The sequence below is a fragment of the Phoenix dactylifera genome, chromosome 17 (genome assembly GCF_009389715.1).
Source record: "Phoenix dactylifera cultivar Barhee BC4 chromosome 17, palm_55x_up_171113_PBpolish2nd_filt_p, whole genome shotgun sequence".
NCBI classification, from domain to species: Eukaryota; Viridiplantae; Streptophyta; class Magnoliopsida; order Arecales; family Arecaceae; genus Phoenix; species Phoenix dactylifera.
The window spans coordinates 9,458,274-9,667,249 of NC_052408.1; the positions used below are offsets into that span (position 1 = coordinate 9,458,274).

At 38.5% G+C, this 208,976-nt stretch overlaps 18 protein-coding genes and 2 long non-coding RNA genes across 39 annotated transcripts in view; 11 read left to right on the forward strand and 9 right to left on the reverse strand.

Moving 5' to 3' along the window:
* Positions 1 to 9,031, reverse strand: part of LOC120104358 (ABC transporter G family member 28-like) — a 10,559-nt gene extending 1,528 nt beyond the window's left edge. Inside the window, 11 exon segments of the mRNA XM_039115281.1 lie at positions 1,058 to 1,206; positions 1,369 to 1,851; positions 2,578 to 2,874; positions 3,430 to 4,313; positions 5,622 to 5,695; positions 7,065 to 7,099; positions 7,258 to 7,404; positions 7,500 to 7,563; positions 7,830 to 8,123; positions 8,532 to 8,608; positions 8,706 to 9,031. Coding sequence (XP_038971209.1) covers positions 1,058 to 1,206; positions 1,369 to 1,851; positions 2,578 to 2,874; positions 3,430 to 4,313; positions 5,622 to 5,695; positions 7,065 to 7,099; positions 7,258 to 7,404; positions 7,500 to 7,563; positions 7,830 to 8,123; positions 8,532 to 8,608; positions 8,706 to 8,926 — 2,725 coding nt within the window. The 5' untranslated portion in view covers positions 8,927 to 9,031.
* A 4,199-nt stretch (positions 9,032 to 13,230) lies between these two features.
* LOC103698730 (serine/threonine-protein kinase PCRK1-like) lies at positions 13,231 to 20,388 on the forward strand. 2 transcript variants are annotated; one of them, XM_008780778.4, is made up of 5 exons: positions 13,231 to 13,567; positions 14,483 to 14,895; positions 16,804 to 17,064; positions 18,343 to 18,465; positions 19,629 to 20,388. In XM_008780778.4, the coding sequence occupies exons 2-5, from the start codon at positions 14,515 to 14,517 to the stop codon at positions 20,154 to 20,156; spliced, it is 1,293 nt and encodes a 430-aa protein (XP_008779000.1). In that variant the 5' UTR covers positions 13,231 to 13,567; positions 14,483 to 14,514; the 3' UTR covers positions 20,157 to 20,388. The 2 variants fall into 2 exon arrangements, with proteins under 2 accessions (XP_008779000.1, XP_008778999.1); XM_008780777.4 differs by having other exon boundaries at positions 13,232 to 13,567; positions 14,470 to 14,895.
* Positions 20,389 to 25,657: 5,269 nt separating this feature from the next.
* On the forward strand, positions 25,658 to 38,634 carry LOC103714870 (OVARIAN TUMOR DOMAIN-containing deubiquitinating enzyme 12-like). 6 transcript variants are annotated; one of them, XR_005506681.1, is made up of 12 exons: positions 25,658 to 25,826; positions 28,912 to 29,374; positions 29,477 to 29,646; positions 30,547 to 30,620; positions 31,857 to 31,911; positions 33,417 to 33,491; positions 33,640 to 33,713; positions 33,804 to 33,852; positions 36,882 to 36,966; positions 37,716 to 37,772; positions 38,010 to 38,226; positions 38,371 to 38,634. XR_005506681.1 is itself a non-coding variant. In XM_039114929.1 (12 exons), the coding sequence occupies exons 2-12, from the start codon at positions 29,047 to 29,049 to the stop codon at positions 38,069 to 38,071; spliced, it is 939 nt and encodes a 312-aa protein (XP_038970857.1). In that variant the 5' UTR covers positions 25,661 to 25,826; positions 28,912 to 29,046; the 3' UTR covers positions 38,072 to 38,332. The 6 variants fall into 6 exon arrangements, 5 of the variants coding, with proteins under 5 accessions (XP_038970854.1, XP_038970857.1, XP_038970855.1 ...); XM_039114929.1 differs by lacking the exon at positions 38,371 to 38,634 and having other exon boundaries at positions 25,661 to 25,826; positions 28,912 to 29,188; positions 29,279 to 29,374; positions 38,010 to 38,332; XM_039114926.1 differs by lacking the exon at positions 38,371 to 38,634 and having other exon boundaries at positions 38,010 to 38,332.
* A 3,324-nt stretch (positions 38,635 to 41,958) lies between these two features.
* Positions 41,959 to 47,728, forward strand: LOC103714871 (ruBisCO large subunit-binding protein subunit alpha). The gene is made up of 8 exons (XM_039114925.1): positions 41,959 to 42,168; positions 42,368 to 42,530; positions 42,756 to 42,877; positions 43,045 to 43,252; positions 43,439 to 43,584; positions 43,678 to 43,984; positions 46,544 to 46,995; positions 47,166 to 47,728. Exons 1-8 carry the CDS (start codon positions 42,115 to 42,117, stop codon positions 47,451 to 47,453), a joined length of 1,740 nt encoding a protein of 579 aa, XP_038970853.1. The 5' UTR covers positions 41,959 to 42,114; the 3' UTR covers positions 47,454 to 47,728.
* Positions 47,729 to 57,583: 9,855 nt separating this feature from the next.
* On the forward strand, positions 57,584 to 69,014 carry LOC103714872 (P-loop NTPase domain-containing protein LPA1-like). Of its 2 annotated transcripts, XM_008802310.4 has the most exons (8): positions 57,584 to 57,767; positions 58,013 to 58,177; positions 58,875 to 59,176; positions 63,292 to 63,373; positions 64,328 to 64,750; positions 64,982 to 65,719; positions 66,921 to 67,025; positions 68,441 to 69,014. In XM_008802310.4, exons 1-8 carry the CDS (start codon positions 57,684 to 57,686, stop codon positions 68,840 to 68,842), a joined length of 2,301 nt encoding a protein of 766 aa, XP_008800532.2. In that variant the 5' UTR covers positions 57,584 to 57,683; the 3' UTR covers positions 68,843 to 69,014. The 2 variants fall into 2 exon arrangements, with proteins under 2 accessions (XP_008800532.2, XP_026663411.2); XM_026807610.2 differs by lacking the exons at positions 57,584 to 57,767; positions 58,013 to 58,177; positions 58,875 to 59,176 and adding an exon at positions 63,511 to 63,560 and having other exon boundaries at positions 63,314 to 63,373.
* Positions 65,561 to 66,995, reverse strand: LOC108511570. Of its 3 annotated transcripts, XR_003387118.2 has the most exons (4): positions 66,867 to 66,995; positions 66,513 to 66,630; positions 65,824 to 65,967; positions 65,561 to 65,708 (listed from the first exon to the last, which is right to left on the reverse strand). It is a non-coding gene; the product is annotated as an uncharacterized LOC108511570 (long non-coding RNA). The 3 variants fall into 3 exon arrangements; XR_001879881.2 differs by lacking the exon at positions 65,824 to 65,967; XR_003387117.1 differs by lacking the exon at positions 65,824 to 65,967 and having other exon boundaries at positions 65,641 to 65,771.
* Positions 69,015 to 70,529: 1,515 nt separating the features above from the next.
* LOC103714873 (pumilio homolog 1-like) lies at positions 70,530 to 85,206 on the reverse strand. Of its 3 annotated transcripts, none has more exons than XM_008802312.4 (11): positions 84,865 to 85,203; positions 84,076 to 84,777; positions 79,327 to 80,197; positions 78,661 to 79,231; positions 78,423 to 78,564; positions 78,228 to 78,335; positions 76,192 to 76,404; positions 75,981 to 76,091; positions 73,426 to 73,620; positions 71,136 to 71,310; positions 70,530 to 71,033 (listed from the first exon to the last, which is right to left on the reverse strand). In XM_008802312.4, exons 2-11 carry the CDS (start codon positions 84,733 to 84,735, stop codon positions 70,999 to 71,001), a joined length of 3,081 nt encoding a protein of 1,026 aa, XP_008800534.1. In that variant the 5' UTR covers positions 84,736 to 84,777; positions 84,865 to 85,203; the 3' UTR covers positions 70,530 to 70,998. The 3 variants fall into 3 exon arrangements, with proteins under 3 accessions (XP_008800534.1, XP_008800533.1, XP_026663410.1); XM_008802311.4 differs by having other exon boundaries at positions 84,076 to 84,745; positions 84,865 to 85,202; XM_026807609.2 differs by lacking the exons at positions 70,530 to 71,033; positions 71,136 to 71,310 and adding an exon at positions 72,051 to 73,307 and having other exon boundaries at positions 84,076 to 84,745; positions 84,865 to 85,206.
* Positions 85,207 to 87,976: 2,770 nt separating this feature from the next.
* On the reverse strand, positions 87,977 to 92,670 carry LOC103714874 (thioredoxin-like 3-2, chloroplastic). Its single transcript, XM_008802314.4, has 5 exons — positions 91,956 to 92,670; positions 91,106 to 91,180; positions 90,798 to 90,864; positions 88,343 to 88,360; positions 87,977 to 88,252 (listed from the first exon to the last, which is right to left on the reverse strand). The coding sequence occupies exons 1-5, from the start codon at positions 92,345 to 92,347 to the stop codon at positions 88,154 to 88,156; spliced, it is 651 nt and encodes a 216-aa protein (XP_008800536.1). The 5' UTR covers positions 92,348 to 92,670; the 3' UTR covers positions 87,977 to 88,153.
* Positions 92,671 to 93,980: 1,310 nt separating this feature from the next.
* LOC103714875 (probable protein S-acyltransferase 15) lies at positions 93,981 to 99,022 on the reverse strand. 3 transcript variants are annotated; one of them, XR_605284.3, is made up of 7 exons: positions 98,625 to 99,022; positions 96,041 to 96,136; positions 95,826 to 95,927; positions 95,607 to 95,675; positions 94,762 to 94,860; positions 94,573 to 94,679; positions 93,981 to 94,461 (listed from the first exon to the last, which is right to left on the reverse strand). XR_605284.3 is itself a non-coding variant. In XM_008802315.2 (7 exons), the coding sequence occupies exons 1-7, from the start codon at positions 98,880 to 98,882 to the stop codon at positions 94,372 to 94,374; spliced, it is 810 nt and encodes a 269-aa protein (XP_008800537.2). In that variant the 5' UTR covers positions 98,883 to 99,016; the 3' UTR covers positions 94,013 to 94,371. The 3 variants fall into 3 exon arrangements, 2 of the variants coding, with proteins under 2 accessions (XP_008800537.2, XP_008800538.2); XM_008802315.2 differs by having other exon boundaries at positions 94,013 to 94,461; positions 94,573 to 94,668; positions 98,625 to 99,016; XM_008802316.2 differs by having other exon boundaries at positions 94,013 to 94,461; positions 94,573 to 94,668; positions 96,041 to 96,133; positions 98,625 to 99,014.
* A 7,886-nt stretch (positions 99,023 to 106,908) lies between these two features.
* On the forward strand, positions 106,909 to 110,419 carry LOC113463236. Its single transcript, XM_026807611.2, has 3 exons — positions 106,909 to 107,874; positions 107,968 to 108,083; positions 109,441 to 110,419. Exons 1-3 carry the CDS (start codon positions 107,744 to 107,746, stop codon positions 109,509 to 109,511), a joined length of 318 nt encoding a protein of 105 aa, XP_026663412.1. The 5' UTR covers positions 106,909 to 107,743; the 3' UTR covers positions 109,512 to 110,419.
* Positions 110,420 to 115,088: 4,669 nt separating this feature from the next.
* Positions 115,089 to 123,182, forward strand: LOC103714877. Its single transcript, XR_605285.3, has 3 exons — positions 115,089 to 115,389; positions 122,508 to 122,587; positions 122,670 to 123,182. It is a non-coding gene; the product is annotated as an uncharacterized LOC103714877 (long non-coding RNA).
* A 1,362-nt stretch (positions 123,183 to 124,544) lies between these two features.
* On the reverse strand, positions 124,545 to 131,749 carry LOC103714878 (cell division cycle protein 48 homolog). The gene is made up of 9 exons (XM_008802317.4): positions 131,588 to 131,749; positions 131,316 to 131,481; positions 130,327 to 130,555; positions 126,998 to 127,764; positions 126,691 to 126,912; positions 126,508 to 126,579; positions 126,120 to 126,401; positions 125,661 to 126,020; positions 124,545 to 125,136 (listed from the first exon to the last, which is right to left on the reverse strand). The coding sequence occupies exons 1-9, from the start codon at positions 131,620 to 131,622 to the stop codon at positions 124,837 to 124,839; spliced, it is 2,433 nt and encodes an 810-aa protein (XP_008800539.2). The 5' UTR covers positions 131,623 to 131,749; the 3' UTR covers positions 124,545 to 124,836.
* Positions 131,750 to 134,568: 2,819 nt separating this feature from the next.
* Positions 134,569 to 149,336, forward strand: LOC103714879 (dolichol kinase EVAN-like). 5 transcript variants are annotated; one of them, XM_008802318.4, is made up of 15 exons: positions 134,569 to 134,821; positions 135,397 to 135,509; positions 136,954 to 137,160; positions 137,296 to 137,400; positions 139,842 to 139,912; positions 140,024 to 140,101; positions 140,177 to 140,406; positions 141,700 to 141,889; positions 141,970 to 142,035; positions 145,286 to 145,374; positions 145,467 to 145,581; positions 146,745 to 146,796; positions 146,903 to 147,003; positions 148,936 to 149,045; positions 149,143 to 149,336. In XM_008802318.4, the coding sequence occupies exons 1-15, from the start codon at positions 134,634 to 134,636 to the stop codon at positions 149,195 to 149,197; spliced, it is 1,770 nt and encodes a 589-aa protein (XP_008800540.2). In that variant the 5' UTR covers positions 134,569 to 134,633; the 3' UTR covers positions 149,198 to 149,336. The 5 variants fall into 5 exon arrangements, 4 of the variants coding, with proteins under 4 accessions (XP_008800540.2, XP_038970859.1, XP_008800541.1 ...); XR_003387122.2 differs by lacking the exons at positions 148,936 to 149,045; positions 149,143 to 149,336 and adding exons at positions 147,159 to 147,335; positions 147,588 to 147,697 and having other exon boundaries at positions 134,570 to 134,821; XM_008802319.4 differs by lacking the exons at positions 148,936 to 149,045; positions 149,143 to 149,336 and adding an exon at positions 147,588 to 148,008 and having other exon boundaries at positions 134,575 to 134,821.
* A 915-nt stretch (positions 149,337 to 150,251) lies between these two features.
* On the forward strand, positions 150,252 to 156,010 carry LOC103714880 (U-box domain-containing protein 12-like). The gene is made up of 4 exons (XM_039114933.1): positions 150,252 to 151,008; positions 152,894 to 153,010; positions 154,128 to 154,541; positions 154,625 to 156,010. The coding sequence occupies exons 1-4, from the start codon at positions 150,697 to 150,699 to the stop codon at positions 155,684 to 155,686; spliced, it is 1,905 nt and encodes a 634-aa protein (XP_038970861.1). The 5' UTR covers positions 150,252 to 150,696; the 3' UTR covers positions 155,687 to 156,010.
* Positions 156,011 to 160,963: 4,953 nt separating this feature from the next.
* On the reverse strand, positions 160,964 to 167,421 carry LOC103714881 (ABC transporter F family member 1-like). Of its 2 annotated transcripts, none has more exons than XM_008802323.4 (6): positions 167,229 to 167,421; positions 166,906 to 167,128; positions 165,041 to 165,114; positions 164,736 to 164,946; positions 163,892 to 164,126; positions 160,964 to 162,308 (listed from the first exon to the last, which is right to left on the reverse strand). In XM_008802323.4, the coding sequence occupies exons 2-6, from the start codon at positions 167,122 to 167,124 to the stop codon at positions 161,251 to 161,253; spliced, it is 1,797 nt and encodes a 598-aa protein (XP_008800545.1). In that variant the 5' UTR covers positions 167,125 to 167,128; positions 167,229 to 167,421; the 3' UTR covers positions 160,964 to 161,250. The 2 variants fall into 2 exon arrangements, with proteins under 2 accessions (XP_008800545.1, XP_008800546.1); XM_008802324.3 differs by having other exon boundaries at positions 166,906 to 167,131.
* Positions 167,422 to 168,373: 952 nt separating this feature from the next.
* LOC103714882 (50S ribosomal protein L18) lies at positions 168,374 to 169,080 on the forward strand. The gene has a single exon (XM_008802325.3). It carries the CDS (start codon positions 168,421 to 168,423, stop codon positions 168,805 to 168,807), a length of 387 nt encoding a protein of 128 aa, XP_008800547.1. The 5' UTR covers positions 168,374 to 168,420; the 3' UTR covers positions 168,808 to 169,080.
* A 4,401-nt stretch (positions 169,081 to 173,481) lies between these two features.
* Positions 173,482 to 174,862, reverse strand: LOC103714883 (heavy metal-associated isoprenylated plant protein 3). Its single transcript, XM_039114934.1, has 5 exons — positions 174,773 to 174,862; positions 174,565 to 174,700; positions 174,246 to 174,469; positions 174,047 to 174,134; positions 173,482 to 173,945 (listed from the first exon to the last, which is right to left on the reverse strand). Exons 1-5 carry the CDS (start codon positions 174,779 to 174,781, stop codon positions 173,590 to 173,592), a joined length of 813 nt encoding a protein of 270 aa, XP_038970862.1. The 5' UTR covers positions 174,782 to 174,862; the 3' UTR covers positions 173,482 to 173,589.
* Positions 174,863 to 177,141: 2,279 nt separating this feature from the next.
* LOC103714884 (histidine--tRNA ligase, chloroplastic/mitochondrial-like) lies at positions 177,142 to 189,456 on the forward strand. Of its 2 annotated transcripts, none has more exons than XM_039114936.1 (12): positions 177,142 to 177,350; positions 177,440 to 177,585; positions 177,677 to 177,772; positions 178,272 to 178,360; positions 178,585 to 178,714; positions 181,225 to 181,317; positions 183,305 to 183,379; positions 185,054 to 185,171; positions 187,746 to 187,888; positions 188,433 to 188,561; positions 188,885 to 189,045; positions 189,129 to 189,456. In XM_039114936.1, the coding sequence occupies exons 1-12, from the start codon at positions 177,221 to 177,223 to the stop codon at positions 189,265 to 189,267; spliced, it is 1,449 nt and encodes a 482-aa protein (XP_038970864.1). In that variant the 5' UTR covers positions 177,142 to 177,220; the 3' UTR covers positions 189,268 to 189,456. The 2 variants fall into 2 exon arrangements, with proteins under 2 accessions (XP_038970864.1, XP_038970863.1); XM_039114935.1 differs by having other exon boundaries at positions 177,147 to 177,350; positions 178,067 to 178,360.
* Positions 189,457 to 191,879: 2,423 nt separating this feature from the next.
* LOC103714886 (glucomannan 4-beta-mannosyltransferase 1-like) lies at positions 191,880 to 196,066 on the reverse strand. The gene is made up of 9 exons (XM_008802330.3): positions 195,636 to 196,066; positions 194,470 to 194,568; positions 194,113 to 194,365; positions 193,804 to 193,914; positions 193,574 to 193,710; positions 193,358 to 193,471; positions 193,017 to 193,216; positions 192,514 to 192,711; positions 191,880 to 192,366 (listed from the first exon to the last, which is right to left on the reverse strand). The coding sequence occupies exons 1-9, from the start codon at positions 195,954 to 195,956 to the stop codon at positions 192,207 to 192,209; spliced, it is 1,593 nt and encodes a 530-aa protein (XP_008800552.1). The 5' UTR covers positions 195,957 to 196,066; the 3' UTR covers positions 191,880 to 192,206.
* A 1,648-nt stretch (positions 196,067 to 197,714) lies between these two features.
* Positions 197,715 to 203,812, forward strand: LOC103714887 (zinc finger protein 593 homolog). The gene is made up of 4 exons (XM_008802331.4): positions 197,715 to 197,920; positions 198,090 to 198,204; positions 198,391 to 198,453; positions 203,184 to 203,812. The coding sequence occupies exons 1-4, from the start codon at positions 197,836 to 197,838 to the stop codon at positions 203,284 to 203,286; spliced, it is 366 nt and encodes a 121-aa protein (XP_008800553.1). The 5' UTR covers positions 197,715 to 197,835; the 3' UTR covers positions 203,287 to 203,812.
* Positions 203,813 to 208,976: the final 5,164 nt, after the last annotated feature.

The window sequence follows — 208,976 nt, forward strand, 5'->3', positions numbered from 1 at the left end:
ACAAATATTTGTTAAAATTATATTTTTTAATTGAATTTTTTCTTTATGATCATGTCTTTGTTGCTAGTTTTTATTATTGAATTTTGCCTAAATTTGATTAATATCTAGAAAGTATCCGATTTATATCCGTATTCGGATGGAAAATATACATATATTTAATATCTGATTCATATCTATGTCCATTTATAACAAATATGGATATATTTAATATCCGATTCGTATCCGTATCTATTTAGAACAAATATGGATATTAATTTGAATACCCATTTAATATTCGTATCCGCATCCGTATTTGTTCAAAAATATGGATACAAATATGGATATATCAATATTCGATCCATATCTGATCCGTTTTCAGCCCTACATAATCATCATGCCCTTTTCCAACTATTTGTTTTAGCAAGTGCATACCTCCAAGCATCAACACTGTTAGTAGCATGAATAATGTTCGTTTTAGTGCATATTTGTGCAAATGCAGACATTAACATTATGCAGACTACGTACAGGTTGTATAAATGAAAAAAAAAATGATTATTCATGTTGCTAAAAATCTACGACTTGCATGCATGTCAACTCCTAGGTATACACTCAAAAATACATGCATATATGCATGAACGCACTTCAAAATAAATAACTCCTTCCATCATCAATTTGAAGTTTTCATATTGATACAAAAACAGAACCCTGCCTTGCATAAGGAAATCAGCATTACAGGAGTCTATTAAGCTTGCTGAAATCTTTGATTACCTTGGGACGTCATGAATTTTTGAAACTTTCAACTAGTTGCCATTTAATTTAGAATAAAGCTTGCAAATAAGCACTTGAGCTATAATTGCATGACATTCTTGTCACTTACTTGGTTTTATATTTCATCCTTACAACAGTTACAATAGTGCATATAATGATTTTGGCCCATCTCTGTCATGTGGCATGTAAATTACTGCCACTGGTTAGGAGTTTTAACTAATATTATGAGTGTTACAGAGCAATCATAATGGTTTCTAGTAAAGGATTAACTGTGGAAGGATAAGTTAGTATGGTAAGATCTCCAACTTACAGACGGCAATTACTGTGTAGGTGTAACCAAGTGACCCAAATGTCTCGTCGCTCAATTTAGCAAGTGTTCCTAAGCAAACTCCAGCAAGACACAGAATAAGAAAATCAACTCCCTGTATTCTAGCTTCTCGAAGGCGTTGCTTACCAACCCTGAACATGAAAAAAAAGAAAAAAAAGAGCTCCAAACATTAAAAGGATGATTCAGCAAAACATGAGACCCAAGCTCTCTAACATTCTGAATGTGCAAGTTGCTTTCACAGAGACTATAGAAGTGAAATCAACAGGTTGAGAAAGCTGAGCTGCAAAACTTACCTTCCCAAAAAATACTTATACTGCTGGAGCACACCAGGAGTTCTGCGATTAGATAAGTCTTTGGATTTCGAGAAATTGTACTCATATTCATCTCGCTTCTGCCCTACAATATCCTTTACATTATCCCATACTTCTCCAGCAATAGACTGTCCATCAGATCCAGCCCCAGCAGCATTTGTTTCACCTCCCCTTACTGATGAGTCAAGGTCAGAAGCATTCTGTAGCATATCTCGTGGTACATCATAACCATTGTGAAGCATCCATCGGAGGGGCAGCTCTTTATAGTTTATTGCTGTACTCGTGTTTGGCTTCACTATACCCTCTAAGATGTCGATGTAGTAATCCGGAGGATTCATACGCTCAGGGACATTGATCCCAAGGCTCGAAAAGTACTCCTCAACTTTCTTCACTGACCCATGATACACAGTAAGACCTCCCTTTGCTAGAAGTATCAAATCGTCGAACATCTTGTACAAGGTATAACTGAAGCAGAAAAATATTCACCATTAGTGACCGAGAATGATGACATACATTCAGTGTATATCACTAGGAGCAATAAGATCTCAATACTTCTTTAGATGTTTTTTCAGAAAAGCAAGAAAAGAAAAATCATGCATTTATGGTTTAGCATTATAATCTGTCAAGAACCATTTTAGTTGCATGAGAGTTATCCTGCAAGACAATAGAGATTCTAAAGTTCTTTCTTTTCGCAGGTTAAACTTGCAAAATTCAGCTGCTGCAGTTAACAGCAGACTGGGTCAACAAGGGGGAGATCGTCAGTTCAACTGGCAGATGGAGGCCTGTCAGAAATTATAAGAGTAATGCTAATATTTAGTAATTTATGCATGTTGATGCCGAAGAAAATTGCCACTACAAAGTGATCTCAACATCTAATAAGTAAGCAACTTATGTGCATGTCTAGAAAATGCTATCGCATTAATCTAAAATTTATACTGCCACATCATTCATACAACTTACATATTGGCTACGTCTTTGCAGGAAGGAAGTCCACTTCCTAGTCATATAGACTAGTATTTTCTTATATGCTATCTACCCTAGATGACTTCATGTTACAACTATTGGAAATATGTATGAGGATGTCATCATATTTGAAGATAAATGGAATCAGAAAAAGACCATATTTCAAAACACACACACAGAGAGAGAGAGAGAGAGAGAGATCCAGAATCTCATGAATATTGAAACAACCTGGGTTGGTGAACCACCATGCAGATGTTTACCCCTTCAAGAGCCTCACGACGAAGAGCTCGAAGTAGCAGATGAGATGAAGAACTGTCCAAACCAGATGTAGGTTCATCCAAGATCAACAAAGAGGGTTCCATAACCATTTCTAGACCAACATTTACTCGTTTCCTCTGTCCTCCAGAGATTCCACGTTTCTCTACGGTGCCAACTAATGAATCCCGTACTGCTTGTAACCCTAAAGACTCGATAACTCTTTCTACAACTAGAACTTTGTCGGCTTTGGACATGTCTGCTGAAAGCCTGCAAGACAAACAAGGGATAGATAGAGGTAACATAATGGTGAAGGTAGGGATATATAAAAGCTCCAACAAATAAAGGAGATCCAGAGAATACGAAGAGAATGTGATATCTTAAACGGTAGACAGTCAATTCGCAGCACAAAAAATAGACTGTGTCCTTCCAACAGACATCAAAAAAAAAAATAGAATGAATGCAATGGGAAAGTTCGGAAAAAAATACTATATGCGTAGTATAAATATTATGCAATTACGTGATATGATACAATATAGATTCATGTACGTGGAGTAGTCAACCAAGGAAAGCATACAAATTTTCACCCTTTTTCTTGTGCACTGCTAATCCATGATTTCAAGACAAACTAGAATTGTAGTTGATTTCATTTAGAGGGTGAACTTGTGAAACAAATTTTTGCTTCTGGCTACTTGAATCGGACCTAGACTAGGGTGAATCTGTTGTAAAGGTATTTTCCTCGCATGAGCAAAGAGCAAGCAGCTTACTTACAAGGAAAACTGGAAACGAAAAGTGCATGAAGAAAGATAGGACTCATTTTCGTACCTGCACCTTGCACTGAACCAAAGATTCTCCTCTACTGTCAAGTTTCCATGAACAATGTCATCTTGTGGTACAAATCCTATGATCCTCTTATATGAACGAATAGGTTCTACCTTTCCATTTATGAGCACTAAACCTGTCACAGAACATCCAGTTGCCTTTCCAGCTAGAGCACTTAGAAATGTGGTCTTCCCAGCCCCAGATGGACCCATGACTGCAGTTACACGGCCAGGCATAAGTTTTCCTGTCACACACCTCAGTAATTTTTTCTTACTCCCTTTGAGAGTTAAAGTTAGGTCCTTGAAGGCAACCTCAATTACAGGCCTTGTTCTAACCTCAGTGTCAGTGGCCATAGAAATCACTCCTGAGAAGGTCAAGTTCTTATTTTGTTGCTGCATGGCCTTTTCCTTCTCAATTTGCCCATATGCATACTTGAATATTTGACTACGAGTATGCATCTGTTTTCCTTTAGGCATATTCCTTTTCAAGTTTTTATCTCCGATCTCCAGATTGAAGCCTTCATCACTTTCGGGATTGTCTTCAATCGATTGCATCATTTTAGAAAGTTTACTTGGTTCCTTGTTCTTTGGTGGCAATGCTGTTGGTAATTTTGATGTATTCTCATCAGATCCATGACCAAGACCCCTTAATGGCCCTGATTGTGCTGCAGTTTTTTTGCGCGAGAATGTACGAGATAACTGTGTCTGCAGTCCGATTGCATGTTTCTTTGCAACATCTTTAGCTGTTTTCCACCTCTCACGAGCTTGTGCAGTTTCTCTTACATGTCTTGCAGCTGCTTCCCTGGATTTGGCTTGTCTTCTTTCACGATTAGTGAGAATTTGACCAGAGAAATTGTATATGATCAATAGAACTAAACTCAATGCCACCTACAGGAATAAAAAGAACAAGTTAGTTATTGCTTGGCTTAGATTCAAACTGTGCATATCCATTGGAGCTTATTTCCAAAATATATTGCACTACAAACAAGAATGGCGCAATAATTATGTGCTATTGCATCGAGCAATATATTGCAAAGGAGATTATTCTTGATGCCTGCAGACAATATGTACGCCATCTTATCAGTTGCATAGTTATGTGCTGGTAGGTATATGATTGTAATGATATCAAGGTACTTTGCTTTCTTAGCGAATGTAAATTTTATTTTAGAAAAGGGTGATGCAAGAAAATTTTAAAGCAGTGGCAGAAGGAATAGTTGGACAACAATGTTGGATTCTCAGAAGTTCCTAAGGTATATGAGAAGGCTACAGACTTAAGGGCAAAAATATAGCAACAGAAAACCTCCATGTCGTCAAGATACATAGTTTCCTAAAAAGATGCTATGTTTAGGCAAAAACATGTATTAAGTCATACTGTAATTTAAGTTTTTGAATTTGCAAGCTGTAAAGTTGATTGGTAACTAAAGCTGATCTTAAGATCATATAAGATTAATGCTGTGCTTAGTATGCACATATATATGTTAATGGTCTCTGATTCCATTCCAGCACAATAGAAGTACTTCGTAAAATATGAGCTATCGAGCAAGCAAGCATCAGAGGGCATGCTTGTTAACTAAGGCAGAAAGAATATGCTATCATCGCACTTTCTTTCGAGTTTGGATGTTTTCACTTTTCACTTTTGTTTTTTTAATATATTTTGGATATCTTGCAGATTTCTTGTCATTCCTTCCCTGAGGTTCGGTGCAGGGGACTTGTCTGATGATATCCCTTTGTTTTGCACCTCTGTGTTTCATAGCAATGAAAACAGAGTTGTTGTAGTGTGGTTAAGATAATTTATACCGCCATCACCCTTTTAGCCTTTTTTAGATCAACAAAAATTGGGGTAAAAAACTGAGGAAATGCTATCCATCTACACTCAAAAAGTTGAAGAATTCATGAATAGGTGAAGAATCATTCTGTTCGAGTCATATTATTAACAAGGTTGCCAGTACTTTCATCACAAGAACTTAAGATAGTCTGGGGTCGAATTTTACATAATTATAAACTTAAGGAGCGAGTGTTGGACCAAAATAAGCAAATGCCATTCTTATTGTAAACTAATATCAATGGGCAAAAAATCCTGAATAATCACAATTGTGCACTAATTCTCATAAATTAATTGCACTTTTTAACCTGATCATGATAGTGATTTGATTTTTTATTAAAAATGAAAAAGAAGGTATCTAAAAGAATGCTTACCACTAGTAAGGCACCAAAAATAGTAATATCTTGATTTACAGAATTTGGCTTGCAAGAACTCTTCTTAAAGCACCCTGCAAGTTCATTATAGACTTCGATCAAGCTACAATTAAAACCACAAAACATATATAGAAACAACTCCTCAGAAGACAGAGGCAATCAAATTATTTTTTCTTCAAAAAAAAATGAAAATTGAGAATTTGCCAATTGAACGAAATTCACCCACGAAACACAAAAATATACCGTCGACTAGATTTACTGCTTTAGCTCTTTGGAGTTGAAGAGAAGTATCCAAATAACATGTCCTATTTTTTCAATAATACATATTTGTAGCAATGAATCCATATTTGTAGCAAGGAAAAGGGCTGATTTTATAGGACCAATATCAAAGTAATCGCATCAATTGCGTCATTTTTTTTTCTGATTTTGTATACTTATTATCTTTTAACCATCAACTTCTTTTTTGATGTCGCACAAAGGCGAGCACATCCTCTATTCACTCAGAGGGTGTAAACCTTCAGTGGTTTCTTCATTTTTCACTTATGGAAATCAAAGCTGTGAGCATCTAGCTCAATGGCACTCCACTTCCTTTTGCAGGCCTTGATGACATTGAGGTGAACGCAAGGTTGTCAAAAAATGAAGAAGAAAAAAATCACAGCAAGGTTTTTTAGTTTCTTTCAATGCGCTGTTAGATATGAAAGACATCTAGGGTTTTCACACATAGAACTATGAACTGCAATTTAATTATGAAACAATATACATTGCATATGGGAGTCAGATATGCAGTGAACCAGACCATTTTTGCTAATGAGCATGAAGATATGCCGAGTGATTTGTGACTTCAAAGGTGGAAGAGATGTGAAATTGTGGAAAAAATCTTCATATGGGAATTGTGGTGAACAAAATGAATATAGTAATATGATTGTATGCTCATTGAGAACCAACTTGGAAGAATAACTATTAGTTAGCACTTCAGCTATTGAAATAAACTAAGGGGTGTGCATGTTTGTGGCAACAATATCGGTAAGAGGGCTTCAGAATTGAAATGACCTTAGAAGGGTTACCTATGGATTAGTACATCCATTTAGTATATGAGCATGAGATAACACATCAAATGCCTAATCTATGAACAGTTTGAAGGCTGGAACCTCAGAAAAACACAACCTTGCCAGCAAGAAAAAAAAAAATTATAGGAACAGACTGCCATGCCACAATGGACAGGTGACACCAGTGAGGAAGCAGAAAGGACAGATGCTTACAAAGAACTCCTAGATGTGATAGAAAATTCTACCTTTGATTGGTTTCTTTATCTGATCATAACGATTTAGGAAGGTTACACAAAACAAAATGTTCTTCAATAACTGAGAAATGGCTCCATCATATTACCGGGGAAAAAAGAAGAAGGAAATGGCCATACAACTAGGTGAATAGATAGGAACTTACTTGATTCTTGGGTAGAACCCTTCCTGCAGTAATGTCTGCAAATTGGAATATAATGTGAATTAGTAAATACCCATTTCAAACCCCAAAAGTGCTGGTTATCATCAAGATTTGACTTGAAAATACAACAATATCATACATGATGCTCTTGAAATAGTTTAAAAACCACTGGATAGGTAGGATAAAGAAACAATACCCACTACTGCAAGAAATTTTCTTTGTAGTGCTTGGACAATAATATCCTGCTGGGCAGAAGATTTCATCATTGCTTAAAACATCGGTCCATGTATCTGCGGCACCGCAGGTATGGTTTGGCTGTCCTGGAGGTATTTGGTAAGTGTATCTGCGTATTTTTATAATTTTTTTTTGAACTTAAATAATCAGACACGCCATGCTTTTGAAAACAGAAGGAACTCAAATAAGAATATGTCAACTTACGGCTCGCAGACGCCCGTAGTTGTATTTAGTTTTGCAACCGGGCAGTATGCACCTAAGGGACAAGCTTCATATCATGAAAAACAGCAATTACAGAAGGAGGTCAGAAGTTCTTCTCATAAAATTAAAACATAAGTGGAAAAGGTCTTGCCAGGTCAAATAAGCCATTTGGTACAAGCAAAACTTCATCAGTATGCAATGTTGTTGCCCCAAACAAAGTAGATCCTCATTCACATATATCATTAGCAGAACAACATTCATCTGATTTGGGTTTTGGTTCGTCCCGAAGACACACCTCACTCGAAGAGAGAAACAAAGGAATTAGATGCTTACGTATCATGCAAGTGAGACCACGAGGACAGAAGAAGCCTGCGCAGCATGGACGGCAGTCGAGATTTCTAAGATGCATGACCTTGGTATCTCTCATATTAACTTTCACATCCTTGCTAACACTGCATGCCCATCCTGGCTCACATCCACTCAACCATGTTGTCAAGTTGCAGTTCTTGTTGGGTTTTAAGTAATTCTTTTTTGTGTTGCTCTGCTCCCTGTTCTCATCATTGCCACCATATAAACTGCTGAAGTAGAACTTAATATCTGCAGCTGTACATATGCGCCTCGAAAGATCTGTCATTTCCAGTTTGAGTCCAAAATAAGAATGCTAGGCACGGAGGTGATTTTGTAAGCCAGGGTACATGTTCTCCTATTTTATTAGACACAAGTATTTAAGCAAATACATTGCAGAAAAATATGCTGAAGTACAGGATCAAGCTGGAACGTATGTGAAGAAAGTAGCACATTGGTCATTTGTTTGTCTACACCCTTATGATCCTTTATTTTCAAATATTTATAATGTTGAAGTCCTTAAATATAAACCTTTCCACCATTTTACAAGGGATCCATCCGTTAGTAATCGATGAACATTTCATCGATGAACATTTCTTCTTCTTCCCCCTTCCATAAGCATAATATCATATCCAATCACCATGTAGGAAAGAGCAAAAAGCATGAAAGAGAAGGAGCGGTAGCTCGTACCATTTCTTTCCCTGAGGCAATTATTCACAAAACTCATATCCTTGGAGAAATTGAACGCCTCGTTCCAATCCTTATCACTGAAACAGAGTAACAAGAACTCATGATCAAAAACACCATTTTGGATCAAGAAACATTCTATGCATTCAACAGATCAAGAGATTCTGACAGACATACGAGTCCTTGATGCAGTATCCTAGGTTCTGGCTGATGTCGCTTGCAAAAACTTTGGTGAAGTTCAAGAAGTAGCTGGAGAATGCACCCTGCAAGAATGGGCTGTCGTTGTCGCTGTCCTGGCATTGCCCGAGGTGCGGGCCACCAAGAAGGACCGTCGCGAGGATGGCGAGAGTGGCGCAGGAGGTCCATCTCGGTCCCTGGCCGGACCTTGCGGTCAGCATCTCAGTTCTTTTCAATGGGGGGGCACTGGTTGCATCGCAAGGGGTTGAATTGGAGAATGGATGGGGCAATTTCTGGGCGTGAGGAAGGTGGGGATCCAGGAGGAGCTTCGGAGGTGGTGGTGGTGTGGGTTGTGGAGAGGGGAGAGGAGACGGGGAAGGGGAAAGGAGAAAGGGAGAAGGAGTGGAAAGGAGACAGATGCGGCGAGGTTGGGGGAGGAAGGGATGATGGAGATATTGAGGGAGAAAACGGAGAGACGTTGGTCTCGGAGTTTTCAAACGGCGCGGGGGAGTCAGCGGAACTAACGGTCGAGTGGGTTACGCGCATGCCTCGCGTGGTTACCCTTCCGTACCAGCTCTAGACTCTTAAGTCTAGCTTGAGGGTGCAAATTCATCCTTCCATGAGATGGGTGATTGAAATTTTATAGATATGGATTGAGCTTAAGCTAAAAATTTTCAACTTGAGATCAACTTGATCTCAAATAGGATTACGATAGGATTGACCTTCAAATCAACCTGAACTCTGCTCTCACATCTCTTTGAAATTGATCTAACTCAACTCAATCCATTTGACCTGACCTAATTCGATATATAAATAAATCAATAAGCTATATTTATATTTCATACAAGCTACCTATATATTTATATAATTATTTTTAGTCTCCTTAAATTATGTGTTTTGTTAAGTTTTATGTATGGGTACTATTAAAGTTTGTATATGTTTGTGGCCTAAATTCAATAAAGATGAATTTAATAAAAATATCTCAAATATTTTTTTCTATCTCAAAATTCTTATTCATTCCGATCTAATCCAATTAACATGGCACAACCTAACTGAATCTAACCCAGCCCTTCCTGGCTAATTCGACACAATCCAACTTTAGAATATAATAAGGTTGGGTCGAGTTGGATAAGAGAAATTCAGGTTGGGTTAGGTTAAGGGATTTAGAGAAGGGTTTGCCTTCAATCCGACCCAACCCACCTTAGTTGCAATCCTAGTTTAGGTTAGCTATGAAGTTGGTCTCTCTCTCTCTCTCTCTCTCTCTGACTATAAAGTGGAAACTCGTTGATCCTCATATCATGCCCAAAAGAATGAGATTTAGAATGGCATCATATATTTAAATACTGCACCAAAAAATTGCCAAGGAGCAACTCTTGCTTCGCAGAACCCACATGGTATATGACATGCTGGTTCCAAGTAGGAACCATCCACTTAGCACTGGTCCATTATGACGTTTTGATGTGTAGGTAAAGTCCAAGAGAAAAACAATGTTGGAGGCCCACGCCATTCTAGTGGTGTTGTGCAAGAGTGAAAATAATTTGATATAAACAAAGGATTCGTGCGATGCATGGAAATAAATTGTGAATAAAAAATAGCAAATTTACAAATAATTAATCTTAGCTGAATATAAAATATTATATTTATAAGTTATTATATACCGTAAGGGTTGCAAATGGGTCGGGCTAATATGGGATCCGCCGTGACCTCGAGGTATTTAGACATGGACTGATCCATTTTTTAAGACCTATGGGTCAAGTTGAGCTCACAAAGTCTTCCAATTTTGAGTCGGATTTAGGTTTTATAATTTTCAGTCTGGCTCAACTCAACTCATTAGTCTCGCAAGTCTAATCTATATTGCCAAAAGACTTGGCTCATAATAACTCCCCACTCACTTGAAATATCCATTTTATGATGATAGTTAAGACTCTAGGTAAGGTGGTCATCCAAGGATTTAGGCTCTATTTGGAGAAGTTTTTGGATGGCCAAAAAGCACTTTTAGATAAAATAAGAGTGTTTGGTAAAATTTTTGAAAAGCTGTTTTAGCTTCCTAATTTTGGAGCTTCTCCAAAAAAATAATTTTAAAAATTGTCGGAAAGTTGTTTTGAGTTATAATATTTTTTTCTTTTTGGATCAAAATACCCATAATAAAATATAATAATTACACAAAATATCCTTTTTATAATAATATTTTATACCTTTATTATTATATTATACTATAAATATAATATAATATAATATAATATCATAATACATTAATATGTTATGTTAAATAATTTAATATTATGTTATATTATACCATAGTTATCGAGAGGATGGAAAATTAATTTACGCTGGTAATTATAATATTTTATATCTTTATTATTGTATTGCTATAAATATAATATAATATTATATTATATCATAATACATTGATATATTATGCTAAATAAGTTAATGTTATATTAACTTATTATGCTATAGTATACAATATTATATTACTATATTATAATAATAATATATTATATTCCATTAATATTATACTATATCATATATTTATGTATTAATACATATTATATTTTATTATGCTCTGTTGTATAATACTGTGTAATGTCTTTTATGGTCATTTTGTCATACCAAAAATATTTTCTCAATTTATTTATTAAATACATGTTAAAGTTTTACGGACTTTAAAAATATGGTTACCAAATAGAAAACAACTTTTTATACACGCTCTATTTTCAAAAACTCCACTGCCAACAGTTGCAACTAGCACTAAAACCAAACTAAATGCATCTTGGAAGCAACAAGCATAAAAACCAACTAATGGGTCTTAGTATATTTCCAGAACCGCAAAAAAGATGGTGCCGCTTCGATGTACTTTTTTTTTCAGACTTTATAAGCTGTACTTATACCCGGTGTGTGTAAGGCATCGATGTGTATATATATATATATATATAAAAGGAGGAGGAAAGAAAAGAAAGGCTACCCTTTTTAGCATACCAAATTTGTATTTAGGAAATGTGCAGATTGAGTATTTGTGATAGCACAGCACTGTCACAATCTGTCGCAGATGCCTACGTTGTGAGAAGATAATAATACTTGCAAAAAATATATTTGCGACAGCTCCGTACACCTGCAAAAACATTCAGAGTCCGCTTCAACAGACCTTTACATCATGGCAAAGAGGGAGTACTTGCGAGGACTTGTTCATGATGTTATCATGTAAAAGGCGTGCATTATAGGGTTTAAAATATTTTTATCTTTTCATAATGGTGATTCCTGAGTTGACTTGATCTTCGAGAGAGATTGAGATCATGAACACACGCAGCTCTCTAAGATTGGCCATTTCAATCCACAAGTTTTATGTTTGAAAAGCTCAGCTAAGTCTTTCATCTCTAGCAATTGCAGGCCGATAAGATCTTCTATAAGAAGAACTTATTCTATAGCATTAGAGTAAATCTTTTTTTCTTTTCTTTTCTTCTTCTCTCAGCGCTATCGGGCCACCGTTTTTTTATTGCACCTCCTCTAGGTTTTCTGGGGCCCTTCCTCTTAGCCACTAAGAGTCCCACCAAGAATCTAATAAAATAAAAGAAGGGAGAGGCCCTCACTTGGATGCCTTCTCCCATACAAAGAGTTATGGATGGGAAAGGAAAAGGAAAAGGGGGGCTGCCTGCTGCTTGGACCAGTTCAAGATAGCCAGCCTATAGGATGGCCGGACCGAGTCTATAATTGGGCTATATCTTTAGCCTAATTAGAACTTAATTAATTCTCCAATCAATTACGAACCTTTTTGGACCCAATCAAATATTATTTATCTTAACAAAGAGTCATTAGCATGCTTTGCATGAAGTAGCGACAAGCTTCTCGAGAAAGGGAACATCACACGAGCAATTATGATTAAACAACAATTTTGTACAATAATTTTTGAATATAATAGCCGTTCCACTTTGGCTCCTTATTAATCAGGGCGTTGCAAATGGATTTCTATTCCCGCTCTAATCTTCAAGCAATTGCCACATTCAAAGACACAATAGCGTAAGGAGACTAGATTTTTTGGAGCAGCACATAAGACAGCAGATCAGGATTCAGGAGACCATCGGATGGATGGCCTTGATGATCCTATTGATGGAGTGCGATGCCGAAAGTACCCAAAACCTTATCCCGGCACCAGGAATGCCGGAAAGTAGAAGGAGCTGCTCGGCGAACGCCAACTCAAGCCATCGCTCTTTCCGTGAGTCTCGAGACCGCCGTCCAGTAAATAATATAATATATTAATGATTAATTTATTAATTAAATCTCATTCCTAAATTAAATTCCCTTTGGAATGTCCGTCCTTCACGAGCATCTTAAATAGGGGATGATGCATATAAAATGCATGCGGGTAAATATCCGTGACGCAGAGATTCGTGCTTGTGAATCTCGCGCCTGAGTGAATGGTAGATGGCCGGGATCCGCGTAGGAATTCTCTAAGCATCCGACTATTCAAAGTTATCAAGAATGGAGATCTTTCATTCTGCGTCTTCTATTTTTGGGCATCGTTTTTCCTACCATCCTCCCTTTCTTCGAAGGCGCCCTTCTCACGGCACTCTGCGAGGGGAAGTCTGAGAGAGAGCTCTCTCTCACCTCTCTCTCCGGACCCATCGCTCTCTCTCTCTCTCTCTCTCTCTCTCTCTCTCTCTCTCTCTATCTATCTTCTCTCTAGGGTCCTCGTGCCTTTAGTGGGTGAGCTGAAGCCATCTGCCTTGGTTTGACTTAGTCTTCGGTCTTGATTACAACATGGATGCCCGTCGCTCGTCGATCCCAGAGGATTCTGAGCTTTGAGAATTGTGGAAGATCCTAAGGGAAGTGGAATTTGCAGGTCTTCGCTAGAATAATTGAAGCAGGTAAGTTTGAATTTGGAGGACCTCTTCTTTTTTTAAGTCAAAATTGGTTCTTTGATTTCTTTTTTAGTGGGTTCGTTTCGTACTGCTAGAAAGTTTTGTTCTTGAATAAAAAAGAACTGAATTTTAGGGTTTCTCGAAGGAAGGGGAAACTCATGGTAGGTTTACGTGTTTTTTTTTTTGGAAGTTTTTCTTCAAGACCATATCTATGTTGCATCCTAGTATTCAGTGTGAGAGATTTGGTGGACAAAAGTGATGGCTTTTCTTGAGAAAAGAAAAAAAAAAGAGCGACCTTGAGTTGGGTTGGAGGGAAAAGGTACGTTTTTTGGCTAATTTTGCTTGAGCTATGGGGTTATATGGTTTGATTATGCACAGACGCACGCAACCTAGAATTTAGGTTGAAGGACAATTGTTTTTGTAAGTAAGTAGCTTGCGTTTTCTTTCTGTGATAATTTGACTGGGAGAGCTGGATATGTTCTACGGACTGTGGCATAGAGTAGTAGGTTTTGGTTCTTTACTTTTTAACCTCTTCCTTTCTGGGGAGTCTGGAATAAGCTGGCAGAATGGTGAGTTATCTGAAGAACCAATCATTCAGTTTTTAGAATTAAAATTAGTCCTGAGAAGATGACCTCCATAAAAGAATTTGATTTGCCCTTGAGGAAGCCTAAGGACTGGGTTTGAATTCAGTATCGGATGTGAATTGTGAAGCAAGTTTTGGACTCAATTTTCTTCTGCAATTTGTTGTGTCTTTGCAAATCCTTTTTGTAGTTAAATTTGAATTTCTGGTTTTTGTAGTTAAATTTGGATTTCTGGTTTTATGTCATTAATATTTTTGAACCAGATCATTTAGGGTTCTTATTCACACATTCTAGCTCTAAGTACCCTTTTTGCTCCCTTCATTAAAGTCAATATCTACAGAAGGAATATCAGGGGACCTTTATACTGCTGCCATGAAGTGTTTTCCTTTTCCGAATGGACTGAAGAAGAGTGAGCTCCTTTCCACATTCTCTGCGTCAGCACGGTCTAGCAGTACCACGTCGACTGACCGTGATATGAGGAGATCGGCATCTGAGTTCAACTCTCAGAATGTTTCAGACATGAGCGCTGACTCCCTTGGGAGGTGTCAGTACCCTAGCTTCTCCCAGAGGCCAAGCGATCTCAGGGTGTTCACACTTTCAGATTTAAGGACTGCTACAAGGAATTTCAGCCGTTCGATGATGGTTGGTGAAGGTGGATTTGGATGTGTTTACAGGGGCACAATCAAGAGCTCTGAAGATCCAAGTATGAAGCTCGAGATTGCTGTTAAACAACTAAATCGCAAAGGGCTGCAGGCAAGGTTCCTTTGGCATATACCTATTGCTTTATAATATGGTACCATTACGTATTTAAATTAGTTATTGCTTGGCTGAACGCTGGAAATTTCTTTTTTTTTTTAAAAAAAAGAGAGAATATTTGCTAGTTATCCTCGAACTGATGTGCACAAGTTATTCATTACATATGTGTATTCTCTTTCTATCTAAACAAGTACAACTTAAATTTCCTTTCCTTACCATTAGATTGGATAAGTTTGCCTAAACACTAATTTCTCGGTCCATTTGTTTTCATAGGTGTATTCTCATGCATCATAGATTTATGATAATTAAATTTGGTTTGTCATTGTAGATATTAGAAATTATAATACATGGCTATAAACTATGCAACTTAGATAGACCCTCATCAAGTACATGGTTATAATCCATGCAATTCATTATGTGGATGAGTTTTCTCAGGTGTTTAATTGGGATTTCAGAATCATAAACTGTTGCAGCACTAGGAACAGATGCATGAGGCAAGTGCTCAACACTATGTTGTCCAAAATTGAGTCACACTTTTGTTCTATATCCAATATTTAAATTAATGCCCATATAATTGTTTGATGCAACATATATATCACCTCCATGTGATAACACTCCCAGTTTGCTTTATCATGATACATTCCAAGAAAGGGTGGTTTTGTGATCACCATGAAAATCACCATTAATGATGTGTTACTAACTGGCAATATAACAATATAATATGGAGTGGAAAAAGATAAAAGCAAGTGGAAAGATTTTACATGGTAGGCTCTAACCGTGGCACATGTTTCTCATTTCATTCTCCAAGCTACATTTAGGGTTTGTTTTGAGCAGACTTGTTTTAGTTTTAATAATAACTTCATGGAAAAGAGTTTCTTCCACCCCTATCTCTCTTGTCATGCTTCTTCTTTCTCTTCAACTTTCAGTCTCGTTTTGCAGCTGCATCAGATGGTCTGATGGGAATAGCTGTTAATATCCATTTTTGCTTTCGTACAATTTGTGGTTTCTGTTCCTTGAGGACAATCAAGATTCTTTTTCAGATCTGGTTGTAAGTTAATTTATGAATCCGGATGTTACTCCAATAAGATTAGGAGTGCTGGTTTTGCATTCTTCTTCATTGGTCTCCTGCAGAAACTTGGGTTAAAATTAGTTTCAACTCAAGGACAGGATGCTTAGTGTATAGCCCTTTTTAAGGTATCTGGTGTAATTATATTAAAAGTACTGATAATCCAGTTTAGCTGAAAGTATATTGGCTAAATTGGGTGTCTCCCATTTGACAGCATCTCATGGACCATGGAGATCAATTGAAGTAGCCATATCATGAAACATCGCTCAGATGAGATGTTAGCACGATGTGGATGCTTCCTAGGCGCTTTTGCTATTATTTGCATGCTATATGTTAGTTTTATTTAGTTTAATACGAGCAAGAACTATCCCATCCTTATCATTGGAGAAAGAATAACAAATTTCTGCTTTCTCCGTAGTTCAAATCCTTAAATTACAGGAAACTTCTTCAAATTTGTTGTTAATATGGAAGTAGTCATCAACTGTATGACTCATTTGGTTCGTTTTTCTTTATTCCTTCGTATGGTAAATGTTTTTAGACTGGCCAATGACACTAGGGGGAAAAATATTCATCCTAAAGCATGCTCAGAGACCATATATTTCTTTCTTGTCAACACTCAGAGGAATTAGAAAAACATATGTAGGAGTTGCAAATCTAAATTGGTACTAGTGTTTATTAGTGAAAATCAGCAGACACCATTCTAGCTGCAGTGCTAACTCTTATGGCCTTTTTTTTGAGTAAATGATGTATTCTCTTAGCTTCAGAATGCATTTCAAACTCTATTGTATTGGATACAGACTAACTGCTACTCACCTTTATGATCCTACATTTTCTCTCAGGGGCACAAAGAATGGTTGACAGAAGTAAATGTTCTGGGGATAGTTGAACATCCAAATCTTGTCAAATTAGTAGGCTATTGTGCTGATGATGATGAAAGAGGAATACAAAGACTTCTTGTATATGAATATATGCCTAACAGAAGTGTAGAGGATCACTTGTCACCTCGATCAACTACAACTCTTACATGGCCCATGAGGTTAAAAGTAGCTATTGATGCTGCTCGTGGCTTGAAGTACCTGCATGAAGATATGGATTTTCAGGTACTTAGTTTTTCTATCAGTCCTTGAATCTAATCATAAGTGACTTTTGTTGCTTTACTATTACGCATCTATGTTTGCAAATGCATGCATGTGGCTTGTAATGTAAATTTCCTTAACAATATATTTACTATATCATTTCTTTTTGGTAGCTCAGTTATTTGTTGTCGTCATAAGATGTAATATCAGTTGTGTAAAATTTGTTAGAGAAGCATCACTTGAATTTACAAAGAAGATGTTAATGGTGCATCTAAGTTATAATGTATATACTACTGAACTATTCAAAGAATAGCACTATCTTCCACACATGCTCCCTATCCATATTACATTGCTGAAAGGTCAAGAATCTTACATGATGGCTTTGCTTCACCATATATTTGAGATATTTTATGAAATAGAAGTGTTTTTAAGAGAATAATTTGGACATTTGGAGGTCTATGACCTGTTGTCCAATATCCTGCATGTATCTTGTATTGTTCTTTGCTTTTGTTTATTACCTGCTCTTATATTAGGTCACATTATTGGCACACCTATGAAGATGTGTAGCTACAGTTCCATCTTATGTAATCATGTGCAGGGTTAAACAGTTGCATAAAGACTGTGCTGGTCTCTAAATGAAAATTTTGACTATGCTTTCCATCTAGGTAAAATTCAATGTCAATGAAGATGGTAGAGATTGATCAATAGGCCTCTTCGCTTTAGGGGCAGCTGCAATAATTCTACATGAAATGATGGTTTTTTTATAAGAGTGGATACATGAAGAGATAAGCATACGCCATTTGTAAATTTCTTGCCTTATGTTTATTCTCCTTGTGGAACATGTAAATTGTATCCTGTTGACAATATTACCCTCTTCGTGGTGCCTGATAATGTCATATTTGAATCATCTCATTATTAGAAGCTTCCTTCTGTTTTGCATGGCTATTCAACCACACCTCGTGCTAGTTGCTGCAAACAATATTCACACATGCATTCAGATAGTGCTTCATATACAGGAGATTGCAGTCTGATAATGGCATTGAGGACAAAGTCTTCCTTTGATTTTTTTTCCTCCAAATCCTCACAATCCAATTATTATTTATTACAGATTCTTATTATCTTTTTTTGTTTTTTCTGTTGTTGTAAGCTTTCAAAAGATTTTATCAGTCATATTTCAAAAAAAAGAATAAATGCAAGTTTGTTCTCTGATGACATGTCCTAACCTACTATTACTTCTAGAAGTTAATCTTGATGACTCAGATGGATTTTTCTTTCCTGACATTTTAATATATATATATACAGATCATTTTTCGAGATTTCAAAACGTCCAACATTCTCTTGGACGAGCACTGGAATGCAAAATTGTCTGACTTTGGCTTGGCTAGACATGGACCAGCAGAAGGATTAAGTCATGTTTCAACAGCGGTATGTATGGTTAGGTGGATCTTATCAATTTGTTAGGTCTCCTGCAATATTTTTTGGTATTGCCATGTGTAAAAAGCATCTGTGGCATTGTTCTTGCTAATTCTAGGAAAGTGTATGTGCGATGCTTGGAAGGTTCAAGGAAGCTTTAGTTTCGATTTAAATCTCGGTTGTTAAGGCAACTAGAAGGTCAATAGTTCCCATCTACATTTATGGTTCTGCTGCCAATTGATTGTAGAAGCCTGCGAAACAATAATATGGTATTCTTTACAATTAATTGCTCATATAGGCCTGTAGATTGAGGACAAACAAGTAAGCGGGTTAATATGAAGTACATGCATATACCTTATTGGAATGTCAAGTAACTACATGTAGGAAATGCTGTTTTTAGATTATCAGCAATTATCACGTCAAGCACATTATGCAAATAGTTTTTAGTACTACAAACCAGAAAGAAGATGCAAGTGATGATTTAGGAAATGTCAAGAAACTGTTGAGAGAAGTTAAGCAACCAAGGTGGGGGGATGGTAGACTGAATGGACAGCTTACTAGGTGAAAAAAATTTGGTAAGTGATCAAGGAAATTCTGGAAATAAGCTGAGCATCATCTCAGAGACAAGTATTAGGTAAAACTCTATTTCATTTTAGAAATTTGTTTGGGTATTGACATCAACAAGGTTCTATCACAATATATATCCTAGCTGGGCTAATTTTCTTATTATTTGTTGTAATTTCCAGGTTCTAATTTTCAACTGCAAACTTCTCTGACAAGATATAATTGTGGATAGGGAAGGTATAGAATTTTTCTAAGTTGGTTAAAGATGGTTGGCATATACTATATAAGAGAAGAAATCCTGATCGAATTTTATATATACAGGTTTTTATTAAATATTAGTGAGTCTAATTGTAACTTGGGGTTAGCACGGCAGTCATTGAAAAATAAGAAAAATATTCTTGAATCTCAGGTGTTGACTACAGTACTTGGAATGGCAAGAAACAAATCATTTCCATACCAACTAATACATATTTTTCGTGAAAAATGTTGTGGTTAAATCAGTATGATGCGTCACTGACAATGAATGTATGCGACAGAGTAAATTGTGTTGCTTCATCTGCTATTGTTGCCTTACATTCAAATCTAATTCCAGTGGAAACTCATCTAAACAGGTTGTAGGAACTGCTGGCTATGCAGCTCCGGAATACATGCGAACTGGTCATCTCACTGCCAAGAGTGATATATGGAGCTATGGTGTTGTCCTCTATGAGCTCATTACAGGTCGTCGCCCACTTGATAGAAACCGCCCAAAAAGTGAGCAGAAACTTTTGGAATGGGTCAAGCCCTACATATCTGATGTCAAGAAGTTCCGACTTATCCTAGATCCAAGGCTAGAAGGACAGTATTCCTTAAAATCTGCAACCAAACTTGCCTCTGTGGCAAATAGATGCCTAGTAAGAAATCCCAAGTCTAGGCCCAAGATGAGCGAGGTGTTGGAGATGGTGCAAAGGACTTATGAAGCCATGGAGACTGGAGCTCCGCAACCTCCATTGAAAAGTTCCGCTCCAGAAGAAAAAAATTCAGGAACAAGGAAAAAAAGAGGATTAAACCTAAAGAGAAGGATTGGGGATTTGAAAATGGGAGAAGGAATGCGGTTGGTGTGGCAGGGATGGACCCCAAAACTTGTCAGGACACATTGATGGTAATGGCGATAATGATGATGATAAAGTATATATCTTGTATGATGCATTTGTGTGTGCTCGTATTTAGTAGTTGGTTCCTGTTATTGGGAATTGTCATGGTTATTCAATAGGTGCAAGTGAGGGAATTAGCAGTGGCAACTTTGGAGGTTGTAACATGCAAATGTCATGCTTAACCAAATACATTTTGTATTCTTCTTTTCCAATGATAATATTGAGAATGGTTGATCTAGTTGATGTGCTTTCATCCTTTACATTGAAATAATTGTTGCTTATGGTTTTGCATGTTCGCAAATTTTCTTGCAGTGATTGAACTGAATTTGTTCTCTTCTGGTTGATTATTGTTTGGGGTCTGATATTATTTTGCACGAGTATTTTATCATTGGGAGGTCAAGATTTTGCTTTCTTCTTTCCAGTGGACAAACTGAGCAGATTGTTAGACTACAAACCCATCTGGCTCTCTTTTTCAGGCACACCTAGCACTTCCTACTGGTGATAGACCAGATACAGGTGGGGTGGTCTACTTGAAACAGCCAGAAGGGATTATGATAATAAGGTAAATATTTCGAGGAGTGCATGTAGATTTGTCCATTACCTCATAAAGTAAGATCAAAATCATGAAACATCTGAAGCTACTCCAAGTAGTTCTTATCAATATGTTTTTTTTTAAAAAAAAAGAAGGGAAGGTACTAGCTGCACCCCATTACTCCATTAAGAAAATGAAGATTACAAGAAGTGAGAGCCATCTAAAACTATCAATTTGTGAATTGATGATTCGCCTGCAGAATGGATGAATGTTGTGAAAACACTGAAGTCTATCTTGTAATGTCAGTGCAAGAGTGTCTAAATGATCTATAGGATTGGAGCGGTTAAGTAGATTTAAACCTGGCATTGCTTAGACCACACAGAAAAAGGGGGAAATCCTTTTATTCAGGTTAAATATTTGATTACACTGGATAGCATATGATAAGGATGCTGTCAGATTGGTTGGTACAGAAGGTGCACACATAATAAAAATTAGTACCGCAATCTGATGAAAAAGAAACTTAACGAGCAAAGTGTGTTGCCTTATCCCAATTCTTCATTTGAATGCAATAAAGTGGGAGCTGAAGTTGCTTATCCAGGTTAAATATTTGATTACATTGGATACCAGAGTACTAGGAGCCTGAATTGAGACAACTGGCAGGTTAAATATTTGCTTTGGTAGGTAAGAGTTGCTTATCCATTGTTTCTTGTAAAAAGAACAAGATCATTATATCCATTTGTTACATGTACAGAGATTTGAGACCAAAATGAATTATGTCTTGTATTATATAAATCACCTAGTTCACTTCGAACGATACAATGGTGGCTATTGGATTTTACGTCCAGGTTGTTCCAGGTTATGTAAGGACCTCTACTAGAGCCATAAATCTAAGCTACAGTGGATATCTTTTTCGACTGTGTGGTAACAATTTGCCGTATGCATGCTGTATGGCTCCTGCTGAGAAACCTGACATCTTGTCCACAGATTTTTTTTATGATGATCGTGGCTAACGCTATGAAAGATAGAGGTGGCAAACAGGTTTCATAGTGAAAAAGTATGATTTCAGCTGGCAGGTACTTCAGATTTGGAGATTTGTGTTGCTCTCTTCACAAACATAATAATGTTTCTTAAGATGCCCACAATATCCTTCACTTCATGTCTTGTTCCTATTCTGGAGGGGATGAGGAGATGAGGTTTTTACTCTTAGCTTGATCATGAAAAGAAGAAAGCTACCCTTAGATTTGTGAGGGTGATGATATCCGAGCTGAGAAATTCTGCTTCAAAAGAATGTTGCTCTAGGCTCTAGAAATTTTGGCAGATGAATGGCTGTCATAAAATAGCGCAAGTCACACAATGAAATGAGGTAGTACCAATTGAGGATAAACTGAAAAAAAGATGACTTATATGGTTTGGACATGTGAAACATAGGACGAGCGATGTACTTAAACAGAGGAGTGATTCGATATATGTAGAAGAAAAGAAAAATGGAGGTAGACTGAAGATCACATAGGATGAAGTAGCAAGGAAGGACTCGATGTCTCTATATTTTTTCTGAAGTATGGCTAATAGAGTGGAATGGAGGAAAAAGATTCATATAGCTGAATCGAACTAGTTTTGGATTAAGATTTAGTTGAGTTGATAATATAAAATGATGTATGACGAGAATGAAAATACAATGCCTTAAAAAGACTGCGAGTGTGATCTTAGGTCCTGAAAACAATTCAGCAAAAGGCGAGAGAATTTATTTATACACTGGCTGTTACCTTCTATTACTTTAGCAAAGTGATTCCAAAGACGAATCAGTTTGCGCCCAGCCATTTTGTTCGAGCTCTCTCGCCTAGTCAAGTCCAAGACATGCATCGAAATCAGATTTCTGATCTGATTTCATCTAGATATTGTATCAGTCAGATAAATTGAACTCAACAATGCAGCACTCCATAAGATGCAGATACCTGATCTGGAAAAGAAAATGAGGTGAAGGGAAGGGCAGGCACAACATTTCATGTGCTGTTGCATGACTTCTTGTGGGCAGAGCAGAAAGCAAAAGCTTTCTAACTTGGACCGCTGCTTTTCCTTTCTTCCAGCTTCGTTTGTATATTCTCAATATTCTCTTGGCGAAGAGAGGGGAAGGAGTGGCTGTGGTGCAATGTGAGGTACCAATACCATTTTAAGTTCAGGTCATGGACACCTGAAAGTTTGTACATAAGATTCCATATTTCAGAAAAGAAGCCGAAAGTGCTCTATAGGTGGAGTTTTTATCAGTCGAGGAGAAAAGCACTGTTCATCTCAATCTCCACATGCCTTTGGTTGGCCCCTCAAAGTGCCCAACTTTTCCATTACTTTCTCCATCTTCTCAGGTCACTTCCAGCTCCAGTAGCATGCAGTCATGCATTCAGGGATGATAACAAATCTCTCATAGTCTTCTGTAGATCAATGAACCAATCACGCTTGCCCAAACAGTAATGAAAACGCTGTTCTTCTCTTTTTGTTTTTTTTGGAGTTGAGATTGTCATTGTCTTTTCTTTTCTTTTTTTTTTAATAAATGAGATTGTCGATGTGATTTGCTAGCCTTAGCAATTGGTAGATAGATGCTTAGGTCTACTGAATTGTCGTCTCTTCTTCTTTTTGGAACAGATATTTCATACACCACGGGTACGAATATATCCAATAGAATCATAAAACAAAAGGCTCCGAAGTGCTCCGAGCATCTTTCTCTCCACAGACCATAGAGTACCTCCTGAGTGGCTTGCTATATAAGCTGCCACCTAGTTGGCCGCCTCATTGGCCTCATGATATACATGCATAGCCTGAAATGTGACACCCTTTCTCGCCATCTCCCAAATATTGCGGAGTAGGATATGATCTCCTTCATAACTGCTCGGGCCCTTTCGGACCCAGCTGATCACCGTAGCCTAATCTTCCTCCAGAAAGACTGAACTCGCTTGAAGTACTCGCCATAACTGCTAGAGAAAGCCAAAGCTAAAAATGGTTGGCTAATATTGTACCGTACTTCATCATGTCTCTCCAAGAGATCACCAAAATCTAAGGTCGTTCCCATGAGATCTCTGTGAGTTTGGTTTTGCCAAAGTGAGCCCTAATAGGTTGACTCAAAATTCAAAACCTTACAAGCCCCGAACTCACAATAAAAAGCATCTATGCCCTTTGTGGCTGCAAATATTCTTACTAGCATTGATTTCTATAAATTGCTGCATTCAATATATATATATATATATATATATATATATATGAGTTGTTTTCTTTTCTTCTTTTGAATTAAGATTGTTAATTGGAAGTTCAAAGTTCAATCATTATACGCAAGAAATCGTTATCGTTGCTCAAATTTTAGCTGTTCACCGTGGCGTTTGGAATACGTACAGGGACATAGAGTGCATTTTATTTAACCTTTAGCTTTCCGAAAGGTTACACCCGCCGCATCCGTCATTTGATGTCACATCCATATGTCATTCTCGGCAATTTATTTATTTATTTATTTTGTGGGGAGGGAGGCATTAAATCTTTGATAGAAATATTTGAATCTCAGAAAAAGATAATAAAATAGAAACAAATAGCCAATCAAAGCCTACCTATTCTTTAATCTAGAATGAAGGCACGATGGATTCAAGTCACCTATACTAGAGTACGATTTAGTGGACACGAGCAATACCTAATTTGGACTTGGACCAAATCCATTTCTAATTGAGGTGTTTTACTCGAGTCTCTGCAGCAATTAGATGGTCTCATTCAAATTGCCCACCATCTAACCAAAGTTTCATTACCACTGTTGCCCATGTTGCAACGACCATTGTCCATTGGAGAGATTTAAATTTAACAATATTCAAACAAATAGCAAAAATATTTGACAATAGCTACTATTTTAAAGCAATAACAAGATGATGATAATGAATTTGTATCCATTAATATTTGTAATGTAGAGAGAGATTTGGGAGATCACCATAGAAATTATATGTAATGCTACATGGGATGTTGTCATAAATCAAAAGGCCCTAGTCTCACATAAATAAGTTGCATCGTGGATGAATAACTATTTTATTATTTTTTTATTTTTTATGGAAAAAGAGAGAGCCCTCTCTTCATAGCTATTCCTTTTTACGTGAGCTTTGAAGGAAGATTATCAGATATAACCTAATAATTTAGGCAATTATACTAGTTGGTACTTATATCTTAGTTGACAATCGAGATGATATAAACTATGGGTGAGAGCATGAATATGTAATTTATATATAACACATTTTTGCATGTTTTATTTGCATATAATTCCAGTATTTCTTGTAAGACTGTATCTAATCCACCAGAAACATATTAACCCAATCCGCATCAAGGTAGATGATGCCAATCGAGTCCAAATCGGTCACTATCCGTTCATGACATGCCGTGTTTGACCCGTCATAATTGTTTCAGAACTTCCAAATAAAGTCTTCGTGCTCGTGCAAATTTCATCACTTTTAAACAGCCCAAATAGTTTGGGTGAATGCATTTCGCTACTTATGCTTACAGAGAGACTAACAATGCAGCAAATTGAATGGTCTCCTATGTTGCTTATCATTTAGGTAAGTTTATTTGAATGGATCATGCTTATGTTCCGTCTTTTTCTGCAATCTATTTTATGCCCAATGGAAAGCGGCAGCAATGGATCAGAACCATTCAATCAGTATCAAGCGGTAGATTCGCGTCCGCCCCTTCGGCGTCATGAGGCCGGCCTCGGGCCCATCGTACCTTGGAGGCGGGTCCCACGACTGACAGCGGTCAGATAGGTTTTCAAGGGCGGAGATTCCCCCCGTGATATAAACAAGCAGATGCTCTCCCGGTGCCCGCCTTCGATGCATCCCCACCGTACACTCTTCCTGGCATCCGACGGTAGAAGATTCGCGTACGGCCGCCCCGATGCTCCCCGGCGGTACGCCCCGATCCGATACCGATACCGAAACGCTATTCAGACTGCGGCCGCGCCGCTCCCAATCGGGCACATTAAACCCGTAACGTCCGCGACTCTCGCTCTTCATTCCTTCGTGGCGTCTCGAAGTCGCTTTTTGATGTTTTCTTTGGTTTCTTTCTCGCTCGATCAGTCGTCTCCGTGACAAGAAACCGAGAGATTTCTTCATCTCGTCGGGTCGCTTCGATCGGAAGTAAGCCCTTGTTCCGATTTGTGGAAAAAATTGAAGGATTTTTGGGTGTTTTTAAGCGAGTGGAGTGTTCTTGGTTTCTTGGAAAGGATCATCGTCCGACGTCCGATCATGGAAGTTTGATGGATCGTCTTGATTTCGGTCTTTGATGTTTTGTTCTTGATGTCTCTGATGAAGGATTCAGCTTGGAGATTTTGGAATCTTGATAATGTCTCTGGTCTCTTTGTTTTGTTTTTTGATTTTTGTCGCTGTCTTGGATTCTTGGTGCAGTTCTTGTGATTGAATTGCAGTCTTGTTTCACTTCAAGACATGATCAGATTGCAGAATAGTGGCCATTCTTTTCTATTAATGCGATGATATAATCTTGGTTTGTGGAACGTACTGTTACCTGCTCGTTTCTGGTATCTTTTGCTTTTTGAATTAATTCTATCTACATAGGATTTGTTAGCTTTAAGATTTGTAAAGACATATCCTGTTGATGTTGATCTGAAATCGCTGGACGTTAGTTTTGAGGCTATCGAGTAGCTATTTAACGCCAAAAGCCGGCATCTTTATTATAATCTTTTCTCTATCGAAGTCCTTGTACAGATTCCATATTCCAGTAGTGATTATTGAAATCAGTGATTTGGTTGTCTCACACTTTGACAAACAATCTACATGTTGTTTCTTGATGCATCAACGACCTCTTTTTGTTTAATTTCATACTTTTTTCAGAAAAAAGGGAATTGATGCAAACCAAATCAGGGGTGTTGGTGTCAACAAGTGGGCATTCATGAGCATCTTGTGTTTGGTGCAAATTTAGTAAATGAAATGAGCTTAAGATGTGCCCAGCTGTCTCATACTTTGCTTGATTAAGCTCAAAATATAAATAAATAAGTAAATAATATAAATTTATATTATTTCAGTTATTATTACAAATGAAATTCTTATTGATTATTTAATAAATATTCAGACATAAGTGAAAGCCCTGGACCTCAGTCTCTCCCTGGTTAATCCCTCGATAACCTATTCCTGACAGCTCAAATTTAGCTTGAAAATAATTGAACAGAACTTGCTAAACGAGCTTGAGCATTGTCTGCGTTGCTTGAATTTGGCTCTTCTCCCAGCCGTAGACCGATTCTGTAGAGAGAATTTTGCTTCTTTTGCATGGTCTTGTTTTGCTGGCATTATATTTCATAATGACTAGCATTTACTTTTGTCACATTTCCTACCTGGTAATATATCCAGCTGTGTTCTAAGAGCATTATAGAGTTCATGATCCATAATTTTTACTAGAATCACACAGACAGAAGCTATGAGCAATAGCCATTAGGCCTACAATATGCTGAAGTCTTGGGTTCCCTAAATCCATATTGATCTTCATTAATCCTGCTAATTGTGACATTTTTTGCTACTGATCATCAAGAATTTTTTAAGACTGCAAGGAAGCATTTCCACAAAACAGTTAAAAAGATAACCAACTATATTTTGGTAGTCAAATGTGGATAAATGACCTACTAATATGACTTTCATGAAATATTTGTCTCCTTTTTATATATCTATCTATGCTAGGAGGTTCTTGTGTTGTGCATATGAAAGTTCATCCAGCCATGTGGCATGAGGGGATTGGTGTGACTTGCGGGAACTGGTGTCATACAAGGGGTGGTTGAATGTTAAATTTCCAAGTCAGCATAAGTGAGCCCAAGGAAAATCGTGCAAGTGAAATGGGCAGCCAGATTATCTTCCAATTTGTTGCTGCATGTTTGTGAATTCTTAGAACTTTTCTCTATTTTGTCGTTTGTCAAGTCCCTGCTTATGTTGGAACATACAGAATCAGATTACTGGCATAGTCTGATTGATTGTTCAAGAAGTCATTAGTTGCCCCATCTTTTTATTCAGCACTTTAAAAAAGTTCAGGCCTCCAAGCAGGAGGCCCACATGACGGGCTAATAGCTCTATAGTAGAGTGTGCCTGAGATAATTTTGTCATTGTGCCTGGGTTGCGAGGGCTCTCAGCCACATGGATAGTTCATTGTGCTCATCAGCACCTAACCTGGAGCCCTGTTTTATCAAACTGCGCTCTCTAAACTAGATTTTCTCATGTCAACCCAAATCGGACGAGAACACTTGTACTTTCCTTCATGGTGAAACCTAGTTCTGAATCTTCCTATGTTTAGCGGACATCCTTTTATAATCCTTCAACTGCTGCAGAGTTTGCCCTTGCGATTTTAGAAGTCTCCATTTCAAGTTTGATTATTTGGGACATGGTTTATTTTGCCACATATTGCGATTGCAATATGGGGTGGATGGTAGATGGGGGGCTTAGGATTGGATCGGGCGCCTCTCACATATTGCACTCTTTTCCAAGTATAATCAGGAAATAAGACTGTTCGGAGTGAAGTGATGGGTCCACTATCCTTTAGGATATTCTAATTGCCATATTTGGCGATCTGAGCAGATTATGTTGAATTATGATTTTAATGGATGGTGTTTTATTTTTGTTATTGTTTAAATTGTGAAGGGCATAACTGAACTTATTCTCTTTCAATATGTATGAAGTTATCTGTTTCTGAAGAAGAAACCTTTCTGCTCACCATCTCATCATGATGCTTGCTTTCGCCTACTGGATTACTCTTAACTGAAAGTCTATAACATCTAGCTTTAATCTTCTTCATCTGGCCTTGACCTTTTACATGTTTGATGCCAGCTTTCAACCAAATTGTAGTTGTTGTGCATCATGTAGACACATTAGTAGTTAATATATCTAAATGATGAGCTACTTTCTCAAACTGTAATGCTTGTAAGCAAATTTTTGCTGTTATACAATCAACATGTTCTTCTTTTAAATTCCAATAATATATTGTAGAATTTGTTAAAAATATCAGCACATAAGAATGTGATATAATAGTAATCTTGGAGTTACTTTTTTTCACGAAGTATGAAATTTTGATTATTCTCTTGATTTAGTTTTATTTCATCTTTCAGTCATGTTTCTATCTATTTCCTTTTAGTTTCTGATATGATCATTTGAATTCTTCTTCATGTTGTTGGTGATTTTATATATATATATTACCTGTCTATCTGGTGAGGCTAATTTCATGTATGTTCAGGGAATGACTGTCAGGGATGATTTTATGCTACCTGTAAAACATATTCTCAAGCTACAGTAAGATAACTGTGCAAGTGGAAATATTCAGGATTCTTGTTTCTGGCACAGTATTATGCTAGGGAAGTATTTATAGCAGATGATTATGTACGAGCAAGATTCTGATGTTCTCCGCTGGGGTCTTGATATTCTCCATGGCGATCCATTTTCAAACACCGAGTATTGTGGAGGAGCTACTCAACATGATGCCAGCTTTTATCATAGCTGTTATGTCGGAGAAGGTAATATTGGCACAGACCGTACTACTATAGAGAATGATGAGATTATTGCCCATGCTCTTCAAGAAGAATTTTCACAGCTTGCTGTTGCAGAAGCAACTGGACCTTCACATGCAGATGAAGAACAGTTGCAAGCATCTGTTCTGACACAAGATTGGTTTGGTCCTTCAATGAGGAACTATAGTTCAGGCAAGCAGATGATAAGAATTTTCTTTTTCAATTGTCCATTTTGTGTCTCATTTCCCATCTTTGTGCTCCTTTTTTGTTATTGCATTTATCATTTTTATGTAGGGAATGAAGATGGTCAGGAAGAGGCAGATGAGATGGAACCTTCCAGTTCATGTTCAAGTCCTGGGGAATACTCATATGAAGTGGAGGATTGGTCATTGGAGCTCACAGATGACTTCTCTGACATAGATGGTGAAGTAGGCAAGAGGTTGAATCAGATGGTTCCGATTCCTGTAAGTTTATGCATACTTTTGAAGCTCACATTATCAACTATATAACTAAATCACTGGTAGATTAAAGAAATATTTCGTTTGAAAAATGTTGTGGGAAATCAGAGAATGTCTTACAGTCTTGTAATATGAAAATTCTTATCAGTCAATGCAAGGAAAAATCACTTATTGCTTAGGTGAAACCATGAAAAGAAGCTCTTGAGCTTTCCTTTTAGTTTCATGTTCTAGCATATATGCAACTAGAGTAGATATGGCTGAAAGCATTCAGCATAACATTGGCAGTAGAAATTTATCTGATTATTTTTCGCTGATAGGTTGGTTGTCCTGGTTAACGGCATATTGATAAAATGATGCCCTTCGGCTTAAAGATCTTTTTTTCTTTGAGAGAAAGGATTGGACAAGGTCCAATCTAATTCATTAACGAAATAAATTGGACTTACCTATTATCAAGACTGACATATGGTATCTTACCAAAGAAGACCAACATGAATATTTATTTGGTATGCATTTTCTACTGGATGACAGCCCTGCACCATCAACAGTCATGCATACACTTTATACACCTCTGTGTGCCTTGCTTATCTAGGCACTTGTTATATGTCTTTGATATTTTAAACTGCCAGAGAAATGACTTTTTTTGGTTCTTGCTATTACTCCATATTGAAGAATTCCTCCACCTATATTCTTTAGTGACACCACATTAACAGCTTTACCTGTCATCTGCTGAAATATTAACTATGAAAAGTACATTCTTTTCATATACGTGATCGTCATTTCATATACGTCATCGTCATTATCTCTCACCTTTTGCATATATGGATGCTGTATATTTACATTTTCTTGAAATGTAAGAAGTTAGCATGCATGTTATCTCTCACATCATAAATTGTTTGGTTCATACAGCATGTTCCTAGAATCAATGGAGAAATTCCTTCTGTTGATGAAGCTACTTCGGATCATCAAAGGCTTATAGACAGGTATGGCCTGTAGCACTATACTTTTCAAATTATTACTGTGAGATGTATCTCACTTTGATAGGTTAGTCTGTTACAACGAGATGCATCCCAGAGTAGTAGTTCAAAAGCTGTTTCCAAGGGCTTGCATAGATGGATTTTTTTATTATTTATGTTTCAAGTTGGTCCAAATTATGAAAACCTTCAGCAGCTTTAGGTTTGCACCATGGAAACAGCATAACATGTTAAAAGTTGACATATCGGTCCATTGTGGGTGATCTCCAAAGTGTGCTGGTTTTGACAAGTTATAATTTTTGTTATGAGCTTAACATTCCTAGCTACATTAGGAATGCATAGAAGTTTCCATGGATTCATACTGGAATATATTTCTCTTTTATAAATTTTACCTTCTTGATCAAGAATATGTAATATGCTTTAGTCAATGTATGCAAAAGATTGTATAAATTCATCAGTATGTGTGTGTGTGTATGGCAGAGCTGATCATGGGTTGGGCCTCAAGCTTAAAGTATATTCATTTTTAGTCGGGCTTCAAGCTGGGCCTATTCAAAATTTGACAATATGTGCCCAAGCCCAGTCGATGATCAGCTCTAATATATAGCTAGACTTGGCTCCACTTGAGTGAATCTCCACTCAGATCCAGTTAGGTCTATATTGGATGATGAGGATCCCATATCGGTGATTCGGGCATTAGATGTGATCTACTACTTCTAAATTGCTAATACACCAAAAGTCATGTGATTTGGAGCTTTAGCTATGCATCAAGTGATCAATAAAACCTACAAAATTTAGTGTTATTTAGGCTGTCCATTTTGGACCTCTTGATGCATAGGATAGGTATCTCCAATCACATGATTTTGGTATGTAAAGCAATTTAGAGGTAGTAGATCATATCCAACGGCTCAGATCATCAATGTGGGACCGTCATCGTCCAATCTAGACCTAACCGGATCTGAGCGGAGATTCACTCAAGTGTATCTCTCTCTCTCTCTCTCTCTCTCTCTCTCTCTCTCTCTCTCTCTCTCTCTCTCTCTCTCTCGCTACACACACACACACACACACACACCTGAATTCCCTTTGATACAATGACCAGCCACCAAGGATTCATAAAGCTGACCCAAATTGTTGGTGCAAGGCTTCATAGTTATGGTTATTCATTAGTACAGTACCTACATGTCTTAAATTGTATTCTAATGTTGTAAATTTTTCTGTATATGATTGTCTGATTGCTATACACTACAGGTTGCAACTGTATGACTTGGTTGAGCTTAAGGTTCAAGGAGATGGTAACTGTCAGGTTAGTTGCATGATGGATCTCTTTTTTCTTCTCCTTTTCCTTCAAATTAAACAACATAGATGTGTACTGAAGAAACTAGTCAGGACATAAGCTTGTCAATTGCAGCTAATATGTAAATTCTGTTTGGCGAATGATTAGTCTCATTCTTCAGTTTTGTCAGCTCAGGTTTTGGGAGGATAGCTGCTGCTATAGTGTTTTGTTTGTCTTACTATGCTATTTTGGTTTCTCTCCTAGTATGTTGCTATAACAATAACATTGTATGGGAATCAATATGTCCACACTATTATTTTGTTTATGTAATTTTTCTCACATCAGTTAATTTCTCGCTCTGTACTTGGTAATAAATAACGTAGTGGATTTTGATTATCTACCAGTTCGGATAGCCGAAAGAACTGAAATCTATTGTCAGCTTATGAAATGTTGAGGTGATCTTTTATGGGCTGATTTCAAATTCACCCACTTTCCAAAGGTTTTGGGTTCAGATGTTGCATAATGCAGTTTTAATTTGGCCAGTATATAGCCATATGGAAGGGTTTGTATACACATAAAATCATTAAATTGTTCTGGCAGGTGAACTGTTGCCAACAGTTTATATGCCATAATTTGGATAAGTATAATGAATGCAATAAACATACATGAAACTCTTAAGGGCAGCCTAGTGCTTGAGGCTCCCACCATTGCATGGTTTGGAGAGGGTCAGATGTATACAGCCTTATCCTTGCATACTGGGTGGTTGTTTCCGTATTTCGAAACTGTGACCTTTAGGTTACAAAATTGTTGTGCAAAGGCTCATCCTCTCCAAACATGCATGAAACTCTTCAAAATTAAAAATTGAGAGGGTAGGAAAAATCTAGAAAAAGAAAATGTGTCAAAAACACGACCTTATATTTCTCATAAAAGCTCTACATGCTTAGATTTGATATCTATAGGATTCATGCTCATTTTATTTTATGACTCATATAAAAGTTATATTACATTTTTAAAATTTTTGATACAATCATTTTCAAGTTTAATTCATAGTAAAGAAAATAATTAGCATAAAATTCAAATATCAAATCTGATATGCATGCATGATCAATTGAATTAAGCAATAACCATAAAAAGCGTGCAGAATTTTCCAAAATAAATTAAACTTTTGACATAAGAATTATATCTTTTAAATGCAATAGAACGTAAAAGAGCATGCATGCTTCTAACTTACCAGAATTGGACTCTGATGCCCAATATTTTTCTCATGCGCTTCTTTTTTATCTTCTTGCTCCTCAATTTGTTAGAAGGAGATAGAAACAGGGGAAGCTTCTTAAAAGACCTTGCATGGTCTGAATTGGATTTAACCAGCTTAGATTGGCTGGCCTCATCTGTTTGCATTTGCGCAAGCATATGATCCAAAATAGCTGTGAAGATAGATAAAGAGAAACGAAGCTTTTTACATACATGCATGCATGCTCTTTACCTTTTCTTCTTATCGTTGGAAATAACAAATTTGAATTTCATGTCTTTCACAGTTTCGAGCTCTGTCCGATCAATTTTACCGTACCCCTGAACACCACAAGTTTGTGAGGCAGCAAGTTGTTAATCAGGTTTGTCCTTCAATGCTAGTATCATTATTAAAATTTCTGTTGATCTTCATCTTTTTGATATTTCATGAGTATCTTCTCTTTTCATTTTTATGTTGATCTGCATTTGACATGCTTAATGAATACATGTCTTTTTGTTTTCATTTTCCAGCTTATGTCCCACCCTGAGATCTATGAGGGATATGTTCCCATGGCATATGGTGACTATTTGAAAAAGCTTTGTAGGTATGCTCTGTATCTTATAACATATGATACCATTTTGGAAACACATAAGCGTGTAATATTTTCATAGTACTGTACTACTGTGAATAACAGGAGTGGGGAATGGGGCGATCATGTCACATTACAGGCTGCTGCAGATTCTGTATGTTTTCTTTCCTTATTCCAATATTTTTTTTGTTTTCTTTCTGTTGAAATCTTGTCTGGCTTTTTTTAATGTTTCTGGTCAGTACTACATTTTTCACTTAATTTGATGGCTTACTATATTGTGGATATCTTAACTTTTATGATAATGTTGGTGTAGATTTGTGAAGTGAGGAGCTTCTCCAAGAGAACAATTGGATCCTAAGCTGTATATTCTATTAGTGATAAGAAGGAAGTGCAATAACATGGGAATTACATAAATCAGTTATGGAAACTTTTGCAGGATTATTTTATATCTCGAACTTGTTGGGATTCCCCATCCTTTCACCCGCACACAAATTTGAGATATAAAATGACAGATTGTTTTCTTTTTTGCTAGTTTACCTTTAAACAGACTGACTTAATTGAGATAAGTTTAATTAACCATTAAAAGTGAGAATAAAATGTTAAAATAATATTTTACAGTTTTGTTTTGCTTATGTTTGTGATTTAATAGCCCATACACGGTATGGATGTTGAAAAGGTGTACATGGTTTCTGAAAGCACATCCCTTATTGGGACAACCTGCCTGCATGGTCTGACATGCTATAGCCATATACCTGGATTGATTGTGAATGAGACATTATGGGGAAAAAATTCTTGATCAGCTTTCTTTCCATGCTGTCAATATTAATGATGCTTGCAAATCAATGATCAACAATGGGGGCATTTTTTAGCAGTCTTGTTTCCTCGCTATCCTGGATTGACCTGGTTTGTTGACATGCTTTTATTTTTGTTGCCTGAAGCTGGGCTTCAGATGTCAGTGAGCTGGATCTGGATAGAGATTCACAAGATTTTGAATAGGCTCGATCCAGTGACCTGGTGCATGACTATGAAGTTAGGCCTGTAAATTATCCTATTGACATCTCTACGCTGAATTATGGATAGGATCAAGTGAACCATTGCCATTGATTATTGAATTAGTGCTCTGGACCAAATTAAACCTTATGAGCTTGTTTTGGTTATCCTTTATATGTATAGACTCAGTCTGGTCTCTAGCAAATACCACATAGTAACCAATCAATGAGATTTGACAAGTAATGTTGAACAGTAGGTTTTGTGTAGCACTTATTTGTCACTGGATGGGAATGCACAAGACTAGCATCAAGAGTCCAAGACCATTGGAGCTGATGCACTTTCCACCATTTTCATTAGCATTGCTCTTTACTGAGTGCTAGTCCCTTTAAATGGAACCTCATACGGCAAAAGAAAATTTGATCTTTTTTACTTCAAGGGTTGCCTCCCTGAAGAAAGATTATGAAGGAACTGCTAGCCATTATTTTTATCAACTAAGACTGTTCTAATCTAATCTGATCGGACTTGTTTTTTCGAAGTTTGCTTTATCAACACCCAAATCCTCAAATTAGCACTTTTGGTATTTATGACTTTCATTTCTTGCTTCATCAAATCTTGCATAGAATCATTTTTGCCTTTCTTGAATCTCCCAAATTCTCTGGCTTGCCTTTTTTCTTTTTAAGCAACACCCAGGATTTGAATCCTGGACCTCCTAAAGGCAAGCCCTTGGGGATGAGGTGCAAAAAACTGTACTAACAGATGTTGGCCTGGCTTGCATAATTGTTACTTGGCTTCATTGAGATTCATAGTCTTTACTTTTTTCATGGACTTTGGGGTCTATTTAAGTGTCTTGCAGAACTCTCTTTGAGACTTCGTCTAGAGCTTCTATTGGTATCCTTCATCTTTGCAACTTTCAACACCACCCTAATTTTTCAGTTTGAAGTGCTTATAGCATTGGGATTTTGGTGTTTCAATCCATCGGGAGGTGCTTTTCCTTGCATTTTTGGCTAGGTTTGTTTTAGACTTATTGGAGTGATCATTTTCATCTTCTGTTCATGTTTGACCCTTTTCCTGAGTTGGCACGTCATGATTATGTCTTACATCCTAGCTAGCTTGTTCTTCTATCTCATATTGAGCTCTTAACAAGGGCGATATCAACCTTTGCACGCTATTTTGATTGGATTTTGGTTATTTAACTCTATGAATACGATTTTCCTTTGTCCTTGAATTTATTTGCATTATTTGTTTAAAATCAATAATTAATAGCATCAAGATGTGTTGATGAAATTTTTGATTTAGGCACTTGGGCTTGGCAGTTCTTTGCAATCTTCTTAGGTTGCCAGAGTTCTATTTCTTGTCAAGCTTTTACTTTCCTGTGGTGTATGCTTTAAGGCCTGGCCGCTTGCGTTATTTACTACCAGTATCTGTACCAGGCGTCAAATCTATATGTTGATGGCATCTGCTTTCATCTCTGTGAACTTATGTTAAATCTGAGAGTGTTCACATTTCTGTTAGAAGATATATCTTTGTATTTTAGGACGGTATGCAGCAGATCTTATATACTATATCCCATTGTAACGAGGCAAAACACACAAGTTAGAACTGTTTTATTGGAATTACATATTGCTATTTCGTTTTAGCTCATTAGATAGAGCAAAACCTGCATCACACGAGACATTGTGAAAGTGTAGTTAGATAAATACTTCTTTGAATCTATGAATGTTCTTGTTTGTTTGGTTGGCTGTCATGTATGACTCATGCCCATTGGTGATGGGATCCATCTTCATTCTCATGTTCATATGAGCAATCCACCTTTTGCACTGGCTGTATATTGTGCTTCAGCCATAAAAACAAACTAGGCAAACTTGTATATTGAATCATGAATACAATGTCAATGAAGGGAAAGGCTGAAAGGGTTGGTTCTGTAATATGAACATTATCTCTCTCTTATGTGCAGACCTTTTACTTGGGGATTGTTATCAGCGCTTTTGTTCTATCTTATGTTGATTATTTCATGCTTTCTCTTGATATTGTCTCCATGTTGCATTATTCATATGTTAGTATGCTTTTTACCTGTAAGTTTATGAGTACACAGTTTCCCTTGATATTTCACGGCACAAAGCAAGGTGATCACGATCTTTTATACTTAAAAAATGGTTTATTTAATGATGATCAGTTTTTATTGATCTTATGCAGTATGGCGTTAAAATTTTTGTTATAACATCGTTCAAGGATACCTGCTATATTGAGATTCTGCCAAATGTGCAGAAATCTAAACGAGGTATGTGCAAATGCTTGCTTGCAGTTTTTTCATCATATTTCTTCTGCTTTGGCAGTTTTATTGAACTAATAGTGAACCTTCAACAAGTAATGCAAAACTGATCACAATTAATCGGAACCTGCTTTTGTAATTGCTTGACTTTCTTTAAGCATTCCTGGTGGCAATTACTATTCTGGCTTGGTCCATTCGATATATCCATATATCATTTATTTTTCTTTAACCATCAAAACACTGATGTCTTATGAGTGTAGCGGCAATTCTGGGGCTTTGTCAGTAATCCATGCAGCTCATAGAAACCAAAAAATTGCTGCCATTTTTATTCCTTGACTTGAATGACATTTAATAATGTGTCCCGTGAATGTTGTGGTACATGCTTGCAATGCACGCAATGGAGCTATTGGAGCAACATGTCGGGATTTTATAAACTCATTGTTAAAGGATGGGTGAGAATGGTTATTTGCCATCCTGCAGTGTATATGTATGAGTCAAGTTTTATGAGCTTGTTGCGTGTCTCTTAAGAAGTCTGATTATTGTTCAATACAAGCTTAGTTTGTCATAACCTTCTGTCGTACAAATGGCTCTAAGATTTTTCTTAACCAATGATATTGATTTGATTTAATGTAAGTTATGTATGTATATGGACACAACTCGTTCTGTTTCAGTATTGGAATTATGGAGTGAAAATTGTTTATTTCCCTTCACCTGCTTGGCTGTTTACTGCCATATTAACTTTCCCTCCTGTTTGGCAGTAATATTCTTGAGCTTTTGGGCTGAGGTGCACTACAATTCCATTTATCCTGAAGGGGGTGAGTAAAGGATAATCTCTATGTCTATCTGGTATATTTGCCCTTCTATCGGTTAAGGCTTTCGCTATGACCGACAACGTTGAGATTATTCACATTTTCAGTAGTCATATTTCTACCTACATCCGAGTACGACCAAAATCTCTGGAGAATCATTTGAACTGGATCCAAAATGATTGATCTGGTCAAAATTGCACGGTATCTAAAGCATTTTCTTAATTTTCTTCTTTGGCTGTGCAGATCTACCAACATCGGAGACCAAGAGGAAGAAAAGGTGGTGGCACTTTGGAAACAAGCATTAGGAGTGCAAGTCTTTGCAGCGGTCTTCACTTACATCTCTTGTTTCTAGAGAGATTCTCTGAGCAAGCTATTTCCATCGAGTGATGTAGCAGGCGAAGCACATTGCAAGATAGGGCATGATCCCTGCGCTATCCACCCTTTTGATTCACATTTGCATGTACATTCCCTGTGGGTTGTGGCCTTGACATTCATTTTCTTATCCAATGTTTCTATGCTATATTCATCTATATTATTCCAGATAAAAATGCTTGTTCTTTTTGTTCGCCTGGTAATGTATTTACGTTGGGATATGGTTCAGCAGTGTCGGAAGCCTGCTGCTGCTCGTGTATTGGCGGTTGAGTCCAGCTCCGATGCTTGGCCTGCACGAGGATGCGCTGCTTCCCTCGTATTTTCAAGCTCCATCTGCAGTCTTTGCACCCCCACCCCCATGGAGAAAAAAAAACATTTTCAGTCAGATGCAGGGAAGATCTTTTATTAGTTAATGATGGTAAATTAACGAAAATAGAAAAAACTGTGGATAAATATTAGATTGAATTAATTTATTCCATGTCAGCATTTGATGGGAGTGATTTGAGGAGATGAGCGTCAACTGCATTCTTTTCTTTGAAAGAGAGGGTAGAGCAGTTAGGGCTCTGGGTGAGCGAGCGCATCAATCTTCATGTGCTCTCGAAGCTTCGGTTGAACAGCTGGTGTGCATTGGAATGGAGGGACCAAGGAGGGAAGGCATCGGAGGGCTCCTCTGCTGGTGGAAGCTGGAGTTTGCCATATCTAGGCAAGGAGAAGTGGCAGGGGCGATCGGGGATGGTGGGATGGACATCCCACCAAATCTCGAAGATGGAGGTGGAGAATCTCCAGAGACATTTCACAGAGGTCCTTGAGCTGCCGGTGGAGTGGATAGAGGTGGCTAGGCAGTTGTGAAAGAAGGTCATGGTGATTGGTCGGAGCTTAGGCCAGCACGTTCCGGCCGAATGGGTGGCCTAGGAGGTGATGGTGTGGGGAAAACTTCAGTACGAGGTGGAAGCTTTTCTCCCAGCTAAAGACCACATTGTCATCAGGTTCAGATCGGAGGAGGATCAGGACAACGCTCTCTCAGGCGGCCCTTGGGTGGTGGCGGGCTAGCTGACGGTGATGAATCGGCTAGATTTTGGGTTGTGTGCAGGCTCCTTCCCTCTCCATCTTGATTAATGGCACGTTGATACCAGTCAGGCTTCGACAAGATTGTCCCCTATTCCTTAAGCCATGCGGGTAGCATACTTGGACCAGACTTTAGATGCCTGCACTCCTATCCCAAGAGACCGACCGATCTCCCATATATTTTTTTTGCAGACGACTCTCGTGTTGGCCCAAACCTCTAAGAGGAATGTAGCGATGACGAATTTTGGAGGGCTTTTGCATGACATTTGGTAGAAAGTAAATTTCTTCAAGTTTGCTATCTGTTTCAGCCTGTGGATCAAATTGGGGGTGAAGCTTGCTATTTGGGAGTTCTTGGGGATCAAGGAGCAAGAGGGGCCTTGGGCTTACCTAGGCATTCCTATTACCGAGAGGAGACTCCGGTCGACCGAGTGCACTAGTATCATGCGGCACATTTAAGAGCAGTTGGAGGGTTTGAAGTCCTTATCCCTATTAATGATGGGCAGGCTGACTGTAGTGAGATCAATTTTGAGCTCTATGTTGGTCTACCTCATATCCAACATCGCCATGGCAAAATCCATGCTTTAGAAGGTTGAACGGATATTCCAGTGTTTTCTGTGGGGCTCTTATGGTGGAGGGCATGGTGTACATCTATTCGTTTAGAGAGTGATCTGCCAGCTAGTGCAAGATGGGGGTTTGGGCGTCCAATCACTGATGACGAGGAGATAGGTGCTGGTTGCTAGGCATACTGCGATGTTTCTTCTTGAGCCCGAGTGCTTTTGGAGTATGATGATGAGGACTAAGTATGACCCATGGACTGTAGACGAGGTGACCCAAGGTAGGTGGAGAATCTTCTTCATGTGGAAGAAGATCTACGGGCACGCTCTGATGGTGCTGGCCAACACTAGGTGGTTGATTGGGGATGGGCACAGTGTGGATGCCATAGGGGATCCATTGATGGGCGATCTTTCTTTGAGACTTTAGCTGACCACGGTCAACATGGAGCTGCGGATGGTATGCGGGTTTGTGATTTGCTTTGACTTGAGGAGAGGGGTTGGAACACTGACCAGATTGGCCATTTCTTCGGGGAGCACTTGGCGGAGAGAGTGCAATCTGTTGCGGTTCCGGGGTGTAGTGCTTCTAACGTGAGGGTCTGGAGTTCTACTTGTAGCCCGAGGGTCAGAGCGAGAAATCTTTGTAGCCTCTTTAGAGATGAGAAGACTCGGAAATGGGATTGTGCCTAGATTTGGAGGATTGGTCTTCATCTAAGAGTAGCCTTGTTCTTATGGAAGATGACGTGCGGATGACTTCCGACCAAGGCTGTCCTGAGTAGGCGCAGGCTAAGCAACCCATCGACATGCGCCTACTGCGAGGTGGAGTCTGTTGATCATATCTTCTTCCTATGCGGAAGGATAGTGTGGGTGTGGAGATTGACTGACTTCCTCCTGGAGGGGCGTCACACAATAATTTCTGTTAACTCCTTCCTTCAAGTCTTAAGAGATTGGTCGGGTGGGCCTCACTTCCATTCTAAGGTAGTTTTGGTTGCATATGTTGCCTAGCATATTTGGATTGCTAGAAAATACCTAGATCTTTGGGGAGAGCAGTTTATCGCTAAGAATAGTCCTAGAGGGGGCTCGGGTGCAGGCTACTAAGATCATCCATGCTAGTCATCTTGGAGAGCTTATGATAGCTTAGGGCACCTAGGACTCTACCTCTACTCATGTAGCATCTCATCGGTGTTTATCACCTGGGAGCTCTTGCCTCTAAGTTTTCTCAAGGTCAACTTCGATCGATGTATGATGGAAGGTGGTAGAAGGGGTAGAGCGGGCTTTATAATCAAAGGCCCAAACTCTAGAATGGTGGTAGCAGGTGAGAGCCCAATCTTTGACATCGGGGTTTCTGGAGTGGAGTTGTGGGCTGCTTGGGTCGGCCTCATCCATACCCGACGTGTATTGAGAGCTGACGCCATTTTGTTGGAAGGTGATTCAGCTATAGTGGTTGGTCGGATTCATGGGCGTGTGAGGGAGGTTCGGCTCCATTCTTTATTTTGGGTCATCTAGAGCTTGGCGAGAGAATGCATCTCTTTTGGGGCGAGCCACGTATATATGGGGGCGAATGGTAATGCGGATTGGATGGGTAGCAGATCACTCAGGTTGGGTGCTTTGGGCTGGTAAGGCACAGTTGTGAATCATCCGTTGTATTAACATACGGTGACTTACAAAAGTTGGATTGAGACGAGTACCTGCTAACTATATCAGTACTCTTGGGCGGTCTGGGTCTAAAATTTTGTCGATCCAAGGATTGGGGTGGGACCGGATGCAAGCAGTTTAGACTGCACGAGATCTAGGGTTCAGGTATTATTAGAGTTTTATCACCGGTTTAAGATTGGGAATGGATAAACCGTTCAAGGGTAACAATATTAAGTTCAATTAACTTCATACCTATAAATAAACAATTCGCTAACAATATGGAGTTTAAGGTATAATTGGTAAACTTTACAAGATATGCGAAGGGTACGATGCAAATCTATGCATTAGTCGATAAATCTCATCAGGGCTTAGAGGTTTGCGTTGGGATCGGTTCAGGAGCTCAACTCTTTTATGGACCGAACCGTTCGGGGTCGGACCAGCTTGTCCCGTCCGTATCAGTGAATCGCAGGACCGGCTCCCCGCATGCACCCATCGCACATTTGAGCGGCGGCGCTCTGTAGCGAGCCAAGCGCGCCGAACCCTAATTTAATTCTTTTGAAGCATTGAGAGCTTAGAATCTTCTGGAAGCTCCGGCCCTCGCTCTCCATTCCCAATCTCCCCCAGTACAAAGCCCTCCTATACCTATTTCTCCCGGAATCGAGAGCTCTCTCAGGAGGAAGAAGAAAAAGAGGGGGAACAACCCTTTCGATCCTTTTACACGGAAAATGGCGACGGCGAATGCGATCTCCTCGGCATCCATGCTCCGCTCCCCTCGCCAGGTCTCTCTCTCTTTTTTTGGCTAGGGTTTCGGATTCGGATTTGATTTTTTTTTTATATAATTTTTTTTGGTTTTGAGATTTGTAGTAGAAGCTTTTTTGGTGGTAATTCGGTATGGGTTTTAAATCCTTCTCTTCTTTATGTTTCTGATGGTTTTTTCGTTCTTTAAATATATTATTGTTTGCGTTCTGGGAAGTGCAGCGGGAGGGCTTGTGGAGGAGGGTGAACCAGGGGCAGAGGCCGAGGCAGCTGGTGGTCCGCGCCAAGGCCAAGGAGATCGCTTTCGATCAGACCTCCAGGTCCTCTCTCCAGTCTGGAGTCGAGAAACTTGCTAATGCCGTCGGTGTCACCCTTGGCCCCCGAGGTTTTCCATAATCTCCATTTTAATTTGCAGAAAGATCGTTCTCTGTGTCACGCCTTTCTGCTGTCATTATACTATATGATAATCTTCTTCCTGGATTAGAAAGGAATTGGTATTTATATTGATAGCATTTTCTCGAAGATCGAGTCTTGCACTTCTGGTTGCATGTATGTACTCACTAGATTACGTCTGGGGACTTGTCTATTGATGTTTTTTTGTAATAAACAGGGAGGAATGTTGTGTTGGATGAATTTGGAAATCCTAAGGTGGTTAACGATGGGGTTACAATTGCTCGCGCTATTGAACTTGCTGATCCCATGGAGAATGCAGGTGCAGCCTTGATACAGGAGGTATATAATTTGTTTTATTGCATCCATATTCTTTTGTTCTTCATCCCCTGACTCATGGCTCATGAGCTTTTGACCCGTTTTCTTCTCTGAATAACAAGTCTTGATCGATTTTAAAGTGAAATTGTATATGAGAGTCATGTTTATGTGCGTCATTATCTTTGTTGAAGGTTGCAAGCAAGACAAATGACACGGCAGGTGATGGCACCAGTACTGCATCAGTTCTTGCTCGTGAAATCATAAACTTGGGTTTATTAAGTGTTACTTCTGGTGCAAATCCTGTTAATATCAAGAAGGGAATTGACAAGACTGTGCAGGGGCTAGTTGAGGAGCTTGAAAGGAAAGCTCGGCCTGTCAAAGGACGTGGTGATATTAAAGGTATTGACAGCGCCTCTTATGTCTGAACTGAACCTGTGTGGTGTTAGATTCTTGTATAAACATTACATGAATATGTCATCTTTAGACAAATGGAACAGTTTACAAAGTTTAATATCAGTTTACATTGGATATAGAAATATTAATTCCCTCATGAAAAACTGTTAAAATTATATGTATGTTATGCAGCTGTTGCTTCTATCGCTGCCGGTAATGATGAGCTTGTGGGCGACATGATTGCTGATGCAATTGATAAAGTGGGCCCTGATGGTGTTTTGTCTATTGAGTCTTCGTCATCGTTTGAGACAACTGTTGTGGTTGAGGAAGGAATGGAGGTGAGTCATGTTCGAAATATTTTGAAGTCCTCTTCTTCTAAATACTATGAGTTTGTTTTCATGTCTCATGGAGTGTGGTCATCACGCTTGCAGATTGACAGAGGTTATGTTTCCCCACAATTTGTCACGAACCCCGAGAAGTTGACTGTGGAATTTGAAAATGCCAAAGTTTTAGTGACCGATCAAAAGATTTCAACAATAAAAGAAATTATTCCTTTGTTGGAGAAGACAACACAATTGAGAGCTCCTCTGCTTATAATTGCCGAGGATGTGACTGGGGAAGCTTTGGCAACCCTTGTTGTGAACAAGCTTCGGGGTATTCTTAATGTTGCTGCGATCAAGGCACCTGGTTTTGGTGAAAGAAGGAAGGCAATTCTTCAAGATATTGCAATTCTGACAGGTATCTTTGGAAGGCTTTGTTTCTTTCGGAAATAATTGTTCATTGTTCATGATGAAAACATGTCATGCTTCTTTTCTATGCATGAAGCTGTCGTACTGAACTGCACATGTCAGAGTTTTAATATCTTTTAAATTTGCTCTTATGAGGATTTCACATCAACCTGTGAAAGTCAGCAAAGTTCATTAAGTTTAAAGTAGTGTTCCATATTATTTTTAGAAAGAAAATTCTTGTCTTTGGTCAATTCATTCTGCATCGCTTCTGAATTTACTAGGGGATTCGGTTACATCAATTTTTTGTAGACTTGTAAAATGAAACTAGATTTCGGTTGCCCAGATTTACTTGATTTTTGTTTAATGTTTTTGATCTAGTTGTATAATGGCATACATGCTTCATACAGAGGAAATGCTGGGAAAAGGTTAATTTTCAATTGAATTATAGAGGAAAGTTTTATAAGGGACTAAACTCTGTAAATCAGCGTAGAGTGTATGCATTGTTATTTCGCAAATGGGGTTACAACCCAGTGCTTCTGCCCATCTTCCACTGAGTGGAGGTTTACAATCAAACCTTGCAGGTGTTTCTCAAGTTTTTGATAGGGGTAATTTGCGCTACTCATATGAATTGGTTCAGCTGTTCTGTAGAAAAATATAAATCAATGACAATAGATGTTGATGTAGTTAAAATTGATGGTCACGAGATTCTTTATTGTGATCAGTTTGTTATCTTGGATTCAACAAATGAAAGATGGAAAGATGTCACAAATCACAAATTTCTATATGTTTGAGGATTTTTCGTGTGTATTTTCTATTGAATTAAATGGAGCTGCCCTATGTAAGGCATATATGGCAGTATGTCGGTTCCTTTATGTGTGTATGCGTTTCGAAATTTTTTTTACCAGTTTTTGGTGATGAACTGTAGGTAGTTTTGTCATCATGTTGGTCATAAGTTGGTGTATGGTCTCAGTGCGGGATTGGATTGGAGTGAGTTTTTCGGGAGAGGATTTAATGGTTGTTTAGTAAAACCTAAGCATGGCACTTTTTGTTGGCAGTTTGTTTGGTAGTAAGAATTTCTTTTGGTAGGGGTATGTGTAGGGAGAAGCAAACCCATGAGTTTATTTTTGCTTGATTGATTTTGAGTATTGTCTTCACATGATTTGCTCAGTAGATTCACTGATATCCTAAAGTTGGACCATTTAGGCTATTTTCCTTATATTATCAAAAGGCTTAATAATGCTAGAGTTGGGTGGATAAAGTGTAGAGGTACGTTTTGGGCTGTTATAAGACATACATTATAAAATAAAACAAATTATATGTTAGCAATAAGGCCTTCATTTTTTATTTAAAATGTTTTGCAATAAAGAGTATTTAAATAAAAAGATTGACATGATATAAAGAAAATGTTGTAATTAATGCATGGTAAAGCTAGGAGGGAAAGTGAGGAATGGGTATCTTAGAGACTCAACTCTTGCACTATGTAAACGTAACTCATGGAGAAAATGATAATGTGAGCATTTGCAACAAAGATGTAAGGATGCCTTGGTAATCAGGGGTACTTAGATCCATGTTACAAGGTTATCATAATGGCATGAACAACTCTTTGGTTGTCCAACTGACCATCCAGCTTGGGGGTCAGAGTGTTGGCCAATGCATGTGGAAGGGGTTTGAGAGGATGTGATAAAGAATTTTAAGAATCAAACTAAATTTTTCTCTTTTCTCAGAATTAATAAATCATCTAGATTGAACCACAACCATAGCCATTAGGCCTAGTCCCAACTATTTTGGAGCTACATATACAGCCCACTCTTATCTGGGCCTTTGTAGGTGAAGTGGGTTCAAGCTGATGATTAAGTTTGATATGAGTTTTAGATGGGTTTGATATGAATACTAATAGTGCTAAAACATCAATTATGTTACAATTATTGCTGGTGGGTGTTAGATACTAAGCATTAATTGTTAGTTGTTAGGTGTTATTGATACTGATTTTATCGATCCATAAAAAATTGCTATCATTAATGTTATTTTTATTATACTTAATGAATTTTATTTATTTTTAAATAGTTAAAAAATAGTGATCGCACATTCACCCGCATATGTAATATGCGTATAATATATGCATTATGTAGTCCCCCGAGTGCCTGCACACTGCAGCCACTTTTTAGAACACTTACATGCGGGAATGTGGAACATGTGCCTTCTGCATGCCTGTCTGCTCTGTGTATGCACTCACAGAAGTGTGATCTTATAGTTTGAGGAATTGGATGGTTTGGCACTGTATGACCTGAGTCAAATTTTAGAAGAATGATGTACCTTTTGCATTTGATGTTTTATAGAGATTATCAAATGTCAATAGTACTTCAATCATTATTGTGTTTTAGTACTGAATAATGCCATTTCTCATTACATGCCTTGTTCAAGTTAGTCCATCCTCATCATGATTCAAATTGTATTCCATGTCCCTAGTTTAGTGAATGTTCATATTAAGGAAATCTATCAAAAAATATGAGCCCTTTCCATTAGCTTTTCTTATCTGAGCATTCTTAAATGCTTTTTCTTGTCCATTTAGGTGCTGAGTTGCAGGCCAAAGATCTTGGCCTGTTGATCGAGAACACATCTGTGGAGCAGCTTGGCACGGCAAGAAAGATCACTATCTCTCAGAACTCTACAACCATCATTGCAGATGCAGCAACAAAAGATGAGATCCAGGCCAGAATTGCCCAGTTAAAGAAAGAGCTTGCGGAGACAGACTCAGTTTATGATTCCGAGAAGCTGGCTGAAAGAATTGCAAAACTATCTGGTGGCGTGGCAGTTATAAAAGTTGGTGCTGCAACAGAGACGGAGCTTGAGGACCGCAAGCTCCGGGTTGAAGATGCCAAGAATGCTACATTTGCAGCTATAGAAGAGGGGATTGTACCTGGCGGTGGTGCTGCGCTTGTTCACATGTCTGCTAGTGTTCCTGCCATGAAGGATAAGTTGGAAGACCCAGTTGAGCGCCTGGGTGCTGACATTGTGCAGAAAGTGAGTTGTGTGATTCATCTTACTATTATTAATTTGCTTGAAATGGACTTATATATAACTTACCTTTGCACCTGGATGACTTGTATCACAAGTAATATTGGTGTCCTTGTTCTTGAAGTCTGAAGAGTAGCTGAGTGAATCACTTTTTCCTTCTAAATTATATTGAGCAGGCACTAGTAGCACCTGCAGCTTTGATAGCTCATAACGCAGGAGTGGAGGGGGAGGTTGTGGTGGAGAAGATCAAGGACAGCCAGTGGGAGGTCGGTTACAATGCAATGACTGACAAGTTTGAGAATCTGGTAGAAGCTGGAGTCATTGACCCTGCAAAGGTGACCAGATGTGCGCTGCAGAATGCTGCCTCGGTGGCTGGAATGGTCCTAACAACACAGGCCATTGTGGTGGAGAAGCCAAAGCCAAAGGCTCCTGCTGCTGCACCACCCCAAGGCCTTACCATTTGAGCATATTAGGTTCTCTTTCCCTTCCAGTGTTAGTCTAGATTAAGTCGCAGATACAAATATTAGTGCCATCGGAGGAAGCGTAATGCGGCGGGTTTGTAGTGGGGCACCCTTAAGAGTCATTCAGCTTGTGTTTTCATATTCTCATTAGTTTTTTGAGATGCTTAATGAAATCAAAACTTGCTTGGTGCAATAATGCAAATGGGAGCATGTTTAATGCGTTCTTAGTAATAGCAAGCTTGATTTGAAAATATATGAAAACGAGGGAATTTTCTGAATGCTTTTTTACCCCCCTTTTTAGCCCCTGGTGAAAATTTGTTTCAAATCTTTTTTTCAGTTAATGTTTTATGCATGGTATCTCAGACGAGCCTTTAGTTTTATTATTACAGTTTGCACTGGGCTCCCTGTTAGTGACCTCTGATGTAATTTAACTAGGATTTAGGCCTCTGATCCGTGCTATTTCTGAGATGCAAGTATGCAACATATTGGAAGTTCCATTACTCAAAATGTGATGGGATGATCGAAACCTTAGTGTGTCATTTATTGCAATTATAGCATTCTGGGGAGGCTTGTGGATTATATGTTCATGTTTTATGACTGAGCTTTAGCTCAATGGTCATAAGCAGCAGCTTAATAAGCAGGGTATTCGAGTCCCGAGTGGTGGTGTCTAAGATTTTGCCTCAAATACGGGCGAAAATTCTTATAAGGTGATCAGTACTTCCATCCAGGCAAGACCTCATCCCAGGTTAAAAAGGGGCAAAAATCTTCATCTCTCACTTCTATCTGTGTAGATAGCATTTAAGTCTTTCTCTTTAGCCAGCAATCTAAGTAGTCCTTTGGAAAGCAAAATCGGCTAATGGAGATTGTGATGGGTGACAAGAAAGAAGGGTGCTCACTCAATTGGCAATTTTGCAACTCAACATCGAGCATTTGTGTAATATCCGGGCCCAATTTGAGCCCAAAACCTTTTTGGGCCCGTACTTGAGCATTGGGCCAGGACACCTAATGGACCTAACTAGGGCCCATTGTTGGTGGCTGCTATCCCATACCCTAAGGATGGATGTGACTAGGGTAGGGACAGCTGGGAAGCTGTGGAGGGCCCAGCTGTTAGGCCCTTCACGAGGGGAAGCTGGGGGTGACACTTCACCCCAGCTAAAGGTGGCTACAGCCCCCTAGGTCTCTCTCTCTCTGTGTGAACCGTACCCCTTCCTCCTTCTTCCTTCCTCTGTTCTCTGAGAGAGGGTTGGCCAAACCTACTTCCGTCGCCGGAGAAGATGCTCGTGGCTTCTTCCAAAAGCTAGGTAAGCCCTCTACCTTTTCTCCTCTTGACTTGATCGGGATAACAGAGAAAGAAAGAAACACGGAGAGAGAAAGAAAAGGGAAGAAAGAGGGCTCACTGCATGCGGCCGCGAGCGGCGCCGGCGACACCGCTGGCTCCGACCGCGAGCACCACGACCTCCACGGGGAACCGCCGTGGGAAACGGCCACAGGCATCCCGCGTTGCCACTGGTTTTTCCCGGCGTCTCTTCCCCGTGGGAGAAGAGAAGGCCGTCGCAGGCGCGGCCGTGGGCTCAGCCGCAGGCGCGGCTGTGGACACCGCGAGCCCAGCCGTGGCACCGCCGACTGTGGCTCGGCCCTCCCAAACTCCCCTTCTTCCTTCACAGGGGAAGAATGAAGAGAGGAAGAGAGAGGGTTTGGGAGTGAGAGAGAGAATATGGGAGGTTGGTGAAGGGAGGAAGAAGAAAAAGAAGAGAGGAAGAGGGGACTCATCCTCGTCGTCGTGTGCGGCGGCCGCCGGCTTCGGCCGCGAGCACCGTCGACGCAGGCGCGGCCGAGAGTGCCGCAGGCTCGGCCAGGGATCCCGCGGGGCTTGGCCGCGGACGCCGCCGGTCGTGGCCCGTCCCCCTCCGCTCGCCATCCTCCCCTCCGCTCGCCGTTCCCTTCCGCTCGCCATCCCCTCCTTTCCGCTCGCCGTCCTCCCTTCGTCGGAGAAGAGAGGAAGGGGAGATTGGGATGAAAGAGAAGAAGGGAGGAGAAGAAACTTCGGGAAGAAGAAAAGAAACAGAGAAGAAAAAAAAAAGAAAAGAAGAAAAAGAAGAAAAAGAAAAGAAAAAGGAGAAGGGAAGAAAAGGAAAGAAAAAAAAGGAAGAGAAAAGAAAAAGAAAAAAAAAAGAGAGAAGAGAAAAGAAAAGAGATCCTTAACGGGTCTGCCTAGCGGGTCGGATCCGAGTCCGGATCCGAAACCCGTTAGGCCTAAATTCTTTAATTCGATTTGGGTGAATCCGATGAAGGATTGATTCAAGCCCAATCGAGTTAAACGGGTCAATTAAGCCTAATTGGTGTTGAATTTGAACCCAATTAAGCTGAGTTGGTCTCAGCAGACCTAATTGATTGTGAATCAGGCCCAATTCATGCCCAATTCAACTGACAGATGGTCGAATTGACCTTGGGCTAACTTCGACTCAGGCCCAGATGAGCCACATTGACCAAATTAGAGGACCCAATTGGCTAGAAAAGGTTGGACCCAATTATAAACGAGGCCCAATCCTTTAATTAAAAAAAAACCCAATCAACCCATGTGGACCCAATCTGGTTTTAAATCGAACCCCAAAGGCTTCAAATTGGACTTGGGCTAAATCCTTGGATGGGATCCAAGCAAGTAAGTTCATAGTATGATGAACTAAGAGATGTTATAATAAATGAATGGGGAATAATGTAAACCCTATGATGTTGTTTTAGGTGATTAAGGATTTGTCACCTGGACTTGAGCAATTTGGAAAGCGAATTGAAGTAAGTAATCTGTCTTAATCTTATCGTAGATCTTGTATTACATTTTATAAGATGAACCAGTATTTTTCATACAATTTGAATTGTATACATGATTTGTGAAGAAAGTGAGTAATCTACCTTAATCTTATCGTAGATCTTGTATTACGTTTTATAAGATGAACCAGTGTTTTTCATACAATTTGAATTGTATACATGATTTGTGAAGAAAGTAAGTAACCTGTTCTAATCCTGTTTTGGATCATGTCATGTTATTAATGTTTCCTCAGCATTTCTTTTAAGTATATATGTTTCATGCTTGATATGTTACAATGCTTAAGTAACTTGCATGAACCCAGAAGCTATGGCTATGTATGCGATATGATGATACTGATATTTTAATCATGCATGTAAGTTTATAAAGTCTTAGCTAGCCCAGAGGCACTATAATGGGCTCAAAGATGCTACTGAGAATGACTGAGCCGCCAGTGGCTGAATAGTAACTGAGCTTGCCCCGCCAGTGGCTGAATAGTAACTGAGCTGTCCCGCCAGTGGCTGAATAGTAACTGAGCCTGCCCCGCCAGTGGCTGAATTGGAATTGGGCCTGCCCCGCCAGTGGCTGAATAGTAACTGCGCTTGCCCCGCCAGTGGCTGAATAGTAACTGAGCCTGCCCCGCCAGTGGCTGAATAGTAACTGAGCTGGCCCCGCCAGTGGTCGAGTCTGACTTCGCAGTAGCATCCGAGAGAAAAAGGACCACGGCATGCCGGGGGCACGGTTTCATATGCATATATTATGAAAATTTTTGTGATTTGCACTACTGCTTTGTTTAAATCGCATACTTATTGTGCCATGATGATTATTAGATGAATATGCATGTCAGCTTCTCAAATCCTGCATAAACATGGTTACCATTATGTTCGATCCGGTAAGATTATGTATGATTACTTACTGAGCCGTGTAGCTCATATCCGTTCATTTACTTTTTCTTTCAGATCCTTACCACTGATAGCTGCCAGAGACACGTTAATTTGGTATCAGGGCTTCTTTCTTTTGGGGTAAAGCAAGTATACTTTTGTGTACATAAACTACATAGAAGCTCTGTATTTGGGTACTGACCAGCATGTTGTACTAAGAATGCTTTCATATGAAAAGATTCGGTTGGTTTGACTACCCTGTTACCCAGGTATGAGGCTGCGTGCTATTGTGGGCGGTAGTCGGCAATAGCACGGCCGTGTCACGGATCCGGGTCCGGGGCGTGACAATTTGTATTCTAATACAAGAGATGTAAGAATATTGCTTTGGTGATTTCCATCACTGGCATTCAGAAGATTGGCCATTCAAATCGTCAATGTACTATGTAGGCAACGTTTTCTGCGCTACTGCTTTTTGGTAACCCAAGACTTATTCCTTCCGTAGTTCACCCTTTCTTTTTTTTTTTTTCTTTTTTTTTTTTTTGCTTAAATGGGCATTTCATACATCACGGGTACGAATACACCCTAAAGAGTCAGAATACAAAATGTCCCGAAGTGCAGTTCACCCTTTCTATGCTTTTAGCATTATGACCATGTCTTGCATCTTTTGCTTTCTACCTGGAATTGCCACCTCTTAAAGGGAACGGGAATCTTTAGTTGCTTTCAGACTCCTCCGAATGACCAAATCAACCAAACAAACAATAGTATTACAATTTTTTTATAAAAATTTAAAAACGTGTGTTGCTATCTAGTAATTTACTCATTGTTTTGTTATTTACTAGTGTTTGTGGAAATGTATTCATGTTCTGTTGCTACCAATCAGGCATGACAATTGGCTGTCTGGATCAAGCAAAGCCAGAAGCTGGTCCCAAAATGACAGCAAGGCCGGTGTTTTGCGTATTAACATCTCTAGCATTAATTATTATCTCAAAATCTCAAAACTGTTGGCAGAGGCAAAGCATGTGTTGACTGGAAGATGTATGGATCTTCACGACTCTTTTTATGTGGTTTCCAAGTGGTTTATATCTTGTCAAAATATTCATTGTTTCTGATTGAATTAGAGAAGGAAAAATAAAAAAAGATATCATTTGAAGTGGCGTACAAGTTTGTAAATGTTATTGTGAGGGGAAACTTAGCATTCTTCATGTAACAGAATTGTTAAGGCACACAAACAGAACATGAAGCCCAAAATTTTCTCTAGCAAATTATGAGTTTTCTTTTCCAGAGGGTAGCGATTTTAAGGACCAAATGACAAACATCAAGTGACTCAAGATAATAGGGAAAAAGTTCTTAACCACTTGCTCGACATTTTTTTTTTTGTAGTAATTTTTTTCAACCAAATACGAGAAAATACTCAATTTTTTATGATCTCCTTTTCTTTCCCAACCAAACAGAGTTTAAAGCATGATGTCTTATTTGAAAAGTGGGGCTGCTATTTTTTCTCTCTGTGAGGCATAGAAAGAGAGAGACCTCTCTCTCTCTCTCTCTCTCTCTCTCTCTGTTTTTTTAGTACTCTGGCGATCTTAGATTCTTGCCAATCCCTTGCTCCTTTGGAAGCCTGGCCATGAGTCCGGGTCAAATTAGCATTCCATGGGCAGGATCTCATATTATGGATTACATTTGACCAGTTCTTTTTCCACTCGGACTTTTCAGAACATGGACTTGACCCCTTGATCTAGATGCCGGTCTACTTAGCTAAGTTGCATTCCTAAGTTTAGAAGAGGTCAAGTCAAAGTTATTTCAGGGTTTGGCTAGATTCGTTTGTAAAATGAAATAGGAATCCACTAACGTTCCTTAGGGTGCAAGCAGGTTTGGTCTAGGTCTCGGTCACTTCATCTTGATCCAAGTCGTTTTTTTTTACTATTTTGGATCCATATCCAACTCAATTAGCTGACGGAGTTGCCGCATGAGTTGCGCCAGGATTTACTACAGATTGGGCTTCAAACAAACTTTGTTCATGTCGGACCCAATTCTGTCAACATCAGTGCCCAACTTAGTCAACTAGATTGTCTTTTTTTTCTTCTCTTTTTTTGAAGGAAAATCTAGAGGCAAGAGACCCTAGAAAACTAGAGTGAATTGTATTTGTTTGGAAATGCATACTTGGTGGACTTGTTCGTGGGAGAGATTATGTTCACACATAAGATTGTATTTTAGAATTTTAAAGTACTTACAAAATTTTACTTATCAAAGAAGATTTGAAGAATATAAGCTAGATGTAATGTGAAATTTTATTTCTAGTTTGATGATGGAGGACAAGCATGTTTAACATGATGCTGAAAATTTAGTATAGTTAAACTGCTTTTTTTTTTTTTCTGGAGAAATAGTTGAACCGGCAATTTGATGTCTATTATGTATCGTGCACTCATACCTCCGATCAAGTAAAGAATTCTTCTTTACACAAATTAAATATTGCTTTCTTATCGGTGCATGGTTGGTATTCAAGGTTATACTTATATTTTTTTATTTTGATTTGTTTTGTTGAATTTTTATTTATATTTGGAGAAAACTATAGGTGCACCTATCGACCTATAGGTGCGACATCTCATCCCTTTAAAGAAGAAAATGGATTCCCCTATTAATTCAACATGTGACATCCTATTAGAATAATATTGTTGTATGACAATATTTGACACAAATAATTATACTATTCATAATATAGGTAAATTAAAATTATTTTTAGAGATCGATAGGTTCTCACATGGGTCCTCACATACTCCTCCATTTAAGTTTTAATATTTTCGTCAGACTAAGAATTTAAATCCATTCAAATGTAATCACAAGCACCACGATCAGCTCAATAAATTCGTATTGTAGTATCTTCTAATCCATATAGGTTATCGGCTGGATCCACTCTAATACCATTTATTACAACTCAGAATCTTACATAGAATGTCTAGTAAAAAGATATTATTTAAATTTATGGATTCTATATAAATATTCAAGATCTATATAGTAAATAATTAGTATGTGATTAAATGTACACTTGGACGGGTCTTCACAAAAAAAAGCCATTAATGACTTCTGCCATTCCGACAACAATGTGTCATCCTACAACGTTGTAACCAATAAAAATCACACACCAGAGTTGTTCTCAAAATAAAATTATATATTTTCACTCATGTCTGCTTCTCTCTCTCTCTCTCTCTCTCTCTCTCTCACACACACACACACACACACACACACACACAGAGATGGTTTGATTTTACTATCAAATTTCTATAATAACTCGGCATGTTTTTTCTGAAATGAAGCGTTGAATTCGACCAAAGGACTCAGCACCCCTGGCTTGACGCGTTCAACATCTGTTTCAGGCCCACCCAAAAGATTTCCATAACGGAAACATTGTTTTCTAACTCATTCCTCTTCGTTCTACCAAAAAGATAATATATATATATAAGAAGATTTCCTTCCTCTTCCACCGGCCGTATCTTAGTTGGTGACATTATGGGATAGATAAAACTCGACGGAGACCATGCACATTCCAAAGTAACGCCATACTGTTGGTGGAAATTGACCGCAACTACGATCACGAGGGCAAGTCCCATCCAAGTCTTCCCCATCAAAACTACTCCCGCAATCACAAACTCACAGCGAGATGAGCAAGTGGGACCCTTGTAGGACCACCATTCGGCCAAGATCCTTCTTGTAATCCATGTCGGCGGCGTGCGAAACTCAGTTGGATTTATTTATTCGGACGAGATATAGATCTACGAGCTGACGTGTCGACGGCCTATTGCCTCATTAGATCAGGCACTACGTGTCAAATAGATCGTACATCGATAAAACCGTACCTTGGATCAAATTATTGCCCCCAATCTTCTAGAGTAGAGTCCTCACTTTCTTTGCTCCGTGGGAAAGCTGGGATTTGCTATCGAAATTGATTATGGGAAATAAATCATAAGATTCTTATTCTTAAGTTCAGTAGTATCATTTCCCATCTTTCAAAAAAAACCTTGGCATATATTCTCCATTTTCTGCCGTAAAGAATTTCGCGATGTCTCTTCTTTTGTTTGGTATCTATTCTTTTAACTTCTTTAAAAGTTATTAAATGACATTAAAGCATTAACATTGTATAGAAACATATTATTCATTTTCAAAAATAAGAAGCAAAACGCCCTCTCAATCTACTTACTGCTTTTTCTTCAGCTCTGATCTCTTCTAGGCATGCCTAAAATCATGATTTAAACAAAATAAAAATCTTGAAAAGGGGATTGCTTCTCTTTTCTAAAACTAATATGAACACATCTCAAACTAGTATGGCGCCCTATCATGATGGGTAAAAGAATTTGTGTCATTTGGCTGGTGGAGTGGACTAAGCACAGTTTAGGTATATATTGTCTTGTCGAGGTCTCTTCTAATACAGGTTCTTTATATAATGTTCTTTTCTTCCGTTATGAATGACCATGATTGTCATGGCAAACATGTAAATACACCAAGTTACAAGAGATGGTGAAATTTTATTACAAGACTACCAAGGTTATGCTCATGTTGAGATGATGATATAAAATAATGAAGGGGATTATCTTTTTTTATCTTGCGGATTACTTTCTGAAATTTTCTTATCACTAGTTAGAATAAAGCACGATCATGCTACTTTACGCTACAGAAAATGATAGAGGATTGTAGTTTATTGCAAGATATTGCCAATCTGGTTGGCCCAACTCATGATGGTTGATTATGTGGTATTTTATTTTGCACTTTGCTTCACTAAAGGAGGATCATCACTAAGCATATTGTATTTGCTATATTATAATGCCAGGGATCAGAGTTAAGCACATGAGGCTAGAAGTTGAAACTTCTAATGACTTTTATTGCACACTTTGATGCATGTGGCAAAGACTAACATTTGTAATCTTGGAGCTAAAACATGTGTTTTCTTGGAACATCCTTATGGTTGGTTTTTAAAAACTGTGGATGCAATCTTATTGTTCAAACTCGTGTTAAGTTCTAGAGAAGATGGTGGCAGATTTTTCAAATTGCTGCATAAACTTCTTGTAATTACCTTTATCTTTTCAATCCTCGGAAGAAATGGTCTATTATGACTACCGCGAGTCAATTACACAACCGGTCGTTGCCTTGTTTAAAGGCCTCTTTTTATTGGAATAAGGGTGCGAGTGAAATTATCTTTTATGCCTAGTGCGATTGAAAATCCCTTCTCTATTAAATGAATCATGTAGTGCGAACGGTGCTGCATACTAGGTTGCTTCCTTCGCGACTCATCACTCTGGAGGTTTTTCTTATGTAGACCATGAAGCTGTGTTTATATCTTTGCGCAATATTTTGTTTTTTTATTTTGTTGGCTATATCCACACCCGTCGGGTGTGAACTGCCGTTGTACTTAAAAAAAAGATTTTATACAAATTGAAATAAGGGCTTTTAATTCACAATATATATATATAGTTAAAATTTTAATAAAAAATAAAAAAAATATTTTTTATAAGAATAAAATTCTTATATTTTATTTTATGAGAAAGAAAAATTCATGTGAGATATAAAAAAGTTTAATTCCCACCGATTGAAAATTAAGATAATTTCTTTTAATATGTTTTCATAAATTTTTTTTCATAGATTTTTTTTAAAAAATAAATGTTAAATAGAGGTTATTTTGTGATGTACCATTTTTTTAATCAATTAAATATATAAAAATCATTCTTTCAAATAATATATATTTAAATATATTTTTTTTTAAAAAAAAAGAATTTTTTTTTTCTCCGAACCAAACAAACTGGGATGCACGTCTATTGTCTAATGTCTTTTCTCATGAAGCAAACGAATGTGAAAGGTGGAAGATGTGCCGGACCCACATCCCCTTTTTTCACCGATACATGCGTGGATTTAGGTGTGGACCCTTTCTTCAAAACGGGCCGCGGCCGCTGGGGCCCAACACCGCTCCATTGATTACCGGGGCCCACATATCTCCCTTAAGTGCGTCCCGTCCCCATCAACACTTCTTTTTACCTTTTCCGTTTTTTTCCTCTTTTTTTTTCCCGCAGGAACAACTGAACGGACCAGCCCGAAGAACGCGTCACATCGCGCCCAACCCCCCCCCCCCCCCCCCACCCTCCGGATGAAATTTACAATTGTGCCCTTCCGCGGAGACCCGCGGAATGGGGAACCCGTCCGACCTTTCCTCATCGTTTCGTTTACCTATTATTCCGGTCTTTTAATAGTAGAAAAAGAGAGCGCCTTGGATTTAATTCCTCGCTGCAATCCTTTCTGGAACCATCTCTCCGACCCACTCTGCTCCCGCCACGCGTCCCCCCGACGGACGGGTACTCGTGTATGTTACGGGGATTACACGTGGCTGTCATGCAACGGTACTGGAAATGGGGGATAGGAGGGCTCCTGAAAGGGATCCGGGTCGGACGCGACCGCTTATGTTTTAGAGGGCGAGGGGGGAGGGAAGGGGCGGGCGCGGACATGTGGAGCCTCGATCGTGGCGATGCGTGGAAGCGGTGACAGAGGGATGGCGAGGTCGCGGTGGAAGCTTTGGGCATGGCGGATCGAGCCCCCCCTCCTACAAAAACCCTAACCCTACCCGTCTTCCATTCCTGCTATACCCCCTTCCTATCCGCCCAGGTTTGTCGTCCGGTCTCTCTCTCTCCTTCTCTTTCGTCTCGATCGGGCCTTCGTACCGCGGCATTGCTCTCTTTATTGGGTTTTTCCTCGTCCGTTTTGGTTTTGATCTTTTGGATGTGATCTTGGTCGCGATTCGGAATGCGGGGCGTTCTTGGTTGATTTGCTTGTTTTCTTGGGTTTTTTTATTTCGTTTTGAGGGTCAATTGATGGATCCTTGGGTGGGTCTTGTGGTTTGGGATCTGCAGGGGTTATTGGAGATGGCGGAGGTACCGAAGCTGCTGTACATTGTGGTCGTGGACGAGGGAGCGAGGGGAGGGGACGAGAAGGACAGCTTGTCGTTCCGGTACACGCGGCCGGTGCTGCAGAGCACGCTCCAGCTCATGGGATGCAAGGCTCGCCATGCCTTCAAGGTTTGCCTCTCAAGATCCGGTGGTTTGGTTCGGTTTTGTTTTATCTTGTGATCTTCTCTCGGTTTTCCTTTTCTTTCTGCTTTTTTTTTCCGAAGAAAAGAATTGGAATTGGTGATCTGAATGCTTGCGCTCGTTGATTCCGATATTTGTGTCAGGTCTGCGGCCTATGAAGCAAATCCTTGATTTTCTGTTGTTGTAGTTATGCATGCATGGTCAAATTATGTCTTTCCTTTATGTTTTGCTCCTGGTGTATGCAATTTAATCAACTGCTTGAACCAGTGAGATCGAGGGAATTGTAATTATTTGTCATAAAACCCCTAACGAGAGTGATGGACGCATACTTCAGCGTACCAGTCAATTGAAAAGGATATTGACAATTGTTATTTATTTCGTTATATGGATCCATGTTTTTTTGTATTTCTTAAATTGAGTTTTCTGTTAGATTTGAACCACCGTTCTAGGTCTGGGATTTATTTATTGCATATAGACCTTGTTAGATTAAGCTAGCCATCCTCTCTCTCTCTCTCTCCCCCCCTATGCTCGGAAGATTGCGTCCTGCTGTGCGATGCTTATTTATTTTTCCTGGGGAGAAAACTTGTATTAAGGTTCTTCCAAGTAATCTTTCTCATTTTGGGCCTTCTCTTTTGGTTAGGTGTTAATATCTTGGGCTCTAAAAAGCACCTGTTTTTCTTGTCAGATTAGCCGGAGAGTATTTGAAGTGATGAGGAGTGAACACATAACAAAATCTGATGCCTCGGAAAGCTCTTCTAGCAAAGAAAATGAACAGCGCCTAGCTGGTTGCTCGAGTCAGGAGGAGGTCAGCAGCCACTCGACTCAAGAGGCTGTAGATACAAGTAGCACAATACCATTTGAGCTGTACAAAAGACTAACAACTGTCGTTGTTACAAGAGAGAACTTTCTAAACGTTGTCTGTGATGCTCTGTCCATGTATAAGTATGTTGGTCCCAATCAAAGAGCAGATTTGCTCCTGGCATGCAGGTAAGACGCCATCTTTATCTTTTGTAGCATGCTATTTTCAACTTTGAAAATTGAGAATGCTAATGGATTTAGCTTGAGATGGTTTGGATCATCTGAGCTATAATGTAGTATTGTATGGATATAACATATCATTACCCCTTGTTTAATTGCATTAACAATTCATATACAGCATGCAGAATTATGTCAGTCCTGATTATGGTTTGCACTGTACCTGGTTGTTATATATTTCTTCAAGGTGGCTAATTTACCCTTATGATTGAACAACAGCCAGGCAATTTTTATGCGCCCCTGATGCAAGTCTTTTTTTAATAAAATCAGGCTTAGATCAAGCTCCGTGATATTTCTGATGATTCTGGGTGAATGTTGAAAATCCATGATGTTTACTTTCTTTTACTCTGGGAATTGGAAAGAAAATGCCCCTAAATATCCGAGTCAGCAAATTGTTGATCCAAAACTATTGTCCGGTCTTAATTAAATGTTGATCGCATTTCGTTATCGACCAATATTTGCTCCATTGAATTTGCTGTTTCTGCATCTCATTGTTAAGCTGACTTCTGAACTCTGATAAACAGGATAGGCTTTGTGCTTTTGTTTTTTTTTTTTCAATTAATTAAATTGGCACTCACTATTATTTGCCATATTATTATGGCTATGCTTGTTTTCATTGCAGTATATGGTATGATTTTTCTTTTGGCAGACAGAGCAACTTTCTCTCGCTCTCTTAACTTATTGCTTATTTTCTTATCATTCGATCTATTATTTCTATCTTTGTTGAGCTTCTTTAAGCTTCCAAGAATGATAATAGAAATAAGAAATCTTCACACTACTGATGTCCTAATAACTTCAAGGAAATACAAGTAGTAATGCCATCACATATTATATTCCAATCCAATCTAGCTAGGATGCATTAATGGTTGTCAAATCACGTAAGGAATCCTAGGCATTGACTCTGTTAAGGTTTTAGGTGGCTAGTTGGTGCAGCGGGGTGGAGCTACTCATAGGCTAGGGAGGGCTAATGCCCCTCCCCCACTTCTTACTTCAAGGCTATAGTTGACATGTATGACTCTCTTTGATTTTCTGTTTCCATTACGTGTGGTTCCCCTAACATCCCTGATCTTTCTCTTGTTTACGCATGACCCTCCTCTTACCAAAATTAGAACACTTGAGGGGAATCCGTTAAGGGAAGAGGGAAGAAAAGGGTGGGTGGGTGGGTGGGGGGAGGTAACCAATGTGGACATATGTAAGGAAAAGAAAGGGAAATATGGTAGTTACAGAAGGGCGCTATTCAAGGAATTTGGAGAAAGGGGAAATTAACAGAGACATGGAACTATTTATCTCTCCCCCAGCCTGCCCAAATTTTTATCCTACGCCTCCACAAGAAAAATATCTTGCTTTACCTTCCTAAGTAATAAAACATTGTTGGTAAATAGTCCTCTAAATTGTAGCACCAACAATTTATTAGGAATACATCTTAAACACCTACAGTTTTTCTTTTATAATTTCATTTTGTTTAGAAGAAAATGGTGCGGAGCACCACCACTGCTCTAAGATCAGTTTTTGGGATTGCGTTTCCATTTAGCTTTTGTTTTTGAGAAATTTCATTTTTATCACTTTAGATTTCTATTTTTATTGGTCTTTTTTCTGTTCGAAAAGTTTCTTTGTTAAATTTTCTTTTCGTATATATTGGTGTGGCAGTCAAGAAATCTCTATCCAATCCTCATATGTTAAATATAATTATATATTTAGTAGCAAGTTTTTTAGCTTTTTGTATGTCCTCCTGACTTAGTACATGCTTCTTCATAGTACTAGGTATAAGCATTAAGATCCGAAATTGGAAAAAGGAAAAGAAAATAAAGGAAAAGTTACCACTCGATTGACATGGTGTGGCTATTCCTTGATTCCATTTTTCACCTCATTTTAAGGGATATTTTTCTTTTGTTGGCAGAAAATGAAAATAGTCTCTTGAAATGTCTTAAAATGAATTATCAAAATAAAAATATTTAGTGATATAAATTGTAATTTGTTTTGGGTGAGATATAATTCTTGCCATAAAAATTTAATATAGTTCCTTTGATAGATGTTGGCACAACCTAATATACCATACTATTTTTTTTATTAGTTCTTATACACAAATGAACTTTTATCATTTGAATAATGAATTATTATGGGCCCCTTATATTGAAATCTTGGCTCCACCACTGGGCGGGCACTTGAGTAAAAGTAATATCTAAAATCAATAAAAATTGTATATTTTTGTAATAGAGTCATAGACGGTTCATAAAAAGTTCATGAAATAATGTCATATTAATGAAAAGTTATTGCTAGCGACTTCACTTGTATAATAATGTTATCTTTGATTTACATAATAATTTTTCCTGAAAAGTGTAAATTTTCTTGGAACATAACATATTCAAGCTTCAATTAGTGTCCTGTGAGATACATCATAAGTGAACCTAACTTCATAATTTGTTGAAGTCATGATTCCAAGAACTGCTAGAAGGGGACAGTTCACCCAGTTCTTGATATTGGTGCAAATGCCCTGGGAAATCAAAACCATATGTATCAGTACATACCAGTCTTACCGGTTCAAATTGGTGCATACCGCCAGTTTTGTATCAAGTGCACTGGTGCAAACAGGATTTTTTATTTTGAAGTTGTCAATTTTGGTATGTACCATCAATAACCGGACTGTACCATTTTGATGGAAAAGTGGTGTGGGGTTTGTTACTAGTATTTAAAACCTTGCTTGAAGTAAATTCTTTTTTCACTCGGAAAGAATACAATGCTTTTTAATAAATCAATGAACATGGTGCCTGCTTGAGAGATAGGTGGGCCCTAGGCACCTAGATGCCCCTCTAAGCACTAACTAGGCGCTTGGCGGCTGCCTCCCATACCAAGTGCCCAGGTGGTTAGGTCGTCTAAGTGACTAGGCTAGATCTTCTAGGCATAAGCAGCCAATTGTGGCAATCTCTTGGATCCATTGAATGGTTGATATGCATAATGGTCAAGGAGAAACTTGACACATGTAAAAAGAAAAGCTACTGGGTGCTTTCTTCAAATTTCAGGTGAGTTCCTGTTTACTACGCGGGCCATTAACAGCATTATCCAGTTATATCCTCAAGCCTCACCATGCTATTGGTACCTGTTAGAGGTGCAATTGTAGGTTTGGAGTTAATTCAACAGGGATGGAGATTCATAATATGGAATGCAGAGCCCTTAAAATGTAAGGAACAGAAGGGGACAAAAGCATGAAAAAAGAGAGTATAAATTATCAAATTCTTGCAAAGATAAAAACTCTTCTTCTTTATTGAATACCTAATTGATTGAGAGACAAATGAGATCAATTCTATTAAGTGAGGAACGGTTTGGGATTTCCATCACAGTGCTAGAAGTTCATCTGTAGTTTAAAAAAAAGCTTCCATATATAGGTGATCGACCATTGTTTTTCCTTTTTTTTATTTTTTTATCAATCATTTTTCAGTTGAGGATTCTCTATATACATCTATTTTAAAAAACAATTGGCATGGATAACTAACATCTAGGAGGTCATATTTATATAAGAGAATTAGATCTCCCTGTTCTGTTCCATGTTTTTACTAGCACATATACATAGCACACATTAGCGACAGTGCCTTCTGCAGCAACAAAGTCTGGTTCTTCATTTTTAATACTCATGTTACAGTTGTCTGAATTGATTACTTAAAAGTCCTACTGTTTAGTTGGAGCAAGTGCATATGTCGTGTGAATCAATTCTCTCACTGCTGATGCCACCAATATTGAAATTTTCTGATAGATAAAGATCTTACTTGTAGTGATGTTGGCATGCCTCCTTTAACATTGACTTATTGGCTTCTTTATGTTGAGTTTGACTAAATTCAAAGCCTTTTGCTGCAAAGTTCTGAGTGGATGCATTCTACAGCCAATCCTAATGTGAAGTAGTGCCCAATGTGCCATGTTCCATGCTTTTCATTAACTTATGTACAAAGCCTATTCAAGTTTTAGGCTTAACAAACCTTTTTTGTAGCATCATATTGGCTGCTTTACTTTTCTATATATTGTATTTGAATTACTTTCATGCGATCCCTGTCACTTGCTTCTTTTCCCCCTTATTGTAGAATTCGTGAAAGGAAGGAATCTGTGACAGTTCTTTTGTGCGGCACAAGTGGGTGTGGCAAATCTACTTTGTCAGCTTTGCTGGTATATGCGTATGACCTTATAATATAAAATTTTTAGTATAATCTCTGGAATATCTCTGGAATCATGTTTTGATATAGCAGTTGCACTTGGTACAGTTTCTGAATATCATTTTTTTTCCTCTTTTTTTTGCCTTTTAGTCAAAAAGCAAATCAGACTGGCATTTTGCTTTGTTTTCTCCCCCTTTCAGGTAATTCTTCTTGGTGTGTTGCTTTCTGGGGTCATCACAACCTGACTTCTCCCTGTACAGCCCTATAAGATCCTAATAGAACTATCCTGATTATAAAATTTTGTCTTTCTTAATGGATATCTTTAGCAGCACTGTCTATTTTTGTTTCTGGAATCTTCATTTCCAGGCTATTATATATTTGCCACCAATCATCATATTAAGTTGTATGAGCAGAAGCACTTACAGGATAGGGTTACTAGCACAAATATAGGTTGTATGGACCACCTCTAAACTTTTGGCTACCTCTTCCTCATTAATTGTTCATAGTTTTATTAGTTGCTTCAGATTTTGATTGCAAAGACGAGCTTTGGATAGAGGCTTATTTATGGTTTATACCATGAAGAGTGTGAACTTGTATACTGTTCAAACCAGTGGGGAAAAAAGAAGGTTGATTTGTGTAGGTGTTCTGATTACTTATTTTTCTCAGTTGTCATTCCAACTTTAGTGTATCGCAAACAATACTCTTTAACACTGATTTATATATACCCAGCATAGGACCTTATAACTGACATAGTTGTGTTTCTTTCTTTCTTTCTTTCTTATTTTTTATGTGTGTTATGCTGCAGATTTCATCATGTCTTTCAGTACATATTTGTTATAGGAAGGTTTTTTGGCAAATTTTAATACATATACAATCCTAGACAAGTAAAATGTTGGAATAATTAAGTGCATTTAGAAATTTCTTGTATGTTTAGACTCGATTACAGTCCATGAATATTTCCAAACAGGGTAGCAGATTGGGTGTCACAACTGTAATTTCTACTGATTCGATACGCCACATGATGAGGAGCTTTGTGGATGAAAAGCAAAATCCACTTCTTTGGGCGTCAACATATCATGCTGGCGAATGCTTAGATCCAGTGGCAGTTGCCAAAGCAAAGGCTAAACGAAAAGCAAAGAAACGTGCTGTTGTTTCTCATCCGATGGTTAAGGAGGAATTATCTGATGGTACTTTAAATGAAAAATCTGATGGTCGATCCACAGATCCAGTCTCCGGAACTGAGTTGATTGGCAAAAAGCAAATGGCTATCGAGGGATTCAAAGCACAAAGTGAAATGGTTATCGAAAGCCTTGATCGGTTGATCACTGCATGGGAAGAACGAAAAGAATCTGTTGTTGTTGAGGGTGTCCACCTAAGCCTCAATTTTGTGGTGGGTATTCAGCAGTCTGGTTTTTCTTTTTTTTTTCCTTGTATAGTCCCTTTGGATGATATATCTGCCATTTTTTAGTTATTGGAAAATTGTCCTGTTGGACATATTTCCAGCTCAAGTGTATTTGGTCTGATATGGAAGTTTTCATGCATAAACTCGTTCAAACCTTGTATTTGATTTCTTTTTGCTTTTAATTGCTAATCACTGGCTTATCTTATTTTCGTCTCGTAGATGGGGCTTATGAAGAAGCATCCTTCAATTATTCCTTTCATGATTTACATTACCAATGAGGACAAACACATGGAACGATTTGCAGTACGTGCAAAATACATGACCCTGGATCCGGCCAAAAATAAATATGTTAAGTACATCCGCAATATCAGAACAATCCAGGAGTATCTCTGCAATCGAGCTGACAAGCATCTGGTGCCAAAAATAAATAATACAAATGTTGACCGGAGTGTGGCAGCCATTCATGCCACTGTGTTCGGTTGCCTACGTAGACGAGAGGCAGGAGACCAGCTGTATGATCCAACTACTAATACAGTGTCTGTAATACGTGAAGAGTATAGAAACCAATGTGCTGCCAACTCTCTGAGTTCAAAGGGAATGTTTCAATTGATCCAGAGAAACGGGTCTTTTAGGCATTTGATGGCGCTTGTTAATACGGATGGATCTGTCGCCAAGGCTTGGCCTGTCGAGTCAGTTGGTCATGGGAAGGCCACATCTGGAAAGGGCATTGAGAAGTTTGTGGGAAACCCTATGTATGGCCCCTTGCAGATTGGGAAGGCAGAGCCCGTTAATCTTCAGTTTGGTAATTTTGGGATCAGTGCATGGCCAAGTGACACAGGGGGTACAAGTCATACAGGAAGCATTGATGACTCAAGGGCTGATGGCACTGATACTGGTAGTAGATATTATTCTTCCTGTTGCAGCTCTCCAAAGATGTCAGATGGACCTGCTAAAGAGGTATATCTTACTCTCATTATTTCTAGTATACTGTTTGGCTGGGAAAAAAATTCTGCATGGGGAAAAAATTCTTGAGTTGCAGTTAGTCTTGCAAAGAAACTTACCAATAATTTAATCCAAAGATAATCTGATTTCTTGGTGGAATGTTGGTATGATAGCTGTAAATCTCATATTATGTTTTTTGACTGTCCTCCATTTCTAGTCCATTTAAGTCAAGCGGAACAATGTTCAATTGTCTGAATTTAGTCCTGAATGCATAATTGAGCTAAGAAGGATGAAGACAGCTTTTAATAATGATCCATGACATGTATTGGTGAAAACTTTCCTGAGACTATGAAATTTATTCTGGTTTAGTTGAGCCGTTTTTAGTCCTGATGATGAGAATGTTTTCTTCCCTCCAATCTTTTTAGGTTTTTTTCTTCTATGATTTCATAATGCATTTACATAGACAAAGCGAGGGATTCTGTTTAGACAGTCGATCAAAGTTTTCTGCCTGAGATATAATTGCAGTTCCCCATATTTTTTGTGATTAAGAGAAAACAACTTTCTCAGACACAATATTTGTGTTTCAATACATCTAGCAGAAGCATCAAAACAAACTAGTGTTTGTAGATCAGACAGACCAGGGTGGTGTTGGTAGGCACTTAACCATGAGATTTTCCCATGTTCATGGCCAATTTGACTACTTTATTTGCCTTACGGTAATATGCATTAAACTTAATGCTCTCAACCAATCTGGAAATTTCTATTTTGTCAGCTACCCAAGTTCTTATTGTTCAAGGAATGTGCTCACCTTTCTTGAGTGGTTTCAGTTCTGCATATGAAACATTGTCTTCATCCCTTTATCTGGACTTCTGAAGTCTCCAGGAAAACCCATTACCCACTATCAGAATTCAGAAGCCGTCGGATTTCTAGATAACAAAAAATTATGTCACATCATTTCGGGTTCCTGTTAACTGATGCACTGAGATGTTAAAGTGTGTGCCGGCAATAAGTTAGAGTGCCATTTGTTTTGAGTGAAACTAATTTTTGTTAAGATGTTAAATTGTTATCTACTCATTCATCTGGCAGTAATAATTTATATATTCATTAAAGATGCGAGTATGCTAATGCTCGTTATCTTATTATTAAAATATACTTTGGGTACCTGGAATAATAGGTTTATCTTCTTTTTTAGCTAATTCTTATCCTTCTCTTCCAGCTCAAGGAGGAACAGTCTGTGTCTGGTAGTGAAGAAGAAGCTGATGATCCACCTGATGTGGACAGTGATGAGGACCTAAGTGACAGCAAGGAGATCCATGAGGAGGTAAGAACTCGAAAAGACCTTTTATTTTGTTATACTTGAGCGTATTTCAAGCTAGTAGTTAAAAATATTTGGATTGTCTGGTAAATTATGGATGATGAGACTGTATGATATGGCGCTTGAAGACCTGACAAGGTCATGCTCGTAAAGGAACGATTATGATGGTTATGGAGAAGAAAAGAACAGTCATCGTATCCAATGATGATGCATGCCTTCTCTTATATCAATCACCGCCTCGTACACGGGATAAGCTATTGTCATGCGACAAGAGCAGGCACAAGGAATCCCAAGGCCTAACAAATAAATATTTCCTCTTATTTAAGGGCTTTGGTTGTTTGATCTAGACGTGCTTTGTTGATCGCATGCAGAGTTACATTATGAGGTCTAACTAGTAAAGATTAAAGAAGCTGGATCACCATTTTACTTGGAGAAGTCCATCCCACATAATTGAACACATTCCTGGCACTTCCTGATGGGAGCTTTGGACACTCAATTGGGCATAATTTTACATATTGTGCGCATACAACAACAAGCACAACACATGCTAACCCCACGCCCTTGGTGGTGTGTGTTTCTACATCTTAAGAATGCATCATCCAAAATACAAACCTAGAACTTCCTTCAAGAAAGAAAAGAAGGGTGTGACTTCTAGGGCATCACCCTAGTCATGTTTCAATAGTTGGCTGTGATTTGTTAATGTAGCAGTCACAAACTAATCTAGAGTCAGAATATTTTTTTGAAAAAAAAAACACCAAGACGGTTTTAGTAACTCCATAATGGGTTTTATTTTAAAGGAACATCTCATTTGTCCTCTCATGGAAAACTAATAATAGTAAAGGTTTACACATTTATATGAGGTCTAATCAGGCTCTTTACAAGTTGCTATCCATTGGTCATAGGAATCTGAGCTAAAAAGCATGCCAACTCCCTTTTTGTTTGGTGAATAATGGATACATCCATGAGAATCAGAATATAAAATGTTCAAAAAATCAACAGAAATATGCAGCTGAGTGCCATAACGCAGATCCATAATTAGCCACAACCTAAGATGCCATCTAATAAATTGCTTCTTTGTAAATATGTGTGGCCTCAAAAGAAAGCAAAAAAAAAAGAAGGCATTATAACGGGACTGGTATGAAATAATAAGATATTCAACTCTACAGGACTCTGACATAACATGATAATGAACTATATGATTGCAAGTTAACATATGCTTCTTTCGTTAAATTCAATTTTCACCCTTTCATTTCAGTGCAAATGATTGGCTTACCTGTGTAATTCTTTTTAATTGTTATTTTTCTATGGACGGAGATGCTAAACATTATTTGAACCTTTTTGAAAGAGTACCGGTTCTATTGTGTTACTTTTTTTCTCAGACAAATTATCTTACCTGTCTTTGATTAATTTCTATTTCGCAGTTGGAAGGTTCTGTTGATGAGAACTCAACCAAGTCTGACGAGGAGTATGACGACTTAGCCATGCGCGATGGCCTGGAGAATGGCTACTGGTCGGATGATGATGAGGGCCCAAACAATGAATGGAAACTAGCAGATGAGAAAAGGCGAACAGTAGATAACTTGGGAACGATAGAGAAGTACCAACACAATCTGGATCTCTTCTTGAAGATAAGCGAGGATGTCACCGAACCGCCATATTCCTACTCCCTGCTCTCTGAGAAAGGTTCGGACATGAAAATGAGGAAGCGTTCGATGAGCGACTCTTTTAGATTCCAAGGCCGGACGCAAAGCATTTCGGCCATAGGTGAGTCTGGGTCGTCGATGTACAGGGGCCCGGTCCTTTCAGTAGCACCTCAGAGGTAAGTAGCCTGACTAGGATTTTGTAGAGCGAGCTCTGGAAGCCTGAGGCGGTAGTTAATCTCTTTCGTGTATTGCTTGTTGAAATGAGCGCATGAGTTGTAGAAGATGTTACGTAATCTATATATGTTGTCCGCCGTTTGATTTTCTTCTATGGCATTTCTCACGGGGTTCCAATCACCTTATCACATAGTTTTCTCTTGGGAAGACTGGTATCCATCAGTGCCGTGCACTCCTACGAAAGAGGGAGGAAGATTCTCGGAATGTTCTACCGACAATGGGGTGATGTGTGTACGTATGTGGTTAGGTGCATCATCGCCTCAATGATTTGCTATTTTGGTGGTCCATCTAGTTAGTTAGTGTACAGGTCTATAATGCAAAGTAATGCATGATTGCTGGATGTCGCTGATCATGTTGTTCGATGTGTCTGGAGATTAATGCACCAAGTGATGTGGCAGGATTGACATGTTGATTTATTTCCCCTATGTTAAGAACTCTATTTGGTGGTGCCTCGGCTTCTTTTTCTTTTTCTTTTTTTCGCTTTGCCCCTCTTTTTTTTCGGTCATATGGGATGCCTTGAAGGTCTCTGAGAGGAGGCATCCATGGTAATTACACAGGAGGCATTTGAAATGTACCATCCAAAAGTTGGAGGCCGGAACTTCCCTGGTAGTTGGTGTGGGACGGCCATTACTCAGTTCACCTAATTAGTGACACCCTAGAATCCTAGGCTGTATCTAGTATACTTGGTGAAATATCATATGAAGATTTATGAAAAAGATAGGGTAGAGGGTGGGGGATATCATATGAAGGTTTATGATGAAGATAGGTAGTAGTGGGGGACAGCCATTACTCAGTTCGCCTAATTAGTGATAATCCCCTAGAATCTTAGGCTGTATCTGGTATACTTGGTGCAATATAATATGGAGATTTATGATGAAGATGGCATTTGTCTTTACTATCAGAAATGTAGGGATTTAGCAAACGACTTCGAAAAACAAAAATATCTTATTTTGCATGTTCATAAAGTTTCTTTGAAAGCTGAAAGCAAACAATACCTATATGGAACGGGCCCTTGCGCACTTCTTGAAAGAAAATGACATGTCTCCTATCATGCTTTGCCAAGAAATTCTCCAGGGATAAGGTACCCAGCTTTTGAAAGTTAAACCCAACTAAATCCAACATTGGAGGCATTCCAAGTCATTTTTCAATATATCATCACTGGCTAAATGATTGTCAAACAAACTTGGATAAAATCGTGAAGATGGTATTCTGGCTGACAACAGCCATGCATTATGGAGACATTGCTGCAAAAATAATTCATCCAACATTTTTCGGTTTTGCATAATAATGGTCCATAATGTCTCCGGTCATGCTTAGGCATGATTACGTAATAAAACGCGAGTGGAACAGACTTTCTTAAAACAATATAAAAATAACTAAAAAAATATCTGCCACATTGAGAAACAGCTCATCAAAAACAAGTCATCATCAAAGTCGTCAGATTTTAGTGAATTTTAAAAAACAAAAATTAAATGATAGATGAGGACAAACATTGAAGAAAGTAACTTATATTAGTATTAACTGAGAAGCATGGGGAAAATTGCACATCAATCTTTCCGATGGAATTCAACCTGATGTAAGCATTATAATTTGTGAAAATCCAGTCAAACATTCATGAAACCACTGCATCACGTCAGAAACTGACTGGTCTGAACCAGCCATCCAAGAATTTGACTCACTAGCGAAAGGGAACAAAGACAAATCATAAATACAAATATCTTCCAAGAGATGCAGGCACCACCTCAAGAAAACAGCATCCTGCACCTCACAGTAGTTCCATGGGACATTGTTATCTTTACAGGAGTTCATGTATCCTTTTACACTTCAATGACAATAAACATCTATAAGCCTCTGCTCTCCATCTCCTAACCTAAATATGTTTTTTTACTGGCATTGCTGTTGCCTTAGGTATAACTTGAATATAGGAGCAAATATACATGAAGAGAAAATCAAAATTCTTATTTAGACAGGCCCGTCATTTATTTACATTAAGGCCACAAGACAAACTTTCCCATTTTATGCTGAAAAGAGGGACTAAGTAGCTGGCAAAGCTAGCCTCATTATCTGTACAAAAATTTCACTACTTCAGCTCCCATAGTTTCTCATGAAGAACGTGAAGAGATCCCAATGCGCCTTTCTGCAGAGTAAAACATACATTTCAGTTAATAAAAAGTTAGACAGTAGTAACTGGCATTTTTGGTCACACAGACCATGCAGTGCAAACAGTCAAAATTTTTACCTCCCGTGGCAATAAGCTTTTCAACACGGGCAACGATATGTTTCCCATACGTGTACCTCTTCAAGGCATTCAAGTGAACCTTAATACGTGAAAGGATCAGTTCCCGGTTTTGATCATCACAGGTCTCAAGAACCTTCTGTACAACATAGTTAGCGAACTGATCTTTCATCATCACCTGTCAAGCCATTTCAGATATTCAAGTTTATCAGTTGGAGGGTGAAAATTGTGAACGAACAGCATGAAAACCAATGGTAGGCTGCTGAGAAGAACTTCCATGAGATAGAATTACCATATTTTTGTTGTCATCATATAGTAATAACCATATGTGTTAAGTGAACAAACCAATCAGTTGCCAGAATAGGGGCACAATTTTCACCAAGTAATATTCATTATGTTAGCCTAAGAGAGATTGTAAGGACACAAGAGCATAAAGATAATCTGATGATCTCATTTCCCTGTTCTAGTTTCTCTCTCGCAGTCCAAGTATGCACGTTTCCAGCAAATTAAACCACTGTCACACAGCAAAATTACGTATAGATGTTTGTAGCAGATTAAGTTCATTTCTAAGAAAAAAAGGTGAATATATAGTTCAATTGTATTTTCAGATGCAAAACCTATTTAGAGCTTCAAGTGAAACTGAATTCGACTCCATATTGTCATGTTCTCCTGCCTAAGTAGCCACTTTACAAGCTTACACAAGCATTTTGACTAGAATAGGCTTAAGTTTTCAAATTATTAGAATAAACTGGTTTGCTACAAGTTTTCCTTGCATATAGTTTGAAGTGATATATCATAATGGCTTCATAGAACTGCAAACCAGCTTATTTCTAATAAGGATCCACACAACTGTTCACAATCTTGTTGTATCAGAGCTGCAACACTTGAGATTAAAGCTCCAACTAACCAAGAGGCCTATATGCAACTTCTTTAGCCACAGGTGCAAGTCCTTGATTTGTGCAATTGGATACAACAAAATTGAGCTTTTACTGCAGGGGCGTGAATAAAAACCCAATGTAACTTCCCCCTTCTCTATCAACAAACCCATTATGTGAAGTAAGGTGTTGATATCTTGATACAGCTAGTTAGCTTGCAGCCAGCTAAAATGTCCTATATTTTTCAAGCTTAACTGTCGAGATCTTGATATCATTACAATGGTGAGAATATTCCACTAAATGATTTGCTGGTGGAGCTTTGAGTTCTAATGCACTGTTGTTGCCCCTTCATCATTGCGTACTGCACTGCTTTGAATCTTGGGTAGACATGCTTTAGGTTTTTTCCTATCTTTCAATTAGAAGTGTACGGTCCAATGATATGGAGAAATTGTCACGTAACTCCAGGCAAGTCAAGGTTGAGATATCCATCGCTTAGTTGCTCCATTGCTTAGTTGAATCAGCATGAGTGTAGGGGGCTTGTCCTTTAGGGTTTTCACCATCATTCAACCAGAAGGTACTCATGGTGCTAAATTGCGAAGTAAGGCAAGCCTAGTCAAGGTTTAAGTAAAGTACATTTTTTCTGCAAAACATGCACAACTTACTGTAACATGGTAATGTTGAGCATTATTAGACTTTGATGTGAAAATAAATACAAGATTGTAAAAGGCATATTAGGAAACCTAAACCTATGATAAGCTAGATATATCTAGAAAATAGTAGATTATCAGTCAAACTAACTTTCTGAATATAAAAACCACCTTTGAAATGAAAAGTTTGGCCCTTATATACATGATGAACTAGAAAGTCTCCCAGGTGGCTGCTACTGCTAGCAAACATAGCTGGTTTCCACAAAAAAGGTACATATGAAAAACTCTATCAAATTCCCTCAGATATGCATGTTGTTGCTGATCAAATATCACATGCACGTGCACACATAAGCACATGCACACACCGGTAGCTCCAAATAGCTGAAGAATTGTTTGTGAAAGATAACAAGTTTTACAAGAATATCACGCATCACAAACTTTCATTTAATTAACACTAGCTATGTCGATACCATAGCACTATGTAACAATCAGCATATGATGAAAAAAGATGACAGTGTTAGCTCATACCAGGACTATGCATAAATGTGGTCCCAAGATATGGACTTCTGTGGGGTGGGTGAGTCAAAGACAAGTTGACATTACAAAATACTCCAAACCATGGTCTTGTGACACCAACTTCGATCAAAGCACAACTATAAAATAAGATATTTCTTAATGATAAAAAAACAAGCACCAATACGATCTCATACAGGTATCATTCAATAAATTGGCAATCTGTATCTGCTCCAAATAAAAAATTGCAATATTTACCTGTAAGGGTTCATTTTCATCAGTTGAACCAAGCATCTCATTTATTAGGAGTTGGCGTTCCTCCGGACTCCCATATGTCAAGCACTTTTCAACAACATTGGAAGCAAATTTCTGCTGGCTCATCTTTACTATCTGCCCAGTAAGCTTGCTAATTATAGTAGATCGTTCTTCTGGTTTACCATGTTGCAGAACATGCTAATATAACCAAGCAGGAAAACCAAGTTAGTCAACCATTACAAATGAATAGTATCTAAATAAAATAATCCTGATGGCTATACTTAGATTGTTAGGAATACTGATATACAATCACGGCAAGTATTAAATGAAGAAAAGCTTCAAGCATAACATGCTGAAATTCCCACACAATGATTGACAAGCACTTGTAAGAAACAGCCCAACTGGAAAAGGTACTACAATCATGGAAGGAACCATGAGCAAGAAGTCAAAATCTTGTAAATCAAATAGTTCAAAGAACTGTCATGCGTGTGCATGTGAGCAAGCCGAGAGAGAGAGAGAGAGAGACCAAAATACTGTGCACCTCAGACTATAAAAAAATAACCAACACTAACGAATAACATTCAACTCTGAAAAGCAACAAAATATAGCTATAACCGGTTCCGAGGTTCCCACTTCATAGCCGATTATGTTCTATATTTTGCAGGTCAACAGTGTTTATATCCGGATACTTCTAAGAAGCAACAAAAACGAGCCACCATGAACATGGAGAATGATAAATGAAAAAGGCAGCCATATTCAAGACTTTAAGAGGTGAAGTAACTGTTGCATGGAAACAGAGTTTGAATGTACCAAACAGATAACTGATCAATTTGTGCAAGGAGAAATTTTTGGATCTAATCATTTCAACAGATACTTGTTTCAGAAATACAATCTACTGAATAAAACCTGTGTATGAAAATAAGCTACACCAAAAACATAGAAAGATTTGGCCCCATTTACATTGTCTGGGGTAATTTTTGCAGCTTAAATAAACAAGAAGCAACCTTGTGAAGTTACATGCATAATTATAGTGTCGTGGACAAAAGTAATTGTCAAAACATACTGAATTGTAACTGGTTCCAACTTATGACTTTTCTCAACCCAATATATCTCTTACTTAACAGTGCTCCATATGCCAAAGAAATGAAACCACAGAAGCAAATTGCTCACTTAATTTAGCAATGCACGAATGCACCATCAGATGTCTCTGCAGGTTTCAGAGCAAGATTTAACTATTCAAGGAAAACTTGAACATTCCAGAATTGAGCAGCTGCTGTCTTAACTAATACCTGAATCTCAAAGAATTGCTGCAGAAAAGAAGAGTTTCCCCTAGTAGATTATATTTTTGTTTGTGCCATCATAGTCCGATATATTAGATTATTGTGGTCACAGAACGAAAATAAGGTATCCATCCCGATCTCTCTTCATTAGTATTTCCACAATTAGGTCCAAACTTCAGTCTAGTTAATGCAGGCATAACATTAGCTGAAGTGTTTTTGCGATTGAGCTAGTGTTGAAATCTAAATCATTGATTCACTATTAAAAGAATTCTGTTATTAAGCATCATCTTGATAACCCCAAATAACATAATGGAGGTTTTTTTAACCCATTTCTTCAAAACTTTCAGATATATATAAGTTAATTCAAATGGTATTCTTATATTTAAATAATATAGTTCAATTTAACTCTATTATCACAAGTGATATATTGAGTAGTTAATGTATATAAAATGAACACTGACATAGTTGAATAATGCTTGCTGGTCATGGTTGTGTTATTACACATATATCTTCATATGCAAATGCAGGTAAATAGAACTCCTAGTCGTTTTTACTTCTCATACCTCTTTCCTCTCTACCCTGCCACCCTTCAGCTTCTGCAAACCTGAATGCTAATTCATATGGTTCTTAACTAAAAGATCCTGTTTCAAAGAAGTGGTCAAGACACACTGGAAATTGAACCTTCATTTGTAGGCCTTGCTTCGTTATACATTTGATAAACTATCGAAGATGGACCATAATAATGACAGAGGACGACTGCTAAGTTTGGTTAGGATGATAACGACCTGATCATTCATGCAATGAAACCAATATTAACTAAGCCCTATGAAGGATTAATAGTTAACCATACTTCAAGGAAAGCAGAAAGGGTTGAAGTTGAACAATATTTTAACTGTTATGATCCTAGTCATACTCCCTTTGATTGTACAACTTCAATAAAATTATTAGTGTTCTAGCGAGCAAGACAGCATGACAAACTTGGCTATCATCATCAATATGTCAGCTTACACTAGGAATGGTAGAACCAATTTCACCAACCCGTCCCAGATAAAGTAATCTCCATGTCAAGGCAACAATGTGGAACATGTGATCTATATAAAAAAACAGACAGAGAAAAAAACAAACTGACATTGTCATGATAACCTTACTGCAAAGCATGAAGCTCAAAAACCAACCCAGCCAATATAACCTTTGGTTAAGAGAAATGTTCTTTCCAATAATATAACACAGAGAAACAGTAAGGCAAACATATCAAGCCAGAAGGGAAAAAGACCCTACTTGAATGACATAATTTCCATATTGGTCTTGTGCTAAAGAACACACAGATTGGAGGATCTCATCCATCATAATGCTTTGTGTTTTCGGATCATCACAGTGCTCAAGGACCCTCTGCCAGCATTAAACATCCATCAAAGATCAAAATCATTAGAAAAAAATGAATGAATGAAGGGATTTTATAGGACCTATAAATGATAAGTTATTTTTGCACCTGAATGACCCGGCAACCATATGGATGGCTGGAGAGTGCAACAACATGTCCATAGAACGATGATATAATAAACTGGATTCTTTCTTGGGGAATGCGTTCGATGCATTTTTGGATTACATGGTTACCATTCTGATCTCGAACACATTTCATGATTGATCCATCAAGCTCTAACACCATTTGAGTCTGCTGATCTGCATCAACGACTTCTAATGCCTGCAGCAAAGCAAATAATTGAGCTTTCTCAAGGTGACACCAGATGTTTCAGGACCCATCATTGATCTTACGCATAATTAAGAAATATTAGATAAAGAAATAGTATTGCATGACACAAGTAATCACATAACACAAGCTATGATAAGAGTAGCACATGCAGCTACCAGTATTGGATACACATGCACATGTATTTAAAAATCAATATGAATATCAATATAAAGGAAATATTTCAGGTCATAGTTGTGTAGAAAAAAAAAGAAGTTTAGTGTTGGAAAAATGCAGATTTCATAAGGGTAGAATGGAATATAAGTTCAGTTAGAAAGCACATGATGCTTGGGGTAAATTAATGAACGTGCACATCTACATACCGATGCCTAGGTGCCTGCCACCTTCGAATTGTTAAAGACAACCAAGATCCAGAAGCTTTAGATGGATAGTTGGCTAACCATTCACATAATTCATAAGGCCATACAGCTAGGCATTATACATATAACCATAAGTGACCATTCCATAAATTTTTAGTCAACAATTAACTGACTGAAGAAACCAGACATCAACAGAAGCCCCTCTGCTCCCTCTCATTTTTTTTAATTTCTATTTTTCATTCTTTTCAAAGCACAACTATTTTATTCCCATAGACTGTCAATGCTTCTAAGTAACAAGTATATAATTGAATACACGCAGGAGCCGAAGATGTTATGGGGCTTCCTGTTACATCACTGAACATGATTCCAAGTACTCAAGATGTTGTGTCTGGAAAGGTACATGGGACTTCATATTGCTTAACCAGGACCCTAGATGTCATGCAACCCAAAATACTAATAGGACAAATCTTATGAGCAAGAAATGCTATTGTTATTACTTTTCAACATTTCTAATCAATTATACTTAACTGGTATCAATAATCTAAGAAAAATAATTTAAATTTTGTAGAACTTAATATTTTAGTATTTAGTCTTACATCCATTACGCATGCATATTTACTAAAAATCTTTCATTCATCATTATTAAGTTGAAGAGATCATGCAACACTCTCAACAGTTCGTATCAAAAACATTGAATGGTCCTAATAGGAATTAACCAAAGCAAGATTCACAATTAGATACAACAAATAGCAATGCAGAAGACTTGTTAAAGTTATGGAATGTATTGCCTCTACCCTGAAAGGAAGCTCCAAGAGACAAAGGATGACTAAGGGAATCTTCAAAACTGTTAAATTGAAAATATTGATTTAAATGTTGTTTAAATTTAGAGAGGTAGTGATGGAGGACCATCTTCCATGTGTCGGGCACTTTATGCAGTCGCAGTCATATCCTAAACTGTCATTTTGGCCCTCTTTTGAGTCCTTTTATTTTTTGGAAAATTAACAAGTTGACAGATGGCAAAATCCTAGTTCTATGAAGGGATAGATTATAACAGTGAAGTACATGACAAACAAAAATCTCAAGATTTTTAACTAATTGAAATGCAATTCCTGCCACCATACAGGCTATTATTTACAAATTTTAAAACTATTTATATTAACACAGAAAGAGCAATTATAATAAGACAAAAGGTTGATAAATAACTAAATGTTGTGGAGAATGAAGTAGGTGCTTAGCAACAAGTGATAAAATAGCTTGAGCTATAACATTTAAACCTATTTACATAAACAAATTACAGTAAGCAAATATGTTTAAGAACAAAAGATGGCTCATAAACAACATAAGCCAAATCGAGCTTCAAGCAAACTGGAAATCACAAAGAAATATATCTGATGGAACATCCTTGTCAAAATTTAAGATAATAATGAATTTCATAGGAGAAAAGGATTATGACCCAACCTTCTGAATTACTCTACAACCATACATTTGAAGAGTGAGAGGCAAAACATGACCCTTGACTTGACTTGCTAGCTGCTTTCTCTGGATTTCAGTACCATGTTCAAAGAACTGCCAATACAGGTGATGATCCACAAGTTCAGAATTTTTTAAATTATAAATTTATGTAGCTAATTGCAAAAAATAGAGACAACATACTTTCTGTATAACATAATTTCCAAAAACATCAGTCATCAAAGCACGAGCTTGAGGAAGTATCTCAGGAAAAATTTTATTCTTCTCTTCGACCAACGCAGTTTCAAGTTTCTGTTGAATAAAACGACTTCCATACTGATCCGCACTAGAGAAGGAGAACAAAATAATCAGCTATCCACCCATAATCACTTTCACTGACATGTAAAATGAGAAAATATATATGGGAACAACAAAATAGTACCTGAATTCAACTACATGACCTACAATATCTGAGAGTTCAAATGACCTAGTTTTGTTGTTTTTTAATTCTTCCAACAACGATGATGCATAATTCTCTTCCATAACTCCGTCTTCTCGGTTCCATGATCCCATGGATCCAACAGCAGCACTTCGCATGAAGGAGGGGGAACGTGACAAATGCTCATTTTGCATTGCAGGATTCCCAGAGCCCAAAGAAGAGAGAACAGAACTAGATAGCGGACTTGCCGGATATGGCATGCCAAGACCAACAGCATGACCACCAACGAAGCCATGATTTAAGCTACCAGATTTCCCGAGGAATGGCATGCCATACTGCAATTTCTGCTGGGCAAGCAATGCTCCAAGATATGCTCTTTGATACTCAGACAAATCCATATGTGAAGTACCAAGATAGTTCCTCCCTGAGGAAGCAGCATGTATGGCAGCATTAGAAGTGTTATGTAAATACTGTGCATATAGGGGGTCCATAATTGGTAACTGGAAACCAGATCCCACTTGGTTTCCATTCATATTCAGATATGGTCCTTCTGCAGTTCCTGCTACTGTTACACCTGCAAAATTAAAGCATATGCACAGGTGTTAGGGTCAAAGAAGCCGGCACAAACTACACTTTCATAGGGTTTGGGGGAAGGAGAATAGAGGCTACCTGCGTCAAGATGACTGTTCAACATTGTTGGTGTCCCATGACTGACAGAATAAGCTTTTGAATTAGATCCAATGAAGTCAACATTTGTCATATTAGAGTTCTGATATGGATTATTAGAACCTGTGGAACTGGTTGAACCCATAGAAGCTACTTTCTTATAAATATTTGGATATGGTGATTGCTTTGGCAAGTTGATTTGCCCATTTGAACTTAATTTGCATGAATTCAGATCTGTTACATTACCATTTTTCTTGGAAAGATCATTGTATGCCAAAAAAGGAATAGATGGAGTTTTTAGTAACTCTGCCTCAGACTTATTTGTGATTTTCTGCTGCAAATATTGTCTATGATCACTAGGCATATTGAACAGCAATTCAGATTGATCGGCAAACTCTTGATGAAGCAGTCCGTGAACATGACTTTCTCCATCTGTTATTTGGTTCTTGGATAGGCTTAAATTAGACATAGCATCTGTCAAATCACCACAATCAGCCAAACAAGAGGAAACACCACCTAAGCCATTTGATCCAACTACGGGCTTTGTATCACTATCCCTATACCTTGCTCCCCCAGGAGGAACTATGGGGCTTGGGGCCCTCTGAATTAATTGAGGATCAGGTGTTGTACTTCTAGATAGAGAAGATCCAACAGCAGATGCAAACGAATGAGAAATTGATGAACCAAGGCTTTGGACCCTAACAAGACCAGAGGAAGTTGCTCCAGATTGCCAGCCATCAATAGTGTCTGCCGCATTACGAAGTTGCGTTAGATGCAAATCAGGAACTCCTACTGGATCAGCATTGTCAAAAGCATTACGACTAACTGGGCGTGAAATATGTGGAGACAGAGAAGTATGGTGGCCAGGTTCTTCCTGCAAGTAAAACAATTTTCATATGATCAATGCTATGGAAAATCAGAAATATCCAAACTAATGGTAAAATTCAGTTCAGAACCTGCAAGCATTACTAAGCCAACAGAGGAATAAAAGCATGGAAAATCACACCAAGATCCAGGTAACATGCAAGAAAAGAATTGAATAAAGTGAAAATCAAAAGCAAAAAGTTAATCTGAAGCATTATTGAATCAACTTGTGGTCTAGCCACATGGCTGAAGCAACTAACACAGCCAACTATAGAGTGCAGTGTTGCCGAGTCAGATAGCAGCACAAAATAAAACTGATGTTTAGCATGTTAGATACAAAATAATGTTCTTTAATGAGTCATTGAAATGCAAAAAGTGGGGGAATGGATCAAGAAGCTCTTTCCAGAACAAGAGAATTGAGACAGCTTTCATTTCAAAGGGCTTGGCTTTTGATGGAAAGAGGGAAACATGAACAAAAAGGAAAAAAGAGGAGGAATATTGAGGGAAAAGGGGAAGGAAAGTTGGAGAACAGCCACAATGTCCGGTAAACAGTGCCATGTCAATGGAGCTATAATGCAAGAGCCTTTACTAAATATTTACAATTCAATTCGATCACGAAGGAAAAACTTATCATTTGAACAGTACGCAATCCAAGTTCACTCTTCAACATCTAGATCTCTACCTTGGTGTTTGTATCCAAGGTCCACAGGCAAAGCTTTCTTCATTAATTTAAGCTACAGATGAAAAAAATGTATGAATTAACTGTGGACAATTTTATAAGATTTTTGTATAACTCTTTTAGGATTCTGCAATGCTTTGGAGAGCAGAACCAGCATCCAGACACCCTAATATATATATAAAAATAATATTCAACCATAAGGCAAAGTAGCCACTACATATATGAAGCCATATGTCAGGAAAATATGAGTTATAATTTGGTTAACTAGCTTTTCTAGTGACAAGGAAAAATCTACATGTTTGGAGATGAGTATTGTCCGCCTGCCCAAATTTCCATCAATTATTATGCAACTTAGGCAATCAAGAAAGTTATTGAAAGTGGCGATCAAACAAAAATTATTACCTGACTACAATATCTAACACCAATTTAGCTATGAAGTTACATCTTGAAGGTGGTTTCTTCATTAGACGATTGGTGGATACATAGTGGAACTTTTATAGACATGGTTTCAAAGTAAGCACATAATAGGCTACCAAGAGAAATAACTATGGTGGACTCTAGGAAAATATGCACCAGTAATAGCTATCTCTAAGCTCTTCCTGTCTAAATTTATCATGAAGGAACTTGAATTTGGTATTTGAGGAGTGTCCTGGCAGATGCTATTTTCTGACGAATAGTTTATCTGAAGGTTCTGGATTTTGGGTTATTAACATGTTGGACACTTGGGAGACTTCATGACACTACATACCATCAAATTCTGATGCCATCATCATTATATTTCCATCTTTGGAGGTTATTATGTCTAACATAATAATTAGCAATCATTTTATTAATTTTTATGAACTTAAGCAGCATATGTAAGCTCATTATTCATTACATGCATCAGGGTTGAAGGAACCGGTATTGGGTATCGTACCAATTTTTCGGCGAAACGAGTCGGTATAGGCCGTGCCGGGCCCGTATCGAGAAAAAAAACCTGTCGGAGCCGGAAAAGGAGAAGAGAAAGAGAGAGCGAGCAGGGGAGAGGAGAACAAGCGGCGGCGGATGCCGACGGAGGACCGTGGGGTCCAAGGGGGGCGGAGGTTGCGGCCGCGGCCCCTATTTCGAAAGAAACAGAGAACCCGGCCGCAGCAAAAAAATTTGAAAATTTTTAAGTGAAGTCAGCAAATCGCTTGCCGACTTCACTTACAAATTTCGAAAATTTTTAATTTGAAATTTTTTTAGCCACGGCCCGTTCCCTTGTTTCGAAAGAAAGAAACATGGGACGCGGCCGTGATCTCGGCCTCCGCCCTCCCCCCCAGGCCCTCCGCCGGCGTCCGCCGCCGCTCCTTCTCTCTCCCTCCCTCCCCCACTCGCTCTCTTTCTCCTCTTCTCCGGTTTCGGCAGCAAGCCGTTTTTAAAGCCGGAACCGTACCGGTGAGCCACCGATATGGCTTGGAATGGACGGAACCATCCGATTCGGGACGGTTCCACATTCCATGACATGCATACATCACTGGTACGGCTCGGAACGGACAGAACCGTCCAGTTCGGGACGGTTCCGCATTCCATGACATGCATGCATCTGATACATCAATATATAGTTACACATACATATACAAGATACATGCATCTCCCTTTATCCAATTTTTAGAAGATCATTGTGTTGGATTCTGCTAGACACTCGGAAACTTGACATCCATGTTATGCGTCCAAGTAAGATTGATGATGATATTGCTAGATATTAGCGTTTTAGCCTCTTTGGGATTATTTATTTGTCAGCCAGATGGAAGAAATCAAGGTTTGCCATATCAATGTGGACCGCCCCATACCAAGTGCCCCCATACTGTATCAGTACTAAACTAAGATTGCAAACCAACCCTCATACCTGGCATATCAACACTATATCATCAAGCTACTAATGTATGGTCCAGCATCGAAATTGTGAACCTTGGAAAAAATATAATAAAATAAGGAGAAAGAAGACTTTGATGTGTCTTATTAGGTGTGCATGTCTTTGATGTTGTCCCTAGAGTATATAGAATTTTTCAAGGGGAACTAGAAATATTTCATCCCTATACTATTGGACACCTTCTCAACCTTTTGCAATCAATATTATGGTCACCATCAAAGATTGCCGCTATAATTTGGCAATCACATTTTACCCATGAATTACGAAAAGATATATCGGAAGAGAGAAAATAGGCCTACTTTAGAGTCTGCCTAAGGCAGAACTCTACTGGGAGAACAGTATCAGAGATAGATATGTTACTTCTCAATGAGAGAAAACCAATTTATAGGGCGAAAAGAACAAGTTCCAATAGATAAGAAATCTGTATCATTTCAGGTGAAATATGAAAGTAGAGAAACAGGAAACTTTGCACAGAGACAACCAATGGAAAGAGAACTCATGGCCTAAAAATCCATAAACTTCACATAAAACAAAGTGAATTTTAGACTGTCATTGGGATTCCATTTTTCATTGAACTTAAAAAGAAACTTTAAATGAATAAAACGGGAAAAAATAATGGACAAAGTGTTAAGCGTTATAATGAAAATAGGGCTAAACGCAAGAATGGAATAACAAAAGAAAGCCCTGGAAAATAAGGGAGTAAAATCAGTAGAACTAAAATGAAGTACCAAGAAAAAGCAGGCCCGGAAAAAAAAAGGCAACCAACTACAATGGTAGATGAAATGACAAGACATTTATAAAATGGTATTATCAATACCTGTCTTTGAGACTTCAAGAAAATTGTCCAAAATTGTGTTATCAACACCTACCTTTGAGACAGAAAAATATCCGAGATGGACAGTCTAATATACCAAAACAGATTCCAAGACAGAAACACAACGGATAAATAATAGGACACCATGCAACTTTACGTGACCAACAGAAACAAATGCCCCGTAGAGGCTCACAGACCTGCAAAGAACTTTTCACCAATCAAAAATCATTAGTCTAAAATATGTCTTAATTTCACTCAACCTAGTTTCCATCAGAGAAGCTGATTGCAAGAAACTTTATCTCAACACTTGTAATACAGATCGTGCAATCAGTCAACAATCTAGAACGTAGTAAAATTATCTTTCCCGACTATAAAAAGCAGAAGACAGCCTATCATTAAAATAGCAGAAGATGGCTCATTATTAAGTTACACAGCCATAAGCAAAAAATCACATATATAATAAAATGCGATACTTCTGGTAAGGAAGAAGAGAGGGGAAAGGACCTGCAAGGCATCTGCAAAGCTCTTTCTCCTTGTGCCTAACCCAACGCCTGGCAACCCAATAAGCCCATCAGTGCTCCGGTCGAGCCACTCCGCTGACTGCTGCTGGGACAGCTTCTGCGGCACCCCTCTGCTTGGCTCGACCATCTCCCGTTCCGCATCACGCATGGGGAGTCCCGGCTGCAAAGAAAAGAGAGAGCTGCTGCTCCCATGACCATCCCCCGATTCCTTCCTCCTCATATCTCCAATCCCTCCAAAACCAGCACGGAACCTCTGTGCCGCACGCCAGTCCTCCTTCGATACCACGGGAGGAGGAAGCCTGGGATTCAAATTCTCATTGGAGTAATAGTAGGATAAATAGGAAGGATGCGATCGGATCTCTTCCTCAGACAGCACATCTCCGCCATCCCCGTCATCAAAGAGACGGGCCTTGGCAAGTTCGGAGGGGCCGAACATGCTCCCAAAAGCGGTTCTTGATCCCTCCACAGTCGGAGGAGCGCTGCCACTCCGGAAGATATTGATCTCATCCCGCTCCAGATCGAAATCAGCTCTTCCCTGCTGCTGCTGCTCACGAAGCAAAGCCTCGAGATCCTTCTCGAAATCGTCGAAATTCCCATTCGTTAGGGTTACTGGCGCCATCTTGACGGAACTCCCCGTTACCATCCTCAACACCCTAATTTCCTCAACAACAAAGATACCATATTTCTAAAAAGAGAACCACAAGAAGGGAGATGAACCACAAAATCTTGAAAGAAAAAAAAAAAGATCGGATCGGAGGCTCGGAGCTCTCACCTTTACGAGAGTCTCCTCATCCGATCGGTCGGATATGGCACCTACAACGCCTTCTTTAGTTTGGATCGAAAGATGGAGCCTTTCTTATTAAAAAAACAACGGAAGAACAATCAAGAAATCGGGATTTTTGATCGATCCGGGCTGAGTCAAGGGTGAATTCAAGAAACAGAAGAACCTAAAGATCTAAACTTTTCCGATCTCGGATCGCCGCGAGGGAGAGAGAAAGATAGGATCTAGGGTTTCTGAAACCAAAGAGATGGGAGCAGGCTTGGAGAAGGGCAGATAGATACATGAGAAGGCGTTTGGCGCAAAGAAGGAAGGGGCAGGAGAAGAAAAACGGCTCGAGGACGAAATCGAAGACGGCTTTGTATGGTGGACGCTTTCATCCGTTGGATCGACTTTGGAGGGCCTAAGATCCTCGGTTCGGTGCTTTCGTGGCCCCGAGGATGCTCTGGCTTTATACAACGCGGCACGTGCGCACCTGATAGAATCACAGCCGTCCATTTGGTCGGGGAGCGGAAGGAAACTTCTGGAGGACAGATCTTCTCCGCGCATGCATGCGACAATGCCTATCGGCCATCCTGGGCTAGGCCTCGACCACGAGGCGCCGTTGGGCCGATTGGGCCGAGCAAGCGATACGGCCCAGTTGTAAGCCTGAAGACCAATCCAAGAAGTCGGGCTTAGGTTCAGTCCGCAGTTGGAAATGAATGCGATGTGTTCCGTTTCCAAGGACCCAATAAGACGGCCCACTTGGCCATGTTTTGCACCAGAAGAGAAAGAATCCCCTTGTCGTTGTTGTTGTTTTGTTGTTGTTTTGTTTTGTTTTTTTTTTTTTTGGCCAGGACGGATAACTCATACTGACGAGTACAAATGCACCCAATAAAATCAAACTGCCGCTTTTTCTCTACAAAGCTAATAGAAGGTGATGTCATCGTAGAAAACCTGGGCTACAAGCCTCACCAACCTGACCAAAAATCCAATCTTTTTGATCAAGAAAACGTCAAGAAAACGATACAAACGTCGATCGGATCCAGGAATCATTGCGGTAATTGATCGAGAATTTGGGATAGAAGCAGATCGAGAGCAAAAATCGAATCAAGATTGAATCTTGATCTAGAAGCACACTGTTGAAGGGCTCCAAGCTCATGGTGGACGAAGATTTGAGGATCATGGAAATCCAGGCTTCTCGAATCTTGGCAGATGGGGAGAACTGTTATGTTAAAATGTAGCCCGAATCAAAGAGATTTGAGGAAAGTTGGACGTTAATCTCTTTCCCAAACAACCTATATAATTTAGATGATGTAAATTATTTCTCGATGTTTACTCTCTTCTTGGTAACAAGAATGGATGAGAAGTCACTCCAGAATTTTCTTTATTCAGCCTCTTGCAATTCAAATCATGCTGCATTGATTCAATTTCGTCAATTATTCTTAACAAAAAAAATATTGTCAATTACCAATTTGGATTTGGATCCAGGGGTGACAAATATGATATTGTTTTTTAGATCTCTGGAATTAAGATATAGCACTCTGCAATGTTTTGTTTTTTCTGAAATTCAAAAAAATGGCATGTCATCCCATGACCTCCTGAGATTTTATGTCATTTGCTAAATAATTATGCTCATCACTTATGACAAGATTTTTTAATAAAAATTGATAAAAAATTTATTCCACATTTTCTTTGTGTATACGAAATGAGAACTCATTTGGTTCGCACAGAATGAAGAAAAGTATAACCAACAGAAAAATAAAAAAAATAAAGAAGTAACTTTTTCATGAAAATAAATTTTTTTATATTTTATTGAAAAAAAAATCATATGAGATATAGAAAAGTCCTATTTCCTCCAACTGAGAATTGTAGTAATTTTTTTTCAAAAAATATCTTTAAATTTTTAGATAGAATGTAATAAAATCTTTTTCTTTATTAATAATATAACATGTATTTTACATAATTTTTCTGAAAAAAATAAATGCTTAACCAAATATAACCCATTATAAAATATGTCACTTTTTTTATTATCAACTAAATATATAAAAATTACTTTCTTAAGCATCAACTATTCTAACAAAATATTTCAGTAAATAAAAATTTGGTAGCTAAGTCCTCGGAGAGAGACAGGTATGCTACTTTTACTAGTAGTGATTCTAGCGATCTGACCGCTAATACTTTCAGGACATGGTACCAGCGACCTGACTGCTAAAACTTTGAGGACTTACCATGTCAAGCTCATAATATCTACGAAGTAGAAGGCCACTAAATTGGAACGAACAGTTAGCAAGCCGACTCGAGAAAGATAAGCATGATTAATGCTCTTTAGCCCAAAGATCCGAGTTTCCTTTGCAATAAAGAAACATGAACAGCAGCACCACTGAAGACATGCTTCACAACCCCTCTTTTTTCTCTCTTTTTCCCCCAGAAAACACATCCCTCTTACGGTGGTAAGCAAGTTATCCTGCAGTGACACCCATATATACGGCATATTTTGTTTCAACTTGTGAGCAAGTTATCCTACAGTGACACCCACATATACCGTATATTTTATTTCAATTCCAGCACTACTGACCATTTATTGGAGTCACAACTCGCCTGGATGCAGGGAGAAAACTGAGGGATCTCTGCTTGAAGTGGAGGGCAGAACCTGGCATGACTCCAGAGGATACAACCACCTTTTCAGATTATTTTGTTGGCGCATGCCTGCAACTGGAACAAGCTTCTTGTTTCTCATATTCAGCGGATAGCAAACTCACGATACATAGTCGCATGACAACAAAGAAAAAATCATCAAGACATATGCACATTGCCTAATTGTGTAATACGTACCGCATGGAATTCCAATATAACCACAGTTCGCGAGCCCTCAGAGGAGTTCTCCAACATAACTAAAATGTCTGGAATTACCGATTGCATCAAGGGGATTGGTACTGATGTAGATTTTTCTCCCAATCGTGTTCCATGGCAAACCACCAATAGCATTACCCAAAGGATGCAGGAGAGTCTTTTAATCAGGTAAGAAATCGAACCTGTCTTGAATATGACTCAGGTGCACGAGTATATTTAAATACAGAAACATAAAGCCCAGCAAGTGTGCACGTCTCAAATCTCAATAGTAACATTTGCGGAACAGATATCAAATCTGAGTCGACTTCATTGCATAAAAAGAGTTTGATTGCACTGAAGTGCAATTTTGATTTAGTTTGATCCACAAGATTTACATTTGGCTTATCCAAACAACTGTAAAACATAGTGAAAGTAAATGATGTAATATTATAAGGGAAAAAGGTGCACCAGATTAATCCTCATTCTCAATCATCCTCCGAACATCATCAACTACCAACCATGCTTTGTGTCCACCAATTACCTCAGCTTGTTTTTTAGAGTCTTTCCATAACTGTAGAAAGCATGACGCAATCATCAGAAAAAGCTGTACACAGTTTATGGAGATGTATGCAGATTGAAAAAAAACTGGGTTCTGGTTTACCTGTATTGTTGGCATCTTCTGCTCAAATTCAAAATTTAGATACCCACAATGAGACAAAAGCAAGTTTCAGCAATTCGGAATTCTTAGAATCTATGCTGGGAAATAACAAAAATGCCAGTATTCGACCCATGCTACTAAAGATATCAAAATGAATTTCATTTGCAAGAAAAAGATACAGAAGGCAACAGCATGGTGAAATTCCATGCTGCAGGCACCTCAGAACATTAATATACAACAGAAGTAATTACAGTCCTCAGTGCCAAGTAGATGTACAATAATTTCTCTTTTTTTGATATTTTCAATTTGACCTTATGGACATAAACCACAAACTTAGAGGTGATCTCTATCATAACATCATAAAATTATATTGACTGCACCCAGAAGAATATGAATAACAATTGAAATGTTTAGAACATCTGTGAACATAGAAGCAGAGAAATATCCACCACATTCTGTGTAATTAAATTCCAAAAGAAGATAACGAGAACAGCCTAACTGACAAGCTAAGCCCATCTCTATGGGATCATTATATGGATCAACTTATGATCCATTGAGTTCTGATAACTTATGATGACGGAACTTCAAACTGAGGTCAACCCTTTACATATTGTTAACAAATTTCTGGCTCACATAACTATATGAAAGGAAGGATTCTTGATAGAAAATATGGAATTTCAGTCCCCTCAGACACCATAACTATAGGCAACAAGTGTCGCCTATTTTCTTTTCGGCTGATCTGCTTCCACATTTACTCGAAAAGTACTATAAATTGTCAAATGTCAGTACTATGAGTAGAACTTCCATAATTTGTTTGAATGGTAAACAAGTCTCTAGAATATGATTTGTACTTTCTCAGACTAAATTCTGGGTATCATAATTAATTAAAGAAAATTAATTAATAACATGCATTTAAATTGTATCACTGACATGAGCATAGAGGAATGAAGGCATCTCATATTGTCTAAATCTGAGTTTGCATTATGAAATTTTTATTGACCTCTTAAAGGTAGGATCAGGTAAATTTGCTTTTTTTTGGCTCATTCTGAATGTCAAATTGCAGTACAGATAAAATTTCTCAATCTACATAAAGTGATAACATGATTTTCTACTACATTATATAAATAACATCTTTTGTTAAATTCAGTATTCTAGGAGAAAGGGAAGGAGATAAAGGAAAGGGTGCTTCACAAAATATTGAACAGAATAATTAACGTGGCAATTTGGTTTAAGGAAAACATACAAGTTTTACATAGGGCTTCTAACTAATAAGAAGATTCTATATAAGGACCGCAATTGAAGACCTTGAGTTGTATGAAGGAGTTACAACTCTTTGCCACTCAGAGTACATTATGAGGGTGTTGACATAATACAATTGACGCAGACATAAATTTTATCTTCTAAATCAAAAAGCTAAATGAAAAACTATCAGAGTCTATTGTTTTTCTTGTTGTTGGTGGTGGTTGTGGCGGGCTGCATGCATCAGTGACATGCACAATTGGACATAAGCATTACCCTAGTGACAATTATATGGGTGCCAGACCCTCAGACATTATAACACAAGATAAATGTTGCAACCTCTAGAGGAAATTACTCCATCTCCTCAAAACAATAGCATACTTCAGGAAATGGAGGAATCTATTTTTTAGCTTTCAGATTGCTTGACTGTAATTTGTTGCAAGTAAAATCAATTTCTCAAGGGTTTTTTTTTTGGAGGGGGGGTCAAGTGAAAAGGTTCAAGATGGTTGGCAATAATAGTGCCATTAAAAATCTTTAAAATAGTAGTACACTATCAAAGCAATAGTCCAACCATCAAAGCTTCAGTTCTAATTTCCAGATAGATTTGTAACTAAGTTTTCGATATTTTTCATGAAGAAACACAACATAGCTAAAGATGCAGGCAAACTAGCAAGTGGAATTAAATTGGCCTTCAATGCTTGTCTCAAAAATGCGCATATTTCAGGCTATGGGATAATGTATGTGCAAATTTTCATTTCTATATACTCCACAGGTACTTTATCGCATCAAATTTTCTTTTTTCGGTCTTGTCTTGTGAAATAAAATTCTGATCAAATCCTTGTATGTTGGCCAGAAAATAGTTCAATGAACCTACTAGAGAATGTTTTGGACTCCCTTTCCCCCATTTAAATTACAATAGTTAGGGCACCAAATAAATCTTCTAGACGTCTCTCTCTCTCTCTCTCTCTCTCTCTCTTTCTCTCTCTCTCTCGTGTCAGGCTTTGTAGATAATATATGTTTCTTTTAGTTATCCATATGGTCAAAACAGACCAGGAAAGGTACCGATGTACAATCCACTCAAATCATGAATTTTCCATACAGTATTAGATCCTCTTTATAAAACTAATGATCACTTGTAGATTATTCCTATTTTTCAATTTTTTAATGTGTTTAGATGAACAAGAGAATAATATAGTGTGGGTTAGAAGTCTAAACTTACAGCAATTTCTGCCCGAGTCACAAGCCTTTGAGGAACTGCATTGACATCTACACAGTAGAACCTAATTCTGCACCAACAGCATGATATTTGGAACATCAGAATCAATCAAATAAATCAGTAAGCTTGAATTAAGTCCAAAGAAGCTCCATTGGTAGCAGCGAATTTGTCTAGGTATAATGAATTCTACTAAACATTGCACGACTAGTACCATATACTTTGTCAGATCAATTTGCTGCTTAATCCATCAATAAACTTGCAAATCACAAATCCAATCCATGGAAAATATTAAAAGCAGACTGTTCTCTAACCTTGGAAAGTAATCCGCTGCCATTTTTTCCAATTTGGGTTTCAAATATATACATTTTCTGCACCAGTTTGCCATCCTACATGCCAACATCAGCTCAAATATGTACCAACTTAGCATGAGCGCCAACAAAAGAACCATTTACATGTAACATGCCATCCAGAAAATATTCTATACAAAAGTAAGTATGCAAATAAATAATCGAACAGATGTAAAATGGTGCAAAGTGACATGTCATGCTTATACACAAAATGACTTTTCTTTGGTAAATTCAGACTTGAAGTATAGGGACTTGAATATAAAGTGATACCTTCGAGCAACTAACATGCACCAATTTATTTGACCAATTTTGAAAGTATAATTGAAGCATTGGATGGTGCTTGTTGGGATGCATTTAGCAGCCACTGATGGAAGATGTCAAATGTGTAGTAATTCTGTACTGCTTTACTAGATGCACAATTTAGTTAAAGTAGTTAGATGTGAAGATAAGATGTTCATGCTGGAAGTGTAAACAACAAAGGCGCAACTTGGGGCAACTACAGTGTTACAAGGTACTGCTTATTTGTTTGGCGAGAAGCCACAAGAAAAGAGTCGCTGCAACATGAATTGATCAACCATGGATCCACAATTTGTGGCATGGTTACAGGCTACGATTGGAGCGAGCTGGATAAGAAACACAAGACGCATTGCGAGGTGACTGCCCACTAGAATGAAGCGAGGTTTCATCGATTTGATCAAACAACCCAATTGAACCAGGTCCGTACGAAAATTAAATAAAACCTAAGTCTAAAAAGCATCAAATTTAGAACAAACAAATCCCCAGAAAATAAGAAAGGCAAGGTCCAGAACCGAACCAGAGCACGATCACCGACTCCTCGAGCTGCTGCGCCTCGGCGATGACCCGATCGAACTGCGCCTCGGAGAGGATGGGCACGAGCTCGATCAAGCTAGGGCCATCGCCGCCGTCATCAAGGCGGTCCTCCGGCGGCGGGACCTCCTCCACCCCGCTCCAGGCGGCGGCCGCCGCCGAGACGAAGATAGGCGTGCTAAGCCTGGAAGTCGGAGATCTCGAACTGCCTGCGATCGAGGCGGAGGAAAGAGGGCGGCTTGTGGTTTCGAGGTGGCGACGGCGGGGGAGGCGGAGGAGGACAGATCGAGGAGAGGGGCAGCAGGGTGATGAGGATGGCCAGAGGCTGCGAGAGGCGGCGGTGGAGGGAGAGGAGGAGAGGAGAAGAGACTCGGTCATGGCGAAGTAAACGCGCTAAGGGCTAATTCTCCGGCGTAGCACGAGGAACAGCAATGTACATCGGACTGCTGGTTTCAGTAACACAAATATAATTCGAGATTCGCTCAGGGATTTTGATAATTTTCCCAGACGATTAATTCAGTAAATGTCAAGGGTTTTTCTGCATGAATATTTTCCTAAATACCAAATTTTGCATGAACACCCTTCCCAAATTGATATTTACATATATATTTTCGTAAAACTTGCTTTCTTACTCTATTTTTTTAATCTTTATTTTTGCAAATATATCCATGCCATGCCATTAACAAATTAACGATTTTAAATTAAAATGATTAAAATATCTTTAATAGATAGATATGCAAAAAGAAAATATTTACAAGGCGATTGCGATGAAAGACAAAAAAATAATTTCAAAATTTTATTTTATTTTTAATTAAAATAATGTGGTTTTTATTAATAGTGTGAGAAGGACCGTTATATTAGAAGCATTTGTACAAAAATAGCATTTTATGAGTATGAAAAATAATATAAATTTAAGAGGGCATTCATACAAATTTAAATTTGTAGAAGGATATTCATAAAAAAAAACCTAATTGTTAATGCATGATGTAATATATATATATATATATATATCGTAAATTGTTAATGCATGATAAATTGGGAAACAGCGAGGACATTAAGTTCTCTAGTTTGTTAAATCTAATATTGAGATGCCTAAAAAGAAGTAAAATTTGTGTAAATCGATGCTGAGTTCTTTGGTCAATCTGTATAAGTACAAGTGTGAGTATAGGACCTTGAAATTCTCTCCAAAAAAATTAAAAATATGAATTATCTCTTCCTAACAATAAATTTATTTTAAGAAAAATATGATTTATCCAAATAAGCTAAGTATTTTCTTACACAAAGCAAGTGTAATTTTAAGTAAACTACATCGCTCTGTCATATGCACAGAAACAATTCTCTTGCGACATGACAAGAGAGAATCGATGCAATTTGCAGGTTTATTATCAAATATAATGGATCAGTTAATTGTAAAATTATCCAAGTCAGCAATTATGAGCCCGATAAATATTTCATTTGCATATAATAAGCATGTTAAATTATTTGTCATGATATATCTTTCATGCTTGCTTTGCACGTAACGACGCACATATGCTAGGTGGGTTAGGATATCCAGAGGGCACTCCTTTCTTCCCTTTCCTTTCCCTTTTTCCTTTCATACATATCTATTTTTATTGATTTATTTTCAATAATATGGTAGATGCAATTTAGTATAGCAAAGAATTTAGGATTTAAATTGGAATTTTTTAAAAGATAAATAAGAAATTTTAACCAAAATACAGAACATCGGAATAAAATCATGACCACTCTTATCTACATCAACGACATACCTTAACAAAGGTGTTTGAAACTCCAGCATCTCAAAGGTCTTTGGTAGGCATCTGATACTATGGTGAAACAAAAATCTGAACATGAAGACTGAAAAATGGAAGCATGAAAAAATATGTAAAATATTGATGTACCTGGATATCTGACAACTTAAGCATCCAAATATCTCCCAAAATAGTGAAAAAGAGTCTAACCACCTTTGAGACCTTAATTGCACCCTCGAATTCAAAAGGGATTTATCGCATAGCAATAATAGATGTGTAATTATCAATCAACTGCCGAACCAATAACCAGTGTGAAAAGATATCTATTAATCAACATATCTATCAATCAACAAATCACCATACAACTCTTGTGCAAAGGGGGGAAACCTTGCAAGGATAAAGGTGATTTTGAGCTCAAAAATAAGAACTTGTATAGGAATTATGATACAATGTTCCAGTTATGAGGGATCATCCTTGTGGTGCTTCAAACAAACTGTTGTTGGATTTTGTTCTCTCTCTCTCTCACCCAAAAAAACATGCAGCAAGGTTGACAGACGGCTTCAACGAGGCCGACCAGGATGAATTGCACATAAATAGCAATCTAGCCACCGATTTAAAATTCCCAGACTTTAAAGTAGATGCAAATTGGGTTCAGTCATTTGAAATGGGAAACTCCGTCCCATTTTTGAGATGGCCTAATGCCATGGGGCAAAGCCATTTGAACATATTTGGACCTAGAATCTGTTAACAAAAGGAGATTACATTATGTCAGAAATTGTATATGAAAAGAAACTTACGATGGAAATTGAAATGCATGAATGTATAGAAGGAGAAGACAGAGAGCTGTTGTACCTGGCTAAGATTTTTATATACACCAAGGTCAAAATGATGGCGATACTTCTGACCACTTTTCCTAGCTAGCCACATTGCTCGAACAGCCTCTCGATACTGATAGAAAGCTGGTAGTCAGACATACGTCACAACCAGAATAATACAAGAGAGCTTGGACTACACAAATTGAAGTCCAGATTATATACCCACCTCTATGGTTGTCATGTTGTGTGTTAGGAGATATATGTGCCAACCCAGCAGAGTACCTATAGTCAAGCTTAAGCTAATCATCACAAAACCGCATAAGACCTGTAGTGTATAGTCCCATTAGCAGTATCCTAGTCGGCAGAGTATTTCTCAAACGGAAAGAACTATAAAGATAAGATTGACAATAGCCCACATTTTAAAACCCATTATTCAGAACTAAAACCCATTTGATTTTGAATTTCCCCTTGCTTTGTCTTATTTGTTTTCTTGTGGTCTCTTTAATCCACTAATTTGAGTAAAGCAATTGGATTTTCATAGCATAATATGAGAAAGTATCAAACATAATAGGCAGCCAAATGAATATGTTTATGTCGAACTAGAGGAGCCGGACCTAGTTTGCTTCATATTCAACAGTATAAATAAAAGTCAATGAAAGGATTTTACTGTGAGAAATAAAATTTTCAACTATATGTCACAGAAAGGAAGTACAGGGTACTCTAAAGTTGATGCACACTGCATAAACTGTCCATTAAAGGGTATAGAATAATGGCCACTCTCCAAACTTGGATTATCATGCACTATAGCACAGAAATATGGTCTGAGAACAATTTTCGATGTTTGCAAACATAATTTTCCCAAATATGCAAAATATATTCAATGTTTAAAGGGCAGTCTATCATGCTGTATGCTACATACAGATCTAACACATCAAGATGAATCTAGACCATTCTTAAAATTGAGAGAGCAAATTACAGACAAATCATACATATTAAATGCAATTTACAGAGGTAGAAGTCCAGTGCAATAAACCTAATTAATTAAAGCAATCATGAACAAAACATACTTACATAAAAAAGCTTGCGAGAAGTTCTGCTGAAATCATGATCCTTTTGAAGGATACTACTCACAAATATCACCTGAAACATTTTAATGTAGCACCCCATACATTACTGTCACAGTTCAGTGACATATTGAAGATAGTATATTGTCATTAAGGATTCAAGTATCCAAGACATGCTCATGTCCCAAAATTAGTTAATTCCTGGCAGGTCAAAGCATGCACAAACCGTAGAATAGATGGATCCTGTAGCTGCATGTAAGATAAAGATGATGAAGGGCTTATAGTTTCCATAGCCCACGCAATTACTTATCCAGACACAATGATGATCCTGCAACCAACAGGACATAATTACCTTTTGTTTGATGATTCAACAGACAAGAAAATAACCTGAACATTACTATTAAACATTAAATATTTAAGAAAAATAAAAATCATACCTACCATTTTTAACACACACCTTTTGCAGACTCGACAATGGTGTGATCGAGGAGGCTTGTAAGTGGAGCACTTATCACAATATCTTGAGGTTACACCCTGCTGGAAGCCATCTGAAAATTAGGATCTTACATATCACTAGAAACTTTGAGATTTGATGATCCTTTGTAGTGCTCAATGAATTTTTATATTTGATGCAAAAAGATATGTCAAAACAAAATAACTTGGTTTCAGAAACCTAGTAGATTAGATACTCTATGGAAGTGACCACTTCTAGTTTTACTAACTTAGCAAACTATTGCCTTCACTTCTGTATGGCAGTTGAAAGATATAAAGGTGCCCAACTTGGAAAGAATATGGTTGGAAACATAACATAAATGCCGGCTCTTATAAATAGAACTGCCATCTCTATTACAATATAATCAGATAAAGATGTTCAATTCTAGCCACAGTCTTCTTCCATGAAGAGACCCTTATTATGGAGGGTTTATCGTGTTATAGATACTCTATCATTCGTGAGGATATTAATCCCATGAATAGTGGTACAGACTCAGGAGAGTCAATCTATCATTGTGGATGAGCTATTATTAAACACCACTGGTCCCAAGCCTGGACGAAAAGGATGGAGGATTGATGTTGGTTTGACAACTAGTTGAAAAAAGCATGTCAAATTATAAAATGGTTATGTTTGAATTTGTATTAGTATCTCTTATTGACGTTTCAAATTTATCAAAGCATTTAGATGAATTTTCTTACATTTGATTACCCAAAGCAGCTTCCAGAAGAGCATATTTATTGGACAAAGTAGCAGTTTCACCACACTTTGTGTTGGAAATTTGGAAGGTGATTCCAAGTATTTGACATGAGGAAGTCTCTGAATTTATATGCAAATAAATGGCCATGCTCTTAACATCATTACCAAAGAAGGAGAATAAAAAGAAAAGGAATAAAAAGGAAAGAGCATATTTTTATCTTTATAGGAACTTGAAGGAAAATTGATACATTAGCAAAAAATCTTGCTTGTCGTCCATACAGATTTCATCTGCCTTAGCAAAGCCTTGCCAATGCCTCCCACTAGAGGAAACTATCAACAACAGAATAAAGCGTGGCAAAGTGGACTGCCATACTTCACTAGGGGACTAGAGTTTCAAGCAGGCCTTTTCCTCTTTATACATCAATTGCAATCTTGCTTCAAGAAAACCTAAGAGTAGTTTCAAAACTCCCTGCAACGCCACTCAGTAACTCCAAAGAAGGGTGTAGCTTCATGGTTACCATCAGGAGAACTAAGCTGTAGAAATGTAACCTAGAGCCGAATAGAATCGAGATAAGAAGAACTTCTAGGCTACATAGTCTTGATACAGTAGTCTGGATACAGATAAAGGTTAATAAACCATCTATGAAAATATATCCAGATATATTCTTATACATGAAAACTTGTAATTCAAGTGGATAGTTGACAGAAGAAAAAATGACTATACTATAATGTTGAAACGAAACCTAATACCAGATCAGGAATTCATGAAAGGTAGGTATGCTCAAAGAATGCTATAAGTTTGTTTGACAAGTCATGAACACTGAATCTAGGTGAGCAAGCTCAAAGTCATCTCAGTTATGCAGGGTTTTGCTCAGATCTAAATTTAGATCTGATACTACTTAAAAATCTTTCTTAAAAATAATTATGCAAGTTCCCCTTCGTCAAAACTCCATTAAACTATAATGCCTAGACCACAATTTCTACTCCACAGGGATTATTTGGGCTTTCAATTTACATATTTATAGAATCTTGATATTGTTCTGTCAAGTATTTAACTTGGTTGCACATATTGACGGGATCAACCAACAATACAAGATCAGATATTGTCGTTGAATCGTGTTCTTGTGCTTGCTCAGACATATACTTTTGTCCAGACATGTGACATGACAAAATGGTTAGCTAACCTATAACCAAAAAGAACTATTTTTTTTTTTTACTGACCAGACTTCTTTTTCATCATGTGACATATATAACTCCCATCAGCACCCAGCACGGCAGTGTGGGGAAGTCAGAACAACAGTTGAAAATCAGAAGACCTGAAGCAGAAGAGGTCTGAGTGCTTTCTGCTACAAGGTCAGGAAACAAGGGTTCTAAGCTTTGAGAAGACCTAAAACAAACCCTCAACGTCGAACTCACTTCACAGCAATCAAAAGGACGTGTAGCAAATTGTTAAACTGAGTTCATTCAGCCTAATTATGCACCTATCCTAATGGTAATTTACAGATCTTCCCAGTAACCAAAAATTCAAGAACTGCGTATCGCCTGCAATTGGTCCCCGACGAAGCTTTCTACTAATCCCAACAAAAAAAGCAGCAATATTTTCGTTAATAATAGTAAAGAATCTATAACCCCAAATTGTAGCCTCCGCAGCAGGGGATTCGAGGTTTCATAAAAATTTTACAATCTACTCATCCAGCAAAACAGCTCAAGATCCAATTTTTACCACAAAATCATCATAACATGATCCAAGTCAGCAATTATCACAACCAAGACCATAATTAAGAAAAGAAAACACCACACAAAATCAAATTAAGAAAAGAAAAGCAACTGACTTACATGTTTGGGGGGATTTTCCCAGTCTAGGGCAAAATAAGTGGGAACGCCGCCGGGATCTTTGATGACGGCGACGAAGAACGACAGCAAGCTCATGAAAGCGACCCAACTAAAGATTAGATAATTAAGGAACCCTAGAGATGTGCTGAGGCCCAACCAGTCCTCGATGAAGACAAAGACCGTCGTGTAGTAAACGAACCCCATCAGCGAGATCACCAAGAGAACGGGAAGGGACAGAAATCGGCCCTTCTTGTCCCCCATCTCCGGTCGAAATCGGAGATCCTCGGTAGAAGAGACGGGAGACGAGGCGGGGCGGGGGTCGGAATAGGGGATTTGGGAATTTTGCGAGGATTCGTGAGAAAATTTTTTTTATCTTTTATTAATTGGAATTTGGACGAGGCCAGCTCTTGAAATTATAACGCGAAAGCCTTGGGATCGACTTTGTAAAATTGAACTGAAGTCGGCACAGGCATGACCGATAGTAGGTTGATTAGGCGACTCCTCCTCCAGGAACTCCCTACCTGTATAAATATTTCATGTTACTTGCCTAGGTAGTTTACTTGCGAAGAATTGAGCTTAGCAAGAATAAGTAGGCGTTTGTTTACTATGCCTTAAAAAACTTATGCTAAGTAAACTACAATCGAGAAAAAAATACTGAGAATAGTTTAAATTAACATCCTAATTACTTTTGTACATAAGCCTTCATAGAACTTAAATATTATATTTTAATTTTTTTATTAACTCCTTTAATTTTGCTGCTAACTCTACAATTATTGAAGTAACTTCATTGCCCGAGAAAGAATCCATTTGGCTCTTTTCATCGATAAGCGCAAATTCATTTTCAATATATGCCCACTAAAATGCTTTGTGAAAGTTCCATATGTAATTTTGTACCGAAAGAGTCCTATAGATAATTTTAACTTTGCACCCATAACCACATGCACATTAACATAATTTAACACACTTATAGTGGGAACGATGCAAATTTATCATCAAGAATAACCGTAATGATAATTAAATAAGACTTAGCTAGAAAGGTGTGGAAATCACTCGAATGGCTTCAAAATCAAAATGAGAAAAAATAGTTTCTTGAGTATGAGTGTGAATTATCTTTTGCCAATTAATGAAAAATAGGTGAAGGATGAAAGTTGCATGTTTATAATATCCTCAATAATTTATGAATAGTTAATTTGGACACCAAGCTACTCTATCCTTATATAAGATATGAGGGGTGGGATTGTTGCTTTCTAGTAGATGAGTTTATTAACTTTTATAGATGAAATGAAAGAGGAGATGAATGGGCAAGAAAACTGGCCAATTATATGCAATCCTAATTTTTATGTAGATGAGAAAACCACCTTTTTCAATGGTTTCTAATTACAAAAACATTAGGATTGATGCGGCCTAAGTTTTATCGACCTTCTAGCTTCTCTTTTATTCATGTCTATAAGGCAACAACAACTAGCCACTATAATCTTGTAATCTATCATAAGTTTTTCATGGAATCAAGGCATTCAAACAAGTGTATGCTTTTGTGTTGTATCAATGGATATCCTTCTTACAAAAATCTCATGTGACAAATAATAGAATTATATCAATAGTATTATTATATTATTCATATATGCATCTTATACTACTGCTATGCCAAAAGAGAAATCAAATGGAATAGGAAAGAAAAGATATATGAAGAGTCTATGAATAAGTAACTTTTCAAGAACCTAGACTTCCAAGTGTAAGAAATAATATCCCAACCTTCTCTTCTCCCTTTAGTTAAATGAATGATTAGAACTATTTTCACATAACACAGATTCCGTTGCGAAGCATGAGTTTGCCTCTTAGTGTCTTTTATGGCTAGCTGTTCAGTCATTATTATCGAATGATTAGACGAGAGAAAAAATGTGGGCTCCATTCACCCATAATATCACTATTCTCTTGTTTCATCTCTAAGACTATATCTTAGCAACTCCCCAACCAATCTCTATTTTATCTCTAAATCTATGATATTGTTGTTCCCTAGTATATATAGATTCTTCTTGGTTTTAATCTTTCCTCTCTATGGGAGAGAGAGAGAGAGAGAGAGAGAAAGCTTCAATACTAAAAAAAAGAGGCAATTTAATAGTCAAATTATATAAATTCTATTATGATAAAACTAAAATTATTTTTTAAAGTAAAAAAATAAATCAAAATGATCATTATTGGCATCCTTGCTTCCTTTAACCTGCATCCTATGCAGGCTCTAGTCTTAAGCTAAATGAGAAGGAAAAGCCACCCTTCTACTTTGAAGGCAACTAAATTTTAAAATGAATTAATAGCAACTAACTGATCATTCTATTGTTTTGTTAAACTAATAATCCGGCGCACACAATAGATTGTTTAAAGTTACATGGACCTGAGTGGCTAGTAACATTGAACATCACTCTAGATTCATCTCTTTAACACTTGTTTCTTGGAAGCAAGCACACAGAAAATGCACTTCACTAGGCTCCAAAATAATCAATGTGAGTACTTTGAGATCCAAACAAACAACCTATGGTTCTGTCAATCCCTACTTAGCATAACTTTATGCGCATAATCACATGCTAGGGCTCGAAGATAAGACATGTGCATGTGACCTTTTGTATCAAGAATTAAGAATATGTATCATGGCAGGCTCACTTCCATGTGTATGGACAAGTGTGCACATGCATACAATGCGTGCAAGGACATACATTGCGTGCAAGGACAAAATAGATTACTAAATCAACGATTACTTTGGAGCTCATCTTTTCACTATTACCACAGTTTTCACTCCTTAAATCTGCATTATATCAGAAAAATCCCTTATAAATCACTGCATACTCGAGTTTTCCAAAAAAAGAGGAGGAACAGTGACTGCCTGCAAGATTTTAGAACTATAATATAATAATATTTATATTTTTATTTAAAAAAAACGTCAGCATAAATTTGTTAGAATAATTTAGGAATCATGTAATAATCTGCGTCACTTGTAATATTGGCGTGGTAATTGGGAGAGAGGTTAATGGTTTTCCGGGTGGGTTCACAAAAACAAGGGGCGGGCGGGCAGGGACAAAGGATCCGTACAAACTCTTGTATATAAATCTCGAATCTCTGGTCAATAATTAAAGCTATTCCGATTCTATTAGATTAAGGTTGGATCACACTAACAATAAAACTATTAAAAAAATATATATGAGCCGGCCGGGCACCACGGATCTCCAAAGTTTTTTTTTTTTTGCCCCTAGAAAGCAGGGGAACCTAGATCTTGAGAACGGTGCCCATTATGGACGCCAGTGCATCGAAACTAATTAACGGTACTAGGTTGTTGGCCATGATAACGGCACGGTCTTGTACATGATAAAAAAAAGATCACGGCGTGGTCCTGATCGAAATAATGATGAGGCCACCCGGCGCCCCACTCGACCAAAAGATTCACGCCTAGCTTGTTTAAGCCGAGCAATTCGTCGAGTGGGTGGCGACATCCCACGATACACTCCTCACCGCCTGTACCATCCTGTCTCAGTACCAGCATTCGGCGCTGTTAGTGGAACAAACATTTGTTTAGCCCTACATATATATATATATATATATTTATATCACTATGATGGGGATGACACCTAAAATCGTGTACTCTTTGTAGTTCGTTATATGTTTAGTGGTTGGTATTGCAGCGTACGCTCATCTGAGAATCTAATAGAGCAGCAATAATAACCTAGGAAGAATGAGTGGTGCATGTTGTTCTAAAAGATTAGACGACAATCTAATCCATTGATTAAGATAAAGTACGGAGGATGAAAGAAGGGCGGTTCTTTCACGTCTATCTATCGCATGATAGCTTTTTTTTTTTTTTTTTTTTTTTAATCTCAAGATGATGATCGTGCAATCTGATGATAGATTCTTTTACTGTCTTTCTACACCTATTTTATTATAAATAAAAAATATGGTAAAAAATGAAAGAATCTCCAAATGCTAAACGACAAAAGAAACGGTTTGATTGTCAGCTCATATAAAGCAAATATGGATCGGATATTGATGATATTCAAATTTGCATCAATTCAGATATATTCAGCTGATCAGTATGGATGCAGATGAGAAATTGAGTATTGTGAAAGAAAGAATAACCTATATTGTATAGATCTCAAGACGACGATTGCACAATCCAATGATAGATTCTCCTACTGTCCTTCTACACCTATTTTATTATAAATAAAAAATATTGTAAGAAATGAAAGAATCTCAAAATACTAAACGACAAAAGAAATGGTTTGATCGTCAGCTCATATGGAGCAAATATGGATCGGATATTGATGATATCCAAATTTGCATCAATTCAGATATATTCAGCTAACCAGTATGGATGCAGATGAGAAATTGAGTATTGTGCAAGAAAGAATCACCGATACTGCTTAGATCTCAAGGCAACGATTGTGCAATCCAATGATAGATTCTCCTACCGTCTTTCTACACCTATTTTATTATAAATAAAAAATATTGCAAAAAATGAGAGAATCTCAAAATGCTAAACGACAAGAGAAATGGTTCGATCGTCAGCTCATATGGAACAAATATGGATCGGATATTAATGATATCCAAATTTGCATCAATTCAGAAATATTCGGCTAACCAGTATGGATCCAGATGAGAAATTGAGTATTGTGCAAGAAAAAATCACCTATATAGGAATCGGTTTACGCATGTGTACACCTTTCTATTCTCAAAAATGCGTCGGTGCAACTGGAGTTCAATTAAACATCAATTTGGACTTCTGATATCCACCAGGGCAAGGCAGCCGAGATATGTGGTTGATGGTGGACTACGTCAACCAAGCCTTCTACAAGTTTGGGAACTTCTCTGGAATTTTTAAGTGTCCGACTCAAAATTATGCATCAGCATAATGAATTCTCCAATATTTTTAAGTTTCTAACTATAAAATATTGCCTAAGGTTGTGCTTACCCCAAGTTCGTTGCCTCATTGTGCTTCTGGGTAGCAGAAGAGCCTAGAACAGAGATCTTTAATTTTATTTCCCTTTGCCTACTTGTTAACCTCCATCCGATAAATTTTGTGAATTCACCTTCTCAACCTACTCAAAGCGTCCTCCATATTTGTCACACCCATGAAAATGAGCATGAAATTTACACGACTCTTACCATGATTTGATGGATTAACCGTCCTTCTGCCCATTATATAAAGCTTATGGTTGAAATGATGTTCATGGACTCAGCATTACAAACATTGATCAACAAAAAAATCCTCCTTGTTTGCCAATGAACAAAAGGTAACGACAATGCGTCACATCTACTAGGAGGACAGGTTCTCTGCTAGAAGCTTTGACGTTCAAGAATTGGACCCGGTTAATTCCACCAAATGGATCTCTGTCCTTTTATTTTAGTGGACTCGCCAACACACACACACACACACACACACACACAGAGAGAGAGAGAGAGAAATCTTCTACAGAAAATATGAGCAACTAAGTGAAGCTATAATATAGATTGATTGATAACAAAGCGACAAGCTTTTAGGATTGATCTGTCATAAGATTGAACGTCATCATAATGGACAATTAATGCAAAGAACTGCTAGGATTGGTTTGTTATAAGATTGAGCGTTATCATAATGGACCGCCACCATGTGGTTTTTCATGTTAATTACTTTTTGGCATGGGAATTTGTGCCTTAGTGGAAAGCTATAAGTAGCATCTCATGATTTTTGAAATTTCTCACTTGTTTATCTACATCGGATGGACAGGCTCATGGTCCAAACCTAGACCTCTGTTTTTACTTTTTATGGATAGTATTAAGGTAAGCAAGACTTGAATGCCAACCTTGTACTATCATTGTTTGATTAAATTTCCTTGTACTATCTTTACATTGTTATCTCATTTCAAGGTAGGTGATTAGATCTTATTACTGCATCACCACCTTTTTTAGGTTTTCAGGTTATTGCTCATGTACTACATATTTCGCTTCTGAATATTGTTTAGAGGAGAAATATTAACCCCAAGCAACTTAGCTATATGTAGGGTTCAAATGGGTTAGGTCGGGTCATGAGTAACCCTGACTCAATTCGATTTTTTATTCGGGTCCTAATTTTGGACCCAGACCTGATCCAATAGAAGATTTGGTCGGGTCGGATCCATGTGTAACCGGATCCAACCCCAAAAAATTAAATCTGAGTTGGGTCCGATTTAAGTCAACCCATCTATGGCTTCAAAACTTGTGTTTGCATTCCCGCAAAGCTGCAACCCGTAGGCCCAAATAATTTTACAGATTCAGATCGGACAGGTAGGGTCATAGAATTGAAAACTCAAAATTTTCCAAATTTCAAATTGGTCGGGTCGGGTCTAAATTCAGTAAACCCAAACCCGATCCGAAAAATGGAACGAGCTCAATTTTAGAACCCGACTGGCCCTACAAGTCCTCCAAAATGCATCAGGTAGGGTCACGGGTCAACCCAACCCATTTGCAGCCTTAGCTACATGTGATATTGTATGTGTTTATTTGGGAGTTGTTAGCTGTGAGAGAAGGTGCAAGCATGTGAGAGAAATACTGGCTTTTCATGTGGACTGAAATCTTGCATTCTACTTGCTAATCATCCTGCAATGGATCTGCTATTTGGTATTTGATCAAGCAAAATTGTTGCTCTTCTGAGATACCCAAAACCATACATGAATCTGGTTGTTTTCAATTAGGACATCCAAATAACGTCTACTTTATAAATCACCAATCCCATGCATATTACATAGTCTTGCAGGTGCTGTGCAGTCACAGAGTGGAGTGTGGGTTTCAAGAGACCGATATCCTTTAACTCGAGTAATGGAGGCCAATCCAACTCAAGCTAGACTATGATAACAAATTACTAATGAGATAGAATAATTTGAATTGTAACTGAAGTGTTACAAATCATTGAGGAAAAGTGCACCAATCCAACTTAATAAAATAAATGTATTGAACCCCATTTGATCTATTAGGTGGCATATATATATATGCTTTGGTTATGGATTCCATATATGAATGTACGAAGTATTACATCGACTCCTGTTGGTGTGGCTGGTGAGTCTCATAATGTTTGCCAACACATCAGCTGATAAAGCAATGTCCTATTTGAAGGATATAATCATTAGGTTCCTCCATTATAGTTGAGTTGTCTAACTTCGCAGTTAACAGAAAATAAAGACAGTAACATGATCTCACCCAATAAAACGAGAGCTTCATGCCCGACTGAATTTCCCTGTAGGAAATTTCTTATCTATCTATAGAAATCAAAAATTATAGCAAGAAATTATGGAGGCTACAAGTAAAGAACAAGTTCGAATTTCGAAGTATAGTTTGACAAATATTTGGTTGGCAGTTCATGGCGTTAGCTCAAGATTTGAGCAAACAATAACGAGTATATCTTTGGGACAAGCAGGCATATTACTTAATGTTCATGGTATTGTTAAGTGCCTGAATTGATTTTTTTTTTTAATCCATCACAGATGTGTCAGATATGATGTCAAAGAATCAATTCTGCACTCTATGCTTGTTCAGCTTCATGTCAATAAGGACAACTTTCCCTATAATTAGTTTGGCTAGCAAATGTCATGGGTACTTTGTTATCCCAAGTCTCAAGCTAATCAAGCATTATCATCTTCCAAGGAGCTTAAAAAATGGCAAGTTGGTCCTTTGGTCCTTGGAAGTACAAGATCACAACCGAAGCTGAGATAGTCGGGTTGGTCTCATTTTGATCGAGGCAAAAAAAAAAAACTATGGTTGGAGGATTTTCCTTCTTTTATTCTAAATTAATTGTTGAAAAATTATATATTCTTCCATTCTATGATTTAATAAAATTGTTGTAGAAGAGAATTAGTTGTTTTTTGAGGGGAAAGAAGAAGCTATAGCTATAATTTTCTTTCTGAGCAATATGGGTGTTGCTTATAAGGAAGCATAAAGCGTGGAACTGTCCATAGATATGGGTTGAAATATCACAAGCCATAACTCTAGATCAATTTATTTATATATACCCCTTCCGGGTTCCCCTCCTCTCGCTATCCTCCTCTCTCTATCAGTCTCTCTCTTTCTCTCCAGCCACTCGGGTTCCTTACTCCGCCCATCCTTGGAGAGCCATGACTCTCTAGGTGGAAACGCATCAGATCTTGGGGAGGAAGTTGGGTTTCAGCCGGTTCTCGGCCAGAATCCGGCAGCCTTCTTCTCATATTCCTTCTTATTCCTTTGCTATCCTTCTTCTCTTATTTCGTGTTGTTCCTTTGCGATCCTTCCTATTGTTATCAAAACGTACGTCATCTCAGTCCTTATTCTCTCTAAGAGGGGTGATCAGGAAAGGAAATAGTATCGGAGGATTTGGATCTCCTTTCATCTTTCGATTCCTTTGGTTGCTGAGAGGGGATTTGGGTGGCGGTATCACGCTAGAACTGGGGAGGCGTTGGATTCCTTTAGTGGAGCCCACCTACTGGCTCTTTATCACCCAGGACTTGTGTTCATGGGGCTGGGGAGCTGTGCATGGAATGGATCTCGTTGTTAGCCTTGTCGCTGCTGCTGCTTGTTCTTCTGGATCCAAATCTAGAGAAGCGTCCGTTTTTTTCTTTTTCCTTCCAACTTACCTCGCATCCTTATTCTCACATGGATTTCAATTTTCCTTTTTTACTGTCATTTTGGATCCACCGCTGCTGCATGGGATAAATCGGAACAGTCGGTGTTTGCGGGTGTAGCATCATCAAGATTCACATAGCCCTGGGCGATTGCGAGTTGGCAACATGGTCCCAAATGAGAATCTTGATGATGCTGCATCAGCAATAAGCGACTATACTCTGGAATATGCTACTGCCTTTGGGCTGCCATTTTTTACCCTCTCCATTGAGGTTAGATCTCTTTATATTCATCTCCTTATATATATATATTGAGAGACGTTCCTTATAATGGTTTTTCTCCTTTATCCTTCAAGTATGTTTGAGAATAACGTTATTCACGGAATAGTAATCCATTGAGGTTGGATTTCTCTATATTCATCTTCTTACATATGTTTTAAGAGTCGTTCCTAATTGTTAAACTCCTTTATCCTTCAAGAATATTTGAGGATGACCTTATTCACGGAATACTAATTATGTGTATTTGAAGCTTGATATGCTATGCTGCAAGCAAATCTGATGGTTGATCCCATGAGCTCATACTTGTCATATACTTCTCATTCTTCTGGTAGAGATTCAAAGGATCGACTTGCTTATGGAAACAACGATGATTTTATCATTTTGGTTCGCAGGTGAATTAATTAACGTGGATAGACGTTATGGCCCTTGCCTATAATCTTATATGTTGATGTTTCAATTTGTGCAAGTGTTTATTTGGTTGCAAGGTTTTCATTCTTGAGGTCAATGGCTTGCCCCTTGTTCTTGTTTCTGGGAGATCAAAGAGTATCATCAAGGGATTGTGGTTCCAGCAAGGTCAGGCTCCTGCAAGCATCCATTGAAGGTAATATTGCTCCATATCACCACAGGGAAGTTTCAACTTTTTGAAAGCTTGAATTTTTGAAGTTATACGAAAAGAAACAAGAAGGTGACACACCGCTTGTGCAATACTTGTTAATAATAGCATTCAGCTGCAGGGAAATTTTTGATTCTCTTTGACGAATGATCCTCTTTCACGATGATTGAATTGATTAATTTTATGAATAGATTATTGGGATCTTTGGCTTTCGTACAAGATCCCAATGAATCAAAGGAAGACAATAAGAGGAGAATTTTTTTTGGAAAAAAAAAGGCAATAAAAGGAGAAATAGGTTCCTCTCCTTTTTCCTACATGCATTTCTTTTGGATAAAAAGGGGACGAGGGGTAAGCGACTGGGGCCTTTTATTCAGAGAACAAGAACCTGCAGCATATTTCATTTAGCCCTATTTTCTTCTTCCTCTTCCTCCTCTCTCTCCCTCCCTCCTTCCCTCCCTCTTTCCCCCTCCCTATCCCTCTGGTGAATGTTTTAATTTTAGTGGCTAATCATGATTTTATGGCCATTCTTGCTTTGCTTGCTTTGTAGATCAAAGATACTACACTTTCCTGCTTGCTTTGTAGATCAAAGATGCTACACTTTCTTGCTTGCTTTGCAGATCAAAGATACTACACTTTCTTGCTTGCTTTGCAGATCAAAGATACTATATTTATTGTGATGAAAATACCACAAGATAAATCATTAGACAATCGTACTCCTGAGCATTCATTCTTCAATGGTTGAGCCTCCAGTTGTAAGTTTATCTGTTATCCACTTTATTTTCTTAATGAAGAGTGCTCCCATCCTTTGCATCAAAAGAGTAAGTTCGTTCATCCATGGGCTTTGGAGTCTGTCTATGAATCTACGGACTAGTAAAAGGTATTATGGGTTTTGTTGGATGAATTGTTTTGAGATCCCTTCTGAAACTTTTCTTGTAGCAATGCAAAGCTGGAAAAGATTTTTCTTGAGAAAAGCATAGCTAAAGAAAAGATTTGCTTTAAGATTATATCGCAGATTTTTATTAACTGAAATGAGAGATAACATAATCTGTAATCTGAAACACGAGCCTCGGAAAAATAGAAAAGGCTTTCAAGAATTTAGCGTGATCAAATAACAACAACAAAAAAGTACTTCTATCTGTTATATGTGTACCAATATAAACTATCTGTATGTTCAAGAATGCTGTAGAATGGAATGTCACAAATTAATGATGCTTCTATCTATTGTATGTGTGTGGATAATCACAGATAGGTTTTAAGTATATATATATATATCAATTGTTTCTGCTAATTCTTTTCTAGATGTACTATTTATCTACTGTAATTATTTTATTTTTTTTTGAAATAGAGTCAGATAACGTCTGGGTAAGTTCATTTGAGCATTCTGAAAGAACTTATCAATGGAAGAAAGGACTATGAGACATGGAAATGCCCTTAGATGAAAGGAACCCAGAAATTATCGAACAGAAAAGGAGGTTTAGCCATTAACACTCATGCCCATCACTCATGCAAGTGGACCTAGCACGAGGTACATTTTACTAGTAATTGTATGTAAGGTGGTCCGAGCCCTAAGGACATCTTGCAGAGAAGTGTCTGAAAAGTGAATTCCACCCTTCTCTCTCCCTATGTACTATGGCAAGAATGTATACATTGAAAGAGCATATACTCTATGTTATACTTCGCCCCTTCAGCATATTTTGTGTACAAAGTGCCATACTTTAAGATACCATATATACCATGTATTTAGAAACAGCAGTTACTCGAGCATCGTTAATTACTTTAGCATACACGTATACAAATAACTGTTCTTGTATGTATCCTCTCTCTCTCTCTCTCTTTCTCAGATGGGCACCAGACTGCACGTAGTTTGGTCTTCATGTAAGTCGACAGGTGCCTACTTTTTTCCATTACCGGTACAATGGTACATGAACTGAAGAATCTCAGAGGAAACTTTAGCACTTCATAAAATTAAGCCACTGCAAAGTGGCTTTCTTTAAGAACGACATCCGGTCCATATGATGCAAATTGACATTTGCTGTCGCTCTAGCATTTTGCTTTTCAGTCATTAAAAGATATCTTACCTGCCTGCAATTTCACTCCTTTGTTACCTTTGATATTCTTTCTATTTCACACTGAAGTTCTCAACCGGTTGGTCTCTATAGGTTCACAATATTGGCTTGATGTTGCTGACATGTTTATGTGATGAGCTCTCACTAGAATGCCTCCCTGCTTATTGTACTTGATGTTTAGACAAAATATTTGATGGATATAACTTGTATTTAGTCGATTTAATGCTTTTTCTTTTGTTGGGGTTGGGAGGGGATGGGGAGGGGGGAAATTTGGGGAGATCACATAGCACCAATATTAGCTGTTAGAACATATCCCACAGACTTCCACAGCCATAGAAGAGACCTTAAAGGATAATTAGAAGGTATCGTCTACCATTCTTCATGCCAGGCTGTTATTTGTTTTACTCAAACATAGGCTTGCATTTGGAAGGTCCATGGTGCCATACATGTTTACATCTCTTCAAATTTGTTCCTTCATCACCCTGGCATGAAGTCAGGCCTTGAATCTCTCAACAGCATGACAGTCTGCATTTTGTAGGATGCCATTGTCATACTTCACGATGGACATCTAAATCTCCAATTAGTTCATTCTATTAAGAAATCACCACTTGTCTCAAAGCTGATAGAATGAGATAAATTTATTTATATATTTTATATTTTCTTACACTCTCTCTCACATGTAGGCTGGATTTTTTTTTTAATGGGTGAGCCCAACATTCAATACTCACAGAGAAACACCCCCGCCTCTCGAGCTTTAGGAGTCAAATAATATTATGGTCCTAAGAAAATGCAGAATATGACGATCTTTTACTGATCTCCTACCAATCCTGTGCCTCTTTTGCTTGAGACCACCATCTTTAGTGTCTCTCCCTTGTTCTATTTCCCTGTATTGTTTTGCTGAGCTGATTAGTGCAAAGCAGCTATAGAGTTGACTTTTGTTTGCATGCCCTGCATGTGAAAGCGCAGGCTTGTGCGGGCTGCTGGACTGCCAAACCATGTGATATTTTACTAGACGCTGAATAAGAGCAGCTTATAAGGTTGTGCATGTAGCATGTAAGGGTCCCTGAAAGTTATTTTCCACAGACTTTTATCATTGTAACATCATTTCTTTTGAAATCATTGCCAAGTAACCTTGTTTCATTTGATAAAAAAAGGGAAAAAACTGCACATTTAAGTTCATCCAGAATTCATTGGATCAGATCCTAATATGCCTTGGCCAACCAGTCTGTTATTCTAACATCTGTTTGCTCATGGTGGCCTGCAAAAAATATGTTTAAATAAATGTCCATTAGTTTCTCTGAAAAAGTAAATGCTAATACGGCCATTTTTCTTAAGAAATCAGACACTGGATTGAAGCAAAAGGAGCAGCAGATTATCTTATTCTGAAAGAAATATGAAGTTGCACCATAAGCTAGAAGTTCAGAGGAACTTGTAAAGAGGTTTGGATTTAGAAATGAGGAAAACCAAAATAAAACTTGATGGAGGACTGTCCATTAAGAAAAAATCTAGATGTACTTATATTAGACCTAAATATAGAAACTAGAAAATTTTATTGTTATTTGGCTTCTAAGATTTTAATTGGACTCTGAAATTTTATTTTTATGCGATCGAGCTCTTATTAAAGTTTGGATTGTCTGTAGAAACTCATTGTTATATTATTGAGACAATAACTTGCTTTGTTGAGAATACGGAATATTGAGTTGTGTCCTCCTCCTCCTCCTTCTCTTCTTTCCCCTCCTCTTCTTCTTCTTCTTTTCTCTATCTCTTTCTTCTTCTATCTTGCATCAAAACTTTTAAAAAGTATTGCTTTGTTATTTTAGGATTAAAGTAAGCACGTTGGCTTCTAGTGTTTAAACAACTTCATTAGACTACACTGAAAATGATTATTTTATCTTATGCAGCATACACTGCAACATCTTATGCAAGTACATCAGCCTTGTTTCTTACAGCCTCCCAATCATATCTTTATGGTATATCCCAAGTCATTACATACATTGCTCAGTTTCATCTGCAGCCCTCTATCCGTGCAGGTACTGTCTCACATTACTTCTGCTGCTCCCCGTTCTTTGCTCCCTTCTCACCCACATGCATGACACATTTATTTAATAAAGAAGCTTAAAACACAAGATTTAAGAATAACGGAGTCATTAATATGCAACAATTCAATTGGCTAATACGCAAATATATCAACAAATACATAAAAATACCAAATAGTAGTATGTGCATACTTTTTTGCTATTATCAAGTATTATCATTACAAGGGAAAGAATGACTTATCATATTATTTCGAATAAACCCAGGTAATTAAACCGGCAATAGCAACCATTAGTTCTATTGCCAACGTTGATATTGTGGGTTCTGATCCTGCCGTCAACCTTTCCATGGCATTCGGAAAAGTCCTGCCGTTAGTGCTATTAGAATTTTACGACCTATTCCTTGAGAAATTATTAGGTAGAGTGAACCTAAGATGAAATCACTTTATTTTTCCTCTTTTTTTTTAATATGCACAATGGTAACACAATCTAAAGGTTCATGGTGAACCTGATCCATCTAATAATTTTTCCTATTCCTCCCATCAGTATGTCTTTTTTTCTTTTTCCTTTTTTTTTTTTTTTTGCTTCTCATGAAATAGAAACCGACAATACATCGTATCAAATTACCCTCATACCCCGTGTCCTTTTAAACTGGTCTTCGATTCCCCTTTTATCATTCTAATCACCATCCAATTGGTTTAAACTTTAAAACAACGGCCATTATAACGGTGCTAAGAAAGGAAAAGAAAAGACTTTCTAGGAATTAAAAAAATCTAATCAAATCCAAAAAAATTATTTCTACATTCTGTTAAAAAAACCCATGTAACAGCTAGAAAACTTGATTTTTTTCTAAGTTTTTCAATTTTTAAAGATCTTTTCCAAGAAACCAAACGTATCCTAAGTCTTCTTGTTATATTATTATATATTTACAGAGAAAAATAACAGCTGTTATAAAAGTATTATTTTGTGTTAGAGTAGCCTATTCTAAACAGAAATAATATTTTGAACTTTTGTCCTCCTCCTAATTCTTTTTTTATTCTTATGAACCTTTCCTTCAAAAAGGATGGTATACTCTGAAAATTATTTTTTCCCAAATGCAAAGTGTTTTGGTAGAAAATGTTGTGATGAAATAGCACTTCTATTAAAATTTGAAACCCTCCATCCCATTCTTTTCTCATGACAGTCCAAAAAAATAGCAGATATTTATAATGGTTTTATTAATTTCCATCTTAGAGGTTAAAGGCAATTATCATTTATCGGTCCAATCTAACTATCAACACTATCTTAGATAGTGGATAGTTTAGAATATATAAAATAAGATATAATATGGTGTCTTAGCCTTAAATGTTAACATTATTCTTTCATTGGTTATGTAAACTTTCAAACATTGGTGTCCCTAAATGGACATTATCACTGCATTGTTAAAAGGTTTTATGACTCACAATCTAGTGTTGAATGCCAAAAAAACGTCATGGTTACATGGAGATGGACCAAAATATCATCTTAGCTAGGCCGCAATGAAAGATTGGAAGGAGAAAAAAAGAAAAAATTGAAACTTTTTGAAGTCTCGGCCTCTATTGCATGAAGCAATATATTGAAATCCTAGCTAATAAAAAAAATACTATATTGATTTTTTATCAAAACAAAAAAATCAACTACCATATAATGCATCCATTTAATTGTTTATTTAAAAATGCTTTGAGCTGTCTGTCATGTGCATTCAAAATCATTATTGATTTGGTAACTCCATAATCAACCAACCCTATATATTCAACAACAAAATCTGTGAATTGCAAAAATCCCCTCTTGCTACGTGGCGAGCAGACTATTTATTACATATAACGAAAGTCTTGTAGCATTACTTTTATTTATTTAACGATGGTTTTGGTTAATTTGATGTATAAACATCTAATTGAAGATTAATTTTTTATGTAGGGGTCGAGCAATCTATACAAGTTATATTTTTCTTATATCACCCAACTTCAAATCTAAAATTCTTACTTTATTAAAAAAGAAAGAAGAAGAAAATCTAACCCCTATTGGTGAGGAAAAAGACAACAAATACAATACATGGGTGAATTGGGGATTAAGATGGAGAGCTTTTGAAAAATTACAAGGAGCAAATTTAGTACAACAACAGATGACCAAATGGCATATTCGTCTACAATATTATTATCATTAAAAATATATATCATTAGCAAAAAAAATGAGAGCAAATACCTTAACAAATGCTAACATGCGTCTTCTATGAGCGTTTACTTTAAGGATAGAAGATTAACTCAATACTATAGAAGATTAATTTAAAATCTTAATTATTTTCTCATACAAAAGTACGAGGATAATAGTTTGCATAACAAAGGTTGTATTTCGCAAATACTCCTAATCCTCCAAATCATACAAGATTAAATCCAAACCATTTGATATAACCGTTAAAAACATTACCAGCTTGGTAAACAATATTTCAACTATGGCATTGGTTGAGATATCAAGATATATAAATTTATGCCAATCCAAATGACATGGGCCAAAATACCAAAGCGTTGTAATATAAACTGATATATTGGCCTAATTCTTAATTGAAATGAAAACTTTAGTAAAGACCGGTCACCCATCAAATTCGAAACATTAGGTTTGTAGTAATTAGACATTGTTTGACTATAAGAATATAACAGTAATCACAACATTGCTAGTAACAAGAACTAAAATTCCATATTGTTTGATTATGAGCAGTTTTTTTTTTTGTTAGGGGATCAAGCAGAGGTCAGCTTTTTAATTCCAAATTTGATTTATTTACTCTATTTATAATTATGATCCAAATCAGATCATGTCCAATGATTATTAGTGACATATGATGAGGGTATTTTCGTCATCTTACTTTGCGTGCTAAGACACAGCGGCGTGGCTCCCCTGCGTGCGGTCTTCGGCTCCCGAGTCATTCCGGCAGTTCGGACGCCCAAAGCGGAAACAAAACCCCTCGCCTCCAAATCGAATCCATCGCAAATCTCTCTTCTTTCTCTATCTCTCTCCGGCCCCTTCCCTTTTCAGATTCTTACTTCTATTATATGCCCCCTTTCCCTCTTTAGATTCTTATTTCTATTAAATTTAAGGGGAGAAAAGCGGGGCCTTGGGACTGATTTCTCCGCCGGAGTCTCTCAGAGAATTTAACCCAAGGTCATCTCTCCAGTTTCTCGTCTGGTATTTCTCTCATCTCCTCTAATGTTTCCCCTTCTTCCCTTTTTCTCTGGTTTGATTAATTTTTTCTGATCTTTCCGTTTCTTTGTTGTTGTCGGTATTGTTCTTGATTGCATCTAATCGAACAATTTCGCTGATCATTTTTTTTTTTTTGGCTGTCATGTGTTTGCCCCCCTCTGAGAAGAGGTGTTATAGTGAGTTGTTTGTTTGTTTATGTATATATTATGTAAAAATTTTAAAAAAAGATCATACGGAAACGAGGATGAGTTGTCTGGTTGTTGATAGTGGAGGAATCTTCTCCAAAGAATCGGTTTCTTGCTGACAATGTAGGTGGCGATATTGCAAACCGGGCTTCTATTTAATTTTTTCCAATTTAGGGCATCTTTCTTTCTTCCATCCTTCATTGATTGCTACTGTTATTCTTTCCAGTTGAGACTTGAGTCTTGGTTATCCAAAATCTTGTATTTTGATTGTCCCTAGCCCCTCTTTCTACCTTGAAGTCTGTCTTGCTTCTTTTTTGTTTGCGAGTACATTCACGCATCTTTCTTCAGGTGGCTATAGTTTTCTTCACCTTTTTCAACCAATCGGTTCCTCTCCCTTTCTCTCCTTTGCTGCTCAAAATTCCTCTCTTTGTTCAGCGCTGGCCCCCTCTCCGACTGTTCCATTGTTGCTAGAGCTGACTAGCTAGCGCGCAGCACGTGGGAGGTGTGGCTGTAGGAAAGAGAGGCTAGCCGAGGCGAAAAGGCATAAAGTAGTAGGTGTTGATGAACAGTCGAGTGATGGTTAGATCCTTAGGTGCTAGTGGTTTTCTCAAATTGGAACTTTCAAGAAAACAATTTTGCTGTGGTTTCATATAACTGGATGGTTTATCCACATAGGGATTTTGAGTGGTATGACTAACATGACTTGATGAATAGTTTTGGAGTGTCTGGATATTAAGGATCAGAGGCTCTAAAAATTAGTATGCCTCCGTACACTTTCGTGAAAGTTATTTTAACTAACCGCCAATCATAATAGGTCAAACAGCTTGATCCAAAGTCATTCAAAGTCCTAGACCGCTTCATTTCATTGTTAAAAAAATAAATAATAATAATAAATATTAGCAAAAAATCAGTTACCAACTAGAAAATAGAAACTTTTACAATTGCGAGACTTATTATCATTAATTGATCTGAGTAATGCTACTTTACATATTTTGTGTTTATTTCCATTTACTATCATACTTTGGGAAGATTACTTGTTGAAAGCAAACTTAAACTAAGGCATTTGTAACTTAAACCAAGGTTTTTGTTTTAAATCCCAAGGGATGGGGATTACTTGTTTAAAAAAGTGATCCCTCCCTCTTTCTCCACTTATTCTTTCCTTCCTCCCTTTCCTTCTTTTACTTTTGTCTTTCCTTTCATCCTCATTTCCTTCCTTTCTTTTTTTTTCTTCCTTTGTTTCTTTCTTTCCTTTTTCTTCTTTTTCTTCTTTCTTTCCTTCCTTCTTTCCTTCCTTTTATTTGTTCTTTTTCTCTTCCATTCTTTTCTTCCTTTTTTTCTTGATCTTTCCTCCCTTTTCTTCTTCTTGCTTCATTTCTTTCTTTGCTATTTCTTCTTCTTTCCTGCATGGACCGGTTCCGGAGTCCCACCCTTCTCTCCCAGGAAAAGGATAGGATAGCCGGATTGCCCCCTATAATGCTGGGATTTAGAACCATGACCCGAATTGCAAATGATAGAATAAATTAATGATAGAGACAACATATCTTGGAAAAATTACCAGGAAGTTCTCTGATTTGGTGGGTGTAAGTTATCATCTTAGTCCTATTCGTTACTAACACATGAACATATCAGGAGGTGAGTAGCATCATAGTGTCCCAATCATTTTTTTAATGTTTAAATTTTCCTCCACCAGTGTTGAGTGCTCACTGCTCAGAGCCTCTTTTGTCTTTTCTTAAAACTGAGTGCATATTTGCTGTTTTTGCCTTTGAAATGTATAAATGCTATTATTGCTATAACTATCAAGCAAGATTTGTTGTACCGGTCTGTACCAGTGTGAACCAACCGTACTGTACCAATACTAAATTGGTATGTGGTATGAGGGGCATATTGATACTCGATATGCTGAGCTGGCCTTCGTATCGGACGTATCGACACTATAATAGGATGGAACCAGTACGGGATCTGGTACTAAGACGGCAAATCTTGCTATCAAGTATAATAGGACAAGTATTGGAATATTCCTTTATTAATTCTGCCTTTAACCTATTATATAAAATGCCATGCCAGACTGAACTACTCTTGAACTGTTTAGCAAAACCAGAAAATCTGGTCCAACAACATAGTTGGGTATTATCGACTGAGAACATTTTTAAACGCACCACAACCGATAGTTTTCCATCTATGTGTATGTATAATAATTCCGGCTGAGAGGTTTATTTGTAAGTTAGAAATGATTTCTTTCTGCCTAACCATTTTATTGCCTATTTTGCTTCTTTAACACTAAAAAAATGGTTCTGGTTTAGAAATGTTTATATGTTTTGAAAATTGGTAAAGTCAATTCAGGATTTTATGTCCTTTGTTGCCCTTGGAAACGGCTGGTTAGGGACCCAAAGCCCCCCTTCCAGCCTTTGTTGAAATGGCAATTTATGGTCGTAATTTAATGACTTAATCATGCTATGAGAAAAAATGAAGTTGAGAAGTGTTTTGTCTGAGCATGGATAATTCTGATCATTAGTTCCTTCTGCTTATCTTCTTGAGAGTTGTATAGCGTGATTTCTCCTTGTCACGCTTCTTTATTGACACTTCATAGGATGCCTTTTTTGTTATTATGATCTTTGCTTTCTTATTCCACATTCTTAGAGGACTGGCATTGCTGCTGCATATAATTTGGTGGTAGCTTTTGGAAGAAAGAACTGAAAGAAATTTGCAAAATGAATTTCAAACATAAGTTGTCTTGAGGCTTATTTTGTCCTTTGTTTGGATGTTACCTAGAGAGATTTGTTTTTCAGATGGTGAAATAATGGTGGAGCTATTTTAGTGAAGAATTTATGGTTGTTTTTTTTGCCATCATCTTTTCTTATCAATCCTTTGGGAAGGGAGCTTTACTTTAATATTTTACATTCTTCTTTTTGCTATTCTTCATAGAAGAAATTCAAATTTCCACACTACACTTGTAGCGAAGGAATGGAAGCTAGCAATCTTTTTGGATTTCAAGGTGGGATTATCACATTTTTAGACAATGATACTTACCTGGCAGTCAATGGAGGAACATGATATATTCTATTTTACTAAAGATAGAAACATGGAACCCATGCTTGTAAAACATGACAAGTGGTTTCTGTTCCATAATTAGTACCATGGGAATAATGTGTTTTCTTAAACTTGTTGAAGATAAAAGAGTCAACTCATAAACTTTTTTTTTTTAAAGAAAGTCAGGTCATAAACTTATAACAGCAAATCAACACATTAGTATCGAGAAACAAAAAGAAAATCACAGATTACTTTAAGTAAAAGAATGGAAGAAAATAAATTTTCATTTTCAAAATATGCATGGTAATTGGTATATGACCTTAAAGATTCAAATTGTAGGCTTAAATGAAATTTTGGTTACATAAAATAGAATATAACGAATTGTAGGAAAACATTCTTTTTTGCAAAACCCTTTTTAAAATTGGTTCATTAGACTAGGGACATGAGTTTGATGAAAACTTGTGACATCCTTTTTATTTATATGGTTGGCAATTTCAGCCTAAGTTTACTCTCTTGATGCAACCCATCTAGCCCGATTTCTTGGTGCTATGGGTTGGCTATGGGAAACCAAGATTGACTTGCTAGTGAGTCAAGTTGAGTTTAGGTTGATGAGTCATGACTTGGTAGCTGATTGGTCATGATACCAAAATTCTCCTTAAAAATAAATGCACTCCCTAGGTTTGAAAATAAAAATTCTATAGAGGAGTATTTATAACACATCATATAAAGAGCACTTTGTAAATTGCCATATTAGTATATTTGTCAATCTCAAAGCACCTTTTGAAAGGGCCAGAAGACACAAAGCTTCTGTTATTTTCAGAAGCTTATCATCTTTGTTAGAGCAAGATGTGGCCCGACCCCCTCATCTCCTGCTCAAAGCCGGCTTCCACCACCTCCAGCCCCTGAGCCTACTGCTGGTGTCACCATCTTGTTCCCCTTCCTTTCTCTCAACACCATCTCTCCTGTCGATGTCAAAGCGCCAGCTTCCATGGATGTCCATTGTAACAAAGGCAGCATTGATGGAGTTCTAAGCAATGATGTTGACGTTGTAGGCTGTTGCTTACAACATGTGTGAAGTTTTTATTCATAGGTTTGGTTGTTGCTTCAAGAAGAATATAGGTGCAAACTAGAATTATCATGTCTTAATCAACTCTCTCAAACAAACTTGTTACATGAGTTAGGAACCATCCCATCTTTAAATAATGAAAAATCCTTGAACAAATCCTCATCCTCCTATCCATTGCCTACTACCAACGTCCTCGCTGATATTCCCATATTTTATTTTCTTATCATCCTCTTTCCACTCCGCCATTTTTTCTCCTCTCCTCTCCTCTTCTTATCTCCCTCCTTTTGCCCTCTTCCATGTCTTTTCATTTATCACCATTCATCCTCCACCTCTCCCTCTTCTAATCTAAAGTGGCTTGAAAACCACTTCAACCATCTTGCGTTCTGATCATCTTGTCCCCCATTTTCGTGCAGATTTTCTCCTATTACCTATGGGCTGCTAAAATAGGTAGTGTTTGGATACCTGTTGTTAAGAAGTGCATGTAGTTGGGATTATTACATGTGGTTTTAGTTGATGCATTTGCAACTACATTTCTCGTGTTTGGTTCAGTGGGTTTGTAGTTGCGAATAAAATCTCAGATTTGTTTGCATGTAAATGAGAACTGTAACGGTATTTGGTTGTACTATTAAAGCAGTATTAATTGTCTTCACCAAGCAGTGTCCTTGTTGAGATTTAAAACCCTTGTAAAGATGCCTCTAAAGCCTTTTCCGGTTGCGGTAGTTTGTCTTAAGGTCAATATAGCCGTAAGACAAAATACTGCAAAAGGGCCCTCAAATGCAGTTTGACTTGCAGATTTTGGTCAACTTACAGCTATTCAAACACTAGAAAAGGGCCACCTCCTGCAACTAGGGGTTCCTTACACCCAGCTGCTGGTACCAATGCACCCTTAGTGAGGAAGATGATAGCAATCGGAAGGGCCAAACCCCTAAAGGGCTAGACTTGATTTAGGAAACAGAACTGAGTTTTCTGGTGGATAGGGATTAACTTCGCATATTTCTTATTGAGGATCAACAAGAGAGAATACCAAAATGCTCCAGGGCCTATCCAAAATGTTGTATGAATTCTCAAGCCTAAAGAAGAAATGATGATTACAAGAGAGGAAAAGAAAGAAACAAAAGATAAAATTTGCATTCCTTATTATATAAAAACCATCAAAGCAGAACACAACCTTGATGGCTTAAAAGATTCATAATTCAAAATAAACTTAATGGAGGAACCATAGACAATAATCCTTCTTATGATAGAATCCAGAATCCATTATCAGAAAAATCTAATGTCAGTATGAAAACTACTAGAATACATAAAATTCATAAGCTGCAGCCAAAACAATTATATAAAAGGCCTCTAAAGACCTAAAAAATTAATATACCTGGATCTGAACCTATCTACATCATGCAATGTTGCGAAGGCAATTTTCTGATTCTACTTATTCTCTACCGTGCAAGTGAACTGTTGGATAGCATATTGTTGCAGACTTGCAGTACAGTGGATGAAAATTGTTCCTATTCAAATACATGTACGATATATATTTCCTGGAGTTTGTTCCAATGTGCTAGCAACATATTGCCTCTCTTTTTGATGTTTGGTTTTTGCGCATCATGGTCATGTGGCTTGTTGGTTTTTTGGAGAAAAAAAACTGCATGACATGAAATGAAAGTATTATGGAAATGTGGACCCCGTGCAAGGGTACAGATAGTCATTTCCTCATCAAAACTTATCAACCATTACTCCCTGCTTCTCCATCTGCTGATGGTTGCAAGTCTCAATCATTCAGCTAGTATGTTATTTAGGTGATATCTTTCTATTATTAGTGCAACATGGTGTAGATTTTCGTTGCGCCAAAACTTGCTAGAAATGCATGAGCTACTTTCTTGTGCTATAGAATAGCGAAACGTGAACTCTATTTTAAGCAAGGTCTAAAGTCTCAAGATCAGTACCATTACTACTCGTATGCTGGTACAGTACTGTACCTATACATACCAGACCTTACTGACACATAGTATGGTAGTTGATGCTGGAATAACAAAGGTGACATTAACTACCATGTATGGATGTGGTATCGAGGGTGTACAGAGTACTTAAACATCTAATATGGCACGGTAAGGCTGGTACAAACTGATGGTACTTAAAATCCTTGATTTTAAGCAGTAAAATAGTTGTGCCACTAGATTGGTAGGTTAGTTCTTTAACAGGATAATTGCCTTGCGGGGTTTTCACTGAAATCAAGAAGCTACTGATCCCTGTGATTGAATTTCCTTGCCAATATCAACCAAACGACTGCTTACAAATGACTCGGATTTTGGTATCTTGAATTAATTGCATTGTTGAGCATCATATCGCGCAATATAGGATAATGTTGGATGGCATGGCAATCTGCCTAGGGGTATGTAAAGCTTTTTGCTTGTCTATATAAGATTATGATCACTTAAAAGATCGGTCATCAACTAGTGGCTCCCTGGCCTTTGAAAATAAAATGCAATATAGTTGGACGTGAAGGCTTGTACTTGAATCTGCTTGAACACCAATTCTAATGCCTGTGAAATCTGCTCAAACGTTATCCTTGCACAATAGTAGAGGATGAGTTGAATGTTGTTCTACTGACTGCCATAACAAGCAGGGTGAGCAATGTACAGCTATTCTTTAGTAGTGCAGGCGCTAGAAAATAAGAAACCAATTCCTTTGCACCTGAACCACCAATAAAGTTTTCTAAATATAGATTATGAATGCCAAGTTCCTGCACTGCTTTTGCACTTTTTGCATTTGATTGTTTCTTGTGCCATATCATTGGACTGGATAAAAATAAGAGGCTACTTTCTTTTCTTCAGGCTTACTGCAATCCTGGTAGCTTGCTGATTGATAGCCTACTTGTCTTGATATCATGGATCGCACAAATCGAGAAGATCAAGTAAGCAAGTTGATACCAAGGGCCGTGCTTGCAGGTATTACTTAGGCTTATCCATTCTCTGAGAAGAACTTGGTTGATGCAGGATGGAGTTCGTGTCATGGGATTTGAAATTCCAGGTTCGCCTGATTCGAGCTACAACAATCCCATTCCATCAAATGATGATGAAGCTCGGGATCCGCCAATCCTCCCCCCTCACCTGCAGAATACCTTGCTGAGTTTCCCAGCCAGCCAGGATGATTCAATCAGTCTCCCGTTGCCTCAGCATGTGATTCTTAACCACCTCTATATTGAGAACAGAGAGGGTCCAAGATCAGTTGTCGCATTAGGTACCACCCAACGCTTCCGTTCAAAGTATGTGACGGTTGTGCTGTACACACCTGTCCGGAGAAGATGACTGCATACTTACCTATGTTCTGTGCTGGAACGAATATGATCCATGAATGCACTCTTTTGGTTCTGTTGGTCCCAATAGGAAGTCTTATTACCTGATGTCATTCATGCTTATTTGGTCTTAGTTGATTGTGGTGGTGGTTTTCTTGCGGTTGATGGTGCACATGGTAGTATTATTTAGTCATTTATGGGGTCTTCTATATATTTCAAGGCTAGACATATTTGTCTATCATAGTCAATGTTACATGAGTTGGGCAAGACGAATATTACAGCACCTTGTTGAAAGATGGATTTGGTCGAATCCAAAATACAGGTTGCCTGCATATTTCCAAGTCCAAAGGAATTCTAGATTACCGTTAGTATTGTATTAGGATTGCTTCTCAATGGCATAGGAATAACAGATTTTATTGCCTTCTGGCCTCCCGCATGATGGAACAGGATTTCCAGTTCTATTTCTTTCTTATGGAGTTCTGAGTACATTTTCATTAAAGGGTATGTTCCACTTGGTTGGAGATGGTTGTGTGGCTCATAATCAGACAATTTTTGGCGGTTATAAATCTCGATACTATAACCATTTGAAAAATAACTTAGTAACACTTAATTAGTCATAATCAGACTCTGATGCTGCTATTGTTCGCAACGTTATGAGGGCATGCCTTGCATACCATTTTATTCAATCATGGAGGCGAGAATGAGGCCCGCAGAGGTTGGTAGGGGCCACCAAATACTGTTTGGACCGAGCTTTCCTTGTTTGCGATGGTTCATGATGCCCTTTCAGGGTCATGACTCATGAATGAATAGCGATTGCAAGCTTGGAATCATGATCAAAAGAAAGTTCAGCAGCGAGAAACGAGCTGAGTCTTCAAGCGAGTCTTGACATGGGAGGTGGTTTAGTTTTGTGTTGATTACAACTTGAGCCATGTAGAGCAGATGCACCATGGAATTTCACCAATGTAAATAAATCCATGAGAGGGATATAAAAAGGTGTGCATGCTAGTTAAATCAAAATAGGCTGACCTTAACTTTCTGGAATAAACTTGTCCTCCTCCCTCCAACGAGTTCATGAAATGATGCCGTAAAAGCTCTCATCCCGTCCCCAACACACAAATTTTGGGTTGTCACTTCGTGGTTACACCTCTATTACATTATGCCCTATAAGTGAACTTTAAAAGTTGATTCAGCATTCGATTAACCTGTCAGGCAAGCAGACAGCATGAAAAACCTCTCCGGAAAATACATGGTGGCAAATCCAACCCAGAAGATATTGGAGGAATTTAAAGGGGCAGATAAGCAGCACCCAACAGCCTTCGGTCTCGCATTATGCTGATCTTAGTTCAGACCAAGCAGATCATGCTAAAAGACCGCTTGTGTGTTTCCATTTGCTGTCTACGAGAGTATGGCTGAACAAAATAGCGGATATCTCATCTCGCTGTTTCAGAATTTACGGATTCGCCTCGGCAACAGCACCTGCCACTAACTTATGGGCTACAAGTTTGCCATATAACTTCTAATCTCAGACGGTTGACATCTGTGTGCATTTTACTGCGGGCATTTTAAAGCAGAGAAGTATCAATCAAGTCATAGAACTACAGAAGAATATATAGTGTCATAGATTTGACTTCATACATGCCAAACAACAAAAACAGCTTTGAGAGATCTGAAATTTTGGAGGCCCCAAAGGTTCGGCATCTTAGACCGTAGTATTTCTGAAAACTCTTAGTTCTAAATTGGGCCACGTAAGTCCCGCATACATTACCCTAAAAGCCATCCTAAAATATATTTCTAACAAGTAGCTTCACCATTTATCCAGATGGTAACAACATACATACTAGCACAGTACATGAAGACGTATTCCTGATTTAACCGTATAGGTCATCATCATCGGCTCCAGCACCTGACGAAGCAAACGGATCGGATCCAGTAGTCCCAGCTCCAGTGCCTGACTGAGTTGAGAAGCGGAATTCACTTCCAAAGCCCCTTGATTGCTGCAAAGTTTGTGCAAAAGCCTGGTATTTCCGGATATCGGCATCACTGACACTCCTCCGGGCAAACTTCATTGACTCTTCAAAGTGAGCAGCTTTGATCTCTGCAACTTCATCAGCATCATCTTCCTCCATAGCCTCTGGATTTTCGCTCCTCCTCCTCTCCCTCTCGATATCCTACAACATTCAAAAAATAAATATGTGAACTCATCGTTGATAGCTTCCAAGTTTTGCACATCAGACAACGGTTCAAACACGATCGACAAACTACACACACACATGACGCCCTTGCATATATGACAAACAAGTCAGTAAACCAAGTTATTAGCCTGAAAATTGAGGAGGTCAGGTAGCGTTATCTTCCTTATGAGAGAAAATTGAATAGTTGGAACAAAAAACTAGGATCAAAACAGGACAATGAGATTGGCAGTGTGTAAACTAATTGCAGGATTATTCATGGGACTTGGCCTAGGAGGATACCAATACCATGTAGGTAGATAATTAACGGGACAAGGCATGCTTTCTAAGTCAATGTAACGTGCCCCATCATCAGATCACTTAGTATCAGGTGCATCATGCACAATAACCTAAAAGGAAAAAAGAGAACACAAAAATGCAACTTTAATCAAGCTCAGTAATGTGAAGCAGTCCTCACAAAGCATATGAAAGGTGTTCTAATTACAACCAAGACTGAGACATACCTTCTCAATGTTTTCTCTGACTGCATACTTGCAAGCACGTTGGCAAATCTCTGTAATATCTGCTCCACTAAAGCCTTGTGTGTACTTAGCAAGAGCCCAAAGGTCCACATCTTTTGCAACAGGGGACTTCCTTAGGCAAGCTTTAAATATCTGGTAACGAGAGGCCTCATCCGGCAGGGGAATATAAATTAACTGGTCAAGACGGCCTGGCCTGAGCAATGCTGGATCTATGATGTCAGGCCTGTTGGTTGCCCCTATAATAAAAACAGTTTTCTTGGCTGACATGCCGTCCATCTCTGTCAAGAGCTGATTGAGTACCCTATCAGCAGCACCTCCTGCATCTCCAACACTGCTCCCTCTCTGCAATACCCAAAAAAAAAAAATTATAATTAAAAAGTCAAAAGAGAACAAAAAAGGTGAGACCCCAGTTAATTGATATATATGCATGCCAAAATGAACCTGAGTAGCAATGGAGTCGAGCTCATCAAAGAAGAGGACACATGGAGCAGATTGGCGAGCCTTGTCAAAGATTTCTCGAACATTTGCTTCACTCTCACCAAACCACATAGTCAAAAGTTCAGGACCCTTGACACTGATAAAGTTTGCCTGGCATTCATTAGCAATTGCCTTTGCTAACAAAGTTTTCCCACAACCAGGAGGCCCATAGAACAGGACTCCCTTCGAAGGTGACATTCCAAATTTTTCGAACTTCTCAGGATGCTCAACTGGGTATTGGACAGTCTGTTTAAAAAGGAAAAAAAAGGAAAAATGAAAAAAATGAAACAACATCAATGAGGAACTATAGCAGAATCGCTAGAACCACAAGACGACCATTTTTTCAACATACCTCTTGGAGTTCCCTCTTGACATTCTCAAGACCACCAATATCATCCCAGCTGACATTGGGCACTTCAACAACCTGCTCATAAAAAAAATTAGCTTAATTAGGCAACAGATTGTATTTCAAACATACAGGTAGTACTGACTTATTACAGATACCGCACAAAAAAAAAAAAGGCAAGTCACTTACTGTTTCACGGAGTGCAGAGGGATTACTGGTTCCAAGAGCAGTTTTGAAATGTTCATTTGTAACAGCCATAGAGTTCAGTATCTCAGCATCTATGGTTTCATCTTCTAAGTCAATGATGTCCATTTTCTCCCGTATGCACTGAAGAGCAGCTTCTGTGCAGAGAGCTGCTAGATCAGCCCCAACATACCCATGTGTGTCCTTGGCAATTCTTTCCAAATCAACCTGCATATACAAAATAACATCAAACTCTGCTATAGAAAATAAAGCATGGGGCTCTGAAACATCAAGGAATAATTAATGGTATTACATCTTCAGCAAGCTTCATGTTCTTTGTATGAATGCGAAGAACTTCCAGACGTCCAACTTCATCTGGCACACCAATGTCAATTTCCCTATCAAACCTCCCAAATCTTCTGAGAGCTGGGTCGACACTGTTGGGCCGATTTGTAGCACCTATGACGATTACATGGGAACGAGTTTTCAAGCCATCCATCAATGTCAGGAGTTGAGAAACAATACGTCTCTCAACTTCTCCATGAGTTTTCTCCCTCTTAGGAGCAATGGAGTCAAGTTCATCAATGAAAATAATTGATGGTGCATTTTTTTCAGCTTCTTCAAAAGCCTTCCTGAGATTGCTTTCACTTTCTCCAGCTAGTTTTGACATAATTTCAGGACCATTGATACAGAAGAAAAATGCACCAGTCTCGTTTGCAACTGCTCTGGCTATGAGTGTCTTCCCAGAACCAGGGGGTCCATACAACAAGATACCCTTTGGTGGTTTTACACCAATAGACTTGAACAGTTGAGGGTGTCGTAGTGGAAGCTCAACTAACTCTCGAATCTGAGCCATCTGCTTTCGCACACCACCCACATCATCATATCCTACCTCATTAAGTCTTTCTTCATCCTCTCTTTTCACAGGTTCCCCCTCACAAAAGATCTCTGTGTCCGGAGCAACAACACAGTATTCTGCTGGGTCAGTTTCTATAACCTTAAATTCAACGCTTCGCATTCCACCTCTGACAAGGAAAAGATCCCCTTTCCTTACAGGACGATATGCCTCCAGGAAATATGCTGCAAAATATATGGAAACAAAAGGTCACAATAAAACATCTAGCAAGTACAAAAGGCCCATGAATGCTACCAAAATAACTTCATTAAGAAGGAATATTAACTAGTGAATGCTCACTGCATCCAGCAGGACTGGGAACCCCCAAACAAACATCACATATTTTTATAGTGCTATGCATTACTTTCAGAAAAAAGGAAGATACAGAAGACTGGTTAAAGCCAAAAAAGAAAAGATATGGCAGCAACCAATGCTATGTCCAGATATTAAAAAAAAATGCTAAATGATGCTCATTTATATAAACAAATGCCTTGCAAATCAAAGCCAAACCACGTGCTTCACATTCCAGACAAGAAACTGTTTGGATTCTTAAGAAGTTTCCTTTTCTGATGTGCGTAAAGGAGGAAAACAAAGAAAAGAACTAATCTCGCAAAAGGTTCTATATTCTAGCTAAAACTGCAATTCACCTTTGATCAGACCAGAAAATGAACTCACTCTACTGGTTTCTCACAAGAACTCCCATACCCCTTGATCCCTACAAGTGTACCAATAATGAAAGAAACAAATTCAAAATTAAGCTGGAGAAAGTCATTCGTCGGACAGGCAATGAGCATAATGATTTGTTCCATGAAATATTACATATCGCTGAACCAATATCTGGCTCCTAAAAGACAAGGTGAAAATTTTTAATTCCATTGGAAAGAGTATAGAACAAAGTTAAGTAAAAAGTCATTTAAGAGTATAGAACATAAGGGAAGCCCTAGTCTAAGCTCCTCCAAAAGACATGGCTTTCCATGCACATGCAATCTCAAAAGCATGATCAAGTTTTCCCTTTGCCAAGTATTGCAAACAGCAAATGCAAAACAAAGAATACATCCTGCCACTTCTAATTGTATCTCAATTAGAAGGTCAAAAATTACAAACGCCAATTTAATAGTCATGATGCACCAGGCAATCTCAATGACGAGTTACACTTGATGGTATAGGATCTCAAGATTTCTAATAATAGCATATCCCTGATGGTTATTTATTCAACATCTGAACTCATCTCCTTAATCCTACCTCCGCCAACATATCTCCAAATTCAAGGTAGAATAAATTCTTTCTCCCCTGAACCATTTAATAACAGTTTTCCCTCACTATTTCAACTTCTGGTGCCATTCCTAAACTTGCATTAGCAAAGTCATTAATAACTCAAGTTTCTTTCTGGTTGTTACCCAATATACCTAAACATCTTTATTGCCATCAGTTTAAGCTCGAAGGTTGTCATCACCACTCACTCAGCATTTTGATATAACCAAAAATCTCGACCTCTCGACCTGTATTAAGTTATTAAATTAATAATCATCTTCAAAACTAGTTTCATATGGATATCAAAACTGAATATAACCAGTATGGCTTACATTTGCAAATTATTTAGGTAGCAAGGCGATTTCTCTGCGTGAAAATAAAAATCTAGTTTATTCACAAATTCTTTTAGGTAGCAAGATGATTTTTCCTTTGTGAAAACAAACAATATATGTCTAGCCTAGAAGTTGGTTCCACTAAAATGAAGGCTATCATAAACCGCCAAAGAAGTATCAGAAAATTTACTGGACATGCTAGCTCTCCCACTGACAAATATTACTATAGGCCATTATTCCTCCCTCCCATGTAATCAATGAGCTAGGATAAAGCTTGAGAAATTTAATACAACATGAACTCATATCCTGAGCACCATAATTACAATCAGCAAGTTATAATGGTATGCAGGAAATCATATTTGATGTTCAATGGCTTTCATGTGCTGTGCAGTGGAAAGACTTCTTCTTTTAATAGTATTTCAGCAAGCTTTTTATGCAAGACATCACAATCAACAATAGGGTGCAACATTCCCCTAAAATCACCTTTAACTTAGCTCCCTGTATTGGTGATCGCTAGTGAGGTTGTCCTTTTGGTTGCGATGATTTATTTTGTTCAAAGCGAGGCGAGCGGTGCTATTGTCCCCTTCCTTCTCCTAGCGCTCATTGACATCGTATGCAGGTCATCAGGATCGGGAACATCATATATGAAATGACTTGATCCGTGAAAGCAACCCTTGGCTTACCCAATATTGGCCAGGGAATGGACCAATTCCTTCATTCAATGCATATTGATTGAGAATCTGTGCAGCAGAGCCCTTGATCAAATTAACAGGATCCACCAAATATTTCACAGTAGGAGAGGATGTTCACTCTGAAAGGCATGCATGATAGCATAAAGGGCAACATCATTTGATACAAGCAATAACAAGTAACCAGAGTACCATACAGACTCCACTCTGCAGGAGTAAAAGTCACTGCACCTTCAACATGCTAAAGAATTACTAGATAGATAGCAGTGTTACAAACATTTACAGATCATCATATCACATATATAAGTCAAGAGAAAATTGCAGATCATACATTGATGCAGCAGCATCCTGAATATTAAATAAAAACAACCTCGAGACAAAATCATCAAGCAAGTATTTACCAAAAAAGGAAAAAGAAAAAGAAAAGAGGAAAGAATATGAAATAGATGAATGTGAAAGGGAAAATTAAACTTACGCTTCAAATATGCATCGAACAAGTTTCCTGTAACACCTTCAATGGTATCATCTATGGGAAGTATATGGACACGCTTCCCATACTTCACATCCTGGCACTGATGGACAGAAACAACATCACCGAGCCTCACCCTGAGGTTTGATCTAACAACCTTATTCATCCTTATCTTAGACTCTTCACAAGTATCATCAGCAAGTGCGATACAGATAGTATCTCTCCTTTTCTTGCCCTAAATTATTCAGTTAACAAGCAAAACTTAGACAGTTGCACCACAAAAGCAAAAATCAGATGCAAACACATCGAAAAAAGGAATCACAGCATCTCATACCACAGATACTGCAACTTTTGAATATTGGAAAATTAATCGGCCATAAAGATACAAGAACAAAATCCTAATCCCGGGAGATTATTATTCGATTAACAAGTAAAATTTAGACAGTTGTACCACAAAAGCAAGGATCAGCAACAAATACATCAAAGAAAAGAATCCCAATGTCCCATTCCATCTGTAAGTTTTGACTATAGGAAAATTAATGGACAACAAAGATACAAGAACAAAACTCTAATTCCCAGAAGAAATAAAAAAAAAAACACGTGATCTTTCTAAAAAGGTTAAGGTATCTTATAACTCGAAACTCAAGATCCATAAGAAAACCCATCTTCCTTGAACTATCCCAAAAAATGGATTTGATATAACTTATTCATTAATGAAGAAGGCATTACATTTACAGATCAACAGATTCAACTACTGCAAAGGCATCAACAAGAAGGTTAATTTTCTTTTAAAAAAAAATCTCGAAAATCCTTCCAACAGATTCGAACTTCTACCCACAAAAATATTACTCCCGGTAATAATACGCTAAAGCTCAAGCCTTACGTAACTTCCATCACACCAATTCCCGTTACGAAACCCTATCTTTCCAATACCCCAAAAACCCTACCTTAAGGAATTTAAAAACAATAGTAACCACAAAGGATAGCACCGTTACCTTCAGCAGGATCGTATCGCCACGGAAAAGCTGCAGCTTTTCCATCGTCTCCGGGTGCAACGAGACCACCGAATTGTCGTCATTGACCGCCTCGTCCACGACCAATCGATTCGGCGCCTTTTTCCTCTCGAGAATCGCAGTACTAAAATCCCTCTTCGTGCCCTTGCTGCAATTGATTCCAATAAAATATCCATTAGAACTTATGAATCAAACCCCTAACCTCAGATCCATGCCGAAAGGGGAATAAAAATAAAGGAAAACAAAGATCTTACGAATCGGAAGAAGAGGCCTCGCCCAGATTCGCCATTTTTTTTTTCCAATTGGAAAGTACAGAAGGTTAATGTGATAAAAGGAAGCGATAAGCTCTCTCGGGTATTTATCGGAGCCGAAGGCCTGAAGGGAATTCTGACTCCCATCCGTAGTCGGGGGGATACGTTTCTTCCAGGGGTAGTTCTATATACACCCCCCCTATTGCTCAGGACACCCCCCAAAAACCAAAAAAAAAATACCCAAACTAACCTTTAGTGTAATTACCATATTGCCCTTGAAATTTTCTCATACAAACCCCTTCCTCCTCCTCCGTTTCGTTTTGAAAAGAAAAAAAAAAAAAACACCCCTCAAACCCCCCTTAAACCCCTCCTCCCCCGTTCCCCCTTCTCCCTCTCGTCGCCGGCATTCTCCCGATCTCTGACCACCTCGCCGGCTTCTCCCGGAACCACCTCGCCGGCTTCTCCCGAAATTTTTTTTTTTCACGGTTCGTGCTCCGTTCGGCACTGGATCGCCGAACAAAAGGCTTCTGTTCGGCTGAACACTGGATCGCCGAACAAAAGGCTTCTGTTCGGCTGAACAGTGCCGAACAGAAGCCTTCTGTTCGGCAACCCTCAAGTCTCACCCGAACAGATCTGTTCGGCTGCACAGTGCCGAACAGAAGGCTTCTGTCCGGCACTGTTCAGCCGAACAGAAGCCTTTTGTTCGGCGATCCAGTGCCGAACGGAGCACGAACCGTGAAAAAAAAAATTTCGGGAGAAGCCGGCGAGGTGGTTCCGGGAGAAGCCGGCGAGGTGGTCGGAGATCGGGAGAATGCCGGCGACAAGAGGGAGAAGGGGGAACGGGGGGGTTTTGGGCGTTGGCGAGGTGTTTTGGAGGGGAAGAGCGGGGTGGGGGGGGTTTGAGGGGTGTAGAGAGCAATTTAGGTGAGGGGGTGGGGAGGGTGGGGGTAATTTAGGAATTTTTAATTTTTTAGGGGGGTCCTTAGCAAATGGGGGGGGGGGGGGGGGGTGTAGAGAGTATTTAATTTTTTTTAATTTTTGGGGGGTGTCCTGAGCAATAGGGGGGGTGTATATAGAACCACCCTTCTTCCAGGGCCGGACTGGAATTGGACTCCTGCTTTCTCCCGAAGAAAGAATCTGGGCCGTTGGATGAGTGCTGCTACTATGGCGGACCCACTCAAAGCCTATCACTGATGTGGTTCGACGTTGGCAGATCAGAGCCGTTTGTTATGCGATAATGGCCGCAGGATGTTAGCATTACCTCCTTCCAAATTAACAAGTTGATAGACCACTGTGAACTTGTGTTATAACTTGTAAATTATGTTGCTATTCTTCTAATAATTTTCAATGAGTTGATGCAAAAAAGCTTGACCAAGCCATGACTCATTAGCTAGTGTGCATGAGCATGACAACTTGATGATCAACTATTCAATAATATTTTGAAATGTTCGCCACCTCCAAAAGCAACCCGCCGTGCTTCTTGTATCATATACATGGCATCGTAGATCCTCTCTGCCTGCTTGATCCATGTCTCTCACCATAAAAGGGTGCTAGATAATGAACTGGCGTTCGTTCTTAATGCTGATATATGGCCTATTATGTACGTGATATTGTCGATTTGTTTCTCTCGCAGTCCCCTTTTATGTATCTAGAAAGGAGAAAGGGTGCCAAATAAAACTTCTCCAATAAGGTATACTTCGACGGTAGTATGGATAATGAGAGAAGATGCAGTGGCGTGGGGTTTGTCATTCGAGATCACGATTCCAGATTAATTGCGGCGGAAGGCCGGCGAACTTTTAACTCGTTATTGGTGTGTGCCGAGCTCAGAGCAGCCTGAGAGGGCATCTACTATGGAAGGCAGACACTGAGTGCGGACCGTATTATTCTTGAGGACGACTCGGCTACAGTGATTGAGTGGATTCGAAGACGGGACGCACTGCTGAGGATCAGCCGTTGATCCTTGAGATTTGCAGGTTGATGGAGGAGTGCAACTCCCATCAGACTTCACACGTGTTTAGAGAGGCCGACGGGGCGGCCGACTAGGAGGCCTCCTATGCGGCCAACCACTCCGGTGGTTTTGTTTCGGTTTGGAGTGGATTTGTTTCAGGGTCATTACGTAGTGTTTTATTTTCTGATTTTGTTGGTCGCATGTACACCCGCAGTGTGTGAGCCGCCGTTGCACTAAAAAAAAGAAAAAAACACTTTTCCATACATGGCACGAGCCACGATTTGCGCCATGCAGCCCGACACTTGTTTGGTGCAAGGCCTGTTGAAGTTCTCACAATCTATGACCGCACCAAACAATAGAATCATCATTCTACATCGATTTTGTTAATTTTGTAATTAATAAGGTTAGAGGGCCAAGTCGGTCAATAAAGTCTTTTTATCTCTCCTCCCTTCTCCATACCAAATAGCATCGCTATAGATGCATGAGATGTCGCCAATTTTAATGCATGGGCATGATTAACGTCACGTTCAAACCAAGGTAGAGCGCAAAAAAAAAAAAAAAAGATTCTCAATCCAAAAAAATTCATCTAGAAAGATAGATAAATAGATAGGAAGTGACAAATAAAAAAAATGCTATTTATAATTAATGCAAGTCTTGACGTTTTTCTGAGAAGCATGAAACTTTGGATAAATATGTACATGTTGCTCACATGACCAAGGATTGTAATTTTCTATGAGCAATGATGGTTTTAACTTTGTATTAATTTGATATTTTCTATGAGCATTTTTTTTTAATAAACGATATTTTGTCTGCTGATTTCTGAAGGTGCCCATAGTAAACCGGATTTTATTTTACCATACACCGACGGTCCGGTCCTGGACTTTGTCACGAACCACCCCAGGTTTGCCCTTAGCGGTTCATAAAAGCTGGGTTCACAACTGGTGGGGTACATTCTAAGGTAAACGTAGCATATTCCTTCTGCTACGTAACGCTAAGGCCGTCGCCAAGGTTCATGTACGGCTGATGACCGTTCCGTTTCTCGAACCTTTTTTTTTTTTTTTTTCTCCCAATCATCTTGTTTCCCTTCATATTTCTGGCGCCATGACGGGGGTGGCCGAGCTCTGCAATGGCGAGAGGGCCGTCGTCTTCCTCTTCGTCTCCCGCGTTATCTACTCCGCCCCACTCTCCCTCTCCTACGAGGCCGCTGCCCTCTGCCTCCTCGCCGTCGCTGGCCTCGTCATCGAGATATCCGCCGAGAGCTCCACCGCCCTAGACCGCTTCAAGACCAGGTACGCTTCTCTTCCCGATCCCCGCAATTATTTAAACAAATTCTCCCAAGAATTCATACGAAAATCATGAAACCTTTTCTTTTATAAGGATGGCTTCCAAGAAACAAGTCTTGGATCGGTTGCCACCGATTAATAGGCGAATTCCCTCTCCAGGGTTTCTTTTCGGTTCGATCGTTTTTTTTTCTTAATACGGATAATTTGGTTGGGACATTGATGTTGCCATAAGCAAATTGTTTCTTTTTCCTTAAATCTCCTCCCAAAAACCTCATCCGTTTCCCGTTCCTTTTTTTTCTCCTTTGAATTCTATTGTTAATTAACGATTCTTTAGGGTTACATATCTTTCTCAATTTCCGCACGCAATGACTTATTTATTTTGTTCTAATTTGGGAGCTGCTTTCTTAATTTATTTTCCCGTAAACTATAGTGGATAAATTTCGTAGTTTTTGGCAAGACGGCAGATTTTGGGGCGTATCTTTTTCTTTTTAAGATTTGTGACATCTTGGAGCAATACGTTACTGGAGCGAATTCAAAAACTATATTCTGGAAGCATCTTGTGATTTTTCCCCGATTTTTAGGCCTGGCGCTTCATCTGGGATTCAACTTGGTGCTGTCACACTGCCTACTGTCATGCTATCACGGTTGATACAACTCTCGAGGGCCCTATTGAGGGAAGATGTTGAGCCTGAAGGTAAGAATGCTTGATCTTAATTTGGTAATTAATGGTAGTTGCTTGACTTGCATTACTATTGTCAGAACCTTTGGATTTCCCTTTCTAATTCTGGACCCAGCAACATTGTTGCAACTGAGGCCACCTCCCTGTAGACCTGTAGATTTTGCATTTGCTTATCTTTCATGACATGATATTATACTATTGAGGTGTTCTGATATCTTTGTAGAATTGATTGATATCCATAGATCAAACAACTCTGGGTTTATCAATTTAGAAAAAATAAATTATATCAAAAAATATAGTAAGATTTTAAATTTATTCACTTGATTCAGGTAGCCCTTGATTTTGTTTGTGATTAAAGATGGTTTTAGATTTATATTGAAGTTCTCTACTTATATTATAGAATTACAAGAAATAAGAAAAATGTGTCCTGTCACTCAACTTAATTGAAAATTAAATATGATACATCTTTGTAAAACCATAACAAAGAGAATTGGGAATGCAAGCAGCATTTCTAGAAATGCACTCCCCAGGCTCCCCTACACCTTGAGATATTCTTTTAGGGAGTTGAATTTCACGCAACTATTTGTTTTCCATCCATACAAGCCAATTAAAAAGCTTACAGATCATGTCTGCAAGAGCCAATGGTTCTTTAAAAAATTGAGCAGAAAAGTTCCAAAACTTTGCTATCTTCAAGGGCATAGCACAACAACTATTGCAAAATCCTGAATCCTCAAAGCAGACAGTATTTCCTCTAAATCTGTGTTGCAACTGGATGATTTATACCTGTCTCAACAAAGAAGCTCAACTGAAGCTGTTTGATAAGTGCATTAGATCTCCATTTCTAATGTAGTTAGTCTCTGTCATCATGTCAAGTGCTCTCTATTGCTAAACCGGAGAGTTGTCCCAAGGTCAATTGGAGGATAGCTAGATAAGCCTGGACAGGCTTGTCTACACACGCACGAATATATATATAGACACGCACATACATACTTACATACATATATGTATTAATGTATATGTATGCATGTATACACACACACACACATATACATACATACATACATATATGTATGTATGTATGTATATGTATATAAGAAACAATAAGTAAGCAATCTTCATTTGCAGGTTATTGTATGAGGCTAGAAAAGTGACTGGCTGCCTATTTTTGTATAGTCTGTTTTCAAGCCATATTAACTTTCTAGTGTTCTAGATTGATTGCAATCTTGCAGATTTTTGGCCACCATGTCATATGAACATGAAGGCTGTCTGATCTAGGGAATGCACCTCTTTTTCTGAGAAAGAATTAAATTGTTTATTATAGTGGAATGTTTTGTTTCTGTCTCGTACTTCTTTTATATTTCATATCAGATTTTATTATGGAAATTAAATTATTTGTTGCTTCAAATAATTTATCTTATTATTCTTATCTAAATCTAATAATATCTCTTTGCATGGGGAGAGCTTGCGTATATGAGCATGCAATATTGGACTGTGTCTGCTAGCTGCTTTGGTGTGCTAATCTTCTTCTGTTTATTACTGAGGCGTTCTTCCAATGGTGCAAGTTTTTTTCATCTGGGGAGTTCTCAAGCTTCAAAATATAGCTTACTCCACACAGTTCTGTATGTACTTACGTGCTATCTGTCTTTTGCAACAAAATCAGACAATGGTCAGTTCCATAGATTCCTTAGGATTTGCTCTGCTGTAATATGTAATATTAGTGATGTGTTATTGGCTTAACAGTCTAATGTTGGAATAGTCTATCTCATGATATGAAGCTGATTCAATTTTTGATATTTTACAGGCTGGTTTGTCACAAAGAATTTGTTGTGGTTACTCTGCCATGGACTGGTTACCGTGTTTCTTATCCAGCATATTCTTCAAACATTTCCAATGTGTGCTTCTATAGGTTTGTATCTGAAACCTACTTTTTGTTATATGTGTTTTATAACTTAAGCAGATTTGGGTTGGTTCTCTGACATAACATACTTTTGCAATTGCATGATTACCTTTTCTTTTAAATTAAATTTTAATAAACAAAATATGTAGATGCTCTCATTATAGATTCAAGAGAGCCATCGTACTTTCTGTGCAAAGTTTGCAACATCCTTATGGCACTGATTGCATGAACTAATCATAGTTGTCAGAGGCTCAAGTCACACTAAAATGCTCGGTTTTCTTGGAGTCTAGGCGCGATGCAAGGCGCAAAAATATCAATATGCATATAAATTATAATGGATTCGTGATTTTAAACATATTTAACAATGAATTATCAATTTGTAAACACAAATATAAAGAGAAAAAGCATTATACTTAAATTAAGATGATTTCTAATACAAGACATGTCAATCCAACAAAAAAGATTTAGAATCAAGAGGAAGAGGAGGAAGAAAAGAATGGAAACTTACCGCTCCCTTTCTTTCTTTTTCTCTCCACATGCTTTTTTCCCATTTCCTTCCTTTTCAATACATCAGCAAATGGGATGGACTGCTAAATGTTAATTGGGATGCCACATCTTGTATGATTTAATAAGTGTGCCCTAGCATGTGTCTGGCTACTTGCACCTAGGCAAAAAGCATATGTCTATAATGCTTTTTCAGCGCCCAGTTAAAGAGGCCTCACCTTGATAGAAGCAAGGTACTGGGGTCCTGCTTTGCCTGCGCCTTGCGCCTAGGCATACCTTATAAAAAATAAAGAGTAGCTTTATCATTTTACTTATGTTTATATGCATGCATAATTGTCGTATAATGATTAACTATACTCATCTCCATCAAGCCTTTTCCTGGCTATTTAGAATGCTTTTTGTATTTGCTTAATTGCAATCCTAAGAGCTATGTGGCTTATGACGTTCTGAGGTCAGTTGAACTAGTTGAATTCCCTCCATCATGGATTGTTGTACCATCCTATATCGCCTGGTATGGGACATACCATACTGTCCCAGATGGGAACTAGTATGAAACTCAAGTTCGGATCAGTACAGACTCCGTACCATCCTGTATCACCCCATATCAAGGTGTATACTGATCCATACTGAGGTGTACCGAGATAAAAAGTGAGAAAAATAGTTGGAGAGAGTTATTTCGATACGGAGTGTGTGTCGTACTATACTGAACTGGTGAGGTACCGATACGGTACTTGGTATCAAGATTGCGGACCTTGCTTTCCATAGTGTCGAGAATGGTTAGAATGTATATATATGTGGGTGCATCCATGTGTAACAATATGCTAATGAACTTGATTGGAGTGTGTAAAAAAATGATGAGGATTAGGAATGGATTAGGAACATATCTTTAAAGAGTTTGAACTTCAGATCTTATTAATGCATGTTGAAAGATGTTAATGTTATTAAGATAATTATAAAGGATTCAAGTCCCTTTTTTGGTTGTGCTCATGTAAAGATGTTGAATTATTGTAGAATAACCTGAGAAGACTCTATTTCCTTCTCATATTATGCTTGCTTGCCTTCAAAGGGCATGACAGACAATACTCTTCAACTTTTGTAGCATTTTTTTCCCCTTTTAGACAGCTAAGAGACCACACTTTTAGCTGCCAAAAACTCCACCTTGGAGCAGGGGCACAAGTTAAATGTGTCTATCACAACCTTGTGAATAGGTTTAGTGATGGTACCCTCAGCCAACATATGACTTTTGTGTCTTACATTTTTCAATAAAACAAAATTATTTTTAGCTTCTTGAGAAAAGGACAGCTTGTTCCACCATTTCTGAGGACTTGTTGTAATTATTGTTGATATCATCAAATTCCATCTTCATCTAATTTTTGTTATCTTTCCTCAGAAGGAGGATACAGGTCCACACTGCATGATCTCTTCCATAACTGGGAGAAGTTCCTTTGGGGAATAGAGCATAGTGAAGATTGATTCATGCTTATACATTGAAAGCTGGAGTTAGATATGAAAGCATTGAAGAAACTTATGTGATGTTATCATATAAGATAAGATGACAAAGAATTAACTGAGATGGTACGATTACATGTGACTCGAAAAAATTCCTTCAAGGATTTATTCTTTGACAGGAATAAGAATCACTCCATGTTCTGATCCACAATATAGAGAATCCTGTGTTCATTTCCTTTCCTAGTAAATTTCTGCCAATAATGCATTAAAGATTCACCATGTTCTTTTTGAATAATGCTGGTCTAGTATAGTTTTTGCTTTTCAGTTCAGCACACCATCATTGTAACATTCTTATTTGAGAAATGTAATTCAGAGTCCTTGCTGCAGATCATGGTGTTATTGCTTACTGAAAACATCCTTATCCAGTTTTTCTGAATTGATAGAAGGAACTTCATTTTATTTTATTTTCCAAAGGTTAACCTTTTGTTTCATATCAGGAGAAGCACTTCTGGTGTCAAGTGGTCTGGTTCTTTACTTTGGTGATATATTGGGACATACTGTTTTGAAGGTTGACAGTTTGCTCCTTAAGTCGACTGTTGGTTTTCCCCTTTTCATATTTGGAGAAATTTGTGAAAAAAGTATTAACAAACTAACTCACTTATTATGAATAATTTAACAGATCGACTTTTTGTTATTGTCATCACAATTAAATTTCAAAGAATATGGAAGTCGAAGTGAAATAGCCACAGTTATTCAGGCAAGGTCCTCTAGAACATTTGAATGAGCTGTATCAGTTCTTTAAATGAAATGAAAGATTTTATCTTCCTTGCAGGGACTCTTGCTTGGTTTTCTCCTTTTGCCAGTATTTTACAAAAGTCTTCTTCAAATTTGGGTCTACTTTGCAAATTCAAGTAAGCTTGGAGAGCAAGCTGCTGAAGGATGGAAATATAGAAGTATGGGAAGTTCTGTTGTATTTTATGCTTCTTTGTTAGTTATGTTGACTATTTTAGCTCCAGCATGGATGTACTTCGTTCAGGATTTTCATGTTCATCCTTTGCTTTGGTAAGCATACCTGACATTTGATTTTGTGGTTCAAAATTGAGTGAAAACTTTTAATCTTGTTTTCAGTTGCAAGCACATTGAGTAAATAAAATATGTTATGTCTGTAATATAGCTATAAATGCTTTTTGCTTTGCAACTGAAGGAAGAATAGATGTACTGGATCATATGTGGTTCAAATGCACTTATTATGCCATTCCTTTACAGTTCAAGTCATGCTTAAAGCTGTGGCTTTTCTGCTGGAATTCAACTATACAACTATGAAGTCTTAGATTTAGATTTTTCTGTTGTGTTGATATTTTAAATTTTTTGGATAAATAACTAATATTCATATTTGAAACTTTTCATGAAAGAAAGAGAAAGATTATCTATGTCCAAAGGCTAGAGGGCTTGTGATAGAGCCACGGAAATTGTATTCTTTAAGCAATCAAACTTTTGATAGAAGTTAGTGGTGTTATGCAAAGTGTATGGCTTTATAAACACTTCTTGGGATTATGATCTCTTGTTAGTAGATCACTTCTCTGCCAGTCATATGGAATGTTTGGTGATCAACATCCCCTCATATTAGATATAGTGTTACGAATAAAACGTGGCTAGAATATTATATTCTTAAAATTGATGTCATCCATGAAATGTAACTTCTAAATTTCAAAACATACAAATTATCCTAACCTTTAATAACCTGCATAAAGAGTGGGGTTGCTTCGTCTGATCTGTAAACGTTTTTCCTGAATGCATGAGAGTTGCAGGTGATGTTAGTTTGAAGAAACAATTCTAATTTGGATAGAATAGAAAAAAGTTAATTAAAATTAAGTTAGGCTTTTCTTACTTTAGGTGATCAGTTAATGTGTCTTTCTTATTGCTTTCCAAGATGTGGACCTTATTATAAAATAAGTAGTGGAGAGAAGATCAATTGTAGCATGCAGACACTGAACACTCAAGACTGCATATAAACATCAAATATATAATTCATTTCTGGTTGATACCTGTCTTTCTCAGTATTGCTAGTTTCCAACTAGGCTTCACTACCTGTATGCCGATTTCCACCTCTTGTTTTTTGCATTCTTCAGGCTTTAGCCGATCTATGATGCGCTAGCATGTCTGAGATACCAGTTAAGGTAATTTATTTTTATAGGTATCGCTGACTATAATTTATGTTCTTTATAATAACTTCATTCTTTAATTGGTTGGATGGATAAATGCTTGACTTTTAGTTTAAGACTTATAATGCAATAAATTTTACTTATTCTATCCAAATGATTGGGATGTTTAAGTATATCACGTGACTTTTGGCAGGGTATTTCTTTTTGTGTTCACTGACCCACTGAAACGGCTGGCATTATGTATATACTGGATATGTGTGATATGTGCATCTATTTTGCGGTTCTACAGTATATCAAAGCACAGCAAGATTGAGAGGATCCTTCTGCGAAAGTACTACCATCTAGTGGCAGTTCTAATGTTTTTGCCTGCTCTTCTGTTTCAGGTGACATACTAAATCTTTTAGCTGATGCCTAAAGTAATCCAAAGGTTCCTCTTAATGATTAATGTATCCATCCTTTGCAGCCATCTTTTCTGGACCTAGCATTCGGTGCAGCTTTGGCAGTTTTCTTGGTATTGGAAATGATTCGTGTAAGTTTACAGTGAGATACTGGAATTACTAATTACTTTTTGAAATATTAAATATGCTAACTTTTTTCCATAATTAGATGTTGAAAAATGAGCAATAAGTCTAGCAACATGTCTAGCCCTGTCCTAAGTGTTTAAACTTGATATTTGGCTCCTTTGCTGCTGATGTCTTATTCTGTTTTGATGACAAATGGCCCACTACCTACTCAAATTCTGTCAAAGGATTTTCAGATTTATAGTCTTCCTTCTTGTATTATAATAGAGTGTTGAAGTGAGTATAGTTTAGAAGTATGGAGTATTGAAGTAGTTGCATTAGTGTTCTGTCGACCAGTCATCTTGACAGATCTAGTACAAATACTTGTTTTGAAAAATCAGTTGCTTTGGATCTTTTTTTTTCCTAATTTTGTTCAACTGTACAGACTAGTAAATTAGTAAATAAAAAAATAATGTAGAAACTCCAACCTGTATATGAACTGAAAAATATAAGCACATGATTTAAGATGTCAATAACCAAAGAACGAAGCGCAAAACCAATCTGCTGGACCAGTTTTATCATTTATGACTACTATATTTTTGTCCCAAAATTGAACCAAATGAAATTCTGATTGAGTCCCACCTCCCAGCATGGTCCAGCTTGCAAACACCTAAAGTAATAATATCTTATTATCGTTTTTATGGTTGAATCATATCCATTTCTAAGCATGAAACTAATACATTTATGTTAGATCAAGTTACTGATGCTTAACTTGTACTCTTCTGACTGCCCATCCTTCCACACATAGTCTATACCAAATAAACACATTTTAGTATTTTTGAGGATAGTGATGGTGTATTCCTTGTTTGACACTGTATGGATATTGTCGAGTTAAACCAGATATTTTTCATGGACGCAAATGAGAGTCTATAGATATACATCATCTTCTAATGATGGATTACTGACAAACAAATACATTTTATTTCTTCGCCTCCTAAATTAACCCCAGACTCAGGTTGTTTATTGTGTTGTCCTTTAAGGGTTTTTTATAGTACCAAAGTACAGTATTAATGTCCTTAGCTACTGAAGATAAAACTAGGAAGTTTAGTTGGGAAACCTAAATGCAGACCGAATTTAATTTATTTTACATGTGTAGAACTTTTAAATCTCTATAAAGGATTGCAAGAAGTCCTAGCATGCATGTATTACACATCAAGTACAGAAATGTAAATTTATGTTGGGCCATTTATGACATCATTGTCCTGCCATATAGTAGGTATGATGAAAAAATGATGCACTCAACTGGAAAGGATGTTAAGAGGTTATGATTATCCTTGGTGGTGAAGGTGGTTTCGAAGCACTTATTGAGCTGACCCATATTTATGTCAAATGACAAATTTGGATACGTGTTATCTTTATTACGTCACTTGCCTTTTAAAAAATTTTATCTTTAGTTTGCCATATTGGAGTTGGTGAAAAAGGGATTGCAGTGGAGAACATGCATACTAGTGAGCAGGGTCTGCTGAACTTTTGAAAACGGTTCGCACCGGTAGGGAAGAAGAAGAGGAAGAAGAGGAAAGACGAGGAAGAAAGAGGAAGAAAGAAGAGGAAGAAGAAGAGAAATAGGAGAAGAAGAAGAGAAGAAGAGTACCGGTTTGCAGTTCGCACCTAGCCTCGGGCCGACCCCCTCCCGAGCACCCTGACAACGGCGACGATGATCACCCCCCTCCTGGTCAGTTCCTTCCTTCCTTGCTCGCAAGAGAAGAGGGGAAAGAGAGGAGAAGAGAGGAGGAGAGCGGAGAAGAAAGGAGAGGAGAGAAGGTTTGGGAAGGAGGAAGAGATGGAAAAGAAAAAGAAAAAAAAAAGGTCCGCGCGCGGTTCCCCCCGCCCGCGCGGGGCAGCCTGCGTGGGCCATTTAATGCCATAGAGTGGCATTTAACTCTGTGGCATTTAATGCGGACACGCGCGCGCGTCGCGCTTTTTTTTTTTTTTTTGGTCCATGGTTGGCTGGTTCGGTACCGGCTACCAGTACATTGATACAGTCGGTATGACGGACTTTGCTGGTGAGTCTGGTGTCAAGTTGAAAAACCAAGTCTTGAACCTTTGGATGCACTTATATAGAAACACCTCATGTTCAATCAAGAACATCGCCACAGGTGGGGTAATTGGAGGTTTTTAAATAGGGCTGGAAAAGGGACAGGCTAGGTCGGGCCCCTCCCCTACCCAAGTTCGGTCCGAAATTTTTTTGGGGGCTTCGAACTGGGCTTAAGTCCAAAAACTTTTGAAAAATTCCGACCCGAGCTTGACCTGAACTTGATTGGGCCAGCCCGAATTATCTGTTTGGGCTAAAAAAAGGCTGGCCCAAACCCAATTGAAGCTTAATCTTTCAATCTTTTATATTGTAGCTTCATACTGTAGCTTCACGTTAGCAATCATCTAATGATTAGAAATATGTTTACCAAAAAAATAAATTGATAAACACATTAAAAATGACATTCTTATTTTCTAAGCAGTTCATAAACAAGCACCTAAGTTCAGGCTTTGTTTTAGACCTGAGTTCGGGCTTGGGTCCAAGCTTGAGTTTGAGCTCCATTTTAGGTCTTGTTTGGGCTCGGACCTGGGTCGGGCCAATGATATACCCGAGCTTGGCCCGAAAAACATATGGGCTCTATATTTAAGCCCAAACCTGGTCCAAAATCATTCGTACCTAGCCCATAGCCGGACCTGATGTCGGGGCTTAGCGGTTGACATTCAGATGGACAAAAGTTCTTTTGCTTCACTTAATTGTGTTAATCCCTCATTTATTACTCCAGTGTATTTTTGCTACTCAAAGGAATCATCTTTAATTTTTTGCAATAGTGCTTTAGATTGGAAAAATCATTTTGAAAATGGTAGAGGATCATTCCTTGAAGGAAGTTGAATCAGAAGTGGTTGTTAGAAAAAAGATTTGGTAATTGATTAGATGAGCCCTATGGGGTGGTATGCTCATGCAAGACACCATATTGATAAAACCTAAAGAGTTTTATCATCACAAGTAGTGGTTGTGAATTCATTGGAAAAAAATCTGTGATAAGGTCATATGCTGCAGCAAGATATTTAAAAGTCAATTTAGATGGTGAGCTCCCTTGTTTTTGCGTTCTTAAGTTTGGCAGTGTTAACATATGTATGCCTGTAAACACACTGATCTTTGTAAGCTTGTCTTTTTGAATGCATCACATGATCATTAACTGAACCCAAAATTCATTTGCAAGCCTCATTAAACCTAAACTGAATGGGCAGGTATGGAAAATATGGCCTCTGGGGCACATTGTACATCAGTTCATGAATGCATTTACTGATCATCGTGACTCCGAGATTCTTATCATCAGGCATGAATTTTGCTAGCACTTAATCAAGTTGTTTCTTTGCATTTTTGGTTCACTATTGATGTTTCCTTTGTTTATGTTTTGGTTTGTTTTAGTCATTTTTCCCTCTTACTGGGATGTGCTCTTCCAAAATGGATGTCTTCTGGGTTCAATGATCGACCACTTGCTCCTTTTGCTGGGATTTTGAGCTTAGGAATTGGCGACACCATGGTCAGTCTTATGCTCACCTTTCATTTTGTAGTTCTTTCTATAGTTACCTCTGTCTTTCATTCCTCTGAATTTGATGTTACCATCTGAGGAAATGAGATGTTTAACAGTTTATGAAACAACAAAGTATGACAATGATGATTTGCTATTAGTTACTTTCTCTTTTAATTGTGCCTTTTTGTTATGTTTTAGATTGAATTGCTTTGCAGTCTTATTTGAATATGTCATCTTGAACCTTGCCAAAATCTAGAACTTTTTAGTTGATCTGGCTTTTTATTGTTCTATATCATGATGCATGAGAAATCATACTACTGTAACATGCATTACACTGTTAAGAGGGTAGACAATCTAATATAATAAATTCTATATTTATTCTTGGTGTTTATCAAGCAGATAGTGAGATAGGACTACTCAGGCTTCTGCATTTTCTTTTACAAATATATCTACTTTACAGTTTTGTCCTTCCCCATCTAGATCAGATAAAACATGCTATTCATATTGTTAACGTCATATCATGGAAGGAAAATTATTAGCATCTTGATGATTATCAAACCTGTTCAATTTGACCTGATGGATAACGTTGCTCAAAGAGGGAAAAAAAATCTAATTTTGACCTTCATCTTATTTTCCATCTCTTTCATTACTTTCTCCCTGGGATTAGTGAGTAATAATCCCAATCTTGTGTTTTTTATGAAATAGTAAATGGTAGAACTTCCTCTCTTCCTAGTGGTGAATTAACCTGTTGATAGAAAATTGTAGAGTAAAGAAATGAAAATGAATTTCTCTTTCATTTTTTTTTTGATTATCTTGTAACTTTTGAACAACTATGCTAGAAAGAAAAGGAGACACATTGTTAGGATATGGTTTCGAGACTAGTTACTTCTATGTTGCATCATTGTTGCTTTATCTTTGCAAAGGCTTGAGAACCTAACGAACTGCAGTTATGATCCAGCTACACATGATATATTAAAGCAAAAGGCAAAGGATTATTTTCTAATGAGAGTCATTAGAAAGAATTATGGATGTGACTTTGATTTTGCTAATGACTGGTGCTCTTGCATGTTTTTATGTGTGTGTGGGCATGTATGTATAAAGTGTCACCATGTCCTTTCTGCCGTGCAGATTCCTTTCTGACCATACTCATAATAGTGGCTCGTTTCCCACAGGCATCATTGGTTGGCCACAAGTATGGTGTTCTCAGGTGGAGCAAAACTGGGAGTGAGTTTTAATTTTCCCGAGTCTTTGGTTACATTGGCTCATTAAATTTTTGGTTTAAGCCTGTACTAGCTTCAGGCCACTAACATATGCATATGCCCATTCTTAGAGAAAACTATTGAAGGTACTGCAGCTGGCATAACATCAGTCTTAGCAGCTTGCTCGATACTCCTCCCTCTCCTAGCATCCACTGGCTATATACTATCCCAGGTTCGATCTCTTTCCTTGATCCATCAAACTCTATAGCTGAAAAATTATCACGTTGCCTGGTGTATACCTTCTCCCATGTAAAAAGACTGTAGTTGTAGTTCTCCTGCTGTGTCATAAAAGACTGAACTCCAGGGTTTCCCTTTATGGAACTGCAGATATTTATTATAACAGTACCACCAGTCACCCATCCATTTACCACGTAGTTCATTGGTCCCGTATGGCACTCGGGAATTGGTATGGTACTGGGGGTATAGCTGGTGGCATTTTGGCTCTGCGTACTGCTGAGCCGCTCACCATTTCCACGTAGGACCAGTGAATTGAGAGGTGACATGGTGGGCGATCTCTATCATTTTTCTCATTAAATTAGTATTAGAAATTACATTTCTTTAAGGGCTGATAAACAGATAGCCCATTGTTGGAATTAAGCCAATCATACATAAAAGACATTCACTGAACCAGTTTTACTTATTCTGTTTGGGCGTTACATTTTTTTTTCTTTTTATTTTTATAATCGATGAATGCTTATACTTCCTGTCTACAAGTTTATAACTTAATGCTAAAGCTTGTCATATTTATTGGTGCAGCAATGGTTATCTTTGCTTCTTGCAGTCACTGTGAGTGGTTTATTAGAGGCCTACACAGCACAGCTTGACAATGCTTTCATTCCCCTTGTATTCTATAGCCTCCTTTGCCTATGACTATGAAGAATACCTTCGAGGTTGCTGCGTATACTACCATCTTATGGTCGCTTGTTTACCCTCCTATCCCAATTTTACAATTTGACGGCCTTGTGCTTTTCTCAAGCACTACTGCACATAGAAGAAGCCTGCGGGCACTTGATAAGCGACAGGATAGTTTACATCGGTCAGTTGTATCGTTACGTTTTTCTCATAGTTATTTATCCTTCACCTTTATTCATTCATTTCAAATGATCATGGTTTCTTGTATCCATAAATCCTCATGTTTTTTCCATGTATACAAAATTCCTCCCAATTAAGCATACAAGGCACCAGTATGTCACAGAATGACCTCCTTTCTTTTTCTTGGTTTTTGTTGAACTCCTATCACTCTGTTCACCTGTGTCAGAGGGATATATGCAAAAAAATGGACAAACCATGACATATTCATAGACCTGAGATATTCATGAAGAAAATGCTTTTCTGAAAGAATCTGCAAACAGAGCTGGATGCTTGGAGGGTTGACCGGTGTTTTGTTCACAAGGGGAGCAAGATGTGTCATGAAATTGATGGCGCTGCTTGAGATGATTCCTTCTTCACCTCCAATACATGACAGGAATTTTAACCTTTATATCTTGTGAGCACTCATTTAAGATTCTTTAATTTGGTGCTGCTTGTTCTTGAGCCGCAGCTACACCCAATATCTGGTAATCTTGTAGTTGGCAAGGACCTTAGCAATAAAAACGAACAAGACATAGAAAGAAACAAATTATGTACCTTCATCCAGTATGCTTAAATGCATACCTAGTTCTTAAATCTTGCATACTATTGATCATGGTAAGACTCGTTATTAGCTGAGCATTGCTTGATTTAAGAGTTTAACATCCTGATAGGGATTGCGAGGTTTCTTTCCCTTTAAGCAGTATGACAACTTCATGAGTCCATGGAAATTTTTGTTCGAACAGAAGGATTTGGGACAAAGATACACTTGTTTTGGGTTTTTCTTGATAAGAACCAAGAAATTCGGTCATATTGAGAAAGAAGCTCCTCCCTCCTATGCAATTGTCCAGTTGTAGAAAAATAATTAAAAATTTACGTAGGGTCTTTGAAGTAATTTAAATGCATAAAGACTGCCTTTTCCTTTGTTTTTTTCCTCCCTCCATGCTTACATAGAAACTTGTTAGTTCTTAAGTAACTATAGTTTGCCTAGGGAGTTGTAGGTAACTTTCTATTTTTTATTTTGACGGTCGAACAGAGACTATGGGCACCCTCTTCTCTCCCAACGTTCCTTTGCGCTCCTCCTCCGCTCTTGCCAAATCCGAAGCGATCTCTAATTGCTACCACTTGGCCTCTTCCTCGGAGTAGGTAATCAGTCAGAACCCTAAACCTTTTGAACTCCGTTGTGTGTTTCAGATGCCCTTCGTCTTATAAACCCTAATTCGAACATTCATATATCTTGCAGCATCTGGAAGCTCTCAAGATGCTCTTCATATTGTCGTCAAGCTATTGGCTTTTAAATAATTTGGTTCATGTTCTGTTGTATTATTTATCTGGTCACATCATTTGGAAGAAAGTGATCCATTTCTAGTAGAAATTTCTTTCGATTAATTAATATTTCATCATTCTAATTCCATTGCATTGAATATATTTTTGCTACTTCTATAGTTTTAGATGATTAGAAGCGATTTATGGAGATAATGTAGGTTTAACTAGAATCCTATCCTAAGTTTTGGTCAAGCATGTGAGGTAGAGCTACTGATACAGCTTCCACAAAGAACCCACATATTTTTGACCTTTGCATACTATAGCAGCTTAGTCTCTTCTTGATAATAGGTCTGCTGAAGGGAAAAAAATCTTAGAAGTTTTTCGAAAAACCTAACTAATGATACATATGGAAAAAGAAAAATAATGACATGAAATTGCATAAATATATTAGTACAACATGGAATTAAGTAATTGGCTATGATTTTTCTAATAATACTTTAAATAATATTTTATTTTGAAAATGAAATAATTGGTAGAGTGATGAATGTAACTCATTCTTTGTTATCTAGATAAACATATCACAAACTTAAGATGCAAGCAAGTGGACAATTTATATATCTAAGGAAATCAAGTTTGAAAAATTAGTCTATTAAGAAAAAATAAAAGTGAACATAATTAGCCATGTGGCTAGTCATTTGTTTTTCAATAAAAAGTTAGAAATAATGGTTAGCCATGTCATTCTGCCCGAGTAATGTCAGAGCTGAGATAGGGCCCTAGATGTCCTAAGCTATCAAAGATTCTCTTAAAAAAAAAAAAAAAAAAAAAAAAAAGAAAAGAAAAGAAAAGAAGAAGAAGAAGAAGAAGAAGAAGAAGAAGAAGAAGAAGAAGAAGAGTGGATGATGTCAATTCTTAGCACCTAATATCTGCGCCCTTTCAAAGTGAATTTCAACGGTTGACTATTTTTTTCAAAAATTCAGACATTCCCCGTCAACCAAATATAATGGGCAACACAGGCAACCGTAACGACTACGGATCTAAAGTGGGGCCTACTAGAGCTGCACCTCGGGAAAAAAAAAAGAAAAAGGTAGACAGAGGGATATTAATGAAGCAAGGTTGCCGGCTGGGCTACCTAGCGAGAAAAGCCGGGCACCTCTCTCCGACAATTCAAAGCAAAGCCTGTTGCTCGGCAGGCGAGGTGTTTTTCCAGCTGCTTTGTTTGACAAGTTGGAAGAGGGAGCGGCAGTTGGGCGTGGTTTCCCCGCGGCAAAGCAGCCGCGTCTTCCCTCCGACTTGCAAACTTTCTAACCTCCCAGCTTCCCCGAAAACGACCTCGATCTCCCCATTCATCCTTCAATAATAATAATAATAATTTATTTTATCGAATTTTTTTCTATAAATACGCGCTCAGATTCCTCTCTCCCATTTTCTTGTTCTCTTGCGCGCTGTGTTGTTTTATTATTCTCCGCTGTTAGAATTAATCCGTTCGCTCCCGAAGGAATCGAATTCGATCGCTTGAGCTCCGATAGTCGCGATGGGGCCGACGACCGACGAGGAGAAGCCGGAAAACGGGGGCGGCCGCGGCGGGATCGCGGTCGTGGAAGCCGTGTCGACCGCGGTGGCGGAGATAGCGGGGCTGCCGGAGAGCCGGGGCCCGTTGAGGAGGCTCTGCTGCGACCTCGCTCGGCGGGTGAAGCTCCTTGGCCCGCTCTTCGACGAGCTCAGGGACGGCGGTGGCGGCTCCCTCGGAGAGTTCCAGGCCCGAACCATCGCCTCGCTCCACGGCGCTCTGGTGAGGGCCAAGGAGCTCCTTGTCTCCGTCGACGATGGGAGCAAGCTCTATCAGGTACCGCTATTTCTTGTAATTCCATCTCTACTGCGTCTTCGTTTCATGTTGGATATCGAAAAGAGCCACCTTTAGAATCTTTAACCATACACATAGAGAGGGTTGGTTGAATTATGTTTCCTAATTAGGGAGGGAAGGTAATTGAGTCCGGCTGTCTTGAATTATCCAAATTGGAAGCTACCGATGATGACTGCAGTAAAGAAGTATGCTTGATAAGTTTAGAGTGGTGATTTTCTTCACGAAACCCAGTGATTTTGGGGATGATGTTATCCTATCGCTCATGTTTCATCGCTCAGTACCTTTTCTTGTTCTTGTTGTAGCCTTAGGAGGGAACAGATGAAATGCGTTGTTTGTGTTTTTCTTTTTGGTTGTTGATATCATGAAATAATAAGGAATTATGGGACATTTTTATCTTCATCAGTACAATTTCAATGCTTGCAACGTTATACTCATGTCTAATTCAACACTAGTTCTAAAATCATTCATCTAGCATTTCTAATTATGCTATATGTATGTCGCTGCAGTCAATCCAAAGGAAAAGAAAAATAATAATAAAAAAAAATCTTCAGTATCCAGCATAATCAATCTTTGTAGAATTCTCTTAAATTGCTGGTGTGCTAACATTCGTGCAAGTTGACGTAACCACATCACCAGTCATTCGCATACTCTTGTTTAGATTTGATTTTTTTTCATAAATTGTGTTATTCTGATATTGTACAACCAGTCAACCAGGATAATAAATGTTTTAAGTTCTGGTGGTAATCTTTTCACCAATAAATTTTGGAAGGCTCCAAAAATTGCTTGTTGACATTTTCAATCTGGGTATGAATCACATCCTAATAGGTTGCGCGCAACTGTTGCCTATGCTGGAATGAGAGTGATACATGGGCAGCAGTAATTGTTATAGCAAGAAAAAACAAGGGCAAATAATTGATTTCTTTCATCCGTGTGTGACCACTTGAGATGTAACAAGTATATGGTAGGTACGCCCTTCGATCCATCTTTGACTAAACTTATCACTGCGATATTATATCAGGACCAACCTTAGTTAGGTTCAATATACTTTTTTGACTCATTCATCTGCATTCTTTTTTAATTTCCTACAACCACTGTGCTTCTTGTAACAAGAAAGCTAACTTATTATCTTCCACATGAATCAGAACCCTCCAGTTATAGAGATTTCAAATCACTTAATGCATGATCTATCGTTGGTTTCATATAGATTTCAAACTATATGATGCACAGCCCATTTTTCGTTCCTTCAGTTAGCATATTAATATACGATTGCTTAATGCAAATGCACTTTCTTAATATTCAAAGACAAACAATTGATAAAATAGATTAGAACCATTAAGCCTTGGCATTCTAATTAGGCATTTAATCATGTGGACTGAAGCATATAAACCACATGATTTTGGCATGCCATCCATCCATAAAGTGACAAGTTATCAATTTTGGATTACTGGAAGATGTGTTTTTCTTGGGAAAATTATGTCGCACTCATATGTAATTGTTCTTGAAACTTAAGATGCATCTCACATCCATACAATGTAAGCGTGACCATAATTCTCCTCTATTGTGCTATAATTCTAGGAATACACAGATGTTGTTTTGATTGAATGGACCCTTAGCCCATAGGGTACCTTTATTGGACTGGGTGGCGATAGCAAAACAGCGGCACCGTGTTTCTGTTAACTTGAACTTAGAACGACCATGTCATTATGATGAACAGCAGTCATAATATTACATGAGAGATAACAAAATGCAGCTCCCTGTTTTTGCTAGCCTGAAAGAATGACCATGTCATTAACAGTCATTAACTTTACTTTCATTTCTCTTGTTTGAGAATATCTAAACCAATCATTTTCTCTTTTTTTTGCACCAGGCTCTGCAAAGGGAAACATTTGTATATAGATTTCTAGAGGTGACCGAACATATGGAGAAGGCATTGAGTGAAGTATCCTATGACAAACTTGATATATCTGAAGAAGTTAAAGAACAGGTAACATCAAAAAAAAAAGAAGATCCTTTCAGTATTTCTATCAAAATCTATATTTCATTATTGCTCACCTATTGTTTAAGTTGATGCTTTGTCATGCAAGAATTTGGTCGTGCAACTAAATTTGATTTTAGTTAGTTTATATCGGTATTTATATGCTTGTTTTTGATATAAACAATTATTTGGAATGCTATTCGTCCATTTTTTCCATTGCATGTGCATCCATTGGAATAACTTGCACATTTACTGCAAGAGTTCATGGATCGAACCATATGTGCTACAAAGGAGCATTTGGAGCACTAATATTCTTATAAAAATGCTTCTACTTTTATTAATCATGTGCATTTTGTATTGACGCTTCCTCTTTCCAAAAAGAAAAAAAAAATTGATTCCTCATTGCCATGTCATGTCCCTCCCCTCTTGTTTCCTGTGTTGCAGTTATGCTGGAAAAAAAATTGCATGGTTAAGTTGGATGAAAAATGAGAAAAAAAAATTATATAGGTACTACATGCATCACATGAAATGTTTTGAAGTCAATTGCTTCATTCATGAAGCTGATGACATGAATAATAGTTACTGTACTTGCACGAGAAGCAGATCATAGATACATAGCTGCACCAAATTTTGCGCTGTTGTACTTGAAGGACACAGACTTCGCACATCCAATTACCGGGCGTCCCTTTTCTTGCCCTTTTGTGGTGGTACAATCTGGGCTTAGACTTAAGCAGCTAAATGCAAAATCCCTTCTCCTTTGATTGTTTTGATTCATTTTCGGTGAAGAGAGATGATGATACAGCCTGGTAGAGTGGCAAGCCATTGTGTCTAAAAGGAGCAGCTAGCAACAAGAGAATATTGGTAAGACACAATACAACATCCCCATCCATTCCCAATCCACCCAAGCAAGCCAGTGTGCACATACGACAGTTTTTGCACAGATATGTGGTTACCTTGAATAGTCTAAGCATCCAATGGGCCATATTCCTTGCTTTGACATACCTACATCCATGCTTGTCTCTCACATTTCTTTTGCTGGTGTACTTTGCAGATACATCCATATGGTATTAGTATGATAATTTGCTCAAGAAGTATGGCTGAATACTAATTTTTCAAAATTTTTCAGATTGAACTTGTGCATGCCCAATTTCAAAGAGCAAAAGGAAAAATTGACTCACCCGATCTTCAACTTCTCAAGGACTTGAATTGGGCACTTCGTGAGAAGTACTGTGACCCTATTGTCCTCAAAAGAATATCGGAGAAGTTACAATTGAGAACCATAAATGACATGAAAAAGGAATCAGTTGCTTTACATGAAATGGTAATTTCTAGTGGTGGAGAGCCTAAGGAATGCTTGAAAGATATGTCATCCCTGCTAAAGAAGCTTAAAGATTGTGTAGTTGTGGAAAATCCAACTTCTGATACTCTCGAAAATAAAACAAGCTCTATGAAGCACAGATCTCCTATAATCCCTGATGATTTTCGGTGCCCGATTTCCCTTGAGCTGATGACGGACCCTGTCATCGTCTCCACAGGGCAGGTAATACTTATTCTATTCTTTAACCAACTTGACCTTTTTTTAATAAGTCTTATATGTTATTTTCATTTTTCTGTTTTTTGTAGACCTATGAGAGGTCTTGCATCCAGAAATGGATTGATGGTGGACATAAAACTTGCCCCAAGATGCAACAAAACTTGTCTCATACTGCTCTTACCCCTAATTTTGTCTTGAAGAGCTTGATTTCACAATGGTGTGATACCAATGGCATTGAACTGCCAAAGAAGCAAGGCAATTGCCGAGACAAGAAGCCAGGAAGTCACTCTGACTGTGATTGTCCTGGTATCAACTCACTATTGCAGAAACTGAAGAATGGGAACCAAGATGAGCAGCGAGCAGCTGCTGGTGAACTGCGGTTGCTTGCAAAAAGAAATGCGGACAATAGAGTATGCATTGCTGAAGCAGGTGCAATTCCATTCCTTGTGGAACTCCTTTCATCTCCAGATCCTAGAACACAGGAGCATGCAGTTACGGCACTCCTGAACCTCTCAATCAATGAGAGCAACAAGGGCAATATCGTCAATGCCCGTGCGATACCAAGGATAGTAGGTGTGCTGCAAAATGGGAGCATGGAGGCAAGGGAAAATGCTGCTGCTACCCTTTTCAGCTTATCAGTTATAGATGAAAACAAGGTGACAATTGGGGCAGCTGGCGCCATACCTGCACTTATCGATCTGCTATGCCAAGGTAGCCTAAGAGGTAAGAAAGATGCAGCAACTGCATTATTTAATTTGTGCATCTACCAGGGAAACAAGGTGAAGGCTATAAAAGCTGGGATTGTGGAACACCTGATGAGGCTATTGGTGGATCCAAGTGGGGGTATGATGGACGAGGCACTTGCAATATTGGCAATACTTGTGGGCAATGCGGATGGCAAGCCAGCAATTGCACTGTCAAACCCAATTCCTGTCTTGGTGGGGGTGATGAGAACTGGATCGCCTCGAAATCGTGAGAATGCTGCTGCAGTGTTATGGTCGCTATGTACTGGTGATGTGCAGCAACTGAGTGCCGCTAGAGAATTAGGTGCAGAAGAGGCTCTAAAGGAGCTCATGGAGACAGGGACAGATCGGGCCAAAAGAAAAGCTGGAAGCCTTCTAGAGCTAATGCGCCAGGCTTCGGAGGCTTAAGGTGGTGGTTCAACCTACAAGCAAAAGCAATTTTTGATGCTTTCATGCAAGGATTTGACTTTCTTATCAGGATATCACCTTACCAAATAAGGCCTCACAGCCTTGGCCATTGTAGAAAAGCAACAAATGTGTGATGATCAACTTCTGATTTCTTATTCTCAGTTTTTTACGTGCATGCGAAGCTTTCATTTAGTTAATATGTGGTGTCAAATCTTGCTGTAGTTAATGTTTTAGAACTATGACACTTCTTGAATGAATGTACACTTCTGTAAATTATGTCAAACTGAGAGAAAACATCAAGTAGCAGATCTTTCATTTTGGCTAGCGTGCAATATTACTCGCTGCTATTACAGGGGTTAGTCCGAGCAGGAAATATGCTGATGCTAGTTCAAGTTTGGCATCCCATTGAATTGAATTTGGTCAACAATCGGTATCACATATTGCAAAGTTATAGTGGGATTAATGTTTGCACATGAAAGCCATAGATTCCAAAAGTGCAGAAAAAAATGATTTTCATCAACTCAATGACATCTTATATTTCGTCTTTGCACTATAAAATTCTTTTTTCCTATAAAAATTGATAGATTCACAAATATCCTTTTATTAAACTTGTGTTGTGAGATTAAATTATAAATACTGGCATAAAGTGTATGCATGTGTGTGTGTGTGTGTGTGTGTGGTGGTGGTGGTGATGGTGGTGGTGGTGGGGTCTACAATGGATAGTGAAGGTTTCACGTTATTGATCTAAGCTATTAGATGTGATCTACTATCTCTAAACTAATTGTATACCCAAAATCATGTAATTTAGAGATCTTAGTCTATATAATCATTGAATGTAATCTACTATTTCTAAAACATTTATACATCAAAAATCATGTAATTTAGACACTTGGTTTATGCATGAAATAGTCAAAAAAAATGTATATTGTTTCATATTGACCATATTGGCCACTTGATGAAAAGATCAGGAATCTCCAAATTCCATGATATTTGGCATATAAGCAGTTTAGAGGTAGAAGATCACATCCAATACCTAGATTATTGATGTGGGACTCTTATCATCCGATTTAGACCTAGAAATCCGCTCAAGCATAGCCAAGTCTAGCTATGCATACATACATACATAGATACATACATCTGAGATGCAACACCTAACTTGACATCTTCCTTAACTTACCATGTAAGAAAAACATTTCATTGAGTGGATGCTGCACATAAAAAGATTAGTATAAGAGGAGGCAATGTATAACAAACATCCATTATCCATGAACTGATACAGCAGTTATAATTTAGGATCTTGTCATCACAACGTTTGACATGTTTTAGTGACATGTATGCTCCTGGTTGTGTTGCTTTTCAACTAGCTATTTATCAGGTTGAATATAAAGACTGCATGTCCTATACAGCTTCATAATTTGGGCTGATATATGTAATGTATGCATTTCTAGAATACATTTTGTGAGGGATGGAATAGTAGTTCTACCACAAAAACAAAATAAATTTTACTTCTTTGGTCTAAACTGGTCCTGGCTGGAGACATGCCAATAGTAGTTCCACATTTTACTTGTACAATCTATATGTAAAATTTTCTAAGAAGGGGATTATATACTGTTGCTGGAAATTGGACCCGGGGGCAATCTTCGGTCGAGGGAGAGGGAGCGGCGAGTCACCACGGCGGGGCGGCGACCGGTCGGCGGGCGGCGTCCTCCGTCTGGTGTGGTCGGAGAGAAGGAGCAGCTGGTCCTCGTGGTGAGGCGGCGATCCGTCAGCTGGTGGCGTCCTCCGTCTGGGTGCCTGCACACGAACCGGTGGCCGGGTTTTCCGGCGCCGGCCCTCCGACGCTCAAGTCAGGGAGGGGGCAAATAGTGTGAAAAGAGAGATAAACAGTGTCTGTAGAGTGTATCCATCTTCCAACCCCCTCCTGAGAGGCCAAGGCTCCCTTTTATAGGCGGGGGTCGATTTACCTGCGATGTAACAGGGCGAAGCCGTAGTACGGCTCGGCATGTCGTTCAGGTCGGCGCACGGTCAGGCGAATCATTGCACTGATGTCGGCGGTGAGGGCGTCGTACAACCCGAACTAGCACGCTACCAGGCGAATTATTGCATTGATGTCGGCGGTGAGGGCGTCGTACAACCCGAACTAGCATGCTACCAGGCGAATTATTGCATTGATGTCGGCGGTGAGGGCATCGTACAACCCGAACTAGCACGCTACCAGGCGAATTATTGCATCGGTGTCGGAGGTATGGCCGAGATCAGAGACTTATCATAGTCGACTAGACTCTGCTGGGCTAATTTGCCGTGGAGAGCTGAGGGTCCGTAGATGACAGGAGCCATGCGCATTAATTGTGGAGTAAGCCGGAGATCCGCATTTATTGTGGAGTAAGCCGGAGATCCGCATTTATTGTGGAGTAAGCCGGAGATCCGCATTTATTGTGGAGTAAGCCGGAGATCCGCATTAATTGTGGAGTAAGCCGGAGATCCGCATTAATTGTTGAGTGAGCCGGAGGGTTATAGCGGCCATGCGCAATAAATGTCAGAGGGGCATCAAGATATGGTCCTCGGCCGGACCTCAGAGGTGCACGGCCGTAGCAGGTGGTTAACAAGAGTAGACCTCGAACATCGGGGTTTTTCTCAGATCGGAGGTCTCGAGGTCGGTCGTCTTGAGGTCGGGCGTTCCGAGGTCGGACGCCGACTTCGGCCGTCCAGGGTCGGAGGTTGTGCAGCTTCTTAGGGGCATTTGCGTCATTTGGGGAAAAAATCTTATTCCCCCCAACATATACAAACTACAAAGGCTTTATATTTAGTCTTAATCATTTCCTGCAGCTGACGTGCCCCAAAATTTGCTTGTATTAGTACAATTTTCTCCGGGCAGGGGTTTTGTGTAAAAGGCTTCAGGTTTAGTCTAAACAACTCCCGTTAGGAGACTAGTTCAAACTTCAACAACTAATATATAGGCATACAAACAACTCCAGCACAATGGAGGATCTTATGCCACCTCTTTTGCTATTATGTGGGAATTTTATATTTTATTAAGTTGATATAGGCCTACAAACATCCCAAAGTTGTGGTTTTGGTTAGTTTCAAAGAATTCCTCGAGATTTATTGGCTAGGGCCTGCCGCCACTATCAGTTCAATGTAGGGGGGTTTCTTTGCATTCTAAAACTTCAAACTTTGTTGATGATTTTGGACATAATATCAAAGTCTAGAAGCATGTATGTTGAATTCCTTTTTTTGTGTGTGGTTATAACTTCAAACCGATGCATGAAGAGATTTGACAATATCTAATCATGAGGGTTGCATAAAGCTTGCTTCTTGAGTGAGTAGAAATGCAAATTTATTTTAGTCCCTATGGCATCTGGTTCGACAGGCTTTTTTGATCATTGGCAAGGTCATCGAGCGATTAAATTAAACCCATCATTATATTCATTCTTCTTTAGCTTTTGTTTAGATGGTGATAACTGATGGACTTGGCAATTTGTATCTCTGAATAGGTCAAATGTGTTGTGAAGAACTGGTGAATCTATAGAGTGGGTTTATTTAATCGATGTAGAAAGACTTGTTTGGTCATCATGGTCCTTTATATTTTATTATATAGTATCAAGTATGTTTCCTCTCAGTTGTTGGAGTCCAGTAGCCTACGCTCAATCAGGCATGGTTGTTGTCGTGAGTTATCAAATTGTTATTTTTCAGAGGAAAATATATCAGCCAAAGCATTTACCTCTTCTCATTGATATTTTGTTCAAACACAAGATCGAGGAGTTTGAAATAATCAAAGAAGTGTACGTTAGAAAATTTACGACGCTTTTTTTTATATGACTCAAAAGCAAGTTGCAAGCTGCTGAGCAAATTGTTTCACACTAGACAGTGCGTTCTTTTTATCAGATTTTTTTTTTCCTTTGACAAGACACATTGGATTTCTTTTTGGAAACAAGTTATCTGATCGTGATTTATTATTTCGTAGAGGTATAATTTGGTTTAGCATTCACAATGTAGCCGACAAAGGACGACGGCTTCTGAGGAGATAAAATTATTTGTTTTTGCATCATCCAAAATTTTTAGAAGTTTTCGCACAAGTTCAAATAATACAATTTCTTTTTCCTTTTTTTATTGCGGGGAAGAACTGCAAACTGATCGACCACAACATGTTGAAATTCGTAAATATCATTCAGAAACAACTGAAGACAGTTTACGGTGACTTTTTGGATGCACCTGATTTCCATGGTTCTCTACGAGACTCGAGCAAGTTCAAAGAAAACCTAAACGTCGTGGAATTTCCTCAAAAGGCTGGCAAAAATAACAAAAAGGAAGAGCGAATTCGAAGAGAAGGGGGAAAACCTTCTGGTTTGTTTTCTTAACTCATGTTTTAAAGAGCAACCTGCGCTTCTCTCTAACCTAACGCACAAACTCCCACTCCCTCTCTCACTTTACCATGTCCTCATCAAACCAGCCCCAACTCAACAAATTTAGCCCCGGTCGTTTCCAATCTTCGTTTATACAATCAGATGGATAACCTCTACCCTGGCTGCTAACGAACAAGTATATGTTATGATTTTCTCATTCAACCCTCGGTAGTTTCATGTATGCCCCGCAGACCCCCTATATCCACCACAAGTTCTCGTTCTGTCCTTGATCACAGGCAGACAATGTCACGCCCCCGCCTCTGTGGAGCACATGAGGCACCCAGTGCCCACGTAGAGGCCAATTGAGGGAAAAAATACGAAGCTCCCCTACCAGATATTATCCGATTCCGGAGCTTCATACAAGCATCCTTCATTCATCTCAGGTTTTGTTTTCCTTCCAAAATGCGTCTGCAGGATTAGAAGACATCCCAAAACGCGTCTGCAGGATTAGAAGATACCTGCCTCATATACCCAAGCTCTAGAACGAGTCTTTCTGATATGGAACTATTGAGCCCCACATCCTTTCCACCATCGGATAAGAGCCGTTCTCGGCTCTGATGCTAAATATCAAGCCCCCGCCTTCGCAGGGCACGTGAGGCACCCAGTGCCCATGTGGGGGCCACATGAGAGAAGAAATACGAAGCTCCTCAGGCAAATATTGTCCGATTCCTGAGCTTCAGCAAACGTCCTTCACCTAATTTTGTTTTTCTTCCAAAACACATCTGCAGAATTTGAAGACACTCGCCTCATATATCCAAGCTCTGGAACAAGTCTTTCTAATGTGGAACTATTGGATCTCACAGACAATCTTAGATTTCATGTAACTATCTATCCTGACGTACCCATAGAATGACATACCCATAGATCAAGTAAATATGCAAACATGCAGATTCCACAGTGCTTTTATTTTGACTCTATTTTGGTGAATTTTGTAAGAAACTCCGTAAAACATAGATATTAACGCCAGAGAGGTAGACTCTCCTCTGTTAGGTAAAGGCAAATTACTCGTGCTGGATACAAGCAGATACTTTGTCGAGGCTTACATAGACTGCCTGTGAATGAATAAAGGCCATCAGTGCAACAAGTACTGCCGATACCACAACTATAATGATCAAGAATATAAGCCAACAAATTTGAGATATGTCCACTTCCTTCCACAACTCACTCAGACAACCCAGCCCTGCTCCTCAGATGCTCTTTGAAGTCCATGATGTCACCCTCCCATCGAGTCACTGTTTGATCCTGGCACACCCAGATCTCCTGAGCCACCTGATTGATCAGCCTAAAGTCATGACTCACCAAAACTAATCCACCATCCCACTCATTCAGCGCTTCTGCCAAGGAATCAATGGTTTCAATGTCTAGATGGTTTGTCGGCTCGTCTAGCAGCAGCAGGTGAGGCTGCCTCCAGGCCAACCAAGCAAAGATCACCCGGCTCCTCTGTCCATCTGACAAGTTCTTCATGGGCATCACCTGGGCTTTGCCAGACAATCCAAACTTACCTATCGCAGCCCTCATCCTCTCCTCCTCATTCCCTGGGTACTCCTTCATCATGAACTGGAGGGCTGACATCTCCAAATCAAGCTTCTCTGCAAGATGCTGATGGAACTGGGCAATCCTGAGATGATTGTGCCGCCTTACCATACCATCCAATGGGATAAGGTCACCGGTCATCAGCTTGAGCAATGTGCTCTTCCCAGCTCCATTAGGTCCCACTAATGCTATCCTCGAATCAAGGTCCACTCCCAAGTCGAGGTTCTTGTAGATTAGATTGTCAGGTGTATACCCAAAGGTTACTTCCACAAACTGCAATACTGGTGGAGGGAGTTTGCCAACATCCGTGAAGCGGAAGACTAATACCTTGTCCTTGACTACCTTTTCAGTAAGACCACCCCGCTCCATCTTAGCAAGGGTTTTCTCCTTGCTCTGGGCTTGGCGGGCCAGTTTAGCAGAACCATGACCAAAACGAGCAATATACTCTTTCATGGAAGCAATCTGCTCCTGCTCCCACTTGTACTGCTTCATCTGGTTTTCTTCCAGCTCTGATCGGGTCTGGACATATTGGTCGTAGTTGCCAGTGTAGAGCTTTAGTTTCTTATTCTGCATATGGATGATGTTGGTGCAGACACCATTAAGAAAATCCTGAGAGTGTGAGACGACAACAAGAATACGGTCGAACCTTTTTAGTGTCTCTTCAAGCCAGACACATGCGTCAAGATCTGCCACAAAGGCAAAATGAGAAACAAATCTGAGCTCAACAGATTTCAGTGTACCACCAAAAAACAAGTGATAAACTTTCCGACAGAAAGGTTAGAAAAAAGTAACAGCATGGAACAGTTTCGCGAGTTAGTCATCTTTTCATGCTATTAGGAAAAAAAATCTTGATGCTTTAATGCTATCATAAAAATGAACTACACAATTTGGATCATGAAACAATACCCTGAATAATTATACTCAAATTATAAATTCTGAAAAAATTCAATGCCAAAGACCTGACCAGACATAGAATTAGCTAAAGCATAGGTTGACAAGCAGTCAAAATTCTCGATACATCTTTTCGAGTAGAACTTTCATTAGGTTGTGCTCCATAAACAAATACATAATGGTGGGACAAAGCTTGGCTTTCACCATAATTCAGGTTTCTTGAGAATCATAATATGGTAAAAACATATAAAATTATAGCAATCAACATTTACAAAGCTAATCCTATCGAAAGATTGAATTCATATAAGCTTCCAGCAGGTTTCCATAATTTTTCCTCCATAAATAAAATAAAAGTTGTCCCCAAAGTAGTATTAGTCCTTATTAACTAGGCCACCCTAATTAACACCTTGAGAAACAAGATTAGTATTATTTGTTCAAAAAACATGGTTCCCTGATTAATTGAACTAGGAGAAAGTAAAAGGTTCGGCAATCAGCATGCACTATAGTATGAGCGAGGGTTCGCGTAAGAAGCCCATGACATGACACAGGTTATCTTGAGCATCACCAGCCTATTTACCCTTCTATCCAGCTAGAGGTACCCATACCAGCTGACTGACTAGCCCAATTACCCCTCTATCCAGCTAGAGGTACCCATACCAGCCGACTGACTTTATGTATGTATAATAGATTGGGTTTAGGTCAAGTAACATACTGACCTAAATCAACTTAATTAAGATCCTCAATGTAACCTTAGCTGATATGAACTAACTTGGAAAATGAATAGTATATAAAATTACGCAACACAATACAATTTATATGGTGACAATATTTTAAAGCAATATGGTACCAACCACCTGAGGTGAGGCTGGTAGGTATCCGTATCACACGAGTCATGACAACTACATAAGCTTTAAAAATCACACTTCTCGTTGTTATGTGTAATAGATGATTTTGATTGCTCATATCGTAGCAAAGCATTGTACAAAACATGGTTTCTAGTTCCACATTGCCGTTGAATGCTTCTCTCTTTTTTTTGAGGAGCCGTGATTGCTCAACATAGCTCCAAGTTATTCATTGGCCATAAGCCCATGACGCACACTAGCTACCAGCCTACCACCTAGTTTTGTTGTCTCAAGACCCCACCTAACCTTTAAGCACCCTAACCCAGTCCAACTGAGTTTGGATAGAGAGCTTGGTAACTTATTACTCAGATAAAAGCTTAACTTGGCACAGAACAATAACTTGTGCAGCCCAACTTTGCATTTTACAGCCAAAACACCACATAACACAGATAAATTATTAAAGCCAATGCAATTGATGACAAACAAGAGAAATATGTTATTTGCTGATATATAGACTCAAGGGCTAGAAACTTTACCAAGATGATTTGTGGGCTCATCAAGTAAAAGGATGGTTGGATTCATAAACAGTGCTCGTGATAATGCAATCCTCATACGCCACCCACCAGAGAAGTCCCGAGTTTTCTTTGCTTGCATTTGCTTATTGAAACCAAGACCATACAAAATTTCAGCTGCGCGCTTCTCAGCAGTTGATGCATCAAGTGCTTCTAAGCGCTCGTAGATGCGGTCCAAAGTTTCTCCACCACCACCATCCTGAAAATGTTACAATTCGGTATTTACATTAGAATATTTATTTCAAACAATTAAAAATGAAAATATTTCTAGCTCTACCTAGTGTTGAATGGACACGGATACGAGAATTGAATTTGGAGACACATCCAGGCGTCTGACTCGACAAAAGGAAAAAAGAGAGATCCAATAATATAATTAATTAAATTATATATTTATACCTTCAAACATTATCTATGTTTAAATAGATAATGTTAAAAAGATATCGTTTGTTAAGATCTTTCACTATCCATATTTCTCATTCAAACTTTCCAATTAACTTCAGGATATTTGCAAAATAATATTTTCAGAAGATATTTCAATAACTATATCCTTAACAAATCTCGAAAAAGAACAACTACTAGCTCCTAATATCAAATTAGAGAATCAAATTCATTGTTGAAGGAGTTCAAGTCCCTCATAGTTGGAAGAGATCAATTCTCTTCCAGTCTTCAAAAGAAGCTAAAGAATTTCATTAATGTCCAAGTATCTGATATACATCCGACTATGATACACATCACACAGAATTTTGGACCTGAATGCAAGTGTCCAGGTAACACTAGTTCTAATGCTTAAATTATCATATAACCATACCTCAGCTGCCAAGATTTCAGCTTCTTTCTCCAGTCTTAGCCTTTCTTCATCACAGTTAATGACAGCCTGAAGCGCAGACATGTCTGAAGCTTCAATCTCCCGGGTCAGGTGGTAAATATCCATGTGGTCAGGAATTGGAAGCTCTCTGCATCCTATTGCTGTAAGGAGAGTAGACTTCCCACAGCCATTCAATCCAAGCAGACCATAGCGTCTGAAGGTACAACATTCAGCACAAGCTTGACATCAGAACATGCAGCCCAATTGTATTAAAAAGTTGATACGTTGATACAGAGCTGTGGACATACCTTCCATAATTGAGCTCCAGTTCAGAATCTACTATGAGGTCATGACCATGAAAGGTTAAAGATAGAGACTCTATCTGAAATGTGCACAATTTGCAGAGCAACATTAGAACAAATCAAAACAGTTATGAAGATATAAGCCAGAACTTATTCATCATGAACCATGAACCTTACCAGCAAACAAGCATAACTATGAGAATGCACAGATAAAAAATACAGGGAACCATGGAACATGAAGATTAAAAAGTTGATTGTCTCAAACAGGATCAAAACAGTTAATGATTATCACAAAGATACCTGCTTATGATAAGCAACAAAAAGCACACATAAAAAATAGCAAATACAATGTGCCTACTTGATTAGAGGTAAGTTATGTTGACAGTCTTTCCAGACAGGTTGCTCCATATGGACACTTTCAAGTAAATTAAAGATCAACTCTTTTTAGTATCCATTAACAGGTGTGAATCTTGATGCAGGTCTTCATATATGTTTTATAAGTGTGACTCTGGTCTGCCTCAGATTTTTGCTAAGGAATTAGATTAGATCTTGTACAGATACTTCGAAAGCTCCAAACATTGGAGAGGTAGTTGATGAGTGGCAAAAAGAAAGTTATCCTGGTGAGCAGTTTTTTTTTTTGCTAAAGATAATTATCACATTCTAAGCGAAAACAAAAGAACGAAAAGGAAGAAGTCCCTCATGCTTAAACTTACATTTACAATTAATAGGCACCCCTGCCACCAGCTTTTCTATTGCATAAATTCCTGCATATCTTTTTCTTTTTACAATCAGATAATGAGCAAATCCAAAGCTACAGTTCATAAAAGCATAATAGACTGCACAACATACAGCCTAGCGTAGAATGAAAAGAAAATGAAAGGTAAAATATTTGCCACATTCACCTTAACATGTCTATGACTATATAAGAAATAAACATAGGAAGTATTTCACAGCATGCAAAACCAGTAACAAGGAAAATAACTATTTTCCACTGCTCATGCAAGTTTCAAAATCATTGTATAGCCCCAATAATGGTATGCCGTACCGTACCAAACCGGACACTACCGGTCATACCATACCGTACTCGATTCAGTATTGATACCGGTGGCGTACCAATATTTGGTATACCCAAAAAAAAATCGTGTACCATACCATACCAACACTATGTTAGTGTAACACCGATATGGAGTTCAGTACCGAGACAGCGAATCTTGGCCCCAATATAATTTGACCGACCAGAGAACAAAACAAGCTTCGGATTCAAGACATGATTAATACACAAAACAAATAGGAGGCCTGATTTGTAATAGCAAGGAGTTTCTGCATCAAATTACTTACTACAAAGAATTTCCGATCACTAAATCTGGGAATTTGTTTTTAAATATCTCATACATCATCACCATGGAACATCTAACATGATGTCCAAAAGTTAGCCTTTTTCTCTCATATACCTTATGTACCCAAAAAAAAAAAACTAAGCACTGCCCCTTACTTGAGTAAGGCTGTAAAACAAGAAAGATCGATTAGCATATTTTTTAGCGTTGTTTACCAACATCACATATAGAAACCTCATACTATCAGTATCAACGACAAAACAAACTCACCGTTCCAACAAAAGCGTAATAAATTTACAGCTACGAAGGAATAAAAATCGCATTTTGCATTTCAAACTTAGAACCCAAGTCGAGCTACAGATCCAGAACCTGGGATTCCCGATTCTCTGACAACACTAAAGCATTAAATCAGAAATCCTATCTGCAAAGTTCGCCTAAATTTTCATCCTTTGGTAGACAAAGATTCGAATTTCTTCCATCCAGATAACATTTTTTTTTATAAAACAAAAAAAGTCCAAGAAGGTAACCAAAACTTACATGGATATCTCTAGAGAGGGGATGAGAGGCGAGGACTCCGGTGCACGTCCGATCGGATATCCGGAGTGATCCAACCCCATCGGCAACCTTTCCCACTCCTCCGTTCTGTGCCTGTGCGGCACCCTTGGACGACGACGATGCCGGAGCTTTCCCTCCCCTCTTTGCCGCCGCCGCAGCCTTCTTCGCCGCCGCCTTCTTCTTGCTCGCCTCCGACACCATTCTCCTGCTTCAAAAAACCATCCGAAAAAAACCCTTAAACACTCTCCAGGAATTCCGGATCGATCAAAGCAAAAAAAAACTCCTATATCCAGGAAATCACTTACAAAAACGAGGAAAAAGGATGCGAGGAATCGAAACGACGGGATCAGAATACGAGGGCTAGGAATTTGGCCAGGAGGCGAGGGTTTCGGAATAGAGGAGGTAGGGTTTTTATCTAAGGTTTGCCTTTATTTCGATCCAATATACCAAAAAATACCTTCCTTTCTCCGGCGAAACGGAGAGAGAGAGGATTTGAGAGTTCCCGAAGGCGGTGCTCGGCCTTTTATAGCTCTCATAATTATTTTTTTAATAATATCTTTTTGGTTCTTCGCGTGCATAAATTTCTATGCGGGTGCATAAATTTCTATTCGGGGATGCATCTGATCCGTCCATAGCGTGTAAGGACAACGTGGACGGCGGATAAGGTCCGGCGTAATGGTCATGAAGGACACGTGGTTCGGGATTAAGTCGGTTCGTGTCGGGCTCGGCGGCCTTGGGTAGAAGTTGGATGGTACCGCCATGGATCGTGACTCCCTTTCGCTGGACAAAGGAAGGAGCAAATCTAGGAGAACCACGTATGTGTGTGACTTGGGCTCCTTTTGGGCTTGGTTGGTGACGGGTCTTCATTGATTTCCAAAAGAAAGTTTGTGATTGACTTGGACTTCTCGCGAATTATTGGGTGACATACGTGACTGATATTGGTAGGAGCCAAATGCTAAAATTGGCCCGGTAATCAACAAGAGAATGGTCGTGTGGTAACAACTGATTTGCTGCCAAATTGATAGGTGGTGGTGGTTTATGAAACAACAGGCTGGAGTTGTAAATATGTCATATTACGGTCTTTGCTGTTACTAACGTAACTATTTTGTCTAGGTCTAGTGCATAGGTCCACATTTTTTAAGGAAGAAGGAAAAGGATCCTGCCTTTTAAGGATCATGTAATTCTTTATTCAAACCTGTGTAAGTTTACTTCTAAGAACTAAATTTCCACATTTGAATTTCATCCAGTCTCAGCATACTGAGTGAATTTCCACATTTGAATTTCATCCAGTCTCAGCAAACTGAGTGCCAAGATTAGTTCAAATTCGCCCACACTTAAATATAATTTTACTTCTTTCGAGCTAATCCTAGCAACGAGTGCTGGGACTAGTTAAAACGACCACATACACGCACACGTGCATAGTGCGTGCGTGTGTGTATATATATATAGCTTTTTTTTTTTTGGAAGAAAGAGAGGATCTTGTAGAAGAGCTCACAGATGAGCCAGCTTCCTTTGCCAGTGGCAAAGAGGTACGTGCTGCGGCTTTTCATATCGCTCAAATACGTGACGGCCAATGTCGTGGATCGGCGGAGCGGGCGAGTGGTGGTGACGGCATCTTCAGTGGAGAAGGCGCTCAAAGAAGGACTGGAGTGCGGCCGCACCTGCAATGCCAAGGCGGCGGCGGCCGTCGGAGAAGTGCTCGCTATGCGCCTCAAGGTTGATGGCCTGGCTCAGGAACCGATATATGCCGATGCAGCCAAGGAGGTGGAGAAGAAGGGGTTCAAGAACCGCACCAAGGTCTGGGCCATTCTCAATGCCCTCCGCTCGCATGGTGTCAATCTCCACATTGACCAGGACGACCATGGCTCTCCTGCCTGCCCCTGATGGAGATTTTTGAGAAATTCTTGCTTTATCCAGCAACGGGGGGTGTTGGCAAGTTGATGGAGATCGTGTTCTCCAACGTATAATGCCGAGCCAGCTGCTTGTCATCGTAGAGGGTGAGAAGCGAAGAGCCCCGGCTTCTCATGTTCATGAACGGCACCCTTTTGATAAAATGCTTGTGAGATGTGGCAGGCATCCTTTTATGCATTTTGTCGTGTAATGAAACGATTAGACCAGTTGCTGCTTTGGTTAATGAATGGTGTCCTTTTGATGAAATGCTCGTGTGGTGTGGACCAATTACTCATTGTTTCACGCTTAGCTAGCAAGTGCATCACCTCCTGCTTGGAGACTTTCCAACCCCGCTCTCCCAGGTTGACTCATGTCTATTTAGTGGGGAAATAGAAATTTTCTAAGTTACAGTGATTAAACTAGCTGGCCTCTTTTGCACCCCCAAAAGTTAGCCTCTTAAAGTATCTTTCTAGATTTTTCAACTTCTACTAGTTATATATAGCTCATCAAATTAAGCTATCGGGTGATGGTCTTGCCAAGATTATTTTTTGGAAGAATAATAAGAGGGTAAAAGGTGCTGGGTCTCAGGAACAGGGTTCATTTGCTTCTTCATAATGAAGCATGACATGGCTTGTGCCTTTTTTTTTCCTTCTTTTTTTTGATATTTGAGACAGCAAATGTAAAGTTATTATTCAAAAAAATACGTACGAAAAGAACAACTAAATCTCTCATCATGGACCTTGCTAACGCAATACAGAATTTTTGCATCCATCATTAACTATTCTGAGGAACTTTTCTGTGTTCACGGAGCATTATTTTACTTCCCTGCATATAGATTGATGTAAAATTCTTTCTATGCATTTGGAAGACTCGCATATAAATGAACATGTCACCATGTGAGAGTTCCCTAAAATTACACTTTCTCAATGTAAGTAGCGCACAATAAATATATGCTGCTTACCCCCCTTGGAATTTGCAACCGAATTAGATGTTATTGCAACTATTATATCAAGAATAAAAAAAATAATTAGATTAGTGAACTAAACCACCAAATGCTTTTTAAGGTTTCCTAGCGGCACGATACATTTGGGGCCTAAGGTGAACTCAAAAGCTTCAATATAAATGCTTTTGGGAGCCTTAATGCATAAATAAGAAAATAAATATAAATTTCCTTAGATAAGAGAGACGTTCCAACATAAATACATTTATAGCTATAAAAATATGTAGCATTTGAGACTCCTAAATGAATTGAGAGCCTCAATGCATTTGGATGCTCACTATGAAACTCACTATAATAAATGCAATTGGGAGCCGGGGCCTTAAGCGACTACTTTAGTTGCCTAAAGATTGAGCCTGCGTCGGTGGTGCCGACAGCATAACTCCAGTAGAAAAGGTGAACTCGCCGGCAGCGACGATGGGAACGGAAACCTTCTGCATCATCCCAGTCCTGGCCTTGGGCCCTTGACGGATGGGCGGTGTCTGCACCTCACGTCAACAACCACGGTGGAGCGACCATGATCCGCGTCACGTGGATGACCTGGCGCAGGCCTTACCATGACCGTCCAGTCAAAGATTCCACCTTCCCGATCCCCCATCCATCATCATGCATCACGGCATGGCATCCATCCATATATGCCATGAGCCCATGTCCATCTCACGGTGGGTTCCACGGAAACTCCCAATGTGCCACCCTACAAGCAGGACCGGGGTTCTATCTTTCGCGCGAATCACCGTTCGATCATATAATGGTCGCTTTGAAATCTGAAAATTTGGCGTGCTTTCAGATCTGTGCGAGAAGATCATTCATTCGCGCTAAAGACCCGAACCGCTTCAAGGCAACCGATTGGATATTTCCGTGGAGCCAATAGGGATTGCTGCTGACGTCATTCAAGCATGTGCTGGACCCATCTACTAAGTACCTACGTGCCTACGGTGGCCGCATCGACTCGTTTTCCGGATACCGTGGCTCGGGCCACGATTTGGTTCCAGGTTCCTTAGATGGATTTAGGCTGCGTGCCTCAATCCCTTAAAAATTATTTAGAACTCATTTAATCCATGAGAAGATTTTTTTTATTGAAATATATATTTTTTGATAGGCTAATATCTGGATATATAATATTTTAAAAATAATTTTTGCATATTTACCGATCGTAAAAAAATAATATATTATAGAATTATTTATATTTGATTGAGCATTTAATTTTCTATAAAAATTATGTAAAATATCTGTTATACTCTTAATAAAGAGAAAGATTCTACCTCAGTCTATTTAAAAAATCAAAAATATTTTTGGAAAATCAAATTACCTCAGAAGTTTTGCATGTTCTATGTGTATTTTTTTTTTTTGAAAACTCTAATAAAATATGAGGCAGTTCTTTCTTCTTTTTTTTTTATTGTTGACTACTCATTCTTCCTTCTTTTCCCACAAAACGAATGAGTTTTTAAGTTTGAATTCAAGATGGACAGATGTAGAATGAAGGTTATTAATTTTCTTTTCTACCGTTTGGTATGGAGAATAAAATACATGGCTAAAATAAGTAGACCTGCTGCATATCCTAACCCATGGTATGACACAAAGAACTTGCTCCACACCAGCTTGAACTTTACTTGAAGAAGATATATTTGCTTATCATTTTATATGTTTGAATTATGAATGTCTGATTGTGTTGTAAAGCATATGAGCGACCATATACGGACGGTGCTGTCTAGGACGTTCTAAGTATGTGGCTTAAGCAATAAGCAAGTAGGCACTTGAGAAACAAGGAGAAGATAAATGCTTGAAGCTTTTTTGCTCCCTCTTTCTTTCCCACATTTCCACCTTCTTTAACTTTGATGTGTGAGGACCAATAGGCATTACTCCTTTTGACATGGCGTTGCAATCTTCTTTATTTGTGATGATGGCATCTTGACAAGGTGTTCAAAGGTGCTTACTCCTATAAGCATAAACAAAAACATTATCCGCGTGTGGATTAATTTAGAGCACATCATGAGATGGTCCTCACTTGATCCCCCCCTCCCCTTGGGGCCCCTCTCTCTCTCTCTCTCTAGTTTTCCCTATTATCTTTTGTTAGAGAATAGAAGCCATGGGTCCTGATGTCGGCCATTTTTCTCAAATATATTCGATTGCATGCATGCATGGAAGACTTGAGTCTAAATAGTTTGGGTCTGCACACAGAGATGAGATTGGTGGCCACATGAATTAGACCGTTAATATGCTAGTTGTGGCTTGTGAGTGGCAGAGCATGCCTTTGAGGTCCCTCTGAAGCTGGTTACTCCCCTAGCTGCGATGATAGGGGTATCATCATTAAAGGAATATATGCGCGGTTCTCAGCTTTTCATCGCAACGTTCTTTTCATTTTTAATCCATGGTTGACTCAAAACGTGACAATTTTGTCGTCAACTTTTATTATGTTTTAACAAACGCCAGAGGACAATCTCCTACCACAACAGTTTCAAAATTAAATACAACGATCTAGGGAATGCACCCTTAGGGAGCTTTATTGATTCCAAAGATCCATGCTCTTTTGATTATAAAATTTATCATCTTCATCCACTTAATGTTACAAATTAGAGAAGGTTGTCTTGTACCATGAGAGGATGTGTAGGCATCTCCAACTGAGCTATATTCTGTCAAGATTATAGAGTGAAACCTCAGGTTGTAGTCAATACAGTAAGAATCCATATATTGTTATGTCTCTTTGAGTCATAGGTAGCAGCTTCATTAATTCCATGAATAAGAATTATGGGTATGAAAGCTGATGAAGAGAGTATGAAACATCCGCTTAGTTTTTTCTAGAGAAATCCATCAGAATCATGCACCGCAAAAGAGATTATTCGGTCAGCCGCACTGTTCGTCTTTTGATAAATATGGGTGGCCCAGGAGGGACTACAAGCTCTCACAAATCTCCGAAAGGAGCTAACCCTCTTAACTAGATAACATATAAACAAGCACCTAATAAGAGAACAATAAAATAACAGTGACATGATCATTCCTTTAACTTGTGCCATGGACAATCCTCGTCCAAACTTCCATGGACTGGATCGAGATTTGCCAAAGCACCCAAGCTAGGGCTAATTGATTCTGCATGGCACATCCAGTTAAAATTAGCCTAGCCTCCACCTGACACGTAACTACCCGTGTGTATCAGACCAGTACGTGACTGACACATAGAAGTCACATTAGAAATGTTGTCTCCAAGCCCAGAGACCCAACCACCCGGGCACCAGAAAGCAATCAATTGGATACCTTCCACGGTCCATTTGGGTCAATATCAGGTGGCGGGACGCAGGACCATTACTAATCAGTGTATCCAGAATTCCAAGTCCCAACTAATAGTCGATAACTACTCTTCTGGATTGCAGAATTCTCACCAACCAGATCTTGAAATAATTAAGCGTGACATGGATATATGTCCACCATAACCCCGACATCAAGAATCCACCGAGATCTACCATCCGCTGGCCATCGGATGGTCTTCATGTCCCCCGTTTGCATCCCTTTCAATTCCGTAGGCCCCACTAGGTGGACTCCGCTGTCCATTTTCCCATTCATTTATAAATACGAAGGCCCGTAACTAGGTATCTAAACTTTGGTCAATTAGGTAATTACCGGCTGAACTACAAAACTAACAAAAGCACTATGTCACTAATCCAAGCTAACAAAAAGGATTGACACCAAATTCCTATTTTTCCCTTGCTTTTTTTATTATTATTATTATTTCCTAGCGGTGGAAATATATAGAGTACCAAAACTGAAATATGAAACCGTTTCCGTTTTCACATAACGGAGCAGGCGTTGGGGTTCTCGTCGCTGAACAGTTGGGGTGCGTGCACCATCTCGAAGGAGTAAGGGTAGCCCGCGTAGTACTCCATCCGGTTGGCCGCCGCCTCTTTCCCGCCGTCGACCTTCCCTCCTCCGCCACCGCCCTCGCCCTTCTCCTTCTTGTCGCCGCCCTTGTCCTTCTTCTCGCCGCCCTTGTCCTTCTTCTCGCCGCCGTCGTCCTTCTTCGGTGGCACCACCTCCACCGCCCGCTTCAGCTTCTCTTTCAGCACCTCCGGCAGGGCCTTCGCGTCCATCGTCCCCTTCACGGTCACCAGATCCTTCTGCGCGTCCGCCGTCACCTGCTGCACTCCTGCCCATCCGTCGGAATAATTACCAGATCCCATCAGGGGCATTTCCGGGATAGAATAAAAGCGAATTCGGATGAAAAATATTCAACAAAAAAAAAATCACCCTTAATTTTCCGGATCCTTTTTGTAATCCGTTCGATGCAGCCATCGCAGTGGAGGCGAATCTTCAGCACCACCGTCGTCACCACAGGCTATCAGAGAAATTTAAAACAAAATAATTCATCAATTAATTTAAAAAAAACAACAAAGAATTGGATCACTGGTTTTTTTAAAAAAAGAAAGAAAAAATAAATAAATCATACCTCCTTGGATTTTTTATCGTCGGACTTGTTGGAGTTCTTCTCGCCGGCGGGCTTTTTGGAGTCCTCTTTCTCTTTGGCGTCCTTCTTGGGGGGATTGGTGGGAGAAACGAGATCCACCTTCTTGTGGGTCTTGGCCGCGACCCGATCGCGGAGCTTCGTCGGATCCATCTTCCCCACCACCGTCAGCTTCCCCCCGCTGATGTCCGCCTTCATCCCCTCCACCCCTGTACAATGTACAATTCGACCGTCATTGCAAAAAAGAAAAAAATCAATCCAATCAAGGCGCTTCGAAATCGATCCAATGGAAGAGGAGATTTGCCTTCGAAACCCTTGACGGATCTCTTGACCTTCTCTGCGCATCCCTCGCAATGCATGTTGACCTTTAAGACGACAGTGATCGTTCCGTCGTCTTTCTTCCCCTCTCCTCCTCCTCCTTCTCCTTCCTTCTTCCCCTTCTGAGATCAAAGTAAAGAAAAATCGGTGCGAAATTTAGTTATCGATCGCGGATTGGTGGGAGTCGAGCTCACCTTGCCCATGATCGCAGCTCCCTTCTCCTCCTCCTCCTCCTCTCGTTCGTTTCGCTCCCCGTGCTACAAGAAGTGGAGTGGAGTGGAGTGGAGTGGAGTGGGGAGGGAAATAGAAAGCGGGGGCCAGGTATAAATGGGAGGGACGGCGAGGGTTTCGATGGGATGGAACGGATGCATGGCATTATGGAGTCCATCGACATGGGATGTATGAGTTGGGTAAGGCGCCATCCAGGAGGCAGTGCCACGTGTCGCATCAGGGGCGGGAACCGGCCCTGCACGCTCCAGTATTGCGCTTTCTCTATTCGTGGAATGACTACAATACCCCGGTTGTATTCTATATTTGAATACCACGGGAGGGGTAATTGAGTAAACATAGGGTAGGGACTAGGGAGTCGGTGGGCTTCTACAATCTACATGGAGCGCGCGCCGAGAATTTTGGGTGGTTCTATATACACCCCCCCTATTGCTCAGGACACCCCCCAAAAATTAAAAAAAAATTAAATACTCTCTACACCCCCCCATTTGCTAAGGACACCCCTAAAAAATTAAAAATTTCTAAATTACCCCCACCCTCCCCACCCCCTTACCTAAATTGCTCTCTACACCCCCCAAACCCCCCCCACCCCGCTCTTCCCCTCCAAAACACCCGCCGGCTTCTCCCTTCCGCCCAAAAAACCTCGCCTCAAGCACCTCGCCGGCGGCCAAACCCCCTCCGTCTCCCAAAGCACCTCGCCAACGCCCAAAACCCCCCCGTTCCCCCTTCTCCCTCTCGTCGCCGGCATTCTGTTCGGCTGCACAGAGCCGGACAGAACCCTTCTGTTTGTCACTGTGCAGCCGAACAGAAGAGTTCGGTTGAGGGTTGCCGAACAGAAGGCTTCTGTTCGGCACTGTTCAGCCGAACAGAAGCCTTTTGTTCGGCGATCCAGTGCCGAACGGAGCACGAACCGTGAAAAAAAAAAATTTCGAAACAAGGTGGAACACGTACCTTTGCGGCCGATTCTTCGTCCCAAATCACTAGTTGCTTGTCCATGCTTCGAATGGGGCTTAAATCTCCTTCAAAGATCGCCTAAACGATGTAAATGGATCGAGGGGTTTAAGGGGGGTTTGAGGGGTGTTTTTTTTTCTTCTTTTCAAAACGAAACGGAGGAGGAGGAAGGGGGGTGTACTTTGAAAATTTCAAGGGCAATATGGTAATTACACTAAAGGTTAGTTTGGGTATTTTTTTTTTTGGTTTTTGGGGGGTGTCCTTAGCAATAGGGGGGGTGTATATAGAACCACCCCGAGAATTTTCGGTCCACCTTCTCAGTAAGTGGATCGTTGGGAAGGTGGATGGTCGTGCTGGTCGTAGCGCGTTTAATTCTTCCTTCTGGTCTTTAAACTACGACTATGAGAGCTACTCCTCCATCGTGTTTCTCTGACGTGCCAAGATTAGATTTGCGTTTATTCAAATTTTTTGGACCATATCATATAAACCATAATTTGATTGAGGTTGGAATCGATAATCTTGTCATCGAGTTAAAAATAATAATCCCCATCAAAGGTGCTACCTTGATCTTCATATGATTTTTGTTCATTGGGCTCTCTAATATGATGCTTTTCCACCAGTAGGAGCTTGATGAACCATCACCACTAAAGTATGACCTGGATCTTTGATGCGTACAAAGTCTGTTAATTCCTTGCAATTACAATCGTAATGGTCGATTGTCCTAAATGCGTTAATTCCTCGCAATTACACCCATATTAGAGTGCACGAGGTGCTTCCATTCAAACCAAGATTAGGTGGTAGTTGAAGTCTAATCTTAACCTAATCGAATTTTTGTATCTCCTAGCCCTTATGTCGAGTTGGGATCTCTCCAACCCAACTTCATATTAATCCAAATTTTTATTGGGATTGGTCAGCACGAGCTGGGACAGAGGGGGTCATGATGTAATTAAACGAAACATTTAAGTATTTCATGTCAGATTTATCAGGTGGTATCAGTTTGAGTTTAATTTTAGTGGGCTCAGTGTTGGGCTAGAACACGTTTGCTCTCAACCTTGATCCAGCCAACCTGGGTTGACACTTAATCCAATGAGGATGTTGGGATTTGAGCTGGGCTCATCCTCCCCAATAGAGCATGGGACGGGTCTTGGGTCTAACAAGTAACATCTCATTTAGTCAGGCTTCAAGCCGGTTCTGTTTGAACTGTGCCATTTTCTGTGCCCTAAGCCCGGCCCACTATCAGCTTTGACCAAGTCCAAGAGGAAGCAAAATTCAAAGAACTACTTATCCAATGATCGTCTGCCACGTTATATGTATTGCCATAATTAACCTTCACCAGCGAGGAACCGAACCCCTTGACCGCCAGCTTCTTTAGTCTGAGGCCACGCCCGCCCTTCCAACCCTCAAGCTTTCTTCTTATCCCTCCTTCCCCCCCTAGTAAGATTTCAAGAAACCTAGACAAAACTATGTCCGCGTTCCCTCCCCTCCACCACCTTCTCCTCCGCCCACGCCTCCCCCTCTCCCTCCGCCCCTCCGCCGCCGTCCCCATCCGCCGGCTCCGCCTCCTCCCTCTCTCCTCCTCCACCGCCACCCAAGGTGAGCTCTCCACACTCTCATCTCCGCGTTCCCGTCACTCTTCCCTTCAATCTCCCTCAGTCCCCGACTCTTTCCGATCCTCTCTCCAGACAACGCCGATGAGGTCGCAGAGCCACCCCCGCCGGTCACGGGAACAAAAATGTCGGTTATCGACGTCAATCCCCCGAGGGGTACGAGGGATTTCCCTCCGGAGGACATGCGGCTCCGTAACTGGCTCTTCCAGAACTTTCGAGAGGTAATGAGGTTAAGTGCTAGCTGTTAATGACTGTTCTTGGGGTTTTGCACATCAGTTGTTTGGTTGCTGGATGGTTCCACTTTCTTGTTAGGTGTCTCGGCTTCTCTCGTTCGAGGAGGTCGACTTCCCGGTTCTTGAGTCAGAGGCTCTATTTATCAGGAAGGCTGGTGAGGAAATCACGCAGCAAGTAAGTAGATGCTGCTTCTTTGATGTATATTCGTGCCTTTTAGGTATGAAGATTTGGTTTTTGATGTGGTTCTTGGCAAGAGATTGCAAGCTCATAAGAATTTTATAAAACCACAAAGTTATGGAGGAGTACAGAGAAGATACTAATACATTTTGCCCTCAATGAGAAGTAAAGAAATCAGCACAAGATGCGCTAATAGCAACACATACCAAAAAAAATTTATTCCTTTTACAAAAATAAATGTTGTATTGTTTGAAGATATTTTCTGAATTGATAAATCTAATTTCACTGCAGTGGAATTGACAAGAAAGCCTGGTTGAAAAATCATTGTTGGGGAGTATTCCGAACTTTGAAGAATTGTATTCTTGAGTTAGCGTATTTTTTTCTGGTTACTTTGTTCCATGTTTTCTGTCTTATGGTCATGGTTGTGCATGAAAAGGTTTGTTCGAAATCTTTCATAAGAATTAAGTGGGTTACTCATTACTCTTTTTATTGCCAGCTGTACAATTTTGAGGACAAAGGGGGTCGTCGTGTTGTTTTGAGGCCTGAGATCACTCCTTCTTTGGCACGTCTCGTGATAAAGCAGGGGTATCATTCTCAAAAATTCTCCTTTTCTTTTCTTTTTCCAAAAAATATCATTTTGAACTTAGAACATATGGACCTGTTTGTCTCTGTTTTATGCAATTACTCTTCCATTTCAACCTTAGATAAGCTTCGGAAGTGCAATTTATTATGTCAAGAAACTTGTATAGGTACATGATGGACTTCTAAAACTAGCTTGACTTTGATCTTTAATTTTTTTTCCTGTCTAGAAAATCTGTCTCCTTTCCATTGAGATGGTTTGCTATAGGGCAGTGTTGGCGATATGAACGGATGACAAGAGGAAGGCGCCGTGAACATTATCAATGGAATATGGATATAATTGGTGTTTCTAAAGTTCGGGTATGTTACACGTGATTTTCGTTTCACTAGATGAGGATCTTATGGTTCTATGGCATACACGCAAATAGAAACTTTATGCGGGTATTCATGCATTTTCTCGTATTTAGAAGAGTATACATTCAAAAAATTATTTAAAAAAAAATAAAATTCAGCTGGAATTTGCTAAGTATTTTATGATTTAGTTGGATTGACAAGTCAAAAAAAGATTGAAGCCACATTGTCAATTTTCTTCTTTAAGATCATGACTCGGTTAAGTTGAAATATTAGGTGATCATTTTAGTAATTCTATTCTCCATTCTATTCTCTTTATTTATTGCTAAAGAGACAAACTGAGACGGATAATCAATTCATTCAAATGACACAAGCTTACTAATTTGCCAAGTCAAACTTCTTTAATACTCCCACACCAAAAGAATTTTAGAACAAACAGGAAAAAACTATAAAATCAGGAAAACTGATCATAGATTTCTTGTCTTGCAAATAAAGGGAACTATGCTGCAAAGATTAAAAGAGATGATGCCCAATCAGCTGCTGTTTTCTTCATGGCTTCCCCGAGGAGAAGCATGGAGTAAAGATATTCACTAAAGCGCTACTTTTTTGAATGCTTCTATTGGGTTCTCTGGCTCGAAACAAACCAGGGGTTCTTATAATATTGTTGCCATGCAAAAGATGGATTGTTAATTACGATCTGTAGTAGAGAGTTATGCTTGCAGTACTGCTGGTATGGATCCAGTTTTAGGCAATTGAGTGGCACTGTGGTGTTCTAGAAACAACTATCAGTTTTTGGGGTTCATGTCTGGGAGGCTTTTCTCCTTTTCTTCTTGCTTCAAACTCGTTCTCCTTGCCATATGTCGACTATGTATAGAATAAAAATCCTTTTGAGGTTCTGGTGGTGTGTACCGTGGCTTGGTTTTCTTTTTGTGTGATGTGGTTTTGTCTTGACTGTTAGGCAAAAAATTATATTGTAGAAATGCTCTCCTGATGCTATATTGTCTTAGGCAACAAGAAATTTTTACTTCCATTTCCTTTATATACCTAATATGTTATTCCTGTTCTTATTTCCAACTGCAAGTAGGCTACCACTATCTTGACTTAAAATGGCATTGTGAAACGTCAACTGAGAGGATTGATAATAAGTTTGATGGTACAGTAGTGGTCTAAATCAAGATTTTAAGTTTTGGCTAAGACCGAACTGCAACCGCCTCCAGTTTTGGGTTTTGGTCAGTTTTGGCGGTTTCCACCACTTTCAACCAAAACTGACTAAAACTCGTTATCAATGTTTTTTACTTTGAAGACTTTTTTGGTATTTACAATTATCCTAGGGTCACTTCTTTACTTATTTCAGTACATAGGTATTGTAATATTAATTTTCTATGGTTTTCCTTTATTTTTTTGGAGTTTTCAGAGGAGATAGATAGTGAATTTAAGTACATAACAGGACGTAGTCTTTGAAAAGGTCTTTATTGAAGCACATATTGAGAACTAATGCAAATAACTAAGTACAAACGTTTAAATAGATAACTTGTTTTTTTAATAAAACAAATGTAACATTATGTGACTACATGCATTTTATTAGTTAGCTGCTTAACCTTAAAAACATGAGAAATCAGTATACTTGCCAGTTGTACAAGAAAATGAAGAACTGAATGCACTCAGTCCTAAAAAGCTTTATAGTTGCTATATATAATGGATTTTCAAACACCTAAAGTTCAAGAATAAACAACATATATTTGTTCAAAGTAAAAAATACTTGTGTACTTCACTTACATGAGATATTAATTGCCAATTCCAAATTGTTGAAATTAAAGAACCTATGCAGCACAAAATACTTTAAAATGCTGAATTTTAAGTTTTCATAACTTTGTTTATTTTCTTCTCTTTTTGAATTTTTCTTGATTTTTTGACCGAAACTCCAAAACTTGGAGTGGAACTTCCAAGACCAATGAAACAGGAACTCCACATACCCAGCCGATATTGAAACCAAAGCCTAGTTTTCAGACCTTGGTCTAAATGTCTTTATTTTGTTTAGAAAGACTGCTGCAACAAAGTGCCCTATTTTGGTTAATGAACAAAAGATGGGTATCATGCAAAGTCGTCATGCATTTTTTTTCTCATTTTTTGGGGCAAGGGTTACAATGGATAATTTCATATTTGCTGCAATTATTTTATAATGTAACTTATTATCTAACATTTCAGTATTTGTACCACAGGCTGAGGCAGAACTTATTCATGCTATTGTCCTCTTATTTGAAAACTCCACATACCCAGCCGATATTGAAACCAAAGCCTAGTTTTCAGACCTTGGTCTAAATGTCTTTATTTTGTTTAGAAAGACTGCTGCAACAAAGTGCCCTATTTTGGTTAATGAACAAAAGATGGGTATCATGCAAAGTCGTCATGCATTTTTTTTCTCATTTTTTGGGGCAAGGGTTACAACGGATAATTTCATATTTGCTGCAATTATTTTATAATGTAACTTATTATCTAACATTTCAGTATTTGTACCACAGGCTGAGGCAGAACTTATTCATGCTATTGTCCTCTTATTTGAACGGCTTGGGGTCACATCGTTGGATGTGGGAATCAGAGTGTCTAGCCGAAAGGTTTACATTTGGATCCTCTCTCTCTCTCTCTCTCTCTCTCTCTCTCTCTCTCTCTCTCTCTTTCTTTCTCTCGCTCTCTCTTTGGGTAAGATTGGACAAGAAAAAACATTCTGAATAATTATTTTTCTACTATATATACTAAAATACCTTTACAATGTATGCTGCTTTATTTGGTTGGATAAAATCCAGACATGTTTCATGTCAAGGGTGGTAATTCCATTAAAAACAAAAGACAAGAAATTTGATGTAAGCAATCTTGATTTTAAGGTAACTGATTTTCTTGAGTTTCTCCTCTCGTCTCGGCACTTAGTTGGTACTTGGTAGCTTATATGTCCCATGTTCTGCTTCTGTCATATACTTTGATATTGTAATTGATAAAATTATGGGTGGTATGGTTCAACCTCTCTCCGAAAATAAGACATGAAGCATATGAGATCTGCTTATCACATCAATTATCTACATTTCATTGGAAGAACATAAATATGCATGCTGGCATATAGAACCACAACCCTTTTTTTGTGAGTTGGGGATTTTGTAATGTGTTTCTGTAATAAGTGTTACCATCTATATGAGCCTGTCTTTACTTAAATATATATACTAGTTATTTAGTTCAAACAATTTGAAGGATATGAATTTTTTAAATTCATAATGTGGCTCCATTAGCAAACCTAGACTTATATAAGATTTGGAATGATGGTATGAAAATAGATATAAACATATTAACTATAATTATGAGGAAATACTTTAGTTTATACTAAGTGCGGGCATAAATATCAAGGAGATCAAACTATAGAAACCATCATAGAAGCAAAGTCAAAGTTAGGGAGCTAATTAAAAAAATGTAAGCGTAGATTCTTAAATATAGAAACCATTATAGAAACCAGCAGGATCATAGGATTACAAGTTGGGCTAGGCCTATATTCATAATTATCCAGCAATAGCTTTGGAGTGGGCCGGCCTGAATACCATAGGGGCAAAAAAAAGACCTGTTGGGTATTTATGAATATAGGCCTAACCTAACCTATAATTTTATGTTGCGTTGTTTATACTATCCCAATTTACGAATCCCATAGGATTTTCAGCCCAATTATCCAAACAGGCCCTAAGAACTGGATTGAGATATAATCTTTTCTCTATGAAATGTTGCATATGCTGATGCAATTACACAACAATATGTGTAACAGATCTTGAAAGATGCTTGAAAGGGAAAAAAAAATTGAAAAAAAATATGGACTCTCTGCATATCCAAAATGAACATGAATGTCAAAATTTGTAATAGTGATCCTGCACTAGATCAACATGATTTAATTAAGCTGGCGATCTGTCGGTCTACATATCGCTGGTATGCATGGGCACATATTTTAGATTTCTTTGTTAACTTTAGAACAGCAAAGCAATGGGAGGAAACAATCAGATAAAGTGCATTGCTTCAATCATTCAGCACAATGAATTTTCAAATGTTTCAAGAAAATGATAAATTCAATCAGCATTGATGCCCTATATGTTCCAAGAAACATTGGAACTAGTGAAAATTCTGAATCAGAACTCACCTTGCACATCTTAAAGACCTTCTTATAGTCAGAAATAACTTGGATGGGACGTGCTTCGTAAAGAAATTGTTTGATTCTTTGTTGTTATAATTGAGGAAAAAGGTAGGTTTGCCTTCATTGCTTGTTTTAATTCTATAGGAAATACTTTTTCAATGTAAAGTACGCAATGCTCCCCATGGCGTTTTGCCTTTGCTTTTTATTATTTGATTATGATGTGAACTATGAATGACTATAATAGTGGCATGTCACCATGTTAAAAGTTGTCTTTCACTCCTTTTACTCTGTTTCAATGTATTCATATGAATAATTAGTTTTGCACTCTTTTAATAATATTTGTAGTGAAGAATTTGTTGACTTCTAACTTGTGGGTGCAGTTATCTGTTCATGGTCTATTATGTTTTTGCTATTTCTGAGATGAAAATGCTTCTTCCTTACAGGTTCTGCAGGCAGTGCTGCAAATGTATTCTATACCAGAACATTTGTTCATGGAAGTTTGTGTCATTGTTGACAAGGTCAGTTCACATCCAACTTTAATTATTCGTACGCATTTGCCTTTACAGTCTGCAATGAGTTGGATTTGGAGTATTCAGTGCTCTATGTGATAGATGGTTTCGCCAATTATCACTATGACAGTGATGACAGGCTAAATGAATGATCAGTTTTTGTTAGTCGGCATCTTTTAGTTTTGGACAATAAACTTTTGCAGTCTTCTATGGCAGTTTATGTCATGTGTTAAGGCATCTTAGGAAAATTACTATATAAAGGAAAAGTAGGGGATTTTGCAGAAAAATGTTTACCTTATTTAATATTCACAAATCAGACCCATTTGTTGCTGCTGCTGTTCTAATTTGCAGAATCAGCCCATTGTGTCCTTTCTTGGACCATTGTGCTTATACTTTTAGATGAATGCACATGCTCATCTTAGTTGATGCACACAATTTAGTAATAAATGCACACATGCTGGTAATGGATGCATCGATAATACTGGTTTGTGCTTACAAGAAGTCATGAGATTGGGGGTATAATAATCCATTGAAGTTCAAAAAAAAAAAAAAAAACTCGATCTGCAAATATGAAATACAGTGGTATTTTCTTGCAAAATCCCCAGAAAAAGAAGAGTTAGAGAAAGAGGAAAAACTTTGTGCTGCAGTCATAATTTAACCAGCAAGGTACACCTACCAATTACTATTAAAAGTAAATGAGAGGGGTTACAAGTGGTGAAAAATGATTATCCACTCAAGTTTTAAAATATGATTGACAAGGTCCAAAGGATTACCAGTCACAAGTTGTGAAAGAAATAGTAATTATGGCATACACCACAATCGTCTTCTTCATCAAGTATTCAAGGTAGAGCATCATACTCTTCATAAAGAATATTTTCCGGCAAATATGAAGTATCTGATCAAATAAAAGATGTACATATCTCATGGCCAACAAGATTTTCTACCTAGCCCTTGGAAAAACAGATCAAGAATCATATAAGGTCTCCTGTATTTGGTCTTGTAGCCCTTCCATGCTGCTTTTTAGGCTTTGCTGATTTATGTCAACAAAGGTGATATGGTTCAACAAGAGAGAACCTTTTCAGTTATTAGTGCTGTATCCTGAAATTAAAAGATACTTCATGTGCATCATGCAGATAATGATGTCCTTGAGCTTGTCTTAGATGTCTCAAATTCCTGGACGACCTCATGTTGTAAAGGGACTCTGGATGCACCATTTACATCATGAATAATGTTTGTAGGACAATTCTTCATTTTCTTAAATGCTCCCTTTGTTGCTATTGCATCTCTCCATCAATTGTGAAGTTCATCTTGATCAGCCTGCATTGGATCAAAGGGCTGTAACCAAGACGGCTTGTATTCTTTAACATAAACATATAACCTTTATGACCTTTAGTTTGTATTTTAAATATTCCGATAGAAATACTATCTTTCTCTTAAGCTTCAGCTGAAATTACTTCTAAACTATCAGTTTTTTATAAATTTTCAATATGATAATCATATGAACTGCCTAATATTCTTGGCATCAACATATTTTTTATGCTCAAATCTGTAATGGAAATGTTTCTTGCATGCAGATTGTTGTCCAAACTTAGATATGCATGTCTCCTTGTTCCATGATCCATTTGATAACATTATTTTCATGTTTGTTTTAATGATGGTTAAATTTTGTTGTATGCAAGACAGTTGGGAAAAATTACTAGAGAAGAGGTTGAGAAAGAATTGATGATAGCTGGTGTATCGTTGGAAGCTGTCAAGGGAATAGTTGAAGTCCTATCCCTCAAGTCATTGTCCAAACTTGAAGGTTTGCTATTATAGAAGTTTCCAAGTCAATCGTACTTTCATAATTTACTTTTGCGAATAATTCCAGGTGTGGATGTCTGTTACCTTATCCCCAAACCTTTTCTTTTTTGATAAAGTGGTATGTACTTTCTTATGCAAACCATACTATGGATTCTACTCATCTTTGCCATTCTCCTTTATAGAGACAAATCTAGGTTTATCTTATATCTGTTTTTAAATCTACATAAACACAATTCTGTATCTTAAGTGATGTTTTAAAAAAAAACAACAAAGTTCTGCCGATAATCTTTATAATTGGTTTGTTTGTACAATGCATAATATTTTCTTGCTTAGGCAATTACTATGGAGAATAATCAAGCTAAACATGTTCCTCTTTCCCTTGGAGAAAAGTAGATCATGGAGTATCACACTAGGCAATTTGGTGGATGATTAGAGGAACAGATGCCATTACTGAGACATAACCAGCCTGAGAAGTAGTTGTGGTCAAATGGGTGAGGATTTACTAGCGGTAAGCATTCTAAAGTAGGGATTGATAACTTATGGTGTTGTATCTGTTCTTGTACTGCAAATTTCATACTGGTCCCCTGTTTAGTACCTTCTTTTTTGCTTCTACTCATAGTCCTATTCCCATTATATGCCTGGCTTTTAAGTTTGGGGATACACCAAGGATTAGTGGTACTTTTAATTGTCGAGATGATGTAATGCTAATTAATTTGGTAACGAAATCCGTTATGCTAAATTTGAACAATGAAGGTAGATACATGTTTATAAACTACTTGGTCATACAAAGAATCCTGAATGCTATTTTAGAGAGATTGTAAATGAAAAGGCATATGAGGCCAATAGCCAAGAGATATATCTGAGACATTTCTTCCTTAAAAGGAATACTAGAGAGACGGATGGAGAGTTATCCACTATTATAAGAGAAGGGTGAATATACCAATTTTGCGCTTTTGGATTTTTGCGTGATTGTTGCATGCTGGTGAAATATAAAGGAGAGTTACAAGAGACACAATATGACTGGTAATATTGGGTTACTTGGAAATTCCTGGTAGATGAGATGGATGTAGCATAATAAAAAGTTTGGTGGGCTTGTAGGAAATGTGAGAAATTTTACTTTAAGATGTCCAAATGTGTACAGAAAATGAGCTTAGGAGTCACTTATGATTAAGAATGTGATAAGTAACTGTTTCAGGTGTTAAGGTTATGTATAGCAAATAGTTGAAAGATCTCAATTGGATTTTGGGTTTCTTTCAGGTAAAGAGGTGGAAAGAGTTGAGGAAACCCAGCATTTAAAAGATTTAGGCAGCAGGCAGGTGGCCAGTGGGCCACCTAGCTTCTAGGTGCTACTGTGCTAAGTGGGAGCCTAGGTTTACTCAAGCACGAGTTCATAATGCAAAACATTAGGCAGGCACCTAGGTGGATAAGGGATTTGTTGTTTAAAATATCGGGAAGACCAGATGGAAGTTGTTGGAGAGGACTAAAAGGAAAAACTTTGTTTAACAGAGGATAAGCCTTAAAAAGTATATGATTGAAAAGGTGCAGAAACCTAGTTAGATATGATAAGGCATGAATAGTGGTGGTCCACAAGACATGATAAATTTTGTACGATTTTGTGTTTTTTTCTGAAAAAGGCCCAACCAGAATGAAAGATCCCTTTGAAGCAGCTAATCCCATGCATATTATATGCACATGGGGCGGCATAAATTGCATAGTATCATAAATGACTATTCTTGGTATAACTTATCTGCCGGAAGAGTTTATAAAATAAATAAAGACCTTTGGCATCATCTTCTATACTGAGATACACCATGAGACCAACAAGTTAATTTGAGATCTCGCTATCAATTTCTTGGTCTAGAAGTTATCCTTCTTGATGAAGTCGGTTAATTAGGACGAAGTTGGGTGCTGTTTTGTCCTCTTTATAGGCCACTAATGCTCTCTTCTTCCTTCTTTTCCCTTTTAAATCTCTAAATCTCTCCATCTTCTTCCTCTTTCCCCTCCTCTGTCTTATTGTTATCATTTCAATGATCTGCTGTTCTGATCTATGCATGATGTTAAGTCAGAATGTCCTATCATCGCCCAAGCTGCATCACCTTTACGAACCATCAATATGACCATGGAAATGGAGATTCGAACCAAAAGAATATCTTATTGACTTATTCTAGTGGGTTCCATCCCCAAGGATAGCCTGACAAGGTGCCCAATTATGTCAAGTCAAAATAATGATTTTGTGCCCCTGCAGTGTCCATCCTTGGTGTTAGTTATGATTGTGTCAGCTTTGCAACTTATTACATCCATTATTGTCCATCAAGGGATCCATTTGTCTACTAGTTTAATGGAGGGATATATGATTCAACGTTCTAAATTTTTTTACCATTTAATATTCATCATGTAAAGCTTCCTCCTATGAAACGAATAGGGTGGCAAGCATCAAAATCTTGCGTCTTCCATGATAAAAGCTAAAAATAATGATCTCTTTGTATGTATTTGCACTGAATCATATTTATACTAGTGAAGTATAAATTTGTAGAATTTCAATTCCCGATAATAATTTTAAATTGCGCTTATGTAGAGGTTCTGGGGTCCGATGGCGAAGCTGTGGCTGATTTAAAAAGGCTTTTTTCCCTTGCTGAACACTATGGTTATTCCAAATGGATTAATTTTGATGCATCAGTAGTCCGTGGACTTGCCTATTACACTGGGATAGTCTTTGAGGTTAGAATTGTCTTACTTTGTTAGCATCATATTGAACAAGTTTGATTACTATCATAACCAAATACTGACGGTAAGTTGAGACTTCATTGCAAAACCAGGAAACGGCATGACATTGTATGTTCTCCAAACTCGGAATACAAATGCAAGTTTTTGCAACAGCAGATGCATGAGGGCTTAACAACATCTTTAACTCTCTTTTTGGTGAACCTATGTTATAATGTCTGGCTATGACATCTTCGAACATGGATAAACTTGTAGATATTTTGAAACCAAGTTGATGAGAAGATATAGGTCTGACATTTGAGCATTAGAAATTTTTGATTGATTGATTGTCACCCCTAATTTGGCTAGATACCAAGGTTTCTCCTTTGACTTTCACAAATTTGCAAATAATCTTTGTTGTGTTTAATAGTTTTTAAACCTGGTGGCATCAATCTAGCTGAGGCATACAAAACAAATATAAGTAAAATGCATGACTATTCTTTCCTGTGCCATCTGTCTGCTGTCTCCTAATTGTTTGCACCCCCTCCTTTTTTTTTGCCAGGCATTTGATAGAGAAGGGAAGCTACGGGCAATTTGTGGTGGTGGAAGATATGACCGGTTACTCTCTACATTTGGAAGTGATGACATTCCAGCTTGTGGTTTTGGATTTGGAGATGCTGTTATAATGGAAGTATGAAAATCTCTAGTTTCTTTTGCTCCATTGATATTTCTGAGAAGTTGACAAGTAAAATGCTTGTCATGGGAGAAACGATCTTCTTTTGAGATGATTTGCCCTTTTTTTTTTCAAAAGCAGTTTTGTTCATTAGAGTGGAGAATCCACTTCAATTAGTGCTATCTCCCACACTTGGGTTCTGTCAAGTTTTGAACTTTATCAATTTAGGGAATCTTGTTTTAGAAAAATCACTTAGCATTTTTCTTTTTTTATTTTTACTTTTTATTTTTATTTTTCATGATTCTCCAATAATGACTTGTTGTGTACCTGAATTGTGGCAGCTGCTAAAGGAAAAAGGACTTGTGCCTGACCTAGCGCGCCAGGTAGAAGACATTGTATTCCCATTGGATGTGGAGCTTGAAGGACCAGCATCCAAGGTTGTGTCCTCTCTTAGAAGGAAAGGCCGCAGTGTTGACCTTATAGAAGATAAGCGACTTAAGTGGTGCTGCATTCTGCCAGAATCTAGTTATTTTTGTATCTTCTACATTCTATTCTTATTAATTTTGCTTGTGTTTTCATTCACAGGGTTTTTAAGCATGCTGAACGGATCAATGCTAGCAGGCTTGTCTTAGTTGGAAATTCTGAGTGGCAACGAGGTATGGTTCGTGTAAAGAACCTATCCACCAGAGAAGAATATGAAATCAAAATCGATGAATTATGCTGAGTGTCATGCTTTATTAATTTTGTTGTAATATCTCGCCGTCAGTTATTATTGAGGTTTTCCTGCTTATATCATTGTTGATCCAAATAACGAGATGCTGATAAGATAAGGTGGTTCATTTTTTCAATGGAAGAGATGTATGATTAATATTTTTCTATAATCGCATTATGAGTACTGATTATTTTTTCAAAAGATGGTCCCAGATTTTTCTAAGTCACACAGTGGCAATCAGAGTTCTGCATCTCATGGTGCTAACTGATCTTCTGTGTTACTATTTGTCTCCTATAGTAGTCCAATCAGGCTGCTTGATTTATTTTCAGTGGAGATTTGCTGGACCCATCACTGTAGCTTGAAACTTTCGTCAATAAATCTAGGTAAAATTATAGAGCAATTGTGCTAGTTTTCCTTGAAGACGGGGTCTCATATCCCTTCTTTTCTTCTGCTTCACTTGCATGGTTTCTGCATTACTTGAGCTCAAGACCTGGAGCTTGCTGGTGCTCTAGTACTGAGCTCTGGGTGCAAACTGGCATTTGCTTGTTCTAATTTCAAGTGATGCCATGTGTTTTGATTCTTCTAGCTCCCAATTTGCACAAAACCCCATCTATAAAGGGAAAAGTGGCCTGATCCTCAGCAAGCCAGCCGGAGAAAAATTTAAGATCAAGCCTGGTATCATGTGAGAAGAACAAGGAAAGATCATACTCAAGCTGAAGTTGCCAGAGATGGGCAACCAAAATCCTTCAGTTGCATACTTCCATGGAGATATGTGAGTTGCAATAAAGACTCAGTTTGAGCTAGTTTCAGATGAAAATTAGTATATCATGATGAGGACTCTGATTGGTAAGGCTTCTTGAGCTTGTTCCTGCATGAATTATATTTTGACTAGGATGTGGCACTTGCATTTCCTGGTTCAAATCATAATATTTTTACCCTGCTTCTCTGTATTTTTATAAAATATTTTATAAATAGACGGTGGTTAATAAGCATCTCTTATATGAGACAAAAAAATGCAAATTGAACTGCACCTTCCCACTATTCAAATCTGTACAGCCCTGGATTAGAGATTTGCTCAAAGTAGCTTATTACAAATTCTTGTGACACATTTTCTTAGGCTCATCTAGACTTCAACTGCTTAATTTTTGACAAAAAGAGATCTCTGCGAGAAATTCTGATGGAATTGAGAAGCAGACAAGCATTTTTAGATTTCTTGTTGGGTGCCAAGCCATGAAACCAGAACTAACAAGATGATACTTTAAGCCCTGTTTTGAAGAATAATCAGGAGCTGGTGATGAGTTTTTGTTTGTCTAGTGTGTTTGGACTTTGCACTCAGATATGATCTTATATGTCTATCCAGAGTAGAGTATGTAGCATCTTAATGACTGATTTCCTTGTTGAGTGCCAGGCTTTTGATTTTTGAAAGAGAGGAGGGATGGGGAACTGATGGTTCTGGCTCTTCAAAAAATGCTTGGCAGCAGTCGGCGAGCGGTCTTTTGATGCATTTCTTGTTGTTTGTCAAGGCAACTGAAATCCTTGGTACTCTGCATCTTTCTTATTACTTGGTAGTGAGGCCTCGTCCAGATTCTAGGATAGGTGTTTCATTTCATAACACCTTTGCCATGTAGAATGGATGAGACAGACAATGTAATTCAGTCAAAGGGCTAATATTATAACTAACTATATTAGTATGTGCGGTCTAAAAGAAACTCCGCAGAACTCAAGTCATTCGCCAGGCTAATTCGGACATACCTAACAATGAGGAGCACTCAATTATACTTTATCACTTGTCGGAATTGATCGGATCGCCATGGTCAAGCTATTTCTAGTGTATACTGCAGGGAACAACGATAAATGATAATGTGAGTGGGGATGCAAAGAAAGTGCCGATGTCAAAACATTAATTGAAGAGGAATAATGGATTAGGGATTAACTGGAAGTCAAGGAACAGCAACAACATTAGCAACTAGGAGTTCTCTCAAAAAACATTAACAATTAGGAGGCGGTTAGCAACCAATAACAACAATAACCAGGAGGAACCTAGGGATTAAGAAGGAAGCTTTTGGCTAGAAGAGATCCTGTATTAGTGAGGGATAATGGTTAGATGGGAGAAAAGATAAATATCAATACCACAGATTCTATAAAGTTGAAATAAATATTTATTGAGCCAATAGCTTGTAACATCCTTGAGGTTATTGATCATAAGGATACCTTTTCTTCGCATGAATTGTTTTTATATGTAAATGACGACATTAGTACATTAGATGGGAGAAGAGAAGATCAAATATCAACACCTCTGATTCTGTCAAGGTTAAGATAGATATTTATCGAGCCAATGACTCGTAACATCCTTGAGGTTATCGAGAAGGATGCCTCTTCTTTGACATCAGTTGTTTTTTGATATGTAAATGACGATATTGGCACAGGCTTGCATGGCTTAATAAAATCTATCCAACAAGACCAACATAGAATTGCTTATGAACCTCCTCCACTTGATCTTATAGGTATAATATTTATCTAAATAAACCTCATGCATTCTGGAACCGGGAAAGTACGCATGCGAGAGGCCAACTTTGTAACGTCATATCTTCAAGTGGGTCCAAACCAAAATGTTTCTGCATATAATACCACGAGTCATAAAAACTGACATTGTAGAGGAAATTTCGAGATACATGCATGTAGGTGGAATTGATTACAGATTATTATAGCAACATCACACCAGACAAGAAATTTATTGCCCTTGTACTTTACCGGTCCTACCAAGCATAGCTTTACATTTAGGCATGGATCTTGTGCACGTTCCAGTATTATTGACCCACCACAACCCTACATTAACACAAGGAGAGGAGATCTACAACACTACAAAGTACATAGACATTCCTTCTCTGAGCCAGTAGGTCTCTCGCAAATAAAGCACTCTGAGGTCACATATTTTCCTTCTTTGCACCCCCTCAGCTGGGGACGAAGGTACCCACATAGCCAAATCCCGCAATGAAGAATGCTGAAGCTTGAAGGAACAAGTAGATGTAAAAGTGGTCATGACCAAATGTATAGTCATAGATTGCACAGTAGAGGAGGAATGAGCCCATGAATATCTCCAACAGATGGATCCTGGTATATTTAAAAAAAAAATTAAAAAAATCCAATAACTGCTCTGAGCTACTAAATCTGTATGTAGTTGCTAGATTAATTGTGTATAACCAGTGATAGCAATTGCAATGTTCAGGCAGTTTGTATGTCAATCACTCCATAGCGTACCTGTCACCAATTTGAGGGCGCTTCTTGGTCTTGCTCTTAGTAGTGTTAGCCTTCTGTTTCAGGGCACTTCCTAGCTTGTCCGTGACAACCCATTCGTTGACACGGTTCGCCTCCAAAAGCCCTATAATTGTAGCCTTAGCTCGGTGCATGGACATCACATTCTCAAAAAGGATCCAAAAGATAAGCAAGTGTATGGACCTGTAATGAACAAAAAAATAATCTCTGCGATGATAACCATGTAATAACTAGTTTAAGAAATGATAAATTAACCATATGTTTAGATAATTTTCTTGTTTGGTTAAGATGCAGCAACAAAATACTACCATTAATTAACACTTAATCATTCGTATACTGAATAAATTATACTACATCTTTTGTGACCTTTAAAAGTAACAATATATTGAATCAGTCCCTGAAGAGAATCCAGGCATGCATTTAGCTGTTTCAGCTAGTCTGTTCCCCCCCAAAAGAACATATTTATGATATGCAGTAATTTGACATGCCTTGGAGTGCTTATAGCATTGAGGATGGTGATGGTGGCTGGAATATAAACAGCAACAAACTTTGGAAGAGGGATATCTTGAACCAACACGCAGGCGGGGATAACAACACAGTAGAAGAAGAAGGTGACGAAGTGTGCCACTATTTTCCTCACGAAGAAGAAAGCATATAAGACATGAAACTTCTTCCATATGGATACCCTCTGCACAAGTGAGATATGGATCTAATAATGTATATTATCTGTAAAACGAGCAAGTAAAAATTGCATGATCTAGTAAAAATTAGATCAGCAGACCTAGCGCCATTGCTGCGTCAAGTCATAATTTCAGGTTCATCGACTTACCTCGCAATTCGCTATCTCCTTGAACATCTTCCGGAACAAATTGGCAGGACCACATGACCATCTATGTTGCTGATATCGGTATGCTTTGAACGTGCTCGGTAGCTCATTCTTCACCTACGAAATAGTTAATTTTTGGTATTCGCATTTTGTTCAGCTAGAAGATAAAAGAGTCAAGAATTCATTGTGATATCCATATGTTAATTATGGAGTGCTTACTGATAGGTCCCCAATAAAGACGAACTTCCATCCTCGAAGACTAGCTCTGACAGCCAGATCCATGTCTTCCACAGTTGTTCGATCTTTCCATCCGCCAGCATCATGAAGAGCTTGAATCCTCCAGACTCCAGCAGTCCCTGCATATGGAATTCCAAACATTAGATCTGCATGGGTTTGGCGAGCATCCATGCATGATATGATCCAATCGATGTCTACAAATTAAAGCTTACCGTTGAACCCGAAAAAGGAACACGTAGAACTGCCCACTTCTTGCTCCACGCCGAAATGGTAATCTAGCGACATTTCTTGGAGTCGGGTAAGGAGACACTCATCCGCATTCACTGCACCAAATTTTATCAATTTGAACGTCATGGAATTTGCTAGTCTTGGAATTAGAATGACAACGCTAGCTAGTCATCTCTTCTGTTCACAATACGTGTGATGGTAGGGAGGTCTTGCTTTTCAAGAAGTATAACTAAAGTTTGCACCACTGAAAATAAATGCTAGCTTCAAACGAACTTTTTATGTAAGAAACCCACCAAATCTCCATCGAGCTTGAACCAGTGCAAGATCATCATTGCTCAGGAGATACGGTATCGTCCTCATCAAGTAGTCTGGTTCGGGCTGGAAATCGGCATCAAATATCACCACGAATTGACAGTCTCTCACATAACTCTTGCTCAGGCCTTCCCGTAGAGCACCAGCCTTGTAGCCATTTCTGTTGTGTCTGTTCTCGTACTTGATATTCACTCCCTTGCTCGCCCATCGCTGGCACTCCAACTCCACGAGATCCTGCATGCAGTCACAAAAAAGATGAGGGAAACTTTCGCATGCAGCCACATCTTAGTCTACACCGATATATAGGAGGAACAATTCCCGAGTTAGATCTGGTATACCCTTGTGACAGGGTCCGTAGAATCGTCAAGCACTTGAACTACGAGTTTATCCGACGGCCAATGCATCCCACACACCGCACTGATCGATAGCTTGTATACCTGCAATAGAAAATGAGGCACCGAGATCATTTATTTGACCAGCACTAATTCTAATGGAAGCTTATGCCAAAATAACCTTGCGTGAATACTTTTTCCAAGGAGTTTTTTCTTCAGAAAGCTCTTTATTTATTTGTTTGTCCTGTATATATTTCTCTTTTAATAAAAGCGACAACAAATGCTTTGACACCAACAAAAGAACTTTGCCACCGCCCCCGTAAAGGGGGTCATGCTGTGGGACAACTGTCCTCGAACATCCAAGTGTTTGATATTGCCAAGGTGTCATGTGCACTTAGATGGGCATGGCATGCAGCATGATGATGCCATGCATCGTGTTTGCATCATGGTTACATATAACCTACATGCATGTAGCACACTTCGGAGGAATTTGTTAATAGCATAAAAGCCATAACATTGATTTTTTTTTTTAATAAGTATTTGAGTACCCCACATCTTGCATTTCGGCATCAGAGAGTATAGCGAGCTTCAGAGATCAAAGAAATGAGGTATGCATGAACAATTGGTAGTTTTTTCACATGATTTTCACTATGGATACCTCTGGCGGAACATTTATTGCAATATATTTAAGCTCGACCAAAATCTTAGGCCCCTAATCAGATCTAAACCTTCCCCTGAGTAGATTGAGGAATATATGGTTGAGTGCACAAGAAAAAATGGCCAATTTGATGGAAATGAAATTAAAATTTTTATTTTTTTAAGAAAAAAAGACATGGGAAATGAATTGAAAATGGTCTATCCAAATTTTTCGTTCTTCATAAGAAAAACATGCATGTCAACATAATTACCCATGGATTTACCATGTCGAAATAGTAAAATGCTAAATGATTAAAAAAATGATTTCTTTATATATGGACATTAAGAAATTAATATCATCCAACACCAAAGCTCAAATTCCAGGAGAAACTATTACAAATATGAGTTAGAATATACTGACATCATTTTTTTTTTATTTCTCCCTAAAAATGTCTTGTCTAATAATTATAGACATAATTAAATAGCAATAATATCAATTTTTGTGCCAGCTGATTAGCAATTCGTCTAAGACATACCTCTTTCTCATTGTACATGGGGATCTGAACCAAAACCATCGGATAATTCTTGGTGGCCTCAAGTTCTCGCCGGACGGCGTCTAGTTTGTACTTGGTGTACCTCTTCTTCCTCAAGAGCTTCACGGACAGGATCACGATCGCCATGTAAACTCTTTCCAGGAACAGCATCACAGACATCGACCCGCACAGGATCAGAGCGATCTGCAGGAATGGCAGAACCAATGGCTTACGGATTTGCCTCCACGCCAGCATGATGTCGTCGGCGATCCCATTGGAAGCACCAATGTCAGGCTCGGGCTCTTTGAAGATAAGGTCTCTCATGGCGATCGACCTGCAATTACGTGCCTGAGAGAGGCTGTCAGTGGGTGAACGGTGAACCCCCACCGGAATTGAGAGGTGTTGGGTTCTCGAGAGGTACACACAAACCTAGGCTTGGCCGGGCGCATCCTTATATAAGCCGTGGTATGGACGGTGAAAAGAGATAGCGTGATGTGGAAGGGTGTGGTGGCGAAAGAGAGAGAAAAGTTGGTGGCACCCAGGGACACGGGTTGCATGCAGGTTTAAAGGAAGCACTAGGAAACAGGCTTCTCCAGAGGTTGGACGTACTCGTTTCAGAGAACCGACTCACTTATGTAAGACACTTGCTCTTTTCGAACTTGTTCTTAAAAGATACACCAGCTTTATTTACCAAAAAAAAGATGTACCACCTTTTCTACTAGAGAGATTCACTCTCGGAAGCAAGATAAGTCTCTTTATTGGTAACGACGAGGAATGCGTTGTACTATTTATGAGAATAAAAATAGATGGCAAGCTCTGGGTGCTGTGGTTAGGTTATGAAGACGGTAAACTTGTCCTTTGCATTGCTACTTCAAAGCAATACAACTCGCTATATGGATCTATCTGCAGTATGTTGAGTACAGCTCACAGGGTAAGATGTGAACAAAAGAAATCTGAGGTCACTTGCCTTTTGTTCTACAGATCGCAACAAAAGCTGGTTTCTTCTTTTGAAAGCTGGTGGATGATTTTTGACAAACTCAAAAGTTTTTTTTTTAAAAAAAAAAAATTAAATTGTACAATGTGATTTCAGTAGAGCACCTCATACGAGGCATACGAAGTCACCTGATAATTACGTATTTGATATTGTAGTATGCATAATTATCATATGTTTCACCTATTTGGGATCGGTATTATAAATCCTTGCTAGTGTTTCTATTAAGGGTTACTTTTAAAAGTTATTGCGAGTTATTTACTGCTCTCTGTGATGTATTGCTTTTTGATTTTTTTGGCTGTATTCATACACATTATGTATGAGACTTCCGTTTTTGGCACAAAAAAAAATAAAATTATTGCGAGTTCTCTTAATATCTCTTTTTGCATAACTTGCATCTATGTTAACTTAGGTTCTCTTTAACTTTTTGGATTTATTGATGAAGACCTAAATACCTCTCTCATTGCAGGCCTCTTAGATTTAATCCGTACCATCTAAATATGTTCTCCATTGTTTTGCTCTTAATTGGTGCCACTACTGCACCTTCTTTAGCATGTGTTCTGATTTTATCCTTCTTAATTTCACCACATATCCGCTACAACATTCTCATATTTGCCGCATTTAATATCTCAGACACTCTCATTACTCAACATTTTGAAGCACGAAACATTACAACATTGATCATGCTTCTATAAAATTCTCCCTTAAGATGTTAAGGTATGCATTACTTGTTTACCACCCTAGAAGCACTTCACTGTTGTATTCATATATCAATTTTACTATATTTATTACATATGCCATCATCCATATATCTTATTTCTTATGTATGTATGTATGTATGTATGTATGTCATGTCATGTCATGGCTATGTGTTAGCGGCAGCCGTAGACTTCGTCTGGTCAAAGACGCAACTTTGGGCCGGACCGTTTCCATTTGGGCTTCCAAGTCTTTGACTCTTTGCTCCGTGAATTAAATCTAGGTTGAGTGTGACGTGAGTCACCATGGTCACACCTTGATTCCAACGCCCCTCTTCGATCCGCACTGGAATGGACGGTAGAGATCGTTTTATCACGCGGATGAGCCGGATCGCAAAGGGTAGGGTTCCGGCGCTGCGAGCAACTACCCGAAAAGAAGGAGAAAATTCCTCTCATTGCATCCGGCGGCTCGATCGAACGAGAGAGACAGAGAGAGAGAGAGGAGAGGAGAAGAGAGATGGGAGGGAAGTGTCCGCATAGGAAGGTGAAGAAGCGGAGGTTCTCGCACAAGACGGCTCGCCGCTCCAATTTCCTCCTCAAAGATATCCTCCTCTCTTCCCTTTTCCTCTTCTTATGATCATTGTTTTCGTTCTTTCCTGCCGTCTCTTCTCTTTTATTTCGATTCTTTTGTTGCATTTTAATGTGATTCGATCCATCTTCGTTCGATTTCTTTAACCTAAAAAGATTGATTTCGATGATGATGATGATCACGTGACGACGTGGTGTATGGCGAGCTGTTGAAGCTAGCGGAGGGGGCAGAGGCGAAGCCCCAGCCCCTGGATGAGGACCTCCCCGGGATGGGCCAATTCCATTGTCTCCACTGCGAGTACTCATCAATCTCAATCTCAGCCCATATATATATATATATATATATATATATATATATATATATATATATATATATATATATATATATATATATATATATATATTTTCCTGCCTTTTTGTCATTATCATTATTATTATTATCGTGGATCGGATCTTTACGGGGTTTTCATTTTTATTGTTTTAGTCGGTATTTTGCTAATGAGGATGTGAGAGATGAGCATTTCCGCTCGAAGCGCCACAAGAAACGGTAATTTGTTCTCTCTCTCTCTCTCTCTCTTTCTAAAAGAAAACTATCATTTTTGCTGCGGGTGTCGCTATCGATTACGAATAAATTTATAATGATTGCAATATAGTGGGTCGGTCATGGGTCACCTAATAGATGGTTTGTGAATTATTAAACTCTTTAGTGCTTCATTCTCAGGGGCGGAGCCGTGAATTTTATGTAGAGGGGGCACAAGTATAACTGTTTATTTAAAGTCTAAACAACTAGCAGGCCAAAGAGAAAAACCTATTCTTGTACATTTTTTTAAATTCACGAGGACGAACTTTAATCAAGTTTTTTTTTTAAAGAAGAAAACAGGCCTTTTTAAATGCTTTAATTTCTAGAATTATACTCATAATCCCATTTGTAGCATTTTCCGCTATATAACAATGATGAATAGTGCTATAATAATACATATTAGAGGGAAGAGGGCCTTTTCATTCCTTGATCAGCCGATCATGCAATCAGTTGGAAGGGCATTGATCAATGGGCCAATAGGAAAATCTTAGAAGATTTTCACTCACCCTCTTGCTCAGGCATCACCTTGTAATGATAATAAGAATAATTAATGCTTAAATCTTAAAAAAATGTATAAACACACACAATATAGCAAGATTTACCGTATTAGTACCGAACCCTATTATGTTGTCACATTAGCACTATGTCGGTACGGTACGGTATGGAATATTTTGGGCGTACCGAGTGTCGGTATGCCATCTGTATCGGGTACTGATACCGAAACGGTACGATATTATATATCTTATACCATCCGGTTCAGGCCGGTACGATGAACCATGGAATAGGAGTGATAATATTAAATACTTCTAAAAAGCAAATGAGTTCCAAAGGTCCTACCATGTCTTTCCACAATACCATTTGTCCAAGGCTTAATTTGCAATTCTTCTGTAATACTTGCATAAAAATATTATGCTCAAATCAATTAACTTGGTGCCAAAAATAAGAATAGGATGATAAGCTTATTAAGAAAAATAGAATAATATGTTGTCAAAGAAAAGGTAATAAAAAATGCTTAAGAAAGCCTTCGCCCGAGCCAGTGTTGAGATGTAGGTATATAAATGCTTCTCTACCTCTGTGTTGTGAGAGAGAGGGGGGTGACCTAGGTGGTGTATGTGGTGGTGTCTTGCTGTGGGTCATCTCTCAACCACCACGAGGCTGCTTGTGAGTTACAAGAGGAAGTAGTTGGAAATTTTGAGTTTTTATTGAGGTTTAGTGAGATAGAGAGGATAGGAGAGGAGATTGGACACTAAAAGGATTGCAAAAATCAAATTGAAGCCCCCTCCCCCAAACTAAAATAATAATTATTATAATAATAAACTAATTCAAGTGGTTCACTAGATTTGAGATTAGGAAAGTAAGTGGCTCACTAAGTTTTAAAATGTGAAGTTACGCTGCCCATCACAGTGGGCCTAAGAGGGGCATGGTATAGTATGGAGATTTGGACCTAGAAGAGGCACCCTCGTATAACAGTGGCTTTCTCTAGAGTAGGGGGCATAGCACACCCCCCTTCCCTCCACCCTCGTATAATCAGCACAACATGCATGCCTTATTAATGAATGTAATTTATGTTGCAAGGTGTGCATTTCTCATAAGCCTCATTGTGATGTATATGCCTCACCTTGTACAGCCTCCTTGTGAGCCTCAGGGTCTTCTAGGAGAACTTTGTCTAGATGTATCAAGCAATATATGCCTATAATGAAACTCTATAAACAATGGTATTATAGCCACCTATTACTGGCTTTTAAAGTTTTTCTGTGTGTCCTTTTTTAGAGAACCAAAACTTATAAGAAGGGTTAATAATGGATCAGCCCAGGCTCATTTATTTTAGAAACATAATGCTTGTGCGTGGCCCAAGCTCCGGAACACAAGGCTTAGACCTGACCAATGGCCAAAATCAACCGAGGGTTTGAGCCCCACCCGCCCGTCGTGGTTGACTTCTTGTTGTAGTGATCAATCCTCCTATTTGCTTTTCATGACTCCACTCCTCCAATGGTTTCTTCGCCTCTACCTTTGCCAACCCTCCGTCTCCGCTCCAATCTCCTTCTCTACAATGCGTCCACTCCTTCCATCGCAATCATTGCCGCCTTCACTTCCCTTCCTTCGACCTTCTAGCAGTTGACGGACCTTGTTCTCTTAAGATGGGCATGACAACAAAAGGAGCCAATAGAGGTGGACGGCGATGATGGTAGCACGATGGCGACTGGAGGTGACAAAGTTGTCCTAGGTCTAGCAGTGATCAAAGAAGGATAGATGAGAGCAGAGTAGAAGGATTGAATCTAGATTAGGGCTCGAGAAGATGAGAAGATAGGAGGATGGGAGGTAATTGGGATGAGTTGATATATTTTGGGATGGATGGGCTTGGGCTGGCCCATTGCAAGTCCAAACACAATACACACCTAAAATTTGAGGCCCACTACCTACTTTAATATGCCCAACCTGGCCCTAAGTTGGCCTAGCCCAAAGAGCTTGGGTTGGCCTTGGCCCATTACCAGCCTAAAGTGAGAAGCCAAAGTTACCATGTTCTTTACGAACTCTAGTAGCCTAGTTGCCACCTTATCCTTGAATAGCATGGAGAAGTCCTGTATAAATAAAGGGATACACTCTTGTGAGTATAGCTAGCAGAAATATTGAAGTTAATTCTATGATATATATATATATATAAAGAGCATTTTAGTGCATGAGGCTTGCGCCACTATAGGATCTGGAGAGGGTCAGATGTAAGCAACCTTAGCTCTGCATGCGGAGAGGTGGTTTTTGTGTTTCGAATCTGTGATACCTTGGTCAGAATAGAGTTACATCTATGATCTAACTTTTATTCCCCCTTTGTGTTTCATTCTTACTCTAACCAAGCTGTGTCACCTTGTATACTTGGTTCATTGGTCACTGCTGCTGTCTTATTTATTCCAAACCAGGTTTGTGGGATCCAGTGGCAACATGTTGTAAGTCAATATTGGAGGCAGTTAATTATTTTGGTTATTTTTTGTGGGTTCATCTAAGTTAGCTTCTGCATCACTTTTTCAATTGGGACAAATTATGTTTTTGTTGTTAGTTCCTCTATCCAATTAAGGCGCTTTCCTTGATTGAAAGGGTGAAGGCATTCTGGAGTTTATTGGGTATAGAAGATAGAAAATGATGCAAAGGTTTGTGTATGGTCAGTGAGGCAACTCAAGCATGTTCCTGCTCACGAGGTCAATCGACATGATGCTCAATTAGATTATTCTTTTCACTGCACTAGTAATAAGCTTTATCTAATATGGTATGTCTATGTTAAACTGGTGTGGGACTTGCATTGTGATTAGCTTTCCATATACCATGTATATTTACTCTCCAGAAAAACTAGATCTTGCAATCTCATGCTTGTTGATTTCCAATAGTAATCTAGGTGTTGATTATGGATAATTTTTATGACGCAAATCAAACATAGCAAGAAGATCAATCTCAAATGTGAAGACAATAGAATGTTTCACAGTTATTTTAGTGTTTAAAAGTTATGAACTACAACTTTTGACATAGTAATGCAAGCAAGGTCTGTGTGTGTTTAGCTAGACATGTAGAGTGATTTGTTCATCTGTTAGGTTTAATGAGATCGAGCATGAAACTGGGCTTAATAATGCTGTTTAGGTCGATTCAAGCCTCTGACTTGTGAAGCATGACCATCCATGCAGGCCACTGATTACCTGTGGTACTCAGAGAAGAATGTGATGGAGGCAAGCATCGTGTCTTGTCAACTATTACTTGATGAAGGAATTGCATGGTTTCTTACTAATCAAGACATGGGAATGGGTTTGGCACTAACATACAAGCAAATTATATGCAGTATTTGATTTAATTAACTGTTTAGGAGATCTCTTATTGAGCTGATAAAAAATTAAGCTGCCATTTTTTGTTTACATTCTACTTCCAGTGATGACCTAAATTTCTGAATTTACACATCCTATATTGTGCACTTAATATCCCTGAGGAAAAACCCACTGAAGATAAATATTTGATAGGGTAATTTGCATAAAATTATTTCCAGTTGTCTCGCTAAAAGGTTGGCCATCATTGGAAGATGTTAAAACATATTGCCAAGTCTTGAATATTTAGGACTCACTGCAAGCTAGCCTGGCTGATTGAGATAGACTTCAGCTTTGGACCCTCTCTCACACACACACACTCTCTCTCTTAAGAGAGCGGCCCGTAGGAAATGTGCTACAACAAGGGGTAGCTCTTCCAAGTGCCCCTAAACATCTCCCAACCTTGAAGAGGGCAGGAGTCAGATCCAGGTCTGCAAAGCAACCACCAGGAGACTCTATCAGCAGGCTAATCTGGGATATGATGAAAGAAATTGGGGTAGGTTGGACTGTGAGTTTTTGTTTGTTTATATGGCCGTCTTCATGTTTCTCAACACTGCCCTTGCTACACTGGGAATGCTTGTAGACCGAAAGCGATTGGAATGTCTGCTATAATGTTTGTATATTCATTTGATCTTCGTTGTCTGTGGTTGCTTCAATTGTTTGTTGCTCTGATTGACTACGTGCATACGAAGAAAAGGTATATATTTTATTAATCAACAGAATTTTGTTGTTAAAACGCATGTTTCTTAGATGAAGGATTCTCTTTGCATTCAACTGAGTCTTTCATGTTTCCAACAACCTGAAGTTTCAGCTATTTGGGCATTAAAAACTACATTTTAATCCTATCTTATGATGTCGTAGGGTGAAGCAAATGACGGGACCTGCTCCTCACACTCAACTAGATGCTGAGCTAGCTGCTGGAATGGGAATGCCTGATAATGGTCCGAAGCTCATGTCAGCATGAGCCCTTCAGTTTTACAGTTATTGTAGCTGTTAACAATTCACGGTACCGGCAATATAAGTGGAAGGCTTTCTGATAAAGAAGATGTCGGCAGATTCTTTATGTCCAATTCCAGCAGAATCTTTTCACCTTTGTGCAACACCACTTATTCCTGAAGGAGTTGGCATGTAGAATTTGCTAGTATAATTTATGTCCAATTCCTCCACATGCTTTGTTGGTGATGGAGTTTTCTGTCTGATTATATCATGGAGGCGGAATGCTGTTCTTGAAGGTTATAATAATTCATGCCAAACATCTGCAAGGGTGTCACAAAGAAAAGCCATCTTAGTATTATAGACCTCAAGCCATCTGAGGTTCTAGCTTGGTAGGTCTGGACATGCGGTCCATGCATTGTTGGGTCGAAACAGAGAACGACAATTAAGATCCTGTTTGAGGCTATCATTTGATATCTTACTATTTTCAGATCAATTTTCTCTTTTCTGAAATAGTAAATAGATTGAATCTCATATTATTTGTTCTGCTTGTGGGATGTGATATTATGTGCTTTTATATTGTAACAAAGTGTGTTTTTTTCTTGAACTTTTAATAAGTAGGGCGCAGGGGGGATTACATCTGTCATGACACAAACAGTTTGGCTTATAAAGCGTTGGCTTTATTAGGCTTTTTCAAGTTCTGTTGTAGTGAGCTATATCTAACCTTGTTCGCTTGCTTAGTAGCTAAACCATCTAATTAGCGGAATCATTTAAGCAGCATCTCCTTCGGCTAGATGCATGAAGAACTACCTCCATGGCAAGATGTATTAGTGTGCGCAGATTTGGTTGGGTCCCGCACTGATGATTTAAGGACCATTTTGCCCTCAAATTTAATTTGCTAATCATAATTTTGTTGGGAAATTAAAGATGTAATTGGAGTGGGGGAGAACTCGTGCGGGCGTGTGTTTAGTTCTAAATCAGTTATTCGCTGGATAAATCTTGGATATTTATATAGAATTAAGAAACCCAAGTAATACCTTCTGGCTAGCCATTTTGGGTGAGGTCTTGAGTTGTGATAGAGTGGATGGGTCATGATGGTTTTTCTTTTATATACTATTCATCAGAAAACTTTCTTTTATCATGCCATAATCCCTTCTTATCGTCTGATAGGCACATGCCTGGATCAGGGGTGCTATTGGATTGGGTTTGGGTTTTACCAAACCCACATTTGTGTCCATTTGAGGTTTCAGATCTAAGTTTTACTCCATCACAGTGGTCCGGTTTGTTTACAAGTTTGAGTAATAAATATTATATTTTGGAGGGTGTGTATATTAGGTTCAGATCTGGCTATCCATCAGGTATCGAATATTGTACTTTGAAGAGTTGATCAAGTTACCAAAAAAAAAGGGTTGATCAAGTTAAATGGCCGAAGTTTGTAAACATCCAATATAGGCTAAACAAATTAAATTATGAATAAAAAGCACTAGATGGTGAATTATAGAGCAATAAATGACTAAAAATTTTAAAAAAACACTTGACGTTAAGCATAAATGCCCATATTCTAATATATCACTATTTTCATTTTTCAATTGGAAGAGATATGAATAAAACGAATATTATATAACATGTACATGCATGTGTCTACGTATGCATGCAATAAACTAGAAAACTTATCTGGTATCGAGTCATGTATAAAAATCTCCAACTATATCCAATCCAAAATTTTCAACAAGTTCAGCTTTGATTCCATTTTGAACTTGTCATTGACTAGTTCGGGTCAGATGTAGGTCAAGGTCAGATTAGGTCAGGCCATATCCAAGGGCTGCAGCATGAACACATGCCCATTGTCGATGAGCTGCTTATAGTCAAATTGAATTAGGTTTTTTAAATCCGAGCTTCGCCCACCTTTTTGACTAGCGTGCAATGCGTGGGCACAACACTGACACACAGCAGGTATTGTCGACCAGTTTTTTTTTTTTGAAGTCAAATTATCCAACCAACAAAGTCATTGATCATTTTCACATCATGTCCTTGTTCATCAGAATACGCATGCAGTGAAGGTTTTTTTTAAGTAGCATATTCTCCTCTGTTGGTTAAGACACCCATCTTTAGCCATGTCCAGTCCAAAGGCATTTTTGACTTCATTAATTGTTTAATCACCTCATTCTTAATCTATCCACAACAAAGTTGAAATCTTCTCATCATTCTTAATCGAGCCAGAACAATGCCGAAAGCTTCTCTTATACAAAGCGAATCAAATTTTATTATCCCTTTCACGCTTCCCCCTGTTATTCTGAATTTTGTACCTTACTCGGCCTCCTTGCCTTGCAACATAGAGCGGCTTCGAGCAATTTTCTAGGCCCATGCTGATGACAAACAAAATGGATCGTCTTATCTCTCTCCATCTCGACCAGCAGCTCTCCTCGACTCCTCCGCTGTGGCCACCCTCAGGCCAAATTTGAACGACAACACATGCCATAAAGAAAAAGTTTTGAGAATTTTCACAACTATGAAGGCATATCCATTCTAATTCTAAACCATAGTGGATGATAGCATTATTTGAGGGAGTCCACAATCCACACTCTTGTCCTCCTTGTCTTCCCACTGTCCTTTGGGTGGTCCTACCTCTCCAATATAGAGATGGTAGTCTCGCACAACCCACTACCTTCATCATGGGCAAGTTCGCTCGAGCTGCCATCCACTTCTCACCAGTTATGATGCCAAATAACTCCATGTTTTGGAGTTGCCACTAGCAAAGCGTTGGGTCTCTCTCACAAGTCTATACTCATGCCTGAGAAAAGGAAAAGGAGTTGGGGTTGGGTTGAAGGGTTGAAGGGTGTGACCGGCAGTCCTTCTTCCACTCTCCATGTCTCTCTTGTTGCTTCAGAGCTTGGTTATAACTGGGGTCGGAGTCCGGAGTCTGGGGTTCGGGCATGTGCGTGGAGGGGTCGAGCATCACATGAATCGAGACTGATGCTGTCCCCCAACTAATTCACAAGACTTGTGCATAGATGCTTCCTCCTTTTGTCATGCTATTTTTATTACCATTTGACAGCTTTGCTGAAAAGATTTGAGAGAGAGAGGGAGAGAGAGAGCAGGCTTTTGTAAGGTTTAGCCTTGTTCTATTTCAGACTTGCCAGAGCAGGCTAACGATTGAATAACTTTGGGGCCTTGGCTTTTGTTTAAGTAGACATGGAATTTGAAAAATATTGCCTTTCTTTCTCGCTCTTGATCATCATCATGATTGAGCCTGCATTGGTTTTGTCTTCACTACAGACGTTGATACGAAAGAGGTATCCTGGCAACCTCCTTACACAAGCTTTCACTATCTAATTAGACTATTCACCATCTGATGTCATGATATGAAGATGTGTTTATCCAAAGGCCATAATTCAGGGATTGAACTCCTCTTCCCTTGCAAGGAGGTTCAAAGTCTAAAACTCGATCGACATGTGTTTATCCAAATGATTGACTTGTCAATGATTAATTCTTCCAATACTTCCATGAATGGCTGGTGGTGTTTCAAGTTCTTTTCCCAGGGAGAAAAACAAAACTTTTTTACTGGTGACTGTAAAAGCAAAGAGCATTATTTATGTTAATTTTCCTGATATATTCTGCAGATATAAGAAAGTCGTTAGTTGAGGAGTCGTAATCAGAACTCTGGAGTCTTTTCTAAATATCTAGGAACTGTTCGGCAATGGTGATATTTCTTGCTTGAGCGAAGCAAAACTTTTTCTAGGATTGACAACTGGAAAGTTTCTTGCATGAAACCATCTAAACCATTACCACTTCCTCATCATGCAGAAACGATAGAAAAAAAGGCATCCCTTTAAAACTTTTTATCATTTCAACTCAAGAATAACAATTGGTACTCGATATCCTTGGAGGAATATTATGGTCTTCAGCTTCCTCTCAACTAATGTCCTTTTCTTCCTTATCAAAAAGATCTGTCGTTTTCTTCTTGATAATGGAATCTAGAAGTAAGTAACTCGAAAAGGTTGAAAGAAAGCTCGAAAGAGAAGGAACGAGATAGAAAGTTATTTTCATCTCCAGACTCCAAAGCTAACCCAGCCATTCAAGTAGAGAATAAGATAAAATGTGTAACGACGAACTGCATGGCCTATTACTCGGCAGTGAAAGAATCCAACAAAAATCATGTAGGTGCTTAAAAAAGACCGGCCTTCAACACTTACACTTAATAAGTGAAATTAACCGAGTTTTCAAGTCAGATCATTTATTAGAAACCAGCGATCCAAATGTCAATCCAACCAAGCAAATAATTTATGATGAAGCATGCAACTTCCAACTAGAAACAAGTCCAACAACTCTGAAAAAAAATTTGACTAGGACGTTCCATGCAAACTTGTGTGCTAGTTCCTATGGTTTCTTCCAAGCTGACGTAGAAAGAAGGCCGCCCCAACATTCTTTTTTCTTTCTTGCCTTTTTTTTTAAAAAAAAAAAACTAATCCCAGACTCCATTTGGCAATCAGATCATCATAACTTGTTTCAAAATTCCACACTCTGACCCACCTAGTTATGACATTCTCGACTTAGTACTTCCAAGCTAAAGCCAAGGGGTATCCAAGCGAGGCATCTATGCCTCTGTATTCCATGAAGCAATCCTAGTGAAAGAAAACAAACAAGCCAGTCGCCTTTTGGAGGCCAACCACAAGATAGAGGCAGCACAGAAGACATCTATGCCTCTGTATTCCACCTCGAAGACATGGCCTCCGGGAACCAGTGATGAGAGGAATCTTCCTCTGCTCTTGCCCACCCGTACCTAATTTGCACAATTAATGCAGCACACATATAAAACTGTGTACCAACTCAAACCCCCACTAGGATATATGGAGTCCCACTCTGAAGGGCATGCCGACTCTAGGACATCTGTTGTTCCACTAAGCATAGTCTAATTGCCGAATTAGGTGATCATGTATGTTAAAAGTTGTTATATCTTGTTGGACGTAGCCACACCCCTATTATTATCTTCTCTTCCTCCCTCTTGGCAAGTTTCCATCTGTGGCATCTCTCTCTTTCGAATTCTCTGGTAGAAACTATAAGCTTACTGCGCTTGCCAAGGTTCGAAGCAACAAAATTGAACCCATTGTAAGTAGACCTTATTTACAGTTTTTTTGATTTCATCATCCGGCATCATGTAAGTTTGTTTTCAAACTAGGATGTAATCTGTGCACGCATTTACGACCATTCGCCATTTTTCTTTTGAAACGAAGTACCTTTTACAAAATTGAATCTAACGAATCTTTTCGAAGCTTTGGTGAGGGGATATTTGATGAACCCTTAAGCAAATTAGTCGCATGCCAATTCATCTATATAAAAATGTGGCCTTTTTATTCTTTACATCATAGGTTACCTAGCAAGCACGAGAGGAGTGTCGCATCTTTGCCCTAACTGGATTCTAGCTTCAGTGTCATCCTTAAAACAAATGGATGCGAGTATTGATGCTATCAGATCCTTATAGTAGGTTAGCATGTTAATCTCAATTCCTCGAACATTGGATTCGGCATCCAGATAAAGGGGGAAGAAAAAAAAAAGCCACTGTTGTGCCAACCCACTGCCTCACAACTTCTCGGTTGGTAGGGTTCTGTTTATCAATGCCAACAGAGCATATCAAATCTGGCATGAAAACAAGTAATCCTTTGTATGCGAATTTCCTGCAAACCTTAGAATTTTAGCAGTTAGCAGCTTGACAAGCAACCACCA

Excerpts from the sequence above, each read along its gene's own strand:
- LOC103714884 (XM_039114935.1), top strand. The coding sequence starts at position 177,449 with ATGAGGTCGCAGAGCCACCCCCGCCGGTCACGGGAACAAAAATGTCGG. Across the intron at positions 181,318-183,304 it reads TCAGAGTGTCTAGCCGAAAG|GTTCTGCAGGCAGTGCTGCA; the intron begins GTTTACATTTGG and ends TCTTCCTTACAG. Across the intron at positions 188,562-188,884 it reads GAGATGCTGTTATAATGGAA|CTGCTAAAGGAAAAAGGACT; the intron begins GTATGAAAATCT and ends GAATTGTGGCAG.
- LOC103714881 (XM_008802323.4), bottom strand. The coding sequence starts at position 167,124 with ATGGTGTCGGAGGCGAGCAAGAAGAAGGCGGCGGCGAAGAAGGCTGCG. Across the intron at positions 164,947-165,040 it reads CTGGAGCTCAATTATGGAAG|ACGCTATGGTCTGCTTGGAT; the intron begins GTATGTCCACAG and ends TTGTACCTTCAG. Across the intron at positions 164,127-164,735 it reads CTGAAATCTTGGCAGCTGAG|GATGGTGGTGGTGGAGAAAC; the intron begins GTATGGTTATAT and ends TAACATTTTCAG.
- LOC103714878 (XM_008802317.4), bottom strand. The coding sequence starts at position 131,622 with ATGGCGAATCTGGGCGAGGCCTCTTCTTCCGATTC. Across the intron at positions 131,482-131,587 it reads GAGGCCTCTTCTTCCGATTC|CAAGGGCACGAAGAGGGATT; the intron begins GTAAGATCTTTG and ends AATCAATTGCAG. Across the intron at positions 126,021-126,119 it reads TCGACTCCATTGCTACTCAG|AGAGGGAGCAGTGTTGGAGA; the intron begins GTTCATTTTGGC and ends TGGGTATTGCAG.
- LOC103714873 (XM_008802312.4), bottom strand. The coding sequence starts at position 84,735 with ATGGTAACGGGGAGTTCCGTCAAGATGGCGCCAGTAACCCTAACGAAT. Across the intron at positions 76,405-78,227 it reads GTTGTAGAGTAATTCAGAAG|GCATTAGAAGTCGTTGATGC; the intron begins GTTGGGTCATAA and ends GCTTTGCTGCAG. Across the intron at positions 71,034-71,135 it reads AAAGCTTATTGCCACGGGAG|AAAGGCGCATTGGGATCTCT; the intron begins GTAAAAATTTTG and ends TTTACTCTGCAG.
- LOC103714874 (XM_008802314.4), bottom strand. The coding sequence starts at position 92,347 with ATGACCGAGTCTCTTCTCCTCTCCTCCTCTCCCTCCACCGCCGCCTCT. Across the intron at positions 91,181-91,955 it reads GAGTCGGTGATCGTGCTCTG|GATGGCAAACTGGTGCAGAA; the intron begins GTTCGGTTCTGG and ends GTTGGCATGTAG. Across the intron at positions 90,865-91,105 it reads GCAGCGGATTACTTTCCAAG|AATTAGGTTCTACTGTGTAG; the intron begins GTTAGAGAACAG and ends CTGTTGGTGCAG.
- LOC103714882 (XM_008802325.3), top strand. The coding sequence starts at position 168,421 with ATGAGCCAGCTTCCTTTGCCAGTGGCAAAGAGGTACGTGCTGCGGCTT.
- LOC103714887 (XM_008802331.4), top strand. The coding sequence starts at position 197,836 with ATGGGAGGGAAGTGTCCGCATAGGAAGGTGAAGAAGCGGAGGTTCTCG. Across the intron at positions 197,921-198,089 it reads CTCCAATTTCCTCCTCAAAG|GTGACGACGTGGTGTATGGC; the intron begins ATATCCTCCTCT and ends GATGATGATCAC. Across the intron at positions 198,454-203,183 it reads TCGAAGCGCCACAAGAAACG|GGTGAAGCAAATGACGGGAC; the intron begins GTAATTTGTTCT and ends ATGATGTCGTAG.
- LOC103714880 (XM_039114933.1), top strand. The coding sequence starts at position 150,697 with ATGGGGCCGACGACCGACGAGGAGAAGCCGGAAAACGGGGGCGGCCGC. Across the intron at positions 153,011-154,127 it reads CTGAAGAAGTTAAAGAACAG|ATTGAACTTGTGCATGCCCA; the intron begins GTAACATCAAAA and ends AAAATTTTTCAG. Across the intron at positions 154,542-154,624 it reads TCATCGTCTCCACAGGGCAG|ACCTATGAGAGGTCTTGCAT; the intron begins GTAATACTTATT and ends TGTTTTTTGTAG.
- LOC103714886 (XM_008802330.3), bottom strand. The coding sequence starts at position 195,956 with ATGAGAGACCTTATCTTCAAAGAGCCCGAGCCTGACATTGGTGCTTCC. Across the intron at positions 194,569-195,635 it reads CCATGTACAATGAGAAAGAG|GTATACAAGCTATCGATCAG; the intron begins GTATGTCTTAGA and ends TTTCTATTGCAG. Across the intron at positions 193,472-193,573 it reads TCTTTATTGGGGACCTATCA|GTGAAGAATGAGCTACCGAG; the intron begins GTAAGCACTCCA and ends ACTATTTCGTAG.
- LOC103714872 (XM_008802310.4), top strand. The coding sequence starts at position 57,684 with ATGGCGGATCGAGCCCCCCCTCCTACAAAAACCCTAACCCTACCCGTC. Across the intron at positions 57,768-58,012 it reads CCCCCTTCCTATCCGCCCAG|GGGTTATTGGAGATGGCGGA; the intron begins GTTTGTCGTCCG and ends TGGGATCTGCAG. Across the intron at positions 64,751-64,981 it reads ACCTAAGCCTCAATTTTGTG|ATGGGGCTTATGAAGAAGCA; the intron begins GTGGGTATTCAG and ends TTCGTCTCGTAG.
- LOC103714883 (XM_039114934.1), bottom strand. Across the intron at positions 174,470-174,564 it reads ATCCGTCAAGGGTTTCGAAG|GGGTGGAGGGGATGAAGGCG; the intron begins GCAAATCTCCTC and ends TACATTGTACAG. Across the intron at positions 173,946-174,046 it reads AAGGATCCGGAAAATTAAGG|GAGTGCAGCAGGTGACGGCG; the intron begins GTGATTTTTTTT and ends ACGGATGGGCAG.
- LOC113463236 (XM_026807611.2), top strand. The coding sequence starts at position 107,744 with ATGCTGCAAGCAAATCTGATGGTTGATCCCATGAGCTCATACTTGTCA. Across the intron at positions 107,875-107,967 it reads TTTATCATTTTGGTTCGCAG|GTTTTCATTCTTGAGGTCAA; the intron begins GTGAATTAATTA and ends TTTGGTTGCAAG. Across the intron at positions 108,084-109,440 it reads CCTGCAAGCATCCATTGAAG|AGTCAGATAACGTCTGGGTA; the intron begins GTAATATTGCTC and ends TTTTTGAAATAG.
- LOC103714870 (XM_039114926.1), top strand. The coding sequence starts at position 29,047 with ATGATTATGTACGAGCAAGATTCTGATGTTCTCCGCTGGGGTCTTGAT. Across the intron at positions 29,375-29,476 it reads AATGAGGAACTATAGTTCAG|GGAATGAAGATGGTCAGGAA; the intron begins GCAAGCAGATGA and ends ATTTTTATGTAG. Across the intron at positions 31,912-33,416 it reads AAGGAGATGGTAACTGTCAG|TTTCGAGCTCTGTCCGATCA; the intron begins GTTAGTTGCATG and ends TGTCTTTCACAG.
- LOC103714871 (XM_039114925.1), top strand. The coding sequence starts at position 42,115 with ATGGCGACGGCGAATGCGATCTCCTCGGCATCCATGCTCCGCTCCCCT. Across the intron at positions 42,169-42,367 it reads TGCTCCGCTCCCCTCGCCAG|CGGGAGGGCTTGTGGAGGAG; the intron begins GTCTCTCTCTCT and ends TGGGAAGTGCAG. Across the intron at positions 43,985-46,543 it reads AGATATTGCAATTCTGACAG|GTGCTGAGTTGCAGGCCAAA; the intron begins GTATCTTTGGAA and ends TTGTCCATTTAG.
- LOC103714875 (XM_008802315.2), bottom strand. The coding sequence starts at position 98,882 with ATGGGGGACAAGAAGGGCCGATTTCTGTCCCTTCCCGTTCTCTTGGTG. Across the intron at positions 96,137-98,624 it reads GGGAAAATCCCCCCAAACAT|CAGGGTGTAACCTCAAGATA; the intron begins GTAAGTCAGTTG and ends GATGGCTTCCAG. Across the intron at positions 95,676-95,825 it reads CAGGATCCATCTATTCTACG|GTGATATTTGTGAGTAGTAT; the intron begins GTTTGTGCATGC and ends AAAATGTTTCAG.
- LOC103714879 (XM_008802318.4), top strand. The coding sequence starts at position 134,634 with ATGACGGGGGTGGCCGAGCTCTGCAATGGCGAGAGGGCCGTCGTCTTC. Across the intron at positions 139,913-140,023 it reads TGGGACATACTGTTTTGAAG|ATCGACTTTTTGTTATTGTC; the intron begins GTTGACAGTTTG and ends ATAATTTAACAG. Across the intron at positions 142,036-145,285 it reads TGGTATTGGAAATGATTCGT|GTATGGAAAATATGGCCTCT; the intron begins GTAAGTTTACAG and ends CTGAATGGGCAG.
- LOC103698730 (XM_008780778.4), top strand. The coding sequence starts at position 14,515 with ATGAAGTGTTTTCCTTTTCCGAATGGACTGAAGAAGAGTGAGCTCCTT. Across the intron at positions 14,896-16,803 it reads TAAATCGCAAAGGGCTGCAG|GGGCACAAAGAATGGTTGAC; the intron begins GCAAGGTTCCTT and ends ATTTTCTCTCAG. Across the intron at positions 18,466-19,628 it reads TAAGTCATGTTTCAACAGCG|GTTGTAGGAACTGCTGGCTA; the intron begins GTATGTATGGTT and ends TCATCTAAACAG.